Source organism: Corvus moneduloides, chromosome 3, assembly GCF_009650955.1.
Source record: "Corvus moneduloides isolate bCorMon1 chromosome 3, bCorMon1.pri, whole genome shotgun sequence".
Lineage (NCBI taxonomy): Eukaryota > Metazoa > Chordata > Aves > Passeriformes > Corvidae > Corvus > Corvus moneduloides.
The window spans coordinates 57,550,631-57,838,988 of NC_045478.1; the positions used below are offsets into that span (position 1 = coordinate 57,550,631).

General features: G+C 39.0%; 3 protein-coding genes and 1 long non-coding RNA gene across 17 annotated transcripts; 2 read left to right on the plus strand and 2 right to left on the minus strand.

Annotated features, from left to right (window-relative positions):
- The first annotated feature begins 3,443 nt into the window (after positions 1 to 3,443).
- Positions 3,444 to 80,337, plus strand: L3MBTL3 (L3MBTL histone methyl-lysine binding protein 3). 8 transcript variants are annotated; one of them, XM_032101703.1, is made up of 22 exons: positions 3,444 to 3,540; positions 13,354 to 13,465; positions 25,238 to 25,349; positions 27,507 to 27,666; positions 28,660 to 28,798; positions 30,116 to 30,200; positions 32,363 to 32,454; positions 34,957 to 35,061; positions 36,426 to 36,561; positions 38,774 to 38,865; positions 39,420 to 39,571; positions 48,396 to 48,472; positions 49,845 to 49,930; positions 52,066 to 52,176; positions 53,790 to 53,904; positions 57,088 to 57,190; positions 64,837 to 64,983; positions 66,365 to 66,529; positions 70,471 to 70,562; positions 74,441 to 74,604; positions 75,415 to 75,477; positions 77,383 to 80,337. In XM_032101703.1, exons 1-22 carry the CDS (start codon positions 3,464 to 3,466, stop codon positions 77,524 to 77,526), a joined length of 2,529 nt encoding a protein of 842 aa, XP_031957594.1. In that variant the 5' UTR covers positions 3,444 to 3,463; the 3' UTR covers positions 77,527 to 80,337. The 8 variants fall into 8 exon arrangements, with proteins under 8 accessions (XP_031957594.1, XP_031957596.1, XP_031957597.1 ...); XM_032101705.1 differs by lacking the exon at positions 3,444 to 3,540 and adding an exon at positions 3,557 to 3,630; XM_032101706.1 differs by lacking the exon at positions 3,444 to 3,540 and adding an exon at positions 3,857 to 3,879.
- A 738-nt stretch (positions 80,338 to 81,075) lies between these two features.
- On the minus strand, positions 81,076 to 117,240 carry SAMD3 (sterile alpha motif domain containing 3). 3 transcript variants are annotated; one of them, XM_032101713.1, is made up of 11 exons: positions 117,124 to 117,240; positions 116,203 to 116,392; positions 112,275 to 112,385; positions 104,058 to 104,243; positions 103,670 to 103,754; positions 96,422 to 96,589; positions 84,992 to 85,069; positions 84,042 to 84,242; positions 83,486 to 83,657; positions 81,756 to 81,838; positions 81,076 to 81,511 (listed from the first exon to the last, which is right to left on the minus strand). In XM_032101713.1, the coding sequence occupies exons 1-11, from the start codon at positions 117,200 to 117,202 to the stop codon at positions 81,194 to 81,196; spliced, it is 1,671 nt and encodes a 556-aa protein (XP_031957604.1). In that variant the 5' UTR covers positions 117,203 to 117,240; the 3' UTR covers positions 81,076 to 81,193. The 3 variants fall into 3 exon arrangements, with proteins under 3 accessions (XP_031957604.1, XP_031957605.1, XP_031957606.1); XM_032101715.1 differs by having other exon boundaries at positions 81,421 to 81,511; positions 81,661 to 81,838; XM_032101714.1 differs by lacking the exon at positions 84,992 to 85,069.
- Positions 117,241 to 152,565: 35,325 nt separating this feature from the next.
- On the plus strand, positions 152,566 to 205,409 carry TMEM200A (transmembrane protein 200A). 5 transcript variants are annotated; one of them, XM_032101720.1, is made up of 5 exons: positions 152,566 to 152,845; positions 161,607 to 161,708; positions 162,568 to 162,613; positions 163,747 to 163,841; positions 202,232 to 205,409. In XM_032101720.1, the coding sequence occupies exon 5, from the start codon at positions 202,248 to 202,250 to the stop codon at positions 203,721 to 203,723; it is 1,476 nt and encodes a 491-aa protein (XP_031957611.1). In that variant the 5' UTR covers positions 152,566 to 152,845; positions 161,607 to 161,708; positions 162,568 to 162,613; positions 163,747 to 163,841; positions 202,232 to 202,247; the 3' UTR covers positions 203,724 to 205,409. The 5 variants fall into 5 exon arrangements, with proteins under 5 accessions (XP_031957611.1, XP_031957609.1, XP_031957608.1 ...); XM_032101718.1 differs by lacking the exon at positions 161,607 to 161,708; XM_032101717.1 differs by lacking the exons at positions 161,607 to 161,708; positions 162,568 to 162,613; positions 163,747 to 163,841.
- Positions 181,385 to 197,701, minus strand: LOC116440690. The gene is made up of 3 exons (XR_004238733.1): positions 197,690 to 197,701; positions 188,078 to 188,083; positions 181,385 to 181,576 (listed from the first exon to the last, which is right to left on the minus strand). It is a non-coding gene; the product is annotated as an uncharacterized LOC116440690 (long non-coding RNA).
- Positions 205,410 to 288,358: the final 82,949 nt, after the last annotated feature.

Here is a 288,358-nt window from a genome sequence, read left to right on the forward strand (position 1 = left end):
AGTGTGGACATCAAATTCTCTGGACAGGGAGACAACACTATTGAGAGGAGCTGGAATCACCATGGGCTGCAATTTGTTTGCCTTAATTGGTAGATGAGCACATACATGTTCTCTTTTCATTCCCAACTTCTTAAAGCTTTCACACTTCAATTTTTCTTGGCTTAGATCTTTACATAGCATATACAATATTTTTTTCCCCAGCGATTGCCCTCAAGACCTCTTTCCAGTCCTCCACGTTGGGGAAGAATCGCATGGCAGACTGATGGCTGTCACTGGTGAGAAAGGTCACATAATGGCTGCACAGGTTACTATAAGCATGAGAAAAAGTCCCATGCAGGCTTTTTTTGATTAACAAGGCCATCTTTAAAGCATGTTCATCTGTATTGTAGAAATCAAGACCCCAGAAATGTCAAATAATCTGGGAAAATGTAAATACTGATTCTCTTTTTCTCAGTTTATGTAGATACTTGCTGAGGAGCCATTAGATCACACAAACCAATATGCAAACTGAATGGATAATGTACATTTCTTTGCTCTCACCCCCTTAAATGGTACTCAAGATTTGGAATTTGGAAGCCATGTATATGGATGTTCATGCACATGCTCTTAGAAAAATAATCAGTATTTGGCTACAGCACAAACACCTATTCAACGAGTTACAAGAATACTCAGAGAGAGACCAAATTTAGCTACTCCAAAGTCTGTCATTAAACATACTGCCAAAATCACATTAAATGCCATACTTACATATAGAAAACAAGTGTTTGAAATTCTCTGCCTTTGGAATACAGATGGAATACTAGTATTAAATAAAATGGCAACAGAACAAATGTTTCAAGAGCATATGTGCATAACGTTTAATCTATTTTTACTGAATAAATTTTTATTGACAAAATAATGGGTTTATTATACATTGTGAGCTGACACACCGTTCTGAAGAAGAAACGGAGAACAGAAGGTACCTTTATTAATTTCATAGGTCCTTTTATTTTAATCAAAGAGTTATCTGTTTGATCCAATAAAGCAGCTGTTTCAAATCCTTGGTTTCAGTTACTCCTTGCAATATACATCCTTCAAGGAGCTTTTCCACCTGTGTCATCATTTTCTGTAAGGTGCTACACTCTTGTATCATCATCACACTTGACTATGTTTCCCTTTAAGATTTTCAGAGGAAAGGGACAATGTCTTTCAAGCATAAATAAAATAATGGCAGATAGCTAGTCCAGTTGTACTCTTAGAAATGTATTTTCTTAATGGGGTATGTTACACCCTCCCCCAAAATGTCAATATCATCTGGAGAATAACCAGTACAGGTCAAGCATCCTAAAGAGTTTGAAATACCACCAAATTGTACCATTCTTTGAGTATCTTCTGCAGAGCCCAGCTAATTTAATGCTACAATAGAATAATCTAGTTATTTGGCAACTGTCTGATTTAAAACATTTCAACAACACTGAACATTGGGAACATTGGGAAATAATTTTCAAAAAAGCATTGAATGACTTCAGTTACAGTTTATTCTTTGTTTCTAACACATAAATTTCCTCAACTAAGAGTTCACTGATGGAAAGTAGGAATTTTCTCATTCTTCACTATTTTTTGCATCTGTGTTTTAGAAGAGTTAAAATGTATGTTATCACTAATTATTACAATTAGGTTAATAGTGTTTTCTGTAATTAGTTTCTAATGAACATATGTTTATTGATGAAAACTGCAGCCTATATGCAATGCCATTTGAGCTGGAGGGGTATGAGAAGTCTCATCATTGCTCATCATAAAACAACTATAACATATTTTGCTTAGGCACCAATCCTGCAAATACTTAATTGTGAGCCCCATTTTATTGCTGTGGAAAAAATTAAATAGCAACTGTCAAGATAGCATGGTAAAAGCCTGATTGTCTGAACTGTTTGAAGATGGGCATAGTTTAAGGGAGCAGAGTTATCAAGCCTGGTTGTTAAATATTTTAACACACATTCTGAAGTAAATACTCTACAGAACAGAAGCTGAGGCTAGGAAGTCCTGTCAGAGATGGACCATCTCTATCCCATGTCCAGTGCAATGCCATCCCCATCATGGGGCTCATAGGGTAATACAGTATGTATCCACAATACCAAAAATGTTGTACTTAGTGTTGTCATTTGAATTTATTTCTATTGAGATTCACCTGATACTTATTACTGGCTGCCTATTAGTATTTATTATTATTTCTATTCTAGTAATTTGGGCCAAAGTTGGAATTGTAATTGTAGAAGGGAGCATATATAAAAGCAAGACAAAGTTTGGTCATTGATCATTACTGGGATTAACAAAAGATGCATTGAGATTTTAGAGTTATTTTAAGAGATATATAATAATATGGCAAACTATCAAAAATTCAAAATTTATTTTGCCCATTTTTGCCTTTAGGACAGAATGATTTCAGGGAGATGCTGTCTGGTCTAAAAAAAATATTTAGGATTAGTATAATTAAGATTGTGTTCGATGTTGTTTTATACTTTGCCTCAAACTACATATATATATATATGTATATACAGTTTTTAAAGTATCATATTTACATCTGGTCATCCTCCATCCTTCCTCTTTCCCAGTACACTTAGGCCTCATACAGGTCTATGTTGTGTAAGGTTCTTTTGCTAACAGACCTCCTTGCAGGTGAAGTCGACCCTGGGTAATCCCCTGAAATAACAGGGGCCTTCAGTTTTCACTGTTTTCTGAACCAGGGACAGAAAATAAATGAAGGTGACATTTGTCTTTAGAAATACAGGGCACCGATGTATTCAAGCAGGTGGCACATCTGAGACTAGTTTTATTTTGTAAGCTGGCGAGGTTGTAAATGAGAGGAGGCCCATCACAAGGAACGTGTCCATACTGAACGCACCCCGTATTTCGGGAGCGCAGGAGGAGCCTGGCTCCGCGCTGTCCCGCTTCAGACCATCTCCTCCGGGATCCGCTGGCCGGCCGCGGCGGAGAGCAGCCTCTCTCCCGCAGGACCCGCACTTTCCTTACTGGTGCCCAGCTGTCCTGCCTCTGCCCCAGGTCTGTTCTGCGCAGAGGATGGGGCCAAGAGCCGCAGACAGGCTCTCCCCGGTCCCTCGGCGCCCACCATCCAACCTCAGCAGCACCTGGCGGGACCCCCGAGGACCGGACCTCCCCCTCCCCGAAAAGTGCAAGGCGTTATTTTTGAAAGCGCCCAAAATAGCGCGCGGCTGCTGCACAAGTCTCCTTATTATTCCTCCAGCGTCGGCAGTAAATCAGGGGGAGGATGCACCTCCGCCAGAGCCCTTGTCGGCGGCCGCGTTTTTGGCGAGGGCGATGCCCGCCGCCGGTGCCGGCTGCCGGGTGCCGGCTGCGGGCGGCCGGGGCGCAGCGGCAGCGCAGGCGAGGGAGGAAGAGGAGCCGCGGCGGCGGCGGCGGCGGCGGCGGCAGTTTCCCCTTTCCCCAGCCCTGGCTCCGCGGGCGCATGCTCACTGTGCCCGCAGCCCTGGACCATATTTGTCAGGACTACTCGAGAGACGGAGAAAGAGAGAATTTGGGGGGGTAAGGAGCGGCGGGTTCCGATCTGATCCGCAAGCCGTTTAGGGAGCCGCGATGGCAAAGGCTGGTGACGGGTTTTAATTTTCCCCCTAGGTGAGGATGAAAGTTAGAGAGAGCGCGAGAGATAAAGGGAGAGACGCACCTCCTCTCCTTCCCTTACGAAACGTATCTGGGGAAGGGGAGGGGGGCTTCTCCCCGACCACCTCGAGCAGAAAGGATGGAAGTTAATGCCGGGGAAAGTGGGCAAGTGACTCGCAAGTGGCTGGGGAGCGGCCGGGGCACCGGGGATCCCACTAAATCATAAGTGTACGAGTGTGAAAGAGGAACAAAAGAAAGAGAGAGGTGCCTGGTATTTCTTTTTCTCTTCCCAAACACATGAAGGGAGTACATGTATATATATATGCGCTGTATATTTATATACATACACAGGCAAGCACGCACGTATGTGTATGTACATATATATATACACGGGGGAGGGAGCTGTGGAAATGTGTTTGGGGGGGCCCTTTTTTGGGGGGGGGGTAGTGGGTTCCGAAGGGAGGGGGAAGGGAAGGGGAGAGACATTTTGCAGACTTGCCCCACCAATGAGCTTGTCAGTTGGCTCCATTTAATGACACTTACGGGGCACCGCCGCGCTGTTGGGAACAATGTGATGCGGGTGCCGCGGCCGGGCGGCGGGGGGGAAGGTGGGGGGGCACGGGTGTGCGTGTGAGCGCCGGGCGGGGAGGGAGCGGAGCGGAGGGAGGGGGCTTGCTGCCACCCGAGCCCCCCCTCCGCAGCCCCGGCTCTTTGTTCGCACAGGCTGAAGGACGGGGAGAAGTGCGGGCTGCGAGGGGGCAATGCGCAGCGGAGAGGGGTGCGAAAAAGCCCCGGGTTTTTTGGTCGGAAGCGGCGAGAGGTGGCGGCTGCCGGGATATACCGGTTGAATGTGCCGTGGGTCGCCGTGTGCGAAGGCCTCTACCAGCGCGCAGCGGAGAGTTTGTATTTTCCGTCGCTCCTGCACTTTGTGTGATTGTGTGAGAGAGATATTTAAAATATAATCATCTCCCAATTTCCGCCATTTTGGGGAAAGTTTGCACACACATACACATAAAAAAAAAAAAAAAAAAAAGGCAAGCTTGTAGCAATTTTTTTTTTTTTAAAGAGACGAAAAAAAAAGTCTTTTGCTCGAGTGCTCAGTTCCTGCCTCTGTGCGGTGCGTGCGCCGCGCTCGCTGCGGCAGACATGTGAGGCGGCGGGGGAACGGCCCCTGCCCGCTTCGGGCTGCGTGCGGCGGCGGGGGCCGGCGCCTGTCACCGCCGCCGGCTCCGCGGGCCGGCCTCGGGGGGCTGCCGGGGGCTGGCCCCGGGGTGCCGGCGGTGTGTGTGAGCGCACATACACGTGAGTGCGTATTGTGCCGACGACGGGGGCAGGGAGCGGGGGGGAGGCAGGGGCAGGGAATAGGACGCGGCTTTTCTGTTAAGTTGCGCGCTCTCGCCTGAAGTGCGGCCGGGGTGGGGGAGCGGCTCCCCGCGCACACGCCCGTCTCTCCCTCCCCGTCTCCGCAGCCGGTGCATATAACAACAGGATATAGGCACACTTGTTCTCGCTAGCGCGTGTGGGGCGGTGTTTTTTTCGGTGGGGGGGGCGGAAAGCGATTTTTTTTTTTTTCGGGGGGGGAGGGAGCGGCGGCCGACGGGAAGGCGCTCCCGCGGAGCGGCCGCCCGCCCCCGGCCGGGGCTTGGGAGAGGCTGCCGGGGCTGCAGCGCCCGGGGCGGGGGGCGCCGCGTCGGGGCCGCAGCGGCGCCCGCTCCCCACCCCCATGGTTTTCCCCCCTCCCCGTCGGAGCGAGCGCACGAGAGAGCGTGAGAGAAAAAGTTGCAGCGCGGGGCCGGGCGCTGGCGGCTGCGGGGCCGGGCGGGGGCGAGCCCTCCGGGGAGGCGGCGTGTGCCGGCCCCTCCCGCGGGAAGGGGTGACTTCTCCGCCGAGGGATGCCCGGAGATCGGCTGCGAGCGGCCGAGGAGCGAGCCCCCGCAGCCCCCTAGAAAAAAAGGGAGCTCGCCCCCCTCCTCCTCCTCCTTCTCCTCCGCGCTGGGGGAGGGGAGGAGGGAGGCGAAGGTAAAATTTTTAAAATTTTTTTCCTTTCCACTCGGAGGCAATCTCCTTTTCCCGGATCCCGGTCCCGGGGGGGTGAGGCGAAGGGGGGGGGGGGGGGGGGGGGGGCGGGGTGGGAAGAAAAATAAAAAAGCGAGGGACCCAGTAAACAAGCAGAGTCCCTCTTTCGTTGTGCAACTTCCTCAGGAACACTTAACACCCAGTTCCTCTCCCACCCCCGCCCGCACCGCGCTCGCCCCCACCGCCGCCCCCTCGCCGGGGCAGGGGGGCACTCTTTCCCCGCTCTGTTTAATTGCCCGGGGCGGGGGCGAAGGAAAAAAAGGCAAATTCGGGAGGGAAACGGAGAGACTCGAGAACCGCTTTCCCCGAGCGCTGCTCCCGAGGAGCCGGGCGGGCGCTTTTGTCTCGGTGGTTCTGCCCGAGCCTGGGGAAGACGCGGACCTGAGCCCGGGTTTTCTCCAGAAAGTTTCAAGTGCAGCAAAAACACGCCGCAAAACTGGCCAAGGAGGGACCTCTGCTGGTAGGCCGCGGGCTGCCGGCGCCGGGGAGCGGCGGCCGCGCCCGCCGGGCCTCGCCGCAGCGTTCCGGCCGCCGCCGTGCTCCGCCGCGCCGGGCGCAGGGACAGCGGGCGGGGAGCGGCCCGGGCGGCTCCGGGCGGGCGCTGCCGGGGCCGGCGCGCCCCGCCGGGGAGGCACGGCCTGCGCGGGAGCGGCGGGGGGCGCGCCCTGCGGCCGTGTCACTTGTCCCACTCGAGAGCGCGGCTCGAGCCCCCGGGGTTTTTAGGTTTGAGGAGCGCTGCATGGGTAGGAGGCCCCTGGAGATGCGGCAGCCTCCCCCGGGGCGTGAAGGTCACGGCCTCTTTCATGTCTTTTAATTACCTGTGCTTAGCTTGGTGTGAAAGCTTTACAGGGAAAGGCATCAGGAGTTACATTCTTAGTTTTGTTCTATTTTCTTAATTTCTTCCGTATAGTTGAGTGGCACTGGACCGATCATTTCTGCTGTTTCTACTCATGAATGGATGCTCAGTGCTAAAAATCAGGTGGTGAGCATAAATAAAGCTCATATGATATAAAAAGTTCAGTCTATATCATTTTAGGAAATAATCTGTGCTCAGGATTGTAACACGCTTTTCTTATCGCAAATTTTAAAGCTGTTCAGAAACCGATGCTTTTTACCAAGAAAGTCACCATGTTCCTACAAGTCTATACGATGAACATCTGTAAGAGAAACTCCCTGAAAGTAGTGGCTGAAGGCAGCAGAGCTTTCCACTTTAATCCGGGTGGTGCCGGGTAGGAGCTTTTTCTCAGTGAGACTTCAGCAGCATCGGTTGTGGTCCAGTTGGTTTCATGAACTGGTGCTCTATTGAAGGTGGCTGAAGCAATCGTCTTGGTTGGTGTTTGTTGTCAGTTGGGCAATTGTAATAAACTCTGGTTTAGTTTGCTTTTGTGGTGTGTATTTCACCTTCAATTTACTGAGTTTTTTTAGAGTATTACTTTAAAAGTTTCAATAACTTGTGATGACGTCTTTTCCTCTGACTTGTTGAGTTTTATTTGGAATCACCTGTTCTGTGAAGAGAGGTGGTTGAGGTTTTGTGGGCGGTTCAATTTACTCTCATCTGTTTTTTAATACTACTGGTAAGGAGGATGGTGGATTGTGAGTGATGGGTATGAGGAATCAGTGATGAGCTGGCATGAGGCATACTGAAGAAAGTGATAGCATGTGTATAGTCATAGCTTGTTAGTGCTCCAGTAGTAGGACCGCTTATCACAATGGGAGATGCCAGTAGCTCCTTATGAATGGGGGAGAAGGGAAAGGCTATAAATGCACTAACCTGCTGAGTGTATTTAGGAACTAGAAAAGGTGAGCTAGTTGTTTATGAACAGCAGAGTTTATGGAAGCTGGTAATAACTGACAGATGAGGAAGAAGAGGGCATGAATCAGACAAATGGGATGCTCAGATGTATATTGAATTAACTTCTGGTAGGAAATAACAATTTGAAACAGGTCAGGTGATGGGAGGTGTGAAGATTCGGTGCAGGCAGTGTCTGCATAGGGGAAGGAAGGAGGTACAAATAAATTTTCTGTGCCTAGTTCAAGCAATTAAGAGAACTTAAGACATAGGATTTCGAAGTTGTTGCATGCAGCTCTTACTTTCTGAGTAGGTTAAAGCTCCATTCAGGCCTGCACAGACAATAACAGAAACAAAGGAGTCATAAAAGTTTTGCAGAGGAAATACTTTTCTGGTGTGAGGTACAGACTGTTTATAAACAAGGAAAGGCTGTCAGTGGTAAGTTTCATTAGATGACAGAATAGCTTTGGTATTGGGTAACTAGTGTTGTTATAGTTTCTCGTGGATATTTGAAAACGAAGCAGTAGATGAAGGCTGTGTGTAATTGTTACCCAGTCTCTAGCAATGGTACAGCAATAACTGTGTTACCTTGCTGACAGAGACCAGGCTTGGATGAGGACAGCATGAACCTCCTTTAAGCACTGGTGCAGACCCAGGCTTCATAGTATTTTGTAGTGCATCTGTGGCCAGATTCTTCTTGTGAGGGAAAAAAGTTTAAAGCCAAAGTATTGGGAAGCAGGAGCAAACATACACAGTACCCTGTGGAATCTAGTAGTCAGAAGAGTAGCAACAGATAAACTAAGAGTAAGTAATGCTAAGGGGACATCATCAATAGGAACTTTGGTCCTTCTGCTGTTACAAACACTGAGTGGCTAAGAATTTTAAGCTATGTCCCTTTGTGAATACATATAAAAGCTATATATCTCATTTTTAAAATACCGCACTTGTAATAAACTTCTTGAGCAACAGGTAAAATAGTGAAATTTACCCAAATAACTTTTCAGCACAGAGAATAGAAACATGGCGGAACTAGTAAAGTAGTTTCTAAACAATGAAGAATGAGATTTTTGAGGAAAATATGTATCTGAAAATACTTCTTTTAATAAAATATTAAAATAATTAAACTTTTAAACAGGTACAAGAAAAAAACACATATTAAAATGTGGTGGTAGCATCAAAGAATTTTGCCATTTCCTGTACTGTTCCTGTTGTGGTTGTTTTTCTTTAAGTGAAGAGTCTGGTGCAAAAATAAGAGGGTTGAGAAAGAGGCAAGTGTAGGGTGTGCACAACTCCAGGAGAGGACTGTGAAGAGAGAAGCAGGGCTCACCCCAGTGGGCTCATAGTCAATTGGCTTTGCTTTTGCTGTCATGAAGGTCAAACTTACTACTGTTGTCAGATACAGGGAGCTTACACTGTGAGGGGTAATTCCACCTCATGTGGCTTTGGGAGTGTAGCAAGTCAGTGCTGGTAGTATTCACATTCTTACATGTTAAATAAAACTAAGCTGAATATCCACTTATCCCTGGTGTCTAGAAGTTGGTGTATTTGCAGCTTTGGTGCACTGAGTTGTTCCCTTCAGATCCATATTGTTTTCCTGATTTACTGGATTAGGGAAAATGTGTCCTTTTAGCTCATGGGTGCTACGCCAGGCAGCCTTGGACATGTCCAAAATAAATGCATGCAATATTGGGACAAAACCCCTCGCCTGTTGCCTTTGTTTCTGAACATCTATCAGTGTTGATGTCACCCAGTCCGGTGGGGAAGAGGGACCATGGCTTGGCTCCAAAAGGATATTGTCTCTCTTGGGATCTTTTTCCCTTGGAACTCACTCTTGGTGTCAGTCGCTGTGACCTCCCCTGGCACGTGTGTTCCCAGTTTTGCTTCTCCTCATAGGAGCTGTCAGCTGGGGAGAGGATCAGTATGGGACAAATCTGCTAGGCTGTCTTGTCATCACAGAAATCCTCAAAAGTAAAAATAAAAATACACAAGGATGCATAAGAAGAAAAGAAAAATTACTGCAGACGTTATGCTAGTCTGGCAGTGATGTCTGGTGGCTTTACTGCCGAAATCTCTCTTTGCTGCCCAGTGATCAGTATTGAGTTGATCCCAGTGGTTAGAAATCATACAGGCATTTCACAGTTAGCATCTTAGATTTTAAAAATTTGGGTAGGGGTCAGGTAGTCTTTTTAAAGCACTGACTGGAAGAAAGAGTCCTATTACTACTTTCTGATGTATTCAGTACGTAACCCTATAATTACTTCAAAAGCTACTTGTAAGTCTAATTGTCATATTCTGTCCTGCTATATCTTTAGACAGTCTCTCACAGATGAAACTAATTTTTAGTGCTGTTATTCTCAGTATCCTCTCTGTGAGGTACTCATTTGTTGTTGAACCAGTTGGTAAAAACGAAGGTTTTTCTAAGGGATGCGTCTTAATCTTATCTGTTTATTATAATGACTTTATTATGTATGTCTGAAACAAAGTTAATGTTGAAATATTAATGTGCAGCACACTTCTCTTATGGCTGTGAAGACTGAGAAAGTTACATCCCTGAAGGCAGATTTTGGAGATATGGTTGGAAGATGACTGCTCCAAGTTCTTACTATTAAGTCCTTTCCTTCACATCAGATGGCATTCACTGACAGGCATTGCCCCTTATTCATCTAGTATTTTTACTACTTTTCTGGCAGTGCAGCAGCAGAAATGATAGCAGATGAAATCATTACAGAAAGAGTTATACTAGTTCAAAGAATTACATCAGAGCTTTAAAAACAAAAAATGAGTGGAATAAGATGTTCTTTAGCTTTCTTTGTTCTGAGATTTAGTTGTAAATATTGCAGTGATTTCATCCTTTTTTAGTACCTCATTGCTGTAACAATTTTACTGGTCTGTATCTCCTTTCTTACTGTCATTAGTAGAGGGATAAGGCCTATCTTTTGTCTGTTCAAACTTAGCAAAGCTGGAAACAGGTATTTTGTTAAAAGTAATTCCTTTTTGTAAATTAATTTTTATCTGCATTGCCCTGTGACCTTTTCATCCCCACCAAGAACACTTCTGAAGGCTGCAGAATGTGAAACGTAAAAAGATTGTGCCTTTGACTTCGAGTTAATTTCAAAAGGAAAACAATAACAAATGTGTTTAGACATCTTTAGAATGTATCATTATTGCTGTTTGTTACCTGAGGAAAGTTTCTTGGGTACATTTAAATCAGAATTTGTATGTTTTCTTGAGGCAAGTATGCCCTGATCATTTCTGTTACCAATTTTTAATTACATTTCATGGTTTACTCCCTGCCTAGGTAGGCTAGACTCTTTCAGTTTCCCAGCCGCCATGTAATTTTCGTGTCTATAATGAGAGTGGCACTAAGGGAGATGACAGCATCTGATAGAGCAGCTGTCCTGTCCGATGCTCCTTGCTCTGTGGTACAGTGCCTGCTGAGAGGAAGCATTTTTCCACAGCCTTCCAAGTCTTTTCCCAACTTCTGTCATACCTTCTGCAGAAATCATTGGAGCATGTTTTCTATAATAAACCACAGGAGGGTTGAGTGAAGTGTCCTCCAAATAGGATGATAATTTAAGATTACTTAGAGACTTCAGTTAATGCAGAACACAGCTTTGTGCTTGCTCAGCCAGGCTAATCTTGGGGAGCTTGTTCCACCAATGTGCTTGAACCAGCATGTTTCATGTCCTTAAAACTTCATGGGTATCTTGAGAGATCCAATTTTTCAGCTACTCCTTAGCAGCTTGGGTCTTGTGTTCTTGTGGGAAGGTCTGTGCCGCTGCCACTGTGCTGCAGTTCAGTTTGGTCAAGCCTGCTTGAATTGGTTTGCAGTGGTACTTGGTACTCAGATCAAGCAGAGATCCCAAGATGTATTGCAAGAGCTTCCCCTGAGGTAGGGTGGTGGATTTTGCCTGGGAGTGATTTTAAAAGATGAGGTCTATGGCTTTGGGGAATTTCTCAGTTTGCACTGAATTTGTTTAGATTTATTGACGTTTTTTAAAATTAATTTTTGTACATTGTTGTTATGGTTTTCAATACTTTCTCATGGAGAATTACCTACAGGTGGAGAAGACGCATTGAATCATGTGGTTCTTCTTACTTCAAACTTGTCATGTGAAAAACGTAAAGTTTTCTCAAAGCGCTTTCTGTGAACCCTGCCTGCCATATGAAATGAAGGGGAATACAGAAGCTTTCATTCTTAGCAGTGGAAACTGACTGAGGTCCAGCTCCTGTTATCTTGTTGATACTGTGTAGTTGCTGTAGTGTAATGAAAGTACTCATGGAGTAAGGTGTTGCTCAGGATTTAAAAGATGTCTGCTAGAAAAGAAGAGGAAACCAAGGAGAAGTGCAAGGGAGTTCACATTATGTACCTCAAACCAAACTAGTATCTGTCTGTAGTGGTGATGTTATACTGATTGATACTGTTTTTCCGATGAATACAATGTAAATTTGATTGTTTTCATGCAACAAAGTTAACTAAGCATTTTTTTCTCCATGAAGTTTCAATAAAAAGCTTCTAGTTGACCGGAGTTTACTTCTGCTTGGTTTGCGTCTTTTTCTGTTATCAGAGTGAAAAATAGCACCTTTTGTTTTGTTTTGGGGTTTTTTTTGTGAAAAGTCAAGATTTCCAGAGAGTATTTGCGGATTTAGAGTGGGACTTAAGTTAGAAATTACATTTTAGAAAACAAGGTTAGGCTCTGAGGAAGCTCTCTATCTATTTGAATTTCAAATACTGATACTTGCAGCAAAAGTTTGCAGTCTCCAGATGGGGCGTGGGGCTTAGAAAGTGTTTTGTTTGAAAGTTCAGAAAGTTTACATTTCAAAAAGTTTGGAAACTGCAAATTTCAAAAGTGGTGAGATTTTGCTAATAGTTCACAAACAATGACAGCTAATTTTGCCGCAAATTATTTCAGCTACTTGGCATAGTGCAGAAGTTCTTCGGAAATAAAGTAAGTCAGATTCCACATTGAACAAATAGTAAATTAGGTGCCAGACCACAGATTTAAAGATTTCTGGGTTTGTGAGAAGTGGGAAGGAAGATGCTGGTGGAGCTCACAACTGTCTGCTAGAAACACTTGCAGTTCAGTGCAACTGAAGGTGTGCTTGTTCCAATGACAAGTGGTGAGCTGAAGCCGGGGTCAGAGGCAAGTGCAGTGTACTTCTGTTGCTTGTGCGAATTTTTTACCACAGAAGGGGATGTCCAGATGCACTGTTTCTGGAGATAAATAATATCTTCTCTCCATTCACTGTTCTGAAACAGAGGCATCCAGTAAAGTCAAGTCTTGCAAAGCAGTAGTTTCTCTGTTGTAGATGTGTTTCTCTACATGGAAATAAGTTTTAATAAATGCAATTCAAAACAGATAAAGAATATTCAAGTGTCCTGAGTCAGACCAGGAAACTGACAGTTTCAAATTAATTTTGAAATTTTAATTTGAACTTGGGTAAAGCATTCATATCAGCATGATATCCAGTATTAAGGAAATGCAGTTCTGTTAATCAGTGCTTAATGTATTTATTATGGGCATGCACTCATGTCTTGCCTTTCCCAGAACAGATGTTTTTAAGTGTACTTGAAATGTTTTCCTCATGTCAATTTATTTGCAGTTTGAAATTTTTCTTTTCTCTCTAGTACAACCTCATTGCCTCCTAGTGTGTGAAAGAGGTATTTTTTTCAAAGCTTTAGAAAGATTTCCTCTTACTTTTGTTACATCATGTGTATTATCACCCTTGTCATCAGTTGTCCATGTTGCCAGTGTGCAGAGGGAAGCATTTGATACGAATCTGTGAAATGCATTAGAAGAAATACCTGGTGATATAAGCATTAAACCACTTACGGAATTTTCGGATAACTTTTTTTTTTTTTTTTTTTTCAGTACATGCATCATGAATGAATCTGCCTCTAGTGGAAATGGTCAGGAGTTTGATGTATTTAGTGCAATGGACTGGAAGGATGGCATAGGTACTTTGCCAGGAAGTGACCTAAAGGTAAGATAAGTAATTTTTCCAGTAAGTGAAATAAAAATGTTAAATGACAAAAGAATGCATTTGAAAAGCTGGTGTGTAGGTATCTGCTTTATGAATAAAACATGAATCTGCAGTTCTGAGTTAAGAGACTGTAGCCTGTTAGGTTTAAGCTCTGGAGTTTCTTGATTCAGTTTGTGGTACTGGCACAGACAGCCATCATCCCCGTAGGAAGGCATAAATTAGCACTGCCTCACTATATAGACAGAATTAATCAAATGCACAAAATCCCAAAGAAATCTCAAAAGTGTGAAAATTTCGTCCACTTAGAGCATTATATTACTGTATCACTAAGAATTTTCATACTGTCATTGGCTCTCACAGTCTTACGTTCTTAGTTCTTTTCATTTCTAAAAATAGTTTATTTTTGCTGTGCCTTTGTCATGTGGGTGCCTAGAAAGATGAATAAAGTGAGTGCTTCTGAGCTTGGTACGGTTTACAAGTTTGAATTATATTGGAGTAGTAATTTTGCTTACATTTTTCACACTAGTTGAGCTTCCTGAAGTAAATTGTAACTGTTCTATTTTGTTTTCAGTTTCTTTTTATTTATCTCATGCTTTTTACTGTATTGTGAGAAGGTGTCTTTTGCTGTGCTTGCAATTTTGTTATTAGAGACTGTCTTGTACCTATTTCCTGTTGATTAAAGGCAATATTTTCATATCATTCAAAGTAATGTGGTTTGCTCATAGTTTGTTTCTTGAAAGGAATCTCACAAGAAAGTGTGTGGCATTTAAAACAACTTTTTTATCTTTTGGTGCTTGATAGGATTTCTGTTGTTGAAGTAAAGAGTCAAAAAATGTTTGAAATTCAGGGTACATGTTGTGAATGTGTTTTGCTGTTGGTGTTTAAGTTGTTTGTTTTTGGCTTGCTTTGATTTTTTTTTTTTAATTGCAGAACGGTACAATAAATTTCCATCACTGTACACTACAGCAATATCACTATATACCTTGTCTGTAAAGTTTCTGTTTCACGTTCTGCTTGCCTCGTTTTCGTTTTTGAACTAAGTCAGGAGTTCCTAGTTCATTCATGTTGGCCTTCATCCACATTTGCTTAACTCCTTGCACATTGACATGCCTCATTCTCCTGGTGTGAAGGCCCTGGAGAAGAGAGACAGATTTCCTGGGCCTATTTACCTCTTAGAAGAGTCTCCTGTATGATCCTGCCACGCAGATTTCTGAACAAGCCAACAGGCACCTCTTCTGAAGTCCAGTCACTGTTTGTTTCACTGGCTTCTTTCAGGCTTCCAGACTTCATCATCTCATGGTGATGATGATAGCCAAGGCTATGATGAGCTTCCACATCCCTGATATCTGTACCAGTATTTTCTGTATTTTTAAGTCCAGGCTTTTACAATTTCTTTCTATTTTAATACACGACATTGTGTTAAAGGGAACCATAGTATTGAAATGTTTGAGCAATACAAAAGGGAACAGTGCAGGAAAATACCATAATCTCATATAAATCACTGGTTTCTGCTTTTTTCAGTTGTGGTTACCCTAGGTCAAACAAAACTGAAGCAAAGTTTGAGTCACTAAGTAGTAGAGGAATGGGAAAGTTTCCATGTAAAGTGAGGAAAAGGGCCTGGGAAGTAGCTCAGGGTAGCTTCAAGAAATCTTGTAAGAAGATTCTTAACTATGTCCTTTTCAGGAAAGCGTGAGCTTCATTTTAAAGCTTCTCTTTTACTTAGTTTATTTATTTATTTAATTTGGAAACAAACAGAAATTTGATTTTTGGACAGAGATTCTTTCTTTGGTCCAAGAGTTAGGGAAGGTGCATTCAGAGGTGCCATAGTAGTCTACCCAGAATGGTGAAAGATACAGAGTATTGTCCAGGCAGCTCCTTTCTGGGTTATTATTTGGAGGGGGGTGGGGGGGGCTGTTTGCTTGTTTTTTAAATACAAAATTTGCATTTTTTTAATACAAAGGCAAGGAGTTGAAAGGATGAAATCGAAATGGAGGCATTTTAAGACTGACTGAAGGAAGAATATTTTCTAACAATGCAAAATTAGCCTGAGGAGGTGACTGTACCCGGGAACATCAAGATTCAGTGAGAAACTAGGTGTTTTCACTGATACCTAAACAACTTGAGCTGTTAAAATAGTAAGGACATTTAAGCTTTTATGATAATTGTAACGATTTTAAGCTTTTATGATAATTGAAACAACTCATATTTCAGGACTGCTTCTAAGTACTGATGGTTAAAAAGGCGACTAATCACTTGAAACTGTAAATGTGATCATAGAAGATATGTTATGCTCTTTGTGGAATTCTCAGAATAGAGTTAATTAAGATTATTTACTTGAACTCTCCTGATCACAGAGTACTTTACTATTGTGTCCTGAACCTAAAGAAAATGACCTTACATAGCAGTTACTTATTGTAAACTTGCATGTGTCTTTCAAAAATTGTAATAGACTTGTTCCACTAAAGGTATCAAACTATTGTTGTGTATTTGCATTGAAATGCACTTGAAAAATCTGGTAAAACACTGTAATAGCAAGATACTCAAATATAAATGTTCTATTTTTACAGCTTGTTAATAGATTAAAGTGTCTGAGGCATTTTAGAACAAATAATAAGCAGTAGTTTAAATATCCATTGTTGACAATGTATTGCTTAAATTTTCACATTAAGTCTTTTCCCAAAATGTTAGGGGAAGTTGTCTTTGAACAGTCAGATTTGGTAAACTATATTGTATGAGCATATTAACATTAAGCTAAACCAATGCCAAAATGTTGAAATACTGCTTTTAAATACAGACATTTTAGAGAGTTACCTACTTGAAGTCCTTATTTTTAGTCCTATAAAGCATGTACCATTTGCTTGTCTTTACTACTTGCATAATGAAGTTTCATGCCTATTTTAACATATGCATGTTTTAAGAAATGTCTTTTCTGATGTGCTGTATTAATATCTGGCCTGGGATTACCAGGCAGATATATATGAGCAGCCATTCTTTTTAGAACCACTTCATTTTTGTGAGTATGAGTTCCTGAATGACTAAAAGTTGGTAAAACACTATTTTAAGTGGAGCAAAATGTTTCTTGAACATTTTTCTTATGATACAGAAGAACATCTAAACCAGGAATAGATACTTAGATTATTTCTTTTTGTTAGGAAGTCCTGTAGGCAGTTTCATGCCTACCAGACTTCAGTGAGATGGGCTGCACCAGGGAGCACTCATTTCCCAGTCTAACCAAAACAAGGGAGCCAAATCAGATACCAAGCTCAGCCATGCCACGGTGTCTTATTCCTGTATCTGTTTCTATACCGGTAACATGCTGAGAATGTTCTTTTCCTATGACTTTGGGCACTGTTAATTGTTAGTGTTTTGTCACTTGTAGTTCAAGAAGTCTGTGGAAATACATTCTCATACAGATTTTGTTAAAAATCTTCAGCAAAAATAGTTAACACTCCTTGAATGCTGCTTTGAGCATGCTGTGTGACAGATAAGTAGTGAGTAGTTGTGGAAAATGCTAGAATTTCAAATTACACAGGGAATAGGGAGAATTAAAAATTGTACAGTATGATGCACTGAAGACTGTGAACAAAAATTTTAGCATTGTATATTAGTTCTTTCAAGATGTTTAAATAAAACAGAAAACTTGAATTCCAGTAGAATTTAAAATAGTTTACAAATTACAGAATGCCTTCATGTGGCAGGCAAAGTAATGTATGCTCATCTGAAAAACATCAGTGCTTACCAGTTACTCTGCATGGTGTGAATGTAAATGTGAAATGCTTCTCTTTTTTCTCCTTTTTTTTTTTTTTTTTTAACTCTCTATGCTGAGTGCACACAGTAACACCATGGCTTCAAGATTTAAATATACTCATTAAATTGGAAAAGCTGTAATAATTTACAGTCACTTCCTACTGCAGTGACAGAAGTTTATGAAGTACTTCTTAATGCATTTTCTAGTGCTGTGTTTGGAAAGTGAGCAGTTATATACTGCGTGGACAGAATTTTGGTCGTTATTTCCAGCTTTCAAAATGTGTTTGAACATAAAGGAAAAAAATTAAAATTTGATGATGAAGAAATTTACCTGTAAATAAAGTTGGGCAGCAAATACTGTAGGAAGCCAACTAGAGTAGTGGAACTGAATGGTGGAGTAATGGCCAATGGTGTTTGGTATTTCCAGCAGTGCTGTAAAGAGGATAACAGTGATTTGGATTGCTGTGCTTCTGGATGCAGGGGTGCAGCAACACGAGGCAGTAAAGTACATCCTTCCACCTGCCTGTTCTGAAATTACATTCAAGCTTGCCTGTGATAATGCATGATTTAAGAACAACTTCTTTCCTCACATTGTTATAGAAACATCGGTAGTGTCTCAGACAATAATTTAATGTAGTGCTTTTTCAGTGCAAAGCTGTTTCTGTTCTCTCATGGCAGCATGTGCTGTACTTTGAATCTGGAGAGGCAGGGAGAGTCCGTGAGAATGGTGTCTTTGGGAAACATCAACTTCCAGAAGCTGGTTAAATCACTGCCAGCGCTGGGAAGGTGCTGCTCCAAAGAGAAGATGGATTCCATTCAGAGAATGTGGTGAGGAGTAGCATAGGGAGCAGACAGCAAGGTAGACAGGCACTTTCCTCTGACCATGTGTGAGCTCCAGCAGATCTGTCTAGTGGCCTGGTCCTTTCCATATGAAATTAACTTTATTCTGTTGCAATGTAAGGTAATTAATTAGCTCTTGCTATGCTTCATTGCTATAGATTTCTGGTTAAAACTTTGCAACGTCATAAAATGAGTCAACCTTATGTAAGAAAAATAAGACCAAAAAAGGAAGTTTCACTATTAAAATTGTTGAAACTGCAAAGACAAGAAATGCTGGGTTTAGGTTTGCGTTTGGATCTTTATTCGGGTTTCCTCATGTATAGTCATGGTAGTCTTCCCTTAAGTGATCACGTGGTATTCTACCACAAAATCTCTGGGCCATTAGCTGTAGATGCTGTTAAACTTCTGAACAACTAGGCAGAGGGTTTCAGGAAGGAAAAGGAATAGTTTTGTGATTATTACAGGTAAATCCCACAGAGGAATGCTCAGCACCTCACTTGCTCCTACCACAGCCTTCCTGCACAGCGCTGAGCAACTCACTGGAACCAAATTTTTGGCAGGTAGCCATTTTTTATTTGTTGCTAGCTTGGGCTTCCCATGAGATATTAGTGTTTTGTATTTAGAAATATTCTGGCCAGAATATTTCACAGCTAGGGTTGCCTTGTAAGTCAACTTCTGGATCAATAAGCATCATCTTGGCAGGCCTTGACTTCTGGCTCTATTGCTGATTTATGTGTCACCTTAAGAAAGTCTGTTTAGCTGCAATTTCGTACTCAAGTGGAGATAATAAGGCAGACTGAGTTTGCAGTGTAGAGAAATCAGTGGGAAGCCCTCTGATACTAAGATAATTCTTGAGCACTTGAAGTGGAATGGGGGGGGGTTGGAAGAGCCTGAGGAGCGTCTAAGAATAAAGTAGATAAACATTACTGCAGACAAGACTGAGGTATTGGTATGGGGAAATGTCAGTCTCTCTTGCTAAAGGTATGTGTTTTCTGATGGCACTCTGGGTTCCTATGGTACCTAAGCTTTCTGTTCAGCAATGATGAGAGAATGCTCCTATTATTTTTATTTTTGGAAGGATATAATTTGATAGCAATTCTTTCCTGCTTGTGCCTGCCCAGATTGGAAAAAAACCCTTTCCTTTTAGATGCAAATTGTTCTCTCTGCTTTTTTACTTCAGGATTAGCCTATTGCAGTGTTATCGAAGTATCTTAAAATCAATCCAAGATTGGTGGAATGCTTGACTACTTTCTTGCTGACAGGATCATTTCAATGAGAGTGGGTCTGGCCTTGCCTGTTGGTCGTGGTGAGGAATTTAATCTCTGCTGACTATGGTTTAGGGAGCTCTAGATACCCTGTGATCCTACTTAAGTATGTCTTTTGCCATGCTTGCAGAGTAGCAGTGTGCAGGCAGGATCCTTTCTCATCACTGAAGAAGCAGAATTGTCAGGGGGAGGAACACATTTCCCCAACATCCTCTATCCCTGAAAGAATCAAAATTTTGTGATGAGGCAAGTGTAAGGGGTCAGATGCTTACTGACTGCTTTAAAATAAGCTGGGAGGAGAGTACTCAGAAGGATGAAGAGCTACCAAGAGAGGTTTTTTTTCTTTTCTAAGTGGCTGAGAACAGAGATTTTGTTTCAGGAGTTACTTTGCACTGCATTGTAACAGTAATTGCTAGAGTGCCTAAAGCTTTTTTAGATACATGTTCTTTGTTGTACATTGGGGTTTTTTAAAAAAGAAAATAAACAGTCATTCTGCTTTCAAACCATGTAGAGTAAATAAGACTGGCTTTACTGCTTGAAGAAAGAACATAAAAATACCAACAGCTGCCTCATTTTTCTGAATGCTATCCAGCCCTTGCCTGGGGCAGGGGTTCTGTGGAAAAAAATAATATGTGCATGTAAAGAGTGTATCACACACACAGGGAAGAGGGGTCTGGTTGAATGGACAATGTCAGGTGTTTAATAACTTATTTAACTTAAGTAATATGTAAAAAAATAGTTTGGTGTGTAGCAGGATGTGGTTGGACAATTCAGTGGTGACAGATAATTCCTTCACTTTAAAAAGATGAGGAGCTGTAAAATGCCAGAAAAGCTCTGATTTATCTGAGCAGTCCCACTGAAACCACTGTGACTAAATGGTGATTAACATCAAGAGTAATGATAACTTTTTGCTAGCCAGAGATCAGAGTAGTTCTTTGGCTTCTATCACTGAAGTCCCAGGTGTCTGTCTTCTTGACAAACTCCTGTTGAATTCTGCTGCTTTAAACTTAGCTGCTTCATAGGCATAAAGAGCATTGGGCATTTACTCAATTTACTTCTGTTTTGGATAATAAAAATTTTGCAGGTTTCTTCTGTGTCCACAATCACAGCTGTGGTGTCAAGTATGTTTTGCTGCTGAAGTTACTGTCAGAATGCAGCAACAATTGTCTTTATTGCAAAGAACTCTTTGTCCTTATCTTGCCCAGTAGATGGTAGTGTTGGCTGATTTTTCTAATTTATTTTAAAGCTGTGCATTAACATATGTGGGGGTTTTGGTCTTTTTTGTTTTTCCTTTGCTTCAGTTGTTCTTCCTTTTTCTTTGTTTTTATTTGTCAGTTCTCCCAAATAATAATTATACCATATATAAAATGATAGCAACTTTTATTCTGATCTGATATCTGTAGGAACTGATGAGATCTTCTACATTATTAAGAAGGCACAAGTAACAGCAAACCTTGATAGTCTGGTCTGTGTTGCTCTGACTTGGACGCATGAAAAGTGGGGACTTAATTTGAAACTAGGTTTTATATGTTTGTTCCCAACAGGTTTGATTTTATAAGAATTAATCTACAATATGATAGACATTTTGCATCGTTTGCAATTTTTTCATCACACATAGAGACAAATGCTCAAGAGTAATTTTATGAAATGTGGAAAAGAGAACCGGAAGCCCTTTTAACATTCAATTACCCCTACATAAAACTACAGCATCTTCCAGCCAGCAGGATAAGGCAAAGAACTTCCATTAGAAATGGAAATGCTCTAAACCCACTGGAGGAGAGACAGCAGCAGTCCACTTTCGGTATTATGCTTTGTCATGCTCCCTGGGACTTCTGTGGTTCATCACAGCACATGGTGGGCAAAGGAGGACAGGCTGAACAGGAAGATGGAGAAGGTTTTCGTAAGAACAGAAGAACCTTGTGCTTAGTGCAATAAAATCAAGTTTGAGGAGGTACATAATTGCTTGCTTTATCATATGCTAAGAGAGTAAATGTTAGGGTACTACATATGGCAGTGTGGCTTAAGAAAAATGGGTACAAACTGACTATGAGTACATGGAAATTAAAACATAAAAAGAGGTTTTCCAAGGAAGAAATTCAAGAAGGGACTTTCACTAGAGACACTGGTAACAGAATATCTGGCTGCTTCTGAAGCGTTTATGAAATACTTTGTGTGATACTATTGCTTGCAATAGACAAAGGCTTCATATCAGTGGCTTATGATACTTGTTCCAGTCCTGTGTAAATTTTCATACAATTTTAATTTTTTTGAAAATGTTTATTGAGAATAATTTTTAGCATGTGGACAGACAGAAATGGTTCAGAAAGTATTGATAATGTTTGATTATTATTTATTTAAGCCTTGGCTTCCCTCACTATGTTCGTTATCTGTTGAATGAATATTAAAATGTTCCTGGGGATAAAATTAACAGTCATACAAGCTGAAGTTTTAGTATATCAGGGCATCATTTCCCAAGAACATGAAAATGTATCTCAGCTCTGAGTGGAAGGAATCTCTAATGATGTTTAAAAGGAAGCTACGGTCCTTGATCCTTGTGGAAACTGCAGACAAGGCAGCTGAATAAGTTCTTTGTTGTATACTTACCTGCTGGCAGCTGGATTCATCCTGCCGACTCAGTTACAATATATTTGCATTAAAAGGATTGCGGTTAATTGAACATGTGTATTTTTGCCCTCATTGCTTGCCTTTACATGAAGCTTTGGAAGCTAAATTTTCTATCCAGATGTTATATTTATTCCTGTTTATCTTGCTGTGAATTTTCTCAGGAAAGCTGTTGAGGTTTCTTTCTCTTCTTTGTTGCTGTCTAAGACCAATGGTTCTATAGTGTGGGACAGAATTATCTTAAGAGGTTACTTAAATTTTGCCAACAGGCATTTGACAAAAGTCAAGTGGATTAAATTTATACCCAATGAGCCTTATCATTTATTCTCTTTAAAACATTGAAGTGACAAAAATCAGTCTTTTTTTGAGAGTTTATTTTTAAAATACTTGGTAATGGCCTGACTTTGTTTCTGTCAAGGGGATTTTTACTGTTTGATGCAATGAAGGCAGATTGAAGGGAATTCCCTTCATCCAATGCAAATTTCTGTATTTATTTAGGGAGTTTTGTGACTTGAAAACAAATTTTTATTATCAGAAAGCTATAGATCCATCCTCAGAAGTTAGCTCAAAGGCACTGTTTCTTTCCCTCTATATCAACTGTGAAATTCCAAAGTGTCAAGACACCTAGGGAAGTGTCTGGGAGGACTGCTCTTACTGTATTTTGGTTTGGAGGAAATATTATGATGAAACTTTTACTTTCAGGTTTTCTGTTGCCTACTCTCTAAGTAGAAGAGACTTACAAATGTGTTGAATTTTTTCATAGGCACATAAGCCACCATTAATTGAGATCCTTTTTTGTCATTCTTCCAACAGTAAACACTAGCTGGCATGTTGCTCTGGCAACTTTTATTCTGTGATGACTTTGTGCAACATGCTGCTTTGTACATCTATTCATCCTGTTTTCAAGCAGTTAACCTTTGTCACAAGCTGTTCATGTCTTTTCCTCCGCAGCTAAAACCAGAGTATGACTCCCCAGGTGTGAGGCGTTGTTCTGGTTAGCCACGAAGAGCTCGGCATATACATTAGTGCTGATGGTGTCGCTGGGGAAATAGGGAGAGAGAGCAGACATGAATTCAAGTTTGCATCAGAACAAGGGCTGGAAGCCTCTGAGACTGGTAAAGGCAAGGCTGCAGGTGAAAAGTGAAGTTACACCAGTCAGTGAGGCAGTGCCCAGTCGGACTGTTGTGCCTGATAAGGCAGTGGCAAGTTGTCTTGGCGTGGTTGGCCTGACTGTTGAAGAGCTTTTCCGTAAGGATTCAGCTCTTGCTGCTGTTAACAGCCTCCAGGGAAAGAGTAGCTGTGAGCAGCCTTCCCTACAGTCATCTGTCTTCCATTGTTTGGTGCCTATCAGTCAGCCCCCTGGAGCCAGAAGGGCTGGCAGGTTACTGCATTACCTGGGGTGATGTCCTTGCATTCCACAGGAGGCCCCAGTGGAGGAGGAACACGTTTCTGGTGTCAGGGCTGGACATTGATCGAATCATGCGGAAATATCCCAAGTATTTAGGTATCTGTTCAGAAATACCTTTGGTGCACGGATTTCCTGCTGATACAGTATGAAGGTGTGGCAGAGTGTTTCCAAGAGATGGTCAGTAACTTCCCTGCGCCCTGTTGGCTGGTAGGCTGCTGCAACCTGCAGATGTCTTGGCCCATGTTCACAGCTTGCCTGCTGTGAGACAGCTCTTGAAATGTTGGAGCTCTTGAAAGCAGGGAGGATTTTCTCTCTAGCATCTACCTGTTGCAGAGGCAGCAAAGCACCAAGAGCAAAAATGGGCTTAACCAAAATAGGAACAAGACTGAGTGCATAAGTCAGCTGTAAGACTCTTCTGAATAGTAACTCTACTGCTTTTCTTTGGGTGGAACAGCATGACTGTCTCTCCACAAACTGAAGTACCAGCACGTGGTGTTTACTGCATTTGGTTGCCCTTCAAAGTTGAACTCATGGTATTTCAGTCCAGATGGATTTATCAGCAGTTTGTCCATGCTTTCATATCTGTTGTGAGTACAGCTGATCACAAGTAAAAATCTTAGCTCCAGATGTCATATGATTGTGTGAGGGCCTCTTCTTCCTTCCCTCCCCTCAGCTTATTATTTCTTATCTGTTCACATTCCTTAGGACTTGTTGGCTCTTTGCAAATGTTAAGGCTGGAAGGACTGTATTAGTGAAAGCACACTGCTGTGGTATGTGTATATGGGGGTCACCTTTGCCTGCAGCCAGAATGGCTTATTTTCAGTACTGTACCATGGCAGGGTCCAAAGTGAAGGGGGAATGATGTGTTCATCAGCCTCTGGAGGCACAGAGAGGGTCAGTGTAGGGCCAGGCAATTATTCCCTTTCCCATTTTCCCAATGTAAAGTTGCCTGACCAGAGAAACAGAAATAGGCTTCATGCTATGGCCTTGAAGGAATATCCTCTCTGGTGGATGCTGGGGAGTTCTGAAGTACCCTCTCAGACATAATTTTCCCTGTTGAAAGCTGTTGGTGAGAGCATCACACTGATAACGACCTGTTCTCTGTGGCAAAGACACCCCTTCCCTGCTCGGAGCAGATGATCAGGGACAAAACCCTGCCTTGAGCTAAACCCGTGTAACCAGCTGGGCCTGCAAACCACGTAGTGACTGGGAAGCAGAAGCTATTTTCATGTGGCAGTGCTGTAATCACTACAGCATTGTGAAGAAACTTTTCTTCTGGCAGCAGGATGCCTGTAACTCTCGGTGCTCCATTGTAAGCACAGCATGTGGGGCATTGTTGAGCCTTGTGTCTGGCTGACAGTAATATCACATTCAGCGTGTAATTAAACACCTCATAAACTGCCTTGAGATATTTGTTTATGTGCACTTTTTAGTGGAGAAGTACTGTGTTTTCAGAGGATGCTGAAATTTCTGTACTCTGAAGCATTTGGTGTGTGATGTTCATTCAGCTCCCTTGTCCTCAGAAAGAATAGTCAGTGCCTGGAGTGTGTTATTTTGCTGGCAATGAAAAACATCTGGTTAAGGGATGTTCCCAATAATTTCTGTTACTGATTTTTTTTTAGGTGTGTAAGTTAGATATTGATCTGTATGTGGAGGCATCTGTATCAGTATCTGTTGCAAATTAATATTTATAGATATCAAAATGAATTTGCATTTGGCTTGATAGAAACAAGAAAGGCTTGGTTTGAATCCCATGGGGATAAGCAGAAACACATAGAAAATAGGCAATGTGGCAAGGACACCATGTAAAAACTATATTGAGTAGAAGACACTTCAAGAGACTTCTAGTAAATTTTTACTATGCTCCATTCCATTTGTTTTGTCTTACAGTTTAGAGTCAATGAATTTGGGGCCCTGGAAGTAATTACAGATGAAACTGAGATGGAAAGTGTTAAAAAGGCCACTGCTACCACAACCTGGATGGTTCCAACTGCTCAAGAAGGTCAGTTAAGAAGCAGTAAACATTTTCTGTGGTAGACTGTAGTTTCTTTAATGTACCAGCTTTCCTTAAAGCTTCCCTCCAAAATAAAAAAAACCCAACTTATTGCTTTAATGGACAGAGTATCTCTGATGAAGTAACCCGTTTCTTGGGATGTAAATTAGTATGAAAATAAATTCATTTCAAGTTAAAAGGAAATAATTTCACTGTTAAACAGCTGAAGTTCAATTACAGCCACAATTTTTTCCTTAGAGTAATCTTCTCTAAATTTAGAATTGGTATATTTCCTCTATTTAATTTGCAAAATAGTAAAATTCTTTAAATTATTGGGACTTTTTTAGAGGTCATTTTTGTTGAGCTGGTTCTCCAGACTGCCCACAGACTTTACAAACTGTGCACTGCAAATTGCCTTCATATGGTCAGCTCAGCAGCCACCACCAATGTCAGTGTTTGCTGTGTAGTGTGTACCCACACAGATGCCTTGCTCCTGCCAACTATGCTTTTTTGCAGCATTAAAATCTGTGTGTAGTAACAGTTAGTGTTTATCTGGAATGGTAAAATTCTAAGAGTTGTAGTATCTACCTACCAGATAAGGTGTTTCCTGGATTTAAAATACTGAAGTAAGAAACACCTGTTTTGTTCAAGAAAAGTTGGTTTATGTGGTCATAAATTACTGCAATCTTTTTACACTGACTCCAGTAATGATGGAGTAGCGTGGAAGAGAATATCACAACTGGTTTTGCAAGTATTTACAACTTCCTAGTTTTTTCCTTGTTGGTATTACATTTTATCAACTTTCTTTTAAAATATGCATTTTGTAAGTCCTTTAAAAAGCAGACTTCACAATTTTTGTTTCATAATCATCCCTATAAGTACAAGAAGTGAAGGCAGTGAGAGCTTTCCTTTGCTGCTCCCTTGCTATTAGATCATAATTGTCATGTGGAGCATTAACACTGGTGGGAAAGTGGTTTGGGCTCCCCCTGAGGTATGAAGCTTCAGACCACAGTTAATGTGTTCTGTAGCAAGGCAGTGATAGTTAATTCAAGTTTCAAATCTGTGATGAGAGTAGCGAAATTGTGATACTGTAGTAGCAGAACAGATTCTCTGCTTGGAGATCAGTTACTGACAGTAAAGCATGAAACTGCATCCCCTACAGTCTGGCAAACCTAAACAAAAAAATGGTGATTCTCCTAAATTAAACTTGGTTTATGGACATATAAACATATCAAGTAAGAATTCTGCTGCTACCTTACACTGTCCTTGATTAATTTAGTGCTCTCCAAAAGTAAAAACACTGCTAAAATTTTCCATTGTGAGAAGAAATAGTTGTTTTGAACCACTTATGATGCTGGTATGTAAATATAACATACATTATATATTCTTTTAGGGGAGATAGCCTGCATGCTATGAGTTCATTTGACTTTGCTTTCAAAGACAGTACAGTGCCTAAGCAACATAAATAGTTTGTGACTTGAAATTTGCCTTTTGGGGAAGTACTAAGACAACAACCTGCTCTAGAGGCTGGAGTACTTGGCAGTGCTTCATACTTGCTTGTGAGGGAAAAAAACTGCATTCTCTCCTGGATATAGCCTCTCCTGGGCTATATGCCTGTTGCGGGGAAATTGCAGCTTAGGGTCAGTGAGTAACTTAGTATTTAAAGATTGCTTTGTTACAAGTTTAGTGATTTTTCACTTTTGGTGGACCTCAGGCTGGTTGAGCAACTGCTGCTGGAGACTGCAGACTGTAGTCAGCGATTTGCTTCCAGAAGTAGTTTCACCTAATGAAAGATAACTGCCCCCAACCCTTTTCTCCCAAATTTAGATATAGGCATATCAGCAGGAGATGAGGTCATGGATTCTGAGCAGTGATGACTCTGTGGGTGGTCAGTGTGCTGCCTGTTGCAAAATTCAGTCCTTCCACGAGTAGCCACGTCAAGCAGTGACAGAATCATAGAATCAGTGGGTTCCTCTCTCTTGTTGCAATTTGAAAATCCAGTTTGTTTGTCAGCAATCTGGACTTCATGCAAACACTAACTCCTAGTTCTTGTTCTGACAAGAGTGGTGTGGCTTATGTTTTTCTGTTTGCTTGGCAAGGCCTGCTGAGGATGGTTGGGAATGTATCTCCTCTACTTAAGTGAAGTTAACTTTTGTCATTGTGCAGCCTTTTCAGAAAAGACAGGGATCCCCACAAGGTTGAAGGAAACTCCAAAAGTGGATGGACTTGTTTTCTGTGAAAACTGTTACCGCTATGGTACCATAGAAGAATTTGTTCCTGAAGGGAAATTTTGCAGCCAGAAATGTGCCCAGCAAGTAAAAAACAAGTAGGTGCTATAATAAAGCATAGAAACAAAGAATTTGGCATAAATGCAGCACGAGAGAGAAGTGGTGGGATAAAATGTTTATGGTGGGGCAGAGGGGGGTATTAAACAGACAAGGTGCGGTGTCACCATTGGTTTATAATTTTCTTTCACTGTTTTTTGTGTAAATGCCTTAACAACATTTGGTTTTGTCTAACACTGACATTGAAGGCAGTCTTTTTTACTCAGAGTGTGCTGTGTTCTGCTGTCAGAAGCAAGCAGTAAAACAGTCTATGGGATGCATGAATCAGTGTCAGACTCCCACCCTGTTTCATAGTCATTAGAATTAAGATAATCAGTAATGAGATGGTTGGGGTGGTAAGTTAATTATAATTAAGTGCAAGAGCTGTTTTATAGATGACAGTGAGTGAAAACATGAGCATACTGCAGTTTCTCAGTTCTTTTTTTTTCAGCTAGTGCATTTCATCTCATCATAAAAGTATGTTTCTGTCAGTGTGTCCATTCTGTATTGTATATTGCTAGATATGGCAGTTTTTAACATTTATGACTTTGTACATTTTCTTTCATTTTTAGAGAGTTGCTTCAACAGTTTTCTGTTCTGATTTCTTGTTTAGCATTTTATACAGTCACATACCAGCTTTCTCCAATTGGATTTGTCAAACTTAACAATTGCCTTTGCCTTCCTCACTCTAAACTGCCCTGCAGTCCCAAACATTTCACAGTTTGCTTCTCCAGGAGACTTGATGGTACATGGAAAAAGACACACTGTTTAAAACATGTAGAACTTGTTCAGCATAAGCTGACAGTTTTCCTTTTACAGTTGCTATTGTGTGTCTCTCAGATTAATTCTTTTGACTGACTTAATTTTCAGTAGTATTTATAAGAATATGTTTGGTATAATACTATGGGACCCACACATTGCTTTTTTAACTTGTTTTATGAATATGAGAAGTGAAATAATACTGGCTTTGTGTCATTGTGTTACTCTTGTGATAGAGAACCAAAGGAGGAAAATCCCAGCACGGAATGCAATGGAGAAGATGATTCTAAAGGCATTCGGAAAAGAAAAGCAAAATTACCTCTCAAAGAAGAGTCGCGGGATAATGGGGAGAAGAAGGAGAATCCCGATGAAATTGTTAGTATGCGTCGTAAACCCATTCCTGCAAGTATTTGGGTGGGAGTTTTGCCTTGTGTTGCAATGTCAGTAGCTCCATCAGTCCACAAAGAGAAGAGACTTCATCACTCTGTCAGAGCCACAATAAGTAGTTGGTTTGCCTGCCAATTAATTATGCCTCAGCAGTAAATTGTAATATTATTGACAATGAACTGATAAAACCTGGTTTTTATCACTCTTCCCTGCTTTTTTAAGACCAGAATAAAAAGAACTTAAAGAAAAAATGATGCTAATCTAGACTTGCCAAGTCGTAGGCATAGAAAAACAGGAGTACATATTTCCCAACACCTGTTACTTTGTCATTCTGCATATGAATAAATAACTATAGACCAATAATTTATTTACAAAGAAAGCTCCACTACAGTTAAGAAGAGAATACTTTGGATTTCCTTAGTGTAATTTGCCTTTGAAAAACATAACCAAAAATTTGGTTTGCTCTTGTGTTGCAGTGTAATTTGCTTTGGGGCACCTTTTGGGTTTTTTTCCTTTTGGATTTATTGATTTTTTTCTTCATTTTAGAAAAAGCTTACCATAGTACCTTCCTGTAATGTTTGTTTTCCTATAATATTTGTTTTCTTCCCAATAGCTGTGACACTACTGGGGGTAGCACAGTTTTCAGGGAGAAGGGTAGAGTTCTGCAGCCACTGGATTGTCAAAAGGCTGAAGACACTTGAGTTGTCAGGGGGGAATTTGAAGCTGTCTGTATAGCAATATCTTAGGCAAAAGTTTGGGGGTACCTTCTTTGTCTCCATGCATCTGCCTTCCCGGTGAGTACTTACTCTGCTCATCTCTTCAGGTGCTCACAAGACTGTTAATACAAAAAGAATAAAAAAATTATAAGGATCAGTGCCATTTTATATTTAATAAAGCAATAGTACCTTTGAAAAAAACCAGACTAAAGCTGTGAGAGGTTTTCTTTTAAATTATTTTGGAAGCGTGAACATGCCAAAGGTACTGTTATTGATCAGTGTCTCAGTGAGGTCTGCTGAAGGCTTCATGATCCGTCCCTGGGTGAGGCAAGGCTGGCTGGCTGAGTGCCAAGTGGTGAGAGTCCTTCTGCCTGTCATTTTCGCTGTGTTTGCTGTGCTTTGTCACTGATGGCTCACTTTGCTTCTGTTAAACATCTGTGCATTTGTTTGAGGTAGGAGAGAGCTGGGTCAATAGCCATTTAAATGGAGTTTAAACTACAGTATCTCAGGTTTTATCATACTAGACTTCTAAGCTAGTGAGGTTACTGTAGTCTTTTTTTGTTGTTGTTTTTTTCTCTTTCTAATTTAGGAGGACAAACCTGAAGGAAGGATCTTGAGAGTCTCACAGAGAGCCAGGAGAAAAAGAAAAGGGGAGATAACAGTTTTGAAACAAAGTAAGTTAGATTATGAAATAAAAATCTCAACCATCAATTCTTTAGGTAATATCCATATCTTATTGTGAATTGCCAGCATTGTTTCACAGACTTTGTGTTCCCTATTGAATTTTTTTCAGTACTGTAAAAAACCAGTGCCAGCATCATTTATAGCAATTAAATTTTAAGGCAGCATAGGGGAGGATATAGTGAGTGTAAATGCAACTAATGTATGTTTTAGGGTTTTTTTCTTTTCATCCCTCTAAATAGTGCCAGTATTAGAGGGAATCAGCTCCATTGAGTTCCCAGATGTTGAAAGACATGTATCAAGCAGCAGTGAAAGTTTACTTTTGTTTCCTTGGGGATCAATTTTGCCTCTTCATTATGTGCTAGAAATAGACACATTTATGGAACTGTTTAGGAATAATTGCTATAATCAATCCAAAGGGAGATATACTGCATCAAGCAACATAATAAAACATATTTTAAGTGAGTGCTGTCCTTTCAAGCTATTTGTATGATAGATAATTTTAGGCAGGTTTGGAGAATCAGCTGCTATTATACCTCAGTGGTACACCAACCACAGACCTACATCTTGCCCTCCAGAGTGCTTCTTACGCTAGATGGGGAGACATTAGCAGAGGTTGCCAGGCCACTAATCAACACAGAACTCCAATTAGCTTTGATGTACACTAGGCAGATGAACTACTGGTTGAAGATGAACAATAAAATTTATGAAAGATGCCCCTCCCAGGACAGAATCACTCCTGATATGTTTCTACAGCTGCTTCTAAGGCTGAAGAGATAAGAAGCTTGTGAGACACAAGAACAAAGCTGATGCTCTGTGAAAATCACTGCTGCCCACTGACAGAATGATCATACACATTTCTTCTGTTGGTTTTTTTTATTTTTATTTGGGAAAACATCAGTATAAAAGAATTAACTGGTATTTGTATTCAGAACCAAGCACAATTAATTTCTTTAATGGAACAGATAAAAACTGGGTAAGTCCCAAATAAAATGAATGTGGTCTAATAGTGTTGAGTGATCACTATCACTCTGAAATTTATTATCTTTTGGTTACATTATCATCTTTCTTCAGGAGAGTTTGTCATCACTATTGTTATGGTTCATATTTTAATCATAAAAATGCTAAGCCAGACTGTCACTTAAGGGATTTATTTTTCCTGTGAGTAGCCCACAGTCTGGATCAAGCCAGAATCATAGTGTGGACTGTGATGAATCCTTCTGACCGTGGGAGCTTATGATCTGAAATGCTAAGCTGCTTGTGCAGAGGAGGCATTTTAGGTGGAGATCAGTAGAGCAGAGTAGAGGTGTATGAAAGTAGGAACATACAGGGCCAGCCTCACAGACCATCTGTTCTTGAAGTTCCTGGCTATTGCTAGTGCAGGTAGTGCCTTATTTTCAAGGCCTAAAAACTGTGTGACTGTAGCCAGTATTAAGATGGACTGTAAGCAATATTGCAATTACTATGCAAGTATTCATACTGCATGAACAAACCTGAAACTGGAGGTTTCTGTCATATGCTAATGACATCATGAGGAAAAAAAGCACTGGTGACAGTTCTGATGGCTTGGAGAAAATACTGTTAAATCACTGCCTTTCTACCCCAAACCATCAAACTACAAAGTGATAGAGTAGGTGAGAAACATTCTGAGTACTGTTAAAGAATAGGGTGTTTCAGCTGTGATTAAAAAAACCTATTATGAGTGGTATCCAGTTGAAAATGCTTTCCACTAAAAGAAGTACATGGGGGAAGAAGAAACCCCTTAAAATACTGAGCTATTTTGTGATTTGAACTCATCTTTTTATACATCTGCAAATTGTATATCTTAATGCTTCTTAGGAGCAGTAAGGAAAAACGGGTTGGAGCAAGACTTTGTAAGTTGTTCTTGTAAGCTTCTGAAGGAGCTTTATCTTGTTACTAATCCAGGTTTGAACTGCTGTAAATGTTTCTGGACAAACCAGGAACCTTCATGTTCCTGATGTATTTGAGCCTACAGGGCTTCTCCTTTTTCTGAAATAAGTTCTGAGCAACACCATGAGTGCATTTCATAAAATGTAAATTTAAGGATATTATAAACTTCAAAACGTTGTGGGTTTTTTTTTCTTGAGATGTTAACAGTTACAGAATTATTTCACTGTTTTATGCTTCTTTATAGCTGTACCCTCTAAAGGAAGGCAAGCATGGTGTTGGGCATCCTATCTGGAGGAAGAAAGGGCCATTGCAGTACCTACTAAGCTTTTTAAAGAGGTATGACCTTCTGAAATTTAAGTCAGTCAACCACCTAAGATCATTAAATTCCTGGGAAATCAATACACAAAAATAGTTTGAAGATTTTACCCTTTTCTGGGGGAAAACCTGCATGATGAAAATAATGCTATGTCCATCAGCAATTATGAAAGCAATTATCTTTCTCTGTTTTTTCAGAGAATTCTGTTGTTGTTGATGAATGCTGTCAAATCAGACTGCAGAACGCAGATGCTTTTCCAAAATCTGCCGTTCTAGCCATTCCTTCTAATCTCTGAAGCTGAAAATGTTATACGTAGCCACACTTTTTCATGCCATATCATTTTCTTTAAATATGTTTAGAAAGGTGGTACAAAGGTCATCTTTTGTCTCGTTGCTTTGATTATATTACCTGTCTTTTCTTCAGCTTCTGCTGTCATTATATTTTGTTACTATATCAGATACTAATTCGTCTTGTTCTCCTTTTGCCCGTCATCTGATTGGATGTCACATCATCATGTCCTGCTTGCCCTTTGCCTGCTATGGTAGTCATTGTCATTTCAGTGCTTTCATTAGCACGCTTCTCTTGCTTGGAAGAGAGCTAATCCATAAGGTTTCTGTGGTATTGTCTTCTCTTGCAAAACCTGGTGAAACATGTGAACATGTCTCAGCTGCTGTACTCCTGCTATGTGTTGCTTTTTTTTTGATAATTCTGTTCTTACTTGTAGTCTGTTTCTTGCATCAATTTCTTTCTGTTTGTTTCATACTTCAGCTATTAAGTCTTCTGTGCAGGAATTAGCTTTTCAGCTTACATACATGCATGTGATGCTGACCTTTAATTGATGCTTTTAGATGCTGTTGAGTTAGAAAAGTGAAGAACTAGGACTGAGGTGTGCAGATTCCATAGATTTGTGCAAGAACAACTGTTCTCTGTCTACCTTTAGTTGTATCCCCCAGTGCTATATACTGGTTCAAAAATTAGCAAGAAAACAATATGGATAAGGAATGTCTTAGTGAGAAGGTAGATTTACAAAGCATTGCTCTGCCTGTCTGTAGGTCCATGAAATGCTATAGCAGCGCACAGGCTTTTGCAGGGTGCTGCACATGGTGATGAAGTCTGGAGTTACTCCATGTTTCTTCCACATTGTACCTTTCTCATCCAGTGCATCTTAATTTAGTATTTTCTATCAAAGTCTTTAGCCTCTGGGTAATGCTTTATTTAGTGTGCAGTATTTAAAACCTGTAGCAGAAAGACAATTGTTAATAACACTCAGAATTGGCCAGGTAATATTTCTCCATTTTACAGGTGAGCAATCAAGCCACATAAACAGGTAGGTTAAAAAAGCCCCAAATCAAACATCACCAATTATGAATCCTTGATTTCTGTTTGCATTTTGAGTATTACTCTTTTTTTCTTTTTTTTTACCAGCTCAGAAGCAATACTTTTCACTGTGTTGTTTTGTACCCATAGTTAGGAATGGTCAGGATGATGAAGAGTCCTTGCCACCTCCTGATCTTAGAATAATTTCTAAACTCTGTCTCACAAGGTTTTGCTTCCTTCCAAGTAGGTGGTACCTTTCTGAGTAGCTCCCTTGGTACCCTTCTCTTCCCATTGGCTGCAGAGGTACTGCAGTTGATTCGGGAGCATGTGTAGCTTTTAGACAGAAACGGAAGGAAAAGGGAACATTTAAGATGCTTTTCTTGTGTATTTTTCTGTAACCATTTGGGACATAAAAACTGTGAATTTTCTAACCTGTGGAAAACTGTCTTCAGTTTTGGTCACGTATTTTTCTGATATCCCTTCCAATTTAACCTTAATATCTGCTACCTTCCTTCCTCTTTAACAGAGGGATGCTGATGCCTTCTGGTTGAAAATATCCATCCTGCTTAGCCTCTTTTTCACTCCCTGTTTTTTGAAAGACGTTCTTCTGGATTCACTGTAATGTGATGTAAGGATAGGTCATGTTCCTGTGATGCAGAGATTCTCCTGGAAGACATAATCTGGACTCAGCATGTGAAGGACAGCAAGTAGGCCATATCAATATACGGTGTTCAATATTTCTGCCTTTCAGTTCATCTTTCATGGCCTGAGATGTGGAAGGCAAAATAGAGAGTCATTGTTGTGATTATTATAGGGAATGACATCTACCAGGAAGGTGTCAGTGTCACTGTACAGGCTGAAAAAATAAATAATTAAATTGTTAAGATGTTTTATTGACAGTTAGTGAAAAAAGTGGAGGACAAATCATGTCATCTTCTTTCCCTTGACTGTTTTGCTAATTCTTCCTAATTTTCTTGCATACTCTCAAAGTTTAAGTCATTCTAGTATCAATGTGTTTTTCAAACAATCACCAATTTGTCTTTTCCTCTCTACGTTTTTGAAAACACGAGACTTAATTTGAAGTGATTTATTAGTTCTTTCAGAAGCATGAATAATAACTAATCATTCTTCTATTCCTTACAAAGATATTGGGTGTTTCTCCACTATACTTTCAGAAGTATTGAAACTGTTGCTTTCCCTTGCAGTATCAGTCTTTCCCATACAACAAGAATGGATTCAAGGTAGGGATGAAGCTGGAGGGTGTGGATCCTGAGCACCAGTCAATCTACTGTGTTCTCACAGTGGCTGAGGTAAGTAGAGGCTGCAAGCAGCCATGGTGTGGGGTTGTAGCAGAGGCTGAAATGAAACAGCAGCAGCTGAAAACCCGAACTCTTATCTAACAGGCAGACAGAAACTATTATGTAGGAAGATGGTTTTTAAATTAATAATGCTATATTATTTCTGCCTGATAGACATGTGAAAAATATATCCAGTGTCAATGCAGCAGTGACTGTTTGCATATATTTAACATACATAGCTAGAGAAAACAGTGTTAGACTAGTTGGATGACGTGTTTATCTGTAATCCTGTAGTTTTTAAAGAAAAAATAAATAGAAAAGAAATGTAAGTATGACAACTGATACACAGCAGTTTTATAGAAGTTTGATAGTATTTGCAGTTGCTCCATTCACTGATACAAATACCTAAAAGTTTCTTGTGTTGCTGTTGTGCTACAACTTTTTCAGACTGATGGCTGCAGAAATTGCCTGTATTGGCAACCTGTGCAAGTTAACATAAAATATAAGCTCAGTTTTTCTTTTGCTGTGGTTCATGAAATAGTTTTTCTGACAAACAGCTTCTTTGCTTTCAATAGAGAACCTGCTTCTCAGGTATATTTTGTATATTTTTTTAAACGTACCTTACTTTAAGTTTTGCGTAGTTTTAGTGGATTTTTGGATTTCATTTATGAATTAAAATGAGGAAACTGGAAGTTATGTCAGAATACAAATTAAATATAGAATAGGGTTGATGTTGAGATTTTCACTGATGACTGCAGTAAATTTATGGCATTTGGCACTCAGGGAGAACTTCCGTACAGAGAGAGTATTGTGTCCTGTTTTTTTTCTCTCAGTGGCTGACTTATTACTTCATGGAATAATGAAGTTCTGGGGAATACCTCCACTGACTTCTCGTCTTTACTTGAACAGTTTTCAGTATCTCTCTGGAGAGCCTTTTGAACATACTTATTGTTCAGTGCTCCCTTGTATATCAGTTAATCAGGATAGCTTGAGAACCTCATTATCTGCACTTTGTCCTCGGTTGTATCAGATGTATTCATGCTCTTCTGTAGGGCTTATATTTTACTTTGATGCTGGGTTGAACTATTTTCAAGTTTTTGAACACTACTGGCAATAGCCAGCTTTTAGTTAAATTCTTTTGACCAGAAGAGGAGGCACTCAGACTGAGAATAGCTTTGCCTTTTAATTCTCTCCAAATAGCTTTGCCTTTTAATTCATTTTATCAAATGAATTTGTTCATCCAATGTTGGATTGAGCAGAAGTAAAAAGCTGACTGAAAACACACAGTTATTACATATGATATTGAATGGAAGTGGTTATGTGTTGGGCAAAGATCTTAAAACATAGTGTTGTACGTTGTCGATTCTTGCTTTTAGGTTTGTGGGTACAGAATACGACTCCATTTTGATGGATACCCAGATTGTTATGATTTCTGGGTGAACGCTGATTCTTCAGACATTCATCCTGTTGGATGGTGTGAAAAAACAGGTCACAAGCTTCATCCCCCTAAAGGTATTGTTAAGTTTAAATCTGTGTGTTTTACATGGTTCTGAGATTGAGACTACCTGTGTAATGCTGTAATACTTTTTTTGGCAGAAATGTTTTAGTTAATTTAGTCAAGAGTATTTGAAAATGGCAAATTAAACACTAAGTCTTGCCTAAAATTTCAAGTTTGAAAGCATTTTTTCCACTTTTATTCAGTGGAAATCCAGAGAAACCAAGAAAACAAAATGGACCATAAGAGTCATCATAAGGCATTAGGAAAAAAAAACTGAGCAGCAAACTTAGACCCCAAATCAATGCTTATTGCAAGACAGTATGTATATAAAATAGCACCTCAGAGAAGAACTCAAAGGTTTGCATTAGTAGCCTTTCATTTTTCAGCTAAAATGCAAATTTTTGACCTTCATAATATAAACCTAAGAAATTTGGAACCCGGTGGTCTGACGTGGCGGTGGGGAGGAGGGGAATTGAGGGACATGAAAAAGGAAGAATATTATTCTAGATGTTCTCTGAAATGTATTTCTAGTCTTGTTAGTTAAAATGGAAAGGGTGGGTAACTCCTAGTGCTGCTGGGCAGAATAGGCCTTGTGGTGGGATGTCTCCCATCCCCACAGCAGCAGAGGCAATGGGTAGCTGCTGCTGGGCTTCCAGTGGGCGTAGGGGAGTGAAGCGGCAAAATCGAACTGGGTTTCACAGAAATTAGAAAAGGTAGTGTTTCAGGACACTATTCATTTTGTGTAGAGGAGGCCACTTTTTTTCTCTCACACAGGCAAATTCTACAGCAAGAGAATGGAAGTACCTGTGTACATATGCATGTCAAAATTGCATTGACTGTTCTATATCTGCAGTGAATAAATCAAACTGACCTTTGGTCATCTTTTGAGAGTTAAATTAGGAGCTTAAGATCTCCCTTTCTCAGTTGGTGACAGGAAGACCCACACTGCCCAGAAACTGTTTCACAGTCTACTAAAACCAGGTTTTTTTCCATGGACTTTGTCCTAGTCCCAGTACCTGATCCCATCACACATACAGTAGGTGGGAGGTTTTTATTGTCTACTGTGAGTTTGGGCTTAGGTTTGAATACTCTCTAGAATTACAAAGGGAAAATGAGAAATCTCAATACTGTATTGCTTTAAAAATGGTTTCAAATGGTCTACAGCTGTAGTGTATCAAGACAAGAGGCAATTGGAGTATAAGAAAAGTATTTTTGTTTGGACTTGTAGGTTAATTTATGTCAACTACTATTCGAAATAAAAAGTGAGGAAGCCCTGTGCAGAGAAGGTGAAGGGTTTTAAACTTGCGTTTCCTGGGATGAGAATCTCAGGTTAAGCAAAGCAGTTGTCTCTGGCATATTTGAGTAATACTTCAAGTAGTTAAGGGGTAATACATTTCAGTAGAGGCAATCACTCACTGAAATTTGTTGTGGTTTTGGTCTTGCTTTAGTGGGTTGTAACATATTGTCTAAAGGAGATGTTTCTATAACTATTACTCAACAGAAAAATGAAGGAGAAAATCTATTTGCTTCCAACTCCTAGCATTGTTTTGTAGATTAGAACTACAAATGGTTTATTGTAGATTATTTTATGCAGTTCAACATGTTATAAATTATTTGTGCTTTTTCCCCCTACGAAGCAAGACATTAACAGAAATACAGATTTCTTTCCAAGTGTTATATACACAGAATAAAAAATGTATAAAGTCCATGCAGGGGACAGTTTACACTGTCAATGTGGAAGGGGTCCTGGGGCATTGATTGTGTAAGTAGCTGGTTTGATATAAACTAGGGGGTTTGTTTTAAAGCTGGTAGCGATGATGTATTAGTGTTAGCCTGATGATGTAATACAGTGAAGTCTGGAGGAGGAGGAGGGACTTTTTTTTCTTGGACTGGCTGGCATAGTGGGAAGAGTTGTGGGATCTGTAGGTCTTTTTCTGATTCTGAAGTAGAAGCAACAGACTGAAAAGTAGGTGGAGAACACTTGTTGGTTGTGTGTTTGTGTCAGTGAGACCAACAAAGGGAAGTAAGTTAGTACCACTGTGAGGCAGGGAGGTGGTAAGGTGAGGTTTTCATGGGGAGAGACAGAGGTGGTTTGTAGCCTGTGCTGTTTGGAGATGTTTGTTCAAAGGGAAGAAGATCATAGTATAAAGTTGATCTCTCACTGATACATGCACCTTGTGCCTCATACGTGCCCTTTCTTGCCCTTCTTTTACAACCCTCATTTAGGATATAAGGAAGAAGAATTCAGCTGGCCCTCCTACTTGAAGGCATGCAAGGCTCAAGCTGCTCCTAAATCACTGTTTGAAAACCAGAATGCAGTAAGTACTCACTTGTTACTCATGGGGTAGTTGTGAGCGTGCTCATGTGTGTGGTAGAGACTAATAGCACATTTCAGTGATGGCAGACTTGAGACCTGAAATTTAAGACTAGAATCTTTACAACAATTGCTTTACAATTGAATAACATTCTCCACTGCAGCTAACTGCTGCAGTTCCAATTCATTACTTTTCTACTGATCTGTTTAAAATTCCAGTGCATTCAGAAACAGTATCTTAAATTAAAGATTTGTTATTAGTACTGTGTCTTGCACCATAATGTTGGGGAACAAGAATGCTCTTTCAGAGAGAGTATCTAAGACAGAGCTAAAACGAACACATTTAATTTTAGCAGCATGTTTAGGACTTCTTTTTTTTCATAAATCACAAGTCCCTGTGTTTGAACATCTCTCATGTCAGCTAATTAGGCTGCTGCCACTCTGATGGGACAACTAATTGGGAAACTTGGAAATGACATGAATATATTGATTGTGTACGCTGGGGAGATTTCTGGGTTTATAGTATTTATCTTCAGTTAAATGTCTTTCTCTATGTAGACAGTGATTCCGTCGGGATTTCGAGTGGGGATGAAGCTGGAAGCTGTAGACAAGAAGAACCCGACTTTCATTTGTGTTGCCACGGTAACAGACATGGTGGACAATCGTTTTCTGGTTCATTTTGACAACTGGGATGAGAGTTATGACTACTGGTATGATGTTTTTGTTTTGTATCCTATGAGATGTATCAGAAATGTGTTAGCTCTAAGTGGTGTTTTCTGTGATGCTTTCCAGACTGGCGATACAGATACCGTACCACTTTTGCTAGATTTTTAAGTGTGGCCACCAAAGTACATCTTAGTGGCAAACTGGAGGAATTAAGTTTCCCATGTCCAGCTGCATGTAAAAAATGCTGAGATTGTGCTAAATGAGTGTTTGTGTGTGCTGCTGCATCTGGAGTTGTGGATTGATTTCAATTACATATTATCTCTGAGGCTGATATCTTCAGTGGAGAATATGCATCATGATAATGAGACTAAGTGTACTTGGAATTAGTTTTACTTATAGTTGTGAATTGAAGAAAAGGCTGCATGTATTCGTAAGGTTCTTGATCCACTTCTGTTGTAACAGAACTGTAGTCATCTTCTATAAGGCAACAGGATAGTGGCAAAACCTGGTTTTAGTCCTCTGTGTTCTACAGTCCAGTGAAAATTGGGAGCCTGCTATCCTGACCCATGTTAGAGATGACGTTTCTGCATGTTGTATGGTGGAGGGATTGTGTGTATCTATATAGGAAAGTCAGTGGATGGAGCAGAACGTACTAGGTGCATAAAGATAATGAAGGAGGTTTAGGCTGTCACAGTGTAAGTTTGTATTTATACTTGGATCTTCAGCTGACAGATTTGGAGCAAGGTAGTTTATCTTACAGTCTTTGGAGAGTAGGTTACTGCAGAACAGGGTATTGTATGTATCCCCTTTATGTCTGGGGTTCAGCAGTGGCAACTTAATTGTATAGCTGAGCCTATAAATATAAATGAAGAAACTTTTTTTCATCTGTATTTGATGACTACTTAGGCATTATGTCAATGAGAATGCCACAAAACTATTAAAGTAACTTCAAAACTTTGCAAGTCCATCTCTTGAAATAATAATTTTGTGACCAACATGACAAATAAACTGAAGTAGAGCTGACTTACTGAAGCAGTAGTGAACAGTCAGTGAAGTCAAGAACTGAATATCAAGGTAATAGACCATACTAGTCAAAGACCAGAAAGATTAGCAATTATTTCCATGAAGAAGTAACACAAACCATACATTTTCTCTACAAAGCACCAGGGAAGTGGGGACTGGGAAAACTTAACTCTAAATTTCTTAATATTTGAATATTCAGTAATAACAGCTATGACATTAACTAATAATTAAAATGGCAGTTAGACAAAGCTTTTAGGATAAACACAGTGCAATATAACCCGTAGTTTGTTCAGACATAGCATAGGTATCTTTCTAAAATACTGCACTATATATAGCAGATGTATACTGAATTTCAGATTTGTTAATATTCCACTGTCAACAGGAACTTTGGCCACCAATCTTTTCAGAGGAGGGAGAAGCAGTTTTTAAGTATATAACCAAGCTTTACATTTATGGTGTTAGTTATAGATATAGTATCCTGAAGTGGGTTTTCTGAATTTTGTAGGTAGAATACATGGCATAAAACCCTCATAAAGGATGATGAAAATTTGAAGTGGAAAGGTTTTAGGTTTTCCTATAGGTTTTGATAAATCATTGGAGCTGTGTTTATACTGAAGTCAAGCTTAAGTTTTGTTCTTTTGGTGAAATTGTGAAATACTGTTCTGGAAGCAGCAAGAAGATGCTTCTGGAAGTACTGTGCATGGAAATTAAATTTTGAGTAGTGTGGCCTACATCTCAGCATTGCATTGAGAAAAGTGAATAGAGAAAGAAGGAAAGAAAATGGGAGAAAAGAGCAGCAAATGAAAATAGCAATTGAATGTCCGACCAAAAGAGAGTCTGAAAATGCAACCTGAATGCATCCCACTTACATTTTTAATTTTAGATATTAGGTTTGTAGGGGCCTTAAAATATCTTAGGTGCATAAATTTCATGTCTACCAACTGCTGCCTGTAACTAAAAACAAAAAGGTTTTTTGAGATTACCCAGAACCGAGCCTCACAGTTTCCCTGTGCCTGCATGTAGGCTTTAATCTCAGAATTACAATGAAGGTGAAATGACTTACTTTGTGTATGTTGGTTATTTTCAAACAAGTGCCTCTTTTTACCTTATATCTCTGTACACCTTTTGTGTTTTATTTGGAGTAGACTGAACTTTCTCACTGAGGTTAAAAAACCTTTCCTGTTTTTGGATACCTAAAAGAGAGTTGACTGATTTTACTGACTTCAGGCAACAGAAATCCATTACCATCACCTAAGGTTTTTTAGGCTCCAGGCTTTCAGCCTGAAGATACTCTTCCTTCCGTTCTTTCTGAATATTAGGAAATATGGTTTTGGTTGAGAGTAAGTACCCTGGCTAGAATTAGTCATTACAGCAGCTCTTTAATGCATGGTCATGACACTTTCAGTATATTATAAATCCTATTAAATTTTCCTTTGATACTGGCTTTTAGATGGAAGAAAAGTGAACAAAATTGTCAAATTCAAGACTTTACTTAATGAAGGAGAATTTTGTCCTATACAACATAAGCCTTCAGGCCCTTTCCATCTGTTCCATCTCTTTTGATGAAACATAATACTTCTTTGAAAGCCGAAGGCATTCTTGTTCAGTGGAACTCCTGAATTTTCTTACCGTTGTCTGAACCTGGAAATAGCATTGGGAATCTTTGGGTATGTCAGAACTGTGAGTTAACTACAGATCCATCTTACATTCCTCCATTCTTTTACATCAGTTTTGCTTGCACACAGATCGATGTCACCTTAGCTTCCTAATTTTTTTGTGACCAAATGGAAACACAGCCAGAGTTTATGACAGAGGTGAAGCTGTGCCAGCTTGTTGCTGTTTACGCACAGGAGAAGTGGAGCAATGGCTGTGCTGGATGTACTGCATCCCAGACTTGCTCTGTCAGAGGGCTCTGGGTGCCTTCACTCATCCTTGGCTGGGTCTGAACTTCCCCTGCCAAGAAGGTCGTACAAGCAGCTTTTGGGATCAGCTTACCAGGAGTGTGTTAAAATACAATGGCCCGTGCATCGCTCACTGCTCTGTTCCTGTCTGTCTTGCATAGAAAAATGATTTCTGAATCCTTCTGTGAAAATAAAATAGCTTTTGGTTTTTGGAATCATTTTCTGATCTGTATGACTTTTGGAACAGACTGGATTTTGGTGTGAGACTAAGTAAGAGGCCAGCCCTGTTCTCCATTAGTATTTACTACTTTCCTAGCAGCCAAGTCCTTAAAAGTTGCACTCTGCTTGTTTCATTTTTGAGATAATTAACTTTGCTCCACTTTCTCTTTGTAAGGAACAGTCTTTTAGAAGGGGTTATATTATGTCAAAAAGAAGATAAAACAATCTTGAAGAACCATGAGTCACAGTGCATGCTTTTAACTGTTTAAATGGATAATGAACCATTATCTGACCCTAAAGCTCTAAAATTTCATGTGAATCACCATGCTGCTTTCTTATCAGACTTTAAATAGAAAATAGATGATGTTGCTGTACCACCTCTGGATGCATGCCATAACCTCCTGCATGTCTCCTGGATTACATTTTGAGAAGTCCTGACCTAAAATTATACCAGCTTTATACTTGTCAGTGATGAAGTATTCTCAATTATGCACTAGATGGGGCTGCAGGATGGTTTTTATGTTTTTCTTTCTTTTTTTATGCACTGTTGGATGACTGACATGTCAAAATCAAGAACTTGTATAAGTAGCATTTTTGAGGATATATTATTATTTGTGTGTATTGGGCATGTGTGTATCAGTGGTTTTTGATAGATAACATTTTCATTATAGACTGTATCTACACTTATTAAGGTGAAAATCAAACTATCAAAAGATTTGTTTCCCAAAAGGGAAAATCAGAAATCAGTTCAAAACAGAAAATGATTATAACACATACAACTTACTGTAAAGACAATGCTGACTATTTAATAAAAAAATCTGTCCAGAGCTTCAGGTGGAGACCTATTTTGAAAAATATTTTTCTGAAATAATTGAGTATTAACTTTTTCAACAGCAAGCATTTTTTTCATCATTTATTATCATCCATCTCTCTTGATCTAGTTATGATGAGCTGTATATGTGAAACAGATTTTTGGGAAGAATTAACAGGACAGGTGAAAGTGATCAATAGAAGAATATTAAGTCTTCTTCCACGTGTGCATCTCCCATTGGGATGTGCTCTCCTGCCGTGAGTTAAGGACTGTTGAACTTTACATGTGTTCCTTTCACGCAAAGTGGTGCAAGCACCAGGGGATCGTGTTGTCAGCTGCCCTCAGTTTTCCTTATTGCAGAACTATTTCCTGGCCATTTACATCATGTAGCTCTTCCCTGCTTTGATGTTTTTTCTGTAGTTAAGATGTCCATAACTCAGCAAGCTGTCACTTGTTCTGTCCCACTGCATGGCTCTCTTATAGGTTCAGCTGGTGCGCTCTGCTGCTTTTGGCTTCACTTCAGCTTCCTGGATTAGCTTCAGTTTCCAGTATGGATATTAGATTTCTTTTTCTGTCTGCATGTTCTCACACAACAGAAAGAATGGTTCACAAGTGACATGAATTGTGTGGACATTGTAATCTTGTTTTATTAGTTGAGCGTGCATTTGTCACGTCTCTACTGCCTGGCAGAAGGTGGTGGTGGTGCTCTGCTTTGGTCTAGGGGTAGGTAGGTTTGGAGGTGCAAAATCCTCCAGCTCCTGCTAGTGTTGGTAACCTTTTTTGGCCTAGCAAGCATCCTCACAATTCATGGAGCATCGTGTTTTATGAAGCGTGTGAGCTGGGTGATCTGCCTTCTGGTTTGGAACAAAGGAGATAAAAAGCTGTGGGATGTGGCAAATTGATTGTGAAAGGTCAGCTAGGCTTTAGCATTGCAGCTGACAACTCTTGGGCTTAGTCTGATAGACTATTGTTGTTCTTCCAAACTAGATGTATGTCCATTAAATAACACACATTTAAGCATAATAGTTTTACTTTAAATTGTGTGTGACTTTTACTGAGCTCTAATTTCTATTGTTAAATGAACTGTTGGAAGCTAAAAGGCTGTGTAAAATCAGTAGGTGAAGATGAACTGTATGATCTGGTTTTGCTGTAACAGGGATCTTTCTTTTTCCTGAGTCCACTGTGGTTGCAGAGTCTTCTTACAGGCTTATCTGTAATGAATGGGTTTTTATTTTAAAGCAAATCAAAGTTTGTAGATATTTCATGGTGCTATTTTGCAATGCTGTTGAATAACATGTTGCTTTGTGTTCCATGCTCACTGAAATGTCAGAGCATCTTCCAGGAATGCATCTTTCATTCTGACATTCCTTGGTCATTTGCTTCTTCTTGAATCTTCAAGGCAAGAAGTGTGTGCAGTGGCATTCACTTTTCAGAATTTTATTAAAATTGTGTTCAGACTATGCTTGAAAAAGCAAACCAAACCAAATGCATTTAGAAGGTTTGTCCTCATGTTTTTACATACCTGCGTGATTATCTTAATTATAGTACTGATAATACCACAGTGACTTGAGCATGGGTCTTGTTCTCAAATTAACTCAGGAGACTTTTGAAAATAATTTGTGGACTTTACTTCAAAACATTTTAGGAAGTAAGAGGATATTTCTTTTCGGTGCAGAAAAGAACCTTATCCATATAAAACTCCCAGCATGAGAGGGATTGAAGAGAGGCGTGCTGCCCCACGTGCTTGTTACTTGTTAGCTTCTCTTCACGGTTACTGTAAAGAGAAAAAAAGAGGCCAGAGGAAGCATGAAGGACTCACCTTTTTTTTTCTTATTTTTTTGGGGCAAAACATTTCTAGGAGTCAGGCGCTGAGTTTTAACAGTGCTAAATTATCACAAAAGGTCTTTTTCTTCCTTTGCTTCCTTTTATTAATGGCAACTTCAACAATTTAGAGAGTACCTGGTGCGATACTATAAATACTAAATACATACAGTATAGCTTTATATATTGTAGAAGAACAAAAGGCTGGCATTCTTGGACTGAGTTAAATCCTTGGCTATTGTCAGAGCCACTACAGAGTCTGTCTAAGGTAGGTTTTATCTGCTGGGAATTACCTGATTGGCATCATTACAAAGAAATACTAGCAAAACTGTTTCATATATATAGCCACAAGGTAATTGTATTATGTTGGCCAGTATTTTTCGTCACTAGTGCTTCACTCTGTTTACGTAGAAGGCTAGAGCAGTGCTTGTTGTGAAATGATGTTATGAGACACCCAGCCTGCATTTCTGTTGTTGAAGTATATCCCTACTGAGTTTTAGACATCGTGTAAAATACTTCCCAGATTTAAAAAAAAAAAAATTGAGATAATGTTATTCCATGTATTTCAAATATGCTGTGCTCCTTCATTTTTCTTTTATGCAGTGGAGGTTCAAAACTGCAATGTGGTGTAGCCTAGGGTCCAGTCTACAATCTTTTCTGTGCTGTGTTTCCTTTTGCAATCCTTAAAGTATGTTTGTGTTCCACATCTGCAGACCTTTGAATCTTAAGACTATAGATAGAGTGCCTGCATAATTTACCTTTAGTTTCTTTTTCTGTCATGCACGGTTCATTGCACCCTATTAGGTATTGCACATTATCAGCATGTGATCTTTTAGAAGTATATAAATTAGTATTGCTAATTAAGGCAACTTAATTAATTTGAAGTTCCAGCATGGTAATACTTTCTGGGTAGATACTGATAATGATCATATTATGGCACTCAGAGAGAGCAGCTCGACACTGTTCGGGTAATTTGCATTAGTAGCTTGGGTTGAGGGAAAGTGGAGAGAATGTTATTCTCCAGCCTAATGATGGAGACATTGACTTCAGAGAGAGATTAGATAGAAACAGAATCACGAGTGGCATGTTGCTCAGTGATTATTGTATGAAGTGTGTGCCTTCATGCATGGTTGCTCTCTGCTTGTCTTCTTTTCTCATTAAATATTTGAGAGGTGTTTGGAAAACACAGGAGGGAGACATGGGGTTTCAATGTAGATGACTGCTTGGCTGCTTAAGGTTTCTTGATCTCTCCCTGGGGAACTGGGAATGAAGGCCTTAGCTACTTCAATTTACTCAGGCTTCATTTTGTTGGCCTCACTGGGTCCTTGGAGTGAGTGGGACACTGAGCTCATGGCTGCTGGAGAGATGGAAATGCTGGTGGGATTCTTCAGAAGGCAGGAGGGGGACACAATAGCTGGAAATATTTAATGTCAGCTACTGAAACATTTAGGGATAGGAAATAGTGGAGGAGGGAGGTAGTGCACTGTAATACTGAATTTATCTAACTAAAGAAGAAATTAGGTGCAGCAGGGTACTAAGAGAAGCGAGGTCCTTAAGGTATTACATGGTTATTACATGGTTATAATATATGAGTTTTCAGCTAAATAGAGGCAAACTGTGTTTGCACAGTGTAGTGCAGGGCCATGCAGAGTGATGCTGGCCTTTTGTGTCAGCAGCATGTTTCTTAGTCATCCTGGCTACATAAATACAGTGTATTTTACTTCATTAAAAAAGCACTGTCAATTGTTTGGCCAGCTGAAAAACCATCAGTAAATATCGACACAGACATAGGGATGGTGCACGTTTCACAGCAGAGCCTGATAGCATTTTACTTTTCCTGTAGATCAGTCTTACTTTTTGCCTTTATTAATAATATTGTGTATTAATACAATACAATAATTATAGTATATACATTATATATTATATACCCTGTGTGTTTTATTGTGCAAAATGTGTTACGTTATGAAATAATATCATAATATGTGGTAAGGATATATATAGTTCTGTATATAATAATTTAATATTACAGGAGGCTTAAACAGGTTTTCTCTTGTCTGCTTTTATATCAGTTTTCTTTGCAGTGTGTGTCTCTTTTGTTTGTTTTTGTAAGAGGACTTGAAAGCCAGCACCCACGGCCGCTTTCTTCTGTGCACAATGTAACTGACCCAGTGAGCACAGTGAGAGTGATCTCACTGCTTCAGACAGATGCCAGCACATGTCAAGTGTAGCTCACCCTGCCTCTGTTCATCTTCTGTGGCTCTTGTGGCATGCCACAGGCAACAGCAGTAGTGCAAACTAGGATGCACTTGGCAGAAAATATGGCAAGTTGTTAACCCTTTGAGTAAGAGAGTTTGATCAGTTTTTTGGGGCAGTTTGCAGTCTTGGATCACTAATTCTTTAATGTAGTTTTGGGCCTAAAATGCATGTTTTGTTGGTTTTTGGGTATTTTTTGTTTTGTTTGGGGTTTTTGGTTTTTTGGTTTGGGTTTGTTTTTTTTTTTTTAGAATTTTTCTCAGACTTACTTTGCTTATATGCTTCTGGGCTACAGTAACATGTTTATAGCACCATTTAAGCCACTCAGAATCCAGTTTTGAGTTTTTGCTTGCTATTGGCAGTGCATTGCAGTTATACATGGTTTTCTCCTCTGCCTCCAGGTGCAACCTGGATCATTAATCAAGATCTTTAAGCTTTTGGTTTCAAATTTTGGTCTTGGCATTGTAAGACTCCATCTGTCTTTGATGGGATTTTGGTGTTCTTGCAACTAGCCAACATGATTCTACCAAGAGTCTCTGCTTGTAAATTTTTCGGATCCAGCATTATAGCTTCTCAAAGGAGATCTACCACTAATTTAAAGGACTTGATTTTTTTGATCTTCCAGCAAAATTGTAAATAAAGCCTTGTGCTTGTATAGGTGGTGACAAGTCTGTGTTAGATGTGTTCATATCTTCAGGTTATGTTTGCAGTTTAAGTGTAAGTTGAAGGTGTTGTGGGTTGTTTGGAATTTAAGTCTTTCTTGTAGATCTTGGTTTGTAAGCATAGTAGAATGTCTGAAGAACTGCATTTTCAAGCCCTTTTTTTCTCCCCTTCCTCCAGGTGTGAGGCAGCTAGCCCACATATTCATCCTGTTGGATGGTGTAAAGAACATAAAAGAACTCTCATCACTCCACCAGGTTTGTATCTTGTTACATGTCTGAAAGATTTAAGGCGACTACAGTCAGCTAGCATCATTAGAATTTACAATAATCTTTCTGTTACCTCTCCTGAATTTTTTCTGTAATTAGGAATTAATATTTGCAGAGTTGTAATTTTTTTTTGCAGGACTTATTGTATTAAAAATAGAAGTATAATAGGTGTTAGGTGTTAAGTATGCAAATATATACTGATTTAGTAAAGAGACATTTACTCACAAAAGATATCCCTTGAAATCTGAACAAGTTTGTATTTTTGGCTGAATGGCTGACAAGTCCTGTAAGAGTCACATTCTGAAAATGCTGATAAAGCAAATTACAGGTGCATGAGATCATTGCTTAAGAAAAACATCTTCATGTGAACTGAGTGTGCCAGGTAATGGATTCATGAGAAAATTGCCTTATTGATCAAGGAATCAAACTTGTAAGGGGTCTTTGAAATGAAGGAAAACACTGTGAGGAAGATGATACAGGAGAAAGGAAGCATATTCATTAGTGTTTTTCAGGACTGTTGTGTATGGCTGGATGACCTAAATGCCCTGTTGCAGAAACTGACATCTGTGGTCTGAGAACATGGAAAGTTTTAATTGGTTAAAACCAACTTCAACAACAATTCTAATAGCCAGAAATCTTGAAAAGTCATAAGCAGTCTGTCTGTCAGGAGGTTAATTGCAGCCTGTTATTCAGTGAATCCCTTGTAAAACAAATTCTGTTCTAGCTCATGAATAATAATATTTAAACTTCAAGTTAAATGTCTGGTGCAGAGTAAAGATGAAGGACCGGCACTGCCTTTTCTTTAAGAGCCAAGCTGTCTTTGTGTTTCTTCCCTAGAGTGTTTATAAACATGACATTTTCTGAGAAAGGCAGCATCTTCTTCGATGATGTCTGTAGATTATTCATAAATGTCCAGGATATTTTGCTAGAAATTTAGTTAAAAATTGCTCACTAAAAGAGTAACAAGTAGTCAGGTGTGCTCACTGTGGTACAAAGCTATCACTGATCAGATTGTTTACCAGTGAATGACTGTTGGTTACTTGATTTAATTTCCTCAGTTAAGTGGACAGATTCTTCCAGTCTACATTATTGCAGAGGGAATCACAGAATATTCTCATAACCAAAGCAATTGTGTACAATAGCTACTCAGTAGAGTGTATGAGAGGATTGTTGGCTCTTTTAACCTGTATGGTGAATTTATCAGAGACAATTTAGAAGAGCCTTTCTTGTAATTATTTTGTAAGGCCAAAGAGTAAATCAAAACAGTATTATAAAAGTGCTAGGCACTACGTAAATTAAATATTAACCTATTTTTTTTGCATTGTTGTGTTTCATTTTGCTCATATTTCTTCTGTGTCAGATTATCCACACGCTAAGCATTTTTCTTGGGATAAGTATTTGGAAGAAACCAGTTCATTACCTGCACCTGCAAGGGCTTTTAAAGTGGTGAGAAAATGCTTAAATGTTTTTCACGCTTTTAAATTCATGTGATTAATTAGTTTAAGAAGAGAATACATATATGGTGTTCCTATGTTTCCAAGTATCCAGTTAATTAGTTGCATAATAGGTGGTTTATTTTTATGCAAGTTGCAGTTCACTGTTAGAAATCAGATTATTATAAATAACAATTAATGTATTATTTTAATTATTATAAATGGGATTAAATGCTACAAATATATTACTAATGAGTGTAATTTGCTATGGAAAATTACTGCCTACTTATTACAAATAATGAGATAGCTACTGAGTAATGATAACATATTTTGAAGATTTGTATTTCTGTACATTTTATATCGTGCAATAGATACAGTGTAAAAATGTTTGTAAGAGGTTAGTCTGCTTGTCCATCTAGTCCATTGCCTCGGGCAAGAGCTTTTTTTCAACACCCTTCAGCAGACTTTTTTTCTGCAAGCTTGCAACTAGGGCATGTGGGCAGCATCCACAAGCAGCTCCCCAGCTTAACTATGGTGTCTGTGGGCAACATCCTTCTTTTATCTTTGTACTTGCTAGTTTCTTTCAGTGATCCATCTTTTTGAGCTCTTAAGATTTCAGTGATGGTCACTAATGCAGAAAGGAATTACACAATGGCTTGAGCTGGAAGGGAACTTAAAGATCATCTAGTTCCAATCCCCCTGCCATGGGCAGGAACACCTTTCACTAGACCGGGTTGCTCAGAGCGCCATCCAGCCTGGCCTTGAACACTTCAAGGGATTGAACATCCACAGTTCCAGGCAACCTGTTCAAGTGTCCCATCATCTTCACAGTAAAGTATTATTTTCTGATATCTAATCTAAACCTACTCTCTTTTAGTTTGAAACCATTTCCCCTTATCCTGTCACTACATGCCCTTGTAAAAAGGCCCCTCTCCATCTTTCTTTTAGTCTCCCTTCAGGTACTGGAAGGCTGCAATTAGGTCACTCCTAAGGCATCTCTTTTTCAGACTGAAAAAGCCCACTTGCCTCAGGCTTTCCTCATAGGAGAGGTGTTCCATCCCCTCTAATCATCTTGTATTGCTGTTGGGAGCCAGCATCATAGCTCCCAGCCTTTGTCTCACAGCACACTGAAGCATGTTTGCCTCGGCTTTTCATATTAGGGACACTAATTCTCAATAACACTTTGCTAAGAGCTGGATTAACAAAAGCCAAAATGTATAGCAGTTCCTGAGGTCAGTAGATTACCAGAGTTTATTAATGACCTGCAGTCTATCACCCCAAGGTGTGTCTGGTTTAATAATGTTTCTCAATCTTACATTCTCAGCATGAATACCCTGAGCAAGGATTAGGAAGGTATTTGGTTATATCTGAGACAGTAACAGTGTTTGATGTTGTATTATGGGAGAAAACCGAGTTCTTAAGCTGCAGCTGAAGAAAAAACACCAATACTCTGGGAAGTCCTAGAGGGACTGATACATTATTTTCCTAAAAAATTAGAATAAAACCCATAATTTGTCTTGTGAATATGTTCCTTTAAAATGGAAATAATTTTGCTTTAGTTTTCATAACTGCAGATGACAATACACAAAATCCAATACTCCTACCAAAGACACCATTTTTGTCAAAATAGTATTAAAAACCCAGGCATTTGGTCCTGTTTGTTACTGTTATGCTGTGGATTAGTTATGTTTTCAGTAGGAGACTGAAAAAGAGTTTGATTCATGAAACAAAAATACATACCAGAAAGCACAAATATGTTTCCTGTAGACGATTTCATGGACATTTCAGGGAACTGGTATGTAATGCTCTATTAAATACTGCGTTGAAACTGTTGGCCAAAATCTCTAGGAAAACTTTTCTAGAGAATTTAGGAAAAAAACTGATTCAAACAAAGATACCCATTTACATCCTTGGATGGCTTGAATCCAGTCCACTCCAGGAGAACCTGGAATCTCAAAGTAGTTACTTTGTTTTGCTAGATTGATAAGACTGGTTTGCATTACATTTTTATACTTGAATTTCTAGTAGAGGGAGGGCAGATTTGAAAAAATAAAGGCAGAAAATTTTTGATGGATTATATATATTTTACAACTGCATGAGATTTCGAGGTTTTCTTCTGTTTCACACAGTATTGTTCTTCTCTTCTAGAAACCTTCTCATGGCTTTCAGAAAAACATGAAACTTGAAGTGGTTGACAAGAGAAATCCAGTGTTTATCAGAGTAGCAACCATTGTAGATACTGATGACTATAGAATAAAAGTAAGTTTCTCTGTATTATCATGCTTAAGTAAATGATGAGGACTTTGTAAAACTGAAATCCTGTAGTTGTAAAATTAACCATGGGAAGAAATGAGTGGCACTGCTCTGTCCTGCTCTTGCTGTTCACTAATTGATATATGCATAATTCCTTCAGAATGGGTTGTATTATTGTCCTCCCAGTTACTTGTGCTGAGGTGAGTAGTTGGAGAGCAGAGATGAATATATTGGAAAATTGCTTTGGGAATAGCTGATAGGAGACAATTGTCTATTCTATCAAGAAATGTGATTATTTAATGTCAAGTATCAAAGGGCTGCTTTGATATTTGTATTAGGGACCATAAAATATTTGGTCTAGGTTAATTGAATCTGTCTCTAGAAGTTTCCAAGGGAAGAGAGAGATATATGTGAGATATCAAAGAAATAGCCCTGATCTCTTGTCCTTTGTCAGTGATTTCTGCAATTCTGAAGTTTCTGTTAATTATGGGCTTTAGATTGGATTAAGCTAAGTTAATGTATTTTTTATGTATTTTGCAGAAGTTGTGTATTTGAATTAATTTTCTTTTGTTGTACAAAGCCAGTTTTCCACTCTGGAGCCCTTAACTGTTGGAAGGACTAACATATACTAGATATCCAGTTAGAAACAAAGGATGTATGTGTTTGCAGTTTGTAGAGATTTTTTACCAGGCATACTTGTTATTTCAGGTAGGAGATGCAGCTGACATTTCATTTTGAATCATCTGAATTAACTGCTGGTAGGGAGTCATCAGAACTAATATCTTCACACCTACGCATTTTCTACCTTAAGTTGGACATGCAAAATAAAAAAAAAAAAAAAAGGAAACAAAAAAACCCCATCCCAAAATCAAGAAAATACCCACTCTCCAGTCTAATTTATTAAATGACAAGATTTGTAACTTCTAGGGCAGTAATTTGACCCTGTAGCATATGTTGAAAGAGCTCTGTGTGTGTCTCTGTGTGTACGTGCATCCACACACGTGCGCGTGAGAGATCTGAGGAATTTACTGCTACAGAGGTCATGCAAGATTTGAAGATATTTAGCTTTTGTGTGGAAAAAACCCATGTGTATAACCCATACTGGTGCTTTCCTGGGAAGTCACATGCTTCATTTACTCTTTATCCTGTATAGTCTGATTTTAGTAAAATTGTTGCTTGTATGATGGAGGGGTTGTTTGTTTTTTACCGATAAATTACATTCTTTTAGTCCTTGCTTACTGCTCTGCTGTTCTTAAATCCAGTTCAAACAGGAGATTAAAAAACATTTGGATTTTTGTGTGGTTTTTTGAGAGGTGAAAAGGCAGAAATTCGTACTTAAGTATTGGTGTGAGAACTAATGTGAGAACTGCGTTATTCCTGGGATTTCACCCTGATAACACAGTAAACAACTATGTGACATACGGTTGTTTACTCTTTACTTTAGTGAGAGTATGCCTGGGTCCAGAATGTAATGTACATGTATTTTCCATGTAACTTAAGTAGTTCTCTGAAAGTGACTTCTCTAATGGACATGTCATTTCTAGAGATTACTCAGGTAAACTGATTCTATGGAGAATTTTCCTGACCTAAAATGTACTATTCTCCCTTTTGTATTTTAGGTTCATTTTGATGGCTGGGATAGTATTTATGATTATTGGACTGATGTAGACAGCCCTGATATCCATCCTGCAGGCTGGTGTACAAAAACTGGACACCCTCTTCAGCCCCCACTTAGTAAGAGAAACCACATTGTAATGTAATGACGGTAAAAGGCGTGTGTGCTGTGCTATCTTTTTCCCTGCCAGTGCCATTCGAAGAAGAGAAGCCACTAGGGTATAATTGCAAATGTGACATTTAGTGCAAAATCAATAGTCAGTAATTAATCACTTTTTAGTAGATAGGTCTATTTACCCTTACTGCAATGGAAATACAAGAAACACAGTCAAAACCAGATGTAATGTTAAAGACCTGTTGTGTAAAATCCTGGTCTTCTCAAAGCCAGTGCTGAAACTGCTGTGGCACTCAGTAGGGGTAGGGTATCGTTCTTAAGATCCTTTGTTCACATCTCTCTTGATGGTTACTATGCTTTTTGGCTCAAAGGAGTCCAGAGTGCACTGAGAAGATGCTGCTTTCAATTGCTGTGGCAAATCCTCAAAAACAACTAACTTTCTTTTTTTCTTCAGCTGAGCAAAGAGGGATTAATGGTGCCCACTTTGAAAATAAATCTAACAGAAGCACGGTACCAATAATAACACTGGATTTACCAGCTTGCCCTGTCCGGGGATTTTGTTGTACTTATTGAAGTGGGAGGTATATGACAAATGAGACTGAAGATTGCAGGGAGAACAGACTTTTTGGTAAATATATCCCTGCCTAGGCCACCGTGTTTCTAGATAATGACAGTGGAATCACTTCAGCCAAACTCTGAAGAGATGAGTTTTTAAGTGAGTGCTCTTCTCTGAGATTGGTTTATATAGTGACTCTGAGGTATGGTTTGCTCAAGTGCTGAGTATTCACAGCTGTAATAAGGTCAGAAAGAACTGTGCTTGGAAAATAAGAAATGCTGAGCAATGCCAAGTACTCAGAAAAAAATTAAGTGTAAAATAACTGGGATAAATCACACACAGTGTGAATATGTTACCTGAAAATCATGGTGCCTCAATTCAATGTCTCTAAATGACAAGAAGAAATTATTCCTATCCAGGCTGTGATCAGAGTATATTCATTAGTTTTCTGAGCACTCCAGCAGTACAGTCATGACTGCCTGTTAGGAAGTTAATCATTCTGCCTTCAGAGTCTGAATAGAGTGCCATAAGTGCCAAAGCACAACGTGAATAACAAGAAGAAGACAGGATGCTGCATATCTGCTTCTTAATCTGAGATGTGCCGTCCTGTGTGCTGAATGAGCAGCCCAGGGGGAAAAGTAGTCTGTGGCCACATAAATAAAAATTGTATCATACGGCAAAAGAGCTGAATAAGGTTGCAACATTTTTATTATGTTAAGATTGATATAAAAATAAAAAAATCTTAGCCTAGGTGTGAGTATTAATAGGTAAATTCATGTTTTGGAGACATTAAAAGAAACAAGGTACAGATGCCCATCATGTATAACACATCATCTGCTCTAGATGGTGGCTTAGGAGGCACTGTTCATCCCTCTTAGGATGTGACTGTTAGAAGTAACTTTCTGTTAAGCTATGAAAATTAAGACGGACAATATGACAGGAGAGGAAGTTGACCATTCATTAAGCAGGAAAAGGCAATAACCTACACAAATGCTTATAAAATAGAATGATTGCTGAGTAAAAAGATTATTCCGACAATATAACTTTTATTACCATATAGAATATTATAAAAATGTTAATATTGTTTCCAAGTAAGTTAAAAAGCATTGCCAGACTTCTGAAAGGGTTTCAGGAGGAGGGAAGAAAATATTTTGCAAGACAGTTTCTGCTTTAGTCAATATAATAGGATTTTCAATGATGAGGTCCAGATCTCTGCCTTTCACATTAGGAAGGTTTGTGTGAATGCTGTGCAATGTTAGTAATATTAGTCTAGAGCAGTTACCAGTCAGTATTCATGTATTCATAGTCTTTTCAGATGTAGTGAATTCATCATGATGAATTATGACCTTTATGATAGCAGTTAGGGAATTGAGAGCCAAGTATTGGTGTTGATTTTTGTATTGTTTCACAGTGATGCAAACAGCAGCTTCTCACTTAAACATGGACAACCAGTTGTAGCTCTTTTAAATTACATTTTTAAAGAGTTTGAATTTTTTAAGTGAGGAGAGAACATTTATAGGGAGGTTTTTTTTCAAAATCAGAACATCAGTGAAGCAGGACTTCCTTTTACAGAAACATCCCTATTCGGGTCACTCTTCCTCTGAGTCCACTTACTTGCTACATTTTAAGTATGAATTCTGCATAAAGGTAGAAAAGGTGAAATTCCCTGTTCTCTCACCAATTACAGTCTTTAAAGGCTATAGAAGTCTTTGGACTTCGGTGTAGTCATAGTGTTGTAACATTTTCATAGCTGGAATATTTGGTAAGAAAAGCTTTTGGACTGCTTTAATTATACATAATAATTCTCTGTCTTCCATTATCCATCTGCGAGCAAGAATCTGTCTTTCATCTAGAAAAATCTATTTAAATAGGCCTTTTAATATCTGTATTGTTATCTGTAGGAGGAGATGTAAGTTCATGTACTTTTCAAGAAGAACTAGAGGGGGACAGTGCACGCCTGCAGAGGTGCAGCAGGCGTTCCCAGTGTCATGTACTGGAGCACAGCTGTGTCTCACTTCCTATGAAGCTGTGCATTGTTTGCTTGGGCCTCAAAGCGCCTTTTGGCATACATCCTTTAATCCTGCAGGCATCATTGTTACAGGTTGATGAAAATCAGATAGACACATAAATTCAGTGAAGTGGAAATGTCAAAAATCTCCTGATGGCTTGTGTTTTTTAGTAGTATTTTCAGTCTTCGTTTTCACATCTTGTTTACTGGAAAACTTCAGCTAAAAAATGTGTAAGGACAGTATGCGTTACAAACACATCCCTGTCTTCAGGAACAGGGATAGGGTAACTTGCTTTTTCTGTGCTCTTGCAAAACAACCAGGTTCCAGCTAAAAGTAGATGATAGAAGAGAAATTTGATGTCATGCAGCTGCTCCAAGATTTGTGTTCTTTATATAGATGTAGTTCTGTTGTAGAGATTTACTCACACAGAATAAAATTATTTCTCCAGTGGATTAGGTTGTTTAAATCTCCATTATGCTTTTGCAGAATGCATTATTAAAGTACTTCTGTTTACTTATTTCTTCATGCTTGCTACAATGCACAGGTATTTGTGCATATTTATACAGCTTTTAAATATTAGATCATTTTTTAAAATCTCATTTGTAATTTCACCTGGCATGCAGGTCCCTTGGAATTGGTGGAAGCTTTAGAGCATGGAGGGTGTCCCACAGCAGGATGTAAGGGAGTTGGACACATCAAAAGAGCAAGACATATTGGCCATCACAGGTATGTTCTGTGAAACTGATTTTTTTCTTTCAATTGAGGGATGTGTGCAGATGGTTTTTTTAAATTGTTGTTCATAAGAAAACAGATCCAAGCTGGAAAAAAATAGGAAATCTTGTAAACCTAAATATGCAATTATTTCAGTTGCCATGGTGAGCATGCTGAAATAAACATTAGCAATCTGTAACTTCATTTCACCAGGGTGTACTGAGATAAGATTTGTTGTACATTACTTTTTGTCACAATTGGTAGATTCAGTTACTCTCTATTTTGTTCCTATGAGGATTCCTCGGCTGTCCAGACTGCAAAATGTTACAGACAGATATGTGTAAAGTAATAACTTTTGAACCTTTTGAAATATGATTTTATTATGCCTTGGATTTTTTTTCTGCTTGGCTGGTAGGGGTAAGGACTTGCTTGTTGGTTTGGAACAATGCTAGAAAGGAAATTCCGATTGACGTATTCCCGAATGACAGCTTGCTGCTTCTATTTAGTGTTTCTAAAGGTGCTTTGTTGAACACCTTCTGAGGTATAATTCAGAAATATGGACATCTCATCCTAGACAGTAGTTGATATTAGCATGGTAGATTGGAATGGAGGGGACATGGGAAACATTTCCCAAGTTGAAATCTTATTATTTTAAAAGTATTTAGAGTGTGAGGTGAATCCAGACTGTTTCAGTAAGGGATATACAAGTAATATAGTATGCTAAGCTGAGAACTAAGCATCATGAATGGCATCCTGTTACCTTTTTGCAAATTGGAGCTTCCAGAAGTTGTCATTTTTCCATTACAAAGTCATAAAATTCTCAAATGTCATGTCACTTTGTTCTTCCTGCTCTCTCATATGGTTAGAGGATTGCTCTTTGGTTATTTACCTATACATTTTTTGAATTACCTTTTTAAACTGCCCTGATCCAAGAGTGAGCTCTGCAATCTTTTCATGTTTTTGATGAGAGAATTGTGTCCTGTTGACTCAAATTATGCTACAATGTTTTGATGATGTATCACCATGTGTTAAGGTCCTGGCTAATCCCTAACAAAGATACCTGGCTAGCAATACTCACTGTATTGCTACATTTTGATGTGCAAAAGGCATCTTCTGCTGCAAATTCTTCCCTATCTGCAGCAGAAGCATTGTGTTTGTACTGTTAGGAGCAGAAGGAGCTCATGATGGTAGGACAGGCTTTGTCCCCAGGAAGGGATGTAACTAGTCTGGCTCCAGTGACACAACTTGTTGCAGTAAGAATTGTGGTGGAGTTGTCATGACACAGTATGCCACACCACTGTCTTTCAGATTATTCTCACCCTATTCCTGTTGTCTTTTTCTGTCTGTGTTATTTTTCTTTGTTTTTTTTTCTCCCAGTTTTTTTATCTTCCTTTTTCTACTTTCCCTTTATTGCACTCAACAAGCAGGATAACTCCTTAAACAGTCAAGTCAGTCCTTAAGAGGTTACCATCTATTACCGTATCGTAACCTTCTGCATTCATAGTCTTAATCCACTGCAAATGTGAACTAAACTGGATTTGCCTAAAAAGCTTCCTGACTGCTTATCTGAAACCCATTTTATTTCTTATTCTAGTAGACTTGAGTCTTGTATAATTTATTATTGCATCTAATCTGGAAGGCAGTAAATTCCAATTCCTTACCAAGTGCTATCTCAATTACTTAGAATCAGGTGAACATACCATGGGTTTCAGCCCAAAGTTGAAACTTAAAATAAGAAAAAAAAGAAAGTAAATTTGTCTGAAAAGTTTTTCGTTTATGATCTCTCTAAATAAACATTGGCAATAAAAGTTCTAGTGTTTTAGATGGAAAGGATGAGTAAGAGCTATATGTCTATTTACTTTGTGTAGCCTTTGCTTTTATAGCTACATTTGCCACGCTATTTAAAGGTTGTTATACTTACTCATCCTGAATATTAAGAAAAGAAACAAACTCACGGCATTTCATTGTGCTTTATTTTTACTGTAGTCTTGGCAATCCTATTATTTGCACATTAACTGATAGTTCTAGGGTATAAAAATATAAGCAAAGAAATTTCGTTGATCATAAGACAGATACTTGCCGTTTCATAGAAAATTTATTTTACCAGTAAGTATCTTATTCACTAGCTATTGGTTTGCCCTCTTTGCTGATATTCTAGTTTTGTTCTTCAGAATTTCTGAGGCAAATAATGAGATTTGTTACTCATCTGGAGCCTACAAATTTGAGGGTCCAGGTCACCACAAAAATTCTAATGTCATACCACCACTTTTTTCCTGAATTAATGAAGAGATTTTGAAATTTGTATAATTTTCAAATCAGGTAGCATTCCCATGGCTCTTTTATCTTGGCAACCTTGAAATGTATTTAACCATGCTTATCTTTTCTTTTGTGATGAGGTGCAAAGCATAAATGCCTGTGTGCAGAAAGGATGATAATTTAAAATGCTAAGTAGTTCTGAAGTAATTTTGAGAGCTTGTTCCTTAGGAATCAGATGAAAGCCTCGGTGATTAATTATATAGGAGGGCTAAAGCATTTACTTTTTGGAGAAGCTCATGTTAATAAGGACTTGGTATCTATCAACAGCTGATCCAGGGTTATGTGCTGCACAGTTGAAACAGCCTGATGTACAGATTGTTAGCATTATGCAGATCACCTGCATATTTATGATTGTGAATTGTATACCCTGATGTTTAATGCATGCCATAACTCTCAGGTTCAAGCAGGAGCGCGAAGAGGTCAGTTGTAAGTAGTTCATTAGAGTTTTGAGTCAACTCTTCATGAGTAAAGATTTTTGCCAGAAACTTCAAACTCCACGTGTGTTATGTGTAAGTTGAAGTGAACTGAAGTACTGTGGTAGAGGCTGTGTTGTAAGACAGGACATGTTGTATAAACATGGAAACCTCAACTCAGCAGGAGGTCACATCTGTTTGTTCAGTGTCTGCTGAAGTAACTGTCAGCTGGTTTGATGCCAGTCTCAAGTTTTATTTATCTTTTATGTCAAGTCATTGGCACTGGTCAAATCCATTCTAAAGTACTCTTGATTCAGGTTTAGACTCCTGAAGCAGCTTTCCCCTAAAAAACGAATGCTTTGATGATAAACATGTGTAATTGTGAAAGAGTATAGTTGTACTGTTTGTTTTGAGACTGGTTAAAAATGGTTTCATAAAGTCTGAAGTAAAGAGATCACTTAACAAAATCCATCAGAAAAAAAGAACACATCCCTCAGATGCTGTCTAAAGGTTTCTTGCTAATCATATATCACCAGCTGATGTGGTCATCTGGACATAGGCTACTCTAGATAGTCTAATCCACTCGTTAGTCCAGGTGAATTTTTCTGGAGCTCTCATTATAACCTCATCCCTTGGCAATAACTTGCACCTGAAAGGCACTGAGGAGCTGGGGTTGGTAACATTTCCAACCAGTATAGCTAAACCAGGAGACCTGTCTGTGGCTTGATACAGGTTTGCAAAATATTCCAAGTGGTCATAAAGACTAATAATCTATATTTAAAAGTACTTTATATGCAGGTTCTTAGACCGAACAGAGTGCTGCCTTAACCTTCTTCAGTTTAAGAGAGAATTCTGGCCTATGTTCCCTTCTGATACTAGGTGTAGCTGAGAGTACTCCATCTGGACTCTGTGCTTCAGAAAATTTCCATACTGCTACAAGATAGGAGCATCTTCAAATGTGTGAAGAAGACTAAGGTCCATACCTAACTATCAGCAACCCAGTTTTATCTTCCTACCCTTGAACTTTATAGAAAAGAGATATGTATGTTACTGCATCTAGAGACAGATCTTCAGTGTGATAGAAGAGCAATTGCAAATACACACAGGTGTGATATGCTACTCAACACTTCTGTTCCGTCAGACCGTTCTGGAAAGGGCTGGTTATGTAAAACCCCTGTTGACTTGAAAATTACAGGCCTGTGATCAGAATGGTGCATTGCCTTTTTCTGTATTCATCTTTCATGATTCAATAAAAACAGAAACTTATTTTAATGCCCAGTTTTTACTCAGCATATGCAGGACTCTGCAAACAGTGGCTTCCTTTCCTCAGAAAACTGTGTTATGCACACACTTACTGCCAGCCAGTCTGCTGCCATTTCAGTAGTGCCCTGCAGACAGCTAATTGTTGTGCTGTGCTGATCCTTCAACATTTAGAGATAGCTGATTACTCTCCTGTGTGGGGATGTGTGTGTGTCAGGTGCTATTAATGTGAATGTTTGTTTACTTAGGCAGCTCTGATGATAATTGAGATCTTCGTGTTGGACTGGTTTCAAAGCTGTGGAGCAGTGCTGGGGGGGTGTAGAGCCCTGTCACATGAATAGCAGAGGTTTTGCATTGAGTACCTGCTGCTGCGTTTGCCTCCTGCCATTCTTCCTCAGCCTCTGGCAGACCTTGGTACCCCCCCCCCCCGCCAAGGACATCTGATCATTTTGGAAACTAGCTTCTTAACTTCTGCTGTTTTCAAAACGATGTGCTAAAGCAAACTGTAAGCTGGAGCAGAAATCCAGGTTTAAGGTGACAGAAGAGTTAAAAATCCTTATTTAATATTAAATAACCTAAGCACCAAGACTTCTGAGTCCTTGAGATGAGTTGTGTTAAAAACTTACAGTCCTATATAAATCAAATACTTCTATTATGTAGGAATAACAAGATTAATTTTTTTCATTCTTTATAATAGACCAAGTTAAACTGAACTGAAGGCTGGAGGCATTGAGTTTCAGGAGGGTTTACTGATTGATCTAAAGCCATACACATGTTCATTCATGCTGTGTTTTGTTGTAACAAAGCTAACAGTGGAAACCACGAGGGTTCTTTTTGTTGCCTCAAGTAACAGTAACATCAAAGGGCTATCAAGGAGTTTTTAAAAAATGATCCAGCAACTTGAATTATTAATTACAGAGAAAAAGTCATCTGAATCTAGTGTTACAAAGCATCATTAATATTATAACTATTGTTGACTGAAACAGTCATTCAGCTTCAGTTTTTCCAGAAGATACTAAAAGGTGCTATATGAGCAGGCAAGTTATAATAAAAGACTGAATTTTGAGGCTTTTTCTTGGGGTTTTTTGTTTTGGTTGGGGTTTTTTTAAATTTAAAACCTATTAGTGATGTGTGTAAGTAGAAAGCCTGCTGGAGTCTGACAATCATATTGTCAGATTTCATTGTGATGTAAGTCTTGCTTAATAATACACAACTGAAGTTAAATATCACAGTGGCAGTGTTCGGTGTTTCCTTGTGACAGCCCTTTAACTGCTCAGAAACATTGCTCAAAACACTCCTGTGAGCCTAGGAAGCCGAAAGAAAATTACATGCTTTGCCCTGTAGCAATGGCAGAACTGAGATTAACCAATATATTCATGAATTTCTGATAACTGTATTTCATCACAATGGTATGTGTTTGTCACAGCAAGAACTTAAATCACACTAGCATTGGTGCCTTAAAACCTTTTTCTGAACAGGAGCCTGTATCTTTGATCTTGTATTTTGTTTGAAAGAGAAAAAATACATCACTGTGGTAGATGCAGCAGTAGAAGACATCTGGCAGGAGCTAGTCCTAAGACACAAAAACCCACTAGCTTGACAATAAATAGAAGTAGACATATACAAATAGGTTTAAACCAAAATGCCCTATTTTGCTTAAGAGAAAGTAGAAATAAAAGGTGAATACTCCAAGTTAATTTTTATTTGTATATTTTGTTCCATGTCTCTAAAAAATTTCATTAACAAAAGCATACCATACTTCAAGTGTAGTGTTTTATAGCCAAATGGGTGGCTGGACTCTATCTCATTTGGATGTGTAAACAAAAAGTTCCCCAGAAGAAGGCAAAGATGACTGTTCTGTGCTTCATTGGATCACCTGGGGATAGGGCTACATGTCCCTTTAAAGCCCTGTAGAGACTGTTACGGAGCAACATCTGCTTGGAGTAGCCTTAAACAGGGATCTCATCTTGCTTAGAAAAGCAGAAACTATTATATTTTTTTTCCCTCCATAATTCAAGTTCAGCATAGCTACTCAAGGATTTAAAAATAACAAGAGTAATAATTAAAAAAAAAAGTCGATACTGTCTTGTTTTCAAATGAGCCAACTGCAGAAATCAGACATGCTGTTGTTCTGTCTTGATAACCCCAGCAAGGGCTGACTGACTTGGCCTTAAGGAATTTTCTCCTTTATGCAAGTGCTGAGAGAAATGTAAATTTCCACTAACTTTTTGTTTTTGTATTGGCGACATCAAAATTGGATTACCAATATTTGTCCAGCCCCATTATAGGAGCTGTTACATACTCATTCTGAACCCAGAGCTTTACCTTTTCCTTAGTAAAGGAAAAGGAGAGTGTACAGCATATTTTGAATAAAAGGCCTTTTTTCTTTTTTAGTGCTGTGCTTTGTAGAAAGAAAATGATAGTGAAAGCTGTTGTTTTTCTATTTATTTTTGTAATTTGGAGGTGGCAGGGCGTATGGCTGTCAAGGTAAACTTGTTTATATTAGACAGTTCTCTTTGGAAATCATGCATGTAACGATCAGTGAAACAAATAAAACATTGCACTGATTTATGGCAAGATAGGTAGTTGTATTATTGAAAAGAAAATGAGCAAAATTGCAGAATATGGGTTTTTTACCTTTTAACATTATAGAAGTCCTTGTAAAAATACAAGTGAATAGGAAAGCATAATTTCAGAATATAGTTAGTGTCATAGCTCATGAGCCACAAATAGAGCATCATATTTAGTACAGTCTCTCCTGTATCTTACACAGAGTTTTGAAAACTTGAGTGTGATGCTATTAATATATGTTGTGACATATATACACACTATTCAGAGTTTAGGATATGATCATTGATGTGTTGAGTATGCAGTCTGGCTGACTAATCAGTTGCACACTGCAGAGCAATCTTCTGAAGAAAATATCCTAGTTTGGCCCCATGTGTTTTGGTTTGTATTGCTGTGTTTCCCTCTTACTTCTTGTGCAAACACAGGTTTTCTGACTTTGAGTGGTACAACTTTCACGTTTGTTAGAGTAATAGTTACAAGTTGTTCTATCAATGTTCAGTGTCAAATTCTTTCCCTAGCCAGGAGCACATGGAAACAGAGAGTATTGAATGTTAAGAAATACTGTGAAAATATCACAGTCTCTTAATGGAATATCACAAAGTAGCATTTGCAAAGATGGGGCACTCACTGCAGTAAGGGGATGTGCACCATTCCTCATGTTGTACCCTTGAAATGCAGCTTCTGTGTAGACATTTTGTAATAGAAACATCCTCCTTCACATAAATAAATAGCCATTGTAATATGAATTTATTTGGAGAGATGTGGATATAGTCAAAGGCATCCTGTGTTGTATAAGTACCATTAAAATTATGAGAGAGCAGGCTAAGCATTCATCAAGCAATTTTCCTCAATGAATGTTGTAATACAAATTAATAAAATTTGTGTTACACAAGTTGTTGTCAAAAGGAAATGTGAAGTTGAATTTTTTAATCGATGGATTTATTAACATTTTAAAGTATGACTACTTACTGCTTTTTTTTTAATCTTCTTTATATTAAGTTATGTCATCTACTTCTAGGAAACTCCAATGTCATTTTGTTTGAAAAAAGTGAAATCATTAAAGTGCCTGAGAATAAGGAGTCATTTTTCTTCTTTAACTTCTAGTGCAGTCAGCTGCCCATATTCAGAGATGAACTTGAACAAAGAAAGCCTCTTACCTGACCGGTTGAGTGGGGAGATGCCTGCAGCCAGTCCTATCTCCAGAAACAGAAAAGTGGAAACAAGTGAAAGATCCACCTCTCCTGTAATCAAGTAATTATTATTGAAGCGATGTCTGTGACTAACAGCAGTACTTGATTTCTGTGTTCTGCAATGCAATTTATAATTGTGCAATGACTGAATGGTTTCAGAAAGGCCTGCCTAGTTATCTACATTTTCATTTACAGGGAAGAAAAATGTTTTTTTCAGTGCTTATCTAAAAGGTCACAGAGCTGTCAAAGACTGATACTGAGACTGTCTGTGGTTTAACAAGAGTTCAGTTTCATCTTCGGTGTAACTATCTAGACTACTAAGTGGTTAACTGGAATTTAAAATTGAGTGTTGACCAGTTGGTTTCACTTTAGAAAATTATGTCTCTGTGTTTCTTTTGTTTGCTGTAGTAGCCTTATTGATGTGACTGTAAGTTAATGTTGCTCTTTGAAGAACAGCCACTGTTCTGTCATTACAGTGGGAGTGGGGAATTAAGTTACTGGGACTGAGTTTTGCAAGAATAATGCTGAAGTCTGTAGCTGAAGCTTTTAAACAGGAGCACTGGGAAAAAACAAAGGAGTGCAATACCAAGATGATTATTGCAGATTATTATTTTATCTCAGAAATTGTGGATACTGATTTCTGTGTTTATTTTGGGCTATAGGGAAAAATAGAGAATTTAAGAAGGACAGGAAAAGAAGAGAGGCTTTCCATTCTTTTCAAGGCTACATTAATGTAAATGTGAAATGTGAATGTTTGTAGTGAAGATTTCCAGTTCCTGCTGTAATGACCACATATTTTCAATAGATGGTATTTTAAATTGCCTTCTCAGAGACAGTTTCAGCTTCATGCTTTAAAACCCCAGGTATTCCACTGTCAAAGAGTTCTGCCTGATTTGATTGTTCTTATAAATTTAAGGTTTTAGAAATCTGAAGTGACTTAATTGCTCGCTGGCAGGTAGCCTGCGTACCGTTACAGTGAATCCAGTAACATTTCGAGCAATGTCCTCAGTTGCAGGGACTGTGTCAAGTGCTACTTTTTTCATTGTCCCAATTAAGAGGCTGCATACAACATTTTAAAGGCTGCACAGTGACATATCATGGGATAGAAAGGATATGAGGAAAATAATACCTCAAAGTGTTCTTATGTCACAGATATTTGAAGTGGATAGCTTATTATCAAAAATACTGTTAGACAAGTTGTCTTCCTGTTGAATTGCCTAATCATTTTACCTTTGATTGAATGGAGAAAGAGTTCTTTATTTTGATTTCTGAAAATCCCAGGTGTACAATCTTCTTAGTGCCAAGCAAAAAACTTCTCTGTATTTCTTAAACAAAAAAAACCACCTTGGATGTCTTCAGTTGACTTTTTGTGCATAGAGAAGATAAATTAAACAACAGCTTAGCTTCCACTTTTAAACATTTCGTTAATTTGTTTTAAACAGTGACAGAAAATGCCCCAGCCCTGGTCACGTAGGTATGAAATCTTCACCTCACAATCGACCATCTGGGAAAACTGTACCAGAAACCACCAGGCTGGAAGATGCAGAAAGTAAATCTCCTTGCAAGAAGCCCCTGTTATGCAATGTGAAAGAAAAGAAGGCACTTGGGTAACTCTCAGTTCCTTTCAAAGTACTGGTTGTTTGGAGTCAGTTTAAAATGCAACTTACCAGGCAATGCAGCCCAGTGGTTTGTCTGTGGAGTTATTAGAAGCGGTGGGGAAAGAGATGGAAGCTCTTCAGATCTCTTTATCTTAGAAATAGAGGGGAAGGGAGTATCACAAGGTAATAAGAAATAAGAAACACATGTCAGAGGAGAGGAAAAATACAATACAGATCAATTACTGGAAATTGAGATCCTTCTTCCTGGGTTTGTGTACAAATATGTTATTGTATATATACAAATATGTACAGATGTGGAAAAATTGAAAGTAATTCCATAACTTTCAGCATCTGGCATGCATTTTTGACAGAAAATGACATGAGATAGCTTTTTATACCATAAATATTATTCTCCAGTGCAAGTCTGGAAACTATCTTTGGAGCTAAAGTACACAATTCAGTGTTTTCATGGGGATATGTGAGGCAATAGGATTCCCTAAATTTTTAATTAATTACAGTATTGCTACATTATTTTATTGACTATTTTCAAACAGAAATAGATGACACCCTGGACTAAGAAGTGTTTGTTACCTATTTACATGAGCTATGTTATTTTGTGTTCATAATACATGAACTGTATTAGCAATAATAGTGGCTTGAGAGACAGAGACTGGAGAGTTGGTACTATATGATAAATATCCCACAGTAAAGCTGATGATTGAAATGCAACTGTTTTTGTTAAGAATTGGACTTTGATAATACTTGTGGGTCCCTTCCAACTTAGGATATTCTGTGAATCAAATCCTCTGAAAATGCTGCAAGTTTTTTTTTTTTTAAACTTTTTTTCAGATTGGGTTAACTAGATGTGGCAGTGTTTTATTAGTTTTCTTCCTTTTTCCACTAGACTGTTTAACTATTATTAGTTATTTCCTTTATTGCAAAAACCTACATTAAATAAAAAATAAAACTTCGTTTGTAACTTTTTGCATTTTTTAGGGTTTTTTTTTTAAATTATTCTTTCATGTTATTTCAATCAGGTTATATTGTTCAAATTATTTTGGAAAAGATTTGGTAAGAGCATCAAGCAGTGTTGATATAATTTCCCTACTACTAATAAACAGCATTCACTAGTCATACTCTAGTGAATTTAAACAGCAAATAAAAAAAGATGGCTTCAAGTGTAATTTTGAAATAACCTGTGTTAAAAAATAGTTATAATTCATCATTTTAACCATACTTACAGTAAATTCACATTTTTTTTAGAAATATACTTTGGCTTTACAGACTACCTGTTAAGATTAATTGAAGAAAAAATTTTTTGTCTTCTGTCTTTTTTAGAGGATCTTACCTTTAGAAGACTTAAGCTAACCAATACATGTGCTATCTGTTCCCTGTGTTGAGTCATTTTCATTAAGAGAATAAGTCTTGTGCCAATTTTGAACAACCCAGAGACTCTGCAGTTTGTGTTTCAACTATTTGAATCCACTGATGACTGTCTGCATTTTATTGTCTAGCTTTCCTCATTTGTTATGTATCCAGCAAAGTCATAGAGGACTTTCAGTTGAATAATCTTCCTTTGAAAAAGGCATGAAAAATAACATTCGGTATATAGGAACTGCTGTGGTTATAAAATATTGAGCATCTAGTTATTGCAATACTCAGTGGATCTTTTTAGATGTGTATTCAAAGTACACATGCATAATTGAAGACATAGATACACACACTTGTGTGCTCTTTAGTTGCTGAGCTCACAGCATGGATTTAATTATGTTTGACTTCAGTTCAATTGTGTATACCTTCATATTCAAAGGTAATCTTTTGTTTCACAGAAGTCCTTCATTGAGGAACCATCCACAAATGAACCCAAACATGAGTTTTACTTTGTTGTGTTAAATCTAAGTGGTACTCAGCTAATCTCTAGTTCCACTTACTCCTTTTTTTTTTTTTTTTTTTTAGGCTCTTTATGCATCAAACAATTATACTAGAAAATTTTGGTTTGCAAAAATATAATTATGTACATAAATAGTGCAGTGTGTCCCTCTGGAATGTTCCTGAGATTAAAAGTCGTGATAAAAATTACATGCCTATAGCATATTCAATTTTAATTTGAAAGTATCTTCAGAGTAGCAGAAGAACTTCACTGTAATAAGGATTCCACTCTGGAAATCTCTACAGTGAAGGAAGGTGAACACTCAGGCTTGGGAATCAAATGATACTAGCTCTTAAAAGAAAATTCAATTTGTCTTCCAGCATCTTCCCCAAAACCTTCAATTTATGATACTGTCATATTTAACTAACGAGGTAAAATTTCTGGATGTATATTGCTATGAAAATTGCCGTCAAGAAAATAGGGAGGTACTTGTTTCCTCACAGGTTTTGGTGATCTCTCCCCCTTATGTTGAATTACAGCTATCATTCCCTTTGCCTTTGGAATTAATTGCACTAGTTTGTAGCATGTTACTTTAGAAATTTTCTGTGTTTGTGGAGTTGGGAAAATAAGTTTTAAGTAAATAAATCTTTCTAAGGAAGAAAGTCCTTTGTGGCACATGAAGTGCCTGCTGTACACATTCCACTGGTATTGGTTGTCATACCGTTATTATTTGTGTCCTGTCATACTAAAAAGGCTGGATTTTCTGATCTGCTTTGTTCATTTTGCACCATTAGTAGTGTGATAATTATATTTCTGTTGAAGTCAGTGAACTTGAATCTTAAATCAAGCCCCTACTTGATATAGTCACGGATGTTTTCTTGTATATAATATATAAACGTTATTTATTAGTATAAATGTAAGCAGTGGAATTAAACAGACCTGTTTCTTCTGCGGATTTGTCTTCTGAGGGTTAGCTAATCTTGGTGTGTAACAAGGTGTTAGGTGTAGATTGGCTTTTTATCTGTGATTGTGACATTTGTTAAGGGGTTCTTGTTGACTCTTCTGGGGATTTCTTGTAGTCTTGACTCTAAGAATCATTCTGTCTGCTGCATATTTTTGGAATATGCTCATTATGTACTTGGCATCTCTGAGTGCTCTGTATCTGTGATGGTTTAGTAAGAATTGGCCAGAGTGCTCTGAAATTCTTAAAAGCAGGAGTAAGTAGACACATAATGTCAGCAAATTCGTATCACTTCACACCTGTAAGAAACCAGGCTGGAAATTACTTCTGAAGGCAGAGTTTGAAAAGGAAATTCCCAGGGGCTCACTTTAAGATGGAAATGTGCACACCCCCACTTACCCCCCCCCTTTATAAGATAATAAGAAATTCTCTTATTAAGAAATTCTCTTAATATGAGAATAAGAAATTCTTTTATTTCCACATCTCTTGCCCAGTTTTTCTCAATAGGGGGAAGACATTCCCTCTTTGCAAATGTTTGGGCCAGCAAAGCTGAGGGAGAAGCTGGATCAGAAGTAATGCAAAAGCATATACAAAAGAATACAGATATTTTCGATGGGATCATTAACAGCTGCATTAACAGCTGGGTGTCAGGAACTGTACTGACAATGAATTGATGTCAGGTAGAGATGAATGTTAGGCAGAGAAAAAGGAGTAGGTGTTATTGCAGACAGTTCCTGAAAATGGCATGCATAACCAGTAAGGCTTTGTAGGACATGCAGCTATAGATGTGGGTTTCACTCTTCTCACCTTCTGCTGTGGACACATCCACTGCCTTCATTTGCATAGTTTTCAGTTTCAGTTATGAAGTCAAGTGTGCTGGTATGGTTTACATAATCTTGGTTTACACTGTTCCTGAGCCTTCTTTGCAAAATTCATGTCAGTAATCATGCCATTCTGTAAGTCAGAAAAGTGATCCTCTTTGTTTGTTTATTTTATAATGATACGACATCCTTTGTGTGTGAATCCTGGTGTATTAATAGCATTGCTAGCAAGAGATGTCATCATGCATAGTGATTTTTATGATGTATTAATAAAAATTGAACATCTTATTTTCCTCAGTGGAGTACTACAAACAAAGGACACCATAAAGAACAAAGAGTGTGAAGATGAGGAGACAGAAAATAAACCGCTCATTTCAAATGAAATTAAAGGTAAATTGGAAACTTCATTTGTTTCAAATTGAAATCTGCAGAGGTGAAGAAATGTGATGTCCCTTGAATTTCTCATTAAACTGAATTACAACTTGTTTTCCGCATTCACTGTTTGTGTCCAAAAATTTCTTGACAGCACTGTTTCTTTATCTTGTAATGATCAGAGGCTTTGCCAAGAACTTTATCACAGTTGTAAACATGAGTGCAAAATGAAGAGTGATGTAAAAAAATCTCATTTTAATGATGTTTTTCCACTGACTTTTAAAAATAGGTCATTAAACCAATCCAAGTGGTAAAGGTATAACATTTGCTTATTGCCTCGAAAGTGTTTTGAAAGTTAAAGCATTTACACATTACAGACATGATGCAAAATTAAGGTGACTTACTTAACCCAGCCTCAGTCTTGTTGAGGGTGATGGCCAGACTGTGGCTCTTCACTGGCGAGACTAGAAAGTTCTTATATGGTCTCCAGAGGTTTCTTCCAGCATGGAGTTTTCTTCTGTTCAGTGATTCTGTGTAGGTACTGCTGTATCAAAACTCTTGGCTGTCACAGATACAGTTGGACAGATTCAAGCAACTGTTCATTATTAATTTTTATCCTCATTGTTTAGAAAGAATACAGCACAAATCCAGAACAAAGCAGTCTTATATTTGATAATTATTTTACATGTGTGAAACTTAGTATGTCAGGATTGTTATGACTCTGACTCAGTGCATTGTTTCAGTGCAGCTGACACGAAGGTCAATACAAGTTAAGTGTCTTAATTTCCTAATCTTAGTTCTTTGTATTTTTTGATTATTTTCTTTGGCAATTTTTTGTGCAACAGCAGTTTTTAAGGCTTTAATCAAAATTCGTAGGACTTGAGTAACTATGTTTCTTTAAGATCTACATGTCTTACTTTTTAATTCTAAGAAAACTGGCCTGATTTTGTGAAGCATTTTGAGTTTGACGGAATTGACTGTTTGGATAAAGTTTCACCAACAAGCTCTGCTTGCGAGGTTCTTGCATAGTCAGATTTAGGAAAACAGAACATTTTCTTACATTATCATCTAGAAAAGTTGTCCTTGTTACACACGTAATGTCGCGTTATTATGTGTTTGAGTAGGATGGCACATTTAGGCTATAAGACAAAAATGGATCATTAAGTTCTTGCTATCAGAGTCATGGAAATCTCAAGATAAAATAATTGTAAATTCGTAAATTGTGTCTGTTGGTAACTGTGCTTGTTGCCCTGTTTTTTTGGCATGTCACTTACCTTGTTGTTCTTCAGCCTACTCTTGCAATACTCACTTGGGCAGTTCTCTACTGATAACTTTATAAAATGTGTACTGCTATCTTCTCTCTCTTTGCAGAAAGATTATTTGGAGCTAAAGAGCTCCGCTGAAATCACAGCCCCTTCATATGAACTTTCTTGTGGACATAAATCTTGTGCTTAAAAATGGTTTTTAACATGCTAAGAGCTAGAACCATGCAGGAGGGACTGAGCAGTGTTAATGGTCTCTCATTAGTACTGGAAAGTATTTGCCATTTGGCTTCTTTGAAGAGTAAGTTTATATTTTGTTCTGTGGTAACTTGCTAAGAAGATAGAAATGAACTATCATAGAGAAGGATAACAAAGTAGCATAAAGTATGAAGAAGAATGTAAAGGCAGGTGGGCTGATGCTGAAGCGCCATGTCAGCAGAGAACACGGGTTAGTTTTAGAAGTGTGAACTTTGTGCATCTGACTGCTGTCTTGTGGAGCTGGCAAAATTGGAATATATGTCATATTTTGTCTGGCCCAGAAAGACAGATTGCCCCTCTATGGGAAGCAGGGCTTGCAGAGTGAGAAATATCCCAGAGCATGAGGGTGGGGAAAACTTTTAACTGTCTGGTATTAAAGACATAGATTGTAGCCAAACTGGTGTGTTCTGGACTTTCTGGTACAAGGTTACCCTCACTAAACCTAAATTTCCTTTTGATGATGTTCTAATTATGTCTGCCACCGGGCTAGGGACTTTTATTTTTAATTTTCTCCATCTAGTTGGGTAAATTGGCACTTTCCATGCTCCATTTGTGTGCTCTTTGTCTTACCTGTGAGGCAGATACTATATAGACTGAGAATGCTGCTCACTATGCCTGTACCTATGTGCTGTTGTGTGTACATATGTTTAAACATGCAAATACGGGGTGTGATTTGTGCAGTATTTTCTTCACACAGTATTATAGTCAGCTATTTATGTGGCAGTATTACTATATTGCATGTTTTGTGGATGAAAGGAAAAAAATAGCTGAATACTTTTATTTTCAACTCTTGAGAGACCTTTTCTAGAAGGAAAAGGTCAGAGGATGAGGATGGGGAGGGGATTCAAGGGAACAATGAAAGATACTGTTCAGTAAAATATGCTTTACATTCAGCACAGTTGCTGCCTGACAAGACACATTCCTTTCTCACTGAGATTTTTATTAGTATTAGAGGCTCTAAGGAGCATTTGTAAAACAACAGTGAAGTGTAAACAAATATTTAGGGAACTCTCTTCGAAGAGTGAGAGTATAATGGTAGTAAAACATTAACGAGTCTATTTTAAAAAAATTAATGAGTGGGCTGACAGTGCTGACTAAATGGCTTAAGAGTCAACTTCTGAATAATAGGCATTAATATGAAATGAGGATAAATCTTGAAAGTAACAAAAAATTAGGCTAGAGGAGCAGAACAACACAAGCAAATGTAATAACATCCTATGATAGGCATATTATAGACCAGCCCCACTGTGCTGGCAAAAATCTATAATGGGAATTTGTGCTCTAGTTGTTGGGCATAAATATGTGAAAACTATAACAGTAAGGATTGGGAGAACTTGTGGTTAATAGCAGCTTCTCAAAAATGGAAGTAGAATGGAACTGCAACAGAAATGAGCAGTCCAAACAAAAACAGCATATGGATTTGTAACTGCAGGAACCATGTTATTAAGGAATATTAGGCATTAAGAGCATGCTTTGTTGGCAGGTCCTTCAGAAGTGAATTTCAGAGGTTTTCCACAATTTTAGTTGGCAACTGGGAAGCACTCTGGCCTGAGTTCATGTAGCAGGCATGTGCTTTTGCACTTCTAATGGATGTAAATGAAAAGGGATGTCATATGCAGTTCAACATCATTCAAGGTGCGACTCTTCACTCTTTCCTGCTGCATGTGTCTGCAACTGCTGCTTTTCTCCAGAAAACAGCAGCATGTGGCTGAAGACACCCTCCCACCAGTACTTACCTTCGGGGGCAGTGCAATGGGAGATCATTCCTTCTGTTATGGATGAGTGTGATAAAAAGCAGCACGGAGGAGTTTAGTGTTATTTTCCAAACAAAACATTCAGTTAAAGTGGAAGCAGAGAATTTGCAGACATTGGCGTTTTTTCCTCAGAAGAACTGAAAAACATTTTGTTGTGGATGAGCCATAAATGTTGTGTGGGCTGGAACTGTGTAACTGATTCACTTGGAATTTTGTAGCAGTGCAGTGCTGCTTTCGATTTTCTAACAGCTCGACTCCAAAATTAAGTTAATTCTTGTGTTGCTGTACAACTATTAAATGTGTGTGTGATTTATTGTACCAAAATATTTAAAATTGTTTGACCTATAGTGTGTTATGCTAACAGCTCCGATGGCATCGAATTGTGTTGTGTTGGAAGAGACTTCTTCCATGTAAGAGCAGTTGTATTTATAGAGAGCCAATATAATGATAGTCATACCAGTGGAAGAGCACTCATGGCACTCTAATTCTGGTGTAAGCAAAAATGTACAGCTTGTGTAGGGAGGTCCATATGTAGGAATAGAAATGAATGTGCTTTTATTGTGACTGATCCCATCACTGACAGAGGGATTTAATTCTTGTTTCTTGCTTCCTGTTGCTGAAGATGTTGAAGAACCCAACACGCAGAGACTTCTCTCTCAACCAGTTATCGTGTCTTCCAAGCTGCAAATCCCTGGCCTACCCTTGCGCTGGGAACAGCAGAGCAAGCTCCTTCCAAGTGTAGCTGGGATCCCAGCCAGTAAAGTTTCTAAGTGGAGTACAGATGAGGTAGGTTCCCCCTTTATCTTCTGTCTTACTACCACTCCTTGAAAGTTGATTCAGAGCTTTAGATTATCCCCATTGATTAATACATGAGTACTCAGAGGATTAGACTCAGCCAGACCTAATGTAACTGATCCCCAAAATGCCCATTCTGCTGCCATGCAGCCCCAGAAGCAGAAATATTAATGCATACGTGTATTGACAGAGATAAATATGCATATATATGTGTGTGTATATATATATATATATATACACATATGTATATATATATATTAAAACATACTCACTGGTGTAAGGGTATGCTAAGTGTAAGAGTAGTGTTTAATGTACAGCCCAGCATATCAGCTGCCCATGGTCTCCACTCCCAACATCTAATCCCCACACAAACGTTCTGGAGGAATGGTGTAGGGGTCTGCATGAACCAAGAAGCTCTTCCTGGTGCATAGTTTGGGTGTGGCACACTGCTTTGGAGAGTGCAGAGAGGAACGCTGTGGATATGGTCAGGCCATAACACCTGATTTTAAGATTAGAGCCCTGTCTCCATTCAGGTATGTGACAATGCTTGGACAGACAAAGTCTTGTCATTGCTTTACTTTCACAAGTACCTGTGACTATTCTCTGCACCTGAGGCACTGGGATCTCACTTAATCAGAGAAAAAAAGAAGCATGACTCCATACACTTAGAGAAGAAGGTAGAACACCTAATACGAGACTGTAAAAGCAATAGCTAAAAGACTTTAATGAATGTCAACCTTAAAGACTATTTTGAGAAAACCTAAGTCTTACTAAATCTTTTGTTGTATACTTTGGTGGCAGGTCTCTGAATTTATACGAAGTTTACCAGGATGTGAAGAACATGGCAAGGTGTTTAAAGATGAGGTGGGTGAATTTTATTTCAAAAAGACAGAGACAAAAAAGCTTGGTAGAAATACATATAAATTAGTAGGATGAAGTGTATGGAATCATAGAATCGTCAGAGTTGGAAGAGATCTTTAAGATATTAGGTCTAACCCTCCAAACCAGCACTATCCCTGTAGCCCCTAAGCCTTATCAACCAGCACAGGATCCACATGCCTCTTAAACACTTCCAGGAGAGGTGACTCTACCACCTTCCTGGGCAACCTATTTCAATGCCACATTGTTTAAAGTCAGTTGCAAATGTATGGAAGATTAGGTTGGTTTTCAGGCCATGAAGTAGGAAGAAATTAAAGAGAAAACTAGTCAAGTGTCAACCAGGTGCTTTTACAACTTTGTTCCTGCCAGTTGAAATTACTCACCAACTTTGTTACTTACTACTGTTCTTTCTTGATCTGGTTGGATGAAATTTATAAACAAGTATGTTATTTTAGTTCTGCAGGATGTTAGTAAGTAAAATAAAGCAGAACAGTGGTTCAAGATAACCACCTCTTAAAACTCTGCGTCTTGTCTGATCACACTTGGCTATTGATGCTCTTCCTCCTGATATAACCAGTTTATGAAGGTGATTTGAGTGAGCAGGAAGTGAGAAGATCTGAAGGTTCTGATGAGGTTCAAAGGAGTATGTGCTCACTTTGTGAGCATGCCAGGCATGCATTTGTCATCTGAGAAGATTGTTGTTCCAAAGTTGTCATTAAGAATGGATAGGGCTTTTAGGTACATTAGGCCTTTATAAACTAGGTTGGTTTTTTTTCTGCTCAGCGGTTTGTTATTCCTGTTAATGCTTAGTTTCAAGAAGGCAGTTTGATCACAGATGCCAGAGTGAATAGTTCCGGTGCTTATCCCAGCCAGTCGACCTGAATGGGCAGAGTCAGCCAGCCTTTCAAGTGAAGAATAATTGTGGTACTTAGACCTGAGAAGGCACCTCCTGAGGGAAAATGCATACAGATGGCCCTGCTAATCTCCTGCAACAGAAGCTTTCAGGCTGTGCTATAGATTGTAATGACTATTACAGCTGCATATCAAAGGACTGGCAGGCTGCATCTCTGGGCATTTTGCACTTGCTCAGATGTTGGACATTTAACTATTCAAACCTACATAGGCCCCTATGTTACTTGGGGTGTCTCATCAATGAATTTAGAAATAAAAGTTGGCATATTGCTAATCAAGTCAGGAAAATGTTGGCCCTGTTGAAACCCCTGGAAGTAAGGACCCTGGGGCTCTTCGAGTTGGGATTTAGCACTCCTGCTGAGAGAAGGATTTGCTTACAGGAGAATGTTCATTTGTAATGTTTTGTAATATAGCAACACTACAAAGCTGGCAGAAAAAAATTCCGGGTTTTGAAAAGTTCTGTTGTGTTTGTGTTAAAAAGGCAGTTTTATTAGCCTGGCCCCTGTTTTCATCTGGGATCAAAATAATTCCAATTTGCTGTTTAGTGAGTAGAAAGTGGTGGCCTGAAGGGGATTCCAGTTCTGTAGCTGGGAGTGAAATCCAGAAGTTTTCCTTATGGATGCTTGCATAAAAGGAATAGCTAAGATGTTTAACAGCATTGCTGTGCTTCAGTATAGTTGAATTACACTTAATTTACCCACTTTACTTTTCAATAGGTTTTATATTGTCAGTATGAAAATAAAAACTGTTTAGCTAAAAATTAGCCAGAAGGTTGTTTTCAAGCAGAAGATCATCCTGTTCTCTTGGACTAGCTGATCTGTCTAAAGGTTGAAATCAAAGCTCTCCTGAAAGCATTTGAAAGTGCTTGTATTCAGCCAGCCCTTAACTTTGTCTGAAATTGCTGGGACTTTTCATGTTTTCTGAAACGTTTATACTGCTGCACTGTCAGACCTATTAATAGCTTTTTTTCTTTTAAAGCAAATTGATGGAGAAGCATTTCTGCTAATGACCCAATCAGACATAGTCAAAATAATGAGCATTAAGCTGGGACCAGCCCTAAAAATCTTTAATTCCATTCTGATGTTCAAAGCTGCAGAGAAAAACTCACACAATGAACTTTGAAGATAATGGAAAATGTGCACGAACCAGCTTTCGCCACTGGAGCTCATGTATTATTCAAAGCACAAAGACTCACTAGAAGTATTGAGTAAGGACTCTCAGAAAGGAAGAAACATAAGTTCAGCACTGGTGGACTATTTATATTCTCCTAGAGCCAGTACACATCTGAATCCTTCTGGGAAGTGTTCAAGCTTTTGAGAAGGTACTGTGTAACAACCGAGTCAGCTGGTCTTATTTACCAAACTAATGGCGCTAATTCTCCATGGATGGTTAGGATCCCTAACTCTCTCTGGACATCAAGAAAACCTTCATTAATTATTTATGCTGTATTATATAAGGGAACGTTAATATTTTCTAAGGATTCTTGAATTGTACTTCATGTACCCATTTTACTTTTCAGAAGCTTTTACTTCATTTTATCAAAATAAAAACTGATCAGCCAAAAATTAGGCTACAGGTAGCCAGATGAGACTGTTATGGCTAATGTGTATTTGTGCCATAGTTTAAAAATGAAACACTTAATGTTACATATGTGACACATTATGCTACAGCATATGACTTTACAGATAATAAAACTGTCTGTTTGCTTGTAACAAAACAAACCTTGTTGGGGTTGAAAATAATGCTTTCTTGATAACTGAATGTTTTTACTTTTGCACGATTACAGAAATGTTACGTGAGTTTTGCCACCAGCATCTTTAATGTATTTTATCAAAAGACCAGTATAGAGAAGGCTGCAACTGAAAAATAAAGTTTGACTTCATAGAAGACTTTTTGTTTATGCTGCACAATAGAGTCCCAGCCATTTACATGGGAGCCTGCTACAGTCCTGCAGAACATGGAGGAAAATAGGAGTATTTTGAGGCAAGGAGATTAGCAGAAAAGAAACTACATTCAGTCGTGTCTGCACTTCCCTGTCTTCAGGGTAGTTACCACAACAATGGAGAAAAAACTGTGCTCAAGCTAGGACTGCTACCCTGGTTTCATATTCCACAGAGGTTTGCTTTCACAGTGGTGGGAGAATTATTTCACCCACCACTTTCTAGCCGAAAACTCTGATTTGTAAATGAATAAGGCATAGGAGGAAAGGCAAAGCACGAGGAAAAGGATACTTAAATGCTTGTGGTGCACCAGCACATCCTGTGTGTAAAATACATGCAATTCACTAGGTCATTAGCAGGCTGTAGACATCACCAGCAGTTACTGAGGTGAGGCAACCTCCCTTCTTGGAGGATTATTGTAATGATTTGTCAGCGAAAGTCGTTGCACTTGGTATATGTACGTAAGATGTAAACCAGATGCACTTTATATGGAAGAAAGCCTAGCTACCTGTATACTGAGGACTGCTCCAGAATGCTACTTGTGCAACAAGAGAGAGAAGAGCTGGATAAGGTTTTTTGGCAGCCCTGTGTTTAGTGCTGCAGTGGGCAGTTGCTCAGCTGTAGAGCTGAGAACAAACAGAGCATTTCCGTTGCACAGAGCTGGGAGAATTTTACATCTTCCCACAGATTTTGCTAGGCTTTTCTTTGGCTGGAGTTCTTAAGTTTTCACTCTGTGTATCCCTTCCAGATCGTGTAGGTGACTGGTGCCTGCCATAATATGAAGTGAAACAGGGTCAGTATGAAGTAAGTTGCATTGCTCTGTTAATTTCCTTCCATAGCATTGCATAAATAATATTTTTACATTTTGTTCAATATTTGTACATTCAAATTGCACTCTTATTGTACTACAATACAAATAAAACCTTAACTGGAGCCTCTGTTACCTTTTTGTGTGCCCAGGATTCTCAGATGAACCCAGCTGCTCCTGATGGGTGTGGTGTGGAGTAATTCCTCACTGTAGCTCAGTGGGGCCAGGAGTTTCAAAAGAGCAACTTGGCTACTGCTGTGTGCCCTCTCCCTGAACACTTACTCCCCAAGGCTCCCCTTGCCATTAGTCAGAATCCCATTTATAGCTCTGGACTTTGTCACTGGCAGCAGCTGAAGTTGCACATGCAGATCAGTAAAATGCCAAATTCTTCTGTTTTCTTTCATTCTCTCCTTCCATGCAGTTTATTTTCCTTTACCCTCTGTGTCTGTCCTGTGTGCCGCGTCTGTAGCCTGCAGTGATAACCAACGAAGAGATTTGCAGCTCAACAGAGATTACTTGGGGATGTTAGCATCTCCCTGAATTTTTATATACAACTACTTACAAAGTACTGTGGTTTAAGAAATGGATTTGAATTAATACTGTTTACAAGGTGTAGAGTAAACCTCACTTGAGCCCAATTTTTTATTCATGCAGCTATCACATACAATAAGGAGGACATACATATCCTTACTTTTGTATTCCATGTGATGAGGTAGCTAAATGTTGCTCTGTTACAAAAACTACAGACAAAACTACCCAACAAATTCACTTGGAAACGAAAACCATTCATCAGACCTACTGAATCTTTGAAATGGCAGTTAGCATTGGTTTTTGTGTTGTATAGGTGGTAGCCCAGCCCTTGCACTGATAAAGGTTGTACTCTGCATTCCATGGGAGCTATGTGAAAAATCCTAAGCCTACAGCAAGAGAGTTTGGCCATTAAATGCAGCCATCTCCTCTCATCCTGAAGGATCTCCCACTGTAATCACTGCCTTGGAGTCACCCCTTGCACAGCCATGCTTTACCAAAGTTTCTGTGATCTTCCAGACTGTGTTTGAGTGTTTAAAGAATCATTGTGACCACAAGTGCTGCTTTGTCTACACTGACATTTTTTGAGCTGGTGGGAGATTGGTCTGTAATAGAATGCAGTGTTTTAATAAAAAGCCATTTTTTATTTCTAATTAATGCAATGGGTCTTGTCTGCTGGCTGCTGTTCCTGTCTATCACCAGGCACTTGTCCAAAGCTGTGCACTGCCAGGCAGTGTCCCCTGGGATTTTCAGACATGCAAGAGCTGAGAGGAGAGTGTTGGGTAAAGAGAAGGCTGTGGAAGAAGAGAGGAGAGGGCCTCCACTCTGTGTGGGCAGACAGAGAGTCACCACATGGAGAAAGCTGATTTGTTCCAGGGACCAATTTTGGAAAGAAAATTAGGCGTTCCCTCTGCAGCACCAAAGCTGTGGTTACCACTGCACATGGCAGCACCCCAGATAAGTCATTCTTGCTACTTTGAGAGCTCATCTTAGAATCCCTATTTTTTAAATTCAGGATTAATGTTCAAACAAAACAAAATGTTTCATGCAAGAAAAAAACAATGAAAAGTCATCATCCTGCAAATTAAAAATCAGGCCCACCATTTTAAACCACAAAAATTATTATATTAGGCTCTCAGCAATCCTAATATTATGAAGCAATGGTAATAAGTACATGTTTAATTTGTGCCATTTCAAAACATTAACTGTATTACCATCTCAAGAAGCTAAGTGCTCATATTGATTCACATTTTAATTCTCAGTCAAAATATCTGAATTTGTCAAATGCTCCATATAGAAAAATAATGCATAACACATGAAGTAATCTAGAAAATTTTATTATGTCTAGACTGCTCTAAAATCTACATTTAAAATAATGAAACTATTTGAGTTTTAATTTTTTTTTTAAGTAGCCAGTACAATAAAAAAAAAGGATATTACTAAACATAACTTTTAAATATACATACAATTTCACTACAAAGAATGGCACAAAGGGATTTATTTTAACAAAATATCAAATGCTCCTGAGTGGAGTGCTGGGCGCACCATCAGATACTGGATGCTTGGGTGCCTCCAGCCCTGTCTTTACTGGGATGGGCAGGGATGCTGGGTTCCTCACCTCAAAGACCAGGGACTCCAGGAAGTTCAGTGTCCTGTGGATTCTCTTTGGGCATGGGATATTGAACACATGAAATGCGGCCACCAGCGCTGCCAGAGCCATGGTGCAGTCATCGAGCTGGGCTAACTCTTCCCTTTCTACGTACAGGGCAAATGCGCATGAATTCATGTTGAAGGGATTTTTCACTTCCAACACTGGTGTCACTGCCTTTACCTAAATTTCAAAAAAGGGTATTTCAAATGATGCCACAGCATTGCTTCAATGAACAGCTCAGAGAATTAAGTAAGCCTGATAACACTGCTTTGAAATTAGGTAGTATTTCTGTGAGTACTTCTACTCAAAAGACATATGTCATCTCTTACCAGGAACTAAGCTGAGCCACCAAAAGGCCAGGTGATGTGCCTATGCAGGTGATAAAAGGAAGAGAGACCAAGGCTGCTGGTGCTCTGTCTCCTACCTCCTCATTCACTGCAGCAAACAGACTGGAATCATCTCCAAAGACCTCTGGCAGGAGTAAACATGCAGCAGTCATTTTCATATCTGTCAAAGGCAAGGATTTCTACTAAATTACAAATGAAAACTTTCTGGCCCTGCAGTATCCTCCTGGAAAAACAGATTGCTGTCTATGTAATAGTTTTAACAGCTCAGTAGTGGAGCTGTTGTTCAGTCCACTTTGAAGGGTAATTTGTACCACAGTCAATATTTAGGCACATCAGCTGTTAATGGACATTAGTGTCCAAATCATTCATGGAGCTCTGCTACTCAATATTATGATTCAATTTCCCTCACAATAGGTTAAGTTGGCCTTTGGGTTGCTTTGAGTTTGTGAGCTGAGTAGTCTTCCTGCCCCCACTGGCCTTCCCCAAACTCCTCTGTCCCCAGTAAACTGGCTGTCTGGGGAGTCGTGCTGCCACAGGACTCTGCTTTGAAGGCTGCAGTACAAGCTGGTGCCGCAGAACCTCCTGGCTCCTGTACCTGCTATCCCTCTGGTTCAGCTGTTACTGACTATAACAACTATTTTGCAGGTCAGGCTTCTAGTGTCACGTACTTCACTGAACTTAACTTGCCATGCTTTTATTATCTAGGTGCCAGGTCAAGTTGTTTGTGAAAGAAAAACAGAAAAGTAAATGCCTTGGGACTTTACTAAGGTATAGGTGAAAATCTCTGTGGACACACTGTATAAGAAAAGGGTACTTACTATATCCATAGTTTTCCTTGGCCAAAGCTATGAATAGAAAGTCCATAAAGGCTTTCTGTATTAGACTATTCCTTTAGCATTTTAATCTATCACGAGTACTTGTGTTTTTAATCTAAGTGAAGGAAACCCCCAGTATTTTAACCTACACTGCTTTCTTCTGTCAAAGATGACCTGGCAATAAATGGAGTGAAACTGCTATAGGACACAAATGTGTTCATATCGCGTGACCTTGGACTCACATCCTGGCATTATGCCTGTTTGATAGAGAGTGAGTCTAAGGAGCACTTCTCAGAGAGCTAAACTTGGGCATAGGCAGCGTCGGCTGGGGAAGAACAGCAATTCTGAGTGACTGCTGTGTAGGTTTTGTCCCTGCAGCACCACATTCCCCAGACTTCTCAGACTGGAAGAAGCTGAGTGTCAGCAGGTGTTTGCTCCCCGACAGCCAGGGAGCCAAACACGTCGAGGTACATGGACCTCACCAGAGGTACCAGTTTGTGCCCTTTTTCCTGCAGTGTGTCTCTGCAGAGATGAGGTGGCTGAAATAGGTAGTGGGAACTACAGCTTTAATTTTACTGGGATAAAGATTTTAACCATAGAAACTTGCTTCCTAAAGGAAATTGTGTCCTTTTTTATGGGGCTATTTCTAAAGCAGAAAATTAGTTTTACATGGGTATTTTTAGAAGCACTCATATATCTAGAAATATGTACTTCTGCTCATCTAGCAATACTTATTTTAAGGTAATTACTTACTTTATCAAACCTGCAGTCTTCTATTCAGTGGGAAAAAGAAGTTTCAATACTTGACTGACTTAATTTTCCCACTAATTTAGTAGCTTTTATTCTCAATGCTTCACAATCATTATATATTTTCAAAGAAACTATAACATTTTTGAAATATTTTTGCAGTACGATTGAAACTAGTTACATAAGTAAGAACAATTAGCTACAACAAAACTCTGATATTCAGAGCATAGGAGATTTGTACTGACATTTCAGAACATCTTCCTCGGTGTGCTGCTTCAGATTTTCTTGCAGCATAATGTTAATTGGATTATTCCTCACCACATACAAGGACAATATGTTTTCTGAATAAATCTCCAAAATCTCGACTGTTTTCTTATAAATGTCCATGTGTGTGAGAAGCTGAAACTCCCTAAAAAGCTGAAAGAAAAACAAATATTTGATATTGCAAACCTCAACACCAAAACTGTAAACAATGCATGCACTTTGAAGACAGGATAAAACTAGCTCAGTTAAATAAGATTATAAACTCAAGAGGCTGATTTAATTTCTTTTCAAAGCAGGGAAGAAATACATCAAGTAACACCAAAATACTTCAAATAGTCCACTGGTGGTGTGGGTGGCACCTTTAAGACAGAACTGGTGAACCTTTCAAAATTGGATTAGCTGCAAAAATATGAGTTCGATTAAAGAGAACATTGCTGATGGATACTTCAGTAGAAATATCCCATAAAATACATTCCTACAGATGTATCACATCTATAACACAGAATTCTATGTCATTATTAAAAATAGCTCTGTTACCTGATAAGGGCATCTTAAGAAAGGAAATAGTCTAAGAATATCTTTTAGAGGTGCCTTATCGCTGATCATCTTTCTCCGTATTTCTATTGTCACATTCATTCTGTTATCCACTTCTTCCCAGTTCCTCTGAGTTTTCATATATTCTTGATTAAGCCACTTAATATGTAAATCCATTGTACTCCCTTTAAGATGAGCAGATTTCTATCAAGAAATGAAGGACAGAATTTTAACAAATCAGCCTTTTTATCTGATTATTTAGCTTTCTTCACTCGGGTCATTTGATGCGACCTCTGTGGTTTGAGTGTAGTCAAGCTCAGCAGAAAGTGTAGTGCGGTTTCAATTCCAGCACTGTGAACTCACCCTCGTATTCTAATAGATTAAGGTCTGTTTTCACATAAAACTATACCTGTAAGCCAAGTCCCCCAAGCTCAAATTGCATATTTGAGGCTATTCATGAAATTCCTGTTCCTGTGTCTGGTTTGTCTCATTGTGGTTTATTGGAACTGAGTTGTCAGTTTTAAAGAAAACTCAGTGTTCAGCAGTATTAACTCTGTGTTACCAAGAGAAATTGCATCTTCCGCTTACTCATACAGGTCCTAAAAGCAGGACAACTAACTTTCACATTTATGCTACTGGAGTTTGTACTCCCAAGGAGACCAGCTGAACTAAGAAAACTCTTACTGAAAACCATTATTTGGGCATTTTGACTGTTAGAGTTTTCAAAAAGTATTTTTGTACTTGAGGATAGTTAACAACCTTCCTCAAAACTATCGTTATTGTCCCTGAGGTAATTCCAAAGCCAGTAATTACCAAGAGGAGGAATGGCTATCCAAAGCAGTACACCAATAGGAGTAGCCTGAGTTTGTGTAGCTTATCCATCAGTGCATGCAGTGAATTTGCTCACTGAAAGAAGCTGAGGGGACATAGAGATGAACAGGTAGTACAGTTACCATCCTCAGGCTGCGTTGCCACTGGCTTTCCCTGTCGGTATTGTCACTGATGCAGCTGTGGCTACACACAGGGGTGACCTGTGGGTCAATGCAAGAGGGAATTGAGACACTTCAAAATGTTCCCCAGAACATTTCCGACACAGAGCTGTGAAACACACAACATCCCAAACCACTTTGCAGTGCTCTGCATGTGCAATTAAACTTTCCAGTTTAATTAACATCCTTCTTTAAAACCATGCATGTGATATCCCAAGAATGGTTGCACAAGGTACGCAGTGAAAAAAAACCGTCTCCATCCCTCTGCATGCAGGACAGATACCCAATGTGACCCCTGCAGGTACTCTCTGGCCCTTGCTAGGGTTCTGTATTAGCACAGTCGGCACTCTAAGAGAGAATTTTAGTCTTCATTGTGTTACAACGATAATGTTTGTTTCTGACCAGCTTGTGTAGGCATTCCTGGCCTCTTCCTCAGTGCACAGGAGCAGAGGTGGGGGATCAGACAACTCAGTGCCATACCCTCCCCTACCTGCCTGGGAAGGGTGCTGGGAAAAAGTATAAATGATGAGTGGATGGTGCTACTTCCTGTGGGTTCTGTCAAGACTTCACTACACTGGGGTTTGTGGACTCCCAAACTTTATATTTAATAGCCTTCAGTATTTATATAGCCCTCAGTAGATTTTTTTTCTCCTTCAATTACTTCTCCCAGTCACTTTTCCAACTCTCATAAAATCATACCTTCCACAAAATCCTGCTGTAAATTTGGCAGTTTAACTATATGCTGTCAGAGGAAATGCATTTATTTTTCTCCTGCTACCTCTGCCTTCTAATTATCATACTGGATTCAAAACCTCTTCACCATCTCCTTGCCACTGTAGTTTTATAGATATGTCATATTCTGTCCTCAGCCATCTGTTTTCCAGCCGAGACCATCCTAAGCTGTTTAATCATTTCACATATGAAAGCTGGTCCATGCTTTCAGTTATCCTTGTTACTGTCTTTGCATGTTTTCTGATTTCACTGTAGCTTTATGAAATAGGTGCAGTATAACTTAAAGTACTCGTTGAGATATTGGGACACCACATGGGCATAGAGTGGAATAATGCATTGCCTTTTGTTTCTTTCTTAAATAATTCTGTGTAATCAACATTTCTTTTTGAGTGCTGCTTAGCATTGTGCCAAATATCCTTCGGCCTAGTATAAAAATAGCATTTGTGAGTGGTACTAATAAGCTCAGAGCCCATCACTGTAAATGTTAGGACTGGGTTTTCTCCTTGTGCCTTTTTTTCCATCTATCAGAACTGAACTTTATCTGCTGGGGTTTTTTTCCCTGGAGCTCACTAGCATGGGGTCCCTCTCCGATTCCTCAGTCTTTGTCTTTACTATCCTTGGTAGCATCACAAAATGTAATCCGCCAACTATTCTACTATTCCCACATCATTTAGAAATACACTGAACTACTTAAACTAAGCATTCATAGTCTTTTCCACTGTAAACCCCAACTATTTCTGCCTAGCCTTGTTTGTTCTATCTTTTAACTGCTTATCCATTCAAGGACCTTCCTGTTTATCCCCTCAGATTATATCCTGTAAGAGCTTTTGTAAGGCATGTGCTAAAATCTCTTCTGAATTTAAAGTAAACTGTATCAGCTGGATTGCCTGTGTTCTCAGGGTTGTCAAATACTTCAAAGAACTAATGAATTTGTGAAGAATTATGTCTGTTTACTGGAACTTTGTTGATTCCTTCCTAATGTGTTAACCTCTTGGGTTTGCATTATAGTTATTGCCAACTGGGCCAGTGAAGACAGAAGCTTTCTTTGTCCATATGTTCTCTAGCTCTCTCCTGAAACTCTAGAAACTGGCATCAAATTAGCTACCTCCAAATATCCAGTATCATGTTTCATGAGACAAATTGTGCATCACAATTAGAAAATTACCTGCTTTACCCTTGGACAGGACCGAAAATTTTGCTCAAATACTTGATCCTGGAAATGTGTTACTGCTCATTTTAGTGAATTATTCTGTAACCCCTTCACTGACATGCCAGTCTGAGACAGATGCCCTGATGCTGCCCATGAAGAATGGCCCCAGTAATGTGATCATCTGAACTCATCTACTGAGAATCCTCGCAAAATCTGTCTAATTTTTCTGGTATGGCTTTATATTCTGCCAGCTCTCCTGTACCTAGGGAGCGAACCTTGAGCACTCCTCTCCCTTAGCAGTATCAGGCTTCTTGCTTCTCACCTGGGTGAGAAAGCCTTTATAACCAGTGCAGAAAAGGCAGGAAACCACAAAAAGAATTCTCTGTAAATCTCTATCAGATCACTCACAGTATCAGTTTTGTTTTGCTACTGGTGTGTCATCTCTGCAAGCTTCCTGCATCAGCCTTTGATGGTTTCTGGTATGTAATTTATATTGGTTACTCCTGTGAATACCATCTTATTATTCACACATTCCCAATTGGGTATTCAGCTATTCCTTAACCTGCTAACTTGCCATAAGTTGGACAGACTGTCTCTTGCTTCATGATGACCACTGCACAACAGAACCAAGGGTTGGCCCATACTTGTCAATCTCAAGATGCCCATGCTTTCTCACTTGGGCAGTTTTTGGGGCTTTTTAAGTTACACTATGTTTTTTATGCTGTGCAAGAGCTAGCTTGAAGTCTCTGACTCCAAACAGCTCTTTCACCACTGGTTTTTCCTGTGGGTCTGCTTTCATGCCTCCTGACCATAAAGCAGGAATTTCTTCAGCAAGCTGAGCATGGTGGCTCATTACCTGAGGGCCTCTAACCTTCAGTGTCTTACTTGCAGAGACAAGAAAGCAAAACAACTTGACCCAGTGTGCTGTAACCACAGAAAAAGTTTTGACCTTTACACCAGCTTCTCTCCATCCCACTTGTCAAAGCAAACTCTGCTTAATTCGATGGACTTTCTATCTGTCCTTCAGAGCTATTTTAGCTAATGACATTATTAATTAGCTAAAGGAGGCCATTTGACATTTTCATCAGTGGCAATGGCATGCTACCAATAGAAATACAGCAGTAGTATGAGGAAGAATTGCTGTCATACCTATCTATTAGGGGTAAAAATTAGCAATGGAAGGCCAAACTTTGTAGTGTAAATCATCTGTTACCTGGGAGTAACACAAGCAGAAGTCAGTGTTAAAATTTGTTTTCTTGCAGTGTTCATCCTGCTTAGAGCAATCACTATCTATAGTCTTTCCAAATTCTTAGTTTGTGAACAAGTTGGTTTTTAAGGTAAGTGGAAAGGTGAGAGGTGGCTTTCTTTCAGGGGAAATAAGTTATCTCAGTGGGACACCCAGTTGATGGGAGAATGATTCCAAGCGTGGTTTAAAATATTTTATAGTTAACTTTAACATTGCAGGAAGAATCTGAGTTTGGAAGCTGTTACTGAACTGGTTTATCAGCCTACCACACGCTTATTTAGGGAGGACTCTACATCCTCTCTACTTCAACCGTCAAAGCAAGAAAGCTAGTTACAGCATGGCAATATTCCAGTAAAATTTGACTATAAGGTTAAAGCTCAGTTATTTCAATACCATTCAAAAGCAATCCTACCTAGGCCAAAGCCAGGATCTCTTGTCTCAATGTCTGAAGAAGCCACAGCTAACTGTGCAGTATATATGCCAGACAGAACTAAAAAAAATAGCCTCATTAAATGAAGAATCCTTACTTCTCGAGGTCACCCAACTCCTCTGGCCACATTTTCAAATGTGTCACCGGTAAAATCCATTTCAGTTGCAGCAATAAGAATGTTAATTGGTGATATTTAATTATTTTTGTATACAGAATTTTTTCTTATTTAGCAACCTACAGACTTAGTTTATAACATAAAGGATTTCCTTTCTTTTTAAACAATAAAAACTTGAATTTAAAAAAAAAATTCCTTCTGGAAAAAATGAGAATTTATCTCAATGTCTTTAGATAAGAAGCTGCCTTTTTGTCACAAACTCATGAGAAGAGCAGCAGAACAGAGAAAAAGGCAAAAGGATGCAGAAAGGAAGTTAATATGGTAAGCAGAAGATTCCCAGTACTTGTCTGTCAGAGTAACCTAGCCCTAGCCTGAAGGATGGTCCTGCCAAGGATCCTACTCATTCTGTTGGATTCACACTCAAAGGGTGACAGCAGTAGGGAGCCCATCCCTTGGTGCCCATGCCTACAAACTCTCTTGACTTCTTGGCATCTCAGGTATCTGTGACTGAAGACACCAAGTCTGGGAGCCACACAGGTTATGAGGCTCCTTGCCTATGCTCCAGATGCCTTTTGACTGTGACCCCCCCACCTGACATTCATGGTTCTATTTGGAACCATATACAAGTAGATTGTGTTAAGATGCTCGCATTAAAGCAAGAAAACATGCAAACATAAAACTACTAGACTCCAAATCCCTAATTCATCCCACCTCCTGAAGCAAGAGGATAGTCATTTGATTGGAGATGGATTTCTAAATAAAGGCCCAATTCTTAAATGTCCTTTTGATGGATCTTGATTCTTCCCAAGATACGAGATTGTATTAGCACATTCTTGTAAAAAAGCTCCAGTTAGCCAGGCACTTTTATGAAATGGTGCCACAGCCAAGGCAGTGAAACTGCTACATCAGTTTGCAAGGTGGAAGGGAGCAACTCTTATGCATGATGTGATCTCCAAGGTCTAAGATTTCAGTTATGGTTGAAAGCCAGCATCATAAATCGTAAAGGACATAATTGTCAACACCAACGTAACATGACTGCCTAATCACAGAGTGATGAAGGCGCCTCTGATGTGGACAACAGACACCTCTTGTTCTTTACATGGGTTTGCACCAATTCCTGAATGGCAAATGCAGCCTAATGGTTGCTGAGGACAAATATCAAGATCTCTTTTTTGAAGAATGCCAATAGGACCTACTGGCCCCTCAGTCTGAGAGAGGGAATTCGAATAGGAGCAGTGGAGTTAAAGAGATGGATATGAGGACACTACTGCATGCTGTCGGTCTGCTCACTGCCAACCAGTGATCCAGGTTTCTCACCTGGGATGCTCTGGGAATATTTCTTTGAGGCAATTCCTTTGGATGCAGACTAATCTGCTTGCTGGAAAGCAATGTAAAAAACGTGATGGTAAGGAGAATCATGTCCTGGAACAGCAGTGCTGTGCAGACAGGTTCAGTGGCATCAGCACTGAATGGGAGCTCCTTTTACACCGTACATTGGGACCGGGATGCTGAGGGGTAGTAGTGTTGGTACAGCCATTTTCTTTTGTTATTATTGCTCTTGTCAGCTCCCAGCAGCTGCTAATAATATTTCCTTTAAAAAACACATTTCAAATTTTCCTTGCCAGATGCCAGTGCACATTCCAAGTCATGTTATTGCTGAGAGCATTGATGCTGCTAAGACTTCTTGATTGTTGAGTCTACCTGCATCAGTTAGCATCAGTGCTCAAGGTACTTGCACAAGAAAGCCTGACAGTAGTTAGGACCCATGTTTGGAATAATCTTTTCCATTAATTGGCTTTTATAACTTCTTCAGAGTGAGAAACAGCTTTCAGTTACTTAAGCGAGCATAATCTGAATCGTCTGTCTTGATTTTTGAATGCTGAAAAGTGGGTCTTGCTATTTCGAACACCTACAGACACAAGGCATCATAAAAGCACAGTGTATAGAACTCTTTTTACCACCACTATTGTAAGGGACAGCCCTTTTTTCTGTGGTGACAATCAGGCTCATTGGAATGACATTTACTGTAATGAGCATGGGGGCGTTTTATATCAGGAAGAGTGATCAAAACAGGCTATGACAATTAGAAAGTGAAGATCTGCTCAAAAAAGCCCCCAAAACACTGGATCTGAAACAAGTATGAATCTGAAAGGCAGGCTATAAACTGCCTTTACACTGGTCATGGCCCATCTTCTCATCCTGGATGGTGGGAGAGGATTGAGAAGGCATCACAACCATGCCCCACCTCTTGCGTCCAAATACTGAACACAGACAGGTGAAACAGCATGGACAGGCTGCTTTCGAGCAAAATGAGCATGTAACTATCAGCAGGATCCACACTGACTTGTACTCCAATGAGATGTTTAATTAAAGCAGGCTTTGCTTTAATTACACATAATTACCCTTTTGAACCAGGCAGGCAACTTCAGAGATAGATTTACGTGTCAGTGGTAACCAAAAACTTTCAAAGCCACATAAGTCAGTCTATTTCTGATCACAGAAACTGCTTTCTGATTTCATAAACTGCATAAGCAAAATGAGAGAAATCTGTTTTCTCTATCAAGGGACAACCTGTACTTGACAATTTCACTCACAGAACAATGAAGACACTGGCTGACATAAATAAGAAGGTGGAGTGCAAGATGTATGTCACAGATCTGTGTTTAAAGCTTTTGCTTTGACTTAAAAGCATTTTAAAATATTAACTAAGCAACACTACACACTCAAAGTTTGATGCACGCACATCAAAGTTTTAGTGGAAAACTCACATTACAACAGCTCAGTACAGCCATTGAATGGTCGTTTATATATGTATGCTCACATTCTGGCTGTGCAAATATTCCAACGCTTGATTTGGAGACCATTAATCTTAGAGGGAAAGGTGCTATCACCCCTGTTTCATCTGTGTATGGCATTCTCAGTATAGATCACACCTAACGCTGTACCTGCCAATAGTGCCATGAGATTGAGCCAAGAGAATTTCTGCATCTCATGCACAAGCTGTTCATCCTCTGAGAATTTTACAGACATTTAGTTCTCTTTTTCCCTTACTGTTGCTTTATTTTTCTCGTTGCTCCCTTTTTCTCCAGCCATCACTTTCCAAATCCTATTCTTTCCAGACTCCTTGAAATCTTGTTTCAAGTTTCTGACTCTTGCAGTGGCATAAGGTCATTGACAAACATGATGTTAGTTATCACCTCGAAGAAAGGCAAATCCCTAGGGTATGTCTAACTTGCCGAATTTACCTAATCTGAGGTAAAAGAGACTCTGTCTCATGGGGTAGACCTCACTCAATCCTGATTCCTCCTTTCATCAGAAAAGACAATTTCCAGATACAATCAACAGGGTAAATTTCACCATTCTTGTACTGCATGATACCACTGAAGCAAGAATATATGGTGTTCCTCCTGGGCCAGGGGTCTTCTCTGCTTTTTCATCCTCTTGGCACAGGATTTGCACATTCACAAATTTCAAGTGTCCTGTTTATCTTCCCTATACAGGAATAATATCAATAGATGTCCAACTTAGTGAGTTAAAATTTCTGCAGAATTCTTCCTCTTCTCCCAGCCTAAGTACTAATCAAAACATTTCTTGTGTCTATCCCCTTGACACAGAAAGAAGATGGCCTGATGGTGCCCCCTTTACAAATAGTTTTCATTATGTTATTCCCAGCTCTGCTGGGTGTGGCAAATACTCCCATTTATCTGCAGACATCTACCACTATCTTAGTTGACATCTTGTCAGAGCCTATCCTTCATTTTCACACCTAACTCCAAATTTATTTGTGTGACAGCTTCAGAGAAACCCTGATGACCTCACAAACAAGCTGTCATAGGATGTAAGAAATAAGAGGCTCTAAGAGAGGGACTGTACTCTCTTTCCATTTTTATTTAAGATCAAGAACTACTAGCAGTCTTCTAGCCGATTATATTCCCTTACAGTTCAGGTAGCTTAAGATACCCTTAGGTAGTCCCTTTGCGGAGATATTTTCTTACTTAATGTCTGGGATGGATGGAAGGAGCTTAATCCAGCTGCATAGATATAGCTATTTAGTGGCTATAAGGGTATCTCAGAAGCCTCTGGAAGTAGCAGAATATGATACAGGACCTATGGGAAACACATGCCTGAATTGGCAGGTGGAGCCATGCAGCATATCTGTGGGTTTTTTCATTTCTGTATTCAGCTAACTGAAATGATTGTGAAGTCACACATTCTATGAACAGCACTGCTCAAGACTGACAAGCTTTCCAAGCTTAAAGTTCTGAAAGGGACAATTTGCTCTTCGGTCACTACCCCTGGGAAGACTAAGACAGTGTTTGAGCCACAAGCTCTCAAGGTATGCAAGCCAATCATCAGCTCTAACCCTATTTCCCTCTCCATCACCTTTTGCCTTCTGACAATCCTTTGGCCAAGGACCAGGAAGGTCCTTTCTTTCTTTTCCTTCTGGCTCCCTCAAGTCTAGGGCCCTTCCTATTACAACTGGTAGGAGGTGGTTTCTCTCATAGCCTGAAGGACCATAAACCAAACATGTCCTTAGGGCAGAGAAAGGGGATTTTGATGCTAAAAAAATAATAAAGAGGTTGGTCAGAATAAGCCATTGGATGGCTGGTTTAGCAGTAATCCCACCCTGGCTACAGAGGGAAAACTGGCTTGCTTTTCTTATGTATTTTCACCGTGTGATCACCCTTCTCATGGAAAGTACCTTCCATTTGCAGCAGATGAAGGTCGTTATCATTACAAAGCACTCTCCTCTGGATTACTGCATCTCTGGCATATTTGCCTGACTGTGGAAAATGACTGAGGAGGATTCTCACATCATAGCCATAAAATTTGTTGTTTATGGAGGCTTTCCTGATAAAATTCTGAATATCCCTCAGACACAGAGGCTCAAATTTATGTCTGTCAGGCACAGTCCAAGCTTCTTTCCCTGGTGGTGCAACCTGATGGATATTTGTAGGGAGCATCATTTAAGTAAAAATCTCCTTTAGTGACAAATACCTCCAGCATGGGTTTATGTACTTACTTACCATCATCCTACTGGCCTGCACTTGCTCAAGACCTTTCACGTAATGCAAGTCACTAGAAAAAGAGTAGCTACTCTTCAATCTTGTTTGAATATAATGCTCTGTAAAGAGGAGCACATCAGCAGATGTTTTAAAGAAACTGGAGGAGAAAGACAGATGTTACACCTAGAAGCAATGCCCTGCATGGGAGGCCAAGTACGCTTGAGCTGCTTTTGAAGGAGGAATGCCTGCTTGGAAGATAATGGGTCCTGAGCAGACCAAGGGGCAGACATCATCTGGCTCAAAACATCACAGGAAGCTTGTCCTGGTAAGCAGCTGGATTTTCACATGAAGAAGTAAAAAGATTGGTTAAGGGTTTTATTAGTAGTAATAACTTTATTATTCTTTTCGTATAAAAATAAATACCAGGTATAACAGTGAGACACTTCCTATCAGTGAATAATCTTTTTATCAGTTTCATACAATTGACAATTCAAGACTATACTGACATAAAGCACACATGACAGAGTTACAGCTTATGACTGCTCAGGAACTAAAGCTCCATATAGAAGTCAGCTGTGTGACTGCTAAGTAGGTCATCTGCTGGGAACAGATGTGCTCTCTCATCTGCATAGCTCTGCCAGTCAGCTTTGACCTGTAATGCCCTAAATGTCCTACTCTGCCTATCTAAAGCAGAGTGTGGTGGCCCAAAGGGGCTAGGAATCCTTCATTAACTATTCTCCAAAGGTGTCCTTAACCTGGAATTCATTTCCCCCCATTTTACCTTAATTAATTCTGATGTGTTGGCTTCTAGTTCACCCAAGGCTGATTCATTCTTCCAGTCTTGGAAAAGGGATGAAGACAAGGGGATCTGGCTAATGGTAATTTGAATATCATTTGGGTTTCCCTGTGGTATTGGCTTCTAGATCAAATATTTATTTTTTGAGACTAAAACACTTTGTTTAACAGTTTGTATTTTCATAGAGCAGTTAGTGCCAAGGATTGGCAGGAAAGTGCCATTATGTGTGTTTCTAAATAAAAAGAATGAAAAAATCCACACTGCTTTTGTTAAAAATAATATTAAACATTTTGCTCAGTTTTGCACATATGTAGTGACATAATTTAGGATCTCAGAGTCAGACATCGCTGCTTTCAATGTAGAAACACATTTAAAACTAAGGAAGTTATGATTCCCTCAGTTTTATGGAACTCATTCTTAAGCCTTAATAGGGCACACAAGTGTTGATTCTTGCATTTATATTTGTATTTTATATATATATGTTCAGGATACAGGGAAAATGAGAGAAGGAAAGGAAAAGCTCTTTAGGGATACTCAGCATCCTCTCACCTCCTTTAAGTTTAACCCTTAATTTGCTTATGACCTAAAAAGGTCTAGGCCTTCAGAAGAGATGTAACATTCTTCCTCAATTTCTAAAGCAAACAAGGGTGACCAGTGATGGCCTCGGGCAAAGCAGTTAAAGAGAGTGGTGATTCCTGGTCTGCACAGCACAGTTTGGTTACACCCTCTCTACAGATAAATGAAGTTTACCATGCAGTTCCTACAGGATCACTCCAAAGCCCTTCTCAGTGAGCCCGTAAGACAGAAAAGATCCACGTGTGCCCTTTCCAAGCTTTAGCAGATAAAGGATGGCTAACTCTTAACGTGAACACAAAACCAGGAGCCTATAATTCCATCTTTACTGGGTGCAAGACTGTTCATTGTTTTGCACCCAAGCTACAGGTTTCTTACTTCACACATCCTGCAAACCCTTCAACTAAAGCAGGAAAGAAGGGAGGTGTTTATTCCTGAACACATTAACCCAAAGGAAACAAACAGAAATTACTGAAATTTCTAAAAACCAGACCAAACATGTATTTGCATTTTGTACAGGAGACTACAGCTACCTTCAAACACAAGGGCAATATATGCAGAAATGCATCCAATAAACCACTCTTGCTTCCCTAAATACAGGGTCTGGTAAACAGCAGGATGGACATGGATGAACGAAAGATAAATATCTACTTCCATATCTTCTTTATCACATTCTTACAATTGTTTAAATTTTACCGTGTTTTAATTGCAGCACGAAGTGCAGTGGACCACTGGCAGAGCATAGCTGGAACCTTAGTGTATTTATGAAAGTGTCTAAATTAATTAGTGTGCTTCAGACACTTACTGGACAGTGATAACTCTCTGAATTCTCCAATTAAAGCAATACATAGCAACTGTATGCATAGATTTGTAAGCATTCCAGTGTATATCACACATCAACACAAACAGATTTTACATAACAAAGTGCAAGGTGAGAGGAGGATACGGACATTTGTTACCAGCTCAAATACCTCTTTGCATTCTTATTTGTACAGAGACTTCAGCTAGTAGACATAAGCCTCTATGGTTTTTCACTCTAATTGGAGGCATATAACTAAGAGCAGAATAGAAATACTGCATTTAAAAAAACAGACCGTATTTTCTGTCTAATTTACAACAATTCTAAATGACAACAAATGTGCAAGGCATCCAGTATCAGGCTTAGCTCTATTGTTGATACCTAGTTTTCCAGAAATGAAAAGAAGTCAAGGGTCTGGCCATATGACAAGCTCTATACAAAATGAGTTTGAACGGGATGAGATCAGTTGTCCCCTTTACTGCCTGATGGCCTTACAATCAAGAGAGAAGCTGAAAGACTGAACTCAGTCAAGCACCAAAAATCTTACCTCTACCTGCCCCTGGACACCATCGAGTTTATTTTCAGCAAACGAAGATTTTCTGGTCTGTCCTCTCCTGTGGCCAAACTTGTATTTGTTCCTCAGGACTTGCTCATCATCTTCAATGGGTCTCCGCACGTATTTGAAACGATCTTTAAGGGCCCGTTTCCACAGCAGCTACATTGGGGGGGGGGGGGGGGGGGGGGGGGAGGGGAAATAGCTATCATTACAAGTATCTTTCAAGAATTTGCCCCATCCTAAAGCAGGTCACTTTGTTTTATCTAACTCTACGAAAGTGTTTGCCATTAAGCAGAAAAAGACTCATAGGGCGGCACCACCGGTGGCTTCAGGATGGAAGGAAACAAAAGCACCTGTGGTAAATGGCTCTGTGGCAACCAACGGCTGGGCTAATGGCACTGCTGTGGCTTGATGAGGATAGCAGGAATTGAATCTAAGGGTTAGATCTATACAAGGCTGCCGGAGAAACTGTAGTGTGCTTTCCCTCTCTCAGCTCTTGCTTTATGCTCCATTCATGACGTCGGGTTGTGAAACTACATAGTGAAGCAGATCAGCTCACAGATGCCAGAGAAACTGTGCTGTGGGGTTTTGGGGGATTTTTTTGGTGGTTTGTTTTTGGGTTTTTTTTAGTTTAGTGTCTTATTTTTCCTTTGCCTCTGGCAGTATCTGACTGGTTGCACAGCTGTATGATTATTGTATTTAACAGAAAGGAGTGGGAAAGACACAGCCTGGTACTACCTTTTGCTGGGAGCCTACAGTTATACTGGGATCAAGTATATTTTTAAACTGAACTCAAAACTGCTGAACTAAGAGGATCATTTAAATAGGTCCTAGCGTTTGTAAGACACCCCAAGGTATGTAAAGTGCAACTTAAAAGCATTTCTGCGCAGTTCCTGTTTAATGCAGCCATTCATCACTCCTTGGCAGTCAAAGACAGAGCTTACGTGGCCCTGCTGCTTTTGTCACCCTTATGTATTTCTTTATTCAGTTATTGAAAAGTCATTTCTGAAAATTGTATGGACAGCAACTTCCTCATGCATCCTTAAGGACCAGTGGCCATTTACGTGTGGCCCAAAGCTGGATGTCCCATGGCAGGAGCTAGCCTTGCCTTGCCATTGACACCCTGGGAAGCAATTTCTAAGCAAAGGCTGTTAAACACATCTGGAGGCACAACCTACAGTTTTGAGTAGTTTTGTCATTCCTCAAAATCATTTGCTTATTCCAGTTATTGAGGGGTATTCAACAGTCAGAGGGGACAAAAATTAAACAGAAAAGTGACTGTAAATGACAGGACATGTAAAGAGAGATTCAAATATCTGTTACTTAATTTTCAAAATTGACTCCAATACTATACTCACTCAATACTATACTCAAGCCTGTACCCACTGACATGCTAAAGCACAAAATAAACAGAATGATTGCCCTAAATTTCTTACCTAAATGGTGTCATTTCTTAGTCAAGATCAAATTATTTGAAAGGTTAACTTTGGTGTAAACCAGAATTCAGTAGAAGTAGATTAAGTAGTACAGTATCTCTCTTTGCAGTGAGTCTGACATTCCTACCTTTCTCACCCACAGGATACAGATGAGAGGATCTCTTAAGAGATGGTGGTGAAGTCAGTGTGACCTCGCATTTCTCCTGCTGAGCTTATTGTTCCCACCTCCCCAGGTTCTAGCTGACCTACAAGCCCTCAATCCTAAAAGCAAGACCTCTATTAATGGCAAAAAATTGCAGTGGAAGAGCTATGAGAACACAATCCCTGTGGTGTCTACTTCAGCTCTTCTTGAGCAGCCCGGGGCCCACCAGGGCAGGCGTGCCCTTCCCCAGGGAACACTCCCTGCCACCCACCTCTGTGCCCTTACTGAAGCATCCTCTCACTGCCAGTCACAGTTGAACATCCAAGAACTGGAAAGAAAACAAGCCCATCTGCATTTCTAAAATGCAGACTTCAGGCTTAGGGTTCTGCCAGAACAGAAGTCACATCACCAACCTAAAGATAACGACAAAAATAGAGTACAACTGCTCACCCAGTCTTCTCACAACACATAGTCACAGCCTCGATGTGAGTATTACACTTCAGCACCATTTTCAGAAGTAGAGACTACATGCCTTGAAAATCCCACTTGTTCACCTGAACCATTAAGGTCCCTAAGTACATTTACAGTTCTGGCCTTACACATTTTGATGCAAATACCCCATCTTCATATGCCTAGCAAAATTTATGCCTAGCTTGCTATTTTAAGGCTGCTAAGAAAGAAGCAAACAAAAACCTTAGTTTAATGCTTCTCTGAAGTGTTTAACAGATGTTATAATATTTTGAAACATGATCATCCCAGAATATATTAGCAGATGACAATTTAAGCATCCCTGTAGTTGAGCTGCACACAGTTTCCTTCTTTTGAAAATCTTTATTTAGCTAGAAGATATTTTTGCTTATTCTTTCACATGAAAGAATATGCTGACACCTATACAAGGCTTTAAATATCCCTCAAAGTTCCTAGCTATCAGCTGTTTCATCTTCCAGTCCCCCAATAAATTAAGAATTTTAACTAAACCTATTTCTGTAATAGGATTGGCATAAAATTAGCCAAGTCCCTTCTCACATACCTATTTCCAGAATGAGACTGCAAGCACGTGTGGTTTCCCTAGTGAGTAATGCATCCTCTAAAAAGAACGCTTTTGTTACCATTTTTGAACCAACAACTTTTTTTTCTATGAATTTCCCTGCCCTTCCCCGCTTCCCCTGAACACCACCCCAGGAAGGTTTACCTTCCTGGTAAAGGAGTAGAAGGATTAGCCTGTGTCTATCTGACATAGGAGGAAAAGGATTACATGCAGATTAAAAGCAGTAATTTACTAGCAAATAATCATCTTGTGTGCAGCAGTTACATGAATTGAGCATGTCAGCACTGGCATGCTGGGTTTCACAGGCACCACAGCACCGCTTGGCAGCCACCAGCTCAAGGCAGCTGCTTATGCAAAGCCCACTGGCAAGTGGCATGGATGAGAGACCCCTCTCTCTTCCTTCCTCATGTCATGTTTTCTTGAAATCATATGATTTTCAAAAGGTTGGCTGAAATGAAATGGAATAAGAGAAATGATTCTTTCCAAATTGTTGGCTTTAAGCCTTGTAAAATGAGATAGAATACCTTGCAAGTCGTCAAGAAACAGTATCATGCCAATTTGCTTTTGACTGCTGTGTCTATGACCTTGGCTTTTTCTATATAAACTGTTCATCCATAACTTACAAATGTTGTATTGGTTACAATATACATCACAAATCTAATAAGCTATTTCATTATTAAATGAATATTTTTATTTTTTTAAACATCATATGTTAGTTTAGGATAGCATTGTTTTGTAAGTAGAAGGAAATACCATGGGAAAATTTACTTAGGTAGTCACTTTAAAGCACTCTTACCAAAAGTTAATCTTGGAATTAATTTAATTCCAGGTACTCCACAGCCTTTTAAATTAGTTTTACTATTAGTAGAAAATTATTTTTTAAATTATTATTTGTAATTCCAGATAATTCTTAATCCCTGCTTCTAGACTGACCTCATAAATAACATTCTTTTAAAATTCGTAGTACATAAGTGGCTTATTCATGAAGAGGCTTATTCATGACTTTATTTGTAAATGAATTTATTTAGGATCATAATCATTGTCCTGACTATGTTGTATTGGCTAACCTTTGAGAAAGGGCTGATGGAACAGAAGCATATTTTTTTCAATACCGCAAAATTAAATGGGAAAATTTTTAACTGACAAAACAGAATTGTGAATAATCTACCAAAAATCAAATTTTGTTTGAAACCACAAACTTTTAATGACCTCTCATTGCAAGAGTATGAGATTGAAAATACTAGACTATCTTTCTACATAACACACACATTGTCTAAATTATTTGTTTGAAATAATTTGGAGATGTAAATAAATGTCCAGTATTTTGGAAACAAACCCCACAAATAAACCAAAAAATTTGAAAGTTTTGCTAGTAATTTTTTTCCTGTCATGAAAATACTGGTGTTAATTTAGGTGCTCTTATGTTTGGTTTTTGTTGTTGTTCCTCTATGTTTGCCAGAAGATCTTTCCCTTTTTCCAGTTGTTCATTTCATTTCCGCAAAAATGTTGCAACAGAAGTGCTGACATTTACAGTTCAAAGTTTCTCCATCCATGCTGAAGAACATCAGGTTCTTTACATTCTTGTTTTCTGTGCTTGGCCAGGAGAAAATTCTGTTAATTCTGGAATTCCAGAATCTCTCATGGGATGAGTTTTCCCTTTTCTCATCCAGGAAGCCCAGCTGCCTGCCCCTTCCCAGCCACACCACACAGACATGTGCACTGGCCAGGGAAGAACCCAGAACAGTTTCTGCTGCACCCTTCCAGCAGCCAACACACATCCATTTCTGGTGAAGGGCTCAAAACTGCAAGGCTTGTGAGTTAAAATCACACCACCAACAGACCTTCTCAGGACATCTCTCTAAGAACTACTGCAGCCTTCTGCAGAGCCCAGCAGATGCTGTGGCTGCTCTTCCACCCCAAAGGGTAAGAAACTGCTTTCCTTTTAAGAATAACTTTAGAGTTAAAATGAATCTAGGAACTGAGACATAGCACAGCAATAAATAATGAGCAGTAAACGAATGTAATTTACAATACTGTGGTACAGGGCATTTTACATGGCAGAAAGAAAAGTACTCAATGGTAGAAGTGAGCTCCAGCGCACCAGAGGGAACGCAAAACTTGGTACTCCAAACTCTTCTCAGCCCTTTTGGTTTATAAAATGCATGCAATAATTTATTTTTCCTGCAACTTTGACAAGAAATTAAAAGTTCAAAAATTGGAAACAGGCTTGTTGTTATTCTAAAAAGACCCCAATAACTTTATTACACTACCACTAGAGGAAACCATTATTGTCAGAGGCCAGCCCAGTTGAATTGCCATGTTTGGTGTGTCCCATCCTTCAGCCTTACAAGACATGAAAAGGAGGTGGCTTTCTATCAGACACTGACATCTGTGCACAGCTGGCCACCTGAGGCTCTCTCTGGAGTCCACAGAGATACAAGAACTTACAGAGCGCTATTCCACTCTTCCCAATGTACACACCAAAACCACATTATATGAACTGCCTCCCCAGAAGTTTATATACAAATGCCATTTAACAAGAAATGTAACTAGCATTTTTGATTAAAATACTACTCTCATGTTAGTTTTCCTTTTCTACATTTACCTATCATTCCCTACTCTCATGTTAGTTTTCCTTTTCTACATTTACCTATCATTCCCCCTTACCTCTGAACTTTACTGACAGTAGATTTCTTGAATACTTTCAATGTACTATTTAAAAAACTGTAATAATAACAACAATTATTTAATTACTACAGATAAACAACTTTAAGGTATTCAAAATATCTCAGTAATCAATATTTTACATCTTACATTTAATAATATTATCAGGAACAGCAAGCAGAAATTATAGTCCCTTGATAGTCAAAGAGAGTTTTAAAAGGAAAGCCTACAAAAATTTTGTTTTTGACCTGCTGAAGATCCTTTCTGAGAAAAAAAAGAAAGAATGCTTGTTGTCAATTTTTTTTTTGCTGTTAGTTTGCTTCTTAATTGTATATGAATTCGATTTTACTGCAAGTCTTGTGATAAGTAGCTATGCATATGTTGTAGGGTTTGTTTTAAACTACAGCTGTTGTAACACACAACTGTCTCAGATCAAGAAAAAATAAGTATTTATAGCATTTATGATCATGAAGGAAGAACAGAATGTCTAACAGTAGGGCAAATAAAAATAGTAATTCATTCTCATGCCCTCCTCTAAACTTAAGTATGCAGGCATACACCTTTAGTGCCATTTTTCCTGTCTCAACCCAGGCAATGGAGAGGGGCTGGCTCAGAAAGTGTTAAACTAGCAATACTGGAAACTGCTAATTCCAGCTTTCTTTCTTACTTATTGCGGTTATTTCCAGATGTGCTTTCTAGTAAGCCTGAGGGAAAGATCAAAAGATAACGAACAACCAATCTGAAACCTCTGCCCCATCACATAACTTCTGCCAGCACCAATTCTGCCATCCATCTGGCTAATAATGACCATTTCCCAAAGAACAGAGTTATAATAGTTTCACCCAGTCTATGGTCCTACTGGAACTAAAGCCCTTTGAAAACCTACCTTAAGAACCCCTGTTTAAAATCAGTTTTTAAAAATTAAAGGTTTTAAAATTGTCTTCGGACCAAGCTGAATATCATTCCAGCTCCTCCTCCTAAAGGAAGCTAGATGAAGCCATAGCATTACTCAGGATCATGCCCAAGGACCACAACTGGGGTATTCAGAGAGGTATCCTGATTAAAATGAGGACAGACTGTTTCTCTCTGGGCCTTTTGCTCCCTCTCTTCTCTTTGAGATGTGTTTGTTTTCCGTAGTCCCTTCCCTTCAACAATGCCTGGGCTTAGGGGAGAACTAGAATAGTTACCCCTTAAGCCTCAATTTTTTTTTTATTCCCAAAATTATTTTGCTTTCTAGAGTAATGGCATGTGAGATATATATTTATGTTCAAAGCTAACAGTCCCCAGTGAGGCTCACAAGCTTTTACAAGATGCTATAAAAGTATCACACGATAAAGCAATGATGTGAAGTGAAAAGGTGACCACTGTCCTCTGAGACCACAGACAGATATTCTGGGTCACAAGTGAAAAAAATGTGGTTCAAATTTAAATCATCTCCTTCCACTGCCTTCTGTTATCCTCCCCACTGATACTCAAAAAATTTTTGAATTTTTTTTTTTTTAAATTAGACCTAGATTCCTTAAACCACTACTATTACTGCATGTTGCAGTTTCATATCTAACACACCAATGTTCATAATACATTGCAAGAGCATCAGTCACGTTAGTCCTCATATAATTTTCTAAAGAGCTGGCTTCTTTGTTTTTAAAAACAGAAATAAATCAGATTTAACTTTATCCCTGGGCAGAAATCAGTCCAGAAAGAAAATGTAGCTGACAAGCAACCAGGGACTTCAGGTACAGGCCTGCATGATCTCATGGTAGCTTTGAGGTACGGCTATACCTGGGTTAATCTTTAATTGACATAATGAAATAAGAATGTGATTTGCCAAACACAGCCAAGTGTGTGTGCTCCAAATAGAGGCAGCATATAAGAAATTGATATTGATTTCCTCAGAACAAGATTATTTTCTTGTGATTGATTGTGTGGAAAAAGACCACAATACTTACAAAGCCATTCCCATCTTCATCAAGGAATGGGTATGCCTGGAGCAGAGCATTGACAACAATGTTATATTGCTGACTGTTCGGATACCTGTGCAAACAAGATGGAGATGTAAAAGAAATATTTGGTTTTCTAGACAGTATTAAACACTGGAGTCTATTCTGATCTACATTAAACTGACTATTTCTCAGGCAATCAATTGCCTTCCAAATAACAAAGGGCACAGCTTAAAGGCTTGCATGAAATCTTTCTATTGGTTTCAGTCAGTTTCAGTCCCTTAGCCTCCTTTATTTAAGCAAATATATCAAAGAGAATGGCTTTACATCCATTTGAAAATTTATGTCTGCAGACAACAGGTAACTCCCCCAAATAAATTTAACGGTGTTTACTCACAATGATCCTTCTAGGTATTTGGTCATGTCTGCTTGTAAAAATTCAATAATCCTTATTCTCATACTGTGATCAGGGCATTTTTTTTCTGCTAATATGCACTTGACATCGTAAGGGAAGTCTGGCAAAGCATAAGAACTTGTCCACTGCAATGTCTTGTATCTTGCAAAAAATAATTTCAGATTTTTTCTGTAAAAGAGAAGATTATATTGTCACAATCACATCTTTCTTCTATGGAAATGCAGGCAGGAGGGAAAGAGAAATACATGGAAAAACTCAACACAAGGGAAAGTTATTGCTATAGAAATTCAAGACCTGCTGTCTTTGTTTCGACATACAAAGAATACATACAAAAGCAGCAATCAATACATACAGTTATAAACTAGATGTCAAATGTGAAATGTTTTAACCAGCAGGCAGTAGGAGGTGGTTTCTGACAGAAAGCAGAGCAGAACTCACTAGGGGCTTGCTACTGTTGCAAAATATCTTTTTCTGTCTTCATTTATAATATGTTTCCTACTCCAGTAAAACAGCTTAATTGAATAAAATATTATACATGACATTAGTTAAGGCTGTCCTTCCACAGGGGAAGGCAAGAAAGGGATGAAGGCAATTATCATCAGCATACGTCTCGAAACAAAACAGACACAGCCCAGCAGCTCTTCACAAGAACACCATGACCACTATTTACAGATGTCACACCCCAGCTGGGGTGAGCCTGAGGCAGGTTATCACTGCTGGCTGCCCCAACCCTAATTCTGAAAGAACACAGGGAAAAGTAGGTCCCAATAGCCAGTTACAGTCTCAATACCTTCTTGAGTAGGTAGGCCTATAACTCTCAACCTTTCTGACCTGGTTATGCTGCCACACCACCTTGGCACCTTTTAATGTAGATTGCAGGCTATCAAAACCTCTACATCCATCATGTAACTGCACCAATCCCATCCCTACCACAAATTGCGATGCAGTGCTGAGCAAAAAAAATTGGGGTACTGTCATCTGCTCCTAACAGCAGTAGAAGTACTCACAGCACTAACATTTCCCCATGCAAAACAGGCACAAAATGGTCAGGGCTACTGTCTTTCCAAGCTCACCAGATTTCATGGGACACAGACAGTTAACAGTAGATGCAAAGTGCAGTGAACTTCTCTTAGTACTTGCAGTCTCAAAAGAAGGAAAAGTTGTGCAAGAAGAGGCAACATATCCACATAGACACATTCATGTCCTTTTTTGGTGATAAATTAATACACAAATAGTAAAATAAAACCAATCTTAGATTCTGAAATCACTTGGAAATCCCTCCTATGCAAACAAAGTGCAGATGTTCAATGTGGCATCAGTGAGCAGCTCCCCAGCCTTTAAGTTTGCATCCTGTACTTTCACCAGCTTTACCGATGGAAATGACGTAACACACAGGCTGCAAATTACTACATACTGTTTTCAACAAGCTACCACTTAAACTAGCTCAAAAGTGGACTTAAGTTTAAAATTTACAGTACTTTGTATCTGAGCAGCACTGAAATTCCTTTTGTTGGTAATACAAGTGAAGCTGAAAAGCCGTTTCAAAAAGCAGCAAGGTTTAGCAGGTTCCAATTGGGCACACTGGACTACATTCAGTCACCTGAGAAAATAAAATTTCTTGCAGTTGGAATGGCTAATAACCAGGGAACTGTGGCAACTCTCCCATTCACCAGTCCCTTCACATCTGCCACTGCAACAAAAATACTCCAAATTTCATTTATCTTCAGCCTTACGTAACACAAAAAAATTCCTTGCTCTCCAAATGAGATCCAAAAATTCCTCTGGTCTCCACAGTGCATGAGATTACATATTTTACTAGCTTTAGCTGGACTCATCACTTTTGGGAAGTCATGTTAAACATGTGCTGTCATATTTCACAATGAAATACAAGCTTGTTTGAAAAGAGACACAACTCCACATAAACTTTATCCTCAGAAATGCTCACATGCAAACCTGTTTAACTAAAAGAACAGTTCAGTTCAGCTGTAATGCTGTTCTCCACAATCAAGGGAGGTCTTGGCTCTATACATAAATCCCAGTGCACATACAGTTTTGAGATTCAGGTACAAACATATGTAGCCTGTTTCTAGCCATACCTCTGCCAGCTAACCTGAGGCAGAAATAAGATCAAAATCTTAAAACTGAAAAAAAAAAACATCCTTTAAAAAATCTCAAAGTCACAAAGTTACATTTTTTTCTTGTCTCTCAGTTCTTGAGACTTCTGATTCTACAGCAAAATTAATCCAATGGCTAGCTCTGGCAAAATTTTAGTCTCCTTTCTCTGCTGTCACGTCTGACTTACTTGCACCCCTTCCTTACTAGTACTAGGGAGCCTGTAATCCTGCAGCAAGTTACAAGGAGCTACAGTGACAAAAATTCTTAATTATGCTTTTCATTTAATTTTCTCACAGTTTAAGTCCCCAAAATGGCTTCTCATGAGGTGAAACAAGCACCAATTCAGATGAAGCAAGCTGTTCTCTCTATGCTTAGCTGCAGTACGGAAGTGCATCCTAAGAAGCATCTCCTCAGCAAGAAGACAGTTATTCACAGAGCTTTTACCACTCATCTTTTGTAGATTGCCACTTTAATGTGCTCAGTCACAGTCCGGTCTCACACAGCCATTTCCTTCTTTGTCTCCATTGTAATCATATACGTCTTGTGCACAGCATGTTTATTGAGACATGAAGCTATAAAATAGCGTCATTTTGGGAGGAGCCATTTGTCTCCTTCAGATGGAAAAATACCCCACAACAAACCAACCAACCAACAAAACCAAACACCAAAAAACCCCACAAAGAACCCCCAAAGACCCACCTATTGGAATCATATACCCCTGGCATCCCTAATCCCAGAGAATACTGTGTTTTACTGTCAAGAAGACAAAGAGTTACACAGTCACAGTGTCACCCAGACCATCCAGTGACAGTTTTAGATTACACTTGAGAGAACAGTGGGGAGTAAACACAGCATTATCTCTCCAAGTTCAGTGTCCTGTGCAACATCACACAGACACAGAGCTACCTGAATTAGCTGTAAAAAGTCAATAAAAATAATCTTGGCATCAATACAGACAACTCAATCAAGATAGCTGTGTAAAGTGCCATAGAGAGCTAGAAACAAGATAAAATACTAGATCATAACAAGACTTTGTTATTTTTAAGCTTCTTGAGCATACTAGTAAGAAGGATCTGTTGCCTGCATGTATTAAGTTCGTTTAGGGAAAAATGTGATTTAAAGGCCAACTGAGCACATGTATAAACGGGCTGTGTGCCACAAGCTTTCCCTATTGTCTGCTGAAGTCCATGAGTCAGGCACCCATTGCTATATCTCTTCTCAGCTCAGATCCCATTTAGTTAGAGGACATGGCAGTCAAGAAGAAATTTGCTGACATCAATGGGTTGTTCCCATTTTTGGTATACCCACATAAAACTCAGCACATGGGTGAAGTCTCAATAGATTCCCATTATTCACAAATGAAGGTCTAACCTTTCACATGTCTACATCATACATCAGCAAGAGACTCAGGTCTGAAGGTTTGTAGTCTGGAAGAAAGTCCATGTCAACAAAACCAAGGAAGAAACAGTGGAGAGAACAAGGAACTTGCAGATGTGAAAGAAAGGAAAAGCCTTCAGCTGTAAAAAAATGTTCCATTTCCCTAACACATATATAATACGCTTTCAACTTTATGACAACACTTAAGGTTGCAAAGGCTGTTGTTACAGTGGGGATACTGCAACACATGTATCAGACAACGAGGCCCGTGGAAAGAATATATATATGGACCGATTCTTGACAGATGTTTCAGAGATGTTTATTTCTCCAGCCGCATGGCCGGAGCTCTGCCGAGGAACTGCTCAATCAGGGGACCCGAGGGTCCTTGCCCGTGCAGGGGAACACAAAACAACCCATGGGGAACAAGGCTGAGCAGGGGCAGGGAAACCCCGTGTCTGTCCCCTCAGGGCCCCTCTCCCAGGACCACATGGGAGGGGGGAAGGGACCCTGACAGGCTATTTCCATCAAAAGGAAGAAATTATGACAGAAGATGAAATATCAAATGAAACTTTTCTCCCTCTCAAAGTCAGATATAACAGGGCTCTATTTTTCTATTCACAGTTCTGAGATCTGTGCCTAAAATATCCTCATGCCATTCTCTTTAAGTGCTTCATTGTCATTTCCAACTTTTGAGCACAAATGCAAGGTTTCCCAGTCATTCGCTAAAGCCTGGGATTTGCAGTCTGCCTCGTGCTTGATGATGTCTTATATTTTTTAGTTCCCACTAAACACAAGGGCAGGTATCCTTTAGACTGAAAAATAAGTTACCCACAGCAGCATTAACTTCAGCAAGGCTGGGATGTGGGAGGTGTCAGATGAGCCAAAACTGCCCATTTCCCAGAGCAGCTCCCACTTCAGCTTCCCCTGTAGTACTCTTTCTGTAGAAGACATCACATTCAGTATGAGCATGAAGTTACAGACAAAATTAATCTGCTTCCAAACAATTTTGCGAGATGCAGACACAACCTTCTTCTAGAAGGAGTCCAGATTTTTTAAGTCTGGGGAGCTGCATCACATAAGGGAAGGCTTTGCCCTTTTACCTCATGTGAGGCCAGCAGCAGTGGGTTACAAAGCGGGGAAGAAAAAATGCTCCTTAGGGACAAAATTTCCAGGTAAATCAGGCCATTTAAAAGAAAAAAATATCATTCCTATGATATGTTACACTGTATCCAAAGAATTTTATGCATTTTTTGATTTTTTTGGTTGTGTTTCTGTTTTGACTTTGCTACACCTTAATAAGGCAATGCAGTTAGTGTCTTCTCCAAGTCATTTGTAAGACTTGGCTCATTCCTGGTGTGGAAGGAAGAAGATCAGGCAATTTATTTATTTTTTCCTGCAAACTTCTGTGGAAGACTCACAGCACCATGTTAATAAATTTGGCTCCAGTGACCCGAAGTGCCCCAAACCCATGAGTTCAGTTGTCTTGACTTCCAAAACATTGAGGCAACAAGCACAGACAGTATCTATTATTATGAGTCTTCAAGGTCTTTTAACTTTCAAGTTAGTATTCTTGAGTATCCTGTTGCAATGACAGAGATGTGAAATTCTGACTTAAAACACAAAAGAATGGCAGAAATTTCGCATCCACATAAATTAAAAACCTAAATTTAAAGCATCTCCCCAAAGCCCCAAACAAACCAAACCAAAATTCATAGATAAGACAGGTTTTCTGAAGATGGAATAACGACTGAAGTGAAATTATCAGAAATCATAAAAATGAAATTATTTTTCTGTTACTTTTTACCAAAGGTATAATCAAATGAAGCATCTGACATCTGTACTTCTGAACAAGATAGACAGGCAGTACTTCTCTCCTACTATTGACCACTGTCAAAGGCTTAACATGGTTTTGTTAAGTTTACTTTTCATGTCCTTATGAGCTAACTGAAAGAAAATCATCACATATACCAGAAATAATTCTGATGATATCAAGAATAAGGTATTTGCTCAGAAACAAAGAAACTCTTAAGCTATACATTAAAAAGCGCAGTCCTGCTGAGTTTTCACTGTAGGGTTATAGATACATTTGGGTGTATATGTATGTATATAAAAGTAATATTTGCTCTCTTGTGTAAATGGAGCAAAATAATTTGAAGTAATTGATTAGGTGACAATTTTTCAGGCTAGCTTCTCTTTTTCTCTTTTCTCTTTAAAATCTTTTTCTTTTTTTTTTAAAAGCACAAGCATAAGTGTGTTTCTGATAAAACACATCAAACACATCAAACAGACCAACAATACTGATGTATAGGTACTAGGGGAAGCAAAGGAAGGAGCTCTCTAAAGATCATTAGCAGAATCACATATCATAACTAAAAGACACTTCAGATGCAGCTACCCAGCAGTCAGGGCAGTTGCTGTACCCTGACCAAAATAGATGTGGGACTGCCCTAGTTAAAGACATTTCCTCTGCTGAGGAAATGAATGACCCATGCAGGCTGTCATGGGCATCTTGAAGATGGATGCCAAATTTGTACATGTAAAGTTTATCTCCCAATTCATTGTCCTTGCTATCAGCTCAAATTTATGCAGGCACCAGCACCAATATTCTGTCAATGTTGGCAATAGCTTTATTGGTATATGAACACTCAGGAGGCCCAGGTTTAGTGGAGCACTGACCACATCTTCCATACTCACTGCAAATAGGGAAATTCAAACCTGTTGAGGCTGGCTGGAGGATTTTTTCTCCTGAGTAAATTACTCCAAGGCATTCAGACAGTAAATCTGTTACACAGCCCTCAAGAGCTACAGAACATGTTTTTATAGAAAAAAAAGGTACAAATAAACATGTACCAGGACATCACTCTTGAGGGAAAACAGCTGGACCATCATAGTGGAAACAGTAGAAAAGGGATATGTTAGGGACGTCATTTTGCTAAGCAAATATGTTGAGGAAAGGCAGACAGAACATATGAACCAACCAATAAAAGGTTGGTTTTCCACAGCAGTATCAGGTATTTACAAATAATAAAAGCCTCTGTCTTAGCAACAAGATAAACCCCGGGCTGTCAGGAGCCATAAAACTGCTAGTACTCAAATACAGAAAAGCAGGAATATAGGAAATGTATTTATTGAATTGTCCTCTGTGGCTATCTTATTGTCTTCACGGACAGGCACTGCTTTAAGATTAATCTTCTTGGGAGATTAACAAAAAGATTGGCTGTGTTTACTTCTGCCATTGCTAGCAAAGCATTATTCCATTGGAGTAGCCTGCAAACCTCATCTGGTTTTATGTATGCCCAATTTGAATACAAGAAAAAAAAATTCTGCAATTGCTTCATCCACTTACTCTTTATTTTTGTGTTTAAACAATCTTCTTTGATATTTTGGTATTATTTAGTAATATAGAAGAGTGTGTTTAACACAGTTCTTAGGACTACCTACCCAGGAAACACAGAGAAACTTGGAGCCAATTCACCAGCATTAATAATCCATAAATTCACCCATTAATTCACTTCAGCAAAATCACACAGTTACTAAAGCTGCGGCTCCATGGATCTTCTGGAAAAACAAAACCAAAGCCAAAAACAAACTACAAAAACCCAACAGCACACACAAATTAAAACAAACAAACAAGCACAAAAGCAAACAGAAAAAACCAAAACCAAACCAAAAAGTCAACCCACAAATGTTAAGTTTTTCTTTTTCAGCTTGGATTAAATAAATGAGGAGACAGAGGCTATAAGTGTAATCCTGGCCAAATATCAATAATTTAAACTGTACATTGTGTAATGGTTACTCTGATTCACACAACCCATTTAAAACTTTTTATACAGCACAAGGCAAATTAGTCATCATTAATTAAAAATAAACATCCTTTAGAAGCACAGGCTAAACTTTGCAGGATCATATTAGTGGTTTATTCCAAGGGTTCACGTGATTTGTTTCTTTGATAACAATGCTGACAGGATTTTTGGATTTTTTGGGCTGTTCTTTTAGAAACAGAAGTACCAGGACTTTTAAAAGCATTAAATCATATCTGCAGAGGAGAATGGCAGGAAGAGAAGTTGTAGCAGGTGGAAATAAAGGGGGATAAAGATAAGGAGACAAAGCTTTGCAAACAAGAAAATAATTGCTTTGAAAGAGGAACAGAACTCTCTTTCAGCAGTGACTGCCCATCTCAAAGAAGAAAATCATGGGTAGGAGAAAAAAAAAAAAACCTATCACCTTGTCTTGCCTCCAGTTTCTAGGGAGGCTTATTTTGATAACCAAGGAAAATGAGTGTGCAAATGAAATCAGCATGCCTACCCTCCCAAGTGCTATTTTTAAGATGCCTCAGGCACACAATTTTTTGAATAGCCATATTCCACTCTATACTGACTAATTTGCCAGATTCCTGCTGAAAACACATCTGTAAAAGATGATTTTTAAAAATCAGATAAATAAAGACAAACCTGTATCTTGCCCTCTGCATGAGGTAACATGAAACAGTGAGCAAGGACTGAGGATGGAAAAACATCATCAGGCTATTTCATTCAGTCAAATCCTAATAAATTTCTGTTCTTGTTGTTTTCTATATACACCTGGATATAACTAACCTGACCTCCGGTAATTAAGATCACTTTTTGTTAAGTATAAATGAAGCAAGAAGAAGTGTTTATGTTATTTTCAAAAGGTAAGGAATATTCAACGAATATATTATAAACTCACTTTTGCTTTAGCACTCTATGATCAATTAGTCCTTTTTCATTTTCAGCTGAACACAGATATTTCTTCTGCTCCACAGGATCAGAAGAATTTAGCATCTGTCTGTCAGTAGCCCTGAAAGAAGAAAGAAAAAAAATTCACTGTCAGGTCTCGTGCAGCTCATAGAAAAGAGTTCTAAAATACAAGTGGCAGAAATAGAAAAGGAGAAAAACTAACATATTGAAGAGTCATGATTTTACATGATGCTGATGTCTCTTAATCAATCAGTTCAATTACCAAACTGACATAGTGAAAGGACAAATGTAAATAATATTGCTTGCTGATATTCTAATTACTACACAGTTTCAAACCCCAAGAATATCAGCCTTCTCTGAGTTGCAGGGTAACTTCCACCTTCATAACCTGGTATCTCCGAATCCCTGGGAAAAAACTAATCATTACAACATGCAAGGGGTGGGCTGAAAGAACTAATTACACAGCATTTCAAGACAGTTTCTATATAAACAGAACCTTGAAAAGTTGTTTCCTGAAGGTCAAGTCAAAAGCTTCAAGTCAGCTTTGCATTACTCCAGCCACTCTAGAAGATCTCTGAATGCCACGTGGCAATACAGTCCACTGTTCCTGGTTATTTGCTCCAACTCTAGCTCATCACTAGCAACAAAAACTCCAGGTAGCCACTTTGCTATGAGCCAGTCCAAATCACTGCTTTCCACTTAACCTTTTTGTCCACTTCTCTCCCTCCTCATATTCCTGTTACTACTTCTTTTGGTAGATGTGTTGGTAGAAGCCAACATCAGCAGTATTACCCCATACTGGGGGAAAGGCAGAGCTAAGATAGGGGATACTGTTATGCTGCCAAGAATTCGTGGCAATCATAAAGCACTTTTTTTTCCCTAAACCTCATCTCTTCAGAACATCTGAACTCTTAAGATGCTCTAGAAACTCTTCCACCCTCAGCTTCACTCAGCACACAAAAGGTTGCTTTTGGAAGTGACACTAAACTTTGCCAAATTTATAGGCAGAGTTTTCCCTTCCCATGAATCATTATTTTTCAGCTATGCAGTCAAAGAACAAAACAAAAAAAACCCTAGTATGTTCTCTGTGTGACTCTTAGAAACAATTGGTCGTGAAAGTGGAAGGTATCTTAATATTTACCTGGTAATGTCTCTGAGTGAGCTCCTCATACACATATAAGCACAGTTTCTGTGCGACTGAGAACACTTCCACCGAACCAGGGACGGACAAAAGATGCTATTTCTGTGTCCTAACCCAAACTGCTGGAGATGTAAGCCCCATCTGGCATCCTTTCACAAATCTATTACTTCCACACAGAAAATATTCACCTATCACACTCTAAATTCTATGTCCAACCAAGGACTTTGTTTCTGTTTCTAGTGGGAAGCAGAGCTCGGCACAATTCACACACAGTGAGAGGATAATCTAAGGACACCAGGATAAAAAGGTGGCAGCCAGGAGCACACCAAAAAGCACTGGGGATATCATTTATGTCAGAAACACAATAGGGAAATACTGCTGAGAGCTCTTGGAAGCTCCACACTGACTTCAGCTGACCCTGAAAGAGACCGTGATGATGATGCTTACTTCCCTGTCCTGAGCAATGCCCTCACCACCCTGTCACTGGTCTTGGCAGGGTGAGCTAGTTCTTGGTCAGCTATTTTTCTGACCGAGAAATAATTCTGCAAAACAGAAAAGATGGTTAGTTTTCGCCTGGGCTCAAGCACTGCATGATAGGGGCTAGGAACATGCAAACTCAGTTTTCACCATTGTTTCCTGGCACTACAGGGGGACCACACATCCAGATATGGATGCTATTAACTGCAAACCTTAGCATGGTTAGTCTACTCACTGCAATTCAGCCTAACATCACTGAGCAATGGAGGAAATCAGAACGATGAATTTTACTTTTGTTTGTACACTTTAGTCATGAACTAGATCAAAAGAAATTATTCTTACAGGATTTTGTTCAAGAGGTACTGAACAGACAAAAATAATTTTGAACTACATCACTTAGACAAGCACTGCAGTGTTAAGAAAAGAGAGTCACAGCTGTCTGCATATGAGGATACAACTTCTAGTTTTGCAACAAAATACTCTTTTCACTATAAGAGCTTTTCCATAATTTTATACCCCAAACTGCACAGAATATATTGACTTTTTACTCCTCCTAAAATACATGTCTGAATGCATCTTAAACGTGCTTGGATTTTATTCTGTCATTCTTGATGACACATAAAATATTTCAGGAACAGCACCTTATTTACACAACTTTCCTGTAAATAGAAGGATACCAGCATCTTATTTTCCAGGAAGGAGACTAGGTAGGGAAAGATTTTATTGTAAATTATATTCACTGACATTTGATATTTTAAGCATTTAATTTTTTTGGAGTCTGCAGAACCTTCACAGCAAAGCTGTTGCACTCGTGCTACTGGAACTGCATCTCTGTGGGACATCATGGCTTGCCCTGCAAGAGCTGAGAAGCACATGGGAAACAGTCACATCTGAGAGTCTATCCAAACAGTCCTGACAAAGCCAAGGGTGAAAGCTAAATATCCAAAGCAACATTCTATCTGCCCTAAAAAAAAAGACACATCTTCTTCTGAACCACCCTGCTGAAATTATGGTGTATCCGCCACACTTTGGATGAAGTGCAGGACCTATACACAGCATTCTTCCTCACAGCAGACACCTCCTCTACCCCTAAAGAAGGAGGTTCCTATAAATAAAAGAGGCAGGCCCTTTGTGTGATTGCATAATTCAGGCCTGTGATAAATCATACATGCAGTGACATGGTCTTCTTCCTGCAATCCCTTTCCTCCAAAGGTGCAGGAGCATTTACCTAAGGAGTTTTGCACATACTTCCACGAGGACAGGAGGATGTATCTACATGAGCAGTTTAGTTCTGCTCATGAGCGTAAATTGTTTGGAAATAACTCAGTCACCACTGTTCATCATGGTTTTGTTTTCACTATTGACCACCTCAGACTGCACAACCCGGACTCAATTTGGATGAAGGCAAATTCTCTGCAGTTCTAATCCTCTGGGATTAATCCTACTGTGACTAATGCAGCCTTAGAGCTAGAGTCCTTTCCTTTGAAAAAACGTATTTTGCATCCTTGGCAAGTCATTCTCTGCGGCCTGGACTCTTGGGTTTAAAAGGGACCACTCAGAGGTCAGGATTTCTCTCCTCAGCCAAGACACTCAGAAAACAATAACCCTGCGAGACTTAAAATAGGTCAGAATGGAGGGAAAGGATGGGTGAATCAATAAACCTCTCACCCAAATACCCCCAACGAAAAAAACCCACAAATTCTGCCCCCTTCTCCCACCTATAAGAAACCCCAAAAAAACAAAAAAAAACCCTGCTCAACCAAGACCTGGGACACAATCACTTAGGACAATCTCCCTGGAATCTGTTTTCTAAAAATCTACCTAGTTTCACAATAAATTTCAATAATCCCACTGTGGGATTATTAAATGCTTACATCTGGACCAAATCCAGAGTTTCCTTTGATAAACTGACTTTCAATACACCTGTGACATAAGTATTATCTGTGGCTAAACCATTATTTTACCCCAAGACTTGCAAGAATTTAAAAGCAAGTTCTTCAAAAGCTTAATATTGTAACCAGAGAAAATTTTAGCCATAATAAAAGTTTGACAGTGCTCCATCCAAATGAAAACTACGTCCTAGATCTGGATATGAAGAAAGGTTTAAATTAATTAATGGTGTAGTTCAGGAATGTTGATGCCCTGCTTAAAACCACAAGGTAATAATCTAATTTTACATTTCACATTTGTTACAGATACTCATAAAAGCTGAAGAGCTAGTAAATGCCATTTTAAAAATGCCATGAAAAGAACACAACTATACCCAGATTGGTATTTGCTGTGCCATGAACAAACTCACCCACTGATTACTTCTGGAAATTTTTGAGAAGCTGTTTCACAACAGTATGTAAGGGATTCCAGCCCACTCTTCTGCTGCTGGTATTTTTTAATCAGGTCCATCAGCACTGCCTGGTGACCAATCTTCTTCACCAGCTGCTGCACCATACGATCATTAAGAGCCAGAAGAGCTGCTCCACTTACTTCTTCTTCTGCAGATTGAAGGGGGTAAAAAAATTACTGTATAATATCTTTATAGTTACATTCTATACGCCTAAAAACATGACGATGGAAGACAGGTCAAAGGTAAGGATGTTTTTTACTGCTAACAGTCATCGTCAGCTGTCACCATCCTTTCCCAAGCAGTGCCAGGAGTCCTAATCACTGGCCAGATACCTGCCCCTGACAAAAAGCCAAGTCCAAAACATACAGAAGCAAGTTGGTGACTATTTTAATGCTTTAAATCAGGCCTTGCTTGAACCACGGGAGACTGTTACTTGCTGATGAAGGCTTTTTAACAGAGTACACAAGAAATAGGCTCTTCACATAACAGTTTCTTGTGCACTCCTCTGTAGACTGTTTATATACTCACACATAAAACATTTACACACTACATTTGCATTATTTCAAAAGATTTATACAACATAAAATAGGCCCTGTCAAGACTTTTAAACTGCCAGCTCTGATTTGAGGTGACTCTATTTATACACAGGCTGAATCTCATTCCCCAGGATTTCTCAGAGACTTTGTAATAAATCTGTACACTTACGTTGATTTGTCAGATCTATGTCAGTTCTCACCCTAATAAATTTCTATAAAAGTCTGAAGTTAGCATATACACACATGCCCCAAACCAAAACAAGGTAGGCAGTGCCAATTAAATGCATAGCAAGAAATACTAAACAAACACCACCCCCACCCCCCAAACAAGAAAAATGCTTACCACGGAACTTAGGAACTAGTTCTCCTAAATTTCTCAGTTTCAACCAGTTGCAGACTTGCTCAACTGACCAATTTTCCATCTTCAGTTGTTGCAATGCTTAATTTCCCTGTGAAATGAAAAGAGTATTATTTTTATGCTGAACACTAAGCCGGACTCCAACATTTCATAGCAAAAAAATTCACTTAGCAAATAATATATCTACATGCTCTGAATAAAAATGGCACAAAATAATCCAGTTAATGCCTGTTGTAACTGGCAGTTTCCTTGGATCCTTTTCCTCACCTCCTCTCCCGTCCCTGGTTTCCCTCTGATCTGAAGCAGCCTCGTTCCTTATAAAACACGACCTGCTCCAGTACCATTAACACCCAGTTTTCCACACAGAGAAGAAAAAAGGTGTGAAATTCACCACCACCACCAGGCTCATCAGGAAATGGCTGACATTTTACAGAAGGAAAAAAAAAACAAACCACCCCACTATCAGATAAGAGTCTGTCACATACATGCTTATAGTCAATCAAGCACCTTAACCCTCTCTGCACCATCTCGAAGGGCAGGTACCCAGCAAATACTTAACCCTGAATTAGCAACAGCTAGGGACAATAAAGGTGAAAGGGAGGAGACTGCTCTTCCTGTTGTTTGCTGGTTGCTTTCTCCAGCTCCAGTGGTACCTGGGAGGATGTAGTGGGCACCCTGGGAAGGCAGAGTCCCTGGGGCAGCCGGGATGTTTGCGTCTGGATGAATCCTGCACATATCCTGTGCCTCCTGCCTGAAGGACTCACTTGGATGACAAAGGGGTGCAAGACATCCCAAAACCAACAGTGACCTCCCCAGAGGAAGATTACTTATAAAGACACAGCTTGTTCCACACTGCAAACTTCTCAGCAGCGGAAATCTCTCTCTGAGGGGAAATTCTTATTAATGTGTTTTAGCTCTACTGCCTAAAAGCTTCTTGACCATGCTTGCAATCCATAGCAAAATGACATTATTTGAGTCAGTTTTTCAGAGAAGTATACAAGTGTCTGGCATCATTTGCCGAACATTTCCTTCCATACCCTGAGCCTGCAGCAAACTCCAGGCTAACACAAGGATTCACCCTCACAAACCTCATCAGCATCTGTGCTCAAAAGTAAAGGAAAAAAAAAAAAAGAAAAAAACTCCCTGAAATAAAAGCATTTCCATTTTCATCCTTCAACAGCAGAGACCCTCCAAAAGACACACACTTCAGCTTACACTCTTATGCCTGTCGACTTCAGCAACTTAGAAGGGTTAAGTTTAAGAGGAATGCCTTTCTGAATTACGTGAGTGGATTTAATTTGATATGACAACAGTAGCCATACAACTCCTCCCCCAGGCTGAGCAACAAGAACAGGGTGTGAAAAGTCATTATTTGTTGAGAACTCTGGTGTAAATTAAAAATCACACCTTTCTGTCACACTTCTTACTTCCTTGCAAAGAGTAGGGCAGAAAAAAAAGTCCCCAAAAACTTGAAAGATAAAACCGGGTGCAAAGCAGAAAGATACTTCCCTTATCAACCAAGTAGTGTAAAAGCAGAGAGATACATTAAAATGTTGGAAAGGTCATTTCTCATCCTATAAGAAGACTAACACCCTCAAACAATTCTTCTAAAGCAGACAGGCAGATACCAACACTTCAAAAAGTGTCGAGCAAACTCTAGCCATGAATAACAATATGCACATTTAGCCCTGGGTGGCTGATTCTGCAGCAAAATGGCCACTTGCACACGGAAGTGCAGGCTGCACACTTTAGAGAGGGAAGTGATGATAATTGAGAGGCTGCTTTTTTAATAAAATCAGATTATATGCATTAAGGGTCATGAAACAGAAATACTTTGCAATGCTTCTCAAAAGTGATTTCAGTTACTTGCATATGCTATAGATACAGCAACCAGAAAAAGAGCACACCGGTCTTCTAGCAGCATTATGGAGACAACAGGAACTGAGCACAGATGCTGGTATTTGTCTTCATTAATGATTCTATTTATTACAGTAGTATCAAAAGACTATCCAGCAAAGGGTTGCCTGTGTTTAGTGTGGTGAAATCTGTGAATATTTATATTCCTCAGTCAAGTCTTGTAAGCCAGAACAACAAAAACCCAGTAACAGTGACGTTTTAGAGACAGCAATTTACAGCATAACTTCAAGTCAAATTCAGAACAGTTCTAAGTGTGAGTGATCTCTGTTTGTTAGTAAATATAGTCAATCACTGGGAGCCATTTCTTCATACACTTGGGGTGAATAACTATAATTAGGACTAAATTAGCCCTGGTTAATGAAGTTAAGTAATGAAATCAATGAAAATAACCTTTCCCTATGATCCAACAGGACAACACTTCTATTTACTATAAAATTCTTCAAGACGAAAGGATAAAAACCTTGGTTTTAATCAGATCAGGCTAAAGACCTATCGATGGTACAGATTTCAGCTCATGTAGTTGGTTACACAATAGCAAGAGATGGGGTTCCTGATCAGCATGCCTGTGCTGGCAGATCCATACTGCACCTGCACCAATCTACCCCACAGCTTGCTCTATGAGAAAATATATTGCACTGCCATAATCTTGAAGTGACACTTCTAAATGAATAAGCTGATATATCAAAACACTTTAAACATGATGAGTGAGTTATTATATTTACCTCCCATGCTGACCTATGAGAGAGCCTACAGCATCACAGACTACAAATAGCACAACTTTTGACAGTCCTCTATGAGGATTTCACTGAGGTCAGAATTATGGTTAATTTTAGTACATTTTAGTACTAAAGGAATGTGTAAGGCATGTGATGTGTGCACATCTATATGTCACAGCTGCGGGGCACATTTTGTACAGGCCAGGTCTCAAAGTTGCAAGTGTGATGAGTAGGAGTTGGGCATACCAGAGATAAAAGCAAAGTATCCCATGTGCAATTTTATGCTGTCTTGATTTGGCTTCCTCTTCAAATGCATTACAGATACTTTATTATTTTCTTTCCACTTACTACCACCCTATTTTCAAAACAATTAAAAATACATTCAAGCAAATTTATTGACGACAGAATATGTAATCTCAGATCCAATGCTGAGTTATCATGAAAAGAGCAGCAGTCGTCCACAAACTTTTTCAACAACGTACAGGGAAACATTCAGAGGCAACACTTCTGTCACCTTCCCCATCCCTCAAAGAAAATGCCAACAACACATTGCTGTCACTTACCAGGCATTTATGCTAGCATGAACCATTGTGCAGAGATGCCTGAAAGAAAGGGAAAAAAAATTCCAGTATCAGTTAAGGAGCAAATCTTAAAGTCAGCATATCAGTTCTCATTTCTATGCTACTGTAGAGTAAGACACATGCAGCTGCAAGACAAGAACACATGCAAGCGTACAGCAGATGCAAGAGAAAACCCGTATCACCTACGAGAAAGGCTGTATAAGAAGATCTAGGAAGAAAACATGCACATCCATTAGTCACCTGTAGATAGAGGGAAACAAGCCAGACAAACCTTCTAAACTTTGATCAGAGTTAAGGGAAGTTTCAAGGGTTCTGAACATGCCCATCTATTGAGCTTATCAAGCAGACAAATCCCTCTGCTGCAAGAATTAACTCCGAAGAATATTATAAAAAATCAACTATTTCCTTAATACATGTGCTTCTGATTAAATATGCCATTTCTAATATTTAAGTTTTTACTGTATGAACTCTAAAAATATTTTCATCTGTACTATCTGCAGTATTACTGGAAAAATGAGGTGTCCTACTTCAACAGCAAGATTCAATACAAGTACCAATTTCTCTCTATTAGAGGTGTTCAAGTTATTTGGCAATTTGAAAGGAGGAAAAGAAAGTTAATTTGACTGTGTTTTAATAGTAATTCAAATGATACTCCATTCTTGCTATCACTGGCAACAGTGCACAAGTGATGAAATAATACACTTAGCTGTAAATGCCTTCTTTTTTTTTTAGAAAACCTTCTGAAAATGAAGGCCATGTAAAATCAAAGCTTTTTATACTACCCTTTAAGAAAATTGTATCAAATAAAGATGCAATGTTACTGGGTAGTGAGAACAGGAAAAGAATCAACTAAAGGTTAAAAATTAATGAATCACAAAAAGGAAATTTCATGTACCAAAAAGAAAGCAATCAGACTGAAGATGTTCAGTATGACACAGACACTGTGTCAGTATGACACAGACAGAAGACTAAAGAAAAAAATAATTTCATCTTATAAGTGATATCACGCTGACTTTTCTCCCCAAAGTACATATTTCTCACCAGGACCATGAGCACCTTGTTGATCATGTCACTGTTTGCTGGTAGAGGACTCCAGCTCTTGTCACCAGGCAAGACCTTGGACACTGTAGCCCTGCACTGCAATTCCCCACTAGCCTAAACTGGCATCCATAATCCAGCCCTCTTCTCTGCAGCCATTTGTGTGGCCATGCAATCAGCAGTACAGGCTAAACTGAAACATCAAGTTTTCCATATGGTGGGATTTGGATGGATCAGTGCGTTTAACCAAATCCCTGGCCAATTGTGTGAAAATAGATGGTGGATTCATATCTGTAGATTTATCACGTTGTGCATTGATCCTTGTTTCAACGCATCACAACAGTGAAGATTTCTATCTTAATGGAGCGTTGGTTTGTAAAGTTAGGCCAGAAACTCAAAGTGTGGGTAGTAACTATTCCACCTCCAAAAAAAAAAAGAGAGAGATGTAACTATCTCCTTTCCCTCAAATAATTTAGCTTGATTTATACTGGCTGTTTCTTGAAATGTTACTCTTCAGGCCTTTCTGGTAAATAAGACTAGTAAGATGTGGAATACGCAAAAAACTGAGGCTGATCCACCAATTGCTGGAAAGGATGGATACATGGTTCTATTATTTGCTTGCTCTGCTCTTGATTTAGAACCACAAACCAGTTCAGAGAGCTGAACCAGCAGTCAGTTGTAGTGACCTTACAAAAATTCTTAATGCTAACTGAAAATAACAACTTACCATGTCTATTCTGATGGAAAATACTTGGTGACATTTTATGAGTGGTTCAGTTGGCAGATCCTCAAAGGTGCTAATGTTTGACAAAGCTGCTTTCTGTTGTTCCCAAGGGATGGATACAGAAACCTTTTTGGTCTGGGTAACATCTAGAAAGAGATGCATATCCTTAACTGAGTCTGTATCATTGAACTATGACCTAAGTTGGGGCTCCCATGTGGAACCACGCGGATACACAGAATTTACATGTTTTTCTCGTAAGTGAGCTACACAGCTCTTACACCTACAGTACACAAAAGGTGTTATAAAATACCACTCTAATTTTTTTCAGATGCTTTAATTGCTCTTATTATGTGTTACAACTTGCATTCAAAGTTAGATTTTTCAGCCATGTTTTGTCAGTGGTAGATTTTGTCAACCAGCGACTCAGTCATGCCCAAAGTCAGGATTACACCTCTTGCGGAGAAGGGTCTTGGCCAGTCTCTGAGAAATATACCATCAACAGGCATGGCCAAATGTCTGAGACAGCCCAACCTCAAAAAAACCTACAAACTGTATCCAGAAATGTTTATCAAGCAGCAAAGAAACAAGAACCTCAACAATGTTCTTGAAATCTCCTGCCATTCAACCTCAACAAAGTTTTTGAATTCTCCTGCCATTTGATCAGTAGGATGAATCAGCCAGGTAGAGGAGTGAGAGTTACTTGGAAGATATGCAAGCAAACACTGAAACTAACAAAGTGCCCTCGTTGGTAGACACGGGCACCTGTTTACAATCAGCTTTGGCCTAGAGGCTACTTCTCAAATGGTCACTGTGAACCTGGGAAAACTGGAGCTTGCTGCACCTTATGAATTGTTAGTAGTCTGCTGGCACCTCATCAGCGTTTTGAAGGAGTAAAGCAAGAGAACGTGTTTGAAGCGCAGGAACGGGGTCTGGCCTGCTCAAGCGAAGACACCTTTGGGTTTTGTTTGACTTGTGCTGGAGACAAACAGCTGTGGGCTGACTGAGGGCACAGTCATCTCTTCTACACTCACTCTTCCCTCCTCCTGCAGTAAACTGGGCAAGACACCTCTCAGCAGGACGAGTCATTCACCTCCTGGTAAGAAATACTGAATTATTTTAGGAATCACTGAGTTGTGGAGAGGAGCACCACCACTAAGCAGTGCCTGCTGTCACCCAGTGCTTCTGGATTGCTGTTTTAGCAGATTGAGAACTGCTGAATCATATGTTACTAACCACTGGCAGTACTCCTCCAGCTTATTCATCACACAAATATGAATATGATGATGAATAATTTTTAATACATTTCACAATGCACATTTTTTGGTTTGTACTATTCATTAAATAATGACAGCTCCAGTCAAGTCACAGATTTTTGTGTTAAGGAATTATGTTGGCGTATGAAGCCAGGTGAGGTGGGTGTAATTGAGCTAGATGTTAAAACCTAAACAGCCTATCTCATAGGCCTATTTTATACACTAGAAACAACAGTTTAACTAATTTGGCACCCATTGGTTCAGACTCTTTATGTTCAAGGTGTTCTCAAGGAACTAAGAAATGCAGTATTAATTCAAAATAAATGTCTCCACATGGTAAATGCATTTATTAGTTCATTGATATTTAGGGCATGTACAGCCCATTTCTTAAAATATTACCACATCAAACCAGTCATTTCTGCCCATTGCCTATGTGCTGCTGTCTCCTCATCATATCCAGGTGAAGAAGTCATGTAACCACATCTCATACAGAATGTTAGTTGAAATCACAAATGGAAAGATAACCAATAATCTCAACCTACACAATGGAGACAGGAAATGGGAAGGTTTGAAAACCTGTAAAATTCCTATTTTGCTGGGATAGTATATAATCATTACATAAGTAAAAGGATTCACAAAACAATTCAGAGGACTGCTTCCTCCTGCTTTTTGCCTCTTCTCCTGCTATGCAAATTTATGATGCCATGAAGAGAACTCCACCCCAAAGGACCTACACACGTATAAGCATTTGTTCTAGTGACAAGTGTGTAAGTTTTCTGGTCTAAGGATCTACTGAGATTGTATGCTTAGACAGTGTATTAATTAGTGGGCCTACATTCTAGTCGATTGCTGTAATCTGTGCTTTTCAGGACTTCTGTATTATTTATGTGAAGAGGAACACCCAAGTTTTACTGTGGGTAGCTTCAGAGCCTCTTGGTCAGCAACCAGAACACACGAAACTGCTCTCAAATCCCTGCTTCATATTAGGCAGAGGAGGGATTTGGGGCTATGCCTTAAACCTTCAGACTGCCAAGCATTACAAAACGGGGTAGGATTGCTGTTTGGAGGGGAGGACATGTCAGTAGTGATATGTCAGAAAAGGGACTGATCTCAGCTAAAATGCCTTCTCCAGAAGAGGGGCTGGAGTCAGGATCTCAAGGGCAGAGATCCTTTCTACAGGTTGAAGGTAGATAATGTGCATCAATCCAGCCACATCATGGTTGTGCTATGCTTCTATAGTGCATTAATGAAGTTAAACTTCTTTTCCAAAATAGCTAAAAGAAATCATCTTTGTGATTCAGTCTAAGCAGTTATAATATATGTGGGAAAATGCAAGAATTTGCCCATTTAGCTTTGTTTCACTCATTTTGTGGCTCCCAAACCTACACATTTTATAAATAAATCCTTTCTGACTGTAGGTCTTGCTTACATTGCAGGCAGTCAGACTGAAGCTATACAACACCAAAAGAGGTGAGAAATCCTTCTGCATGTGTCTAAAGCAGAGTGCTATCATTTCACTGTTAAAATGCCAATAATTTTAAGCAAATGCACACCCCCAACAGCCATATACCTTGTACGTTATTTGTATTTAGTTATACACTGGCTGAACAAGAGAAAACATACTTTGGTATTCTTGGTTCATCAGTCAGGGTGTGGCAGAGTAGTAGAGACAAGACTCAGTCAGGTGCGAGAAGTATGACACTGATTATGTGGATGATTATGATAAGAATTACTGCTACTACAGTAGCTAAATACTGCCAATGCAGTATGTAATACAAGCAGGTCTAAAGTGTTATAATAGAAACAGGTTCAGTTGGAAACACACAGGAGGACAGGCTTTGACCTTACAGAACGCATATTTGCAAAGAATCAAAGTACCTGTGGAGCTACTTTAGGATTTTATCTCCATGCGTGACTCAGTGCTTTTACTCACTTGGTAAGAATTTGGCTTAAAATATCTATTGGACTAATGACCAGCTTAAATAAGGATGTAGACAAACAGTTGTTTTGGAAAGAGCTGCCCTGATGTGAAGCATGATCTCCAGGTACTTATTGTCTCTCAGCTGGAGAGCTGTCAAACCTCAGCTGTTTGTGTACTCCTGTACACCAGTTTAGCTACGCAGGAGGCAATCACTGGTACCGCAGGCAGGACACCTTCAATCACCATGGCTGTTTTTCACAATGACCCTGACTGAAACTTCAGATGCTGAGCAAGTGAGTCTTTGTCATCGTCAGAGATGCATTGATCTCTATTTGCACCAGTTCTTACAAATCACATTGGTAAGAATGCCTGGTAAGGGCTGAATGAGGGAAAGTAGGATTTCCTGGAGGTTAGACTTGCCTCTGGGATCCTCCAGATATTTCATTTCATTCATGTCTTATTGATCCCGGAGCCCTGGGCAGTGGCTGAAACCTGTGGTTTCTCTGTTCTTCTGAGGGTGATATTGCTGCTGCTGCTCACTCACACATAGTCTTCTGAAAACTGAGCGTTAGTCAGATCCAAATTCAGTGCAGAACAGATTCAGTCTATAGGCTTGGTATGAGTCCCATGGGGCTCCATGTACATGTGTGCAGTGGAAATGGCTGGGGCAGTCACTCAGGCAGTCAGTGCTTCAGCCACATCCTACTGCTGCTTGGCAACTGGTTACTCCCTGGTCTCAATCAGTCAATGGAAGAAGAATGTATTCATGGCCATTTTAATATAAAGTCAGGGCTGAAATCCTCCTGCAGCACTTACCTTAAGTTGTTGGACTCCAGTGAGCAGACAGGCTTCATTACCATTTTTATGTGGATGAAATAGTCTTCAGCAGTAGGTGAGGGGTGAAGGGAGAAATCAGCATTACTAGGCAACTTGAATTATTTAAGTCTCTGGCATTTGGAATTTCTTACATTACAATTGCAAATCTTGTCTTCCTTATAAGTGCAGCCAGATGTTTCTTTCTTCATATCTCCTTGCCTAAGTGTATTTGGGAGTTTAGAATCTCTAATAACACCCTCAAAATCTCTAGTCTTCCTCTTGTCACAGCATGAGGTCTGGACCGCTGCAGTGCTGGAGCTCAGATGTCCTGTCAGAGCTCATGCCTGTGTCTAGAGGCAAGGCTGTGTCTAGAGCACAGCACAGGACAAGTCTGGGGTTTTTTCTCGTTGAAAAATCTGACCACCTCAGGATTGCTTTGTCCTTCATGTTGCCTTGTCCTGTGTCAGCTAAGGGTTGTCTGTGATCCTAATTGCCAGGGATACACAGATATTAAGATTAGAAGGCTGAATGTGTTTTTACAGTCTTAAAGTTTATGAGGCATCTAAAACTCAGCTGTATCTTAAAGGGCTAAAAATAATCAGTGTGGACAGTTATTACCTGTATAATTAAAAATTCAATCAAGGCAATCAAAGGGTAGCATAGTGACTACCAAATGAAGTTTCAAATGCTATCATACAACAATATTTCTGTCACTCTTCGTCTATCATTTTAAGAAGTGTTTTTAGAGATACATGTTATCAACTATATTGTCAATTTTTTTTCACAAAGCTGTCTGCAAATCTAGTTTTACTGAGAGGAAATAATGAGCTATATTTCCAGTTTTGACTCTTAGGATCTCTTGACATTAAAGTCTTGACACCAAACTGCTCCAAAGAGATTAACAGCTTTTCACCAATACCTCAATAATGCATATCCCGGCTAGGAAATGAATTAGGAAAGAAGCCACAGCTAATTCTGCATTGCTCTAAAATTCTGAGGTATAAACTGGGTTAGTTTAAGAACTGTTTCACAACCATCTCATCCTTCTTTGCTGTACAGACAGCAAATTTCAGAAAATAGACCCCATATACCTCCAGCTGCCTGTGTTTGTGCGTGTGTGTGCAATGTTGTCATATCATCTTATTTACAGTAGGAGTTTTTTGGAAATAACTGGCTATTGTTCCCTATTTGGAAGGATAAAGTAAAAGAATTGTATTGTTGGTTTTGATTAAATCAAAGAGTGACTAAACTTTATAGAATTTTGGCACAGTAAAAAGTATCATAGAACACTGTTGGAGCTAACAGCCTTATTCGACATAAGCAAGTGGTAACAAAACAGGGGTTTTACTGCAGTTTTTATTGACAATGAATTCTTCCTAGCTATTTTCCTCCAGTTCTGATATTGCGTGGTTGAAGGGCGCCCTTATGTCTTTTGAAAGAGTCAACAATAATAAACTGTTGGGTTTCATGGACTTCCAAGAAAAAAAAAAAAGCTGTGTTCTTGTACTTGTCTGCTGGATCCTCTCCTGCAGAAAACCAGGCCTTATTTTATAAATACTGCTCAGAATACAATGTGTAATTGTTCTGCTGACATTTCCCATGTCACTGACACTGTTAATTAGCAAAAATATTTTATATTCAGCTCTTGTTGAAGCAAGGGATGAAGCCATGCTCTGCTGTGCTAGTTTCAGACAAAGCTGTTTTAGGGAAGGGAGCAAAAGCCTGGAAGCATAGTGCTAGCCCCTGTATTGCATGTTATTGATGATTTGAACTTAATGAAGTACTATAATCAAAAGCTAGTTTGGATTACACCTGAGACTTTGGACTCTAGTGTGGCAACACTGAAGTAAAGCTGTGTATTATCCATGGCACAGATAAGGACTTTGTCCACATTGCTGTGTTCATCAAATCCCTGTGACTGTCAGTTCAGTGTGTAACACCTTCTAGAGGTGGTGAATTGATTTACCTTGGTGAGAAATTATGACAGTTGATAACAACATTTCAGTGTGGATAGATTTTCTCCCTTGCCTTTATTGAAAAGTTCAACCCACACTAAAATAGTCTGCATCAGAACAAATCTAATATTTCAGTGGCATAAACAGTATCTGATGCCCTGATAATTACAGTACTGGTAAAGAAAGAGATATCTAACTTCTGAAGTAGAGATGCTTTAAATATTCCCAGAGCAGATCTTTCTTTTAAGTTATGCTTCTCCAATAAAAAGAACACGAGCTGCTGCTTGAAAGAATGGAGATAAGTTCTATAGTTTTATCAGCAGTGATAGCTAAAGCTATAGTTTTATTTACACTTTTTCTTAACATATATGGGGGTCATGGAAACTGGCCCAGTAGACTGGTAGAAGTAAATGTTAACTAAGCCATGTGTTAACTGCTAAAGCTCTGATGCAGGATGCTTGCCAGTTATTCTTTCGATGACTGGTGTTTTCGTAATTACATGCAAAATTATGCATTAATTGACTTTGCTATAATCTCAGTGGGCTCTCTTATTGATTAATTTATTTATATGCATACTAAGATTTCAACTGCAGTCAAAATAATTTATTATTAGCACAGACTTCCTAATGCTCCTGGAATTTTGCAGCCTCAAATTACTAGTTTTATCAGAAAACGTGATTCACCTCTAATCTAAGGATATCATATTTCATTAACTTTTCACAAAACTTTTCCAGTCATTCTATATCTGGAAAAAATGTACACATATGTCAACCCTCAAATATTCCGTATGTTAAAATCAGCAGCGGGATTATATTTATTTCAGGTTATAAAGGAAAAAACAACCCAACTTTGTAAAATTCTGAAGTCTGTTTCAGAAAATGGACTTGGATCATAGAGTCGCAGAACATTCTGAGTTAGAAGGGACACACGAGGGTCATAAAGTCCAAATACTGACTCCAAACAAGGCAACCTAAACGTTAAACCAGTAGTGTACAAACACTTTTTGGACACCAAAAGCTTGAGGCCAAAAGAATTTCCGTAGAGGGCTTGTTTTAGTGCTTGCAAAGAAGACATTAAAATAAGTGATTTGAAATTTGGCAGGGTGGTAGTCTTGGTATTTAAGATCAGCCTTTTCTGTCTCAATAATAAAATGCCTTAAAAGTTATAAACTGTCTAAACTGCTTTTAAAAAAAAAAAAAAACAAATTTAGAATTAATTTATAATTAATTACTAAATTTAAAGCAAAAATAATCAGATGAGAAGTTGTTTTAAGACCTGACATTTCAGTTTGCATGTAGGGTACTCTTTCAATCCAAACCCAGCTGATATTTACCTACTTCAAGGGTAGGTAAATGAAAAGCACCTACCTTCTTTCCTTTGTTTTTGTAAAACACTTTATTTTGCTGGTGGCAACCATAACTATGTTACTTTTACATCACCTGATTACAAAGAGGTTTCTGAATTTACCACTAATCTTTACCACTAAGCTTTATGATCATGTTTTTCCATCTGCATTTATTAAAAAACTCTTGTTCTGAATTCTGAAAAATGATGATAAAATATTAAGCAGAGAAGATATCCTCTAGTCTTGCATCATGGAAGGAATCCCTGTTATCTACCATTATAGCTTTAATATCTGTTTTGGAAAAATAGATGAGGAAAGATCACTAGAGTCTAAGGATTCGTTTGTTTGTTTTTCTTTTTTTAAACCAGTTTTCATGGTTTAAATGTGTTTTAACCCATGAAGTTAAATTGGCAGAGCAGAAGTTAGTGATGTGTACTTTTTGTTCTCATTGTGTACAATCAAGTTTACCACTGGATATGACAAGAGGAGCTGGTAACAGATGCAGGGAAGGGAGGTCATGATAGTCTGGGAATAGATCAGTTTAAATAGATCTGGAAGTCTCCTTGCTCATACTGAGTGCTGGTTCTGCTCACGTGCATGGCTCACTTCTGATCACCTGGTGAGAAAGCACAGACCTTTGTGAGCTTTGTCTGTAGGAATACAAACTCCACAGCACATTAAGTTCATACACACTCATGTCCATTTGCACTGCCTGCTGTTTTGGAAGACTGGCACCCTGACATGACTGCTGGGTAGTCCATTCCTGCGGCCTCTACACTTCTGGGCCCAACTAGATACCATCTCCTGATGGAAAGTTTTCTCTGCAGTTGAAAGCACTCTGAATTTAATACAATCATAAAATCATAGAATGATTTGGGTTGAAAGAGATCTTTAAGATCATCTAGTTTCAACCCCCTGCCATTTGCAGGGACACCATCCACTAGGCCAGGTTGCTCACCCTCAAATGTGTTTTACACAGAGCAATGTGTCCTTTACACAGACTTGTGTCCTTGACTTTTGGGAAGAGGTGAGGACTTGTTCTTTTGAAAAAACTTCATAGCAATGATCTTTACAAAGCTCTCTGTACAGTGTTTGCTTTGGAAAGTCGTGTCTGCCCTGCAACATTGGACCACTGGAAAAAATTCAACACAGTCTCCCAAGAACGAAAAGAGAAAAAATAGCACTCTAGCTCTTTGTTTATTATTATGTGGGGTTGGAAAATGCTTTATTTGTGTGACACTTCTGCCTGTGGTTTGGAAAAGGGTATTGAGATACTGCAGTATGGAGATCATGCCAGGATCAGAATGGAGCCCGGTAACAAGTCACCTAAAAACCAGAGTCTTCTTGTCATAGAAAGATATCTGAGAATACAGACAAAACTCCTTCATCTGTCAGATTTCCAGATGAGACTCCTGTTTTGGGATGGGAATATGGTCAGTTTTGGGTTTTGTTACAAATATTTTGTTAACTTTCTTGATAGACATTGAGTCTTTTTCCCTCTCAACTAGAATATTTCTTAAGTCCTGGAGGGATCATGCATGCCTCTGCATTTAAAGATTTTCTGTACCTAACCAGGCTACTAAACTTAATCCATTTCCTTCTTGTCCTACACTAAGTCTTGCTTAGGGGGTTCTGGATGTATGGTTGCTCTGGATTCAGAACAGTGGCCTCTTTTTCCTGTCTGCCCTGTGTACAGTGCAGACTTTAAATTATTATCATTTTTATATTGAGAAAAATATCAAAACTTGATCCATGCTCTTTTAAAAGTGCATAGAAATTTATAGAGTATCTTGTAAAGCTCTGTGGAATAGTATGGTGAGGGGCCCTTTGGGTTTCATAGCACAAAAGCCTTGCATTTCATCAGGACAACTGGATGGCTCACTGTGTGTGTGTGTGTGTGTGTGTCTCATACAAAACCCAACCATTCCAGCGTTCTGCTTATTGAATGCCTAAGCATGCACAAATAACAAGGTACTGAAACGGTGACAGGCTTAGGTCAATACACGCTCTAATTTCAAAAGCTGTTGTAACTCTGTTCGTGTATATGTAAACTCTGTGCATTTCTGCAGGGGGTTCAAAGTGTAACTTTTGCACATGAAAGCACTCTGTTGTAGCTCCAGCATCAGAGTCACTATGTTTTTCATTTCAGAATAGGTAGTTCTGGCCTTTCAAACACGAAGAATGTCAGGTGGGAGCATTTTGGTGAATGATGCCAGTGTGTAGCTTGCTCTGCTCCATTTAGAATTTTGAAAGAGGCATTTGTTCATCAGGGATGTCTCTTCTCACAAAAGGTATAAAAGTGTGGCTGCCAAATGCTTCTCCCTCCCACCTTACTGCCTATCTTTTGTGATGATAACATGGCTCTTATTGGGCATTCAGCATCTGGCAAATCACAGGAGCAGAGTATAAAAAGAGGAATATTTAGTGAGCTACTAAAAGATTGCATAGCACAGAAGTGGCTGCAGATTCTCAAGATCGGGAGAAGAGCATCAGGATGATGTTGGTGGCAGTCTGCAATGTTCAAGGAGATCGGACAGAAAAGTTCAAAGTTAAGGAATGAAGAAATGTGATGTTGTGGAAAGTATGAACACTCTGAGAACGTTCTGAAAAACATATAATGCTCCCCCATCTTTTTCCTCTGAAACTGTTCCCCTGCCTTATGTGGCTTCATGTGATATCGCACTGAACATCTCTTACTCATGTAAGTTTTGGCAACCAGAAATCCTCCTACACAGAATTTTCACTTAGATAGTGCCACATTCTGAGCTGCTGCACCAACACTGATTTCTGCCATGTCTTTCCATCTCTCAAGTGTAATCAGGAGAAGACTTGCAATAATACCTGCCTGAGGAATATGACCTTCTCCATCTTTTCCACTCAGAATAGTAGCATCAGACTAAATTACCAAGCAGTCCTGGCAAAGACGGCTTTTAGGGACCCTGGCAGAACTAGCAGTAATAGTAATATGGCTTGGATTCAGATTACATGCTTTCACTAGCAAAGTAGTGGCCTTCTTTCTGCCTCAGTTTACCCGCCCTTCAGCCTCCTCTGTGTGTTTTCAGTGTAGAACTGCTTCTGTGGGGTCTCACTGGTCGTGTGGTCTCACATGATTGGCTATCCTATCTTTCCATTTCTTTAGAGGAATCTGCAGAAATATTACCTGAATTCAACCATTTGGTAATTACAGGACTGGCATCTCCACAATGACAAGCATATCATTGTACTGCACAAGAGTCTCCATCCAATCCTCACTGAAACTTTACCACTGCCAATCCAAACATCTCACCCAGGCAAGACTGAGACATCCCACTGAGACAAGAATTTCCTGCTCCTGCCATTTGTTCTTTTGAAAAAACTTCATAGCAATGATCTTTACAAAGCTCTCAGTACAGTGTTTGCTTTGGAAAGTCGTGTCTGCCCTGCAATGTTGGACCACTGGAAAAAATTTAACACAGTCTCCCAAGAACGAAAAGAGAAAAAATATTTTTGGAAGGCTAAAAATGACACGAGCTTTATGCAGCAGTGTGGCTAGATACTGTTAGTACAAAATCAATACATGTAACATTGTATTTCAAGGAAACAGAAATAATGTGGCCAAGTGCACACTATCCTTAGGAGTTTAGCACCTGCAGAACTGCAACTCGGGGATAATATCTGTGTAAGACACTATTGTTAATAACATTACTGTGGATGCACTACGAAGTAAATAATAGTCGACTGAGATACTGGTGAATGTTGTGTATCCTGCTTGGCTACTGCTGCTAATTAGTAGCTTTTCAAAGTAAAAAATAAAAGTAGTTATAAAGTGTCTCTCCATGTCTTTGGTTCACAGGATGTCACACAATCTTGCATTTAGGATTATATCCTGCATTCTGTACTGATTTACCAGAAATAAAAGCAGATAATTGCCTATTGGAAAGTGGCAGGTCTAGAAGAGCTAAAACTAGAAGAGCATTATGTGTTGAAGGTTCCCAAATGTTTAACAAACTACTTAAGAATTTCTCAATCTCCTCATTCTACTTTTAGCTACCTTGAATAGAAAAGAGCAGCCTTTGCTCACAAAAGCTTTCTTCAGTATTTCTTAATAACACAGACATGTTTTAATGAGGATAAGATGAAAAATAACTCTACCAGTTGATACTTTTGTTAGAATAAATTCTAGGATAAAACGATTAGTAGCAACTCTTACAAAAACTGAACTGCAAAGTACTTTAAAGAGTACAAGTGCTCAAGACCTCACCTTACATCTGATCTGGAAAATCAAATGCTCTTCAGGCTTAGAGAGACAGAGGTATGTTGTCTGCCCATACCATGTGCCTCATCAGGGCAGGCTTCTCATTCTGTTTAATTTCTAATTATTTTTGACTCTGTGTGTGTCTGGGCCCTGCTCCAGCTGCTGGCACTTGGACCTATTCACCCTCTCTGGGTGGATGAATGGGTCCAAGTGCCAGCAGCTGGAGGAGGACCATGGATCACAGGGCTGTGTGTCTGCATGTCAGCATGGCAAGTGCCTTGGGAGCCACGGAGAGGATGTGGGTGTCCATGTCTGCAAGACAAAGAGAGAGAGCAGTGATGTGGGTGCGTGACTCACCAGCTAAGCTCCTTTGCTGGAGGAATCCACAACGTGGTTATGTGATGGTGTGTGTGTGCTGAGGGCTGCAGGGGTGTTTGTTTAAGGGAGTTCCAGGTGCCACCGGCTGGGGAGACTGAGAATCCAAGGCCATATACCAAGCGGACTGTGCCTAACTAAGTCCAGCAACCAGAGGGATTCCCACTGCATATATACATACGCATTTCCCACTAGCAGAACTACACAGGTGAGCCAGAGGGGAACAGGATGCGAGCGCTGTGGTTTCTGTGTTGCTCTGTGTGGCTGGTAGTGTATGTGCGTGCTCACCTATGGGGTCACACGCATTCCTGTGACTACTGGGGACATGTGCTACTGGTCAGCCCTGGGGACATGGAGCCTTGCTGCTGTCGGGCTGCTGGATTTGGTAACCATGAACATGTGCTTTTGCAGCTGATGACACTTATCACTGAGCTGCACAACTGCTGTGATCAACCTAAAGTAAGGCTGACCATTTAGTTTAATTCCTGCTATGACTGCTGCCAGCCAAATATTCCAGAAACTTCAACACTCAAAATAGTCTGCTTCCCTAAAAATCTGCCCCCAGAGAAAGCTTTAAGCACTCAGAGTTGGGTCCAGTAGGGCTACCTGTATATAATGCTGCCCTAAGAGTAAACAAACTTCTCTGGTTATTTAGAAGTACATACATTAGTATGATGATAACTTACTAAGGAAACAAAACACAAGGGATGAAAAGTATTGGTTCATCTTCTCTCAATCTAAATTTCACATGAACTCCAATCTTACTCAAGATTCAGGCTGTTAAGTCTCATGCTGGCTTACACTCCCTGGTTCCTGAGTGCTAACTTACTGGAGACATGTTTAAAATCAGTCTTAAAATACTTACAGATGACAAAATTATCTCCAATATGAAATGCTTTTATTGTGAGCCACAGACGTGTCTCTACTGATGTACACTTTAATGAAACTTGGTCTGGGGAGCTACAGAAGTATTACATATATTTATGTCCTCTATACAGTAGAGGATTATGAAATGAATTGATAATATCCAAATTTGGATTGACCTTCTAGCATTCTAAAATGTTAAAATTCCCAGCATTATAAATCTGTTCAGCCTGTTCCTTAGTTATTCTGATTGTCCTTTATTGAATGAAAACAACAGACTGACAATGCACAATGACTCATCTAGGAAAGAGATTACCTGGATTTAGACCATCTTTAATCTGAGGGTGATGGGAGTAGCAGACTGCAGAACAGCCTGATGTGAGACTTTCAGGACACATCAGCTCCAGCTTCAGCAGCCAGAGCAGACTCCCCTTTGAAAAAGTGGAACACAATTTTATGGAGACAAAGAACAAGCAAGAGGCAACCCTAACAGCAGGCTGCAAACAAGAAAATTTACCCTAAAAGGAATATATATTATATAGTGCTATGATCAGTCAATTGTCTTTATTTTTCTAGGCTTATTTTTATATATTATAGGGATAATAAGTGTATAGGTTGAGGGTTTTCAGGACATATTTCTAGGATTTGAATAGAGCATTAAGATTGCACAGGTGTTATATAATCATTCACATATATGGAAAAGACTAAATGTTAGGTGACAAGGGTTATGTCATGGTTGTTCTTATGGAATGCTGGCTACTCTTAGCAAGAATTAATTTCATTGTGGATCAGCTGTTGTTTCCCAGTAGTCATCATTTTACTCAGCATTTTCCTGCACTAGGATGCACAGCAGACCAAAAAAAAAAAAAAAAAATTCAAGCCCACTGAATTTGTGATTTTTTTAGATGAAATCCAAGCAGTCTTTCTTCCTTAAAACAGTGTTTGCAAACAGGGACTGATATGCTTGTTGGGCAGGTGATTTCTAGATAAAACAGTTTGGCAAACATATGGATTCAGTCTTGCAGCTACAGCAGAACCTAGTTCACTTAAAGAAAATGACAAGCGCCTTGATTTTAGTTGAGAAGGAACAAACCCAGGATGGCTGGTAAAATGGTGATGTTTTAACCATTAGAGAGAACACAAAGATTGGAAACAGATACTTACATGTACAGTGGCCTTATTATTATTATTATTATTATTATTTTCTTTTCTGTTGGACAATCCTACAGGAAAAAGGTATTTAATGATTAACTACAGTGACCAAGCTCAAAGCACTAGCGTTGTACAAGAGTTGTATCTAGCTATTTCATACCAAATTTTAAACAAAATTGTAATGCATTTTATACATTTCTAGCCTGTTATTTTATTGAAATCATTCTTTAAAAACATGTATTTTTCTGCCTTCAAGAAAAAGGAGTTAAATCTCTTTATGAACAAAAGTATTATCAGAGATGGTACAGCTTCACTAGGTGGCAGCATAGCTAGCAATTTTCTGAAAAATCTACCTCACAGTCCATGTATGGTTTTGGTGGTTTTTTTGGCCAAGCTGGATATAAAAACAGACAAAAAATAGCCTATTATGAAGCCAGTATTAACAAAATAAACTTATTATAATAAGTAATTCTTTCAGAACATGTATTAATTTAACACTATGCTCTGTATCTGTGATAAATGGCATACATGTGTTACGGTGTGGTAAAAATCTAGAGTAAAACAGGAAAAAAAGAAAATTCCTAAAAAAGGGTTCAAACATAGCTTTTAGTCAAGTCTATAGCAGATTAACTATGAATTGCAGCTTCAGAATGCTTAAAAAAAAGGTAATATGCAGCTGTTAAAAGGTATTAGAAGTAACTTGAGTTGGTCCTAAGCAAGGGAGAAATTTAGCAAAAATTGCAGAGGTATAATCACAGTATAAGCACTCCCTGTAGTCTCCAGAAGCAATAGGTATAGGGCAAAGAGTGTGGTGACAAATGGAAGAACAAAGTGAGCAGAGAAAGAAGCTTACCTCTGCATCTGACCGTTTTTCAAGCTATAGTGATGCTGTGGACTCAGCCAAAGTCATCTGGTATTGTATGAGACCGAAAATGTATCTTACAAATTTGCAAGATTCTCTCTGATTTCATGGTTATATTGTAAATGACAGCTTTCCCCCCTTCTCTTTAGAGGAAAAAAATGGCTTAAAACCCTCTCAGCAGGGAAAATGGATATGAAAATACAATTTTAATTGGACTGAAATAATTCAATCTTCTCAGCTTCAAAGATTCAGATGCATCAATTGACCCTTCTCACTACCTTGCAATCAACATTCATAAAATCAGAATGGATAATGATGATTTTCTAAAATATCCTGTAAGGAAACTCTTTCTTGATGCAGTTCAACATAATTATCCAATAATCTCAGTTCTGCAATGCTGCTCTCAGCCACTTATGCTTAACCTGTGACTTAGACACAGCGTTGCGACTGCGGCACCACTGATGTGAGCTCATGGGCAAGCCAACCATGCAGTATTTAGTCAGGAAACCTCTTCTTTTTCTAATTTCCGCTCATTAATGACTGTGAGATCAGTTACTTTACATCCCAACCTTTAGGACTAATCCCTGCCCTGCTAAGTCGAGCATCTTTTCTTACCAGCTTCTCCAAAGTAACTTTGCAGTGTAGTTTGATGCTGTTTCTTGTGCCTTTGACAATTTTCTTTCTCCTAGGAAAGGGACAAAGCTGGGGGATGACAGATAATGACACAGTCCTGAGCTAAATCCCAGTTCTGGTGTTTAATCACAAGGATTGGCTGCCATTCACAAACTGCTTGAGCTGTGCACTTGTGGTTTAGGATCCCAGCATCATCCCCCGATGAAATTACGGTTGTGTTCAATCTGGATTGAAGCAGGCTTTTAGACTGGCAGGCAGAAGACCTATATCTTTGAAATTATATATAATATGTTGGAGATGTTGCTGTTCATGATTAAATGGAACAGATTTTGCATTTTTATAGTGCTTGCATATATTTTAAAGAATAGGAATAACAGAAAAAAAGTGCATTTAGCAAAACTCAGGGAATTTTAATTTAAATTTAAGCATAACACAGCCAACTAACTAGAATCATTATTTCTGAAGACCAGTAGACCAAAGATAAAATAAACCACCTAAATATGTGTGTCTCTTTTTAGAAACTGTACATGTCAGTGTGTAAAATATTTTATACTATTTTATAAATACCTGTTTATTTGTTAAAATCCATTTTCTCAAGGAAAATTGATACTATCTTCAACCTTTCTTTTCCTGAGTATGGGCTAGAGGACCAGCTGTCAAAATTTTAAGCCTTGATGATAATCTAACTGAAGAGCATGAAAGTCTTGCCGGTGTTGCTGCAGCTGCACTAGCATGAAGTTTCTCCAGTTTCTTTGAGTCTCTTCTGAGTCATCAGGACTTAGTCACAGCCTTGCCTTCTGCATCTCACAAGCCATTGGCTAGGTTTTTGGCTTTGGAGAAGAGAGAGGCAAGGAAACATGATTCCTCTATCAGCTGTTGTGAAAGTAGATAAACACCACCTTGCAACAGGAACAGCTCAAAAGCTGTATAAACAATTTGGATTAAGCAACATTAAACACATTCACACCTGCTTTCATGTTCTGAATCTGTAGCTCTGAAAAATGTCGAAGAAAAGACATTTTTCTATTTGAAGAAAAGCAGATCTTTTTCTTTCAGTAAACATCTGCTTGGAACTGACAAACTTATTTTTCTGCTCTTAACTTTTCTGTTGCCTTTACCCATTTATCACCCTATTATTTGAAATATACGTCATTGATTACCACTGGATATTATTTGAAAAATATACATCGTTGATTACCACTCAACAACAGCTATAAATAACATTAAGTTATTTCCTTCTTTGCCTTTTCTTTTTGGCATATAAGCTTAAGGTTTTTCAAATAATTCTACATACAATCACTGAGCTTTAAAATAAAAACAAATGGGAACTCAGGAACAATCTGCTCCCAAATATTGAAAGCCAGAAAATGTGTTATTCTGTTTTATTGTTAAATACATGAAACTTTGAGTTTCATTGGAAAGCAGTCAAACTCAAAATGTGAATGACAGACAAATCCTTGTTTAATTACTTACACGATTTAGACACCAATGAAAAAAAAAATCACTGAACAAGAGTATTTGAAGTGAGATTTGATTTTAGAAGATATTCAGTTACAGGTAAAGTACTGCAGGCTTGATTTGAATCAATCTGTAATTTAGAAGTCCGGAAGATTAGGAAAAACAGAGTTATGAATTCAGACATTCAGATGAGGAAACTATCAGGTGTATCTTTAGAAAACAATGAACAGGGTAGAAAATCAATGAACCATATAGCAGTATAAACACATGTTAATATTTGACTTGTACTTCAAACACAACATTGTGATCCTGGAAACACATCCCAATTCCAGTAATATTTCTGAAGTCAAGGGAATCATCTGCATAAATAAGGGTCCTTGATCATGTGTTAGGTTCTCTATTGCTATATGCAAAGCCATTGGGATTGTGTGCTGTATTTAAATCTTTGAAATGTATATTTAAAGAAATGTAGAATTTTCCTTTAGAAGTTTCTGCAAAATCATCAGCAGTATAGAAGGTGCTGAACAGTATTTCAATAAGCCTGGCTACCACACAGTGGTACCGCCACAGTGAAAGTGGTGCATGGGTTTTGAAGGAACCAGAGAAAACAATAAGGGCAGAGATAACAAAAGAGGAGTATGATATTTAAGTTTAGAACCCAATGGAAAGGCAAACGGGTGTGTTAGTAAGGTGTCTGCAGCTGTATTGTTGTAATTGCATTATATATTCATAAAGTTCACTTAGGGAACGTGGTGGATCCATGCTGAGTAGTTGCAATTAACTTCAATTGGTATAAAAATGTGTATAGACCAGACTGTTCGAGAACAGATCAAGATTAAATTCAATTTACCTTCACTGTGTTTTTTGTAGCTATTGCAAAGGATAAACCCTGGCTTGCTAACCTGAGATGAAAGGAGTTAGCTAATATCTAAGACAAGGAAAGCATCAGACTTATTATGTGATGTGGATAGAATTAATTTCTATCCTCCCGCATCTGATAAATCCTCCTGGAATGAGTAAACTTAAATTTTCTAAAAGTTATAGCTACAGAGTCACAGAATAGTTGAGGTTTGAAGTGACCTCCAGAGATCATCTACTCCTTGCTCAAGTAGGGCTACCTAGAGCCAGTTGCCAAAGGCAATGGCTTTTGGGCTTCTCCAAGGATGGAGATTCCACAATCTCCCTGGGCAACCTGTGCCGGTACTCAGTAAGACAGTGTTTTCTGATGTTCAGAGGGACTCTCCTCGGCTTCACTTTGTGCCCGTTGCCTCCTGTCCTGTCACTGAGCACCACTGAGATCAATATATAGCACACTGTCAGCAAGTGATACAATCAGTAAGGGACACTGCAATCAATATATACTTTGCATTAGCTCTACATGTTGACACACTCCAGTGCAGTCAGAATATCCTTCCCTTAGAAGAGGGCTAAGGTGAATGCTACAGAGGACCTAAATCCAAATGAATTATCTATATGGAGACTATGCAAAACAGCATATGAAGTTTAAATTTATGCCCTATCTTGCCTCACAACAGCTTTTCTATGCACACGTGCCCTGAGACTGGATTCTTGGCAACTTACTTTCATGTTATGGAGGTAAGATTTCAGATTTCTCGACAGATCAACAAACCAGAGCCATTTGAAAGGAGTCTAGTGTTTTAAAAGTCTTTCTGAATGTTTTTCACTGCAAGGCTTTCCTATTTCCAGAATTCACATTATCTGCAGACTTCACAGGCATCATCACAAGACTAAAGGTAGGTACTTTGCCAGTATTTCTAACATCCCCTTTTCACTCATCATGACTGAAAAAGACATCTGCAAAGAATAGTTTTGTCATTTTCTCTATATTTTTTGTCAGAAACATGACCTATAAAAGCAGGGTCAAATCGGAATGGCACAGGTGTTAGAGAATGCGGCTGAGGGTCGTGGCACATCAAACCTCTGTTGCCTGTGACATTATGCTGTACAGACTGCAGAGCTACTCTTCTGTGGAGCTTGTGCTCCCATGAATCCCTTTTCTGTACTGCACAGCCATTACTTATCTCAAATTTGCACTGAGAATGTCATGGGATGCTCACTGCCCTTAAATAAATGAGTTCCTATATTTACATAGTAATTTTTTACTCCAATGCACTTTCAAAACACTTCATAAAATTGGGATATTTCCTATGCTGGCCAACTTCTAACAAGCTTTGTTGTTCTCTGTCATGCAACAGATGGGTTCTCTCTACAACTGAGGGCAAATAAATATCACTCAGCTGCACCTGCTGCCATTGCAATTGTAACATTTTTATGTTTTGTACCTGCATTTTTGAGCATTGACTTTTCATTATTTTTATTCCAGAATGCTAATTTTCAACCCAAACCCCTCTAATTAATAGTATGTGTGAAGAACTTACACTTGGACTAAAAAACTCCCACACTTTGATAATGAAAGTTCATTACTCCACATGGTTCTGAGCCAGCATTCTTGAACCCTTCCTCTGTCATGCGTCTGCATGTGTTGAGGTAGGGAAACACGGGCTCTGGCAATAAACATGACAGCATGCTCGTGAAATCATACTCTATCATGTTCTTCCATCCATGGCAGCCCCTGACTCCAGAGGGAAAAACACTGTAGTAGGAAACAATACGAGACCTGCCTGGTCGGCATGCCTGGCATCAATCTCAGTTTGTCAAGTGCTTTTAAAGGAATCACAGATGAATCACAGGATTTTAGTAGAATTAAACTGGTTAGCAGCAAAGCTCGAATAAAATATACTTTTAAATGTATTGCAAATCAGAAGTATTTTTCCCCCTAAAGATATGGATTTAAGATTCCCTCGATGGGAATATTAAGATGCTTCAAGTCCCATGGTAAACAAACAGTAGAGTTGAAGCACAGCTGATGACTAAATGAAAAATGGAAGCTCTTATGTTTCAGTCAGTAGTGTACAGACATGCTATGTAATAGCTCTGGTGGGAACATGAGTGCTGTGACAATTGGAAACTCTAGAGGGAGTTTTATTAAAAAAAAACCCAAACCAAAACGGTAAATATTCACATTGGAATATAATTGGGAAACCAAGGTTAACATCATTACCCTGTCATCTACATGATGGCTTCCATTAACAGATAAAATGGAAGTAAGAACTAGGCAGTACTTTCCTCTGCCATATCCAGGGCACTAATTTCACATTAAAGTCAATGACAATTTGAGAGCAGATGGGTACATAACAAACTGTCTGCTTATGTATAAATAACTGTAACAGAACTGCTCTCCTGAGGAAGACGTTATCCAGTGTTGGTCAAGCTGTGAAGAAAAAAGATATTTTCAGAAGAGACAGTAAAATAAACAAACTAGACTCTGACAAAATTCCATGTGCTTCATTTCAACACAAAGAATGAATTGATATTTTGGAAAACTTCATTAACAGAGGCTCCAGCCAGCCTGCTATGTGCTCATCAGCAGATGTGCTGAAACAATTAGCAATATGCTCAGGTAGTCAAGTAGAGCTTTTTGTTCCTGAGTACCTCCTTTAATTTAAATACATTTGGAAAACTGCTTAAAGACATCTTAAAAAGAAAGCTCTTCTTTTATCAGGTTAAAATGTTTTGACATGATCCCTTTCCATCTTTTGCACTTCAGTGAGGGTACCACTATTTCTCCGAAGAGAATACTGCTGTACCTAGGATTTTGATATAATAAATCCTGGGAGATGTATGGAAATAATGAATAACAGGCTTCCCTTTTTCAAGCTTCTATGTTAATTACCCTTTAAACAAAACTAATTTTCACAAATAACTATTCAGTTATAACCTATTCATAAATGAGATTTGAGACAATATTGTGATAAAACAGACTGAATGGTAGATTGATATGATTGTCATAGAATTATTAATAAAGGAAATTTAACTCATTAATGAATGGCTCTGCTGTTATTTTTCTTGCTCTCTTAAGCATTTTATGTCAATAATTTACTGGAAATAGGCAGCAGATTACATGTTCATATCTAAATCATCCCTTACAGTCATTTAGAATCCTTTAAGCAGTACAGAGAACATTAAAAACATAAATAAAAGCCTTCAAAGGTATCTTTGTACAGAGGTTTTCCCTATCCCCCAATTTTCCTTTTTACATTTCGGCATAGTAGCTGCGTCCACAGTCTCTTCTAAGACAATTTCCTGATATAAACTATGCTGAGAATCTGCTGCATTCTGGGTTACTGGTTCATAAATGAAAATGTTGTTTACAGGTTTCTATCTTGTGTCTACATAAATGTTCAACAGCAGCATGGCCTTTTAAACTGGGATAAAAATGTCAAGGACTTCTTTCCAGCTGTTTTTTGTTTTTTGTAGCTGGGACATATCTTTCAGTTTGATTGCTTTAGCATACAATCCTCTAAAAGCAATGTACTTTCCAGTATGTCTTGCTTGATTCTCGTGGGGAAATTAAATCCCTATGCAATGCAATATTTCTGAGGAAGGAGGGAAATATGTATTCTTTCAAGCAGTAATTATAATATTTTTTGTATGTATGTATTAAAAATCCATTATTTATAAGTACAAGTTCCATGCCAAAACAAAAAACCCAAAATATTTTCTAAGGTGATAGGAAAAAATGTAAGTTATGGTAACATCTTATATGCATATGTTGATGGGGCATATGACTACAGAAATAGTTTGTATGCAGACCCAAATCAAAAAGGCACAAAGTCATTCTGTCTTCTTTCCTTCAGTGCTTAAAATAGTTCTCCACTGTTTCAGAGCACCTCCTGAGGAGGACAAGCAGAGTATCTGAAGACCTTACTGCTGGGCTAAACTGCACTCTGAAAATTACAAAATAGTAAATTTTATCTAATACTCATATTTTAGAAAAACTCTACTAAGAATTAAGACTCCAATCTTGTTATTTTTATAGCACAAAGACCCCAAAGTCATCACTGAGTCAGTTTAGCAGGACACTCAGAACACTGTCCAAAACCATGGGGTTTTCAGTTGTTTAAACATGTTTATTCATGTTTAAAGTTAAGTATGTCTTGAAATGTTTATTTTATGGTGTCTGCATCTTGAAGAGGCTCAAGCCACACTTCATTAAGAGAAATATTTTGGGTACTGAATTTAAAGGGAGTCATGTCAAAAAAAAATGGGATACTTCCCTTAATTCTACCGTATTTACTCTTAGTTTTACTCTATTCCCTCAGTTTTAGTCAATGAACATTGTGCCCTGAGTCCATACTCTAGCTTCTAACACCACTGAAATGTAAAAACCAAAACCAGAGGAATCCCTCTTCTCCAAAAGTCTACCTCAGGACTTAAGCAGTAAACTGTCAGTCCCTCCTTAAATCCTCACTAGATTAAAAAAAAAAAAAAGAGTGGTGGCTAAAACCAGGTCCTGAGAGGGCTGGTGAGAAAAAAATTTACAGGGACTAATCTTTTACACAGGATGAAGTCCTTAAGTCCTTGAAATGCCAGGTAACATAGACTATAGATTTGTGTTTTGTTGGAATCAAAATGTTGGATTGGGCATAAACACCATTTTCATAACTATTCTCATAGGAAATTTTAATTCCCTGGTCCCATTAAGTAGTCTGCTTTAATTGTCATATTTGGTAGTCTTTGTTACAGAATTATTCAGCATTTGTCTTTTAGAAACAAGCATAAAAAGTAACAGAACCACAAACTACAATCTCTTTTTCATAAAGCTTGGAAACGATGACTGATATTTTACAGTACATTTCCAAGATTTTGTGCACCTTCTCAAACTTTTAAAATGAAAGCCAACTTTTGTCTAGGCTGTCAATGGGACTTATTTTTTCGGGAGACTTGCACAATCGTGTCATACTGGAAGGCCCTCACAACAGAAAGCTTTTAACATCCTCATGCTTTCTTAACAAAGCAAGCTGTTCAGTTCCAGTTTCTATTTTGTCTAGAAAAAATAATATTTAGGAACCTCATTGGCAGCAGTTGTAGGTAATTATTTTCACATTTTACATAATAAGACTGAATTTATTACATGGATATGGCTTTTATTTCTATGGAAGTATGTGACAGAGGAATACTTCTCTTAATGATGCATTTTGGTAGGGGTATATGTTTTCAAACAAGAGTCATCTATTCACTTCTCCTGGTGCTTCACAGATCTCTCTATCCCAACAATAATGAGAAAAATTTGAGATGGCATGGAATGGCATGAAGACTGAACTCACTATCGCCACAACCGAAATGATCACCGATAATTACTATGCGACATACAAAATACTTCAGTGACACCATTCAAAATTGTGAAGCAATTATTCTTTCTCCATTTTTTACATATTCATTCAGAAGAGCAACAATATTTCTCTCAAATATGGTCCTGCTTCACTTGCTCCTAATTTCCTCTAAGTCCCCAGTGGAATTTTATCCAGAGATAGTATGACTGATGCTCATGACAGCACTTGCATGGGAAGTTTCTTATGAAACTAATAAGCTAAGTTGCACATTCTGTTGCTTTTTGTTATCTTCCCAGAAATAAATGATGAAAATCTGGCAATCCTGTTAGCCATCTTCTCTTTTGCTGGCACTACTTCTGGCGTATAAAATGCAGAGACAAATCCTTATGCAAACAAAGAAATACTCTACCGACAGTCCCAGCATCCCACCTTCTTGCCTTGACTTGAAACAGTTCAAACAGAAGAGATGCGTTTTTTTGATTCAGTAGCAAGAAATCTTACATGCAGAGAAGAAAAGGTATCTGCTCCAAAGAATTCAGTAATCTGAGAAAAGACTATATTTTCTGTATATTTTTTCTTAAAAAAATCCCAAATTATTCCACTAGTACTTTATTTATCGAGTACTTCTGCTGCGATGGACATGAAAGCTGTATGTTACTTTCCCACTTTCTTTCAAGATGGTGCTGCTATTTAAAGATGCCAGCTAGAGAAAATCTCCCAGACATAGGCTGAAGTTCTTAAACTGCAGTGACTTTAATAATAAACTGAAAAGAAAGAAACACCTTTTGGGAATTTTCTTTTTTCCTCACTATTCTATGCATTAAAGGAGAGTTCCACTTCACAGCTATTTTACTTCCTTTATTCAGTGTACTGTTCAGTCTTTTCACCTGTATGTGCATAATAAATAATGGGGTTTTTTCTGTGTTTTTTATTAGACACCAACATTGTACATTCTAACATATCCAGGTATTCATAATATCTAATAATGCATTCTTCAGATGAACATTTCAAATAAAACCAAAATAAATTTTTATTATGCCACATGTTTAAGAAGACCTGATTTCTTATACCACTTTCACACAGATTAAAAGCCACTCAACTCAAACACTTGTTTCATACTTCAGCTGTTAATAAGAGAATAGATACTCCAGCAAATTCTTTTTTATATAGAAAAGGCCATATATACTTTCAATGCTAGCAGAGAGAAAACCTTGGCTTTCTACTTAAGAAACTACCAATATGATTTTCAAAGCTTTATTTTTTATATATATAGGCTTCCATCATACTTGAAGTGATGAGTTTCTATCTTTTTAAAAAAAGTTAGACTGTAGCAAAGTATGAAAGGATTAAGTCAAATAAGCATTTTTGCTGCTGTTGACAGCTCACAAATCATTTGGAAGCAGACATTTCTGTCTGTATTCTCACTAGTTTCAGAAACTAGTTGAGGTAAAGCTCGAGCCAATAAATGACCAATTACATAGTATTGCATGCTGTGTAACTATTGTTAAGATAAATAGTGACACATGCCAAGATTATTCTGTATGATTCTGACATTTTCTTGGCCCTGTGTTTCTTGACTTCCTTTGCTGTTATCAAATATCTGCACCATACTTCTGCTAAACAGGATCTCACTGATTTCCCTCGGTGGCATACAGCTGCAAACGGAGGAGATACTGTATGCTGGGAAAAGCTTACAGCTGAGTAAAGATGGTATGTAACAGATGAGTACCAGGAATTGAAATGGTCAGCTTGAGAATCAGTGGTTTCAGCATTGCAGCAAGTCGTTTTCAAGGTTTTTCTAGGAAAAATAGAAACGAGCTTCACGCTGGTGTTATAAGGACACGAGCAAAGTAGCTCTGCTGGCATTGATGATGAACTCCTGGTAGGACTAGTGGCACCAGAGAAGAAAAAAGAAGTTAATTACCTGTTAACCATCTTGTCGTTTGGTAATAGATACTGGTCTAAGGGGCAAGGAGCTAACCTGTCAGTAAAGCATGTATAAGCCAGTTTGCAGCATGTATGTAAGCCCGTATAGCACAGGACAAGAAAAACCGGTAAAGACACCTCTTCTAAACCTCTCATGGTGAGAAAAGGTGGGTTTTGTTTTAGGAGAGACAGTGGGATTATTCAGATCATTTATGTCTGCATTTTGGTTACTAGCTTGTACCTCCTGAGTACATGGAACAGGCTGGTTATTTAATACTTAGACACCATTTCGGTCTGTGATTGCTTAAGCATTTTCTCATGAACAGATTAAAGAGATTAGATTTTGTACTTTCAGAGGCAGAAATCAGTCATTAGGGCAGAGTTTTGTTTGCAGTTACGTGTTTATTATTTATTGACTAACAAATAATTTTTTATCACCAAGAATTCTTGACACTCATTCACTGCTTATAGATACCATATTCTCACCAATCACACTACAAAAAAATTGAGTATGAACAAATCAGTATGAACAAATGATGGTTAGAAGACTTCTTTTATGTCTTATGTTGCTGTTGTACCAAGAAACAAGCCAGAATCACGACACAAGTCCAAGGAGAAAATGGAATTATTTTATTAAACACAAGCTAGGTTATATACCTTTGTACGTAAGAGAGCATGATATGATTGGGAGCTTGACCAGCCACCCCTTAGAAGGATTGGCTGAGGTTCTCTAATACCCATTCAGAATATTTTCTCTAGTGTACCATAACAAGACCGTGCAGCTGCAAGATAAAGTCTTGGCTTACAAAAATCTCTACACTGTTTTCAGCTAGCTTGCATGAGAAGGGAAAACTTCACAAAATGCTTCAGCAGCTGGAAAATTCCTCTGCTCCTGCTTTTTAGCATCCACAGTCTCAATCAGAATTAAAGGGATAACAGATTTTGACCAATTTTTAAAAATTTAATATAATATGGAAAATAAGGTATGTAAGATAACAGTATCACAGTACAATTCACACTAAGTCTTAGCAAAAACAAAAACTTATGGTGTCATTTATTCTCACTGTAATGGTCTGGACCTGACTACAGCTGTTTAGCTCTAGTGGGGATCCTTTCAATCTTCAGTTTCATTTGTGTTCCAAATTCAGGATATTTCACATTTAACTTGTTATTACACAGGACAGTCAAGTGTCACAATTTTTAATGAAATTTGAAGTAGAAATAAATCTAGATCTTAGAAAAATATCATGTCCAAAACTAAAAGAATGCCTGCTTTCTCTTTAATTGGATTAAATTTATGGAAGACACACAGTTTGATCCACCCACTGCCTTGCTTATTACAGTAAATGGATGTCTTTTCATAGCATAAACTGAAAGGTGTAGGTTGGAAGGGAAATTAGTATAATACTGCTGACATCCCAACTTTCAAATAAAAGTATTCCATGCCTTTCACTCATGAGGCTAAAATTACTGATTCTTGCTATAATCTCAGAAGTAACCACTTTATAATTAATGTACTAAAATATTTGTTTTATCAAGTGTTAGCAATATCAGTGTTGACATTTAATGCCTGAAATATTGGTCTTGATATTGACTCTCCAGACATGCGCAGATGACTGAGATCTGAAGAGCCTCTTTCAGATCTCAGTCATTCTCCTCTTTCTACTGCAGATCAGGAGCAAATTCCTTAAATCAGTGATTTTAAGGTCAGTATAAAACTGCTGTATTTAGGAAAAGGAGCAGACACTACCCATCTTTAAGAATGCACTGGTAGAATTTTAGAAGGCTCCAGGCAACACAGGAAAGTAGCAAAACTGAACTTCATCTGCTTGCAAAACATATCTTCCATATGTCTGTCACTAGGGTGGGCAGCTCTTGTACTATAATCCACAGCAATCTCCCACAAAATGTGTTGCCCACAATAACTTAAATTATCACTTTTTTCTACATATAACTTATGGATCATGTATAAAACCAACAGTCGTGGTTCACTGTCAGTGGGTTTTTAATATACAGCAAATGGAAGGGGAAGTCCACCCTAGAGATGCTTCTCACCTAGTAACAATACTGAAATTATCCTCCAGCCTATTTACTCTGTCCATAAAACCACACTGGTTCTGTCACTTGCCTAGGGTTTTTTTCCAGGATGGGCACTGTTTGAGGCCATAAATCATCTGAGGGTTTATGAGGATGGTTTCTACACAGCAGCTAGTATGGGGCTAGCTGTTGGGATTTGTGCTGTTGATAAAATGGGGATGCATTAATTACTGCCAAGCAGTGCTTATGTAGGAGCCAAGGCCTTTTCTGCTTCTCACTCCAATCCACCAGGGAGGAGGCTGGGGGTGCACAAGGAGCTGGGCACAGACTGGATAGCTGGGATAGCTGACCCCAACTAGCCACATGGATATAGCATATGGTATCATGCTCAGCAAATAGAGCCGGAGGAAGGAGGAAGAGGGCCACGTTCAGAGTGATGGCATTTGTCTGCTGTCCTGGGTTGCAGTGTATTCTATTACCATCCCCATCAGCTGTTGAAACCAGGTGGGGCAGTGTTTCCTTGCCTCCTCCCCCCAGACTATCTTTCTGTTAATTGCCCATCATTGTCCTGCCGCCTGACTCAGAGATAACTCCCTCCGGATTATCTTCTGTTAATGAGCCTAATCAACACTCTGCCTCATGACTCGTTACCCCATTGTGAGATGCTCCACCCAGAGGGAGGAACCAAGCATCCCATCGTGGATATAAGCTGAGGCTGAACACCAGAGACACTGGCTTCCCACTGGATTTCCAGAGGACAGGAGCTACACAGCCACCATTGGACTTCCTGAGGAAGAGCAGACTCTTTTACTACAGGATCACTGCTTCAGAGGACTGCAGCCACCATTCTACCAGACTGCTACCACCACCCTGCCTAACAGGGTGTCAGGTTGTACCTTGACTCTGTCAGTTTGACAGTGTTTTCTTTTACCTTTTTTTTTCCCTTTTCTTTAATTTCCATTAAATTGTTATTCTGACTTGGTGCCTCCCACTGGTTTGTTTTCAAACTAGTACATCTGCCCAAGTCACTGTTACACATGATGAAGCCCCTCTCTCCTGAAGATGGCTGAACACCTGCCTGCCCACAGGAAGTGGTAAATGAATTCCTTGTTTTGCTTTGCTTGCATACGTGGCTTTTGCTTTGCCTATTAAATGTCTTTATCTCAGCCCATGAGTTTTCTCACTTTTGCTCTTGTGATTCTCTCTGCCATCCCACCAGGAAAGAGCAAGCAAGTGGCTGTGTGGTGTTCAGTTGCCAGCTGGGGTTAAACAATGACAAGAAAAAAGGCACGGTGATACTCTACCTCATCCACTGTTGGAGGGAAAAGAAAGATCACTAGCAAGAACTGAACAAATTTTTTGCCTTGTAGATTTAAAAGCCCCAGCCTTTCCAGAGTCAGTACAAAAACAGTGGTGAAACCAGCATGTTCATGTCACATCCCTGGTCAACACTTCATCATCTACTGACAGCACAGGAGGGTGACATTTCCCTATCTCTTCCACATCTACATTTTCCATAAATGCTAAAGAAAATTTCTGATTTTTTACTTGTAGACATATTGCATCTACTTGGGATTTGGTGGGCATGTATCATCCTTTCATCCATTGCCTCTGTGTGATACACAGCTGGGTCTTTCAAAATTTGACATTTCTGAAGTTGACAACTGCCTGCATACCAGTCCTCTCGCTAGTTGACATGAAATACATGTTACATCACACACAAACCAAATTACAGATCCAGCAAGAGCTGAATGAACAGACAGAAATCTGACACTTGAAAGTGATTCTTTATTCCTTGAATCAAAGCATGCTGAACAGCAGGAAATGCAATGTTTCAAACTTCTGAGGAACAGTACCTGCCTCTTTGTAGTCCACACTTGTTGGCATTGTATCTCCTTGCTACAATAAGGTGATAATGGAGGATGTATTTAATGCAGAAGCCACTGCAGCCACCAGGATTATATTCTTTATAAAGCATACACTGAGAACTGACAACACTTTGTAAAACCACAAAGCAATTGCATGCAGTTAGGACTGGAAGTACTATTACAGGATGGATGGTAGCTCCTAAGTCACTGTCTTGAGGAAAGCAGTTCCCAAGAAAAATTTAGATATGCTTATACCAAGGTCAGTATTTGTCTTTTTTTGGGAGATGCATTAGGTAGAATTACAGTAAATTGAATAAAAGAAAACGGCAACACTTAAATCAACTTTAAAATACGAAATAAAACCTGCTACCAACGCAAAGCAAGTGCGGGGTCGTTCTTATTTTCCCCCCAAAAGACATGTTTGATGTGGAGAGCTCCCATGCAGGCTGGAGTCATCCCCTCTCCCAAGCCCATCTGCTGTATTACCTCGCCCGACTGGAAGGTGCGAGCACCAGGTAGATAAACTTTGCCGTCTCTGGCTGGACACGAGGGGTGGGCGGGCGGCCTCAAAAGAAACTCCCCAAAATATGCGTAAAAAGGAAAAGCTGAATCATAAAAGGTAATTGCATCCGAGGTCAAGAGCCCCCACATTGCGGTGAATCATTCTGCGCTCCCACGGTTCCCGTCGCGCTCTCACACGGGGTCAGGGAGGGCGGGAACCCGGAGGGCCCCCGCTCCCCTCTGCACCGTCAGGAAAGACCGACTCCCGCCAGGAAAGGCCGATTCCCGCCGGGAGACCCCAGGCGCGCCCGCGACACCGTGACCGGCACCCCCGCGCTCCCCTCCCGTGCCGGTGACTCCTCCCTCGCGGCCGCGGCCCCCGAGCCCGGCGGGGCGGAACCGGGCGCGCTACAAATCCGCCGCTCCGGCGGGGCTGCCGGCAGAGCAGCGCGGGGAGGTCCCGCGGAGGAGGCGCTCCGGCCGGCTGGTCCCGGCGGGAGCGGCTGCTCGCGCTCTCCTTGGGGGAGCCGGCAAACTTCCCCGGGGGCGGGAGGTAGAGAAGGAACCGTGTCCCGGTACCGCGGCTCAGCCTGCCCCTTTCTCCGGCCGCCGTCCCGTCCCGGGCGGTGCCTGCGGCCAGACCTGCCTAGCGCCCGCCGGGCTCGTCCCGTCTGCCTCCCATCGCCGCGACTGGCTACAGGGCTGCCTGCCTCCGCCTCGTCCCGTGGGGAGCGGAGGGAAACGAGGGGGTCGTTTCCATGGAGATAGGGCCGCAGCCGCGAGGTTTCGGAGTGAAACTTTGCCGCGGGCGGGCGGCGGGGCGCTGAGCGGAGCGCTCGGGCCGGCTGTGAGAGCGGGGTCCGTCCCCTTCCACCACCCCCGCGGCGCCGGGGACACCCTGCTGAGGAGCCGGGAAACTTTTGCGCCGCGGAGCCGCCGCCCGCCCACGCCCCCCGGGGCGGCTGCTTGGCGGCCGTCCCCCCTCGGCGGCTCCCGCGGAGCGCTGCTATGGCACCCGCCCGTCGCCGCGGGGCGGGCAGGGGCAGGCCGCCTCCGGCTGGCCGTGCGCTGGCGGCGGCGCGTGCAGCCCCCGGGCGGCGGGCGTCCTCCTCCGGCCGGCAGTGACCGCCCCGGCCCCGCTCCTGCCTGCTCGCCATGCCTGCCCCCGCCCGCCTCTCGCCGAGCACGGTGCCGGGGAAGGGCGAGGGGAGCCGCCGCCCTGTCACTCCCTGAGCCAGCCGCCGCCTCACCGGAGAAGCCCCGTGTCTGACGGGCACGGCGCAGCTCCGCAGCTCGCTGCGCCGGGAGGGCTGCGGGCGCCGCGCACCTCCCCACAGGTAAGCGGCGAGGCGAGTGGGAGTGCGTGTGGTCGAGGTCTACCTTTCGTCCCCAAACTTCAACCCGCCCGAAGCCGTCACCCCTCCTCGGGAGCGGAGGGGCTGCGCCTTGCCCGTTCCTGCCGGCGGTGGCTGGGGGCACCGGGAAGCGCGCCCCTGACATCGGCGGCGAGGGGCAGGAGGGGAGCGGCACGGGTGGGTGGGTTTTTCCTTGCCAGAAATGGACTTTATGCCTCCCGAGCGGAGCGGGCTGGCGTGCCGGCGGCTGCCGCGCTCCGCGCAGCTGCTACACACCCTCTTTTGTCTGCGCTTGGGTCCGAAATACTTTAGTACTGCCGCTGCCTGCCCCGCCGGTCGGGATCCCGGCCGGCACTGCCCCGCCGGGGGCTGCCCCCAAGCTGCGCCCCCCGTGCCTCTCCCGACCCCGCGAGTTGCCCCTTTGCCTTTATTTTCACAGGAGCTGGGCTTTCCTTAACCTTTGTTTGCGGGGAAAATGGTGGTGCGCTGGGTATCTGGAAGGATGAGAGACAGATGGGGATTGCTCTATTCCCTTGCGTGCGAACATAACTCAGTGCTAAATAAATCGTTCACCGGGTAGATATAAGCTTACTAGTGAGGCAGACTTTGAAACAAAAGTACTGCGAACAGCTCGGATGCATGGCAGATATTCCTGAGAGCGTACTAACATAAATATTGTTAGTGTTTGCGCTTGAATTCAGTACGTGTGCAGCTTTTGTGCAGATCTGGAATTGCAGTAGCTGTATCTACTTGACACTTAATAGTCTATTGTATGCAGTAGTTACGAAAAATAAAACTGGTTTTATTGTTCAAAGGCAAAAGTATCCAGGCAAAAGTATTCCTTTAGTGTAGCATTCTGTGTACCATGAACTACAAAATAACCTGTAGCGATGTAGTGGACTTGCACTTCATAGTGCTTTTAGGACCTGAGGACTGTATTGCTCAATAAAATTCTGTCAGCAGAGGTTTTGTCTTCTCTGCCTTACCTTCGTGCTAGCTCAATACACTAGCAACTATTCTGTTATTTTTCTCTAAGTAGATGATGCATAGAATCCATGTGATGGAAACCAAGTGTCCAGATAGGAAGAAACTGCATTTTTTTTTTTTAGTAGTTTTGGTGCTGCTTTGTAGAAAGTGTGAAAAAAATCCCAACATTTAAACCATAAAATTATATTTCCATTGAATGTAACTGAAGTTCCTTAATGATTAAGCTAAAGGGTCATTCAAGCTGGAATGGTTTAGTGTACTTTTGTTGGCAGGAAATGTATGTTTAGCTAAATACTTGTTAGAAGATAATTGTAAGATAATTTTTAGAAATTCAAAACATGAGTTACAATTAGATATTTTGTCCTGAGAAGAGAAAAACACTGTCATGGATAAAGATATTGAGGTACTTAACTAGTAATTTGGGAAATAAAATCATATATAATTGATATTTTGTTGGCATAGAAACATTTTGTTTGTTGCTCCTTGGTTGGATTGCAACAATGATCCAAATGGAAGTTGGACACCTGATTGAGCATTGAGCATTGAGCACGTTAGAATTACTTTATTCTATGTACAGACATAGTTTTGCCCAATATAACCTCACTGGAATTCATTTTTGTGGAAGCTCTGTAATCAGATTATAAAAAGTGGGCTGTTTGAATCTAATCCTGTGAAGTATGGACTAAGCAAGCCCTGCTCTGACAAAGGACTGGAATGTTTGCTCGCTCTCAAGCAGGTGTGCAGTTCCAACTTCATCCCTAATGATCACCCAAGGTCTTGAGTTCATTGCACATGGCAATTTGTCCTGGTAACTTCAGTGAAACTCTTCACTGTCTTAACTGCACTACTAGACCTTCTCTGGACCAAGCCCTCTCTGTGTGTTCTGCCTCCACTTCCTTGAATGCTGGGCCTACAACACAAAATACCTGACACAAAATATCTATGCTTTGTGCCGGTGCTCACCTCAGCCACATCTCATGGGTTGTATATTCTCTGTTGACTCTCACCTGTTGGGGGTGAAAGGGGAAAATGCAAAGTGAAAATTGGTTAAGGAGTAGAGTACATCAGTGGAACAGCAGGAGGAGACTGCTACTTTTTGTGTTTTGTTCAGTATATTTTAGGAGCCAGAAATCAGAAATGCTGAAAATCAGTGGAAACACCCATTAAAATTACTGAAACCAGAAAAAGTTATAATATAAAATACATGAAACCTATTGTCATGAATAGTTTCCTATTTTTTTTTAAATTAACGATAGAATCCTGGCAGTCTTGTCTGTAATAGTGGTAGTGAATGTAGTAGAAGGGGAGCTGTGCATCCTAGCTAGTGTTGCCTCAATTTGATTTGGTGCCATTGTGCTTTATAATAGTTCAGTTATTTGTAATCTACATGTTTGATCTCATGATACTGGAACAAAGGGGCAGGTGCAAATCATTTTCTGGTGTGCAAGATAGGAGAGTAAAACATATGAAGATGTGAAACATGAAAATGTAGCCATGTCATGCCAATTCAAACATTTTACGGTGCTTCAGACCTCTGTATGAGGCTGATAAACAGAGTCTAAGGAGAACAGTTCTGGAAAGGCAGCTGAAAACCCGGTAGAATACTGTAGTTTGTACTACAGTTCTGTGTAGAAGCCTGAACAAGATTTCAATCTATTCTCTGAAACCCTGTTAAAAATTTTGATGCTGCATTATGATGGATGTGGGAAGAAATCCCTTACTGTCAGGATTTAGGGGGGTCCATTCTCAATGCCCATTTATCAGCAGAATCTTTGTATTGCTTCCTGTGCTGCTAACTGCTTTTGAGTAACTCAAAGGTGCTAATAAATAGTTGAGTTAAAAATCTTCGTAGGGAAGTCGTGTACACTCTCCAAGCCTACTAGAAGTGGAGAAATGGAAATTGCAGGCGGTGCTTGAGTTAGTGCTCTAGTTTCAGTTAGTACTTTAGCTATACAATAAATATACTGTGAGGAAAAGTTTCTGCATTTCTCTTTCACTGGATAAAACATAAGAACTTACTTACCCAGAGATTGTGTGGGTTAAGTGGACTGTTGGTTGCATGGAAGGGTGGAATGCTGACAACATCGGTGAATTAAACTACTGAGCAGATGTTTACCCAGATGTTGCTCTGCCCACTAGTTTTGCCAGCTTCTCAGTGTCCATCATTTGTGGAGCATGTGAGAATGAGCACTGTTCTAAACTTTCATGCTGATGCTTCAGCCTAACTCTGAAGCAAGATGTTGTTACTCTGTTCCATCATTAACCATTGCCACATCAGACAATTCAGTACCAGGTGTATCTAAATGTGTAACTGCTCCTCAAATAGGTGAATCTTGCCAGAGGCAGCCCAAGTGACATGATGGCAGAACTTAGTACTGAAATACTGACATTATATTAGTCTCTTAGTATAAATGAAATTACATTTTCTGTCCTGAACTTTCTTACAGGATCAGTGATTTTAAACTACATGATTCAGAGATGCCTTTTTTTAAAAATCAAGTTTTTCTTTATTTGCACAGCTAGTCAAGTGGGATGGATAACCTGTAGTACAGAAGTACTTGAAGTCTTTTATCTGCAGTAGTAGCAGAACATGTTTGTATCACTCAGTTTTCTTTAGTCTTTTGCTGAATTTGTCAGCAAAAGAGTACCTGATTGTTTTAAAACGAGTTTATGTCCAGAAGACCTGACAAAAAGAAAGATGTTCATCCTCAGTAATTTCTTCTGCCCATCTGTGTTTCTGGTTGGGGAAAGTTATTGTTCTTTTTTCTGCATGTTTTAGTACCTAAAAAAGTGTGACAGGGTGATGCAAGTCCACCTAACCAAAACTAGGCATCTGAGGAACGTTGCAAATGAGATGTAATGATACAGCAGAGCTTTTCAGGAAAAACAGACTTGTGGAAAATAAAGCAATAAACTACCTTTTTTTGTGCATAAAGATTCTGAAAAGTCTAATGTGAAATGTAAATGGTTTTCACTTTACTCTCTTGTGTCTGTCTATATCAACATGTTGTTATCATTTATATACCACTGGAATTGTTCCTTTTGTTGGAAGTGTGACCATTTTCCTCCAATTGAAATAAGCAGAAACAAAGGAGATATTTCTCTAAATTGTCTTTTAATTTCTCCCCACTAAGCTGAACGATGAAACTCTAACTTAATCAGAAAAACCAGGATTTTGTCACTTCAATGAAGAATGCTTTAGATACACACAATAATAAATCAGATTTTTAAAATCTCAAGAGATGTAAAATATAGCATAGGTTACTTTTCATAGGATCTAGTTCAAAGACAAAGAAGTAGAAGGAAAGAGGAAAAACCCCTTTTTACATTATTTTGTTTTTTCTAGTTGCTGTTTCACAGATAGAGTTGGACTGAGCATCCCAGTATTGAGATTTTAAAACCCATTGATAAAAAGTGCTAAAATTTGAGTCAGTTGAAACTACATTCACGCTAGGTGTGAAATGGAAAGGACCTTTTCGACAAAGCATTGATACAGTTGGGTGCTAATGGCCTACGAGTTCTGACAATTGGTTAGTTTCACTAAATTCTTTAAGTAGTAGAGGTTTGTGCTTTGATACCTGTGAAATGTAGCATTAGCTCAGAGACTGAATGTGATATCAAACCAAGTTTTTTAGATCTTTTCAATAGTAGTTACACTACTTTTTTCTAATAAAGGTGAAATTCTGAAAGTAATTTTAATTTCTGTCAATTTAAATCACCCTAAAAGCCCATTAATTAGAAGCCTGTTATAAATGTCACATGTTGAATTCGGTATCATAGTGGTAGCAGTAATATAAGGGTTTTTTCACATTCTCCATCTGAATGTGTCTGAATAAATTGCTCTGCTTTTCTGTAATCAGTTGCACATTGTTGAAGAACAAGTTTGTATCTAGTTAATTTTATTCCTTCCATTTTGCTATGTATTAGATGAAAAAAAGTGCTATTATTTGTCCATCCATCTGGTGTAAAATTGTTGCTCAAAATCCTGGAGTTTTGTCTTTCCTTTGGGTAATTCAAAGTAACAAAGGCATATCACATATGTAATGTACATGTGAGATGTACAACTGATGTATTCCTTCATAAAGAGAAATGAAAGCAACCTTGTGTGTTGGGCAGCATTTTGCTGCAGCAAACAAGCTTTCCCAAGGACTGTTCCTTGGAGCACACAGGGTGTACATAACAGCTGCTATAGGTTCTGTCTTTTGCATGATCTTCTGCTAGACAAACTTGGTGTATAAGGTGTGAGGCAGCCCTCTGCTTGGAAAAAGGGATGTGCCCTGCAACTGTGCTTTCTAGAGACATGGATGTCAGGGTGGGGTCAACTGAATAAACCTGATACAGTGTCTGAGACTTGGCAGAGGTCTGCTTCTTGCTATAAATTATTGTGTATTTAACAGCTGGCTTGTTTCACCTGAGGTGTGACTATTATTTTTGTAGGAAGGAGAAGTTAGATGACGGAGAAGTTAGATGACAGAAAACAGACAAAAAAAAAGAACAAGGAAGGAAGAAAACAGGAGAGGGAGAAGGGAAAGGGAAAAAGAGCAAAACACAAAATGGAAATATTGAAGATAGAAAAAATATGAAGGCAGAAAGAGAAATGGATATAATAAGTTGCATTTCTAAAGATAAATTATGCTACATCCAGTGTTATAAATGGAAAGAAACTCAAATCATGGAGATAATAGTAAGAATAAAAGATGTGGTGGTATTTCTTTTTTGAAGCATTTTGAAAATCAGACTGGAAAATTAAGAGATTAATTCTTGTCTCCCTGAGATGCATTTTAAATGAACTGTCTTTGTTGTGTAGTAAGTAAAATGTTCTGCAAAAATGATGTTAAACACTTCTTCCAGAAGATACACTGTAAGTAAATCAGTTCAAACAGACATATTAAAGGAAAGGGAGCTATGAAGGATTGCTTGTTTACAAAGATTGAAACTGCATTTTGAAGTACTTGAAAGTTAGGTGAACTGTTGTTTTCATTTGCAAGCAGACTAATACTCTAAACCCAAAAGTTATCAACATGTTGATCTATTCAATTTGTCATTGTCTCGCAGAAGACCAGTGAGCACAATAAGCATAACGGGGACATCCTTCAAACACTGGATAATTAACTGGTATTTATCATGAATACTTAGCTACCATACTTACACAGATTTTTCTTTCTGATATGTTTTTGCTATATGTGTGTTAAGAAACCGATGAAGCCAAGACCTGTTTTCTGGCCGTGAGGTCAGCCAGAGTGGTCTGGCTCTGTGTGGGTGTTAAACTGTCTTTCAGATGGTCATATCCAAACTGACTGTTTGGAAAGAGCTTCTGGACTGAACCAGCTAAGTGCCTGAGAGGGTGTTAGCTGACCTTGATTGCTAATGTCCCTAGCATCCTTGTGGTAGTGTGAAAGAGCCCACTACCTGGGCCTGTGCCTGGGGACACCAGCCAGTACTGAGCATGAAATCCATGACTTGTTAGAATGTTTTTCCACCTCAGCTGAAACTATCTTACTACAATGATCCTAATGTACACAGATTTTAAACAGAAGTAGTATGTTAAAAGCTGTATTTGGAAGATATTGTCTGCTCTAATTATGTTAAAAGAAATCTGATGTCAGTTTGCTATCACAGTAATATAGAAAATGGAATTTGGAACATTATCTTTGGATGCACAAAGTTTGTGGAATTGGTGGAAGAACATACTGGGACACCAAGAGAGTGGCCACCTTGTGGCAAAGAGGGCCAACAGAATCCTGTAGTGCATTAGGAAAAGCATTGCCAGCAGCATGAGGGATGTGATCCTGCCCCTGTACTCAGCCCTGCTGAGGCCACATCCGGAGTGCTGGTGTCCAGTTCTGGGCTCCTCAGCACAAGAGAGACATGGAGCTCCTGGAGCAGGTCCAGTGGAGGGCTATGAGGATGACTGGCGGACTGGAGCGCCTCTCTTATGAGGAAGGGCTGAGGGATCTGGGCCTGTTCAGCCTTGAGAAGAGATGACTGGGAGGGGACTTCATCAGTGTGTATAAATATCTAAAAGGGAGAGACATCCAAGAGGATGGAGCCAGGCTCTGCTTGGTGGTGCAAACCACTAGGGCAAGAGGCAATGGACAGAAACTGATGCGCAGGAAGTTCCACCTGAATATGAGGAAGAACTTTTTACTGTGCAGTGGCTATGCAGTGGAACAGATTGCCTGGAGAGGGTGTGGAGTCTCCCTCACTGGGGATATTGAAGAACTGTCTGGACACAATCCTATGCCATGTTCTCTAGGATAACCCTACTTGAGAAAGGAGGCTGGACCAGATGACCTACTGTGGTCTCTTCCAACCTGACTGATAGTGTGACCATACTCCCAAATGGATTACAAGAGATTTACCAAACAAGCACAAAACCTGCACACAAAATAAACCTCTAGCTGACAGTTCCTTACTGTCACAATTACTTGCCTGGTAATAGTAGCCTGTACAAAAATGGCTAGCAGATATTAATAATAAACATCCAGAGGCCTAACAGACTCTTTTTGGGAAGTCCTGTCTTGCCATTAATATGGTTTATAGTCTTTAGAGCAGTAGAATCCCTTTGCATTAATTCAGTGCCAAAGTGTTTTCCCCAAACCCTTGCTATGACCCCTACAAAGTATTTGCTTTGCTCTTTGCCAGGAAGACATTTCTTCTCAAATTACTTTGCAGACGCCTATTCTGAATTTATTGCCATTCTTTTGCTAATTCAATATTATTCTCGCAGGACGTGGCCTCATTAACTGGTGCCCATGGTGGAATATCTACATACATTGCTGGAACGTAGTTCAGTAGACTATATTATATTGGAAAGACATGAGTCTGAGCCAAGCTTGCAACCAATATACATACCAATTAAATTACACACAGAAGCATTTACTGATTAAGGACAAGCAATGCTGTGTTTTGAAGAACACAGTTTGTAATTTTTTTGTTGTCCTACTGACTGTACAGTTGAAATGATAATGAAAATTGCTGAGACTGTAGTTCTTTTTTATTAAAGTTCTTAATCTTGTGAACTTTAAAATTCAGTTAGATTGGTGTTTGGTTGGTTTTTCCCTGTGAAATTCAGAGATTATGACTAGATGGCATTCCATACATTATATAATTCCTGTAAAAGAGATGAGATTATCACAGAATCAGACTTAGACTACGAGAGGCTGGGCCCAGATGAAGTAGTATAGCTTTTTTTAATGTTTTGTTGCGCAGCTTTTACAGCATGCGTGTGATTATAGGTTAGGAAGAAATTCTCCACTGAAAGGGTTGTCAAGCATTGTAACAGGCTGCCAAGGAAGTGGCTGAGTCACCATCCCTGGAGGTACTTAAAAAGCATGTAGATGTGGCATGTAGAGACATGGTTTAGTGGTGGACTTGGAAATGAGTGCTAAGGTACTGGTTAGGATCATGATCTCTGTGGTCTTTTCCAATCTAAATGAGTCTATGACTTCATGATGTGATGGTCGTGGGTTTTCTTACTTTCTCCGAAGAATTTTAAAAGTACTTAATCTTTGCTTTTACAAACATTTTTGTCAGTGTGCATGTTACCAAGTATCTACCCTGCGTTAGGGAAGGCAAAGTCCAAAGGGAGAATGTGGAGCAGAAAGTGGTCTGTGTGACCCTTAGTTTCTGCACTCCTTCCTTCCAGAGTTTAGACCTAGACTCAGGGAAAACTCTTTATCTCTTTTATAGAATATTCTAGTTGTTACTAGACCAAATTTAATTCTGAGTAAGGTCTGTCAATCTTGGTTTTCAGGTTTGTGCTTAGGAGGTAATTTTCAGCTGAGAATATTAAGTGCTTTGGAAATGGGCCATTGCTTAAAACTCCTTAAGAAGCCAAGATCAGCATCACCCTCAGGTTAAGTATGGCTTTGTTAAACCTTGTGACTGAAGAGATGGGCTTCGGAATTCAGTTCGGAGCTTTCTTTCCTAATCTAGCTGTTCTCACAGTTGAAGAAACATTTGCTGGGGAAATGGGAAGGAAAAGGAAAAGGAAAATGTGGAAGGTCTGCTACAGCAGACTATAAATTCAGAGGGGGAAAGTGAGAGAGTGTAGTTAAACCAGTCTAGAATCGAGAAGGCCCTTGGAGAGGGTGCTGATGTTATGGAAATATGAATTGGAAGGTTTTTCCGATGAGTCATGTGCTCTGAAATTAGTTGAGAATGTTGCTCTTCCAACCGTGAGACTGTACTTGGGAATACCCATATTTCCAAAAAACTCTTCTAAGACTCAGAGGCTTGTGGCTTCTCAGGTTAGACCTGAAGCTTGGAGGTCTGGGTAATGTTTATTATGTGGGTTCTTCGATTGCTTTATATTAATAGTCTCAATATTGTGCTTAATCACCTACATTTGATTCCACTACAGGCATTCAGTAGCTGGGTGCTGTAGCAGGAAACACACAAACTGACAGAGTTTGTTATACTTTGATAAAAAATTGTGGGTAAACAACTGTAGGTAAATTCTCACTCCTTGACAATTGCAGGACTGTGAATATAATGATATTATGAAGGCAGAATGTAGATAGATTGGTCAATAGTACAGCAACAAAATGTCAATTATTCTATAGCAACAAGACTATAATTTTTGCAAATAATATCTTAATCAAGTAGTAGGGAGGCTCTTGTCTGAGTAACTGAAGGAAGTGGGTCTTATGCAGTGTGGCTAGAAGTATGTGTGGCATTAATATCATAACACTGTTTTCCTTCATGTTTTTCAGTAAATCCACAAGGAATGATGAGGCCAGCTGTTGGCATTTGCCAAGGGTAAGCAGTTTAGAAGAGAAAAAACATGGTAGGAATAACACTCAGGTCTTGAGCAGTGACAGCAGAGGCTTTGACATAGAGCAGCTAAAGGGCACTGGAAAAGGGGTCTGATCTGCTGTGCCAGCTGCTCTCCAGAGGTTTGTAGTTTCAGAACTCTTTGCAAACACTCAATTGAAAAGCCTGTGTTCAACAGCTGCATTGCTCTGAAAGATTGTCCTTAGCATGGTCATATGTGTGTTTGTACTGCTTCTTATCTCCTTTTCCACCATATTTCTGCCTTTTAGACTGTGAGGTACTGAGTGGTGTGCTGTGGGATGTGTCCAGGGGGGATGTGCAGCCACACTCCAGCCCACATACATGGGTTCACAGTACGGAAGGTAGACAGAGGGTCTGCAGGAACGGGTATTCACAGAGGTTGCTAAGATAAGCATGAGGTTCAGGTTCTCAACATTTTTTATCTAGATCTTGAGGCAGTTTGTTTTTTCAAAAGCTGAGATTTTGAGCATGTAATTACATGGACCTTGAAATTAAGGTGCTGGGCAGGTTTCTGCAATTCCTGTGCCTAAAATCTCATCTTGATGGGAAATTACCTTCTCAGACAGAAACATCAAGGAGAGGATAAGACAGAATATGTCTACAGATCCTACTTTATGCATTTCTTACTGTTTTAGATGCAGTGAGGTTTTCCTTAAAAAATAGAATTTGAGATTTGGTCAAAACAATAGAAATGGTTGAAAAAGCATTTAAAATCACTTTTGCGTATGTCACGTGTAAAACCATGTGGCTGTGATTAAACAAGCTCATTGTGTGCGAAAGCTAGGGGATGACTGTTGCTGAGCATAACTTGCTTTAAACAGATTTTTCAGAAGGATTATCAGTCATCATGATCAGACTGTAAAAACAGAAAATATGAGCGGCAGCAGAGATCTGAAAAACAGACAGAGAAATGATCCTGGATTCCATCAAAACCCAAAAGTTTATACTACTTCATGTTACAGCTTTGATAAAATGGAAGTTGATGAATGGCTGCTGTTAATAATTTTATATTTGGCTTGTGTTTTAGTTTTCAGGATACTTTATTGTAAAAATTTTTTATTGCTCATTCTTGGTATGGGTTTTGTTTGTTTTTACAGAGACAGACTGCATATTTATAGTGCAGCAACTCTCCACATTCTGTCTGGATAGCTCTTGAAGGAGGAGCATGGAGAAAGCATGGCTATGTAGACAAGTTAGTATTGCATTATTTGAACATTCATCTGAATCTAATGTGGCTCTTCTGGCTGATACGACAGTAATTTCTATTTTTCTCAATCAAACCTGCCTTTTCCATATATGAGTGTGTATGTGTGTGTGTGTGTATAAAAATCTTGGGACAAGAGTGGGGAGTTTGTGCAACTGTTGCTCCTCTCTTTGTTAAAAAAAATATAATAAAACCAGGTAGTGGATTTGCTTCATATGGAAGCTTGTAGGCCCTACTTTTGTTGTTTGCTTCAAAGAATAGCTGCAGAAGCACCTTAGTGCTGTAGCCCTATTTTATGATGTGACCCAAGTCACTCCTGTATTGTATAGATGTAGAGAAGATACCAGACTGTAGTAAAACATGTAACAATCTCATGGACATGATGTTATATATAAGTTGTGATAATTGCTGTCTTACTCTGTTCCTCTGTGAAATAGTCCTTTAAATCCTTCAGGTTTTTTGTGTCCATGCAATGTTCTCTTCTCTCTTTGTAGTGTAGGAGATCCATCCTATTCTCTTTTGCTTCACTTCTCCTGTTGTGCTTTTTTCTACATCAGAGCAGCAAATGCTCCAGGAATCAAATGGTAATTTAGGTTTGCTTATATCTAGGGTGCACACAGCTAGGAGCTGCATACTGCACCATGGAATAACTCCTTCAGTTTTTAGAGTTGTATGTATTAAACAGGTCAGCAAAGACAAAAGAATTTGAATTCTCTGCTATTGTTACATTTCGCATCAGTATAAATCCTCAATTTTAATGAAAGTTTTGATATATGTCACAAAACTGGTGGAGGGTTAGATATTACAGATTGAGTATTGGATGATACCAGTCAAAAATTGTCTTTTCCTGCTATGAGCTCAAGAACACTGTAAAAAGATTGAATTATTCTTGTTTGGTTACTGTTGGTCTGGTAGTGTCTTGAGATCCTGTCTATGTGAAGTTACAGGCAGATTTCTTATGTATTTCAACAAAGGTAGGATTTTATTCAGTATGTTAGGTAGTTGTGGGCCTTGTGCTGGTTCTTACATGGCCCAAATATGTAAAAAATGTTTTCTGTGAATTATGCCTTTATTACACAAACAAGCCAAAACAGCTCTCCGCAGCTAGAAGTGTTTTCGTTCAAAGCCATGACAATCAGTTTCTGCTAATAAGCTGCCATCATGGGGAACCCCCAAAGCCTTCTGGAATGTGCTTTCTGCAAAGATGACACTCTAGTTTATCTAAGCCATGTTAAGGTGGTATTTTTTTGTTGTTGTTGTCTTAATGTCTCTGAATATATGCTTTTATCAGCTGGATTTTAAAATGTCTGAGTTCCAGATTTCTAAATGATATGTGTAACACGCCCTGAAGTAGAATGAACTTTGGAAGTTCAGATTTGGAAGGAGAGATTTTTTCCATCTAATTTCTTTTATTATAATAGAATATTATGAACCATATGATAGGTTAATTGAGTTAATCAAGATATTAAGAAGATGTTTAGTTTTCTTATTAGTGATATTCAAACTCTTAAAGGCAACGTAATGGGGAAGATGTCTCTTCTAGTCCAGGAGAAACACTTTTTAGAGAACTTTTAGAAATACCCTAACACAAGTACTGAATACTTTCTGTGGCCAGTAAATTTCAGGAGGTCACATGTTCATTCTGCGAAACAAACTGACGATTCGTGAAAGCCCATATACCTTGTTTCAAAAATAGCAGTAAAATTTCAGTAACCTGTACATCCCAGGGTGCTTGAGCAGTTAAGATTGGAGTTGTAGGAAGGATTATATAGATGCATTGAGAATTTACTTTCTTCCTTAGGGTTCTAAGGAAGCAACCCCATTTCCTGTGGTTGGAAACATTAGTTTTCCGTGATCTGACCTGCTGCTTTGTATGACATAAGGCTGTGAGAGTAAGAGGTCTATGCCTAATAAAGCTCCTCTCAGAATACACTCTGACAGCTATTGGCTGCATTTTGGAGAGAACCTATTACGTTCTTTCATCTACTCAGCAGTATTCATTGATCCAGAAGAAAACCTTCCTCCCAGGTTCAGATGTGCAAAGAAGTGACTGAGTGTGCACGCTTCCATTGACACATAGTCGCTGGGGACTGAACGGCCAGGCTGAGGTCTTCATTTTCTCTGCCACAGGTCAGAGTTGCAGCAGCTGCCAAGGCAAATTTGGGCTTGCTGTGAGTATTGGTATTTGTCATTCATTAGGCTTAAAGTGTCTCGTTGTATGAAGAGGGGTAAGAGCAGCCAGTTGCTTAAATGGTGTAAAAGCTGTTGCATTCCTGTGCTGGACAGTTTGTACTGTTGCTGTAATTGAAGCATCAGTATTAAATCTGTAGTGTATTTCTGAGCTGTTTCAAATACAGAGTTGTACACCTGAACTTCATACAACAGTATCTAGAAATAATATATTCAGGTCACAATTGTCTTGTTGTGGAAGCACAGGCATAAGAATCTTGACAATGAGGGGTTTGTTCCTGGCTTTGCCAGAGTTGGCCTGTGACTTTGGAGAGCTTGTCTGACCCTGCCTTCCCAGAAATGCATAGACACCTTGTTCCCATGTTATTTTAATTCCTTTGGTGAATATTATCTTTAGTGTCTTTTCTTTCAGTTTGCCTGGCTGCAAAACGGGGATATTTCTGTAGGAAGTTTGCCATTCTTACACACTTGTGAGAATTTTTTGAGACATTTGAATGACAGGTGCTATGTAAAATCAAGTCAGTATTATATACCGTGAGTGGAAAGAGCTCTGTGAATGTTGGCACCTGAGCAGAGTCATTAATCCTAGAAGACGTCATGCACCAAAATGTATTGGAAATCAGAATATTGAAACTGCAAATAAAATAACAATTGAAATTGGAAACATTTCTAACCATGAAAAGAATGAGTTAAAGTATCTCCTAAGAGCCGAGTTGTCTCTATTGAAACCAAGACTATCTATCTGAAACAAGTAATTCATGGAGGAGTTATAGACTTGATACAGAAATCAGAACTGAATTTCCTTGCTTATGTATGCACAAGAAAATGGTCTTTTCTGGCCTAAAATATCCATACATATACATATTTTTTTCAGCTGAACAGTCAGTTGTAAGTTTGTGGCTAAATAGTGCTTTTCTCTAGAGGGATTTAAATTCCATCAAAGCTATTATTTTGAACTGTATAATGTAAGCTTGTTATGTAGACAAACATAATGGCCCGGCTGTTTATTTTAGGCAACTCTCTCCAACTGTATGGATAAATACATGTTGGAGATAATGTTGATCTCCAGCATGCGCCTCCTTGCTGAAGTTTATATTGCACATGCTCAGTGTAGTGAATGAAACAAATGTGTCTAAGTAGAAAGAACATTCTGCAGACACATCATTGCCTTACAGGCAACTCCTGTTGGCTGAGTCTCAGTTACTCTTGTCCACTGTTAAGCCTCAAGTGTGGGATTTGGAGAGTCTGTCCAAGGAATTGATGAGGATAGATCATATTTTTGAAAGAAGGGCATTATGACATTTGTGTTTTGTTCTTGGTGAGGTATTGGACTGCCCCACCAGTAGACCTGAGAGAAGGAAGGTTAGACAGTTTTTCCTGAACAGAAATAAAATAGTTGACAATGTGATCTGGCTAACTATGAATGAAATATGATTTTTGAGCATACTTAATCCCTCTAGTATCTCATGCAAATGCTATCTCAAATAAACAGTGTAAGGAGGAATCCATATTTTCATAAGCAAAATAATGCTTTGGCTATTTTAACAAAGAAGGTAAAAATTACCCAACACACTGTTGGTGAAGAGATTGGTTTGGCTTGTTTATGGGATAATTAACAAGTTTTTGAAAAAGGTTGCAGTAGCACTTACTGAGAATACTATAGACAGTTACTGTGTTGCTAGTATGTTTGCAAGGTTAGACCAAAGTGTGGGTAAGATTTCTCACTTCATGTCACAAAGCAGCCCATGATGTGGTGGTCTCAAAGAATCATTGAGAGTTTGTCTGGTAATTTCAGTGGAACCAGGATTTCATATGCAAAATTAAATAACATCAATATCTTGCTTATTCTAAAATTCTCATTTGCTACCCAAAACTCTTGGACTTCAACAAATCCTTTGTGTTTGCAGAGTCTATAACTGAGCTCAACTTAATATGATTGTGCAGTTCTTTCTGACTTACTCTTTTTTACAAGAAAAATCATTGATATGAGAAAGATTGACAGAATAGTATGTGAAATATTCAGAATTATCCCCATTCTTAAATATGGTGTCTTGGTTAATAACGGAGAACTGAGGTGTTAGCCTGCAAAATTTGTGTTGCATAAAGAGAGGTTTTGTGGTATATTTTTCTTTGAATGGCATTTTACAATTTTGTGCAGAATAGATCATTATTCTCTGTGTGTGTGTGTCTGTGTCCTGTTCTTTCATGTTATTGTTGAGCCTGAACAGATAACAGAACTCATGTCCCAGTTATACCAACAATCGGCATAGAATTTATGTGTATGTAAGAAGTTTCAGATTTTCAAATAAGCAGTTCAAAATATGAATGTCACTGTTGCTATGTATTTTTCCCCAATCTCATTTAGCAGTCAAGCAACCAGTTTTTGGTGAAGTTTTCACAAAAACATCAGGTGCAGTTTCATAAAAGGCCTAAGCTATTAAATTCTGGCAAAATTGCAAAGACGAATTTACAAAAAAAAGTAACCAGGTAACTGGTTAACTTGGCATTTTAAGTGGACTTGGAAACGGAAACTATTTCCTTGCAATGATACAGAATACAATGTATCACAGGAAAGGAGAGAGGCAGGGCCATTTACAATAATTAGCTTATAAATTCTTGTGGTCTGTGACAGAATCTGCTGGAACTGCTGGACTAGATTCTGTCAAGCTGTCATGGTTCATTCTTGCACTCAGTTTTAAGCAGTATCAATTGCAGGCTCAGACTATCTTTTAAAGCAAAATATTTGGAAATAACTTACATCTACAGCTATCTAGTTAGTTCTAAATTTAATCTTTCCTGTATACCAAAGGTGTCAGTGGAGAGTGAGGTACAAGGAAAATACAGAGGAAGCTCAGTATCTTTGGTGGATAATCTTGAAAAATATCAGTTGGGAAAATACAAGAATTACCAAAGAATGACAGATTTTCGTAACTGTTTCTTCATTATAATTCTTAGGGAAAGAAAGGTGAGTCATACTCTGGATGCATTTTTTTTTCAGTGAACTATGGGAGGTTTCATTATGCTCAGTTTGACTTTAACTGTGAAAGCTCTTCATCTGGAGTATGTCTGACTGTAGTGATCATTAACAATGATTACGTTTTAAATTGAGATGCTGATGGCAGAGAAAGTGGGAGATTTTACCAAGAGGACATCAACCAGCCTTACTATGCAGACATAAAAATTTTTCATAATGATTAAAAAGTATACATTCATGGTCTACTTTTCTGTAGGTTTCCTGATAATCTAAGAATTTGTATCATAGCACATGATTTAAATACTTTGACAGTTGTATACTCTAGTCCATCATTTATCTGTCAGTGAATGACAAGTCCTTGCAGCCAGAGATAGTTTGACTCTATTAATACACTTCCCCAAAATCTAATGGGAATGATTTGATGTCAAATCATTGCAAAATAATAAGTGGTCTGCAGTGGACCTTTCAAAAAGATCTTCCCCTAGAACTGTACATCTCATATTCCAATTAATCATATGTGTTCATTAGAAATTGGGCTCTGTCAGCCACACACAGTTATGCTAAAAGATAACTCTGTTCAGATGAATGTGGAGAAAAAGAAGTACTGGCTCTCAAAATGCGAGGACAGACACGAGGACTAATTTTCTCTTGTACTTTCTCTAGGATGCAACTTCCTCAGACAAACGGCAATCCTTGGTACCAGTGCCTGAAGGGCAGGGCTATTCGTTTTCATGAGAGCCCTTCAGCTAATAATGAGCTGTTCAACACAAAGTTGACTGTATCTGCACATTGCAGTGTCAGAGATTTTGTTACCTGCTTAAGCAGCACCAAGCCGTCTGGGGAAAACAGCACCTCTGCAAAAAGGAAAAGAAAATGATGTTGCATCCAAGGCAGCAGGAGGTGCTGCTCTGCTTTCAAGCCCTAAGCAAGCACTGTTGCATGGTGCTTTGGTTTGGATTTTGTTATCTGTAGCTCAGAGTTCAGTTTACTGCACTTGGTTGCATGGTGTTAGTATGCCCAGTGGCTGCAATTCTGGCTGATCATAAAAGGGGAAAAGACTCTTTATGGTCTGCAGAAAAGATCCTGGGTGTCTCTTCAAAGGCTGGACAACAAAGAGTATCCAAGGATTGTTGTAAAAGTGCTATTAATGTTGTAAAAGCAAATATTTAATAATACATGCTAGATGTATCTGTAAAGCCTCTTGTTTTATCTGGAAGTAATAATTTAGTCACTTTTTATTTGCTGAAAATAAACACTCACTGAATATTAGTACATCTGTACTAATACACATGTACACTATCCATTAGTACATGTATACTGAACAAAAGATACATTTTATTTCTTTTCTACTTCTGTAAAACCTGTACACCGTGTAGTTACACCATACATTAACTTAGTTCAGCTTCTTGATGATTTAAGGGTACTAATTATTATGATTTATCTCTACCAAAAATCTGTCCAGTGCTGGGCTGAGTAAAACTTTCAAGGTCTTGGAACAAATGAGTGACTTATGAAATAAAAGATGAAGAGAAGTATAGAGAGCTAAGGAAATCAGTGAGAATCTAAAGCGAGTTAGTATTTTCATACAATCCTTATTCTCCCTGTAATGTAGTCTTGTTTTACTTGTTTGCATATTTTTTTTCCTGTGGTCTACTTTATGCTGAACACATGTAGTGGACTTCAGTCCTTGCTTTGTCATAAGGTTGCTTTGGATAAAGTCTTTACTGTCACTCTGAAACAGTTTTTGAAGGAAGAGGAGGCAAGGGTAGGCATTATCTATAAATGTCAGAATACCATTCTGATAGTCAACATCTTGGAGTGACTTCGATAAAACATGAGTTTTCCTGGTTCCTCTACGGAAGTGAGGAAGTAACCAACCCTATTTCTCGGATGCGAACACGTGTGGTAACATACGGACAAGTGATCTACCACAGACAGACCAGGCTTTGTTTCAAGAGAACACTGGGAGCAAGCCAAAATAAGGCTTTTAGAGTACAGAAGCACATGGGAGGCGTAGATTAAAAAGATATTCAGAGAAAATATTTTTCTCTGTGGTCATAGCATACTTAACTGCAGTCAGCTTGCTGAGCATGAAAATAAGCTGCTGAATGCACCTTTCAATTAATTTTAATATGAAGAATTCCTCAGGATAATTGATGCACCGTAACAGAAAATTAAAATCTAGGGAAAGTTCAGGGAAGCGAAGGTAGTATTACATTTGCTGGAAGCATCTACTCAGATGTGCCTGCAGGAAAGAAGAGGCTTGTTCTCTACAGTCACCAGTTAGGTGAGGCAAAGGCAATTTTTTAATTGAACTTACTAGGAAAATAAGAAGTATAAAGAGGCAAGGAAAATTAGTACACTAAAGGTGTAATAGGGGAAGTACTGATCTCTTCTCTTTGGTGCCCAGTGACAGGACCCGAGGGAGTGGCCTGAAGTGTGTCGGGGGAGGTTTAGGCTGGATATTAGGAAAGGGTAAAACCTCAGCGGGTGTTTGAGCACTGGAACAGGCTCCCCAGGTCACAGTACCAAGCCTGACGGAATTCGAGAAGCGTTTGGACTACGCTCTCTTGGCCCATGATGTGACTGTTGGGGATGGTCCTGTGGTGGGTCAGGGGCTGGACTCAATGATCCTTGTGGGTCCCCTCCAACTCAGGGTATTCTATGATTCTCTTTTGAGATGTGGACTACTGTGCTTTATTTTTATAGTCTGTGATGCTGAAAGGAGCTCATAGGTGATGTTTTTACTGTGTGTGTTACTGCTGCTAAAAACTTCAGAGCTGAACTATTTTCATAAACTAAAAATTGAAGAAATTTTACACAGCAGGAAAACTTATAAAAATAATTTTTCCACTTTTTTGGCCACGTGTATCCTATTCCTTATGGTTATTCAAAGTGTCAGTCCTACAAATAAACTAAAATACAAGCCTAGAAAATCATACCGCTTATGTGTTTCTTTGATAAGCAAAACCATATGAAATTACACATATGATTAGATCTGCCAGTTTCTGTGGAATGACAATTTTTCCCTAACTGCCAAGCAACAAAATGAAAAGCTATGGTACTCTGGCCTCAGCCCCACAGATTTTTGCCAGTTTTAGCAGCCGATCGTCACATGAAAAATCACACTGATTTTAATGGAGGGAATTCCAGGATTTAGGTGCAATAAAGGCATTTTATTTCTGAACAAATTCTGCATCCAACTTGTAAGATTATAATGTTATTTTGCTTACAAGATGCAATAACTCTGATGAATTTGCTGTGAAATTTTTGTGATTCTAAAATTAAGAAGAAAGTGCAGATAAGCAGATGTTTACAAATCAGGGTCTCTGTAGAAGTTTATGCTAAATTTATAGACATAAAGCATACTTTTGTCACTATAGAAATAACAATTTAAGTTCCCATAATTCCTGTGGGTATATTAAAATGATTCTTTTACTTTTTAAGGTTATAAAAAGATCAACCTTTTCAAGTTCCACAATAATGATGGTCATATTGTTTAATAAGCCACTTTAATACTGAAGCATGAATGTTTAAGAATGAAAAACAAGATCTGATCTCTTAAGATTTGAGAACACCTCCAAAGACTCCTAAGCATATAAATTATAAACCATAGCAGCACTTATTTTGAAAAGCATCAAGGCACGCATCAAGAATTACTGAGAATAGAAATAATAATTCTGAATTACAAATAGCATTCTAATCCCATTTAAACTGATGGCAACCTCCTGTTGCTTGAACTTAAGATTTAACCTTTTGTCTTGGTATATGCTTTTGAAGCACATATAGGCATTAAGATGTCTAATTGATAAGACAAATGACTTGAAAATTATGCAGAGCATGGGGACATAGAGGTGAAGCATAGGCAGAAAGCATGGAGAAGAAAGTTAACCCTATAATTTGATGGCTTCCATACCTCTTCCTTTCCAACTTTTTTTCTCAACTAAAGGTTAGTTCATGTAACCCTCCTATAACTAGGTGACTAAACAAAGTATGTGCTTATCTTCATTTTTATGGCATACTTTTACTTACCGCTCTCTTTCTGCTGGGAGGGATAAGATGTATTGCTTTTGTATTTTAGTCCAAAATCCTCAGCAGTCTTCCAGGAGCAGTGAGCTAAGACTATCAATGTGAATTAAATTTTTTTCTTAATGGGAAGCTGGTAGTATGGGTCATGAAAAGAAGGGCTGTTACTTAGCCAATGTTCATATGATTGTAGTATTGCAGGCCATCTATATATCAGCTTTAAGCAAACAGTTATGGGATGTTACGAGCAGCTGTTCCATCCAGCAGCTTCAGAGCCTGACAGTTTTTCCTGGCTGCTGGAGCCCAGTCTGAAGTGCCTTAAAACCTAGAGGTGTCCTTCCCAGACGATGGACACAGCAGCTGCTTTCCTATTTACAGGTTCAACCAGTAGCAAAGCTAAACAAGTACCCCAGAGAGACACACACACACACACAGAGAGAGGACGTGTGCATGGCTGGCTACTCAGGCTGCCAGAGACAAGGTACTGTCTCCAGCAGCATCCACACACAACGCTTTCAGGAGTGGTGTTACAGCCATGTTCCTGTCCTCCTCTTCGACTGGTAAGGATTGACATTCAATAGTGAAAGTACATGCACTTTTGTGGATCCCCCAAGCACTGCTGTGGCCCCTCTCTCTGCCCAGCCCTCCTGCCTGAATCCCCTTACCCACCCTTGCAAATACCCCTTACCCTTGCAAATAGACATGCACTCACACACTTGTTCCACAGGTACTCCACACTTGGGGATCCCCCCAAATACCCACATGAACCTCCTGATACCCCTGCCAGGTCCCAGAGCCACTCAATGACTAGTTCAACTTGAGAATTGTGAGTGAATACACAGGCACACCTCATGCACACCCCTCAGTTTCTTAGTGGTCCATCAATTAGTATCTGGAGATTTTTGGCATTGTCTCTGTTTATCCCTTGTCTAACAGTTTGCATCCCTGTGCTTTTGTTTATCACTTCCCCTCAGATTACTATTCCCATTTGTATTGAAGAGGTCCTTGATTGGATAAAGTTAATGAAGCTGGTACTTTCCACATCCCCTACACAAACAGGCTGTGGTATTGGTAAGGGTGACAGCTTGAGATCCATACTCTGTACTCAGCCTACCCAAAAGCTGGGCAGCTTTCTGGCTAGTTAGACAGTGTTCCTAGTCTCTGATCCCAGTTCAATGGCAGGTTTTGCAGTGGTGGTCTAAGATGTTAGTCCTGCAGCTTCCCATCCCTGTGCTTGCCAAAGGCTTCCCTCCATTTCTGAACAGCAGGTGTGAACACGACACGTCCTTGGTTGCTACAGGTCATATTTTCACATATAAGCATAAATCACTAATGAAGATTAGCAAGGTGTTTGCATGTTCCATTGCAACTTGCGTTAACTTTGGCCCTGGCGCATCTGATTCTGCTGTTCCACAAGGGCACTGCAAGACTGAACTGAGAAGTTTTGGAGTCGGATGCAGCAGGGCAAAGCACACTTCCCTTAGTAGCAACACTCAACCCTGCTGAGCTGGAGCTGGAACATCTTAATTGGTAAGAGCTCCAGTCACTGTTTACCTAGCTTTGTAAACATAACTTATCTGTATGTTTCTTAATCTTCATTAGAGATTTTGGTGTGTTTTTTAATGTTTTTGTTTTGTGTCCTGGATTTTCAGTTGCCTATTGTACAGAGATAATGTGGGAAACATTGCACTAGTCTGAAAATCTGGTTGGTGCCAGCTCCTAGAATTTTTGACATAACAGATCTCTATCACAGATCTTACAATCCTTCCAGTAAAACTGAAATCCCAAATTGTTTCCTAAATAGGAAAAAAGTGAGAAAGGTTGAGGAAAGTGTATGAGGAAAGCATGTAGTGGAGATAGGATGCAGAGGAGCTAGAGGCAGACAGACCCAAGTGCAGAGAGAGTTAGTGGGGCTTGCAGTAGTGTATGTTTGCATATGCTCAAGCCTCCTCAAGGATTTTATAATCTGCAGTGTACTATGTGTTAGAATTGCATTTTTGTTAAGAGATGCTAAAACCCAACTCTTTTGTGTGTACCAACAGTAAATAAAATCTTACTCAAATGAGTAGTTCCAGTCTGTTCCACTTGAACTGTTTGTAATAGAAGAAGTAATGCATCTTGGCATCTGTAAGTGCCCCAGAACAATTTCTGTGAGCTACTGTAATACTCCTACATTGAACAGACTGTAGTTCACAGCAGGATTTCTCCTGCAGCATGGTGATATCCCAGATGAGTCACAGCAACAGCATCTCATCCAGCCAGCAAAGTACTGATTATGGCAAGAATGGCTGCAACTACAGGCAGCAAATCTCTGTCCTGTGTTCAAGAACATGGCTGCATTTCAACTCGAGGTTGATGCTTTGTCTGTCTTAATTTCTTTATTACAGGGGGAAGTTTTTTTAGCCTGTCTTCCGTTGTTGGGCTGGAGTTCTTTTTCCCCATCTCAGCAGATATCCTGAGACAGTGTAGACCACATGTCTGGTAATGCAGCTGTGAACTTTTATGGCAGCACAGCAGCAGATGCTCTGTATTTGAATTCATTTTCAGATCCTACTATTTTGATAAACAGTATTCAGGGAGTTTTCACTTTGTTGCCTAAGTGTTTTCCAATTTGACATTTATGGAGTGGAATGTTGAATTCTGAGACTATAGAAAATGATAAGTTATGATGGCTTTATCACCAACACAGATGAATTGAATAAGTGAACAATATGAAGATTTGTGCAAAAGTAACTATATTTCAAAAGTTCAGTGAGCACCAGGAAAACAAATGTTTTCAGAGACAGACATCTAATTTATTTCTAGGTTTTAGGGCTAATCCAAGATTATTGTATGGATACTTTCTTCCTATGAGTAAAAGCTTCATACTGAGCTTTTTGCTGCTTCTGTTTTCTTTTACTTTCTTATTTTATTTTTTTCTGGTCAGGTATACTTACTTTTACACTGCAGAGATCCTAATTTGTCATAGCACTTCCCACAGTTACATGTGTATGGAACAGCTTCTGGCTGAAGGAAATCAGCTATCTTGGGAACTGCAGAAGATTTCCTAGGAGGGAATGTAAGGAGTGCAGTATTCAGTCAGAGTCAGCATGAAGGATCTGGACCCATCTGTGGAAGATCTGCTTCATAGCTCAGGTGTTCCTGTTTAAGACATTTGGCTGTTAATATAACAGACATGAAGATTTAAGGAGTTACTTGATGGAGACATAATGGTGATGGAGATTTGACCACTCCCAGTTTTGCTTTCTGGAGCTGACATGAGACTTGCCATTGACTTTCAGTACCAGTCCATTAAGGCTACAAGAGATTTGGAGATCTGACCTTACTGTGGGATGAAGACAATTGGATTTGGCCTTGAGAAATTAAGTTTGCTGGACGTTCTGACATGCAGTAAAGAAATTTTGTGTATGTGTTTTTTAATTTTGGTTTCTTTTTTTCCCCCACTTTAATTTTTTCTCACAAATTTGTCTTCTAAATCTATTTATTTTCAGCTTTAAAAGATGGTTCATTTGGCTGCTGAATTTCTAACTGTGGCTTTTGACATGTGATCTTTGGAATTCATGGAAAGTTAATGGGGGTGGGTCTGTGAACAACTTCTAAGACACTTACAGAAGATGAGGAAAAAAGTTTGTATAAATTCTACAGGAGGTTGCACTGAAAATTTTTTAGGTTTCTACAAACATCAGATGTTTGAAAATCCCTGATTTAGGATATGAATATTTTACTTGGTGAACTACGGCTGCTAAGGCTTGCCCTCTTCTTTGCTTTTAGTCTTTCCTAGGCATTTTGACTGGAAACTGGAATTTGGTATTTGCCTTTTGGCTGGTGGCATCATGCAGTATTCTTGAAGACTTTTCCCAGAAGACATACATATTTTATTTTTCATTTCCAGTTTTGTGGCTGGCTGTTAGGACAGTGCAAATAGTTCTAAAGTGCTTTTAGCTTAAATATGTGTTATCTGTGTATTAAAGAGTAGTAATGGAGACAATGTACAGTAGAAATCAGTGCCTAATGTGAGTTTCAAATGCTAGGCTTCTGAGTACTCCTGAATTTGTTAACACATTTATTTCTATTTTCTATATTGCTTTATAATAAACCTCTTAAAAATAACAGTCTAATTGACCACATTAAAAAGAGAAACCTGCTGTACAAAAATGTTGGCAAATACACAAAGTTTAGAAAAAAATATGTGTGTCGTTTTTCTAGTTGCTCTCAGTTGTTCCTGCAACAAGTAAAACAAGGAGTAGAAAATATTTGAAAGTTTGGTTTTATTTTAATTAGCTGTGTTTAAATTCTAAACATGGATTCAAAGCTTCATCGAGGTGTTGGCCTTGCTGTGAGTTGGAAGATTCATGTGTAGGCCTGAGGATGCAGTGTAACCAGCTTCCTCTCCTGATGATGTATTTGTGACAATATGTGTGGTGGGGGGACTGAGGGAAACATGGGAGTTGTGGGATGGTGAATTTAGCCATGACCTTTCACCTATGATGAGCAATGGCATCTGTTGCTGCCATCTGTTCTGTTTCTTTGCTTATCTTCCTATGTGTGGTACCAGGCAGGGAGCCCTAAAAAGAGGACAAAGGGGTCACTTCAATGAAAGTATAATGAATGTTGCTCAGAAGTCCCCAGGCAGCAGTTGGAAGGATATGTGTGGTCTTTTGCCTGGCAGAGAGGAGGATGCAACAGGATAGTAAAAATGTGATTAATATCCTGCTAGGAAGTTCTCCTGACTGAGCTTCTATAAAGAGTAAGTACTGTGTTGTCTGACAAAATATTGTAGTGAAGATAAAGTTCAGAAACTCCATCACCCTTAGAGAATATCCATTTGGTGGAGCTTCCTGATTTAAAAGAGCGTTGCAGCTACTGTTTAAAAGTCGGTTCTTCATAAAACCCAGCAAGCAGGAATATGTAAAAGTTTTGGCAACCAAGAGTACATTTCAGTGAGAGAACAATGGGATATTTAAGGGAAAATAACTGGTCGTTGCAATAAACATCTTCAGCTTTTCTAATAAATCTACTCTATTTGGGCAGTGGCTTTTTAGCTCTTGGCAAGCTTGTAGGATGTTCTGTAGCAAAGACAAGAATTTGGAAAACCTCAGGGGGCAAGGCTGGCTGCAGTCTGTGACAGCTGGTAATGTATGAATCTAAAAATGGTCTGAGTATTGTTTGAAAGTTTCTTACAAGCAGCATAATTTGTGGAGATCAGAATCACATTTTATAAAAACATGTATTTTTTTAATCAGATGTATTTCAGTTCTATGTGAAGTGTTTCTTTCTTTTGATAGAAGTTGTGTGATTTATGACTCATTCTGTACCTGAAATATTTTGGTTAAAGAAATCACTTTTACGTGTAAAGCATTTCATTCCAACTCAGTATTGACAATAATATGAAAGAAGAGTTGCTGTAAAGTTTCTTTTCAGCGTGTTTTTATTTAACCATTGTCGAAAATTCTAAATAGGGTGGAGCTAAAATTGAGGATATACTACGGGTATATCAGAACAGCAGTTTTGCTAACTATATCTGTTTGCAGAAGATGCAGTACAGATTAAAAAACTCACGATCCCTGTATGGGCATGCATACCATTCAGCAGATGGGTTTGGCTAAAGTAATAAAAATTGAAAACAAAAGTTGAAACAACCAAAATATTTTTTGAGTGTTTGGAAAGTGAAACTTTATTTTCCCCTCACAAAAGGATGTATTTAGTCAAAATTTGCTCTGTAAAGTAACTTTCTAAACTGGTAATGACACACAGAAAAAAAATGTTGTTTGACCTAGAACTAGTTTTGCTTGCTTAAGATTTTGTTAAGAAAGCTAAAAGCTATTTATATTCACATCTAAACAATTCTCCATATTGTTCCATTTTTTCAGTCACTTCTGGGGTACTGAGCCTGGGCAACTAAAAATTCAGAAGGCTGAGTTAGTGCATAGGTTGCTGGATATTGTCTAGAAATAATATTTTATTTTGGAAAGCTAGCACTGTTAGAAAAATTTTCTTCTTGCATGCTACCTTTTCTCATTTTCTATGTGGTGTTCCTCACATTTGTGTAGCTTCCAAATTATGGTAGTGTGTGTGAAGGGAGTGCTTCAGAATATCCACACAATAATCTTTTAATTCACAGGTGAGGTTCTGTCCTTGTATAAGTCAGTGCAAATTTTGCAATTCATGTCAGTAATTAGGACTTCATGCAGCCATCTTGATTTTAGTGACTTAGCCATCATACCTGACTTACTATTTTTCAGTAATGTATCAGAATTGAGATTACATTCCATAAATGTGGAATGGTAAAACACTTTGGCAATGATGTGGGAAGTCTTGGAAAGCTTAAACAATTAGAAATTCAATGAAAAGACCTACCTTTGCTCCATGCTGAGAGGACACAAGTAAATTTATGTTCTCAAAATTCAAGAGATCTCATCGCCAGTGTAGTTATTTGGTATTCATAATACTATTTCTTGTGAGAGGAGCAACTTAATATCACAGATTCACAAATTCACAGAATATTCTAAGTTGGAAGGCACCCACAAGGATCATCGAGTCAAACTCTTAAGTAAATGGCCCATATCCTTTAATATCATTTTGTATTCCTTGCACATTTAAAACTTCCATAGAAGCCAGTCATAATTTTATATGCAGTTAAAAAAAGAAGGACCACAACTATAAATGTAGGTGATCTTTTTTTCTAGTTTAGTTTAAATAAATTACACTAAATGTAATCCCAACAGACATTTCCAGAACAAATTTTACTTGCCTTACTAATGCAAGGTTTTTGTTGAGAATTGGGCACCAATAAGAGTAGCATTTACTTTGCCATAAATCTTTGAAAAATCTTCTGATACACAGCAGGTAATTTCAGAGATAAAGAAAAGAGAAAAAGAGAGAGAAAAATTGTATCCATTTCTCTGCCTTCTATTTGGAGATAATTAAGTTCAGAGGTTCTGAAGGAACATTGACTATATTCCAGGATGGCCTCCACACCAGAAAATGAAATTAATCAGTCATTGCCATATTAAGTGAAAATGAATTAGTTGCAGACAAAACAATGTGTTTTCATTAGTCATGTCAAGATGCAAATGTGAAGATATATATCTTTGCATAAATGTTCACAGATAAACAATATAATTAAATTCACTATTGAAACAAGCTAATTAAATTTACTGCTGTTATGCAACAGATATTCTCTTAAGTATATGATATTTGGCTTACAAGAGTATGAAGTAGGTTCTTTATCTGTGTTTTGTCTATAATGATAGGAGAATTTAATTTTTGTTAATCTGGCATGCCTGGATCCAGGCAGTGACTCAGGAAGACATCTGTGTTTATTCTTAGCACAAACAGTCCATCTAAATCTCATGGCTGCAGGTTTTTCTTTTGTTTTAATAATGTTCCCCTGAGGAGTACGATATACAATCTGATCTCACAGTTTTGCAACTGTCCCTCAAGATGGTTCCAATAAGACCATTTTTGTCTAATGACTAGAACTGAAACAAAAGTTTTGCTTTACATATTTTCAAGGAATTTTACTAATTAGTGTCAAAGCAACCTTCACCGAGCATTTGCTTTAATTTCTGAAATATATCTAGTGACAGAAAACACTTAAAAATCACCCATTAACTAAAAATTATTCAGAATTCAGTTGATTTAGGGTTTTGCTATTGAATTGAGAGAATGCCAAGTAGGTAAGTGGTAGAGATGTACACAACCTGTTGTGCAGCAGTTGTGAACTCCTGCACTCCAGCTTGGAAAAGAACAATGGATCACAGCATGTCTGTCCCATAGAGATTACAGTCTAACATATACATCTTCAGATACTCTTCAGTCATAGAATCATAGAATTGTTTAGGTTGGAGAAGACCTTTAAGATCATCCAACCAACAGTCCAACTGTTAACATAAGTCTGCCAAGTCCACCAGTAAACCATGTCCTAAGTGCCACATCTTCACATCTTTTAAATACCTCCAGAGCTGGTAACTCAGCTGAGGCTACTACCCTGAGTAGTCTTGTTCCAATGTCTGACAACCCTCTTGGTGCAGAAGTTTTTCCTAATATCCAATGTAAACCTTCCCAGGTGCAACTTGAGGCCTTTTCCTCTCATTCTGCCACTAGTTACCAGGGAGAAGAGGCTGGTGCCCACCATGCTACAACCTTCTTTCAGGTAGTTGTAGAGAGTGATGAGGTCACCCCTGAGCCTCCTTTTCTCCAGGCTAAAATCCTCAGCTCCCTAAACCACTCCACATAAGACTGACTTGGGCTCTTCAGGCATCCATTCATGCTGCTTGACAGCAGCTGGGAGTAGAAGGCTCTGAGAAACAGGATTTAGAGTGGCAGTAAGAGAATTTCATAAGAGCTAGATGAATCCCTAGATTTTAGATTGGCTTTAAGAACAGCATTGAAGAGAGAATATTTTAAAAATAATCAAAGAAGCATCTTCACTCAATTGGGGAAGCCTTATGAGGGGTGGCTGAGGTCACTTGGTTTGTTCAGCCTGGAGAAGAGGAGACTGATGAGAGACCTCATTGTGGGCTTCAAAATCCTCATATGAGGGGAAGCAGAAGGGCAGGCACTGATCTCTTCCCTCTCAGGACCAGTGGCGGGACCCAGGGGAATGGCCTGAAGTTGTGCCAGGGGAGGTTTAGGTTGTGTATTAAGAAAAGATTTTTCACCCAGAGGATGGTTGGGTGCTGGAACAGGCTCCCCAGGGAAGTGGTCGCGGCACCAAGCCTGACAGAGTTCACAAAGAGTTTGGACAATGCTCTCATGCCCATGGTGTGACTCTTGGGGTGTCCGGTGTAGGGCCAGGAGCTGGACTCAATGATTCTTGCCAATGATTATTGGGTCTCTTCCAACTCAGGATGCGCTATGATTCTCTATTTGTAGAAGTTACTCTGAGTGTTGACACTATACGAAGCATAGGTTTCTTTTTGATTTTGTGTAGAGAAAGAACAAAATGTTTTCTGAGCAGTTGAATATTAAATGTAATATTGAAGTGATTCCTATGAAGAGGACTGTGGCGAGGGGCCAGCTTCAGTGTTTCAGCAAGGCAGACTGTTTAGGGATAAAAGTCTTACATAATTTGTTTACACTATTAATATGTTTATTTTCTGTTTGTATAAGCAAATCAGTCCTGAATGTGTGGTATATTCAGTAATGTAGCACTTGTGTAATCATTTGATGATCATTTGATGCTTAGTCCACAAATTAAATATGCAGCTGACAAGAGAGAGCTTTTGAATAAACTATTGCTGCTGCCTATATATGATAGTGATATGTTATAATAAATGTTTTCTGTGTAGATTTATATTATTCTTTTTTCCCCTCCACTGTAATTTTCTACAGGAAGGCTCTTCAAAAGTTCACAGGTGGGCTGTGAACTACAAGGAAGCATGTTTTCAAAGAGCAAAATTGAAAGACTTTATAATTAGATCCTTTCAGCAAAAGACTGGTAAATCTTTGATAGTAACTTTGCTAACACCTTCTGAGCTGATGGGCTTGTTTTTTATACACACTAACACACCTCCTTGCTATATAAAGCCTACTGTAATTTAAAGGAGGAACTACTGAATTTACACATCATTTAACATATTTTAAATCTGCTTTTTGTGTATGATTCAAGACCCCAAGCAGACTAGACTGTTGAAATAAAGAGTGAAAAATGCAAAGATTTTGTCCCAAAATAATGACAGGGTGATCCCTATAAACACATTAGGGAAGTGAACAGTATGACCTGTGTATTCTTGTTTGAAATGGATTTTCTTCTTTTTGCATCAACAAAAGCTGTTAGGCAGTAAAGTCCTATAAATCTACAGACAGCAAAGGTGGGAATTCATGAGCTAAAAGGTTGTCTGAAAGTCTAAAATCCAATTCTTTATAAAGCTGACATATGGGGAGAATAAAGCAGAAGTGAGGAAGGAACAGCTGCCTAGGGAAACAGTTATGACTTAATTACTTGGTGATTAGTAAATAGGAATTTGAAGACAGTGTTGTAGGGTCAGAGAAAAAGAGCCATGGCCCAGTTAACAGATTGAATCTGAGAAGATCTAATACTCAGATGCTTAAAGAGGAACCTTTTTGTAATTGTAGTTTCACACCCTAAGGGTAAAACTCTCAAAAACTCATAAGTAATTTGGGAACTCAATTTCCATTTTGAATGAAGATTCCCAGGTGATTTCTGAAAAAGGTTCTGAATCACTTTTCAAAATTTTGCCCTCAGCTTTTTTATGCATTAATTGTTCTGTAAGGAGGAAATGGATATTCAACTTTAAGAAGTGATTAAATTCTACCAGTGATAATCTCCTGATGTCATTTTTATAGCTATGTTCCTGAGCATGACTTTGTTGCAATATTGACTAAGAGTAGATTTTGGTATGCTGGGGTCTGGTTGTGATTTTAGAGTACGAAACATGAGTCAGTACTCTTTAGCTGAGAATAGCATCTCTTTCTTACCCCTTCCATGAGTTGGCACTGGATGGATGTAATGTACTTACTTTGTCCATGAAGTAAAAGGTTCTTAACAACTGAGCTGTAATACAACCACATGTGCTCTCAAAAGAAAAGGATAAGAATGAAGATGTTGTGAAGAATATATGCCTATTGCAGCCTATACAAATCTAAATCTGTAAATCCTTTGTCAAAACACAGGCGGGGTTCCTGTCTGCCCTCCCTTTGCCTTGTTCTTACTGCCCCTGTTCCTTTTACAGCAACAGGTTTCTGTGATAACAGTTTCAGTGAAGTACACAAAGCTGATGTGGGGCATATGGTTAATCAGTGGTAAATCAGGGATGCAAATTGTGAACAGCACTCATTGTGAAGGAAGGGGAATGGATAAACGTATCCTGCACTGCAGAAAATCAGAACAGGATTGGATTAATCAGCACAGCATGTATTAGGAGGCCAGAGCATGCCCTATTCATTTGAATTTCAGCATGTCACAGCTCTCGAAGCCAGAGTGTCTGTAATTAAATCAAAAAATCAATGTTAATGCTCAGCTGGGACACACAGCTCAAATCAGAAGATAATCAGGAAGTGCTGGAAAATTGAAGGTTTCATACAAATATTCTGTGGGCTGTACTGCACTTCATCAGTGTCCTTCAGTACTGTTTTTTCAGAACAAGTGCTACATGGTGATGTGATGCAATTAAAGCTGTTTGACACTTACCGAGGACAGGTGTCACTATACTTATTTATGAGTGTAACAATGGTGGAATAGAATAGAATAGAATAGAGAAGGAGTATGGTGCTGTGTAATGCATGAATTGTTGTATTATGCATGGATTGCACGTTTCAAGCTAGAAAAAATGGCACATTTTTTCAGCTCAGCTTCTGGCCAACTCTCAGAGCTTGCAGGACTTGTGGCTTTTAGAGTGGCATGGATGTCCCAGCAGCTCTGAAAGCAGTTTTTGTGACACCATGGTCCTGCTTTAGGAGTTGCATGATCTATATCATACCTCAGATGAAAAGAAAATTAAAATCTTGTAGATACTGATCCTCTGTGAGCAGTATCACATGGGGTATTTATGGCACCAGGAGATGATGATGATGTCATTGACATCTGTTAATGATTAATGACCTGTTGGAGAGAGTCCAGAGGAGGCTGAAAAGATGGTCAGAGGGTTGGAGCACCTCTCCAATGAATGCAGGCTGAGAGAAGAGAAGGCTCTGGGGAGACCTTATAGCACCTTCCAGTACCTGAACGGCGCCTACAGAAGAGCAGGAAAGGGACTTTTTATAAGGGCGTGTAGTGATAGGCCAAGGGGAAATTGCTTTAAACTGAAAGGATAAGTTTAGATTAGATATAAGGAAGAAATTATTCACTTTGAGGGTGGTGAGGCACTGGAACTGGTTGTTCAGAGAAGTTATAGATTCACCATCCCTGGAAGTGTTCAAGGCCAAGTTGGATGGGGCTTTAAGCACCCTGATCTACTGGAAAGTCTCCCTAAACACAGCAAGGGGGTTGGAACTAGAAGATCTTTAAGGTCCCTTCAACCCAAAATGTTCTGTGAATCTTTGGTGATAACAAAAATACTCTTTACTCATATTTCTATAATGATTTCAATGTAAGTGAAAATATTCTATCAAGAAAGTTTCTTCATGCAAGGGAATCTTCTTTGGGAAGACCTAAGAGCTGGAGAAGCAGTGATTTCTTCCAGGCTGGTTTAGGGATCGGTCTCACTAGTGCCAGAGCAAGCTGACACATCTGGGTTTGTCTTCTAAGGTCCTGGCTCCATATAATTTGCCCACACAAACTTCCTGCAATATGGGTACATTTTTTTGCTGCTCAGATGGGGATTTTTCAGGCTAGATTTCTTGATCTACATGTTGATTATGAACTGAAAAGTTAGGAAGAGTGCACCGCAGCTGGGTTTGTGTTTGGAGACTTAAGTCAGCTTAAATAAAGCAGTTCCTAGTATTGTCTCCCTTCTTTCAGCATGTCTGGCAGGGATGAGCTGTATATTGTGCTCCTGTTATGGCAGAGGCATGGATTCCCATTGCATGGGAAGCCATCAAGGTCCATATTGTCACTGGCTGTTCCTAGGATGGGGAAGGCTCCTTCTGTCTGAGTGGCACAAGGCTGCTAAATGTCAGTAAGCGTGTAATAGAGGTCTACTATACAAGCATCTTTCCATAGCTTGGAAAATGTGACTTGGAACTGTATGGAGATGGACTGTCCACATGAAAAATCTAGACACAGCTTTTAGTCAATCTGAAGTGCTGGGGGTGTTCATGATTGCAATTTGCAGCAGGATCCTTGAAAGATCCTGAATAAAACATTGCAACAAATAGACATTTGCCAATATTAATAACAACAACAAAAATACCAAATGATCTGTGCTGTTTTCTGACAGTACAGAAATTATATTTCAAATTATGTGGTTGGCATCTTCTGAATTTAGCTTTCAGTGGCTACAGCAGAGATGTGAGTGCCCTCTGTTGTGACCCATTCTTTCACCCACTCATCAACTCAGCTGTGAAAAATTGCCAAAGGCTTGTGTTGAACCTTTCTCAAATTCACAGTTGTTTGACAGGCAGAAGCATCAGAGTTGGCAGGAATCTGGAATGCTCTCAATTGGGATGTGCCTCTCTGAGAACCACACCCTGGGATGTCGAGGCAGCCTGAGAAGCCGCATGCATGTGTTTCAGGGCAGTGCAGGCACTGGTGCCTGGTGGTGTGTCTGAGGCTGGGGGGCTTATGATCCACTGTCTGATGGCGGCTGTGCTAGCTGGCTGTACTGAATGAGCATAGAGCAATCCATGACTTCAGAGAGGACTGCAGCAAGGCTTCTTGCTCCTTGCTGGTGTCTTAGTGATGCCCTAGGATAAAGAAAACTAAACAGTAAATTAGAAGCCTAAATGAGAAGTCCAAATGAAGCACCTGTGAAGTGATTATTTTGGCCTCTGGGCAGGTGATGGTTGATGCTTTCTATAGAGGAAGAACAGTGATGTGATGTGAAAGGAAAAGGAGAATCTTGTTCTGTAAAATCTTGTCCTCCAGCTGAACCTGGAGGATGTGATCAGCTGCCAAATCTGCCAGAAGCTGCAAGTGTATCTGACTAGTTAACTCCCACAGACCTTACATATTTCCTACAAATCAAACAGTTCTCATAACCAGATGCTTTTTTTACTTTTCCTTTTGATTTTATTATCATCTGTCATGTTTTTTCATTGCTTGCATAGGTATCTTTGTTGGTTTGATTTTTCCTTGCTTCCTAGTATGTTTGCATTTGTTATCTTAATTTTTTGGCGTTTGCCTTGGTTTAATTACATTCTATCTATCTCTGACGTTCCAGGCTGTTCGCGCATAGTTGCATGATCTGGTTCATCTTTCTGCATGCTTCTCTACCTCTTTATTCACTTTGTGTGGTCCTCAATGTTAGCAGCTCTATCAGCCACTATTTCAGGCTCAGTTCATGAGCTCAGTTGTACAGAACTTTTTCCTTTTGATATTTGCTCTGCTAATTCTTGGGCACAGTTTCAGAAAAAAATAACAGCTGTGCTTTTACTTTATCAGGTGTCTGGCTTATTGAAGCCTTACTGCACTTTCATTGCCATGAACAAGTAGTAATTACTTGATTCACATTTTAGTCACATAATGAACTCTTATATAAACATATACATATACACACTAATCCAGCTGTCTAACCCATTTACTTTACCCATGGTTTTCTGGGAAGCATCTTTTCTGCAGAATCAAAGCCCTTGAGGCTTTCATAAGGAAGTGAAAGAGATTAGTCCCTGTCTTCAGAATCAGCACGTTATGACAGTATCTCACAAAGCTGGACACTGGTTACACTTCAGGCATGCTCTGGCTGGACTAATGCAGACAGTCCCAACTGTTCCATAATGTCTGTTGTATTTTAATGCTGCCTCTTACTCCATACTTACATTAGCATTGCTGTCGTATTTCCTCTAGGAAAAGCATGCACTGAGTTGTGACCTTTGAACGCAACTGTGAGAAAAGAGGAGTCATAAATAAAGATTTTTTTTAAAGTGCTCTGTATATTTTCTGTGAATTTTAGTGAATGCTTTCAAATATGCACAGATAATTTTAGTGTTGTTTTTACTTGTTGCTTTAACTGTCTAAATGAATCCATTTGAAGTAATTTGCCACACGTTGCTAGCCTTCTACAGAAAAAGTAATTAACTGGTAACATTGTATTTCACTCTTCCTCCTACACTCTGAACTGAAAACTTTATGGTGAACTGCTGACAGCTTCCTGTAACTACACTTTCAGCTTAATCTCCCTCTCCCAATTTCTTCATCCTGCTTTTCTTGCACAGAGCTGGTAGTTTTGCAGTAGTTTCTTAAAAGAAAAAAGAGTAACCCATACTGTATCTGTTGTCATTCAGTGCTCTGCTGAGTTTACTGACCCTTACTGTATTTTCTCCTCAGCAATGCATTCAGAAATTTGGCTGTTTAGACATACCAGACTGACTGATAGCTACAAATGCTCTGTGATTATCTGAGAAGATTCTAAAGCCAGAAATGTAAATTTTACACTAACTGGAAAAACTTGACTATATTTTCTGTCTTCTGGACTTCTAACTTCTTGTTGGAATCATCTCTTAGTTGTTTATGCTGTCTATATTTGTATCACAGATCAACAGTTTTTAACAAGGTGCCTCAAATAATTGTGGTTATGCATTCATGTTAGTTTAAATGTGCCTAACTTGTAAGTGCTTGATTCTGAGCATTATGCTGGCTTTGTGTAAGTCAGGAGAATATTCATTAAAGTAAACTGATATTTATCTCTTTAATTAACAATGACTATATCCCGGCTAAATCAAAGTAAGTAAAATATTAATGGCATGAGGGGACATAGCAATAATGTAAATGAGGACCTTGAAGAGCAAAAAAATTACTGCAAGGCTTTGTGAAGAAATTGCAACTTACAATACATGCTAATAATAGTTTGCATTTCCTCCTAAATTAAGCTGTTACTTAGTATCACTCAGTGTTGACATCTGTCATGATCACAGGAGCGAACTGAGATCATGTTTTAAATTGCATGGGCAATTACAGGGTAGGTCAAATGTGTTAAAACATGGATATATAGACTTCACAAATGGAGGGCACTGCAAATGCACAGCACACCAGATAAGCCAGCATGCTATCAGCAATGCATCTATTAACAGGTCTTTAACTAGGACACCACGTTTTAGCTAGCACTACTATATGCTAGAAATATTCTAATTTTCCTGAGGCCTGGCAGCCTGCTGTTCCACAAGCTCTGTGTTAGGAACTCAATCTAACTGGAACAACTGGAGGGAGATGGTTTTCTGCAAAATAGCAGAATGGGCATATACTGATTCCTAGATGTAAAATGAAGTGAGAGCAACTCTGCCATATTTCAGAGGACTCGGTCCTGTGGACAAACTGTATATTTGAAATGTAGGGCAGCAGTATGGAATGTAGCTGTCTGAGGTGAGGGAGGCAGACCTTTTAAGGATCACAAGTTGCTGGATGTGAAGTCCCCTGTGTGAGCAACACCTGGACATTCTGGAAGCAAGTAGAAGCAAGGAGGTAGCAGTTATTCTGCTCAGTTTAGCTGGCCTTTCTTCATGTACTACCAAGGAATTGTTTGACTTTAACCCCCAATAATGTTCACAGATTGTTGATGGTAAAAGAAAAAAGGGATTTACTGTGCAAGTCATGTATCTTGTATAAGTGAATTCTGCTACCAAAGCTTAAGATGCAGTTCCATAAATTTGGCCCACAGTATTTCAGCATGTCTTTCTCTTTGTGTCTCACTACTCATAGGTTACTTTGCTCCCAGTGGGTTCCTCCTGTTCCTCCTTAGTTTAGGGTACTACAAAGAGATTGGTTATTGTAATGCAAGTGATAATGGAGCTGATTACAAGTACAGAAGAAATTGTTTGTGATGGATAATCTGCATAACAGAAATGCCTTCATATTGACGTTTCTGTTTTTTTACACGTGTAAAATACTAATCTACGTCTTGAAACTTTCTGCTCTTATGTGTACTTTGTAACTTGTATTTACCCATCAACAGGCTGAGTATCAGTGTGGATGCTTACAGGTTCTACTGATGCCCCCATGTGGATGTCTGGCAGGATCATTCTAGTCTGCAGTTGAAGACATAATTGAGGTTTACTGTTAATTTAATAATAATTTATTCCTCTGTCATCCATAAATAGGCAAAAAAGTTTGACTGTGTGGGATACTAGAAGTATTTTTGAACTATGCTTACCATTCTCTATGAAATAGTGCTTGACTATCCCTTTTCTGCATCTAGCATTTGAAACTATTGTTGACATACTGGAAATAGCATCATACTAACCAGTTTGCTTATTTTTGTGGGATTCTTGAGACCCAAGAAAATTTTCATTCCATTATTAATGTCCTAATAATAGCTGTGATATAGTGATTGCCTAATTGGTGTGCTAGCATAGAATAACCTAAACCTCGTACACTGATTTTTCTGCCCCTGTGAACGAATATAATGGTGCTGTAACTAGGAGTCCACCTGTACCTCTGAATCACCAAAAATTAGTGTTAAGATGCTGGAACTGTCTTTAAATGTGACAGCTCAGGTACTGTGGCCTTGCTAGCTATAACAACAATAACCTTAGGAGGGGCTGATTTTTGTTGCCACTTGGCAGAGCAGATTAACTTGCATGAAGGCTCAGTGTAAAAGACATCCTAACGCTGACCTGTGTTTTCAGAAGAGATTTCAGAAGGAAATGACAGACAAGGTAAGTGTAATGATAGCTTAGGGCCACAGTTGTGCCATGGCAAATGCTCCTCTTGGCCATATAAACACTCACACCTTGTGGCTGGGGTGCTCAGGGAGCCCAAATTTCAGTTCTTCTTCTAAAGACCCCCTTGCATGGACTTCACTAATGACATGGAAGATAGTCTCCTGCTGGTGGAGGGGCCTGGCACTAGGGACACCTCAATTCCCAAACAAGTATCTTGGCCACTAATTTAAAATTACATTGCCAGGCTTAATGGACAAGTAGCAGTGCTACGTCTGTGGCTTTCATAGTTACTTTTTGGTCTTAGGTCCTTGGTCCTTAAGTTCTGTTAAGTTGGGCACTTAACATGACTTCTGTACCTCTATCACGCACTGAGATCTTCTGATAAAACTACACGGTGTAGATACCTAAGTACTCTTCAGAGTTAGACTCTTTTATGTTTAAAAAATTGGTCCTAGGTGTCTTTTGACAATAAACACAGCATGCTATCTCCTGCTCCTTTGAGTTTGCATGTTTTATAGAGCAGGAGTATTTTCTAGGTCAGGGGGAAAGTGTTGCTCACACATCTTAGCTGTGGAGCAAATAGATTTTATTTCATATCTAATATGGGTATTATTTAAGCCTTCTGTGAAATACCTACTTGATTTTGTACCTGGTACTATTTGATCTTATAGTCACTGAACTTGTATGCAGTGGGAAATTACAGTTGTTAGAACCTGCAAATTAACTTGATTAACTGAGCATGTAGTGCAGATAAGGACATTTGTTTGGTCTTTGGTCTTGAGAGCTGCTTGCATCCTACATTAGGTGTGTGTCCAGGCTGGAGATTTTGCCTCTGATGAAATCAGAGTAACATATTGCTACTTAAGCTGGATGATATGTGAGTATAAGTGGTAGCCAGGGCACCCCAGCATTGCTGTGCTTTTACCTCCACACCAAGTGTCTGTCACTGTCTTATTCAAAGTTTTGTGTGTAAGAATTGAAGAACCAACAATCCTAGTTCTTGAAAATGAAGGTATTTCCTAACATTTCCAATCTTGTTTCATGTTTGTTTTTTATTAGGAAACTGAGTTTATCTGGCATGTTGAGCCCTGGAGTGTTTAGTCATGCCTTTCCTTTGCAGTAGATGACAGAGAACATATATTTTACTCTGGTTGTACAGATTCAGTCTTTCAGAAACAATAGAGATCTTTATAACATTTATTTCATGACTTGTGGTTGATAACTGGTCTATACTCTGATTTGCATTGTGTGAGCTTGCTTCAGAATTTAGATTACTTCTGTGCATTTTGGATTTCAGTTGTAGGGTTGAAAGTCTATAGTATTATCTCAAAATTTTCACTTTCTTCTAAAAGAAGCTCCTTTTTATAATTGGTAATGTCTAAAAAATAAAAACTAAAAAACCACCCCAAACTAAAATAAATGCATAAATATCCACATGCTTCTTTTACACGTTTTAAATTATATTGTGCTTATAAAGTGATTATTTTCAATAAAATTATTTACTTTCAGTTGATACTGAAAGTGACAGATTGCATGGCATAAAAGGTTTAAAATAGTCTACTTCTCTCACCTGTAGACATATATAAAGCAGCATGTTTTCTGTTTACTGAACATGAACACTAATAACCTGAATGGACAAAAGTATCTAAAATAATTATAAGTATTTGGCTAAATAGCCAATATCTGCTTCCATTTGTAGTACCTATTTTTGCTAGAAAATGGGTTTACACAAACTAAAGTGCTAAAATAGCTTGGGAACAGATTTTGTCACTTCAGTCATTAAGGGCAGTTATCACCTTGCTCAGTTTAGGCTAAAAAAACCCTAGTTGTTTATCAGTAGAAAAACTCTGACAAACTGGATAATGAAAGCAAATAAAAGCAACAGTAAAGCCTCATTATCCAGCTTTTATTTTCCTGTGTGCGTATTCTGTGGATATTTTTTCTTCTAGGAAGAAAATTCAAAAACTCTATTAATCAATTGCATTTTGAACAACTTTTCTTTAAATCTTGTAAAGCTACTTGCCATTTTTGTTTCTCTGTCTTTTTTTAGCTCCTTGTTGCTTTTTGCTGTAGTTCTGTAATAGATTTTAGAACAAGATGTGATGTATCTGTGCATAGGAAGTGGAAATTTTTGTGCATAAGTAAAGAATTTATAGGTTCACACTTCCAAAAACAAGTTACAGCTCTAAATTTGCTGATAATTTAATACAGTGGATACAGAGGTTATGTAAGCATTCCACAAATAAGTACATCCAGTGCCTGAGATCTGGGGTTTCTTTAGTCCATCATCTAGGACTTTAATTAAGATAGTACAGCTAGAGGGAGATGGACAGCTGGGAATTCAGCTGGGAATTCAGGACATCGGACATGGCAGTGGTGAGGCAGGTGGGTTTACGCTGTGTGAGACAGGTGTTTTGTGACCTGAGAATTGTTTGGTTCACCGTATAATGACTGGAAAGCTGTTCTAGACATAGGATACCTGGCAGCAACCTTATGTTTTGTGAGTTTTACATAGGTAAAATCCACAAATTTCTCTATACTCACACCTGATCTACTGCAGTGTGCCAGCAGACATAGTTGAGGATGGAACAAATTTAAAAGTGAGTTCAACTGGGCCAGGCAAAAGCTGGCAGACCAAATCTAGGCCAAGTCATACAGCAACATCTTGAAAACAAAATACAGAAACTCAGGTTCCTTCTTTCCCTCTTTGATGTGTGTTCTGTGCCTTTGTGAGTAGCTAACGAGCTCTGTGTAATGCTGCCAATATTGAATGTTGCTGATTTTGCACAGAATTACTGTATATGAAAGGATCAGGCTGGAGGAGAAATAATAGCAAAGAGGATAAGCAGCTCAGGCATTCTTCTTTATGCAGTATTGCTGGGTGTTCACCTTACATTTGACCTTGGCATAATAGTTGGAATGATTAATGTACGTGGCAGATATGGTAAGTGATGAAGTAATTCAAAAGGGATTTTTTTCACTGTGATTTAAAGTATGGAGTCACAGCACTCCCCAAATCTGTGTAACAGGCATCCTCACTTACCCTACAATTATATTTATCAGTATTTCGAAGTTTGCAATTTTTAAAGTTCAAATTCCCTAGTTATTGGTTTATTATTTCAAGTTAGTTTAGAGCCAAATAAAAGCCCAGGTGGTTTAAAAAAAAAGGAGTTTCACATTAATAAAGTGTGAAGAAAGATGTTTGCAGACTGGAGCAAGTTCAGCATGGGGCCCCAGGGAGGCCAGGACCTGAAACTTTCTCCTGAGAACAGGCTGAGCTGAGAGGGGGCGGATTCGGCCCTGGAGAAGAGGCGGCTCTGGGAGGACCAAGCAACAACCCCCAGTACCCTACAGAGGGGTGATCAAGAAGCCAGAGCCAAGCAGATGGTGTTAGGACATGGGACAATGAAACACACAAGAGGTGCAAACTGGATAAAGGAAGGAACCTTCTCCCCCTGAGGCAGAGAAAAAGGGTTCCAAAGGACCAAAGGAGAGGGTTGTATTAATACCAACACAAACTGAATCGCTGTAAAGGTTTGGGTATTGATCAGTTGTATCTTTGTAAGTAACTTCTGGTCCTTGTACAGTTGAGAAAATTACTTAATAGTAGTTAAGTATAACTTTATTAGACTAGTTTGGTGGTTTGGTATGGGATTTTTTTCTTTTGATTGGCATTTTATTTCTTTCCCTCCAAATAATAGTGGAGGGTCAAGTCTTTCTTTTTGTAATTGCTGTGATTTGGTGTAATTTTATAACCTTTCCACTGAGTTGTTATGCAGACACTTAGTCTGCATACATAACAGCTTGAGGAAAGCTAGGTTAGGAAGTTAGGTTACTCACAGGCATACTTATACTTTCCTTGCTGTGCTTTAATACAAGGCAGTGGACTGTCATAATGATCATGATTGGGAGTGCCATGGTCCAGATTTACTAATGAAACAGAATGAATTTGAGTCCAAATAGAGGTTTGATATATCCACTGTGGATTCAACGTCTCTCCTTCAAATACCTGCCACAACTGAAATTTGCATCAAAGTCACTTTGATAGAGAGGTACATCTTTTCATGTGTTTCAAAATGGCACAGTATAGTTATAGAAATATGTATAAAAATGAGATCTCATAACTCTCATTAAAGCCTGGACTTGTTTTTTAAAAATTCATTTTCCTTTCTTAGTTTGTTTGAGTTCCCAAATTTGTAGAGTAGAACAATGAGAAGATTCTGATGTGCCATGCCTAGTTGTCTTTCACAGATTCTGCAGAGGTAACTGCTGGGCCCCCGCGGTCTTGCTTCAACCAGTGCAGTGCAGATTTGAAAACCACTGCCAGATCTAGATTTTTAAAATAACTGGATCACTGTCAGACTTCAGATTTCCTGTCAGATGTGTCCTTAATAGCAAGCTTTTATTTTTCAGTTATGATTACAAAGATTTTAGTTTAATATGGTACTATTGTAAAGCCAATACAGTCTGTTTGATACAGCTGCATGGTCTACCAACATCTAGGGAACTTCATCTTTTAATGTCTGCAGTGGACTTTCTGCCTACTGCTGCCCCTTGGACACCCTGGTGCTCTTGCCTTGCCTGACCTGTGGGCAGCTTGCCGTTGGTTTTTTGTGCTGTGGAACTGCTTGCATGATTTGGCCTGCCTACCACAAGCTGATGGGCAACCAGAAGTTAAAAGGGCGTGATTAGTCCCTAAGTTTATCCCTTCACAGCCTAGAAGAGACACCATTAAAGGGAATTTGAATCCAAAGGGGTTGAATTCAGCTGGAAATTTCAAAGCTTTAATGTTTTAAATGTCACATCCTTGTCTTTTGCTGGCATGACTTTGAAATATCAGCTGAAGTCACGGAGATTTTTTTTGACATGATTTCTTCTCACCTATTGTCAGTTAATGTGCACTTAAAATACCCCATAAACATGAATGCAAAAGATGACTTTTGCTTGCTTGCTTTGTCTTTTAATCTGTTCAGCCAGGTCATGTTTTGATGAATGGGTAAGAGGAGGGAAAAGCATCATAAGATGGTCCCGCTTGTGTGCTGGGCAGTTGGAGGGGGCTGTTTGTTAAACTCTGCTAAATAAAAAACTACTGCTAAATAAAAATGTAATTTGAGATGGTTTTCTTTGCTTCTTGTGGGACTACTGTCTGTTTGGCTATTGCTGTACTATCTCTACCAGAATGATTAATCCCTCTGGGCCTATAAAGTTGGATATTTTTACCCTTGGAATAGAATAGATTGTACCGGATGACAACCTTTATGCACAGATAGCATATTGACATGTATACGTTGTTCATCAAGAAAAAGTATAGATGTGTTAAATACAGCTGAATATTGATTTGTTTACTCAGTTATGTCATAATTTCTCTTATGATTTTGTCATTTGCATTCTTGATTATGAGAAATATTTTATGAGTAAACAGTCTGTCACCTCCTTCATTTCTGGGACTTTAGGTTTATCAAAGGTGAAAGAAACTTTCCATGATATTAAAATTTGTGTTCTTGTTAAAATTTGAAATTTAGTCCCTTAAATGATAACAAATCATTTATTTATCATTAGTTGGGAAATAAATTTCCTAATAAGCTGAAATAGTCGGATAGGAAATGCTACAGTAATAGAAATCAGATTCTGTCACACACTACTTCTTATTGCAGTAACGTTTAATTTTTTGCTGATACACAAGAACTAAACTTTTCAGAAAACTTTACATAAACTACAGGGAAATAGCATGTACAGTTCTGATAATTTCACATAATTTTCAGTCATTTTTCAAAGAATAAATGAGAAAAAAAGAAATATTTATGCAAGTGAGGTTGTCATGCAAAGATTTTAAGTAGTAAGAGACACTGAAATGTATCTGGAATAAGACATTAGGAAAAAAGATAGTGGTAATCTTTAGTTTGCTTCCCATCTTTGCTGGGAAGAATTTAAAATTAAGTGTAAGATCTCTGTATAATTCAAATTATTATGCATGTATTCAAAAGAATAATTTGTAGGTAGAAGTAATAACTTACATAGTACCAAAATAGTTGAACAAATTAGATAAGGCATTAGATTTCAGGCATTTAAAGTAGAAGCCTCAAGCTTTAAAGCTTACTGCAAGTTGAGTTGATAATAGTTGCTGAGAGATTAATTAGATTTTTAATAGTTAGACAATCTCTGAAAAAAAAGTTACTTGGCAGCAGTACAGTTGTGGTGAAGCTAGTCATTAGGCAGGAAAGATGGGTATTAAGGTGGTGGTCTCTTAGGTCAAAGAGAGAAATAAATAGTAGGGGAGTGAGGAGAAGTTAGTTGGAGCTGCTAGAACATGCCATGAAATCCATTGCAGCCAGTTGCTCTGTGCTCTGCAGCTACTCTAGCAAGTCCCCAGGTCAGCTGCCTCCTGCCTCTCTCTTCCTTTGTCTAGGCTGGCAGGAATGTCTGTAAGTCAGTCATATGTCTGTCAAGTCAAGTGATAGATGAGTAATGGTAATGGCATAAATACACCCTATTTGTGTCCCATCATCAGTGATAGCCTGATGTCCTGGTAGAAGAGAAGGATTCTCATCCACCTGTGTTAAACTACAGTTTGTCTATGATAATTTACCTAGGCCTTACCTCTGTGTCAGAGGGTGAATCTACCATTTCTTTGCTGATTGAATTGTTTGACTTTCTGACTTTTTTAGGAAAATATCTCATATTTTGCTTGGCAAATGCAAGTCTCATGGTTACTCACAGCATACTGTTTTGTGAAAGCTGTTTTTACCCTCGTTTCCAAGTTTCCTTTGTGACGGCTTTTCCTTGAGCATCTGAACAACCTTTTCCCATGTGGAGAGGTGATAAAGGAGAATCCATTCCAGCCTCTCTGGCATCCTTGGCCTGTGTAGCCAGTGTAATATAAGGAAAAAGCCAATGTCACTCCACATCCCAGCATGACACTTGTTATATCATTACCCATTTTGTGTCATGTCTGCAAACTTCCTGCTTTAATTTATTTCTCTGGCCCTGCTGTTCTCTGCTTAGATGGGCAGCAGCCCCTCTCACGGCTCCTTACCTACACATACTTTTGCAGATGTTACTGTATTGGGTTTGTGTGGCAAATTTTGGTAGTGGGGGGCTACAGGGGTGGTTTCTGCGGGAAGCCTCTGGAAACTTCCCCTTTGTCCAATAGCCATGCCAGTCGGCTCCAAGATGGACACGCCACTGGCCAATGCTGAGCCCATGAGCAATGGTGGTAGCACCTCTGGGATGACAGATTTAGGAAGGAAGAAAAAAAAAGGCAACTGCAGCCAGAGGACTGAGAATATGTGAGACGAAAAGCCCTGCAGACCCAAAGATGAGTGAAGGAGGAGGGGGAGGAGGTGCTTCAGGTGCCAGAGGAGAGATTCCCCTGCATCCTGTGAAGACCACAGCGAGTCAGGATGTTCCCCTGCAGCGCATGGAGGTCCACAGGGCAGCAGAGATCCACCTGATGCAGGTGGATACCCAAAGGAGGCTGTGACCCTGTGGGAAGTCCATGCTGGAGCAGGCTCCTGTCAGGACCTATGGTCCTTTGGAGAGAGGAGCCCATGCTGGAGTTTTGCTGACAAAGATTTGTGACCCCTTGGTGGTCCCATGGTGGAGCAGTCTGTACCTGAAGGAATGCATCCTTTGGGAAGGACCATACGGTGGAACAGAGTGAGAGTGCAAGGAGTCCTCCCCCTGAGGAGGAAGCAGCAGAGATGACACATGTTGAAGTGACTGCAACCCCGTGACTGCAACCCCCATCCCCTGTCCCCCTGCACTGCTGCGGGGAGGAGGTGGAGTATTCAGGGAGGGAAGCTGAGCCCAAGAAGGGAGAAGTGTGAGAGGGGAGGTGTTTTTAAGATTTTGTTTTATTTTTGATCATCCTGCACAGATTTGATTGGTAATAAACTAATTTTCTCAAGCTGTTTTGCCCATGATGGCCATGGGTGAGTGAACTGTCCTGATCTCAATCCACAGGCCTTTTGTTATATTTTCTCTCCCCCATCCAGTTCAGGAGGGCAGTGACAGAGCACCTCTGCGGAGGACCTGGTGTCCCCACCACATTTATGCAGCTCTTTCCCTTTGTCTCCATTTCTCTGTCCTTGCTGCATGGCTCGTTACCAGTAGTTTCTGCTTAAGGGTCCATCCTTTCTTGATACTAAAGGGGCACGTAGCTACCTCTTGCTCTGTCTGTTGCTGGATTTTTTTTTAAAGCATCTCCAGACGCAGAGGACTGTGTTTAGCCTGTGCCCTGGATGAAAGGCCAAGGTAAATCTTGCTAGTGGTCATTGAAGAGGTTACAAGTGAATTGTCAAGAGCCTGAATCATTCTCTGTGCAAATAATGCCAAGAGAGTGAGAGTGATCAGGAGCTGCTTCACAGGATCTCTGCCGAGATGGGCTTTCCGTGGATGATCTTTGAGTGGCTGACAGCGCTAGTGTCAGAGCTGCTCTGTAACAACAGCATAAAGCAAAAGTTAAGATCAATGTAGAGGTAAATGTGGGCCACTGCTTCTTTCAGGACTAAACCCCTAAGGTGTCCAGGCCTTTGGACCCTATGTTCTCACTGAAGATAAAACAAAACTGAGCAGTGATGAAGTTAGAGAGCTGCTCAACACTTTGTTCTTCAAAAGGACCTTGGCAGCTCTGGTGCTTTTGTATCAGCGAGATGGTTATGTTTTATAAAATGAATTACGGGCATGTCCCTTTCTTTTTGTTCTGTATTCCACATCCATTTTACCAATACTTGTTTCCTTGAAGAGCCAACATGTATCATTCACAGTACCACCAAAGAGATGCTGTCTGAGCTCTTAGCATAATCTTCATTTACCTCTGAGTAAAAGTCTTCTAAGTCTTTGCTTGTTTAGAACCTTGAATTCAGACTTCAGGATAAAACTAAAAATATTCACTGTACTAAGTTAAATAAGAGAAGCAGTGTTTAATGAGCAGCACTCATATGGTATGTCACAAAACTAAACAGATTTGCAGAATAAATCATATATATTTACAATGTCTATTGTAAATAGAATATTTTTCTAAAATATGATTTTCATCTTAATATGCACTTCATTGTAGCTGGTTTTGGTAAAGCTGTCAGCATGAAGTGAAACCATCTCATACCATTATGTATTTTAACACTTGATTTTTTTAGATGCAGAAGAGATCAAAATTGGCTTATTACAAATTATTATTTATAAGCCTGATTGTGATTTTTTCCATGAAAGAAAGTATAATAATATTGATATGAACTCAAGAAATATGAAAATTTCTATGTACAAAATATGCTTGTATCTTGGCAGCCAGACTTTTTCTCCCCTGAGCCCCATCTCTGATGCAGGTTAAATGAACAGAGGAACATGTTCCCCTGAAATCATAGTACCATAGAATGGTTTGGAAGCCAGCTGTGTGCTTTGAGAGATCTTGCTTTCTCTCTCACTTTTAGAAATCTCAATTTCTGTCCTTCAAGTAATGAAATTGAGATATGGTTCCCCAATTTCTGCAAAATTTGCAAATGAGAACTTTCTACAGAAGCATACCCCAAGATGTAATTCTTAAGCATGTTTTTACTTGCTCTAATTTTCAGTTACAGGGGAGCTCTTGCTAGAGGTATGTTTAAAATATTTAGCAAGTTGGTGTAAGCTTATTCTGTTCACCCTTTGGTGCAACTCAGGTAGCTGTGATAAGCCCAGAACAGTACACAAAATAACAAATCCTGCCAACAGGCACAGTGTGAATTTAGCACTTAACTGCTGTACCTGTGCGCTTCCTTGGTAGCCTTGAGAAGGAACAGAGTGGGTTCATGTGTGCCTGTAAAATACCACATGAATATGGAAACTCTTTGTTCGCCACAAAGGTCTGGCAATTGTAAAAGATTAATGGAACAAACTAGATTATAGCTAAGTGATTTTTCATTTCAGTAAAGATGTGCCATAATTGTCTTAATTTATTTCATAGAGAAAACTAATTTCATTTAATTGAGTCATGAAAAAATGCAACATCTTTTATAATGACTCAGTCCTGTTTATTTCTGTCCACAGATATTCAAAACATTGTTTTACGGAATAATGAACTTTTGTTTTGGCAGAAGCCCGTAAACATGTAAGCACATGAGAAAGTTTGAAAGACTATCAGTGTCAAATAACTTTCTTTGGAGTATTTTAAAATTGTTATCTTAGAAAAAGAGTATTTTTAAGAAGCATTCAAGACATTAATTTCCACTGAAGTATGGAAATTGTCCAGGTAGCATCAAAAAGGGAAATGAATTGCAAAGCCTGAGAATTCCCAGAGAGATTATGAACATGAAACCTGAGAGTACAAGTGAAATTTCTGAAATTTTTGGAATAATGTCATGAATTTCTCTTGCAAAAATTCAGAAAATGCAGTATACTTAGCAGCCTAGACCTTTTCAAGTCTTTCCTTTGTAAAGGAAAGGTTTCTCAGAAAGAGAGGAAGCCCTCTGTCCTTTAACAGTGAGGGTGCAAGGAGGGAGTTCAGGTTGTTAGTCTTTCTGTCTGTCATCTGAATTGCTGTTTCCAATTTCCTTCCAGTTGGCCACCTATCTCAAATTCCATATTAATTGCATAATCAAGTTCATATGGGGTGGGATGGGCTGATTGCTGTTTGTAGATGTGCTTACGTGACACCTGCTTGCAGTGTTGGAAATCTGTGATAGTGTGGTATCATAACAGAGTCTGTCTGTTTCTCCTAATACAAGAGATCTAATAGTTTTTTTCCCATGACTGCACTGCTAAAATTTCAAACAAAATGACAAGTTTGAGAGATCTGATGAAAATCATTGCCTGTAAATTGCAAGCAGTCACCAATTTGCTGTACCTCCGCTTTTCAGCACCTCACTTTGTTCACCCAGTCCCACTTCAGTTTTGCTTCTTAAACCGCCCCCAGACTTGACACAGAGCCTTTTCCTCTGCAACAGGCTGTCAGCCTTTCTTTATCTCTGAGCATAATAACACTATTAAAGAGGACATAATTTTTTCATAACTAGCTTATAGTATCCTAATTTTACTCTATAATATCATCTCTCATTAATTCTAATACTAATTGATTAAGCTCAGAAACTATTTTTGAATCAAAGATGCCTTGTAAAATAGAATTATCCTGAACTGTGTTGTTCTATTTGTTACTTTTGCTCATAAAAAACTATCAAATATGACTTTCTCTTTTAAACCCATGCTGGTTAATGTTTCTCATGTAATAGGCAACCAGGTACCAAAGTAAGTCTAAAATGAAATAAAATTTCCTCATAAAGCTAAGAAATTTTGAAATTATCAATTTGAATTTTATTAAAATTTCTTGTCTGATAAAACTTAACAGAGGTTTTTCACCTGTAGTCCAAGAGGAGCAAACAAGGGAGGAAAAATAGAAATGTGAAGATCAGCTGTATTAGGGAAGGCAAAAATTATTCTCTAGCTGAGACTCAGGAAATCTGAATAGACTTAGTAAAAGCTTATTTAAATGCTGTAATAAATATGTATAAATATATGCTGAAATCTATCAGGAAAGATCTCTTAAAGGTGAAATGTAGAATGAACTGTATTCACAGTCATTGTGTGTCAGAAGTTTTAAAAAGAACTAGTAGCTAAAGTGCTAAAATTATCAACAAGGTATTATTGATTTTACTGCAGACCAGTCCAGACAAATTATCTGTTAAGACTTCTGAATATTTTATCTTTAGTCCTGATATATCACCACTAAGAGCACTAGCTTTACTTTCTGTGTCACTGATGGAAGCTTTATTATCTATATTTACAGTGAAAAAGGACTTCTGGAAAATTATTTTTTTTAGGATACCATGTGAATCTCAAAACTGCTACTTTGTCACAACTGGAACTATAGTAGTAGCTTTTTTATAGTCATAGGAGCGTTTCAGTTATCAAGAAATACCTACATATTAACAAAATGCTACTTATGTTTGTAGGGACAACCTTTGCTTGCCTCAACATTTCTGCTTTTTCTTCTTTTTTTTTCCAGGGCACAACATAGAACTATGATAGCAACCGGAGGAGTCATAACAGGACTGGCTGCCTTAAAAAGGCAAGACTCTGCCAGATCTCAGCAACATGTAAATCTTGCCGGAGCACCAGTTCCTGAGGAGAAGAAACCAGTGAGACGCCGGCCCAGGACAGATGTAGTAATTGTCAGGGGCAAAATCCGTCTCTATTCTCCATCGGGATTCTTTCTTGTTTTAGGAGTGCTTATCGCATTCTTTGGAATTGCAATGGCCATCCTTGGATACTGGCCCCAGAAGGAACAGCTGTTAGGATCTGAAGGTAATCCATCTCTAAATGGAACCCGGACTCTGCGAAGCCAAGGAAGCATTTTACTTCGCTTCTTTGAACAGCATGTGCACTCGGATAAGATGAAAATGCTGGGCCCTTTCACTATGGGCATTGGAATCTTCATTTTTATTTGTGCGAATGCCATTCTGCATGAAAACCGTGACAAGGAAACAAAAATAATACACATGAGAGACATATACTCCACTGTAATAGACATCCACACCCTGAGGATCAGGGAACAAAAGCAGCTGAGTGGTGCCTTCACTGGCTTGTTGGGGGAAGGAGAACTCCGGCACGGCGGGAGCTCCTGTGCGTCACGGCTGGCTGCGAACACGGTTGCGCCTTTCTCTGGCTTCAAGAGTAATCTTAGAATGGATAGTTCTGCTGAAGAAGATGAGATTACCCTAAATGAAGATAGGACCACTAGTAGCCTCTTGCCACCTCTGCTGGCTGAGCAGTCTGGTTCAGTCTTTGGACTTTACCCTCACCCCAGCAAGGCTTCAGATGACAAAAACACTAACTCTATAAAGTGTGAAACAAAATCCATTGTATCTTCTTCCATTAGTGCTTTCACACTGCCAGTAATTAAACTGAATAACTGTGTTATTGATGAACCCAGTGTAGACAACATAACTGAGGACTCAGAGATCACCAGGAGTCAGTCTAGAAATCTGTCAATGGATTCTCTGGCCATTCCTCTAACTGATACCAATGAATCCTACAGACCGGCTGGTTCCATGCTGCCACGACACAATTCTTTTGTGGACACTCCATCGGATCCGTTCAAATCTTCTATGACTGTCGGACCAAGCACAGGAAAGCTTTTATCTCCTGGTGCTGCCAGGAAACAGTTTGGTTCCAACACATCTTTGCATCTTCTGTCTTCACATTCTAAGTCCCTGGACTTGGACAGGGGTCCGTCTACACTCACTGTCCAAGCTGAACAAAGGAAACATCCCAGCTGGCCCAGACTGGATCGGAGCAACAGTAAAGGCTATATGAAACTAGAAAACAAGGAGGACCCGATGGATAGGTTACTTGTGCCACAAGCAGCAGTCAAGAAAGACTTTACTAATAAGGAAAAGCTTCTCATGATATCAAGATCTCATAATAATTTGAGTTTTGAACATGATGAGTTTTTGAGTAACAACCTGAAGCGAGGAACTTCTGAAACAAGATTTTGATATTTAAATTGCAATTTAGAAGATGTCATATGGTATTTTTTAAAAAAGCATTTTGACGAGTGTTTCCTTTTCAATGAGACTGTACAAGCCTGTTCTTAACCAAATGCTTAATAGCCCATTAAAATTGGCTTGTGCAAACAGAGATCTTCATCTTTGTAATACCAAGAGTTTCTTATCTTAGTAACATACAGCTGCAATACTGTACATTACCATTGCTTGGACAGTTTTGTTACGACTGATTCCAATTATTCCCAAGTCATTACCTCTTTTGTTCTATATAAGCATGTTACTTTTCACCAGTTCTACTCCAGGAGAGTGCATTAGGAAAAAAGCTGAATTTACCTGTATGTTCTCTTGATTTAAAGACTGCGAGAGACTGAAAGTAGCAGTCTTGTAGTCTAGAATGGGAAGTGAGAAGGAGCATGTACTGGAATTGTCAAATCCAGGCCTTTATTCCTAGGTGTTGTCTTTCACATGCAGTACATCTCAGCAACTGCAGTCTTGCCATTGTCATTGTGAGAACCTTGTTTACATACTGGGGTGGGTGGATAGAAAAGAGTGGATATAATTAAAACCATTTTTGTGAGTTCATTGTAATTGATCAAGCTGAATACCAGTGTTGTGAATTATTAACTATGCTTTGTACAATCATCTTTCTACATCCATTGTAATTTAATCCTGTAATTCTGGAAAAGCATATATAAAGTAAGAAATCTGAATTTTTTTCTGGGATTAATTCTGTAAATCAGTTTAGATTGGCAGCAGTTTTAAAATCAAAATAGAAGGATTCAATTAAAATCATAGGAAGCTGAGGAATGCCAACAGGATTTTAGAAACATGGTGTATAATAAGATGATATTTTAACTTGCATCTGAAGACAATAATGGAAAATTAATATACCGCCTCTCATTACAATAACAAGATGCTGAATAGCTAGATCTCTATGTTCAAAATACTGATACAAAGCATACAATTCAATATGTATACTAACATAGTATGAAAGCCTAAATTTTGGTTTATATATTTCACATAATTACTGGTGTGATGGTTCACTGAAGGCATAGCTGTGTCAATTTGCATTACAAGGTTTTGCAAAAGGAATTGACATTTAAAACAGTGTTTTCCTCAGCAAAGCAAGCTTCACAGTTGACAGTTGTAGGCTATTTCTAAAGAAAAGGAGAATTGGAATGTGCATGTTAGAAGGTTTTCATGTATTCCATTAAGCCGCTTAGGCCATGATCCTGCCATGACAGCCACGCTAGAGAATGTCACTTCAAGCTGCAAGGCTCACCCAACAGGATGTTGGTCTTAATTGGTCGGATTTGATATATTCTCTTACCCTAAATACTCAGGAATTATTTTTAATGGCTTTTCCCAAAAAGAATCAAGCTTGTTAAAATGTTGTAATTTCTCAATTACTTTGATTATGAAAGATCAAGGACAAAATACCCTCTCTCTCTTTTTTTTTTTTAAATATTCAGCTCCGTATTTCAATTGCGCAATGTTTATGTATCAGGAGCATTACTTGCTCAGTGAGTTGAGGCATAGTGTTAACTGTTAGAACCTCAAGCCTATATATTGTAACAGAGTTGGCTGAATATTTTGCTATGAAGCTTTTAATAACTCTCTGGTTTGTGTTCTTAAGACATTTGCTATTTTTTGCAATAAAATGTCTCTCTACACATATCCATCGTAAGACCTGTTTTTTTCTTCTATGATCTCAAATCTTACATCTCAAAGTATAATATTGTATCATAATATTGTATACAACGTCAAGCCAGAATTATTAGTCTGCCATTAGACACTTCTTCATGCCTAATTGATTTCAGTGACATGTCTACACATGGAAAGGCTGAATGCTTTTTTGACCCATGTAATGTGAAATGAATTCAAAGTGGTTTTGATATAAGAAATTTTTATATAAAAAGAACATCCTGCTCTTTTTAGTTTGGCAGTAAGTATTATAAAAATGGAAAATGCTATTAAAGACATGAGTGATGTAAGCTTTTTATTTCCTTAATAGCTACATTAAATCACAGCTTAAATGACTTTTCACATGCTATCATATGTGGGAATGGTGGTTCCTTTGTAAGTATAGCAGGGGATGAGCTTTTAATTTTAACACAGATAGTGGGTACTGAAAATATACTCACTTGGGAAAAATTTACCGAGGGTAAAGCTATCAAAATACCACCACATAAAGAAACTTCATTGTTGACAGACCTACTGCAAAAATATTCCTGTATGAACATATAATGAAGTATTTCAATCAGATAATCACAGGACTGTTGAGGTTGAAAAGGATCTGTGGAGGTCTCTTGTCCACCCTGCTTCCTGCTCAAGCAGGGCTGTCTCACAGCCTAGACCTTGTTGCCCAGAACTAGGTCAAGATGGTTTTTGCATAACCGCAAGGAGAGAGATCTCACAACCTCCCTTTGTGATCTGTGCCAGTGCTTGGTCACCCTCAGTGTGAAAGAGGTTATCTAATGGTCAGAGGCACCCTCCTGTGCTTTACTTTGTGCTGAACATCAGACTCTTTCCAGAGCCTCGCTCCTTCTTTTTATGTGCCTCCTTTAGGTATTTATACACAATGATAAGATCCTCTTGAGCCCTCTCTAGGCAAAACAGTCCCAGCTGGTTCAGCCATTCCTCATAGGTCCCTTCATCATCTTTGTGGCCCTTCACACAACCAGTTCCAGTATGTCCATATCTTTCTTGTTCTGAGGAGCCCAGAACTGGACCCAGCACTCTAGATATGGCCCCACAAGTGCTGTGTAGAGGAGAAGGATCACCTCCCTTGAGGTTAATGGAGGACATTGCGTAGTTTCATATTCCTTAGGTAGTTCCAACTTGAGCTCAGGTTGGTAAAACTCGTAGATGTTCAAGAGACCTGAACATATACAGAAGTCAGAAACTGCAGTAGGACAAAGATGTCTGGACCCTTTGCAATCTACAGGGGTAGACTGGAACCTTACAGTGGCCAAAATGGGAGCTGTGGCAAGTAAGGAACTGATAAAGACAAGAGCATGTCTTAAATTGTATATTAAAGCTATAAAAATCACATTCAGTCTGTTTCTGATACAGTTTACAGACCTTTTTAAAATTTTATTTCAATTGGTTTGCAGCCCCTTGATGAATTTCTCAGGTACACTGCAAGGTGAAAAAAGCCAGAGCCAGGACAGTTTTGTCATCAGAAGAAACAATTGTGGTGCTTTATCCTAGAATAGGAAGTTAAACTTTGCATCTATTCAGAAGAAATGTTACAGTTTGCATACTTTGTATGTAATAACTCCAAAAATAAATAATTTAGATCATGCAAACAATGAGTTTTCTCCTTCCTCTGCCTAAGACTATTAAAAATGTACTTTCTACTTCGTTGGCAAGCTTCTTAACCACTACCAATGGATCAGACTGATGATTAGGTCTGTCCCTCCTGAGCAAGGCACATTTTTGGGGCAAGTTTAATCAGGAAATAAAGAGCAGGACTCTACAGTGATAGAGCATAAATGCTGGGTTACAATCTCTCTTCCAGAATTGCTTCTGTATTTTACATGAAATGGTTGCTGGATAAAATCCTTGAAACAGGGATTGGATTCTTGACAGGTTGATACTTTACTCCCTGGTGATCCCAGTTTACTCTCCTTGGGAGGCAGTGAACCAAACCCTTCCTTGCAGAGCAGTGCTGAGTTCAGCAGGAGGGACTGGCAAATGCTTCCAGCTACTCAATTGCACATGGCTTAATGAATGGGAAGGCATGAGTTTTCTCAGCAGCAGCAGGATTTTAGCATGATGTTACTCATCCTGATGGCTGTCCTAAGGCTGGAGCTGTGTAAAGGACAGGAAGGTGAGCTGGCACCCTCAGTATGGTTTTGAAAGAAAATGGAGTTTATGTTATTAACTGAGCGGAATTCTTGAGGCTGCCAGTTTTGGAGGCAGACATCTACAACTACCCTGCCTCTTACATTACCTAAATAATTTTTTTTTGCAACCATATCACAGTGCTTTTCTCAGACCCTAAGTTGACTTTGCTCATTCTTAAAATGAACCGTTGCTGGTCCTTTAGTTTCTGCTGAGTTAAATTTGGGAAATAGGATTAACCTGCAGCAGCAGCTTCTCCCTGAAAAGAGTCTCATGCTGCTTGTAGAGTTCCTGGATTGCTTTAGTCTTATATTGTTAAATTATTTCTTTGTGTGAGCTTGTTCCCAACCCTTTCCAGGAACTTCTGCCTTCATCTTCCCAGCACTCTTTTTTGTTAGTTTATTTTCCTACCAAATATGGTATTGGGATGAACAAGTAGAAATCTTTTACCGAGACTGTGCATGTGTATGAGAGAGGAAATGGAATTAATAGCCTATATAATGGAGGAGTGCTTCATTTAGTATGATTTAGCTGCTCAAGGACAAGTTCATGCCCTTTGTCTAAATCTTTTCAAATTAAACTCAGGAGAAAATTAATCGCAGTTATCACAGCTGTTCTGTTTATCTTTCAGGTGACATTTATTAATTCTCCCATCTTATTTTATGTATGGCCATATTGGTTAGTATTTTAGGACTCAGTATTTGAAATTAACCTCAAGTATTTCACACATTCAGTAAAGCACAGTTCTTAATGGTATTACTTGTCTGAATAACTGTTGGCAGAATTACAACCCCAGGTCTCAGTAGGAATGGACATGGGATAGTTAGACTACTTTTATTTTAGAATAGCATGGGCCAGCGGGTCAAGGGAGGGGATTCTGCCACTCTGCTCTTCTCTGGTGAGACCCCACATGGAGTGCTGCATCCAGCTCTGGGGTCCTCAGCACAGGAAGGATGTGGACCTCTTGGAGTGAGTCCAGAGGAGGCCACAGAGTTGATTAGAGGGAAGGAGCACCTCTCCTCTGAGGAAAGGCTGAGAGAATTTGGACTGTTCAGCCTGGAAAAGAGAAGGCTTCAGGGTGACCTGATTGTGGCCTTCCAGTACCTGAAGGGAGCCTACAAGAAAGATGGGGTGAGACTATTTATGCGAGCATGTAGTGACAGGACAAGGGGACATGCATTCAAACTGAAAAAGAGTAGGCTTAAATTAGGTATTAGGAAAAAATATTTACTGTGATGGTGGTGAGGCACTGGAATGGGTTGCTAAGAGAAGTTGAGGATGCCTTTTTCCTGGAGGTGTTTAAGGCCTGCTTGAATGGGGCTCTGAGCAGCCTGGTGAGTTGAAGGTGTCCCTGCCAATGGCAGAGGGTTTGGCACTAGATGATCTTCAAGGTCCCCCTCCAACCCAAACTTAAAAAAAAAAAAAAAAAAAAAAAAAGTCCATTGAAATTGAAATAAAACATTTCACTGTATTAAATAAAAAAGCTGTATGTCTAATCTGTTGTGTTGGTTCTAATTCAGGTAGATGATGCTTTAGCAGAGAGTAATTTACAATCACTGTGAATTGTCCATAGGAAGAAACATAAAGCCATTGTTTCCCTTTATCAGTTTTTATTCCAGTTAGTGTAATTATTCAGGATAGCATTCACAGAAGCATCTAATCCATTTCTGAATCCCACTAAGCCTTTTGGTTCACTAGTATAATTTTTGCCTACTACTGCAGATTAATTATGACTTGCCAGTAAATATATTTCCCTTATCAGTTGGCAATTCTTATCAGCATTGTAATTTCATTGCAACAGCCAACTGCTTCCCTATTTAAAAAATTGTTCCAGGAATAACCTGATATCTAGTGTAAATATATTGAGTTTCTGGGGGTTTGTTTTTTGTATTTTTAAAGAAATTAATCACTTAATTTTCTCAGAGCTATCCTGTGATTCATTGTACAGCTGATTTAGCACTTTTTGTTCTCAGAATAGGTTCCTACTTTGTAGGCAACACTGTATCTGGTTTTGGCCTCTAAATTACATGGTTTTTTCACTTTTATATTCCTTTTCCTTCTAGCCTGTTAGACAATTCCATTTTCCTTCTGATCTCTTTTATTTGATGACACTTACCTACTCAATGCAGCCCAAAAGGAGTAGACCTGTGCTTGTTGCCAAGGGCTCACTGTCCCTCCTGGTTGCATTTTAGAGTGTTTATTTGACTAGCTCACACTTAGGCTGGTTGGACTGAACATCTTTTGATGATTGGAATATGTTATGGGCTTCTGGAGGACAGCTCCTCATTTATTGTGCAAGGAGTCCAGTGTGTGATGTGAGATTGCTCTTTGGGATGAACTGAAATGTGGTACATGAGGCCAACTTGGAGATTTGTTTCAAAGGAACACTACCAACCTGGAAAAAACATTTTGCTCAGCCACACCGTCAGTGACTTCTGAGGATTGCATCAGCACAAATGTACATTTTACATAGATCTGATAGTAAATGCCATCTGGTAAGATTATTTTCATGTCATCCTTTAAAAACTTCCCTAATTATCTGCCTTATACATCCCCTACTAGCCCAATCTGCCACCTCCTCATTTGATACTCAGCATATTTTTCCTCCAAATTCTCTTCTCCATCTTAGGTGATGATTTCACATGTGCTATTGTATGAAATACTTTGCTTAAGTCAGAGCAGATGAGATCTACTGCATGTTTTTTCCAGGAAATTACTATTTGAAAAAGAGATATCAGTTCAGTGTGGCACATCTACTCTGCATATTACTCTGCTTCCTGTTTTCATTCTTTAGTAACATGATTTTTTATTTTTCTGAAGCCTTCCATATATCTGACAGGTTTGCAAGTGGACAGATAACTTCTCCTTCTTTCTGCAATTTCATAAATACATACATTTAAAGGATTACTATTTTTAACATACATTTCCTTACCTCTGTCAGCTCAGTTGATTTATTGAAATTCCTTGCTACAACGTGTTTCATGGGCCAATTTCTTCTGTCTATTGTATTGGAGGTTATGTGCCCTCACACTGTGACAGCATTCAGGGCTTGAATTTAGCTTTCTCATAGGTGAGGATTTTCATTGCTTCCATTTTCACAGTTTTCTATCTCCCGTTTCCAGATTTTTTTACCTACTGGTGACCTTTTCTTTGCTATTTCTAATACAGTTAACCTAGCTGAAAAAATGAGGCAGAGTAATCGCTTAGCATATAGGTTTAATCTGGACAAAACCTGTCACTTTTAGGGGTTTTGAGGCAGGGGTTGTTTAATTTTAAAATGAGTTAAATGGTGGCTGAACATGGCACTTCAGGCTTTGCACTGTGTTCCCACACTCACTGCTTTGTAACATACATTTCCCCACAGTGTTTCCTCACATGAGGTGTTGGGGGTTTTTTTTATTTCATTTTGGTGACACTGTCATTAATCCAGCTGGGTCTGGAATTATTTCCAGAAGCTTTGTACAGTCGAGGTGTACATTTGTTTGCTGCTGGCTTAAAAAAAGGTCTGCCTAACCTGAGAGCTAAATCACCAGCCTGGCTGACCTCAATAACTACTTTTCTTCTGAAATTGTCGAAAGTGGTTCAAAAGAGAACAGCAGTTTAGTTGAAGTTCCACTGTAAGTTACCCTTTTTGATTGAAGTTACTTGGATCAGTTTATGAGCACTTGAGTTTCTGGGAGCATCTTGTTTACAGCACACGCAATGCTTAACAAGAGCCAGTTGGTATTTGCTACAGTGATTGTCATAGGGATCTTGTACCTGGGGCTATCTCTGCTCAGTTGTCACACCCACCATTTGCTCCCAGACATTTTTTCTGGAAAATTAAGTTTTATACAAAGTGAAGGTAAAACTTCAAGGTAAAGACAATATTTAACTTGGTTAGCAATCATCTGCTTTTTAATTCAGTCGTCACAGGAAAAAATATTTCTGTACTTCTACCTACTTGTCTTGATTGTCTGGAGGTTTAAAATATTTGTCCAATCTAATTCTGAAAACAGTGAACCAAAACTGTTATCCAAGATGAGAGTATAAAGTTATTATGGGGACTTAATGGAATATAATATTTTCAGTAATAACCTGTGTAGTTTCCATAGTATAGTCACAAAAGTTCATTTTTGAGTCTGTTAAACATGTATTTTCACCAAGATGCTTTCATAAATGTAATTTTGATATGATCACCATACAGAAGCACTTCACCTAACTCCTTCCAGGATGCATTTTTAGCATTTTTCAGAAATAATTATAAATTTAGTCATATTTTATTCCACCCTACAGGAATGTTGCTCCAATTGTTGTTGTCATTACTGTCATACTGCAATCACTAGTTTTTCAATGTTCTTGATTGATTCAAATAAAAATATGTGAATGAAAAATATAAAGTCACCTTCTGTCACACAGAGGGTACAATACAGTTAAACTCATCTGGCACCTGTAGAGAATTCATTATCATTTTAACATCGGGAAGCACTCTGATATATGATGTGAGCATACTGTATTACCTCCAGCAAACAAGTGTTCTTTATTATCTCCTTATGGGGATTAGGAAGAGAATTAGATTTATAAGTTCATTAAATGGCAGTACCCTTTGATTCTTGCATAGAGGAGTCAGGAAAATACAATAGATTAGGAGGGGTTAGGAATTGATAAAATGGATGTTAGATTCTCATTAAACTATACTTTCTAAATCCGTATGTCTTATAGCTAACACTGAACTGAAGGGCTCTTGCTTATTGTCACAGAAGACAGCCCTGATCATTCTACTAAGGAAGAAAATACACCTGTTTCTTTTTCACTGAATTTTTTAATGAATGCTTTTGTTCTTATGGCATTGTTACCTATCTCACTGTTATATAAGACTGACGGTTTTGCAAGGTTTTCATGCTTTATCTTAATACCTCACTTTACTCTGCGCTTTCCTTCTGCAGGTAGGACAGGTTAGGGCATCTCTGGAACTCATTAACAACTCTGATATTTACAGTTTCACCTATATCCCAGACTGCCAAGGGACAGATGGGCCTCAGCTCACCCTCTCTTTGTAATATCACAGTGACTCAGATGAACTGTGGTTTTTGGACTGCACTAATAGACTAATGGTTTTTAGAGAAACATAACAGACTGTGGCTTCTAGTATCCATTCTGGTAATGAAGCCCTGTGCATCTATGGAATACTTCTCTGTGATTTTCTGTCTGTATTTACTCTTGCCATCTTTCAAGCATCCAGTATCTTGGTGATTGTCTGTGAATGAGCAAGCCATTTGCAGAAGTCAAAATCTCTTCCTGAAAAGAGAAGAGAGCAGAAATTTTTCTTGATATGTATTATTGGTAAGTCATTCATTAAGCTTCTGCTCTGTTGCTAAAAGTAGGCTTGGGTGCTTTTTAATAACTGTATGTTTATAATAGTCAGTTACTTTCTCCTCAGAGATCTGCAGATCTTAATTAGTTTGTATTATAAGCAGCTTTCCAGACCTAAGGCAGATGGAAAAAAATGTATCCCTGAGCCCTTTTGTGTCTTACTGACTACCAGAACATATTGAAATGTTTATTTTTGTAAATTATTTAAGTTGAATCACGTGCTAGATCATATATGCATATGAATTTACAGACATAGTCATATATGTATGTACACGCAACATTTTTTATTGGATCTGAAAGCTGATCTGCTTCAGAATATTCTGCTTCTGTTGCTCAGCAGAGATAAACAGCAGGGTGCAAAGGGAGTGGGGAGAGGAAGATGTGTGTCCAAAATAATGGGCTGCCTTTATTCAGTCTTGCCCCAGTGGAATCTGGAAACGGATTAGAGACCGTTGATTTATTTCATATATGCTGCTAAGCTGTAAGTCATATTTTATGATCTTAGGAACATTAGGTACATTGGGAACTTCACAAAGGTGAAAGAAACTTCAGTATCTGTGTTTTGTATAGTAAGGCTTACATCAGTGTTGGGTACGGGTAGTCTGCCATATCTCCTGCAAATCCAGTAGCTGATACTACAACTGATTCATCTATCTTAAAATGACATTTAATTTCCAGTAGAATTGCAGAAAATGTCAGTTTTTGGACTTCTGCCTAATAACGCAGGAAAAGCTGAACAGTATCAGAAAAGGCAATACCAACAGGACTAGCAGGATGCAGACCCTGGAATTATCATAAAGTTTCCACTTAATCTCTTCTCTGTCTGAATCAGCATAGTTCAATTTACAGTAAATTCCTTCAGGATTCTTTTGTTACTCAAGCCTGTGGGCATCATCCTAAATCTCAGAATGTAGTACATGCCTTTTTCAATGTGAAGGAACCATCTGTTTTTTCTCCTACTCAAGTAATACTGACAAAGGACATATATAACTGCTGCAATGTTATCTCAAAGGAAAACAACATTTGCTTTCTCCAATGAACATAAGTAACATATTGAAAAGTAGATGAACATCCACAGCAAATATATGGTTGGATATAACAGAATTTAATTAGTTAAGGTAACAAAATTTCATGTTATATTGGTAGAAGTTAAGGTTCATATCTCCTTTTCTCTTAGCCCTGTCACCTTTCTGTGTTTCCTGTCACAGTGAAGGTTGGCCTTAACAGATAAGAAAATGAGAGGGAAACATTTGGCCAGCAGATTGTCTAAATCCTTCCTGTTTCAGACACCTGCCATTCCAATTTTTATGCTTAAATTAACTGTATTTTCCGTTTGACTTTGCCCATCCTTTTCAAACTATTAATGTTTTCAGTAGGAACAGCAGCATCCTTAGTTGCTCGTGGGGAAGGAAGGATTTAACAGGTACTTAAGGGAATGCAACAACATCAGGGTCATGGCGTTAAACTCAGTCAGAGCAGTGTGTCTGGCACACTCCTTCTTGCAGGAAAGCCTTTCCACTGCAAGAATGGCTGAGTTCATTTATTTTCCATGTCGTTCTACTTCTGTTACAGAATCTCTGCTTATCCTTCATAGCCTGCACCTTACAGTAGTGAATATCACAAGCATTAGGCTACCGATACCCTTGTAAAGGTGCCGCCAAATAGAATGCATGCTTGAAAAGATACTAGTTCCTGTTAAAGGTGTCTTTGGAGAATCTGAAATAAAAAGTTCATTTTGCTCTTGAGAGAATGAGTATAGGAAGAAATTTGGCTTTGTAGCACCTCTAGAAAGTTAAACTAAATTGTTTCTGTAGGGTTCATTGAACCATATTACTATGAGCACTCGTAAACTTAAGAGCTGATGCTATTGGCAGTATTTCTAAAGCAATGACAAAAAAACCTGAAAACATCTTATATGTAAGCAACAGGGTGTTTCTCACATTTCATACTAAAAAGACAGAAGTCCCTTCTGTTAATTTTCTCCTGTTTTGCTTGGTTTAAACATTGCATGTGGGATGGAAGGTGATTTGCTTAGTGTTTAGGCCCCTTACAGATACCTCCCTGGCACTGTCTGATTTCCTGAAAGAAAAACTCAACTCAAAACTCGGTAATAGTTATGAGGAAGGTGGCCACAGAACAGCTTTTCTCAACCAGGGAAAGCCTTGGCAGTGCAGGGCAGGGTCTGGAATCTGATTTCAATTTCATCTGTAAGCCTTGAATATAAATATAATAGAGATTGAACAGATAAAGGAAAAAAGAAAGAAAATTTACAGAATTGTTTTGAGTGTGACCATAGCTCTAGATAGACATCAGGATGGAGAAGGAGGCTGGTCCCTTTAGTCATGGGTTTCCTATTTGGTGGAATCATCCTTGCTTCCTCCTAATAAACATGCAATATATTTATTCTCCTTCACTCCTTTGATGAAAAGAAGACAATAGTAAAATATTGAATAAGAGTGAAAGTAAGAGAAATAAGTGATAAAATATCAAAATGGAGTAACTGAAAAGTAGAAGTTTTTGTGAAATGCTTATTTTATAAGAGAAAAGAATGGAGGTGAATTTCTGGTTTTGGTTCCATGCAAAGCTATTAAATAAAGGAATACTTAGCTTTTTTTTTTGCTTTTCTTTCCTTTTTTGCAGGGGCACAGGCTGCACTCCTGTGGTCTCTCACATCCTCTTCATTCAGCCAGGTTTAATATACATTTTTCTATAAATGCCACAGCAGGTGACAAATGGAGGTGGACATGAAGTTCTGCAGCAGCCAGCCAAGGAATGAGAAGCTTGTGTGGGGAGACTGCCTGAGAAAATGGAGGGAAAATTGCCAGAAAGGATCAGAAGTATATGGGAAAAATAAATAGACTGACCGATTGCAGAAAATGTCCATTTTTCTTCCTTAAAGTTAAGCATCATCCCTCGAGAGGGAAAACAGGCAACTGAGACAAAGGGGAAGGTAAGATAGTCCTCCTCCTGGTCCTTGTAACCCAGAAACTTGGTGACAAAAATCACAGATAACTAGTCTGTGAAGAATTACATCTCTCTCACCCAGGAAGTAAGCCTGGGGAATCAGCAAAGACACCACAGACTACTGCAGAAGCTTAGCCTGAAAAAAGATCAGCATCAGGAGGTGATTTCAAGTCTAGAGATTGAAGAAGTGCCTGAAGTCTTGGCTGCCCTAGATGATGAGCCAGGTAGGAGTCTGACAAAAAACTGGACAGGTTGCTGAGCAAGCAAGAAAGCTGTCAGAGGAGTGACTCTCCACAGGAGGGGTACAGGCTGGCCCAGAACAGAACTAAAGGGGCCCTGTCAAAGACAGTGACCCAGTAGAGCATTGGAAATTGTGTATTTTGGGTAGTGGTGGGTTGAGGACTGCTGGAAAGAGTCCTGAAAAGCAGTAGGTGCCAAAGAACTCTCTGCTGTAACCATATTGCCAATTGTCATGGTTTGATTGTAAATCTTGCACTATTTGGAGACTAATTTTCTTGCTCATTGGGGGAATATATGTTCTCACTGAAGGGGAAAACAGATCCTAGACAATCCCTTTGTTCTTTACCCTCTGTCCTAGCAAAACTCCTGCGAGTGTTGCTTGAGCATATTCTGTATACTCACAAGAGAGAAAATGATGGAAAAAAGCTTAAACTTTAAGAAGTTGTTTGTAAAATGTCTGAAATTTTTTAAAGGGAGGCTCTTGATGTTTTTTGAACTTCATTTTGAAGACCTGGAGACAGTAAGAGCTCAGCTCCAGGAGGTTAGCTCCTTTCAGAAACAGGGAACTCCTTGCAGAGCCACATGCACCCAAAGAAAACATATGTGTTCATCTGATGTAGAACAGGTTATAGGAGTCCCAGGAGTGAGTCTGAATCTGTCTTGTGGCTGCATATGAAGCTGGCAAGGAGGATTTGTAATGTCTAACTGGGTGAATTAGTTTATACCACCTTAAGTAACCACATAATTGTAGGTGTACATGGATAGATTCCTACTATAATAATTTTTTTTGGTGCTTTTTTTCTTCAGTGTTCTTACAAGAGAACATGGAAGACAGAGTGGGAAAGCAGAGAAATTTAATTTCATAATGTAGTTTCTGTGTTTTTCTGTAGAGGTGGAAAAAAAAGTGATTTTTTTTCAGAATTGGATTTCACAGTGGTCTGCTTCCTTCCTCAGAAGTGACTGATGACAGGATTTGGCAGGAATGGAGACCTGTGCTAAGAACCATTTAATTCAGTGGGTGTCAGATCAAAACAGGGAGCAGATGAACAGAGGAGGGTGAAAGAAGAAAATTTCCTAGATATGTAAGGCTTTCTCTCTTTCTCTCTTTCTCTCTTTCTCTCTTTCTCTCTTTCTCTCTTTCTCTCTTTCTTTCATTCTCATTCTCTCTTTCTCTCTTTCATTCTCATTCTCATTCTCTCTTTCTCTCTTTCATTCTCATTCTCTGTCTTCTTGGTCTCTTATTTATTGAACCTCTTTTTGCAGCAAAGCGACATCAAAAGGGGACATTTGACTTGTGAAATAGGAAAAGGGAAAAGCATTTTCCTCCCAGGTGTAAGGTTTGTTTACATAACTCCAATGATCAGCAGAAACATTTAAGTAGCTACAGACCCTTCACTCACCAGGCTTTGAAAAAGGTGTCTCAGGATTTGGTTTAACACTGCCTGGCATGCAGGAACCTGCAGGACTCAAATGCCTATGACATTTTATGGGATATATTCTGCCTGGGACCAGCTGCATGACCCTTGGAGGCTACCATGATGCATTCTTGATGCACACACCAGCTATATACAAGCATGCCAGCCTACAAAGGGCCCCATCCTGAGGAAACAAGAGGGTCTGTTCTGCTTCTCTCCTAGCTCACAAGTCAAATGACTGCATTAGCTGGTGCTGGTGACTGGAGGCTGAAGCAAATGAAGTAAGAACTCCTAAATAGATGCATTTGCTGGTGTTTTTGTCTACACTGCCCTGAAATCTGTCTGTCCTTTTCACTTGACAGATAGGAAGGCTCCTAAGCAACTGCTGCTTTATGGCTAAATATACATTTTTACCCACAGAGATTGCCATCGCCCTTTACAGTCTGCAGCAAAGCCTTTAAACCCCCTGTGGACAGAGAAAACAACACCACAGGGAGACATCACATAGATTAGATAGATAGTTGAGAGACCCTGGGGCAGAGAGGATAATGTACATTCTTGTTCTTGGGGCAACCATCACTGGAAAGAATGGCTCTTATGTAAAGAGATACAGGATGAGTACATTTTTTGTATTTTGATTTCCCCTGCAAATACAGAATGCAAGAAAGCACCATTTACAGAAGGAGTCTACTGTTATCATTTGGGGAGTGTAACAGCAAATACAGCCCAAAGTGAGGCACAGAATGGAGGCACTTTCCTGTGTGGCAGACCCCTGTGTGGGCTCACAGGCTCCTGCAGGGCCCAGAGGCAACACCCCCACCACAGGGTGGTGTTCCCTGCAGTCACCTCCTTGAGGCTGATTGTCCTGCAGTTTGCAGAAGAAAAGTCATAAGAAAGAGAGAAAACCCTAATTTTTATTTGTAAATAAATGGAAGATTAAAAGATCAGAGGGAAGAAATCTTTCACCAATTAAAAGGAACAGTTGTTTTGTGTTAAGCATGTGCATACCTTTGACATCTTGTTCTCATGACTAAGGCAAGTGAGCAATTCTGGTAAGATCCTAAAATCCTCAGGGGAAAAAACAGCTTCAGCCTGTCAGTCAAGGCAGAATTCTGTTTAAAAGGCCATATTAATGATCTGGGCAAGGAACAATACAAATAGCTGCTTTGGTAGTGTATTGATCAGCCGTTCCCATGGCGAATTACCTTTCTGACTTTTGGGAATGGAGCCACTGGGTTCCTTTCCCAAAGACTCCCTCTCACTGCTGTTCTTCAGTGTTTGTATGTACTTCTCAACCAGTCACCTTATAGCTTAATTGGATGCACACACTGATCTGCTATCTAACTGCTGGCCCGGTTCCCAACTCTGACTAGGCAGCATCCATAGCACTCTGCTGATCTCAAGCAACAAGAAAAAATGTGTTATTCCTCTCTTACTCTATGTTTTCTCAAACAAATGAATATTTTGTACCACTTCTGCAATCTCTTTGAACATGAGATTTTAAGTCACTCCGACACTAAGATTTATGCTGATAAGACAAAGACTTGGGGCTATACTTTTATTCAGAGCAGAAGCCAGAGATCTGTTCCTAGCCCATGGGAGGGTGTTTGATGTGCAAGTGCTACAGCACAATTGCAATGGCGTGTTTTCCATTTTATCAGCATTTTTTATCAGAAGCTTTTCTACATTATGGAGCCTCTGGCAACACAGCTGGAATTCACAGACATACCACTGGAAATGTGCTTACAGATCTGATGTCATATAAGCAGAATTGCCTGTATATGGGTGAAGCCAAATTTATGTGGTTCACTCTAGTTGTTTAAGGCAGCAAGGAGAGACAGGCAGCTAAATACCTTAAAAAAAATTAGGTCTTGGTCAAATTTTACTGTTCAAGCCATGCTCTGGAATTTGAACATAAACTCTGCAAGAGCAGGTGGGAAGATTAACTCTTTAGCCAGGGTACCAGTGAATAGTAAAGGCAGAATTAATGACACTTCTGCTCTTGTGCAAGAATCTGTTAGGTCCATTCCTGACCAATATTAAGGCTGGTGCAGCCACTTAGGCAAGAATATGGTCTTATGTCTTTATGCTCACAGAAGGGGTAGCACGATCTTGGTGCAGTTCACATATGTTCAAACATTGTGCATGAAGAACATAAAATTGTCATACACCTTTGCTGATTGCTACAGAGTCTTTTGTACTGGGAAGACATGTTTCTTTCCTGTCCAGCTCTATGAAATTTCCCAAAGGCAGAAAACTGCTTTTTGCTGAGAAAGTTTGCTTTCTCTTTTCATCTTTTATACATATGAATAAAAAATTCTTTTATGTCTGATTAAAGAAACATAGAAAGTGGCGAAAACACTGGTTCTGATGCTGTTTGCGAAAGTTTTTCTTTCCTGTAGGGATATATTTTTTCTTCAGGTAATTAGAGGAGGCAAAATTCAATGCGGAGAAGAAAGCACCATGAGACACCTCCCCTGCTCTCCCTTCTGCCCATACCATGCAAGCTGTTCCTTTTTAGGGCATCCTGGTTTCATGTTCTGGGAATTTGTTTAATTTTGTTCCATTCGTCTTTCTTCTTCTGGGTGAAAGATTTTAATTTGGTGAGTAACACTATATAGTATTTAACTGTGAGCAGTATCAGCTGCCAGTGATGTCTCAGGCTATAAGATCCACAAATAGTAAAGAAGTGATATAGAACTGAGAGAGGTAAAACAATTTTTTAATTGAACTTACTAGGGAAATAAAAAGTGTAAAGAGGCAAGAAAAATTAATACACTAAAGATATAACAGAGGAAGCACTGATCTCTTCTCTCTGGTGACCAGTGACAGGACTCAAGAAAACAGCGTGAAGCTGAGTGAGGGGAGATTTAGGTTGGATATCAGGAAAAGGTTTTACTCCTAGAGGGTGGTTGGGCACTGGAACAGGCTCCCCAGGGAAGTGGTGACAGCACCAAGCCTGACAGAGTTCAAGAAACGTTTGGACAATGCTCTCAGGCCCATGGTGTGACTCCTGGGGTGTCCTGTGCAGGGCCCAGAGCTGGACTCAATGATCCTGATGGGTCCCTTCCAACTCAGGATATTCTATGGTTCTATGATTCTATGACAAGAGGAAACGGTTTCAAGCTGTGCCAGGGGAAGTTTAGATTGAATATTAAGAAAAATTTCTTCACTGAGAGGCTTGTCAAGAATTGGAACAGGCTTCTAGGGAGCTGGTGGAGTCACCAGTCTTGAAGGAGTTTAAAAGATGTACAGATGTGGCAATTTGGAATGTGGTTTAGGGATGGAATTGGCTGTACTGATTTAATGGTTTGACTGGATGATCTCAGAAGCCTTTTCCAACCTAAATGATTCTATGAGTCTATGTGGTAATATAAAGAACACTGAAATTTGCTGGCTTGCAGCTGAGGCTCCCTATTGCTTCTGATATTAGCTTATTGTTGATAACATGCTTATTAAAAATGAAAAGCACCATGCTGAGGCAGGGTTTTAAAGAAAGTTGGAAGGATCATAAAGTGCAGGATGGATTTTTGCCACTCAAGTTCCATGTGGGTAAGAGTAGACAGTGGGTAGTATACAGCTATTGTCTTTTCACATAAATGAATACTATACCAGAATGTTGATTGGTGGGAGCACTGCCCCCATTAAGCAGCAGGAACAGTTTCTTGCTGTTTTGGGCAAAAAGGTTTTATATAATTAGAGTTCTAATTAGAAATGCCAGACCTAATGTTCTGTTGCCTACTTTGGTATGAGGGCTATAGGAAAATATTAACTTCTGGCAGAAGTTTGCACCTATTAATTACTTGTAAAAAGATTTGGATGGAAAGCAGAGCCTCAATCTTTCAGTAGAATGAAAAGCAATTAAAAGAAAAAGCAAACAATTATGCTATTAATTTCTCTCAATGATCTGTGCCATTACTGTATTGTTTTCACTGACAACATTCCCTTATTAGCAGCATTCAGCCTGACGTTTATTTATTCTATCATCCCTGAACATAGGTCGGCCATAAGAATGCTGAAATGTGGGAATAAGTCACATTATAATGACGAAAGTAAGGCTTGGATCCCAACTGACCAATATTTCTGTCCATCTTTTTGCAAATGATCCAATGAGCTTAGAAAAGACAGATTTGGGAGTTACTTTTCTGGGCAAACATTCACGATTTTGCCATTTCCTCTTGAATCAATAGCTCCTACTGATGGTTACAGAAGTTAGTTAACACACACTGCGATACAAAACTACTGTGACTTTGTTGTGCAATGGAGTGTGAAACCTTTTCCTTTCCCTTCCACATAGAGATGTATATTAGCTATGCTTGGAACAAACTTGAAAGTGAGGTTAAGTTGCCCAATGCCTCTTTACATTTAATAATTCAATGAAAATAAGAATCTCTGTAGTAAGTGAGCCAGCATACCTAAAACATCTCTAACCATCTGCAGGGGCTTATTTCTCTCTGCTGATAAGGAAGGGAACCTTGGGAAATTACTCTTCATAATTAGGCAGTGTGGGAATTTAAAACTAATTACAAGTCAGAGCAGATGTGATAATCTAACCACTGGGTTTATCACTGGGAGAATAGCACTGGGACAAGAGTTCTGTCCACCTGACACATTGGCTTTATCCATCGTAAGAGCAGTGATATACTGTATATAGGTCATAGTACTGCATTTTTTACTAGAACTTAGAGTGACCTATACTGCTGCGGTGACAGTGAAAGCACATTTCTTCAGCTGCGACCTGCATCTTCCATTGCTACATCTAGTTACATCTTTACTGGAAAAAAAAGTGCAAAATTAATTAGCTAGATATGTTTAATTATTAGGGTGCAACCTTAGGCTATAAGCCAGTATACATAAGGCCAATATTTGCCTTAAACCTATATGCTAAATTCAGTAAAGAAATCCATGTTTATAATTTTATTTGGCCAATTCTTGGAGTTCTTTCCTCCAACAGCATATTACTGCTCTAAAAATTAGTCTTGGAAGGTAAGACTTGCACAAGACTTTCCACAAGAAAATTTGACCAGCCCTCTTCCCCCAAAAGGCAAGGATGTGGGACATAGATACAACCTCATGTTTTACCTAAGTTCAAGTAAATTATTAACTTTCTGATGTTAAAACATGACTTGTTCACCTGCAGAGGTACTTCACAGCTTGCATATCTTTTGCAGCGTCATATCATTATGGGAAATGTAATGTGTATATTAATTAATTAATGCAAACCTGGCTGTCTAGGAGGTTGCAAGAAGAGCTGGGGCCCTTTAGGCATGTCCTAGGGTGAGCATCTCACCTCAGGTGAAGCAGGCAGTTGAATTCACCAGGTTGTCTTTGGTTTAATTTTTCTGCTTTACCAAATTGACATTCATTGTAATGCAATGCTGGGCTTTGCTGAGAACAGCAAACGATCCCCACGGAGGAACGAAATCAGAACAAAGGCCTGATATCTGAGCTGTCTTACTGCATATGCAGGATATTTAACGTTTTGATTTTTATTACCAGCATAGTTGCTTGTGGTGAGTTTAATTTTCCATCTAGTACTTTTTTGGCACAGTTCCACTTGCAGAAGTGAAATGAGATATCCATCTATCTTTTTAGTTCCTGGGTGATAAAAGTACAATAAAAAAAGCAAATCTTAAGGTAGTTTTCTGTCATGAACAGAAATAAATCATAACTGAATCTTAACTCCTCCTTCTCCTCCCACCAAAAGTCCTATACTCAAACAAATATTTCTTACAGGCTTCCTACTAGTTTTAAAATAATATTCCACTTTCTTTTCTCAATTTTTCAGCTTTTGTCTTTAAAATCTGTTTACTGCAATGAGATTTCATAATGCGTGATTTTACTGTAAAATGTTGTTTTGGAAAAGAAATACCCAGAGAAATACTCAAGCTTATGGTAGGCAGATATTCATCCAGTTAGCCATTGCTAATCTAAAAGTAGGCTAATCCCAATTAAATTCTGTTTGTACCTATGTGTTTAGCCCCAAAGCAGAGTTTGAAACCTGACTTTCCTTTACATCGCTGGTTGTTGTGCAATAATTTAGATATATTTAAATGCTTGTCTGATTCGGCATTCTTAATAGAGTTCATGAGAGTTTGCAGATTCCCATGTCAGTCAAACCATTAACTGCTGAGATGCCTTTAGAAACCCCACATTTCATAATATTTCCTTTGTTGACTGCCCCATTGACAGAAACTTATTAAACAGGAGAGCAATGAAAAACAAATACTGAATAATTTTATTTGTACACGGGTTTTTCTGTATGTGATGACAGTGGCATTTATGAAGAAGAGTGACTCCCAGACATTTATACATCCTAGTTTTTGCAAATATTTGCCTTGTATTGCTTCATTAGCCTTGAGAACAGATTTCAAATGTCTGTACTAAAGTTAATAGTTCTCACACTGTCCTAGTTTTGCTACTGATGTGATACTGGAAACTGCTGTGTCCACTTTGTGAGCTGCACGAAGGCAAGCTGACAACCTCTGTTGGTGGCAGAGGAAAGTAAGTGTGGCTTCACGGAGAGGCTGAACTGCCCTGTTGTTTTTAAAGGTGCTTGTTCTGAGAAGTGAGGCACAGTGCCAGGGCCTTGTGCAGGAGTTTGAGCATACCTGTGCGGCTGGTAGACAGTTCTGAAGACTTTTTAATCTGATACATTTCACACAAAGTAAATTCATTATGAAAGGATTAAGCAGCTTAGGTATCATCCCCTTCACAGCTGCTTCTTTCCCTAAAGAGGTGCCAGGAAAAGGTTGTTTTTCATAAGGGTGCTTCGTATGAATCATGTACAGAGAGTGGTCACACCCTATGGACAACATGAATTTTAAAACAGTTGTGACACCAGGATTGCCTTTCTTCCGTAAGTCCCTCTAAACTAGGCAGAGCTGATGCTCCTCTAAGGAGCAAGAGTTAAGTTCAGTCTTCTCATTATTCATGTAATAGGCTTTTTCATTTTTCATGAGGAAAGATACCTTCTTAAAAGAGTTTTGAAACTCTCTGAGTATTTTACTGAACACATGCATAACATGTAGTAGGCTGAGCAGAGATTCCTAATTTGTATGGTGTGGCATCCGCTGAGAGAAACTTGAAAATGAGTTTGTTTGTCTTTTTAACACTTGCTTTGATTTATGGCATGCTCTGTGTTACTAAGGATCACACTGAGTGCAGCTGAGTGGTACTTAGTTGCTGTCTGGGATTAAAACACAACAGATCTTAATTAATTCTAGCTTCATCATATCTACATGTCTGACCCACACACTGTGTCTTAAGTTTAGAGTAGCTATGACTGCACTGAAGTACTGATGTTGAGAATACTTTGGTACAAACCTTTGGCATTTCTTTGGTACATGCAGCTAAGGGCTGAGCTGTTGCTGGCACAAAGTTCTGTGAATTGTGACTATGAGGATGCCTTGCCTTTCCAAATTAAGAATGTCAAAAATTCTAAGTTATTGCATCTAAATGAAGTGCAGTGTGCCATAACATTAGATTAGCTATTGGACTAGGTGAGGAACCTTGGATTAAGTCCCTGCCTATGGGACTATTGCTGTTTTTCATTTTTTGAAAGCTCCTTCTCCAAGTAACAAGGCAAATTAAATGAAACTTCTTATGATCTAGCATATTTTAATAGAAAAGGGAAAAAATAGGAAGATTACAACTGTGAATGTTTAACAGTATAATCTTTCTGATGAATACTTGATAGGACTAAAGAACAGCCCCCATAATATGTGGCAGACATAACTGAAGAAATGTCAATTATGTAGTTATAAACTCCATAACATTATCTACTCTTGGTAATAAATCTGAAGTTTTGGTGATAATTTATGTCAGTTCTCTGTGATATGCAAAGGAAAAATATTCTCAGAACTCCGTGTTGATTTATTAGGTTTTACAAATGATGTAAAAGCTTTGTGGGCAATATTTTTGTCAGCTATTTTCCTTGTGTCTCTGAAATTGTAAATTATTATGGTTTTTTTTCTGTGATGCTGCAAAGTTGATGTAAACATTTGCAGTGATTCTTGCCAGATGTCTGGAACTTGAGCTGTCTAACAAGCTCCTGGTTAGTTTGGTTTTTTCTTTTTTTTCTTTTTTTTTTTTTGAACAGCCTTGGAAACTTTTTTTTTGCCTGAATAACAGCAAAATTGGGATAATATTTTTGTTCTCAAACTTTCAAAGAAAGTTTCCAACCCAAAGTGTGGCCAGGGTGAAAGAGTGTTATGACTAAAGCTCACTCTCTTGAGGTTCTTTAAACATTGGTCCAAACTGAGACCCTTTGAGCTCTCGTGGCCCACAGTAGGCTTTGACCACCAACCTCCCTCTGAGTGGGGCATCTCAGAGCCAGTGAACTCTGAGGTTTTCTGTACCTGGAGGATCGGTGAACAATGACAGTGGATCCTGGGCTGAAACCCCCACTCTTTGAGGCTTGACCCTTCACCCATTGAGTGGGCCTATTCCTGAAAAAAGTTTTCATAGTGAGCCGCCTGAGCTTCTGTTCTTGGCTTAGATCAAAAGAAAGGCTTTAGCAAGAGTTAGGTATGGATGCTGACACAAGCCCTTTAAAGGAAAAAAAAGAAATAACAATAAAAAGAGAAGGGGAAACTTCTTCATGATAAGCATGTCTTTGTAGGAAGAAGTATAAGGACACCAGGTACTGTGGTACTTCTATACTTTGTGATGACAATGAAGGTGTCTTTGAGAGTTTGTATTGCTTCACAGTGAAGGGAGATCAGATTTTCTGCATGAATCAAGAGGAACTGACTTTATAAGGTCTGTTCACTTTCCTCTTATTAAAATAAAAAGGGAAAGAAAGCATGCCATCTCCACACAGGAAAGATATCAATTGAAGCAGGAAAGTATTTCTAAAAGTCATGGGAAAAAAACAAATTGTGAGGAGTTTACACGTTTTTGAAAGAGCTTAGCAAGTGAAAAAATGAGCTTTCCTCACTTGACAAAATTGAAAATGGTTTAAACAGCTTGGTTGCAAAAAGGCAGGTCTATCATAGGCAACCTTTCCCATCTGAACACAGAGCGGGATTTATTAATTAGTAATTATTTCTATAAAGGACAGTGTCATGCTGACAGCAGTAATGAAAAATTCATGACAGAGATTTAACATTCTAATCTGCTGGATTACTATAAGGAGGCTGCCAAACTTGGGCAACCAGCCAGAGCTAGGAACACAAACAAATATCATAGTTCCCATAGAAACTGGGATCACCTTGGAGATGATTAATACCAGTCTGACTTAAAATGGATGTTCCAGAGATATCACTCTTGGCTGATTTAATTATGACCTGGTGTAATATAGCTGAGCATCTCTGAAGAAAAATAACTCTCTGTTTCTCAAATTCTTCCTCCTACCCCTTGATGGAAGTCTAAGAAGGATATTATTTTATTTTGTTTCTTTGCTATTAAGAGAGAACAGAAAACCATATAGGACACATGCCAGAGTTGTGCATGTCACACTGGAACATAAACAGATATACTGAGGACTACTTTGAATTTTTAGAAAGTTTTTTTTTTTTTTGGCTTCTGTTTGTTTGGTTGTAGTCTTGCAAAAGCATACATTGCTTATATGTACAGTACTCTGAGCAATACAACTATCAACAGTTTTCATACTTAAGTGGAGTACATCAGCTGGTGCTAGGAAAATTTTTACAATCCATTACCAAAATGGAGCTTTGTGAACAGAATACTATTCTGAGGTTTTGCAGTGTAGGCAAAAATAAAATGTTAATTTCACAAGAGACCGTGAAAAAAACCTGTCAAAAGAAAAGAAAAGTAGATATCTTTTTAGCATTGTCATCAGAGAATCTAGGTATCCTATGGGTAAAATACTCTGTGCTTGAGTCACGTCTAATGCTTGTGGTGTCATTCAATCTCTGTCTCTCAATGAACAAAAAGTGAATATCAAATCTTGTATGTTAGCATGTTTTTCTAGAAGACAAAAATCTCCTAAAGTGCTAGATCTGTAAGAATTTCTACCATTATCATTGAACTAGCATAAAAATCAATTTTCCTTCTATGTGTTCTTGAGGATCAATTTTTCACGCACATTTCTGATCATGAAAAGTTTGAATTATAACATCCATTTTTGAGAGGTGACACATTTACCAAAATGAGTGCTAATTCATATTTACAGAAAGCATAATTATTGACAGCAATACTCAATTTGGTTGAATTCCTATAAACTTTTAGTGCTGAAACTTCAATAGTTTTAGGCAAATATTCACAATGTGATTTATTCTTTCTTTTAATGTTGAAAATGCTTCCATGCTTATCTGTTTTTAGAATATTGAAAAGAATTAAAATATTTCTCCCCATTCATGAATACAGGGAACATTTCCCCATCCAGAATCAGAAGTAAAATAGCCTTGGTTTTCCTCCACTTCTGGATGTGGTCTTATACATGTCAAGTGAGAAGAGGATGGAGAAGTTTTAAAATATCAAAATAACTATGATGATTTTCAGCTTGTAGTCTTCATAAGTGCAGCTGCTGGATGGACCAGATTCTGGGAAATTTATTGTTCCAGAAAGTAGTAACGCCAGAACTAACTGCAGATGCTAACTGTCCCAATGAGAGTAGCAACAGAAAAGTAATAGGAAACTAATTTAAGTGTACCAAGAGCTCTGCATTGGCCTCACAGGGAAAAAGTGCAGATGAATCAGAAGCAACATCAGATTTGAAAGCTGAATTTAAAAAGTAAGTGGTTGTAGCATACAGGGAAAAATAGAAAGACAAAAAAAGATATGCAACGAGAAACGCTAAAAAAACCTAAAAATAATAAACTTAAAAGTGTCTGAAGTTTTAACAGAAAGAAAAAATACTTTTTCTGGCTATTCAACAATGAACAAATTATATTAATGGGTGAAGGAAAGAAGTCTGAAGTGGTTGATTTCTTTTTGAAAGACTAACCATAAACAGTCAACTTCTATAAATAGTGTGGTAGTTAAAAGAATACAAAGCCAGTCTAGATTTTGGATAAAAAGTTCAGGTCCTTGGGTTAGTTTCTGTTAAATATTTTCAAATTGTCTAGCAGTTCTCAGATGAGTTATAAGAGCCTGAGAGCAGGTGAAGGCTATTTCAGGACAGAGAATTGTGATACGAACAACTGTGGTTCTTGAGTAGGTTTGTGGAAGGAGCGGAAAGTCTAGACATACCAGTCCCTAAAAAAGTTGAAAAGAAGCACTAGAGTGTTGGCTCTGGTCAACTACATATCTTGAAAATTATGGAAAAAATAAACAAAGCATGTGTGAAAACTAGCAGATAACGAGAAAAAAAAGATTTTTCAATAACAAATCACATCGGACTGCTAGGAGAAGAAAATATGTTTTGAGAGTAGGAGAAAAATAGTAGATGTCTTATATGTACTGAAATTGTTTCATTACATGCTCATACAACCCATCCAAGAAAATTTATGCTCACTGGAATTAATAGACAGCTATACAAGAAAGCAGGAGCAAGTGTATGCTGCATGTCTATGGTTGTGAAACATGAAGTCCAATTAAAATGAACCCAGCAGTGAGAATCTTCATCAGAAAAGACTGAAAGCATGGATGGAATAAAAAGCAACAGGTTAAACTGAAGCAAGTATGACATGTATTACAATTAAGAGGAAAAGAATGGCTAGAAATCTGCATAGAAAATAGATATCCAAAACCACTGCTTCTCCAAGTTTTTTTGAAATTTGAGTTCTTTCTGGATCATTTGCTCTCATGCAATGCTTTACATTGAAAATATTCATTCTTTCCCAGGAAGAATTACCATAATGTTCATTATCAGCTCCTTTCTTCTCATGAGAGGTCACAACCAGGGGTCACAACCCATTCTCACTTTCAGGTGAAAAATTCTGCTGCTCACTTCTTTGTGGTCTTCTTGATGCCTTTTCATGAATTCCCCGCTTTCCTCCCTGCCACTGTATCCAAGGGACACTGCTCAAAGGTTTTCAGCAGAAGGTGATTTTAAGAAAAGGATACCTAATTTTTATCATGAATGCTGTTGGTATACCTGTTTTTACTACAGAGCAGGGGGACAGATGACACTGTCACCGAAAATCCATTCCACCTCTATTTTTCTGTAGTTCCATGTGAACAACATGAACTGGCAGATATAATTCTTCATTAAATTGGAAAGCTCACTGATGAATAAGTAAACATTTATCTTTGGGAGGGCTGTAGGTCCCTGATTTGTCTTTTTCTTCTGCCTATCAAGTTTTAAATTTAATTCTATCCAAAAATGCTGAATTCTCTGGAGGAGAATAAGACTGGTTTCTACCTGTACTAAAAAATTTTCTAAGTTCTTAAATTTAGTTTTTATCAGGTACTCTTGCTTTTGCCAAGACTTTCAACTACCAAAATATTTTATGGCAAGAATGAAGATTGGATTTTTTCAAGAGAATAAAGAATCTATCCTGAACTTTTCTGTGAATGTCTACATATTATAATCATAATAGATTTCATCTACCTAGATGTTTTCCACTAGTACAACCATTGATCTAATTCTGCAGGTGGGCATGGAAGAAGGGGGTCGTAGATCACTTCTGGTTGCCTCTTTGTGCGCACTAGCCTTACTGATTTATTTCAGCGGAGTTGCTCCTATGTGAGCTAGAATGATAAGCCAGCTGTGTGTTCCATATCTGGAGCTATATTTTCATTTGATTTTGCTAATTTAAGGTCTTTAAGCATAATTTAGGACTTGAAATTTGTTCTTCATGTGCTCACGTTTTCTTAGCTATGTAATAAATAGGATGCCTTATTGAGGCATGCATGTGCTGCAGTGGTTTGTTGTTGGTGTAGAGTCAGAGGACTTCTATACAAGAGCCTGCTCTTCTTTCAGCTTCCACTAGGACAAGACACATATATTCTAGCTTTATGAAGGCCAAAGCATCTTCTCCTCCCCTCCAAAATCAGGGGAAGTCCATCTCCAGCACAGAGAACGCTTTAGAAATTCTTCCCTCTTGTATGATGGAAAGAGCACTCCTTTCACGTTTCTCTCTGTGTTTTTAAAAATCATGTTATTTGTCCTCATAACAGCGTTGCTAAATGTTTTCCTTGAGGATGTAGAGAAAACACAAAGGAATGTGTTGCAAACACATTTCTGAGTTGAAATCCAGAAATGCAATTCCAAAACTATTTCTAACTAGGGAGCATGATACCTTTTGACACCTGTGTCCTAAACTCATCTCAAGACCTCTTCAGTTCTTGCCTGAACCTAAGTGCAGCCTGGATCCCTGTTGCCCCTTACATTTTTGTGCATGTTTAACTATGCTGATGAGAATAGCTTCACTGGCCTCAGTGGGGTTGCTTGTGGCAGAAAATTAAATTAGGCACGTGCATAAACATTTCTAAGTTTGTTACAAATTATGCTCTTCTCAAAAGTGCCTGTACAGCAAACACTGGCTTGGCTAAGAGTCTAATGGTGACAGGATTCACTTTGTCAAAACAAGAAATAACAAAATTTTGGTCATAATTTGCATGCAAAGCATTGAAAAAGAAACAATTTTATAGTTTAATCAACAGAGATTAAACCAGATCAAAAGTGGAGTTCTCCAAACATTTTATCAACAAAATTCCTATCATGACCCTCTGCCATACTCTCAGACAGAGATCAATTTTTGGGAAGTTGGTGCATATATACAGTGTCAATGTGTCAAAGGCTTGTGTTCATTTATCTGTATGCTAATATATTACTAAAGAAGCATTTTCTCTCTGCCTTTGAATCTATTTGCTTGTCGTCTGCATTATTTTTGTGAATAATTATGCTAAATACTGGAAATGCCATAGAAAAATTCAGCACTCTGCTCATATGTTCCTGACAGCTCCCTTGCTGAGTACTGGCATAATACTATATTGATAGTAATTCAAATTGTATAACTAATGGATACATAACATATTAAAGATAAATCAAAGCTTTGTGCAATGTTCTGTGTTTCCTAATGCCATCCTAGAACTCATATCAATGACAAACACATAACACAAAGCAATTTGTTGGATTCAGTGTATTATTTTGAAAAATAGGAGAGGAACTGCTCAAAGAAATACAACCATATGTCAATATGAGAATGTCTTCTAAAGGCTGATAACCTTTTTCCATATAAGTATGATTTGTAAACTGAAAGTTGAATGCATCGTCTCTGTTCCAAGAATACCATCAGCAGATGCTTTGAATGCTCCAAAGAGCAGTCCTCGGCTACTTTCAAGGGGGTTTAAATAGGCTTTGTGGTCCACCCATGAGAAACTTCAATGACCTTAAGAAAAATAAGCTGTACTGAGGCAGATGTCAGTGCTCAAACCATGGTATCTACACGATGATGTTTTATCAACAGACCAATTGGGTGCAGAAAGAATTTGTTCATATTTTCTTGATGAAAGTTATTTTCTCGCAGTACTTTCCATTCTTTTGTGTCCTGATACTGTCTTACAGAATATTTTTTATTCACTGATAGAGCTGATAAGGACTAGAAGTAATTAGCTGAGCATGTCTAAATGTTTGCATTCAACTGGCTGAAATTTAAACACTATTTTAATTTCCCAGAGTAACTTTTATCCATGCCAGCATCAAACTTTAGCAAATCTTCATGAAGCCATAAAAAGATATTATCATGCCTATAATACCTACCCAGGTGTAGAATAATAAACATATATGTGAGGGGTTAAAGATCTGTTTTGCAGAAGAAATGGCTGCATGTGGTGTCAGGCATATGTGGTGGTATTCGACTGTGAATCAGTGCCACAGCAGAAAGCAGAACCCAATACTCCTCTCCCTGATTTGCTCACATTTGACTAATTTTACTTCTGATTTAGGACAGAAAATAAAAATACACTTATTGATATCTTACTGATCCATTTCTGTGTACATACAATCTAGCTTCATGCCAGGGTTTTGATCACTTATTCCTTCTTCTGGAGACACATAATGGTAACTTCTGCTGCTTAAAACCCAACAATGCATTCCCAGCACTAGATTCACAATGGTCGTTCTACAGACTAACAAATGAATTTATGAGTGAAAACAAATTCTCCCCTTATGTAGAAGGGTGAAGATGAAAATAACCGGCCATTTTTTTGCAATGACAAAGCCGCTAAGTTAAGCATTCTCTTAAGCTGGCAGGAAGATAATTTTCCTTCTATATGTACAAGGTTTCCTTCTATGTACTTCACTTGCACAAAATTGAGTGATTATCAATTTTAGCAGGGAGGTATGTGTTTCAAACTGCGTTGTTACTTTCATCACGCATAAAACCTCATGGAAACATTGGTGCTGATAATAAGAAGCCTCATTTTAGGAGGCCTAATAAGATATCAGAGATGTTAAGGCTATATGCATTATTCATACACTGTGAATGGAAAACACTGAAGTCCTCAGCTGACTGTGGAAGCCTTGGAGGCTCTAATAGATGGTTAAATATTTTACACAGCAGTCATAGGGTTAGCAGTGTCAAGTGAAATCCATATATTTTCACAACGTTGTGACACTAATGTTATAAGAAAAGGATATTACAGCAGGTTTCTTAAGAGTGACTACTTTAGTAGTTAGATTTCTACTCCCTGTACCTGGTTCCTTAGATCAGCAGTGGCAGTTCTGCATGTATTTGTCTCTCTCTTCATGCATCTCCGGCTGCTCAGTGACCTTAATGGTCCTTAGAGACAAAAGTGTCCTGCATTTCTCTACTGGAAGAAATAATTGATGACCATGAAAACTAACAGTGCTTAGTACTTCACAGAAGACAGTTAAAAACTTAAAGAATTGTATCCTTTAAAAACTGCTTAAGAAAAATACCTGATGAGAATTGGGTTGGCTTTGCATTTAAAGTATTTTCTAGACAAAAGTTACCTGACACATCTTTACCCAAGGTCTTACCAGTAGTGTAAAACAAATGGGTAATCTACGTCTAATTTCACATTCTCCATACAGCCCCACCTCAGAACAGCAATGGGTAAAGTAAAAATTCATCTCGACTCACCCCATTGTAACTTGTTTTTATTTGCAGGTCTTTGACTAAGGAATGATTACTCCAAGAGTAATGGAGGCCTCTAAACTTTGGCTAAAGGAAGGGTGCTGGAATTTATCTCACTCTTTCCTGGGAGGAATGTGTTTTTTGCTGTGATAATAATCTGGGGAGTAGTAATACCATACACTGCCCCATGAGCTAGTCTATTCTGCTTCCAAAGTATGTAACAGACTTCCAGAACACACTTTATACTCTTTTCCTATTCTTTTAAATCAACATATATTCTGATCCTGATTCTGTTAAAAGGGCATGTTTTAAATCTCCAAATATAGCTTTGAAGGTGAATTTAAATTATTTGATAATGGTCAATAAGCTGTATTTTTCATAACTAGTAGCATAAGACCTTTGGCTGATGACTAAGCTAGAATGTCTTCAGGGAGTGGGATTTTATTTGATGTATGGCAACTAATTCAGGCTACCACTGCAGGAGATATCTGGGGCTTTAAGCCTATATTTTAAGGTACTTAGACCATGAAAGCCAGCAACTGATGGAATTGAGAGACCCAACTCCAAATCAAATCATGGAGTTAGTAACTCCTTCATTGTTTGACCTCAGGGCTCTTTGGCCTCATGGGCATCAGAAGGATCACTGGGGTGAAGCTGCTGTGTCAGGCAGTGTGCAAGAGACTCAGAGTCACTGCATTCCTCACTGGGAGAGTGCAGACTTCAGAAAATTGGAAGGAGAACAAAATTTAGGAAGTCATTAAGTCCTTCTCACCTCTGGCAAGATTGGCAAACCCAAGGTTGTCTAGTGACCAGGTGAGGGGGGCAGGAAGTGGTGTGCTGGTCCCTGACTGTGCCCTGCATGGCTCCTCTCAGTCAAGGAGAGCGGCAGGATGGGGGCAGCTGGGAGCAGCCTCAGACTCAGCCATCTTTGTTTAGTACCAGTCTGCTGTTTTTCTGCTGGTTTTGTGTCACGTCTTTTACATGCCTCTTTTCTGTTTCCATGTCTCTTGCTTCATGGGATCTTGTAGCTTTCCTCAAAGAGAAAGTGGGCGGAGTACCTCTCTTTCCCCTTGTCTAATCCTTTTGCTGACTTCCCCTCCTACAATTCTCTTCTCTCACTTTCTGGCATACACAGGGATGGAGATTTTTCCTTTGCTTTCCTCATATTCACTTGAACAAGTCATTTTCAGTTCCCCTTTACTACTCATGGTTATTTCTTTGGATGCTTTTTGCTCACAAATCAAACCTAACTAAAACTGACCAGTGAGTCTGCTTGTCCCTTCAGACTCTTCTGTTCTTCTCCATTTCATGTATCAGCTCCTTGACTGTGCTGTGCACTGCCATCCCAGCCCTCACACATCTCCATTTGCCTTCCACATCTTGCTGCTTTCATTAACCATTATAAAAATTTTCCTGAACAGAGTGGGACACTGCAGTTCTCATTCAGTACTCTGATGGTTTCACCAGTGGTTTGATAGTTGGTGTATTGAAACCACTCTCTTCTGTGTAAATATTTTCTCATACGATCTCTATGTTCCCCCATACTTGAAGCCTGGTTGTCACAGGTCAAGGATGATAATTTTTATGCATTTGCAAAGCATTTGACCCAATGGGATAATCTTCGGCCCTTCACGAGGGCTCCTGAGAGCTGCAGAAGCAGAGCCTGTGCTCAGAATTAACTGATACATGTTAGCTTTTTGCTTAATGTGGCCTCAAGATTTTCTCTTATGATTATAGGAAGTTGCTGCTGCAATATTTCTCAAAATATGGACCTGGAAATAAGAAGATATTTTTGACATTGAAATCCTTAAACCACCATTAACTACACTACATCCTCAGTAGTCACAGCTGCTTTCTTTGAACTCCTCCAGATTAAACCAAACCTAATCTACAAGAAACATTTCAGGTTGTTTGCTCATTACTGCAGAATTAGCTCCTTTTGAAATTTTGACAATGAGAATTTAAAGTAACTAAACATTTGATTTCTGAAACAAGCTTGTGCTTGTATTGATCATGCAATAGAACAATGTGTCTAAGCCCTAGTTCATTATGAAAGTCTCTGAAACTCTGGAATTTATTACTCCCATGTTGGCTAATTAGTTTGTATGTAAAATTTTAGCTTCACTACTGTCTTTTTAGACACCAACGTTTGCCTTTCCACAACAACCATATTAAGTGGATTTTGTAATGCTTGACTACAAACAGAGCATTTCCCGATTTTATGCTTCTGTGTTTAAACATTTGCTCAGCACTGAGTATCACAATATTATTTTACCAGCATTTTTTATAGAACTTTAGCCAACTCCAGGCCATCATTTGAAGCCATTTACTTTTTCAGCTAAGTGTAATGAAAGTACACAAAGGAAAGAGAAGCAGGGTTCCAGTGAGAGCTGTTTCTAAGTGGTTAGCAAGGCTTTGAAGGCAGCTGCCTCCTGTGGACTGCTGTCTGAAGGGCATCTGAGAGGGTGGCAGATATATAGAGCCTTCCTTCATCATTTCTAGCTCTACCTCTTCTCTTGGTTCCTTCTCCTGTTTACTTACCTTACTGGATCCATGGAACTCAGAAAACAGTTCTGGCAGACCTGAGTGCTTGCAGCCTCCTCCCAGCTCTAGTGGTTATTACAGCAGGCATTCCAAAATAATTCAGCTACATGCAGGCCACTTTCTGCAGTATTTGTGTTTTTCACACACCATGCCTGATTCCTCCCATTTGCATAGTTATTGGTCCTGCAGCCATTTAGTTGTAAAAGTAAAAAGCTTTAATCTGAGCTTTTTAATTATGCTGGGAGTTAATCAGCAGTGGGTGTCAGGATCAAATCTGCTCCGTCTTCTCATGGTTATCTGAGAAAATAAACTCTTGTTCTGGCAGCAACACCTTTAGGCACGTAGGTATTCTAGCTGCAAGTACCAGCTTCTCCCCAACTGCGCTTGCCACTGTGGGGGAATGAGAATATTCATGCTTGTTGGAACAAAATGGAAAGAAGTAGACGTTTTTCTTTTGGGTTCAAAAGAATATAAAACTTAGCTCAGTTTCTCTGTTTGTTCAAGGAATAAGCCACAACATTTACTTTCCCAGCAAGGATTATGCTTTGGTCTTGCTTTTAAACAAACTTGCTAACCAAAATTCTAGTAGTATTTTTCTAACATTCAAATGGTTTATTCTTATAGACAGAGTGAAATCAGGAAAGGAATGATGAAAACTAATTATGGAGTTTGGTTAATAACTTATCTAATGAAACAACTAAGAAGTATAGTTAGCAAAAATGTTAAGTATAAGCCAGTCTTAAGCAATTTCTGGCATTAATCCAGTCTGAAGTAATGATTCTAATTAGTGGGCTTTATGGTGTGGTACATCTGGTCTTAAATATACATTAACCAGCATTAATGTGTGAAAAAATTTTACTGACACATCTTCAGATAAGAGTCCAACTCTGATCTCTTAAAAATCAAATTATTTCTATCTTGAGGAACAGGCTGACTTACAAGAAAAACAATATACTTATAAATAGAGGGTTGAAGAAGTCTAATTTGTACTGAGAGATCACTATCGCTGTGTGTATGTTTGTAGCATCTGATGTAACAAAGCCCTAGTCCTGAATAAAAACCTGCAAACACTCTATTAATTCTATTAATAACAAAAAAGCTAACACCGTCCTTAGAATGAAGCTGTAATCCTATCACCATCAATATGTGTGTAATTTAGAGATTAAAACATTAATTCTTTGCAAGTGAAATGATCTGTTGCATTACTTGTGTCAAGTCATGTCCTGTTTCTCATGGGATGACATTAGTGACCTGTTCCCTTTCCTGCCTGATGAACAGCAAGGTCTTGTAATGTAATTGTGTCGTACTTGGATTTTTTTTTTTTTTATCAGGTGAAACCTTTCAGATTTCACATCATGTTCAGGGAAGAAACTGTGCAATTCCCAGTCAAATGTGTTCTTCATGTAGTTAAGTTGGTAAACCAAGGCTTCATAAACAGAATCACACTGAGAACAATTTCTGTTCAGAATTCTTCAGAATTTTACCCAGTATGTTTTGCTTCTGCAAAGTGATGTGTGAACATTTTATTTACGATAGTTGTAATTAGAAAGTGTGATTTTTGTAATTAGTAGAAATGTTTCACCAGCACCAAGCTAGAAGTGCTGCATACTGTGTTATGCCATATACTAAATTAACTGTGTTTCTTAATTTACACTGAGTAGACAAACCTGTTTTTTCCAAGGCTTTTTCTTTCCTGATTTGCCAACTAAATTATTTCTACATTTCCCCTCATTACTATAAACTGACCATAAATACATTACTAATTTCTCAACAAAAGCCTCTCAGAGGTAACCAAGTGACTTGAAACACTTCTTATTTACTCCCACAGACAATTGATGCAGTGCATGTAAAATTTAAAAGCTGCCTATATATTCACCTAACAAAACCTTAAACCTTATGGAGCAAGACTGAGATCTAAGCTGCTTGCTGCAAGTATAGCTGTTTCATTTCAGGCCCAATTTATTCTGAGTTAATATTTAATTTTCTATTTTAGGCACTATCATCATAACAAGCTACAGGTATGTGTTTCAGGATGAGGATGGGTGCAACTGGTTTAGAAATTTTTTTTGTTTCTCAATAAAACTGTCAAGATTTTCCTGAAACATTCTTGTTGCATAAGGCAATTCTCTTTGACATCAAGCAAAGTTTGGGATTAATAAGTGCTACAAACTGTCATTCTGTCCAACTCAGGCAATATTTGGACACAGGCAAAACACAGAAATGAACTTGATTTTTATTTTGTTTTCACTGGAATCCTTGTTGATGAAGTCCAATATGTCTAGCCAGCTTTTCTATAAATGTGTCTTGCTATGGGATATATCTTCTTATACATGGGTGTGCATTTATGTCAAGATGGAATAAAAATATATTTGAATTTAGTGGTGTTTTCGAAGTCAAATAACCTAAAAAAATTCCTCTTTGAACAATTGCAATCTCCTTGAACTGAGCACATGGCAGGGCTAAACCAGCAAAATGAAATTTATCACAACAAAACATACCTTCCACTTCCTTTATTTAATATGGTTACCAGAATTCCCTATAAAGCTTATTTTGATAGTGTTCAGAGTGACAACTGTATGTGTAGATGCTATAGATATTACATAAATCTGACATTAAATGTTGCTTGGTTTGGGAAGGAATTTTTTCAGACCTATATTATAGCACAATTAGCCATTGCAACTTTAGGCAAAATGTTTCTGAGGTGTTCTCTCAGGACTTTTCTGAATATTGTTGCTTTGCAGATATGAGGGGGCTTGAGAAAAATACAGACGACATACAGAGATGTTCAATGGCTTTTCCCCTCCATTTTGAGTGATAGTAAAGGCAGAAGTTTTTAATTATTTATATCCCATTCCTCTTCTCTTGGCTGAGAAGATAAGTTAGGTCAAGATGTGAAGATGAAACACTGCTTTGATTCAGGAAGGAATAATATTTCAGCTGTGCTCTTGTTTGCTCTACACATCAACACACCTCAAGTCTTCCCTACGCAGCAGCCTTCTTTATAACCTTCCTGTCATCTCAGCACATGTGAAACCTATTACAGACTCTGAAAGTGTCTTTTACATTATATAGTAGACTGTCCAATTTTAGAAAAGTGGAAATTAATTCCAAGGATGCCCTCTATTTTAAAAAGGAAACAAAAACCAAAAAGACTTAGAAAGGAAGCTGTCCTTGGCACTGGGCACAGTTAAAACACAACATGACCTGTTGTTTTGATGTTTGCTATCCTGAAAGAGCATGATCCAAAGGCCTCCAAAGTTCATGAACATTTTTTCTTTATCTTCAATGCACTCTGACTAGGTTCTAAGTATAGAAAATAGCTACAATATTTTTCCTTAAAATAGTTTGTTACTGTGTAATAAGTATCTGAAACACATACTCAGCACATCCTTTGTCCTAAACATAGTAAAATGGCATGTGTTCTTGTCTGTTCCCCAGTCTCTTTTCTTGCGGGCTTCTTATTTCAGATTTTGTTGATCAAGGTACCTACAGCCTCCCTTTTTCAGGGATCTGCCTTTCTGAGATTAAGGTAAAACTGCATCTTCAGTCTCAACACCAAGAACACTAAGGTACATCAGCATCTAGACAAAATTCAAGCCATAGGTTTGGTGGTCATACTGCTTAACGATTAAGGAGGGAGAGGTATCTGTGTGTCAGATCTTCAAAAGCTCTGTAGGCAAGATTTACCATTGTGGAAATTTCTGGTGCATTGGTAGAGCCAAACTGCAGCGTGTAATTTTATTCTTGAGCATGTTAGGATTTTCAGCTTCTATGGGTTCAGGCTGTTGCACACCATAGATACAAGTAAATGTAGAGTGCTCACAAAGGTAACCAACTGGAAATGCCTCAAGAAGATTAAGAAACCAGAGTAAAAGTTACTCTCTAGAAACACTCTCAGCCTTTGATACTTTGCAGCTCAGTCAGGGATGACGTCTTTGTGTCTAGTAGACATCAATGATTTCACTCCCATATATTTGTTCAGTCATACACAAAACCCAGTTTAGCTCCCTACAAACCCATATGGGCAAAGTAAGCAGTACAGTGTACAGAAGGGCAACTCGGGACGCCTCAGAAAGCTTCTCTGTTTACTGATTAGTAGAAGGATACTAGGCCTAAACTTAGTGTGAATGCGTGGTCCCAGATTTTTCCTCACATCCTGAACTTGACTCCATCCCATCAGAATCCACATCAGAGAATAAATAGCAGCTCCGGCTTCTCACGCTTATCTGAAGACAGAGATCTTAAGGCCTTAGTTCAATGAAGGGATCTGGTGGGGACAAGAGCATAAATAACCAGGTGAGGTCACTATGAGATGAGATGGGAAGAGATTTCTTTCTGGTTAGGAGTAGTAGCTTGAGAGTGTCTCTTTGAGAACATCTAGTGTAAGCAGAAGTCCAGGAGTGCTGGTATGTGACAGAATTTTCCCACTGGGATGGTTGTACCTGGAAGAAAAACAAAGAGACCAAAATCTGCTTGGGAGTTTGATCCAAAGAGATTGGTATAACATAGGAAAAGGACTGAACGTATATTTTGCTGCCCAAAAGACCAAATTTATGTTTTGCTGAGGTACAGACTGAACTGTAAAGCTGTTTCGGTGCAAAGAACTGGCCATCCTAGTAGAGCAGAAGTTTGTATGCAATGAATGAAAACAGAACTTCCAATTTCTCTGCTAACACAGCATAAATCCACTTACTTGACCAGTTCACCTAATCGATATGTGGAAACATCAATTTTCTTTTTCTCTGGTAGATTTTAGATTTTCTAAAGCAAAGCACATCACACAACTTTTTTCAGAACAACCTGTGAGGAAAAAAATCAATCAAACGATTAAACCACCAACAGAAGGATGATGAATGAAAATGTTTCAAAAGCTGAAAATATCTGGTATCCCTCAATACTTAAATAAAAAGTATTATAGGGGGCTTTGAATCATCCTCGCACAGTACAGCTATTGCAGAACAAATGTTTGTTCATCTTTCCCTTTCAGCTGTTACTATTTTGACTAGTTGCACAGACAAGCTGAACTATCATCTGAGCCAAATTTAGTTCAAATTCAGAGGGAGTATGTGATGTGAATGTGAGAAGGCAAAATTTCATTAAACTACCCTATTTTCAGAGCAATTTCTGTTTCAAAAAGAGAACAAGATGAGAACAAGGAGACAAGAGAAGTTCAGTGTTTTTCCCTGTGTGTTGACAGAGGTCCCACCTTCCTCTTGCCGCTACCGGCGTTCCTACTGGTTCAATAAACAGGACATCCTGTTTTCAAGATGAAGTGGGAATTAGGGAGGCCTTTAGCCTAAAAATCCAAGGGATGACTACTCATCCTCAATCAGAGTAGTTACAACTAGGATGAAATTTGTTTTACAAGAATAATTTTGCTATGAGGCTCCTGGATTAAGAGGGCAGGGGAGATCCAGGGATGAATAAATTTGTTTTGAGAATCATCTTTCAAGTAATTTGTACTTGCATAGCTGAGCCTTGCTGTTGCCTTTCTCAGAATATCTGGCCACATGTTGATTAATAATATTTCACAAATGATTTTGCCCTAAAAAGAAAAAAAGTCCCTCCTTGTCTGCCTGGAATACCACACTTAGAGGTCTGAAATTTCAAGGGAGAAGCATCAAAACCACCAAAATTTGAGAGTCGGAGTCAACTTACTTCTCTCTGGTCTCACTCATACACTGGGGATTGCTTATGGGCCACTCAGAACTTCTCTGAGCTGTGTCCAGTGCTGCCACTCCCGATTTCTGCAACTCACATCAGCACGCAGGTATGCAGGAGTTTTCTTCCGCTCTGTTTCTATGTTTTCCTTCTATTCAATATGTATGAGTAAGAATTTGCTAATGATGCCAAGTCAAAAGCTTCTAAACCTTTATACATCCTCTGAAGTTTCCCAGTCTTCCCTCATTGTTACATATCCCAGTGTGTATAATGAACCGTGATGGAGACAAAATTGCATCGACCCCAAGTTATTCTGTCTCTGTGAAAATGCTCATCACTTACATTTCTTAATTTCAGAAGTGACCCAAGTAATGCTGCTCAAAGCCTCTTTGAAATGCAAAAGTTCTTTCAACAGTATCTTTGGAGGATTGATTTATTTTAATAATAACAGATACTGATATGCACTAAGAGTCAGTTATGGCTGGTCCAAATGGTTTTTAGAACACAGAAAAGTAATTTAAGTAATACTTTGCAATAGGAGTGGCTTTGAGAAAAATTATCTCACATTTGCAGCTTGTCACTAATATTAACTGCTCCCTATCACTGCTCTCCTTCTCTTTTCTGAAAAGTAATTGCTACTGCTATCTTAAAGACCGGAATATATTTAGGTATTGTTGTTTATCATTGTTTTTCTCATTATACATTTTTTATAAGTTTGATATTGGAAGGATTTTCATACAAAGCAAAAATATAATTTAAACTGCATTCGGAGATGCTATTCTAGGGAATCCTTCTTTCAAAGCTGCAGTGGGACCCCACTTCATTTCCTGGAGGAAAAGCATCCACATGGTCAAAACTATCACCACAATTGGCACTAATTGGGAGACTTTGTGGAAGTTTGAGCAGACACCCAGGTTTTAATAAGCAAGGAGTATGGAACACCTACTCAACACCTTGTGCTGGGCTTCTCCATGGCAGTGTTAGACACATTGTCAGGACAACTGAGAGAGTTTGCGCTGTAGCACTTTGGATAATTGGAAGACTTGTTTCCCTGGAATTGCTATTCTGTAACCTTGCACTAAACTCTAGTTTTTCTTAACTCTGTTTGTAAGAGCTAAGAAAGAAAGGCAATATTCTTTTGTTGGAAATAGCTCCAATACAAAATTCAGCAGCTGCAGTTCATTGGAGACTGCTAATTAAATAATCTATATCACCACTCTGTATTAATTAGGGAGTTTCAACATCTATAGACTAAAGAGCCTAATCAAACTTTCAGTCAATTCCTGCTGTGATTCTCTTGTGTCCTGAAAACTGCTCAGTGTTTTCCTGCCTATGAATTCTTTACTTTTCAATTACCTCTCAGTAAAGGATTTTAAACATCAAAGTGCAGCAGATACTTCAGAAACACAGGACACCCCACAAGGATGTTGTTGAGAGCAAAGGACTCCACTTGATACAGCCACAGAGAGCTCTACTGCATCAGATGTGCGAGTGGATTTATAGAGGAAATTATTGTACCTGAAACTTTCTTTTCCCCTTCCCCCAGCACTGAGCATGGCTTCATGTTGCATGAAAGAGGAATGCCATTGCTCCTGTAGAGAGATCAGCACAGTGACAAGATGGAGCATAGCATTTCTAATATTGCCTGAATAGAGCCAAAAGCAGAGTGCAAGGGCAGGGAGCTGCCACCAGCAACCCTCCGCTGCGGGGAGGGAGAGCTGGCTGGGGAGAGTAGGGGAGTATTTAGGCTGTATTTTACAAGAAATAGTGAGTGCAACTGACTGGCTGGGAGATATTGTTGGCTTTGTTGACTGTATAAATATACTTTTAAAAGAAGCAATTCAAGCACAAGCTTTTTAAAAGCATGTGTAACTATTCCTGGTTTGTTTGTGCATGTGTGGCTAATAGCTCTTGGCAGACAGAAAAGGAAGCAGGAGAAACATAAGATTAAGTCCTGGAGTTCCCAGCCACCACACAACCTGCTGTTCTCATCTTAGGGATGTGGCATCTTCACCTTCTGGTGAAGACAGGGGCCTGTCTCTCTTCAACAACAGTGTCTCCAAGCTCCCTATTTTTCCCCATATCCTATTACACTGATTTTTGCCTGCAGAGACAGCCTGACTCTTAGTTATTTGTGTACTCACATAGCATAGATAAAGGCTCTGCTTCCAAAAGAATCTGATCCCAAAAATGCTGCTACACATGAGTAAACAGTCTGGGACAGAAATTACTAAGTTGGTAACAAAGCCTGATCATATAAGTAGAGCTTTAGTTAGGATATTTTAAAGGTATTAATAAATTAGGCATTTTTAAATTACAGTGTTTCTGTCATTTTACCCTCTCTAACCACTGTTTCCATTCTTCCAGGGGTGTGTCCGTGTACTTTAACAAATGTGTTACAACAAAACTCATAATAGAACTTTTCCCCCTAAACAATATAAAGAACAATGCGTGAAATAAAATCTGATGCTTTTTCTCCCTGCACCTACATTCATACCTCCTACACGAGTTGGCTAAAGTGGGTGCAGGAGATTTAGCTATCATCAGGAACATTAAACTCTGCCACTGTGCTCAGGATGAGACACACTGATTCAGTGGTACTACACATCAGCCTTGCTTAGGCTGGTCTGTGAGGGAGATCTAGGGAGGGAAGCAAAGGCACTGGATTTGTATGGAAGAACAATTTATTCTTGCCAGTTTTCCCAGGATTTTTGTTTTATCTCTTTCATCCTGTGGCACTGGTGCTAGATCTTAATATAGAGCCAAGAAAACACCATCACTTTGCACCAAATCCAATCATGCCTGCATTTATGACCAGGGTCATAAAAGTCAGCAGGAAAGTTGGGGTGGGTATAGAGGAAGTGGTTTAAGAAGAAGAGGGTGAGTTCAGACTAGATATAAGGAAGACATTTTTTGTAATGAGGCATTGGAACAGGTTGCCCAGAGAAGCTGTGGATGCCCCATTCCTGGAAGTGTTTGAGGGGCCCTGAGCACCTCATCTAGTTGAAGATGTCCCTGCTTATTGCAGTGGGGTTCGTCTAGGTAACCTTTAAATGTCCCTTCTAACCCAAACTGTTCTGTGATTCTATAATTTTCATATTTGCAGCTATTTGTCTCTTAATTACCTGTAGCAGCTATAACAGGGGGTAAGTCTTTTAACTCTGCTTTGTCTTTAACAAAAACAATCATACATAAAATGCTCTGGTCTTTTTATAGCAATGTAACAACCAACCCAATGAAGTGTAAAATCAATGTTATAAAGCCAGATACTGTTCCAAATGAAGTGATTGCAAAGTGCTTTCTGCTGATTAAATATAATGTTATTAACTCCTGGGCTGTAGACATACACAAATAAAGATAGTGGTGGCTCCTTACCAATAACAAAGCTTAAGACGTTTACTTCAAAAATAATTTTTCTATTCCCAAACAGATCCTTGACTATATCTTGTGACTTTGTGTCATGAAATCAGATGGAGAAAAACTAGAACTTCTTCAAATCATCCCCTCCTCTTGTGACAGAGATCAGCTAAGCGGCAGAAAGCTGCATCAGTGGAACTCACCTCTCTGGCTGCACCAGTAGGGTCCCAGCGAGCACATCATTATGTCTCCCACGTGTTGCTGGGTGCAATTGCCAGGCAGCTGACATAAATGGGAGTGGGCCTGATGATGCTCTAAGCATTTGCCAAAAATATCTAAACCTTTTCACAGCATTCTCAAGATCTTCAGGACTATGCACATGCCCTATCACCATTTCTGTCCTACCCAGCTCCTCCAGCCGTAATCTCTTTATTGTCAGGCTCTGCAGCAATCCAGTGGTTAGGAATTGTCTCAGCACTGTTCCTCTTGGCCAGTTATCTTTGGTGACATGAGCATTTTCAGCCTCTGATACTGGCATATCCAACAGGGCAGCTCAGTCCTGCTGGAGCTCTCCAGGCTGCCCTCTCTCCTGGCTGTACATACACTGCTGCTCCCATGTATCTCAGGAGCACTGAGGTTGTTACTAAAAAGCCTATCTTGACTTTTTTCCTAGACAGTTCCACTCTCTGTCTTCTTTTTCTGAAAAAAAAGTAAATTAAGTCCAAAAAAATAGAAAGTACTAAACAGAAGAGATTTAATGAAATAGACACCATGCAAACTTTTAGGAAACACAGGAGAACAGATGTTTTTAAGTGAGAGGTGCTCAATCCAAAATTCATTGTACTGTGACCATTGTTTACTGACATGTGTCTTAGCCCTGGTACTGAACATAATCATAAATCTAAATTTTGGAAATCAGGCAAATGGCAGGAATACAGTACAATACACTTGGTTTTGCACAATATGAAAAGCAGGAATCTGATTGTTCTGTAGCCCTATGTTCTTCATAGAAAAATGAACTGGATATTATGATTTCACTAACTATGTTTTAAATAACCAAATAACCAAATAACTTAAAGGAACTATATACTACTGGTAGTTATGAATTCATGCTACTCAGGCAGTATATGGTAAGTACCTGCTGTTCTGGCCATCTCCTGCTCTGTGCTCATGGTTGGTGTAAACTCCATCATCTTTTTTGTCCTGTTGGGATGACTGTTGCAGTTTCCCAATAAATATTTACAATCCCAAGTGAAACTGCAAAACCAGAACTGGTGTCATGAGCGTGACAGTATTGGAGATAAGAAGTGGGTTGTTTCCCATTGCTTTGTGCAGTTTCTTAGCCATATAGTGGCTGAGGAACTGAGGCAGTAGGTAAGACCTGAGTAGCTATGGCCTTCAAAACAAGAGCTTGTGGAGTATTGAAATGTCTGCTTGGCAGACACGGCCAGACTTAGATGTGCAGCATAACACTTCAAGTGGTTGTTCCTTCCAGGAAAATTTGTATTTCCCTGCAGTGCTGGTAAAACTTGTAACTTTAGATCATATTCCTGACCCACAAAAAGTGGTAGAGCTTGTGACAGTGCTTGCTGCTGAGCTGCAGAAAACTGGTATCAAACCACATACCATGGCCTGCAGCCCTTTCAAACTCCAGTTCCTGCATGTAGACTTCCTAGGGCTGCTTGCTCTGAAATGATTGGGAGTGCTTGGGATTTAGGTGTTCTAAGTAAGAACAAGCTGATCTGGCTCTAAATCTCTGCGCTGCCAGGAGGGGCGGTTGTAAGGGGTACTCTTGATTCATTAAATGCTTATTAAGGTTATGGTCACTTGGTAACTCTTTTCCTCTCCCAGTTATCTTTTCTTGTATCCCTCCAGCAGCAGAGCTACAATACAAATATTAACAAGTAGGAAGAAACAGTCTTTTAAGAACAGAACTAAACTAATTTTTTGAGAATATGTCAGTGAAATTGCTTTCCAAAGCAGGTTAGCAGCCTTGAAAATTCCCAGAGATGCAATGACTGACTTAAATCAGAACTGAAAAGAACATCCTATGAGACACATTCAGCATTAGGATTCATTTCCCTCCAGTTCTTCCCTTCAGGTTTTTTTTTTAATTTTCCAAGAATAAACACATTGTGTTTCTTGTCTTTCGAAGCAGGAAGCGAAGAAAGGGTTTGAGGATTTAGGATTTCTCCTATACTAGGTTTAGAATTATGACTATTTGTTCATCTATTAGAAACTTATTTATTCTTTGAAAGGAAAAGAGAATGTTCCCAAGTCAAATTAGTCTAATATTCTGCTACTGTTGTAGTGAGTGCCTAAAGATAGCTGGCAAATATAGAGTTATTGAAGATGTTATAAACACGTAAATAAAATATTAGTCTGCTTGGTGACAGACTAATGCACTTGGTTTTGCCGCCATGTTTGACTGTGGGAATTTCAGGATGATTGCAACAGAAGGAGACATTGATGACTTTATGTATTTCTCCACTGAGTACCAAGTAAGAGAAATATAAACATTAAACAGTAAATCTAATGTTGAAAAAATAAATAAATATGGAACAGATGGGCAAAAGATGTGTCCAGCTGGCTCATGACACTCATTTTTTTCTTATTTAAGCAGTAGCCACACGCAGAGTGGGTTGGGTATTGGGCTGAAACTGTATTTTCTAATGTCACGCTACATCCACTTTCTCCCACAGACCTTTTAGATAAATCAGAGGAAAAGTTTCTCTGAATGGATTTTATGCAAGTAGTCAAATAGACAGGGTCTTTCCCTCATCTCACTTGCTTATGAGAAAGTTAAGTGTCAGGGCCCATTGCACCTTTGATGACTTGCTCATGTCATCATAATCATCGTAATTTTGTGGCTGCACAACACTCTGCCCCGTATCATGAACTTTCTGACAGTCCCTGTGTTCTCAAAATCTGTGCTCATGTGCTTACCCTCAGCTTTTGGTGAAGCATTCACATGGAACTTCTCTAGATAAAGTAGCTGGCAAACACCCCAACAAAGGGATCACTGGGGCATTTCTTTGAGAACAAGTCTGCTTCTGTCTCTGCTACAGCTGTTTGTGATGTGGGTGTTTTGAGGGCTAGAGAGTTATGAGGGCAAAATCTTCAGAAGAACACCATGGCTTTGGTGAAGCCTTGAACTAAAACAACGATTTCAAATTCTGAAGTATAAATACTGTGAATTAAAGTATTTACACAACTTCTGTTGTAGATTTCACAGCATTATGTAGAAGGGTAAAGAACTACTTTAGTAAGACCAGGTATTTCTTCTTAGTGTTACTGTATAGAACTTCATTTTATTTAGCCAATCTTGAGAAAGTGAAGTGGTACAAAAGCTAGATTCTTGTTCCAAATGCAGTCAAGTAAATAGAGTGCAACTGATACTAATGTTCGGCCTAGTTGTGCTAGGAATTAATGGGATGGTCCTAGTAAGCATGTGATGTGATTTATAGACCTCAATTACAGTCACTAAGAAACAGTTTGTTCTGATGAAAACTTTTTCTGTGCATAGAGGAAGGAAAAACAAACACTCTAATTATAGTCATGACATTTGAGAATGTCACTATATATTTTTTTCTCAAGGAGGACGCAATATGATATACCTGCAATGATCATTTCCAATGTAAATTATTCTATGGTATCATGATTTGTACATTAACAAAGATCCCATTTCTAAATGCATTTAGAAAAACATAAGGTCAACAGAAAGACAGCAAGAAAACAAATATACAGCTAGAGTGGAAGAATTGCCTGCTGCAGTGCTCACTCCTGGCATGCTCACTGCTGTCATCTGTCACTTTAATATAAGCTGTGATTTATACTTGGCTTAGTTAACAATTGAAAAGTTTATTCTCTATAAAAAATGTTAATTGAATAGTGTTCTATTAAAGTAACACCTGAAGGCCGGATATGTTAAATGATAAGCAATTTCAGATAAAACTTTGGAGACAGACTTGGCGAGTATGAGTTCAGAGCAGGTATAGCAAAGGCACTGAAAATACAGACATAAACAGACCTCAGGGATCTGCCCATCTTGACTTGAAGCCACTCTACACTAGTGAGAAAGCACTACTAAAATCACTTCACCCTTGCCATCTCCACCAAGCAGGTGACCCATGCAAAAACATCAACGCTTTTGACTTCATATATATCCATTTTGGCCTCTTTCTTTTAAGCTAAAACTGATCCAGCCTTCAGTGGCCTGTGGTGAAATCAAACCAGCACTCCAAGATGAGGAACACTCAGCCCACAGTCTGTGACTCAATCCAGCCCTTGAGAAAATGAATCATCTGGCCCACTGGCCCTCTTTCCAACTGCCTGCTTTAGACACTGAGCTTCAGGCAGCATGAATTCATCTGGCAGCTGTAGCATCCTGCTCCCGATTGCCATTTTTCCTCATCAGCCTTCCCTGTATCTCACTGGGGGTGTAAGTGGGGCACAGGCTACACAGCATGTGTGAAGCTATGCTCTCCTCCATGAAATCCCCAGAGAATCTCCACCTCATCTTCTGTTCCTGCATCTCAACTTTTTACTGGGAATCATGTCAATACCTGTCACTAGCTGACTAACTAACAAACCTATCTTAGTCTGTGCTAAGCACAAAGCTTTCATCCTTCCTCTAAACATTTGGTGGCATTTAGAGAATAAAAATAGGTAGAGACAATGCTCCAGCCCTCTGATGAGAATATATGTGGGGGAGAAAAAAACAACACAGAGGAAAAGAGATGATGCCCAAATGTACAAAGTCAAAGTGAGTCCTCACTTATTTTTCTTGCTGATAAAGATAGTGCTTTTAAGATTTATGATTGCACATAGAAATGGATTTCATGCTTATGGGGATCTGCCTGCTCCCCAGTATGTACTTAGTAATAAATCCACAACTTCAGATACTCTGCAGAAGAGATAAGAAAAAGCAATACAGCATTATTTAAAAAAAAAACTCTTTCCAAAAAAGCTCTGGTTCAAAAGGATACCAAAAGATACCTTTCTATTATATTTATGCACAAAATTATGGACCCATATATTTACTTCTAAACTTACAATAATAAATTCTGCTTCATGAAGTGAATTTTATTTTTTAATTGAGGTATCAACTTTTACACTTCTGTTTTGCTTTGAAACATTTGCATCTGTTTGTTTCATATTTTGTCAGGCTCTTCCAACTACATTTTTCAAAACTTTTGCTGCCATGATATCTAGAAACAGCTTCTTACTTTGACATAAGCTTCTTTGTCTTCATAGTCTCATCCTCAGCAGATGCTGGTGAGACAAGTCAAATGGTCCTCTGTTACATTTCCTCTTAATAGGGTAAGTTCACCTCTATTTGCATCACAGGTCTCTGCTACCTCTCTTAGCTCTTGGGATGGGGAAGACCACATTCTTCCAGGTTCACTGTGTTGGTTGTACTTTACCATGTGTTCTGTATCAGAAATTTGTGTTACATGGTCTCATATTTCCCCAGTGGTGTTTTCCTGGCAAATATTGATGACTCCTGGAGGAGTGCTCCCTGTGAGGGGCTTGTCAGACAGGTGGGATCCCTACAGGGAGGAGCTACAGGCCTCCCAGGTCATTGTAGGTGGGGAACTTCCTGGTGAGCCTGTTCAGAGACTCCTCAAAAGGAAATGGTGTAACTTTGTTGGAAACAGTAATACCAGTGTAAGCATGGGGATCCAGAGCAGTTTTTGGCACAGAGACAGGGCGGTCTTCTGAAAAACAGAAGGTGATAAAGACAGAAAAGAGTGTGAAGAACTGTGCAGCTTTCCTGTAGGTGGTCATTTATATTCATTGGCATCTAATGTGAGACTGAGTTATTGCATATCATGGATAGTCTTTTCAGTGGATTACCCAGTCCTTTGAATGGAGAGATGCTAGCAGTGCTGCAAGTATGTCCTTCGTATTACCATGGGAAAATCACCTGGCTGCAAGGACGTCCAGGTTTCATGGATCAGGCAGGGCACAGCAGCAAAAGCTCTTAGGCTGAGACTATGTGGTGCTGGTTTCATTGCCATACCCCAGGACTGGGAGTACCTGGAGATGGAAGAGGTTACCATCTGAACAGCCACTTGGACTGCTCGCCTGTGGAGCAGGTACAATGCTGTGCTTCTTGTTGGTAAGTACCTTGAGACACAGACTGCTTATTGGTGGGGTTAGTCTCAGGATAAAAATAAATCACAGATCACTTGCTGGGGACTCTCCTGCAGAAGAGCCCACTTAGTATGACATTGGTCCAGTAGGATATCAGGGCACCAGGCTTCAAAAGAGAATGGTAGTTATTACATGCAATGCTCAAAATGCTTTGGTGTCATGTAATTACAGCATGGAATGGTCAAATAGTTTAGTGCTGTAATTCCAGTCATTTTGTGAAGTGAATTACTTTTGTAATCAATGGACAATATATGCAGTACGAGCACATTGCTAACACAACCATTTCATGAAATTGCTGTTCACTCCCTCAGTTCAGGCAAGCCTGCTCATTCCCATGGGCTGCAAGCAGACACATCCCTACTGCTGTTCCTGTAGATACCATCTGTACTGCCGCTGAGCAAAATGTGGCCCCTTCCTAAGAGTCCAGGCTAACTGGTGGTGCTACTCACTTTTTCCATTTCCAGTGACTTAAAACCATGGTCTTTCCCCAGAGTCTTCATGTGGGTGGGACTCACCAATACCAAGTCACCATCCTTCCTCTTCAAAACACAGAGAAAATGTGTATACATGCTATGTAGCAAGCAGAGGTTTTTGTGGTCACCCGATCTTTCCAGTGGGCACAGAGATCTGTGCATTATATGGTAACAGAGCTGCCTCATTGAACAGAACTGTTCAATGAGAGTTGGTAGCAGAATGTGTCAGTAGTGGTGTCTCTCAGCTTGGACTCTTCAGGTCTTCTGCTCTTCCCAGATATTAGGAAAAAATTCTTTACTGTGAGGGTGGTGAGGCACTGGAACATGTTTCCCAGAGAAGTTGTGGGTGCACCATCCCTGGAAGTGTTCAAAGCCAGGTTGGGTGGAGCCTCAAGCAACCTGATCTTAGCAATGGCATCCCTGCCCATGTCAGAGGGATTGGAACTAGGTGGTCTTTAAGGTCACTTCCTACCCAAACCACTCTATGATTCTATGATCCTATGATTTTACCGTGGTGAGCTGCAAAAAAAAAAAAAAAAAATTAGCAGGGCACAACATAATAAAGCACATACAGAGTTATTACTTTCTTCCTCATTTTGTGAAACAGGTAATAAAAAATCCAAACTCAGTCTGTCCCAATTTGAACTATTAAAACTGCATTTGCATGGAATGCTCAGTACTGGAAGAATCCCTCAAACTTATGTCTGTACTGGGAGTCCTCAGCGGAACACTTGTTTAGAAGAATTTACGACACAAACTGAAGATTTCCGAAGTTTAACTGACATTAGGATCAAGATAATAAACAAACTATTATGTGGGTGGCATATGTTTTCTACTTATAATGCTATTCCTACAGTGGTTAAAGGAAGAAAAAGAGAATGTTTCAAGAATCAAATATTCATTGGTATGCATATACTGGAAAAACCATAACTTGGAATGATGCCAAGAGATTTCACATTATTTTATTCTTGTAACATGAAGGAGATACAAAACCCCACATTAGTATTGTACATCTGATAAGGTTTTACAGCTCTTCAAAATGAAAAGTAGTGAGGGAAAATTATGTTATTTATATTAGCCATGATATAAAGCATCACAAAAACTGTAACATGTAAAAGCAGTGATTTGTGCACTGTATTAAACACTAACCATCATGAAAGGCTGCATGTTTTAAATGGCAAGGTAATTTTGAGTATTTAAATAAATGGGATATGATTAAATATACAAAAGCAAAAAATCAAACAAAATGGCTGAAAAGTAATTAGCAGCTCATTTCCCCATGTTCAAATATTAGTGATGTACTCTAAGAAACTGAAGCGTGTGCTGTAGTGTACTTCATCTTGCAGAACTGAGCCTGAGACATGCAATTACCATCAACACTCAAAATAATTGAGCATTTAAAGAATACATAGATGCCTTCTAAAGGATCATCTATTGTAACTATGCCTTCAGCTAGATGGTGTGCAGTGGATCTATACAATTTCCTTCAGCTGATAGAAAACATGACCCCCACAGATTGCTATGCTATTAAGTACATAAAAAGGCAAAGCCTCCCTAGTATTCATTCATCTCCTACACAGCTCAGTCTTTTCACAGCTTATTTGAAGGAAAAATATATTTTCTATTTCTTTAATTATACAGTTTTCTCACACAAGCTCCAAGTAAATGCCAAACACAGTTGCTGCTACAGTGGTTAAGAGAAAGAAGCTATTATGAGACAAGGTGGTGAAGAAGGAACTCCGTGCTGGAGCCCTGCAGACTGTGCTGGGCTGTGTGGGCACCATGGGACTGACAGTGGGAGCATTTCAGAACTTGTGTTGGATTGCAGTTTGATGCACTTTGCATCTTTTGCCTTTTTTCAGCTAGTTCCTCACCAGCTGCCATCACCTCAGTCAGAGTATTTCTGATTTTGTAAGCAACTCTTGGCTGTACTGAGCCAACTCTTGTGTGACCTCTTGCCAGCCCTCGTTACTCCCTTCCCTGGAACAAACCAGCATAGAAATTGAGTCACAAGGACCCAGAGATAAATCTGGCTGAATCTTCTGGTCCACTCTCTATTATTGTTGCTGATAGATTGCTGTGTACTTATCTAGGGCATTTTTATTCTATCTCATACTTAACACTTTCACACCTTATGCCCTGATGTACTCGAACACTCCTGCCCTGTCCTGCTGGAAGCAATCATGAGGGTGAAATGAGACAGCCAGTGGTGGTAAATCCAAGTGTATGAAAGAGTCTGGAGTGCTGAAGAGTTTGAAAGCAAATATTTGTATTTAAAGATTTAGCCATTATCTCTCTGAAAGTTCAGTCAGATCAAAAAGGAAAAATATTTAGAGCCATCTAAACTTAAGCCATCTCAAATAAGAAATATTTAAGTCATCTCAAGTAATAACATTCGAGAACAGAGAAAGAGATTACAGGACAGAGGAAAGAAGCAATATGAAAATTGGGACACCAGGCCAAAGGCTGGGTGGATAAGGGGAATAGGAGTGACCCAGACTGAGGTGGAAACAAGACTAAAAAATTTTAATTCAGGGAACCCCTAAAGTCTGCAGCCTACTGGGTAATGAAAGCAGATACCCAGTTGCAAATGCTTTTACTTTGTTAGACTAAGAAATTCTGAGGTTTTAGCTCAAGAACCATTTTGGGAGATTCTCTTAAAGCACAAAATATCTAAGTGCATCTAGCTTTGAGATAGCACTAAAACAGTTGTTGAAAGTGTGTGTGATGAGACTGCCTGAGACTGCAGACAAAGCAGAGGATGACCTGAGTGAATCAGGAGATCTGTTCCAGCTTTGTATTCCCGCAGAAAATCTATGCTAAAATAAATCTACAGTTTTGAAATTATGCATTTAGAGAAAGCTGCAAGGTTGAAATCCTCCCTGTAAAAGGAGCATTTTCTGCAGTTCTTTTGGGATGGCAAAAGGAGCAGCAGAGCCAATTCTGCAAAGCAGTATATTTTATACATTGAAGAGCACACCTGGGTTCTCACTTTTCCCTGGGTTTTACCAGTCTCTGGTGCTAGTATATGAGCACCCTATCTTTAAAAACAGATATCCTGCCAATTTATCCTATCAATCATTTAACTAACATAGACTAAATCCCTTACTGCAAATTCTAGTCTCTGGCAAGTCTGTGATGTGTAAGTGACAATTAAAATTTCTTATTTTCCAATATTCTTTTTTTGCATAAGCTGAGAAAGGAAGATTGATGCAATTATGCTGATGAACACTGGTAGAGAATAATAATTAGGGACACAACAGAGATCTGGTTGCTAACATCAGTGAAACAGCTTAAAAGAAAACCAGAGTGGTCTGTTTCAGTCTCTCCTTAAGAAGCTGTTCAGACAGAACTGACATTCTAGACTTATTGTACTTTTACGAGTATTTGCACAGGTCAGTAGAAGAAGAAAATAAATTTTAAAATCTTGTCAGGTTGAAACCAGTGATTTGAAAGAGGTAAGCTAGAAAAATCAGAGGACAAATATAATGAGTGACTGTTTGAATAAATAGCAAAAGCATATCATCTACAATTTATTGCTTGCGAATTTAGATTACAGGCTTTGACTCATAGGAAAATGTTAGCAGTTGAATTTCAATACAAAGAAATTCTACATCTCCCTATGCAAATCCCTACAGTTACGTTTTGGTATCATTCTTGGTTTCCCTTCTGCCTGCCCTGGAAGCTGGGATGCAGAAGATGGAAACTCAAAGAGCCTGTGATTAGAAGGTTTAGTACATACACTCACGTAGACACACACACACATACGCCCCAGTGTGCATGGGATATAAAGCTGCCCTTTATATTTTGGGGTGCATCATTCATCACATTTTAATGCTGCAAGTAAGACCCTTTTTCCTTATCTTCTTTGGCAAACATGGATACAGAAATATCCTTTTTCTTGATGAACTATGTATTGGAACCACATTTGATCAGTGAGGATTTCAAGTTTCTAAACTGGAAGTTTTGGGCTCTCAGCTGTGCCACAGCCTATGGATGGGACAAACATCTATTACTACAATTACTAGTGCAAAACTAAATAAATAAAAAACCAAGTCTGAATATAACCAAACGCCATCATATCACATCATATCATACAAATTGTTGATATTTAAGAAAATAAAGAGCATCTTAAGTATGAAAGACATCCTTGATGGTAAATAAGTAGTACTGATTTTAATCACAGAAAAAAAATTGAGGAACTCAAATTGACGGACCTGATAGGTTTCAGCATGAATTTGTATTTAAAAGACGCATCTTGCTGGTTTACCTTAAATAGAAAATCAACATAATCATAGTACCTCTTAGCATTAAAAGCAATGACTTTGTGAAACTTCAAGTAGTTTTGAACATATATCAGAACCCACACACCAGCTTTTCAAATTTGTTAAGAATCAACAAACTGGAAGAAATCATCTAACAAGTACAGTCCACAATAATTCTCCATGACAATTCTAAAACCATATTTCCTCTTTTGTTTAAAAAAGTTCATTTAGAGGCTTATATTTTTCAACAACTGGAGATAAGTATTTTAGTCTGACTGTTGATGATTAAAGAAAAGCATTTTTAATTGTACTTTCTCCTTCAGCATCCAGTTCTGACTTTTTAAATACATGTTGAGAGGAAAGAGCAAGAAGGAGAGTGCTCTTTGACACCGTGAGTACCAGCAGAGAAACCGTCAGTTCACTAAAATTTAGAAACATTTAGACAGCTGTAGCTGTGTTAGAAAAGTCACACAACTTTCTCAGCATTCTATGATAAAAAAAGATGGGGAAGAAAATGATAAGAAGAGAGCAGGGAAGATCAAAAGAGGTATTTGATGGTCTGTATTCCCCAGTACAGAATTACATACAAATGACTAAATGAATATAGAAAATACTTTTATTCAAACAGAAACTGAAAACAGGGAGGCATAAAGACCCTTTTATTATAGACTAAAAAGTTATTATAGACAAAAATTTATTCTAGAAGTATCTTGGGTTATAGGGAATTGGGGGTTAAAATACCTATGAGGAACTTATTTTAAAAAGTTTGTTATATCTCTAGCCATTTAATCAGTTTCACCTGTAATAGAGATAGATCTCACAGATCTTTAAAAGCTGATATTAAGAAAGTTCTTTATAAACTGAAGACCCAGAGAAATAGTGTAGAACAAGGCAGAGGAAAAGGTGATTCACCTCAAAAGAAAATTACTGTGTGTCTTGTACAAAACCTCTTCAACTCCAGTGAAAATATTCCCTTTAAATGACAGTGCACCATATTGATCAACAGAGAATTGGAAATGCTACAGTAGTAAGAGATAAAGTACAATTTAACACAATAGGGGCAGACAGGAAATTGCAGATCTTCACAAATTGGCTGAAAAGCTGTATTATTTAACTAACAGGCAAGGAATTCCATTGAAGTAATGAGCCACAAAGAATAGGTGAGAAGTACTGGAAAAACACAAGTATCAAAAGGTTCCTGGCACTGTAAAACTTCTATTTTTTGCAAAGGAAAGACAGAGACATTTAGTTTGCTATCAGCCATGTTTGTATTGTGAATCAAGAGAGTTAATTTATAGATTTACCAATTCTTAATTTTATCTTCACAATGCTCTACAGCATCTGAAGTTTTTTCTCTCATCCCAAACTGTATTCACCACAATGCTGTTTTTTAATATGCAAATTGCCCTTTTTTACTTGGCTCATGAGCACTGAAGAAAGCCCCAGTCAAGAAAGGTGTCTTGCTGACTGAACAATGTAGGATCAAATCTCTTCCATTTTTCAATAAGTGGCATTCAAATACCATGTGAAGTGGTGTATAAAATATGCCTGGTGGTGTAAAAAATATATTTTTCTTTAAACCTCAAAAACCCTTTTATTTTTAAATTTTTAACTTGATTAGCCTGGATTGCTTTGATTTCTTTCATGACACCAGCTTTCTCTCTTAATGACCTACTGCAAACGTGAGGCTGTGCTTCACTAGGTGTTTGAAACTGCTGCTACTGCTGAAGTGGGGCTGTGTTCATGCCATTTTTTAAGAAAACATCTTTTCATTATACAATCTGAAAAACAGATGCAAGCCAGAGTTCCATTCTTCTCTCCCCAAACACAATCTGCTTTAAAGCTGCAAATTAATCCAACATGTCTCAGATGTCTGCCTCCAGCTGACTTGTCCCTTTAAACATAAACAGTGTAGATTCCCAAGGCCTGTTACTCTGACAACCTTATAATGCCATCCTTTATACTCTCCAAGCTCTGTAAATCTTCATTCCATCACAGCTTGAAACAGACCAGTCTATTTTCACTGCTCAAGGTATGGAAAGCTATAAAAACAGCTTCCATGGTAAACTCATCAGCTTATAAAATTGTTTCAGTAGGACCTAAGCAGCTATTAATTAAGCAGGTAAGTTGCAGCTTTTAACATCTTATTTTATTTGCAATCTAATTACTCAGTGCTTTTTCATATCTACAGCTGGGGAGGAAAACCCCATTAATTTCTGTAGTGACTCAGACTGGGAAACCGCTGGCCCAGCACAAGAAGAGGTGACTACATGCACTTGTAGGAGGCACACCAGGTATTTGACAGATGGCCTTTTAGCATCTTTAAGTATCTAGTGATACGAAGAGCAAGTGCTTCCAAAGGCATTGGTTTAAATTACTGAACTCCAACATATGGAAAAGCATGCAGGGGAGTATGCACTTAATGGAGCCAGCCATTTACCATCTTTAGGAGGTTAACATTTGTTTTTAGCCGCAATTCCAAAATTTCCAATGCCCTGCCATAAAGCAGTGAGATATCCATTCTTCATAGAAATGATAACCTACAGAAAGGCCACTACCTGTCACTATAATTAGCAGCTACAGGCTATACATCTAATGTCCTTTTTTTTCGTTTAATTAGAGGGGAAGAAGAGGCATTACTAATTTGGTGTGTTGGAAGCTGAGTGCTTTGTTCAGCCTTTAAAACAATGCAAAGGGAACACAGTTTATTTTAGAAGGGGCTAAACACATGCCTTGCTAGCAGCAAGCACGATGTGCTGTTTCCATAGAAACAGAGGTTGGTATTATTAAAAGAAGAGAGGCATTCTGTGGCTGCTTCTCCTGAGGGACCCTCATTTACAGCTAGTATTGGGTAAACTGGGTAAGTGAGTTTTACCACCTGTTGTTAAAGATCGTTAGATATGCCTCTTTAAAGCTTTATTAACTGTCTGCTAACTCATGGCAGAAGTGGGAGGAAAATCATTACCCCCTACCTATAGGTTCTTCTGGAAGAAGATTTACATTAAAAATCAAAACCAAAGTCATATCCTCCTTTAAACTGAGTTGGCTTTGAAGGATGCTACTTGCCATTATCCTGGTAGAAGAATAGAGATATAATTTTGTCTCTGTCTCACAATCAAAAATATTTTCCTCTGGTTGAAGACTTCAAAGAGTATATGCCTGGATAAAGAGAGCAGGAGGTAACTTCTGAAACTGGAAAATCGAGTAGTAACAAAATGACAAGGCATTATTTCAGAAAGTTACTGACTATTTAAAACTAAAGTTATGCATCTGACTATCTATTGATTCATATGTCCTGTGGTTAATCCAACATTTTAATGCCGTGAGATACTTTCGGATGTGATAATGTTCAAGTCTATTTTTGTCATGCTCACTGATTTCTACACACTGATGTTGTTAAAGTCATTGCTGCTCTTGGCCTTTTCAGCTTTCAGGACTGACAGAGTAAATGGCACATTGGGAAAGGTATGAAAAAGAGTTCTCCATCTCCATGTTCTGAACACAGTATGTTAGGTGCTAAAAAGCCAGCTAATCATGTTATAGCATCCTGTTGTCCTACCTAAAAAAAATGTAAGGCTGGTTTAGTGAAAGGGGGCTGGAGCTGAACATTTTGTATTATTACTTTTCTTTCAATTTTAAAGCATAATTTCTTCTTATCTTCTGCAAAGATTTCTAAACTGAGCTGCCCATGTTTTCCAGTTATACCTGAGGCCATAGGAAACAGTGGGCTTGCTAAACTATGTATTTTTACTTATTATGGACTATTCCACACAAGGAAGATGAGCAACTTTTGCCGAATACAGGAGCCACACAGCCATCATGCTCTGGCTAGTGTTTCAGGATTGTACATAATCCAAATATAAATGGTTTGAAAGGCTTGATATAAAACACAGGTCTGGACTTAGCAATATGAAAAAAATCTTAGAACTAGTGTGGGACACTTCACAAACTGCAGTTCTCCTTTGATCCCCTTTTTTTTTTGTCCATCTAAAATGATACATTTTTAATAATTCCACTAGGACAGGAGGAGCTGGCATCACTCTGTCAGCACACTGATTATGGTGCATGAACTTCATATCTTGATGTTGCTTCTGGAAATTTTTTTCCAATGTGCTTCAAGGAAAAAAAAAAAAAGCTGCTTCGAAGTATCTGCTACAGAAGACAGATTATCACATGTTTTCTGTTTGCTGTCACATTTGAAAATGAAATTCATAGAAAGACAGGTTAATTATATAAGGTTATTATAAGTTTTCCAAGCTTCTGCTTTTCAGTGGGAAGCAGAAGGTCATTGTGCATACAGGAACGACATATAAAATTATCTGTCTCTTCTTTTGTCAAACAGCTTCTCTTTTCACTCAGTTTGCCAGGGCAGTTAGCCAGCGCTGTTCCTAAAGCTGCCTTTTGCAGCAGGCGTCATCTCCTAAGTCCTCCTATCTCAGCATGACAACCTCAAAGAGAACCACACTAAGCTCTTCAAAATGCAAATTAAAGTTGACAAAGGCCAAAGCCTGGATATGTTGATGCAAAATGGTGATGCAAAATTGTAATGCAAAAAAATTTGTGTAGGTAATATAACTATGGAAAGAAACCAAAACTTGTACTCCCTCTGCGTTATAAGGTCTGCCCAGACTGGAGAGACTTGGTGAGTCTCTGTACCTGCTGGTTTCTGCTCTGAGGCTGCCAGTTATGGGTCAGAGGGATGAGCAATAGAAGTGAGGGTCCTTCAGGGAGCAAGAAGAGAGCTAGTTATCAGAAAACAGCTACTTGCTTGCTGTGAGGTATGCAGGCTGAGGTCCAATCTCTGTTCAGACAGATGCCATCCTGAAGAAAACAATATAATATGTCCACAAAAGAGAAAAAGAAAGTGAGCAGGCTGCAGTAATTTGGGAAGAGATAAGCTTATGCATACATATATGTACAAATCCCAAGTATATATGTAGCACCTTCAGCAGGAATGGAGAGTGAACTGAGACTTGCTGTGTATGCTTGAGACAGCTGGACATCCATCCAAGCTCTCAGAAAGGTAGGCAGAATGCAGATGAGCAGACACATGTGCTTAACACTTTTCTGCCTGCTCAGTGTCTGTGGGTAAGTGAACAGCACCTCCACCCAGCAAAAGCTGCTCTGATCTGTGCCAACCAGCTGCTGCTTGCAGACGAGCAGAGGAAGCATCAAGCACCCACCAAAGACAGCTGCGCTCTGCACACCCTGTGGGGGGATGATGGAGAAGCCACCCCACAGGAATATGTAGGTGTGCCCAGACAGACAAATTGTGGGCAGGTATCAGGGGTAGGGGATGGAGTAGCCTGGTGATCCAGGTGAGCATAGTGTGAACCACAGAACTCCAGCAGTCCATGCAGAATTGCCCTGGAGAAAGGTGGCGCACAAGGAGAAAAACAGAATGAAATAAATCTGCCCATCCCTTTGAAAGGATTAATTCAGGTTTAATTTTATACAAGAAAGTTTTCTTAGGACAAGGCAAGGAAAAACTCTCAGGAAATACATGATTTCCTTTTCAAAGAAAAACAATGTACATAGGAGAAAAAAAAATAGAATTTAAAAAAGCAAGAATTTGACATTTAGGGGAAGCCTGTGCAGCCTTAATTATTTCACTGTATGCCTACAAACTATGACACACTTTTATGATGTACATTTTTTTTAAAGCTTCCTCTCATTCACCACAAGATTCTTATGCAGCTAACAGCTATTTAATATTTGCTTTCCTCTTGTTTTTCAGCATACAGATCACCAAACGTCATTTATTGCACTCCATAGCCTCATCTGAAGGTGGAATTAACCTCTATAGACTGCATTTCCTCTCACTATGGTATCTGAGTTCTTCTTAGACCTGAATGTATTTCTTTAATATCTGTGCAAGGTGGGAGGGAGTGGTTATCTCATCTTCCAAGATGAGAACCTGGACATGGGAATTAGTTTCCTAGGAGGACTTAGGACATAATTTGTAGCATCTGCTTTTTAAATACTCTGCCATTTAGCGCCTGGTCCATCACAAACAAAGCAAAGAACATCATTAGCTAACCAAGGAAAAGTATTGACAAGAGGGGAACAGACTCAGCACTGTTTTTCCAAGAGTGGAACATTTCCATTCTCCTCAAGATTCACTGCCAGGGACCTACCTCTAGGATTAAATGAGAGAGCATCAGGTGATGGATTCAGTGCCATTCTTCCTGTGTTCTGTAGTCTTTAGGTAATAGCTTTTATCTACACTAGAGAAAATAAATTTAAATCCTTCTTCTGCATAACTAGATTTAATTTGGATCAAACCTAATTGGATGTGACAGTACTGAAATTGAAAACAAATCTATTATGTCATAACATCACCAGGTATTGCAGTACTTGTAGGCTTATGTGAGTCATGTTTTAGAGGATGTTTTTTACTTCTCAATCCCCACTGCTCTCCCACTGCTACATTCTTGCTGTGGCACTGGGATCTGATTCTGTGGATTTTTTGCTAGAAACTCTTCCCTCCTCCCCCCCCTCAAAAGCAAGGGACTTTCAAACTGAATGATGATTTCTGGATTCCTGACACTGTGGATGCAGGAGGAGAGCCCTGTACTCTGTGCAGCAGCACTACCTGGAAAAACAAGAGGGCTAAGGTCAGGATCCAGGGGGTTTGGGAAGCACAGGGCTGGGCTGGGCCCCCAGCACAGGGCTTCCAACTGGCATTGATGACAGTTCAGTATCACAGCATAATAGAATGCATTTATTATCAGCAGACATTTCTTTCTATGGCATTGATATGCTGTCCGAAACTAGTTTGGGCTGTCAGTCTTGCCCTATAAAGCTTATTTTATGTAACGACCTCTTCACCAGATCAGGAACTACAACCTACCTTTCCTGTCTCCCTGATGCTGGCCTCAGTACCCAGAACCTCTCCCTTTTTATTAAAAATTTTGAATCAGAGCTGAGCCTGTTTTGTGAACCCAGCTGAGGCTAACCTGTGGAGCAGGATTTATGCAGCTCAAAACTTTCAAGTTGCACAAACATAGCAAAAAGGAGATCTAGCTATGTACCTCCTCTGGTTACTACACGTCAGAATATCTTCCTGCACATTTCCCTTCGGATGCTGGGCAGATATTTTAAAGTAAAGAGCTCTTAGTAACCTTGACTGGCCACACTATAATACCTGCCATCTTTTTTATCATGTTTGGCTTTATACATTGAAGGACAGCTCCTATTGAATTCCCTTGAGCCTGATGTATAAACCTGAAGTAACATGGTGAAATAAGCAGAGCTACAGGCAAAGCTGGAAAGAGGAACAAGCAGTTGGGAGTCTCATGCAAATTCTCACCAATTATTCCATCTGATGACTTTGGAGACAAAAATAGCTGTCTGAAAATTGCCTTTAATGTAAACTGAAGCTTTGAACTCCACAGCAGTACTTGTTGCAGAGCAAAGATCTTGTTGGGTAATATATCTTGAATTTTAGTATTTATAATGTAAAGACTCTTGAAGAAGATACTTGAAAAGGAATGAAGTGAGATTAAAAGGAAGATAATAAACCATGACTAAAAGTCTGACACAAGGGACAAGGCATCATAAGGTATATCAAGAGACTGAGAAAATTACTCTGGTTTTTAAAGATTGTAGTTAAAAAAGGCTTTTTGCAGAATATTAAAGGACACCAAGACAGGCTCTACCCCAAAAAAGACCCTCCTTAGCATTGTGGGATGACAGAAGGAGCCAACAGACATTTTAAGAAAGGTCTCAGTGAGGGAAATGCCACTTGCCCTATATATTCCCTATTGCCCTATTGCATCAGTGCTTTTGGAATAGAACAAAAATGATTTCACTAGTAGAAAAGTGCCAGAACAGGGGGAGGCAGCTTCACAGAAAAAAAGAAGTGGTAAAACACTTTGTTTGGAAAGTGATGATATTTTCATTCCAGTCTTATACTGCAAAGAGTGAGATGCAACTAAACACTCTGTTCCATGGAAAAGCTGAGCAAAACCCCTGGTCATAAGTAATAGTGTCTTATTAAGACGAAAAAAAAAAAAAAAAAAAAAAAAAAGGTATATCTTGATCTGAAAACATCATCTTCTTCCTCACCCTTATTGTTTACATGTATTTTCTGGTGATTTCAGTGACATTTTAGAAAATTTTTGGTTTGTTTCTTTTTTTCAAAGTATACCAGTGAGATGAACACAAAATTTTCTCTCCCAACAATAATCAATTGCTGATGCAGACAGTGGAATACTCTACCACAACCAAGGGGGAATTTTTCTATCACTCCTTTTTGCCACACCTGGCTGATCTTGATTACAGGGTTGTGATCTCCTCAGACCTGAGTTTCATGTGATAACTGCACAAAGAAAAACCAGGTTAGTAAAGCTTACTCTGTAAACTGTTTAAGTGAATTAATTTTGATTGAAGCAGATAAAGGTGCAGTTTACACAAGAAGAAGTTCACACAGCAAGAAGAAAACAAGCCAAGTCTGATGGACAGTAATTTCCCATAGAGGAGCAATGCTAAATGAACTGGGGATAAGTGATTCTTCCACTTTTCCCACCACCACAGCTGGGTTCAGATCAGAGCAGCTGCTGGCAATCAGATCACCCACTGTCTCTTGCAGAAAGACCTGTGCTTTAAGAGCCTGAGTTAGGGGTTTAAAGCTACCAATTAGGCAATTTGGGGAAATTATTTTTTTTATGCATTGATTATACTTGAGTCACTGAATAACAGAAAATCCATATCTTCCTATGCCATTTTTATCTCACAAATCTGTGTTTTTCTACCATCAGAAATGTTCAAAGAGTTAATGTGGTGTGACAGCAGTCCAAATGAAATTAATCTGCAAACTGAGATAGTAGCTTGAGGTTGACAAGAATTTCTTCCCAGCTGGAAACCACAGAGGGAGAGCTTCACAGATCACTTGGTCAGCTATATGCCCCATTAAACATCACTGACTGATATCAGTGAAGGCTTATCAATCACCAGAGTCCCAGAGACTGTGAAGAGATTAGGAGTGGTACAGTTTAGTATGGAAAATAAAATCCCTGGTGGGTTTTCTACATCCTCCAGTCTGCTTTGATTTGTAATGAAATTTTAATAGGAGTTCAAGAAAAAAAGAAGGAGAAGGAAAGTGGGTACATTTCTGTCTTTTCTCACCTAATTCCTTCTTTAATGCTGTAGGAAGTTGTTGGCACAACTAGATTATCAGAGTAACTTCTCTGTAATTGCAACATGTCTTTAGTGAAGATATTATACTTTGGTATGAAACATATGCTTTCCTGCTGTTACCACACACAGATGTGGCCGTAACTTTGCCCTGATTTCACAATATGAAGACACAAAATGTTGCTGTGTTGCTCTATTTCACTTGGTCATAATGGCTGAAATTAATGCAAAAACCCTGCTATCTAATGATTGAAAGCAATGAAGCTTTCATTTCTGATGTTCTCACAGATAAGCTGTCAATTACTTTGATTTGCTGTCAGCAACAAGTTAGAACCATTTTATTTCCTAAATACGCAGCTTTCATGCTTAAGAACATACTATAATATCGATCACTTTACTGCTTGCAAACTATGATTCAGATAGAAAACTAAAATGAAAAGAAATCACAGCTTGAATGTTTCACAAATAAAAGCCAAAATCCCAAAAAAGCTCAAATAGGAGATTCTAAATATGCAGCAACTAAACACTAATTGCATGTCTAGAAAAGGTCGAAAGTCTTAAAACTCCCCAAGCTATCTATTGGTTTTCTGCTTGGAAAGTAGTCTGAACCTGGGACTGTCCATTTGCATCCCTGCAATGTTAATTTCAGAGCATGAATAGAAACATGAACTCCTAAGGTGCAGATGTCAGGTGAATGCCATTCTGAATCAGTGACAATAGCTTCTTTGGGAAAATACCTCTGTGCTCCATGTCAGCGAGCAGAATGACCACAGACCCGTTACCAAGTTAGTTTACATTCTGGAATAAATCTAGCCAGGATTTCTAGGAAGAATCGCATTTAATAGCAGAGAAAACATGCTGAGTTAAAGGGAGTGAGTTCTGATGCCAGTAACTGATTCTGCATGTTATAAATACCTTCCCAATCACTGCTTAGGCAACATTTTCTTATCTACAAAGCATCTGATCTGTGTACAGGCACAGCTGCATATCTTTGAAGCTCAACAACACATCATTTTACCATTCCAAAACCAAAACAAGTAGAATTTACTAAAAATCCCCCAAACTTGCAGAAATAAATGTGTGATCAAAATGGATAAAATGGAAGTGGTATAATTTTTTTATAGAGAGTAAATTTCTAATGTCATTCCTAGTTTTAGTTTGAACTTTATGTTTCAGAGTCTTTTCATCAGTATCAGTGCACTCAAAATTGAAATGATTTTCAATTTAAGACAGCAGAAGGGAAGAAGTCTTAACAAATGTCAGATCTCTCAAGGTGAAGATGAAGCGTATTTTCAAGATCAGTCTGAGAAACCTGAATAAATGAGCACCCTGAAGCACCTACCTATTCCTATTGGCTTTACTTCTAAATGTACCTTCTTTCCATGAAGGAAGAAGGCTGTGTGAGTATTAATGCAAACAGCATAAGGAGATGGAGGTAGCTGATATCATTCTTCTATTTCCATGAAAAACGTGGAAGTCCCTCTTTTTCAAGAACTGACACACAGTCTCACCATTTGAAGTGTGTTACATCTATGCTTGATATCTCACAGTGACAGCATCTGACCCAATGGTTTTGGTTGTAAGGCAAGGAGATTTCTCTCCTTCACAGCACACAGAGAATGGAGGAGGAACCGAACTGACTGCCCTCAAGTTTTCACAGCAATAATAATTTCAGAAAGTTTTGATCAGATTTTTCAAAGCAATTTGATGTGATTGTACTTCTAACCTCAACTCCAAATGAGCTCACCTTAGAAAACTGTGAACAAGTGAACAATAGAAGTTAAAATTCATATGACTGCCTGACAAAGTAATGCATTATTGCCATGAAGAAAGCAGCAAATTTGAGCATTCGTTTGATGCAATTTAGATATGCTTTATAAGTCTCCTCTAAAGGCTCCTTTTCTCCCCCAAAAGTGTATAACTGAGAAAGACTGAAACATGTAGCTTCAAGCATGGCATTAATTTTGTTCCAGCTATACTGACTACATAGCAAAGGCTCTTGAGAGTTCTAAAATGTGCACATACACTCTTTGGTATGGATTGCAGAAGTATACTTGATATTGAAAAAGTCCTTCCAAACATATTTAAAGGATAATTAAATTTAAAATATTCTTAGGAGATATTTCCCCATTTTTCAAATTCTTCTCCTTAGGCAGTAGAATGTCATTTAAATCTTCATAATAAAGGCAATACAGCATTTCTGTGTACAACAGTACTTTTTAGTTTTTCAGGACTAAATATCTTGTCATACTGAAGGAATTATTCATCCTGATTGAAAGACGATCAAAATCTCACCTATTTTTTATTGCTTATAATTGATTCAGAAAAAAAATAAATGGGAAGCTGAAGGATAACTTCTTTGGAAAAATGCAGCAAACATCTAATTAATGGATGAGCATCTGGAAAAAGGCCTGGAATCAGCAGCCTTTGGTACCAGGGCAGCTTTAGGTACATGTACGAAACAGTAGTGATGATACTGCATAATAGCACCTGGAAAAGGCAAAGCATAAATATTTACAAGTGAGAAACAGCTGAGTGAGTTGACAGAATGCTCTGTGCCCACTGGGAACACCCCCAGCCTGGCAAGCATGTCTGCAGTGCTCAGAACAGGTCTCTTTTGCAGAGCAAGAGGATTGGTGCATGACTTTTGGCTGTTCCCTGTCAAAAAATGTAGAAATGCAGTATTTCCACATTGATATGTAGGGATCTAAAAATTTTGCCTTCTTAGAATAAAAATCCCTGTAAAAATGTACCATTCATCTTTGCCTGCCATCACCTCAGTACCTCTTTAAAAGCTGCCTGAGCCAAAGGAAAAAGACCCAGAGACTCTGCATTTTGCTTCAAGATGACAAAAGAAATTACTGGAAGCATTTGAATTTTAGTCAGTTCAGCATTAATTTGGAAAAAATTCATTGACTAATGGAATTACAGTGGATCTATATCAGCATAATTGAGTGGAATCTAGTCTTATGCATTATAATGTGGGCTAATCTTTTTTTCCTAAGTCATAAATTAGGGCTTATCCAATTGCACTCTAACAGAACATGGATTATTTTCCTCTTTTGAAAAGAATGAATGACAGGTAAACTTGCATACACTGTAAATCAGTAGCAGTTTGCTAAAATTTGCTATGAGAAAGTCATTTAATGCCTCTTCAGCAAATATTTGGAGCTACTTGCTAACTCTCATGCAAGTGATACATGCTCAAGTGCAGTCTGGGTGACAATATTAGGCTATGCTGAACAGACTTACACCCACAGATGGGTTCATTATATTTTGCATATGCTGGTTATGTAGCATTTAGCTGGAAAATTCCTTTGGCAGTGCTGAGAAGGGGCTTTATATTGCAGTAGTCACTTAACACTCACAGTACTGTACAGAAATAAGCCAAGAACAGAGAGGGAGGAAGAAGAAGAACTGGAATAATTTCTGCATGAAGGAATGTCAATATTAAAACCAATTTTTTAAACTTCACCTGTTCTGTTTCAAGGACATTAAATACCCTGACTGAATCCTTTGCTGTCTTGCATGTGTAAATTATTGGGCGAACTTTAATTATTAAAGACCAACATCTATGAAGTGCATAAGACAAAAACAATATATGTACATAAGGCACATATACTAGGAAGCACCAGAAATATACAGGCACACAGAAATTATTGCTTTCACTGACATTTACATTGTATAAAAGTTTTGTCAGTTATTGTGCATGTTCAAATAATTTTTTTAAAAGACTTCTCCACATCCATCAGGATAAGCACAAAAAAAAGAGATGGGTTTCAGTTCAGGCTTTGGATTTGCTCTGAAGATTTTTTATTAAAATGTTAATTACATTTAACTGAAATCGTCAATATGCCATAAAAATCTAATCATTCACCGGGGTGTGTCCTAACCATCCTTTTATTCACACAGGTGAATGAAAAGTTAGGTAAGACCACTTAAGTATGTGCAAATGCAGAGTATCAGATGCTCAAATCCACTATTTTACTCAATTCCTTGAAACCAGCTTTTAAAGACAGGATGTATCAAAATTCATGAACTATTTTGTGTGTACTGATCTCGAATGCAGGGGCTAACCACACCTTGCTGAAAATGAGCCAAGGCATTTGCCAATCTGTCCTTCGCAAGAAGACCTTGGAATCTAGCTGGAAAACAAAACATTGGCATGAAAACTCATAGTGAGTAGTGTTAGCCTTTGGATAATTTTCAGCTTCTGTTTGTTTCAACACAAAGTTAAAATACAATGCAAAAGCTCCTCTTGTTTTCCCATCAGTTCCAGTTAGTAGCATGAATGGTAGAAATAGTCCTGGTTCAGCCCGAGCCATATTATCCCTGAGCAGAGGGGAGTAGAAGAGGTGACATCATGTATCTCGTTACAGGAAAAATTCTGTGGTTTTCACACTTCCAGATACATTTCTATACTAACATAATCTAGTGTACCTTACTACACCTAGAATGGTACTTGTGTCTGTAGTCCTCTGCACCTGAATGTACAGAAATGTGGTACAGTACAAACTGCAGCCTGAATTAATTACACTGAACATTTGAATGTGCAACAAGTTGTCTGTCAAACTCCAGCCACAGAGCTGTGGGCATCAAATCCTAAGGAAACTACTTAAGCCCTCCCAGAAGGAAACTAAATCAAGGCTATTCACACTACTGTTGGGCACTCACATTAGAGGCATGGTAAGTCTGTGCTCATGTCATCCAAGACTGTGAAGAAGTCATGCGAGGAGCAGGTTTGATAGTAGGCTGCAGTTCCTGGCACTTAAAAATGGTGCAAAACTTGCACCTTGTAGCAACTGAAGACAGTCTTTATTTATTCATAATAAGACCTTCTCTTCTTCCATCCATCCATGAAAAACTGAATTAAAAGGAGAAAAGAAAAAAAAATTAAAAAGACAACAATTAAAAAAAAGTGTTATGAGAGGCCTGTCAAACAAAGCACATTCCAAATGGCTCCCAGAGCAAGTGAACTCTCCTCTACCTCCAGCTTCCTCTTACAGATGTACATTGAAAGCCTCTGACTGAAGCCAGGAAGGTAAGGTGACCGGAAGATCGTTCCATGAGTGTGCACACACATGCACACAGAGTGACCATTTCAAAACATCAAACAGATGGCAGGGGTGAAGAGAAATCATTCTGTGACAGCTGGATCTGCACTGAGGATTCTGGTCTGAAACACAGACAGGAGGAATCTACTTCCCCCAAAACCCCTCACATACATGTCATTAAAAAACAATCTTAACAATCATTTCTCACACAGTCATGCAATGACTATAGTGTTTTATACATAGTAAAAGAAAACATATTTCCAGATGCATATGATCTTTTGGACACTGACTAGGAATACATTAAAAAGCTATTTCCATTCTGGTTGATGATGTAGTATTTCAGATGTAGCTGTTGGAGTCCATGTGTCTGTCCTAGGCTCTTCAATAGAGTTTATTTGGGCAGCCAGAATCACAAGTTCATCTGTTGTGAATAGAAGTGATTTAATTTTGTAAAATACCGCTCTGTATAACTGGATACTGATGATCCCATCTTATGATCCTGTTTAATCAGTGTCCAAATGTTAGAGCTAGAAGATAAATTCTAGGAGCTTTTCTAAATGTTATGATTTAATGAGTGATTTCACTCCTGAGCAGAGCTGCATCAGTGGGCTGGCTAGTAACTTTGTGAATCTCCTAATCCTGATGTGTATCCGGAATCATCTTGGATTAAAAAGAAACACACTAACTGCTTTTGCCTGTGCAGCCTCCCCAAGACTAATCTGTCTGCTCACCTGTTTCACTTCAGTCCTTTGCTGCCTTTTTCAGCTTCTTCCCTTGGGTACATCCAGTTTAGCCATGCAGCCAATACATGGTCTGCCAAAGCTGTTCCAAACAGCCCACAAAAGCTAGTATACTTCTTTTCCTCAATTGATCAGATTCAGAGTAACCCCAAGTCAATTATATGTCAAAGATCCTTTTGAAAATTTGAACTATAAATTACATTGATTCAGGTAATGGAGACAGAGTGAGGGTAAATAAATAACAAATAATTAGAATTGTCTTATTCTGTGTTGCATGAAATGAAATTAAAATATCTGTCTCCCTAGTTTTGATGTTCTCCTCTTTCTCATCATTTTACTCTTCTCTTGTTTTTTCTCTTTCATCTCTCCCTGCTTTTTGCTATAACCACTACAGTCTTCTTTATCTTCCTTTCCCCTAACTTGTTATAGTGCAGTCCTGCTGCATCTCCTTTTCTTAGTTCCGTAAAACACTTATTTACACTTTACACATCACATCTATTGTCCCACTATTAACCCTTGTCACTCAGTGGTTATACTGCTATTGAGCACAAAGCTTCCCCTCCACAAACAAACTTCAGCTCTGCTGAAGGCTCCATGAGGACACTTCTGACTCTTTATCCCCTTTTCCAAGTGTCTGGAACCTCGTGTCCGCCTTTACTTTGACTAAACAGTATGACTTCAGCCAGGACAGATGACGACTGGGTTAAAAGCATTTAGTAGAGACATCTGCTTTGAGAGCCTAGGATTTCCACGACTTGCTTAATTCACATGGATAGAACTGCTGTCTTGCTCAGCTACAAGAATCTCATGATGCTCAAGACCAGCAGTGATTAGTGGAGCTGTTGCCCACCTACAAGCACTGTGAGGTATCTTGCTTGTTCTTATCCTTTATTTATACAGGATATTTTTGTTCTGTGTCAAATCTACAAAAGACTGCAAAAATAGATGGATGACAAAGATTTGCACCAGAGTTAAAAAGAAATGCTAGATAAATGTTTAAACACCTGGAAGAAATTTTCTAAAGCCATTTTTACGATCTTGCTAAATAGTTCTGATAACAAATCCATTCATAATGAGAGGCATTTGCTTTCATCTTGAGTTCATCTGATTAGGCCACATAAATGTTTGAACTATGTGGCAATGAATCACTAAGCAATGTAGCTGTGTTCATTCAAAAATTATCTGTAAATGCATATGCTGCTGACTCACCTTCTGGGCAGTATTTCATAGCTACAGTATAACTGCAAGCCAATTTTGAAAACAGTTCTGGGAGCTACAGGAAATATTTAACAGGTAAATTTTCCTAAACAGTATCTATTATACAGTTTTGAAGCTCAGATTAATGCTCTGAGAGCTTCCCAAGACACATAGGGTCTGATCCCAGGCAATTAAACAAATTGGGAATTGCGGTTGCCTATAATATGGCAAAGTAAAGAGCTCATCTTGCATGGTCCTGTCTGTCTGTTCTAGATTTGACCTGATCAGGTCATTGGAACAGAGATCCATGGGTTGATTATAATGTTATTTCTGAGGTCCCGGTCAGCTTCAAACCAAGTTCTTGCCAGATATAATTTTGATGCAAACAAAACTGCAGTTAACACGTGCCCACAGCATAACAATTCCAACCCAGCCAATGACACTGAAAGGTGCAGCTATTGTAATTTGTTTAAGAAGACATGTTATAAGATGAATAAAGCCCTAGTGGTAATTAACAAGACTTCTATTAATAAAATTTTATTTTGGGTGTAACTTATAATGTCCCTACTGCAAGTGGAAGTTTGTTTAATAGCCATACTGGAAGTAAATATCACCATACTTTATTTAATGTGCTATCTTTGCTGCGAAAGCACCTTTACAACTCTTGAGTATCCCAACAACCTAATAAGAAACAACTGGGTTTTTAATATAAAGTAATTTCTTTTGCAGGCACTTGGAGTTTTGAGTTGGAGCAATACATACAGATGTTTGTGTGAAAGAAGATTTCTGGTTTTTAATCTATTATCAGCAAAGATGCACTTCCATAATTTTATCCATTAGAGCAATTACGTTACAGGAACTAATTCTGCACACAAGATTTTCACATAACCTGAACATTTTCTTTTTTGTTATTCCATTTCTTGTTCCACAGAACAAATTGAAGCCTTTGAATTAGTTTCGTTTGTAGACATTCATAATAGTATGGGCACATTATGAATCTGAGTCTACAGGCTGTTTTCAGCTGCATTTTTGTATCCTATCAGCCATTACAGAGACTAAGAATATTTTAAAAAGATTGAACAAAGTTCGTCTCTTTTTTGGGTGAATTTTTTTTTGCTTTGAAATTCTTCCAGATTGAAATCAGGCTGTTTGCAATTTTTTAAGCATAGTAAATTGAAATCAGGCATAAACCCCCCTGTATTTCTACCTAAATAAGTTTTAGACAAGTCAAAGAGAATATTTTACTAAAACTGTGTGTCAAGCTCCCTGTCATTCTCAAAGCAATAGGATAATCACACTGCTCTAAGTGTCAAGAAAAGAAACACCAGCATAAAATTCAGCAAGCACTTTCCTACCTTCTTATTGTATGTTTGCTTTCACTTTTTACAGTCCAGGCACTTTAGTACTAATGTGTGTCTTAGTGAGTTGTATTCTGAAAAATGGACCTATCACAAACATTGCTTTCTTCCTGAGGACAGATAACTTCTCATCATGCAAGTAACATTAGAGGTGGCTTTAACAAAGATATGTAATGTAGCAAAATATATTCTGACTTAAGAGTAGTGCTCATCACTATGAGTGACCAACAACCTTTTTCAATGAAACAAGGGGAGAGAAACTTCTTGTGCTGTACGAGATTGAAAATAGACAATCTGGTACTCATTGAACATGCTGAGAGAACTTCCAGATTCTAAAAGGCTTGCTCATTTTCTTTTCTTCTTGGAGTAGCAAGAAGAAAAATTAGCCAAGAGTAACCCCTCAAAAGAAGTGGAAGCATCCTGTAACTGTTTGATTTCAAGAGCAACACAATCACTGCAGTCACCATTAGCAACAAAAGACTTGCACTTGTTATACTCAAAAGCATCCTTCAGAGATGGCCTCTGGAAAAATGTGAATGGATTCTGACACCAGTATTTTTCACAGATTATAAGATTTGAGGGAATGGCCTGAAGTTGTGTCAGGGGAGGTTTAGCTTGGATATCAGAAAAAGGTTTTTATCCTGATGCCTTTTTCCTGGTCTTAAAATCAAGAATCAAACATGGTTAGAAGGGGAAAAGGGATTTTACCTTGGTATTTATTTTAAGGATCCTTAGGTGCACACGTCCAGGTCAAATGCACCTCAGTGCACCCTGCAATGCACACCCCCAAAAGATCAGGTATAACATTATAGGTTTTACTAATTAGCATATCTATCAAAGATTCCCCAATGAGATGCTCAAATGAGCCCCCCTCCCCAAGGAGCCTTCCCCTGGATGGTTCTATCTTGGTTTACAGAATGTGTTCTGGAGAGGACCTTGGGGTTTGCATTCTGATCCCTAACAATGAAGCTTCTAGAATGTTTAGTCTCCTAGCTTGACAAAAAAGTCCAAGAATGTAGGCTAAAAACCACTAAGAATACAGAAGTTATAAAAAGGCATAAAAGGGGTATAAAAGAAAAGGCAAAAAATTATCATGGCATCAATCCAGAGGGTGGTCAGGCACTGAACAGGCTCCCCAGGGAGCTGGTCACAGCACCAAGCCTGGCAGAGCACAGGAAGCATTTTGACAATGCTCTCAGGCACATGGTGTAACTCTTGGGGAGTTGAGTGTGCAGGGCCAGGAGCTGGACTCAATAATCCTCCCTTCCAACTCAGCATATTCTGTGATTTGATTTTCATAATCCCAGGCAAGTATTGTGAACACACTCTTTTTCTTCCAGTATCCCTCTCAGACATCTACTTTCAGTCCTCATCAGCTCCTGCCAGGAACTGATTGTGGCAATGGACTTGACAAACAAGGCAGATGAAGGGGGTCTCTAGGCAAGTTTTCTGTCTCTCAGAACTTCATCCTCCTCTGGCTGCTTGAGACGTTGAAGGTTTTGTCTCCTTGCAGCCTCTGACACTGATGATGTTGAAGGACAAGGTTGTATTATTGCTCAGAAATACCCTGCAACATAATCCTGGTGCAATAAGGGCTACAGTATCAATGAGATTCTCTGCTTACAAATCCTCTCAGCTGGGTTAATTAACCTAGACAGGACATTAGTATGGACTGCTTTTGGTACCCAGGGTAGCTTGGATATACTCCCAAGGCACTGCACTACGTCATGGAGTTACACCCAAATAAAAAACTTGAGAAATTATATGAGATAAAAGAATTATAAGGAAAGAAGAAGCATGTCGCTTCCAAATGCCATGATCAAAATCACTTAACAGAACAAACAAGAAATATGGTCTTCCATTGTCAACCCCATGACATTTTTCAGAGACAAACATGACAGAACTGCAAAGAGTGGCAGTTTGGGAGGAAATATTTCAAACTGGTTGAACCAGGTCGAAGACAAGATACGGCCTTCAGGAAAAGGTTTTTGCAAGTAGATTTTAACATCTGTAAGAAAACAGGTTAAACTCTTCCTTTATTATATAGGTTCTGAGGGCTTCTACAGAAAATAAAATTACAAGTTTACACGTCAAGAATTGCAATTAAAAGTTCGTCTTTGCCCCTAAAACTAACAACCAAATGTGGCAATTGGGATTTCTCAAGCAAGCAATTAAATTTTTTTCCATCTGATCTCTACTTTTTGCTCTAAATGGCAACAAAATTGCTTTCCATGTGGAACAACTTTTCATTGAGAACTGGATAGAAAATGTATTTCACTTCTGCAACCTGTGTGTTACATTGAAAGATCATTCAAACTGAGTTTTAAAATGTTATAATCTGTCAAAGAATTCTGGGCCCAGTGATGTCTTACTCATTCTAACAGTCCCATCTGCTTTCTCAAGTGAATACACATCAGAAGGACATGGGATTTTAGCTATAGATTGAGAAGGAGGCTTTTGATTCCTAAAAAATGAGAACTTCCATAAAGGAGCTCATATGTCTTTACTAGGATCATGCAGGCACAATTGTCTTTCCTCTCCTTACCTGGTTAGGTGTGTGATTTAGTAAAGGTCTGGAGAGAAACTTTTTTTTTTCTTTCTGAAGGTTTTGCCAGTTGAAATGTAAATACTACTTATAGATTTCACATAGCACTTAGGATTTTTGAAGTATTCATTTTTATACAGTGAGTCAGATTCTGGCAGGGTAATGTCTGGGTCAGAGCAGATATTATGCATTAGATTACAGATTATATGTATTCTTGGATAATACAGATTTTTTTCCCCCTTTTAAACATTATTTCAAACAATCTGAAATAATTTTGAAACCTAGTTTGAAATCCATTATTTTCATCAATTCATCAGCTAGAAAACATCTTATATTTCATAAAGAGATTAACTTTCTTCAAAATCACTTTCCTTTCCATCTTAATACTATAAAAACTTGAACCTCAACTACAGTTTTTTTAGAGTGTGATGATTATACCAATAATGAATGGTGCCTATTTATAAATGCAAGTGCTTTGCATTTCAATGCTACCTTCTGCTGAAGATATCAAGCACGCATTTTAAGGGCAGTATTACAGTTGTCATAGGGAGTAAATGCAAAAAAAAAAGGGCCTTTAAGAACTATTCTGCGAAAAAAAAATAAAAAATATACAAGCCAAAAGCCCCAAATCCAGCAACACAGAGACAGGGAACAGACCATATTATGTATAGTCCTTTGCTTTAAAATGCTTTCATACTATTTTAAATGCATATATATATAATCTAAAAATTAATAAGTGAACCCTAAACCATACACAGAACATATTATGGGGTTTTTTTGGCATCATCTAATTCTGTCTTGGTTTAATTTTTATTTCATGGGGTAAAACTCATATTTTAAGCTGCTTCTTTAACCTACTTATCAAGTTTATGAGAAGGCTTGAAAATACACATTGCTCATTGAGAAAAAACTATAGGAGTTCACTAAGCTTTCCACAATCTAATGTAGTTAGATTCCATCAAAAGGATTTTTATCAGTTCTTGTAAAATTAAGACACATTTAAGATTCACTTAAAATGTGTTTTGATTATAGAACTTATTTGTTGTCAGACTGTCCCCTTTACCAACATGAATATGCAATGGGTTTATTTGAAATGTCTTTGGCTATTGCACTCAATGCTTTGGCCTTGAAAGTGTTGGATTTCTGAAAGCAGCCTGGAAAAAACAATGGGTCCTACCAGAAATAATATTGCTATTGAAAGATGGAACAGTCTAGGAGAGGAAAGCTCCTGACAAGAATTACAGGAAGTGGTAACAACTACTGTTCACAAATAAAGAAAATTTCACCCCAGATTACCAAACTGTAAGCAACAGAATTCACTATCAGAAAAGACTGCCTGCCTCAGTGCAGGCAATATAACTAACTCCTGGCATTAATTCCAAGTGTGAGTCTTAACAGGATTGTGATCTGAAATAATTCTCACTTTCCTAAATCTGATACCACTTTCATTCTACCTAGCTACATATTTTTTTCTGTTTGTGTTTTCATATCCCTGATTAATTTTTAATTTGTAGATCAAGTATATAAAATTAACTGCAAGCTACCTGACCAAAAGTCACACCCAGCATTCTGTTATTCTATTGATCATTCCAGGATGTAAATGTTCTCCCCATGTGTCCATAGGTTTCTTTTAATTGTTTGCTCTGCAGTCTTACGGTCTAGTTTATCATTCTGACCACAAAAGTTACATCCATTAATCAGGACTTAGATTCATCCCACAGTAACAGCAAAGTGTTCATGCATATTCAGTCATCCCAAATATTCTGAGCACGAATGTTCCCTTTGGCCACATTGTTTTTAGAAGGAATTGAACTCAGTTCACAATGCGTTTATTATCTCTAGAAAATAACTCTAGGAGTAATGTAGGCCTAGTCTTGTTTTGAAACATTGCCCAATCTATTGCAGTTTCATAAAGAAATGCACAGCTCATATCAAGTATTTATACAGCAGTACTATAAAGGTATGTGCACATATGACTCAGGGAGTGATGTGCCGGTAAAAATAGCCCACAGGTCCCTTGACAAGCATGAGTTATGGAGCCATGTAGAAGAAAAAGCCAACAAAACAGGACTAGCGCAGAACATACTGAGAGAAGTAAAGATGAGAGCTTGAAAGTGCACTGTATAATGTGGTACCCAGAAAGTTTTCACAGCGAGGAGGAGAGGAAAGAAGTTACTGAGGGTGTCTGTTTAGATGGAATGAAAGGAAGTGTAATAAACCAAGGCAAAATGAGATACGAAGCAGGATACGAGAGGTTCAAAGAGGAATTTGGCACTCATCTCCTACTGTCTTTCGGTAGGAGATAGCTGACATTTTTTAATGCTCTTTTTCATTACACTGAGCATCACCACCTTGTCCAGGGTTTCTTGGTAAGCTGAACAGATACATTTGGGTTTCTGCATAAATTCTCTTTTTCACCCCAGAAATACTGTCCATATAAAAAATGGGCTTTGGCCACATGTCTGGAATTTCCAGATGTCCAGAAGCCCTGGTGGAGGAGTAGCTTTGGCTAGGCTCCAGACATCTGGAAATCCCAAATGGACAGATACTGCACATGCAGAAATGAATAGCACAAACGTTTTGGGGTTTACGGTGTCCTGGATGCATTGACCCCACTGTACAATGTTGTCTGGGGCATGCATGTTTGTTTATGTTTAAGACATGCAAAGAGATATGAAAGCACTATTTATGTACTGAAGAAGTACAGATTTTATCGAGTAAGTACAGATTTTATGAAGTAGAGATTTAATGGAGGCAATTCTTGGAGAACATAAGAATTCCAGGAATATGTCATCCTGTACTGAGCAAGAAAAAGCATAAATAGATGTCAATGCTGTAATTCACTGTAATACTCCTATTTAGAAGGATTTGGATTTTAAAGCATGGATGAGGAATGAGAACCAGTATCCTGCTTTTATTAAAGTCAGAGGACTAGCTGAAGCCCCAGGACCTCATTTGTACTCATACTAAAGTAAAAAGAAAGTGTATTTTTTTCTGTAAACACTGGACTGGTTTTCAGTGATGAAGAAGGAGGACAGGTGAGCTGAGGAAGACCATACCTCTTCTCATCATTGTCCTGAGCATCTGTGTTCACCAATGCTATCAATACACCACACAGAAACAACAGCATTTTCAACCCCAAAGTGAGAAGTGTTGACTTATTTGGTTGGAGTGAAGAATGAGCAGGGTGGAGAAGGTGAGAGGGCAATCATCTATCAGCATTTGGCATCTGCAAATCAGGAAGAATTGGAAAAAAGAGGAAATGTGGAGAATCGAATGGTAAGGCCTATCCCCAGAGGGAAGAGATAAAATGAGCAGAGAGCAGGTTATTTGCTGGCAGAAGAAGGAAGTTGTAGGAAAGAGAAGAAATCGCTCTGTGGATGAGACAAACAACATTCAGTCAAGCAGGGGAGTGGATTTTCTCAAGGCTCCAAAATGTTCTTGGCAAGCCTGGAACAAGCCACCTGTTTCCTTTTTTCTTGCTTGCTTGCTCTTTTGTTTTTTTAAAAAAAACCTGCCTAATTTTTTGGGTAAGGTCAGCGTAGGTATTTATCCACAATGCTTAATCTCAATATAAACTTGCTGAACATGTCATTCCTGGGCAGTTCCTTGCAGAAACAGCTATACATACATATGTATATTTTTATTGCAGCCCAGTTTGTTTATAAAATCCCTGACTTGCTAGCCTATGAATAGACATAGGGGAAACCTGAAACTCATTTTGCAAAATGCAGTTTACCTGTCAGGGAAGGCTAACTGTACTTTTCTCTTAACATCGTTTCATGTCAGGGCAGTCAGGACATGGTGCAGAGGTAAATACAGGCAGGAGATCTCTCATGTGACATTAGATAATTAGAAACACAATTGTAATTTTGTTGCTTGGCTCCTTGCAGAAATGTTCAGTGAAACATGATGTGGAAATTTAGGGAAATTTTAGAGGATTGAAGCTCAGATGTGAGAATTGCAAAGGAAAGTAAGCTCAAAAATGACACCAAAAATCAAACTAAGAAAAAATATTACTTGATTGTGACCATAACCTCCTTGGGTTTCCACTACAGGCTTATTTCTTACGTGTATTTTTCCACACTAGATCATAACGGAGTAGATAATGGCTTTCCAGCTCTCCTGCTTTTCATTTAATAAATACGGGGTCTATGAGCTGCCTTACAAGCAGAAAAAAAACCGGATAGAAATACAATGTGTTTGAGATTGTACCTTACATCAGGAAAAGGCAGAATTGCTGTGTAAACAGTCAGGTGACCTTGACCACCAGGACACCCAAAACTCAGAACCAGTTTTACTTGCTCTATGGTTTAGGACATTTCCCCGAATCCTTTCATTTGCTCTGGCTTCAGTTGTGGTGCGTAAACTACTGTAAGAACTTGGGAGCTCCAGCCTGTCAAGTGTTCATTTTATCTTCTGAGTTGTTTATGCTCTGGTCCATACCACAGGTTCGAGACAAGAAAACGTTCATTTCCTTGCCAAGGAGACAGGGCAGAACAAGAGAGAAAGACAAGGAGGAGCCAGCCTCTGCAAGCTTTATATGTGGGAAGCTGGAAACCATCTGCCTGGAGAGACGCAGCCTGGTGCAGTACCTGATTCTGCCTGCGGCTACTGGGGGATGGTCAGCAGGGCTGCAAGGAGGGAGCCGGGCATCCTCCCACTGGGAAGGAGTCTGCCACCTCCCACCCTGGGGCCGGCTGCTCCCAGCTCCTTTGCCGTGTGAAGCTGAGGCACAGCCCTGACCCAGGAAGAGGGAATTTTTCACAAACCAGACTGATTGCTGGCCGGGCTGCTGTCTCTTACGGATGTTTTAGTTTGAAGGGATATTGTTTTTACCCGCTGGTACATTCAGTTGCTCTGCGTTTATTCAAGAACATGTTCAAGCTCTGTTTTAAACAGGGCAATAAGTCAGCACAGCTGACTGATTCAGAACAAGCTGTTTACTTGCCCACATGTGGCTGCATAAAGATTATAGGAAATTAAAACATTCAAAAGTAGAAAGAGTGTCAGGGAAAGAAAACAATTTAAATGTGCCACATGAGCCAGTGCTGGCCATTTAATTCACCGCCAAACCACGCACGGCTGTTTCTTCTTCCATCTTGCCACCCTCACTGCTCAACTTCTCTCAAAGAGAGGGCTTGGCATCAAAATCCAGCATATTTGCTTTCCCCTCTTTTGGTGAGAGCAGCAGAAAGAGCCCAGTGAGGCTGCCAGTCTGTGCCTGGCGTGCTGTGTCTCTCTCTCACAGAGCCATCCTGCTTAAAGGTGAAGGGCACGTCACCCTGCAGGCATCTGCTGTGCTTTGGGATCTCATGAGAAGAGTAGCTGAGGCTGGAAGAGTCCTGCGATTGCGGAATAGCACCAAGACTGTCTTATTTACTACTGCAGCTGTTTGAGAGACCAAGTTTCCATGAATTCTCAGCAAATCAAGACCCTTCCATAATTTTGTATCATTGGCAAAAGTGGTGCTGGCATGAGCTGGTGCTTGTGGGTCTCACCTCCAGCTAGAGGCAACCCTCTTGGTAGACATTTGGGCAGTTGGCACTTCCAGGTTAGGTCCAGTGTCTTTAATCCAGAGAGAAGCACCTGCAGGGCCCCAGCAGGTGTGGAGAGACTCTGTGGGGGAGCAAATATTCCAGCACAAAGTAAGGAAAATGCGAAACACTTCTACTGCAGCCTGGGAGCCAGGAGTTGGCAAGGATGACGCTCCTGTGATGAGAGGACTTCAAACAATGCTGCTGACATTAGAGAACCAGTGAATCTTAGGCCACACTTTATTCATTACGCTTTATGTAGATGATGCCTGATGTTCATGGAGCAACCCCAGGCTAGAAGGGTGCAAAGGTAGTTTACTATAGCATTTTCCTGAGTGAAGTCTGATTCAAAAACTGATCAAATAAGAAGACACCACAGGTTTTGCAAAAACATTCACATTTTGGAATGTTAATGGACTGGAAATGGGGAAAAAACTCAACCAAATTCTTGTGGAAAATATTTTGTAAACAGTATTCCTGGATGTTAATCTTTGTCATAAATACCCCCTATATCCACCACCCTTCTAAAAAAAATAACAAATCCCCATTAGGGCCTTTCACATCTGGTTCTTCCCCAGTTCAGCCCTGGTGTGCCCTATATGAACACTTGTCATAAGAACAATCTGAGAAATCCTTGCAAGGAGAAGCTTGTAAGAGGAACAAAAACTAGAACATACTTTTTGATCCTTTGATGGAAGGAAACAGAGAAAAAGATGTTAAAGGGTGATATTTTATACATTGATATTTTATACATTTCATAGCTGTATGATCTGCACTGGAATGGTAGCTCTCTCTTCTTGTCTACTAGAGAGTACCTTAGAAAATAAACAACCTTATATGTAGGCTTTTTGATCTAACAGAAGTTTATATGAGTAGTGTTTATTTTTTATGATATTGTTTATTTCCCCTCTTTCCCCTTAATTAAAGTTGCAATAAACTGAAGTTTGCTTTCTAAATTGCCTTTTTTTCTTCATTTTTTCTCCGCCAATTTCTCCTCAAACTGATTTCTTCTATTCTCTGCCTTTATGCTTTATTTAACCATTCAGCTGTTTTGGGGAGTTGCCTTACTACCCCACTCTGCACAGGCCAGGTGTAATCTTGGAGGAAAGGACAATATTTCAGTTTTAACACTTGTGGAATCATTGTGAAATTTAGACTGGTCATTTTCTTATTATAGTATCTAATTTTCCACTAAATGTCTAAAATACCTGTGATGCTATTTAAAGACCCATATATTTTATTTGCATTTTATTGCATAAAGCTTCTAATGATACTGCTAAGACAGTACTGAAAACTCAATCATATAAGATGGACACTGATTAACAAACTTGTGAAATGAGGTATGAGGTACAGATGAGAAAACTGAGGAGTTAGGTGATGTCGTAATCCTGTGAGAGGCCATTCTAATAATCTATAAAGAGCCCAAATACTGTATTATAATCTTGTTTAATTTAAGCTTATGCTTCAGTAGAACTGTTCACATTATTTTGGTAAGCAACATGCACAAGACTATTCAGGCCAAGGACTACAGTGGTGGTTCTGTGAAGTGGACATCCTAACTAACACTGGGCAAAGCCAACTTCAGCAAACAAGAGCAGTCTTCTTTAACTGCATGACACAAGTCAGATTGCACGGAGGACAAACTGAACCCCAGATAATTTTCATATAAGTAACAGTGGAAGGAGAGTAGCAAAGCCATGTAAATACATGACATAATCAACAACGCTGAACTAGGCTAAGCACAGGGATAGCACACACTCTGCTGTGAATATCAGACCCTGCCTTAAGGAAAACACAGGTCAGTCCTCATTAGCACTTAGCAAAAAAAACCAGGGTCAGTGGCCATCAGAGTAAGGGCAAGAGTTGAATAAGGATGATCTTTTCTCTGTCTGAGACAGTAGTCCTCCCTCACTGGTATCTGAAAGAGATGAATCTACACAGCAGGAGGGAGCAGAAGCAACAAAGCCTTGCAGTGGTATCAGGGGACATCTTCTGCAGCTGACCCAATTTGCATTCAAAGCAAAAGCATCTGAGTTCCTTCGTGCAGACACTGCACTGCCAGAAGCAGCACCACATGGCTCCCTGTGAATTCCTCATCTCTGTTAGTGCACATCTAGGGCAGGTGATGTCAATCCTTACCTATGTGTCCAGATGGACCACATGACTCATGAGGAAAGGGATAAAGGTGCTAATGAAACACAGGGTCATGAAAAAATACTCTGCACAAGTTGTCTTTCAGGATTAAAACTGCATTATTCCAGTTCTGAGAGAATATTAGAGACTAGAAAAGATCAACACTTCTTAAGACAACAGTATTTTAAGTCTACTTCACTTTGGAGTCCTGAAGTATTTTACAAATTTGAAATCTTGCATGATAGTTCTGGCAAGTCAGTACTGTTCTCATTTTGTGTAAGTGAGAACAAAGCTAGAGGGACTTCAGGAATGTAATTTTCTGCCAATCTCAGGGCTGCCTTTAAAATTTTCAGTGGATCTTGAAAGTGTTAGCTATAAACACAAATGCACCATCAGTCACAGAATTCTGGCGCTTGAAACTTATTTTTAATACAGCAGGTAAATAAATCTATAAGGGCATATAGAGGACTAATTTTGTTGAAAAGAACATTTTAGAATGCATGCAGTTTGCATGTGGTACTTCAAAACTGAAGGTGAAATTTGTTTCAGAGGAGGAATTTTAGAAGGTAAATGTGTTGTTACTTGTGTTTCCATAACAGGTAATTCCTGTCCCAGACTATTTAAAGCGCAGATAGAAGACAAGGCTCTGATGGAAACATACATATCAGCTGGGAAAAAAATGATGAAATAATAAAGTAGTGATAATGAGCATGTCAGACAGGTGCTGGTTAGAATGACCAATGGTGACCTGAGCACACTTTTCACCCAAATGCTGAATCTCTGACTTGTGAATTGTGCACTTAACTTCACATGGGGTTCTGTACTTAAGAAAGTGTAGAAGTCTGGTTGGAAGGAAATTACGCTTTTTCTCTCACTTGAAAGAATTAGAGAGTCTATCTTGTCAGGAGAGAATCCAAACACTATAGCAATCATCTCCTGAAAGCTTCAAATGCTAATCTTGTTTTCATTAACAGTACTTCAGTGATATGAGAATTCAACTAAAATTACTGTGATAGCTTCATGTTAATAGGTATTTTAGTGAAAGGTAAGGCATTAATCAAAGATTAGAGAAATGTATGCTAAATTATTGTGATATATGTATAATTGAAAAGATATGTTGAAAGAGCAAGAGACTTGTCTCTTGGAAGAACAAAAATTAAAACATAGAGCAAGGTGGAGTGAAGGTAAAATATTTTTGAAGATGTGATGAATGACTGCTTTTATTTTCTCTTTGCATTTTTCTTCTCCCAGTGGGAAAGAAGCAATTTGTCTGGAACAAGTACTTGGAATTCATAATTTGATGCTATAAATGGGAAATCCAAAGGGAAGTTAGTCAGGGTAGTCTTGGTAGCTGCTAGGGCAAGAATTATCATCCAGGTTAGAACTAGTTACAAGTCCTTTATAACAAGGTTCCAAACTTGCAAATGTAGCTGTGATGGACAGTAGCATTGAAACCTGACTTGAAGATCAGCTCATATAGAAGTGGGTATTTTTAGGAGCTGTGAATAAAGAAATCAGCTGATTGAACTTGAGGAGTAATTTTGGACATATCCTGTAGTGCCTTCGGCTGTTTTTGTTCTGAGAGAGATCTGAGTTAAATTATTATTCTGTGGAGTTAAGTCCTTTCCCTGAAAAGGGGATGAGTGGCAGCCACGGCCCTGTGTCCCACTAATCCCTGCTGAGAAGTGTGGGCTACTGAGGGTTGCAAAAGAACCCCAAAGCAAAACAGAACAGCTTGAAACTTGTTCTCTCTTGTATAAGACAAAGATTGTCTTTGGATCACAGAGCTTTAAAAATAGTTTCAACCCACTTCTGCCTTTCTTAGCTCTCTGGTCTTATGACACAGGCTGTCGTGGCCCAGAGCTATGTCGCTCTGGAAAGGAAAGACTCTTGCCTGAAAGTTCCCTGTAGGTTGGGAACTGCTGGGCCTTAAGGAGGTGGATGGGCTGGACACATGCAAAGCAAAAGTCTTTGTCTTGCAGCCAGCCCACCACCCCCAATACCAGCAACCTCCCTTTTCAAAACTGGTGCTTTCCATGAAAACACATGATCCATCCCCAGTTTTCTGTGAGGTCTCCTTCCTAACAAAGCTGTTACCTGAGTAGAAACCATGTGGAAACCATCTGGTCGCCTGCTTATCCCTGTGAGGAAACTGGTTGAGTCTGAAGCCATTCTAGCAAGCTCATGGCAGGTGGAAAATTGAATCCCTATTTCCACCTCCAGGAAATACCTCAAAACCCCGAAGATTCAGTGTTCCAGCCAAATTCATGGGGCATTTTCAATGCTTTCTAGATTCCATTGTTAAATTCATGGATCCACTTCAAGCAAATTAATAGTTGCTATTTTGTTTACCAGGCTGGGGAGGACTGAGAGCCTGCAGTGACACACTGGATTATGTTGATCTTATTATCATTTCATTAGTCCTCTATTTCTTCTCATTAAAATCTCAACCTCATGTAATTTCTCTGCCTCTCTCCACAGATAAGAAGGAAGACTCAGATGCAGAGAGTTAATGGTGTCAGGCTTTTCCCCTGTTTCCGAGTTACACTTGCTACAGGCACTTGCTGAGCCCTGTCAAGCTGATATTTTTAATAATACAATATGTTCTTATTAGTCCTCATGCCTGTGAATCACATTGAGCTGAAAGAAATTTCCAGCAGTTGTAGGCTCCATGCACAGCGGGGTATAACTTCCCTAGCAACAGGGATCTGATGGGACATGGCTTGTGCAAAATGTAAGCCTCAGAAACCTTCACTGACTTTTTGAAACTTTTGTGTCATGTGGGATGACAACTCTAAGGCTGTGTTGGCTCTTGAGGGTCCCGTCCTGCTCATGCACGTCAACGGGAGGTCTGCCCTCCAATTCAGCTGGCTGGGAGGTCAGGCTCTGCCTATCAGGAGATGACAGCTGTTCTTATTTCTGGAAGGAGACGAGAATCCCCCGTTCTCCTGATGTCCATCACATCCCCAGAGAAAGGTATTAAAATGTGGAACGCCAGGCTCAGAGAGGCAGTACAATTCATCTGCTGGCTGTTGCAGTGTGAGAAATAACTACAGCCCCCCTTAAAAAAAGGCACTTCAATAAAGGGAAAATAACTTTTCCCCAGAAAGAGAGGAGGTGCCACGAGGAAAGCAATATTCTTCTCTTCTGTGTGATGCTGTCTGAATATCTGGAAGTTCCAGGCAAAATCTGTAAAAGCAAGAATATTCTAGATTCCTTTTGGAGCAATGCATAACATATGCTAAGACTAGATATGGGAGTGAAAATTAAAAGAACTTTACTGGGCCTGGTTAGGCGATTATTAATTTTCTTCATAGTAGCTCATATGGCATTGCACTTTAGATTTTTGACCAAGATGGTACTGATAACATATTAATATTATAGCTTTTGCTGAACAGAGTTTGCACAGCATCAAGGCTCTCTTTCACTCAGCCCCCCAGTGCATAGATTAGGTGTGTGCAATGGGGCAGGAGGTGACCCAGACTAACAGAGGTGTACTAACCAAAGAATATTCCACACCAAATAATGCCATGCACATCAATAATAGAAGGGAAAAAAAGAGGTTTTAGCAGTGTTAACTTTTATTTGGGAACTGGCTAAGCATCAGTCTGCCCACAGGAGGTGGCAATTGATTCCCTCTGCATCACTTGTTTGGTTTCTTTTCCCCTCTCTTCTTCCACTTATTCTTCACTTTTTAAGCTTTTGTTTGCTTGCCTGTTTTATTTTGACCCCCAAGTTTTCTTGCTTTTATTATTCTTCTTCTTTTCTCCCCTTCCACTGAGGAAAGGGGGAAGTGAGCTAGGGGCTCTGTGGTGCTTAGCTGACCACTGAAGTTAACCAACAAAAAAGACTTAAGAACACCTTGCAGGTTTTCTACTGTTGGTAAACATTTCATATGGTTTATGAACCTGCCTGACATCCTTACTGATTTTTCTGTAAGGAAGGACACTAGGCTATTTTCTAAGCATTTTAATACACTGCAGTACTGAATAGCAGGTTTTGTGAAGAAAGATAACTTCAGACTTTTTCTCTGAATAAGAGTCTATATACTCCATGCCAGGAATAATTTGTGGAGTTAGAGGAACATAATTTCCTGTTGAAGCTCTCAGAGGTATATGCTTTTTAGCCCTTAAGAAGCCATTTACAAATAACCAGTGAATGCTTGATTACAGGTTATTCTTCTTACCTCTTATTTTGATGACCACATGCTTGCAACCTCCACAGTGAGTATTTCAAATGGCAATTATCTGGAATAGAAACTGTTTACATGTTGCAAGGACAGATTTTGGTACAAAAAGATACTGATCTTTAATAGTGCTTTAAAGTGCTTCCAGAATAAGATTAAGAGGGGGAAAAAAAGACAAGCTCCCCTGGTTATGATTGTAAATAATCATAAAAAGGTAGTTATTTATATTACTCAGTAGGGAGTCATATCATAAATGTGTACAAGTTTAAAAGACAGGAAATTACAAGAGAATAATGACAACATCAAACAATTAAACATCTATCTCCACTTGAGTTTGTTTTCTTTGGTCTGCTACAAATGAGTTGGAGGTAGATGAGGAATACAGAAAGGCCAAAATTGGTTCAAGATGTTATAGTTTAGAAAATGGTAAACACAATTTCTCTAAGTTTCTGACGGTTGTTCCATCAATCTTTATAAGAAGGTCATTTTCCCCCAAGTGAGTAATA

Excerpts from the sequence above, each read along its gene's own strand:
- L3MBTL3 (XM_032101701.1), top strand. The coding sequence starts at position 5,339 with ATGGTTTTCCCCCCTCCCCGTCGGAGCGAGCGCACGAGAGAGCGTGAG. Across the intron at positions 27,667-28,659 it reads GCCCAGCAAGTAAAAAACAA|AGAACCAAAGGAGGAAAATC; the intron begins GTAGGTGCTATA and ends CTCTTGTGATAG. Across the intron at positions 75,478-77,382 it reads GCAAGGTGTTTAAAGATGAG|CAAATTGATGGAGAAGCATT; the intron begins GTGGGTGAATTT and ends TTTCTTTTAAAG.
- TMEM200A (XM_032101716.1), top strand. The coding sequence starts at position 200,250 with ATGACTCAGTCCTGTTTATTTCTGTCCACAGATATTCAAAACATTGTT. Across the intron at positions 200,342-202,231 it reads TGGCAGAAGCCCGTAAACAT|GGCACAACATAGAACTATGA; the intron begins GTAAGCACATGA and ends TTTTTTTTCCAG.
- SAMD3 (XM_032101713.1), bottom strand. The coding sequence starts at position 117,202 with ATGGAAAATTGGTCAGTTGAGCAAGTCTGCAACTGGTTGAAACTGAGA. Across the intron at positions 103,755-104,057 it reads AAATACCTAGAAGGATCATT|GTATCCGAACAGTCAGCAAT; the intron begins GTGAGTAAACAC and ends TTGTTTGCACAG. Across the intron at positions 84,243-84,991 it reads GGCAACGCAGCCTGAGGATG|AAATCTGCTCATCTTAAAGG; the intron begins GTAACTGTACTA and ends ATTTCTTGATAG.